This window comes from Macrobrachium rosenbergii, chromosome 33, assembly GCF_040412425.1.
Source record: "Macrobrachium rosenbergii isolate ZJJX-2024 chromosome 33, ASM4041242v1, whole genome shotgun sequence".
Taxonomy (NCBI): Eukaryota; Metazoa; Arthropoda; class Malacostraca; order Decapoda; family Palaemonidae; genus Macrobrachium; species Macrobrachium rosenbergii.
In genome coordinates, this window is record NC_089773.1 from 2,417,501 (window position 1) to 2,635,000 (window position 217,500).

The 217,500-nt window shown below is 41.4% G+C and overlaps 4 protein-coding genes and 2 long non-coding RNA genes across 11 annotated transcripts; 4 read left to right on the forward strand and 2 right to left on the reverse strand.

Annotated features, from left to right (window-relative positions):
- The first annotated feature begins 23,521 nt into the window (after nucleotides 1-23,521).
- On the forward strand, nucleotides 23,522-61,965 carry LOC136855796 (uncharacterized). Its single transcript, XR_010858130.1, has 2 exons — nucleotides 23,522-23,658; nucleotides 60,161-61,965. It is a non-coding gene; the product is annotated as an uncharacterized lncRNA (long non-coding RNA).
- LOC136855795 (uncharacterized) lies at nucleotides 53,126-126,093 on the reverse strand. Its single transcript, XR_010858129.1, has 5 exons — nucleotides 126,037-126,093; nucleotides 90,816-93,327; nucleotides 80,473-80,568; nucleotides 70,764-70,954; nucleotides 53,126-54,032 (listed from the first exon to the last, which is right to left on the reverse strand). It is a non-coding gene; the product is annotated as an uncharacterized lncRNA (long non-coding RNA).
- A 5,492-nt stretch (nucleotides 126,094-131,585) lies between these two features.
- Nucleotides 131,586-151,857, forward strand: LOC136855797 (uncharacterized). 2 transcript variants are annotated; one of them, XM_067133150.1, is made up of 2 exons: nucleotides 131,586-131,725; nucleotides 140,453-151,857. In XM_067133150.1, the coding sequence occupies exon 2, from the start codon at nucleotides 141,087-141,089 to the stop codon at nucleotides 147,933-147,935; it is 6,849 nt and encodes a 2,282-aa protein (XP_066989251.1). In that variant the 5' UTR covers nucleotides 131,586-131,725; nucleotides 140,453-141,086; the 3' UTR covers nucleotides 147,936-151,857. The 2 variants fall into 2 exon arrangements, with proteins under 2 accessions (XP_066989251.1, XP_066989250.1); XM_067133149.1 differs by lacking the exon at nucleotides 131,586-131,725 and adding an exon at nucleotides 131,863-131,984.
- Nucleotides 151,858-153,338: 1,481 nt separating this feature from the next.
- Nucleotides 153,339-186,628, reverse strand: LOC136855798 (uncharacterized). The gene is made up of 10 exons (XM_067133151.1): nucleotides 185,862-186,628; nucleotides 177,151-177,183; nucleotides 175,658-175,723; nucleotides 167,138-167,448; nucleotides 166,259-166,419; nucleotides 165,759-165,871; nucleotides 164,387-164,633; nucleotides 163,544-163,705; nucleotides 158,814-158,917; nucleotides 153,339-154,346 (listed from the first exon to the last, which is right to left on the reverse strand). Exons 1-10 carry the CDS (start codon nucleotides 185,913-185,915, stop codon nucleotides 153,579-153,581), a joined length of 2,019 nt encoding a protein of 672 aa, XP_066989252.1. The 5' UTR covers nucleotides 185,916-186,628; the 3' UTR covers nucleotides 153,339-153,578.
- Nucleotides 186,629-192,233: 5,605 nt separating this feature from the next.
- Nucleotides 192,234-201,596, forward strand: Nup50 (nuclear pore complex protein Nup50). Of its 5 annotated transcripts, none has more exons than XM_067133152.1 (3): nucleotides 192,234-192,425; nucleotides 194,219-194,364; nucleotides 199,792-201,596. In XM_067133152.1, the coding sequence occupies exons 2-3, from the start codon at nucleotides 194,362-194,364 to the stop codon at nucleotides 201,214-201,216; spliced, it is 1,428 nt and encodes a 475-aa protein (XP_066989253.1). In that variant the 5' UTR covers nucleotides 192,234-192,425; nucleotides 194,219-194,361; the 3' UTR covers nucleotides 201,217-201,596. The 5 variants fall into 5 exon arrangements, with proteins under 5 accessions (XP_066989253.1, XP_066989254.1, XP_066989256.1 ...); XM_067133155.1 differs by having other exon boundaries at nucleotides 192,321-192,581; XM_067133156.1 differs by lacking the exon at nucleotides 192,234-192,425 and adding an exon at nucleotides 192,554-192,864.
- A 10,855-nt stretch (nucleotides 201,597-212,451) lies between these two features.
- Nucleotides 212,452-213,213, forward strand: LOC136855768 (uncharacterized). Its single transcript, XM_067133124.1, has 2 exons — nucleotides 212,452-212,665; nucleotides 212,852-213,213. Exons 1-2 carry the CDS (start codon nucleotides 212,452-212,454, stop codon nucleotides 213,211-213,213), a joined length of 576 nt encoding a protein of 191 aa, XP_066989225.1.
- The last annotated feature ends 4,287 nt before the right edge of the window (nucleotides 213,214-217,500 follow it).

Sequence of the window (217,500 nt, forward strand, 5' to 3'; positions counted from 1 at the left end):
TTGTGTCAATGCAGCCTTGAAAATGCAATGGATTATTGCGAAACGCCGACGGCCACAATAAAAGCTGTTGATTGTCCGTGTGCCTCTCCATCTGCCTCTCTCTCTCTCTCTCTCTCTCTCTCTCTCTCTCTCTCTCTCTCTCTCTCTCTATAAATAATATATATATATATATATATATATATATATATATATATATATATATATATATATATATATATATATATATATATATATGTATGTATATATTATAGAATTATCTCCTATTATTATTATTATTACATATATACTGTATATATATATATATATATATATATATATATATATATATATATATATATATATATAATATACTGTGTCATATATACAGTATATATATAATGTATATATAGTGATATTTTTGTAATAATAATAATAATAATACGAGATAGTACCACTGCAATAATTCTATATTTATACTTATTGCTACAAGTACAACTACTCATACTGCCTGTTAACACCACAACTGTACTTACCATTCTCTCTGCTTGGTTTATTCCTGTACTACAGTTATTACTGCTACTTGAGGAAGATAAATAACACCAGAAATGTCTTCATAGCTCCGTTCTCTGGGAAGCAATACCGTCTATATGTGAATCACCTTGTAAGTATAGCTTAGTTTAACCAGACCACTGAGCTGATTAACAGCTCTCCTAGGGCTGGCCCGAAGGATTAGGTTTATTTTACGTGGCTAAGAACCAGTTGGTTACCTAGCAACGGGATCTACAGCTTGTTGTGGAATCCGAACCACGTTATAACGAGAAATTAATTTCTATCAACAGAAATAAATTTTTCTAATTCTTCATTGGCCGGTCGGAGAATCGAACGCGGGCCCAGCAGAGTGCTAGCCGAGAACGATACCAACCTGTTAAATGAGGAACTAAATCACCTTGTAACAGAGCTCAGTGTGAACCCGTATGTTTTCAGAAAACTATTGTGCCGGCTTTGTCTGTCCGTCGGCACTTTTTTCTGTCCGACTCGGAACTTAAAAACTCCTGAGGCTAGAGGGGTGAAAACTGGTATGTCGATCATCCACCCTCCAATTATCAAACATACCAAATTGCAGCCTTAAAGCCTTGGTAGTTTTTATTTTACTTAAGGTTAAAGTTAGCCATTATTGTGCATCTGGCAACGATAAAGGCCAGGGCATCACCGGGTAGTTGTTAAAGTTTCATCGGCCGCTGCTCATTCAGCTTTATACCGAGACCACCAAAAGATAGATATATCATCGTTGGCCTTGATTATACGCTATACAGAAAACTCGATTGCGCCGAAGAAACTTCGACGCATTTTTTTACTTGTTTATGTATGTAACTGTGTGTGTAACAGCAGCAATCTGCTGCCAGTATAGCAGCATACTCCTCGCCATCTTTTATGTTACAACATGGGTAAAAAAATTTATTGACATTGGTGGTGAAAATTGAGGGGGCAGTTTGTTTACGGCTAAACTTTTAGTTTTCTGTAAAAGAAAACTGCTGTGCCGGCTTTGTCTGTCCGTCCACACTTTATTCTGTCTGTACTTTTTCTGTCCGCACTGAGATCATAAAACTACTGAGGCTAGAGGGCTTCAAATTGGTATGTTGATCATCCACTCTCCAGTCATCAAACATACTAAATTGCAGCCCTCTAGCCTCAGTAATTATCATTTTATTTAAGGTTAAAGTTAGCCATAATCGTGCTTCTTGCAACGATATAGAATATGCCACCACCAGGCCGTGGTTAAAGTTTCAAGGGCCGCGGCTCATACAGCATTATACCGAGACCACCGAAAGGTAGATCATTTTCGGTAATCTTGATTATACGCTGTACAGAAAACTCGATTGCGCATTTTCCACTTGTTTCATGTTTTCTCTGGGCCTGGGCTAGAAAAAGAATTATAGATTTCTTGTTTGGTTGTCTTCGTCCTTAAAAGCGAATTAAACTCATCATTTACAATAAGACTCATAATTAATTAAAATCGAAGTAATTGATGTATAACTATTAAAAATGTGCTGTCAGACACAATATTTCCAGTATGACCTACAGACTTCTATATTTTATGTATAACATTTGTTTATTAAATCAATTTTGCTTTGTTTTCACTGGAAACAGAAAATTTGTGTGATAGGCATTCGCATATAGTGAATCTTATGGAAACACTGGTCCTTCCTAGATAGTGGTCATTATCTTTATGATATTTACAGGGATCTTTCCTAGATAGTGACCCCCAATGGTTTTCGTGGGTCGTTATCTAGGACTAATATTTCTTGGGGTCATTATCTTTGTATTTACAGTCTTTTGTCCATGGTTATACGGAAATCCCCAACGGGCTTGTACTAAACACGCCCAAAGGTGGATATACATACCCAGTTAAAGCCCTTGGGGCCCACTATCTAGGAAAAATCCGAAAAATTATGCCTATTATACAGAAGTTTCCCATGAAAAACCATTTCTTTGATAACGTTTTCTTTATTGATAACGTTTTCTTTTACAGTTGTTTATGCGTAAACTCTTTTAAAAGACCGCCATGAATCATCTCGGTTTTATTTTCAATCACTAGACTACCAGAAATCAGTTTCCTACTGAACATTGTGTTGAATTAGGTATGACAAAATACTGATTATTTGAGACACGTAATATTGAGTAGCCTTTTAAGTAAATAAAAGGACGAAATTGTCATTTGGATGCGTATTAAAATGATAAACTGTCATATCCCATTCATAGTCAACATCTTTGCCAGATAGTTCAACAACTCCAAAAGTACACACACACACACACGTTAAGAGTGGTTATGAGAGAAATTATATAAAAGGTTTTTTCATGGTTCTTCATCCCCCATCCCCCACCCGCCACCCCACCTTTCCCAGGAACACGTTTCCATAAAATATTCACTTGGTTTGGGAGAAAAAATCCATATTATTATCTCATATTAATTTTATTCGTGTAGGGTTCAGAGACGGCATGGTTTAGATTCTAGGTTCTTTAGCTTATATATATATATATATATATATATATATATATATATATATATATATATATATATATATATATATATATATATATAATTCCTCCAACTTCCTGACTCAGCAGTGACCCAATTGACAGAATTTCATTCGAATTATCCTTTCTGGGTGAATATGATAGAAATAATCAGCACACAATCACGTGTGGAACAGAAATAAAATTCAGACTCACATCAGGATCGAACCCAGGTCTTTCAGTTGAAAGACAAGACCGCTGCCAACCAAGCCACACAAGTCGTAAAAGAAGATGGAACCTGAATACCACTGTACCTAAGGGCAGGCTAACAGCCTGGCATACCAGCGTGTTTTCCCCAGTTGAAAGACCCTGGATCGATCCTGATGTGAGTCAGAAATATATATATATAGGATACCCGTGATAGCTTGGGACTTCTGCATATTAAAGTCTTTCACCTATATCCTATATCCTTAGGAAATGGACCTTGTCAATGATATAGATAATTAAATATTTAACAGTAGCTTCTGACTGATACGAAACATTTTGATCCTATCACGTGTGCTGCTGTATTTTTGTTTATAAAAAAAATGGCATAAATATACAATATACTCTTAAGAGTAAAGGGACTTTCGTACCCCGGGCCCGAAGAAAGCAAGAAAAGCGAAAATGAAAGTGTATACTTTCTGTCTTGACACCATTTCAAAAACAGCGTTGCTGTGAGTTTATAACTCTTGCTTACTTTGTTCACGTTGTTTGGTTTTCTGTACAGCCCTCCACAGGGATGATTCCCTCCCTGGCGGGCCCTTGTATACGCCTTCAAAATAAGGTGCTTCTTATTACAATTTATAATTGTCTTTTAGTGTTTTAGTCTTTTAGTGTTTTCTCGTCAGTATCGTAGCTCCTGCAGGATAGGAGAGTCGCTAGTTCTTTTTTAAATTTGCTTTCTTCTTGTACGCTCTTCACTTCAGGCGGTATTTTATTGTATAGTCTTGGTGCTCAGTGTACAAATGCTCTCTCGCCTGACTTTTGTTCTAGGTTCAAATAGCCTATATGCTTCACTTGCATGTCTGATTACAATATTCATTTCAGGTCTAAAGAAGCTCAAGCAGTTTCTCAGATATGTTGGTCCAACATATTTTAGTGTTTTAAAGACTGTAAGAAGTATTTTATATTCTATTCTAGCCTTTACTGGGAGCCAGCGTAGTTCAATTAGTGCTGGGGTTGCTGTCACGGGAACGTAGTCCTTTTATTAACCTGGCGGCTCTATTTTGTACTCCTTGCAATTTTCGTAGTAGGTAGTTAGGGAGATCGTAGTATGTAACGTTGCAGTAGTCAAGCCTCGAAAGTATTTGGATGCAAATTGCTGTTTTCAGAGTATCTTCGTTTAGGTATTTTCTAATAAATGCAATGTTTCTAATACGATAGTTACAGGTTTTTGTAATATGCAGTGTATGATTCTTCATCGACAATTTATCAATAAATACTGCTAAGTTCCTCATTGCTGCTACAATATTTATTGTTGACGAACCAACAGTTATGCTTTTCAGGTGTTCATATTTTCGTAGTGCACCACCAGGTCCAAATAGCATGCAATCAGTTTTGTCTTCATTAAATTCCAATTTATTCGCCGACATCCGTTTTTTTATATCTTTCATTATTGCATCAATTTAACTAATGGCGTCTTCTACCTTTTCGACGGGAGAATAGAACTGAGTATCATCAACATATAGTTTATACTTAACCATGTGCTTATTTAGAATTCTATATAGTTCAATGGTGTAAATGCCAAATAGCAGTGGACCCAAAATGCTGCCTTGGGGCACTCCTTTGGTAAGGCCTTTCTTTTCTGATTTCACATTTGATATAACTACTGTAACCTTCCTGTTTTCTAAGTAGCTTTTGTACCATTTGTGTACATCATCTTCGATGCCTACAGCTCTTAGGTCTTCAAGCAGTAGATTGTGGCTGTGTCAAATGCTGCACTTAGGTCAAGCATAACCAGGATGCCACATTTTCCATTTGCTATAATTTTTACCATATCATTTATAATTGTGCACAATGCAGTCTCTGTTGAGTGGTTTGTTCTGTACGCTGACTGATCATCAGGTATAATACTGAGTTGTTTCAAGCGTTTCTATGTTTTGATAAGTACGATAGGTTCGATATTGGTCTATAGAAGCTTAGATTTTCTTCATCACCTTATCCTTTATAGGCCGGCTTTATACATGCAAGCTTTTCACTATTTGGGAAAGATGCCTGTGCTAGACTCATATTGACAATATCAAAGTATAGCTCCTGCAACTGACCAAAGTTTTTTTGCCTCTTTTATATCTCTTATGGAAAACGGGTCATTTTCACAATAGGTGTTTTTTTACTTTTCTCGTCGTTTTTTCAAAGTCATTCGTGTTCAGTTCTTTAAACTTACTGAATTTGATATTTCTCATTACGATCACCGGGAGATCAGGAGGCATCTCCTTAGCTAAACTATGACAGATTCTTTCAATTTTTTCTTCAAAGTTCACAAAGTTATCGGCCAGGTTTTTGGAGTTACTAGTTACATCAGGTAGAACTTTTTCTTTCTCGAGTCCCAATATTCCGGCTAGATTGTCATGGATTTTGGGGGGATTTTTCTCTACACTAAACATTTTATTGTTATATATTTTCTTGGTTTTCATAATCAAGTCGTTGTAATGATTTCTAGCTGTTTTTTACAGTGACCAGTTTTCATTACTAGATCTTCCATTTTTCTTTGTTTTTCTTAGCTTCACGTAATTAACAGTTCAACCATTTGGCATTTTCTTTAACTATTGTTTGCCTCGTTACTTATGGACATTTATCGTTGTAGCTTGACTCCAATATTCTTTTGCTATAGAATGTAAAACAACTTACACGTACTTGGTCGCCTGTCAAGGTATTCCTCAAATTACTGTAAACCTTCACTCCTGGCTTGTTTCTCTTAATTTCTTTATGCTCTCAACAATAAATTCATCAGCTTTAAAGTTTATTTCGTTTCTGTAAGTGATAGTTTTTTTTCAGTGTATAGCCTTTCCAGATCATTTTGCTAAATAAGTGTAATTAGTTTATGTACTGGAGATATCACGCACTCAGGCTCAACTTGTGTCACTCACAATCTCGTTGTTTTTGTTTCGCATCTCTAGGTCAATGGTATGGTTCAATAACGATGTCGGTTTTTTCACAACAGTTACGAGGTCGTGGCTTTCAAGTTACTCTATAAATTCTTTGGCATTTGTCATCGTTATCATCCAGACGTAGGATGAAGTCGCCACAAATCAGTATATTTTTTTTATCAGTTTACAAGTCGAGGAAGTCACTGAATTCGTCTAGGAACGATCTCTTACTTGTGCTTGGTGGTTTATAGACTTATGATTTGTATGTTTGTGTGTGTAATTTTGCTGTTGGTGTATTCAAATGCACTGAACACATTATGGTTCATTATAAATGCTTTGTACACTTTTTTGACAAAGATTCCCACTCCACCACCGCTCATGTTTTCTCGATAAATGGTAAAAGTTGTGCAATGCGCATCTCATTTTCTTCAGTTATAATTTTGACATTTCAAGTGGCAAAATTCCTTTCAAATGTCCTTTTTTGCAATCCTGAGGCAACTATCTTATCGGTATGCAAAACTAAAATCAATAACAAAGGGCTCCAAAATAAAATAAAAAAAGGATTAAAAACAGGGAGAGCTGTTTTTCATCTCATTTTTGTATTTTGGAAAAGTATAGTCTCTCCTTTACATTATTGTGGATTTTTACTTATATAACAGTTCATCAAAATGCAAGACTTTTTTTTTATTGTCCTCTCTTTGTTGCCAGTTACAGTTTTCCTCCGAAAATATTCCTCAGTTTAAGGGTTGACACAAGAAAAAATAAATTCATATTTTTAAACAATATGCAAGGATAATTTGCCATTTCCGTTTAAAGCTAGAGTGTGGACGACCTTTCAGTAATATACATGAAGCCGAATTGAGAGCAGGTATACCCAAATTAGTCTTCAAACCGGGTGTAAAGTATTTTTGGAACTTTGGCGAAGGTGAAAGGCTTTTAGTCACGTGACAGTTCGGTTGTCTGTCCGTTTGCCGGCTCCCGGTAATGGCCGTTCATAAGATGTGAGCAGTCCGTGAAAGGTGCTTGTGGTTTTTATTTTTTATTTCGGAAAAATGTTAAGGTAAGGCTTCCTTTGCATGCAAAATCAGTTAATTTATTATTATCATGATATCTTGGGGGGGAAAAAAGTGTAATTTACGGCACGCACAAAGCTGTAACCTACCTGTATCTGAGGCGGTGAAATGCTGCCAGAAACTTGAAAGTGCAATAAAGGTTCAATAGGCCTAGTAAGGCCTCGCATTGCTTAGGCATATTGTGAAAAAAAAGTTAAGGGAAAGTCGAGACATTAGCATGTAGTTTCTTTTCGGTGCAGGCCTACTTATTGTATGTGTTATCCTAAGAGTAACAGAGGCGTCGTGAGGGGGCTTATGTCCCCGGGCGCAGCATTGTGGGGGCGCCAAACTGAAGTTGAAAAGACTTCTATTTTGGGGGAAATGGGGTGATGAAACCAGTAACTTAGAATCTTTAAGTTTTTATGAGTTTTCAGTGCATATTTTATATTTAACGAAGATTGACTTTCTTTAATGTTCATTATATATAAATGTAATCGTTATGTGTTAATTACTATACTATCAAATTTTATTACGTACTTATCAAATAAGTGGTTCAGTGACTGCGAGTCAGTGCAAAGATATTGGATAGTTACCCCCATCAATCTAGTATTTCGTTTTCTTTCGTGAGCATTTTTTGAGCATAACAAACTGTAGACAACAATTATTTCTGCAATTTCATAAAGCTAAGGCTGATGTTATTATCAATACATAAAGTATTTTATTTATTTATCTTTTGCAACGAAAAATATAGTAAGAAATTTTAATTTATGCAACCTTTTTTCATTCTCGAATGAGAAAGACGTCAGTCACAACAACACTGTCAAGCTGTCAACACAATTTCACAATTGTATACACGCCGTGAGAACCAAGGTATGAAAAATTTGGCAAAGACGGTAGCCACAGAGCCCAGGCCCCAGAGGTAGACTAAATCAATTTTACTAATACTAGACTAGGAAGCGATTGCTAGTTTGTCTTAAGCGGCTATTACAAGGGTAAGTTTTGAGTGAGGACAGCACCTGGTATTCCGTCAACCATCCTCTCAGCATGCTCAGGCTAGCATAATCACGATATACTGCTTAAACAAAGTGTCCAGTCCAAAGTCCCCTTCATATTATTTGTCTGCTGAAGTTCAAAATGAATTCATCCAGATTATTGTATCTACTGTTAGAAGCAATTTACTGAATGACATCCGAAGAGCTAAGTGTTACGGTACAATGCTTGATTCCACTCCAGATGCTGCACACAGGGAACAAACGTGAGAGATAATAAGATATGTAGAGATAAACTATAAAGAAAAAACAGTTTGCGTGAAAGAGAGTTTCCTTGGATTTATTCAAGTACACCAAAATGATGCAGCAAGTGCGGTAAATGAAGTAATGCAGCAGCTGGAGAAAGATCATTTGCCTTTTGAAGACTGTCGTTCTCCTCAGTGTTATGATGATGCTGCTGCTGTCATGTCTGGACACAAATCAGGAGTACAACAAAGACTTGCTACAGTGAACCCTAAAACAATATATGTGAACTGTAACAACCACTCACTAAATTTGGCTGGGGTTCATTCCGCTAGTCATGAGGTGGTGATGGTCACATTTTTCGGAACTGTGCAGGCAGTGTATGTTTTCTTTTCAAGGTCGATCTATAGATGGGAGAGATTAAAGAAGAATTTGCCTATATCTGTGAAAGCTGAATCTGAAACACGCTGGAGTGCTAGAGCTGATGCAGTTCGACCCATACATGAAAATGTGGGGGATTTGGTCCAACTTTTAGAGACCATCGGAAGTCATTTGAATGAAACAGATACCAGAAGTGAAGCAACACAGCTATTGAGCAGAATTTTGACATTTGATTTCTTTGCTGCACTAAGAAGTTTTTGGAACATTTTACTTACCAAAATTGACAGTCCAGAAGCGGCTGCAGGATCCAAAATTGAATTTCCATGAGGCAGCACAAGATATCCAGGCGTTGCAAGTTTATTTCCTTGCTAATCGGGAGGATATCTGCCAGACATCTATCAAAAAAGCAAAGGAGCTCTGTCATGCTTGGGATGTGAACATTGCCAGACGATGTAAAGTGAGGAAAAAAATGCCTGGTGAAACTGGAGATGATGCTGCTGCTGCAGGCCTCTCAGCAGAAAATGAGATGCAACGTCTGCTAAAAGGTACTATTGACAAAATGCATAATGAAATGGGCGAACGGTTCATCAGACTACATAACTTGGATTCAAAGTTTGACTTTCTTTTGGATATTAAGGAGTTGCTATCTACAATCAATGAAGCATACATCAAAGAAAGGTGCATTAATGTGGCAAGTTTCTATGACACTGACTTAGATGGCTTGGAACTGTTCAGCGAAATTGTAGATTGCAGAATGCTGCTTAAAACACGAGATGATGTTCTGATCACCAAAATCACTTCGTTTCATTGTACAATATGGGGATGAAAGTGTTTTCCCAAACCTTCGAGTTGCCCTTCAGATACTTCTGACTATTGCAGTATCAATTGCTAGTTGTGAGCGATCATTTAGTAAGTTGAAACTTATCTTGTCGCATCTGCGAACATCTATGGGGCAAGAGAGATTGTCAGCTTTAACTCTACTAAGTGTAGAGCAAGAGATCGCAAACAAAATAAACTTTGATGACGTGAGAAACAGATCTGCGGCTGTGAAAGCTAGAAAGATAAAATTGTAAACACATTGTAACGTGCATCAATACTTAATGTCCTACAATTCATTGTCAATCCTTTTCTTTGTTTAGGTTTTCTGTTATCAATATCTGTCTAATTATCTTTACAGTCTAGTACCTTTATACCGTCTTATTTCCTTGCATATGGTTGATCCTAAGCATCCATCACTTCAATCTTTTTGTTTTCATTATTTTGACGCACGTTAAACATTCTTTTAAAGAAACGTAAGGTTTATAGTTAGTTCTTATCAGTTTTCTTTTCAGGCATTATAACTATTCAGTCTTTTACCACAAATTCTATTTTTTTTTTCTCTAGTATTAACTTCTAAGCTGGCAACAAATTGTAGATTTTCATGATTTTCTTAGCCCCCTGTATTCCCTAATGTTTAACTTCTTTTTTTTTACTCAAATTTATTTAATTTGCCATTTGTCTTTGGTTATTAAGAGTTACTGGTTACTATATGCTTTACTATAATCTACATTTTAGCTATTTTATCAACATTTTGGGATTTATTTATGAGGGCTAATGATTAATTAATTGCAGTAAAATAAACTATTTCAGTTTGCAAATTCGGTTTGTGTTCTATCGTCCCAGAATATTATTATGCAAATTAGAATGTTTTGTTTTCAACACAATATATCTAAAATAATGAAGGCAAATATTTCCTGCCAAGATTAGCACACTCAAATGAAAATAGTTCTCCCCCCGGGCAGGCCCCCTTTTGGGGGCACCATAAAAGACTTTGCCCCCGGGCACCAGCAACCCTCACGACGCCACTGCCTTGGGTGTAAGTTATTCCCAAGGTATAGTGAATTCGAATCTAAACAATATTTGTGGCTTAATATTTGTGAATTTCAAAAAGTCACGCGTGAATATTTGATAATTATATATATATATATATATATATATATATATATATATATATATATATATATATATATATATATATATATATATATATATATATATATATATATATATATATATATATATGAACGAACGTGATGTCGCGCGGACCTTATTACAGCCTCATAAGAGCTCAGTTACAACCAGAAGGTTGCATGTGCAGCAGCTCAGAGCGAGCCAATGAGAGCGCGCGTCACTAAACGGGTATTCAGTTCTAGGCCAATCAGCATTTTCCCGCATAAGGGGCTCGTAAGTGTCGGCCAATCACCGCGCAGTTTACATCTCCGCGATTGTTTACATTCCCAGTCTAGTGGTTTTCGCGGCAAAATTGAATGTCCGTAGTGTTGTGTTTTGTTTTTTTTAACATTATCCCTTATTTAGCGCCATTATGTCTTCCTTTGGTAATGAAAGTGATCACTTTGATGTCGTGCAACGGCCAAGAGGAAGAAAAAGGACAAGGAATGAAACGTCATGGAAAAAAAAGAAAGTGTCAAGTTACTGCACGATGCAGGCCAAGAATATGTTTCTCGGTGTACAAACTCGTGCCTGCACGTAATGTAGTCCAGCCGTTTTAATGGTTAAACATTATGATGATGGAATGTTATCATCATCAACATCATTATTACTAATATTACTGTATTATTATTATTATTATTATTATTATTATTATTATTATTTTCCATCACTATATTGATTACTCATCAATATTATTATTATTATTATTATTATTATTATTATTATTATTATTATTATACATCCATTGTTGTTATACCAAGATTATAATAACACTTTATTATCATTTTACACATTTAATTATGGTTTAAGTGCTGGTTATGACCAGAATATACACAAATGTGAGCGGTTAGGCGGACATTTTGAATGCTAGCGCGCAAGCGCACCCTACAATTTTTTTCAAGTTTTCACAAAAAAGTTCTAAAGAGTAGGGCTTTCATATGAAACTTAGTTTAAATCAATATCTTTCTTAGAAGCAGAGTAATGAATGCTAGACTTTGAGGGCAATTTACTCATTTTTTAAAAAGTGGCGTTTACAACCTTCTGGTTCTGAGGCCCTCATTTATGAAGAAGGACGTGACACATGGCGAACGCTGCGGTTTCTAGCCGTGCTTATTAGATTGTTTTTTCTATATAAAGAATTTTATTTTTAAATTTGGCTACAGTTGAAAAATAATCGCTAACCTTTAATACTTTACTCAAGAAGTCTTATTTCTCTATTTAATTTTAATAAAGAAAGAAATCGCTTGAAAAAATGAATTTTAAAAAGCCAGAAAAAGTCTGTGACCAAAGCAGAGGTTTCGCCCTTCCATGAGGGAGGAATCCCAGGTGTCCCCCGTACCAGGTAAGAAAGCTCTGATTTCTTTCTGTCTCCTTCTTCTTCTTCTTCTTCTTCTTCAACCAAAGGAGGATAATCTTCTTTATCCTTCAGAGGGGACAGAGCCACAATTTGTGTCTGAGGAAATGAAGGATGAAGAGAATTATCCTCCTTAGGCTGAAGAAGAAGAAGAAACCAGAAAGAACTCGGAGCTTACTTACCTGGCACAGGGGACATAGATAGATAGATAGATAGATAGATATTTTTATTGACCACAATACAAAATAATATGAATTTTACAAAAAGAGTATTTGGTCCAAATTACAAAATTAAATACAGTAGATTTTGTACAATCTCTTATACAAACTAAATGAATTTCAATTACACATATATTGTACTAAAACTAAAAACAAAACCAATTTAACTATACGCCATCAACAAGTTCCTGTAATTACATTTTACACATTATAATAATGTGTTACATTCAATACAAAGAAAGAAGCTCATGTACAATTTTACATACTACATCATAATCGGTTCTGGTTCCTAGCAAGTCCAAAGCTGTGGTAACGTTATACGTATGCCCGATCTGTAACGAAAGTGGACAATTTTCAATGACATGAGTCTCTGTCTGGACTCCACCGCATGAACACAACCTCTCATCCACTGGCAGACGGCCCCTACCTCTTCTGTTCCACCGACCTGTCTCAACCGCCAATGAATGAGCACTTAACCGCATTCTTGTCCATGAAGCACGTTCTATTTCATTAAGTCTTAATTGGTTTGTATAAATTTCGTGAACGACTAAATCTGGGTTAACAGTTTTATAGAACACAATCCTATTGGAACTGGAGTTTCTGACCTTCAATTGCAGTTCACATTTTCCTTCCTCAATATCACCAGTATTATCAGAGATAAGGTTTCGTATATACCTCGAAACAGAGTCATTATAGTTCATCACTATTCGCATGGCATGAATTAAAGGGTCATCATCCATATTATTCCTTTCAAGCCACATCTTTTTAAAGAATTTCCTTTGCCTCGATTTTATTAATGCCCTCATCGGCGGAAGTCCCAGTTCTACCATACATACGTCATTATTAGTAGTTTTTCTGACCCCCAAAAGTTGTTTAATACAACATTTATGTTGCTTTTCGATGGGTTTAATATCACCATTTAGCCATGACTCACATGAATATAATATAGTTGACATAATAGCAGCATCAAAAATTTTCTTCTTAACTAAAAATGGCACATCATTGTTTCTACTTATCAATGAAATAAATTTCAGGGTATGACACATTTTACTTATTGCATGCTGCTTGATAGCTGTTGTGGGAGAACCATCATCCGTAAAAGGACTGCCCAGATAAATGTACTGATTACAGTAACTAATCACATCAGAATTACATACTATGGGTTCTTTGTCTTCCCTAGTACCATTTATCACCATCAATTTAGTTTTACTGTCATTAATAATCATCCCATAGGAATTACAAAATTCATACAAAATCCTTATTTTACTCGTATGTTCCATACCATCCTTTGTAGTGGATAGGAGGATAGTGTCATCCATCATGACCATAATATGCAACCAAGCAAGAAAACCATCTAAAGGGCAATTACGTTTTACCATTTGTATCATATCATTTACATATAAAACAAATAAAATACATGAAGTAGGTGAGCCTTGGCGCACACCAACAGTAGCAGCAAGGAGAGAGGTACCAATCACACTATTTGTGCAACGATATACAGCCACCAATGCTAAAAGCATAGTCATCCCACATCCCATTCGTTTTAGCACAGAAAATAACTTATGTCTAGGCACACAATCATAAGCTCTTCTAAAATCAACAAAGGCTACAAAAAGCTTCAATTTCTTCCTCTTAGCTACGTCCATTAATAGCCTCAAAGTTACTTTATGCTCTACACATCGCCCCCCACCCCCCGCCGCTTGACTTCCTGCTTGCTCCCTACACGGCTTAAACCACTGACTAAGACGAGCACATAAGACCATACCGTAAATCTTAGCTATACTATTAATTACATTAATGCCTCTGTAATTACCCGGAGAAGCCTTACTTCCTCGTTTGAATATTGTATGCATCTTTGCTGCTATCCAACTTAATGGGTAAGAACTAGACAAAAATAAATTATTAAATAATGTAGCAATTAGCATGATCCACTCAAACGGTAACATTTTGAACAAACCTGGGGGTTAGACCGTCAGGCCCACTGGCTTTATTGGGCTTTAACCTTTTTACCTGAGTCTGTACCTCAGCTGGAGTAATAGGATCGTCTAATACAGGTATAGTTACATCTGAATGAAAATCGTCTATATTAAGACTGTCTACATTAGGAGGGTTAAACATTTGCTCAAAATATTCTTTGAAATGCTCATCACTCGACTTAGAGTCTGAATTACTTGGGTCCTCTATAATTTGACCTTTCCAATCAATTGCACCCCAGACTCGAGCCTGATCATTCTCCTCCAACAATCTATCCCATCTACTCTGGCCATTATTTATTAAAATTCCTTCAGGATTCTCATGAGATACACTAGTGGAGGCACAATCATATAAAGTATTGCTAAGGCGTAAGGCTGACAAATCTATATCCTCTTCCCTATCTAGCTCTACTCTGTGGCCACTAAACTTAGTCAGAAACACATCACCGTCTATCTTTTGAAACTGAATTGACCGTTTGGTTAGTCGATTGCACGTCGTTGATATGTCACTACCCTCCGCTCCATGCATGCCCAACTCTGATGCTCGTAACTTAATCGACTCAATAGAGACGGAAGGAGGTTGCAACACAACTGAAATAGGAGCATGATCTGATGGTAATAAATCATTATCAATTACATGAAAATCGGTGATAAACTTAAACAGCTTCTTTGACACGATACATGTGTCAATTTCAGAAATCCATTCTCCCTCTTCGAAAGGTCTTTCTGCTATGGTAATAAGAATAAGGTGTTTTTAAATTATTAACAACAAGTAACTGTTCTTCTACACACAAACCAAATATAGCTACAGCATTGTCATTGGGTGTGGGTATCGGATCTGGTATAAAGGGGTACGAATAATCAACTAGGCCTAATCGTTCTGTGAGCTCTCTAATGGAAGTCCCTAACCTGGAATTCATATCGCCCATTACAATACATCCATTACTACATTCACTAGTTTTTATCTTTTCTTGGATTTTACTTAATTGGCTATAACTGAAATACTCGGAATCGGCAGGAAGGATATAACATGCTCCAAGTAAAACACCTTGGTATACATTTTAATCGGAACCATATCTGATCTGCTGGGATTCCTCCCTGATGGAAGGACGAAACCTTTGCTTTTGTCTCTTTACTCTTTTCTCGCTTTTTACATTTCATTTGCCAAGCGATTTCTCTTTCTTTATTAAAATTAAATAGAGAAATAAGACTTCTTGAGTAAAATATTAAAAATTAACTATTATTTTCTAACTGTAGCTAAATTTGTAAGGTGTCAAAGAAACGAGCAGGTAAAAGTTACTGCTACTTTATTACAGTTGTTGTATTGTATTAAGCCAACTCTTGTGTTGGCACGGGCCTTTCCCTTGTTTGGCCCGTAGGTGATCTGAAAATTTCAGAAGGTCATTTGTTATAGGAAATGTGAAAGAGATTTAGTAGTAGAGACAGTTGTGGATGGAGGAAGGATGATGGTTGTAGTGGGAGGGGGCCATCATGTCACGGATAGTAGTAGTTTGAAGATGTAAGGCCTTTGAAAGAAAAAAGAGAAACATTGCAGGTGGGGTTGTCCAACCCTTTAAACCCTAGAGTCCCTGCAGAGTATTCTTAGTGGTAGAGTAGTTTAGTTGGAATAAGACAGAGATGATGTGTATAGGGCCTTACGGTGAGGGGATGGGATGAGTTGAGGAGGATGATGGTGGTAGTTAAAGAGGGCCATCTTGGTTAGTTTGTAGTGGTAGTATGAAAGTACATGTTATGAGTTGGTGGCCAGTGCCACTCTGAACACACTTAACATTACATTACTTAATTCAGCTGGAAAGTAGAAAGTGAGAAGTTTAAGTATTCTCATTGCATTGTTCTATCTTGGTGGCGGTAAGTTTACTAGCAGCTGGGCATGTGTGTCGATGTCCTCGACTATTGCCTTTGCAAGTGTTGCTGCTATTTTAGCTGCGTCTGGTGAGTTTACATCAGCTTGTACTTCGCCTCTGAGCAGTGCTGTCTCTCTGCATTCTAGCAGGTAGTGTAGGAGAGGCTGCTGTGTTTCTTCCTCACAGTGCTCACATGGTCTGACACTGGGGTTAACAATTTCCCAGCAGGCTCTGTATCCTAGCCTTAGTCTGTGAATACATACAGCTAGTTTTCTCGGTGTGTGCCTGTCTATGGGGGGAGGCACTAGGTCGGTTGCCCATTTGTACCATCTGGCAGTTGGGGAGTGATCTGTCCATGCCCGTAGGTCTTCCAGCATGTTTGCTTTCATGAGCGGTTTTATGGCATTTTTGATCTGTTGTAGTGCAGGTTGTATGTGGATCTGCACTCTGTCAATGTACCTTGTGCTCTTGGCTAGTTCATCCGCTTTATCATTGCCTGAATTCCTATGTGACTCGGTATCCAGTTCATAGTGACTGGTCTTCCTCTTTCGCTGTGCTGGTAGAGCAGTGACTTGATCCCAGCCAGCAAGGCCTTGTTCTCTTTAATTCTAATTTGTTGCAAGGCCTGCATGGAGGATTTGGAGTCAGTGTGGATGATGACGGGTCCTTCCTCATTCTCCAGAGAGTACAGTAGTGCCTGTCTTATCGCTACTAATTCTGTCTGCATTGTTGAGGCACAGTTTGATGTTCTCCAGCATGCTTGGAAATTGTTTGAATATACTGCTGCTCCAGTAGTTTTATTCTCTGGATCCACAGTGCCGGTGGTGTAGTATGTTTGGGCCCCAGGATTTCAGTGTTCCAGATAGACTGTAGGCTGCTGCTCTTAGTTCCTCTCTTGAGCAGTCTTCTTTTGCTCTGGGAAGGTGTGTGTAATGGAATTTTGCATAATCCCTTTTCCAGGGCGGGATATGTTGCACATCCTGCGCTGTGTCTGGTCTCATGTTCAGCATTGCCTCTGCCATATCTAACCTCTTGATGTTGTCACTTTGGTCTTTTCCGTAGGAGTTCGGGCTCGAATCTCTGGATGTTTATTTAGTTCTCCCTTTGTTCTGGTCTTGAGATTGAGTCTCTCTGAGAGGAAGATTTTTGCCATTGTACTGGCATTTCTCTGTGCAATCCTATCTTCTACTTTTGGCATGTTAGTTTCAAGCCTGAGGTTGCACAGTCTTGTCCACATTGGTGCCCCAAGCATGAGTCTCATTGCCTTGTTCTGTATTACTTCTAGAGTTTCCTTTTGTGCCTCTGTTAGCTTTACCAGGGCGGGGGCAGCATAGTCTATCAATGATCTGGTGCAGGCTATATAGAACGTTTTCTGTACATGTTCATTTGCACCATCCTTCAAAGATGACATATATCTCATTGCTGCTGTTCTTGCTTCTGCTCTTTCCTTCAGGTATTTGATTTCGTTCTTGAAGGTTAGTTGCTGGTCTAGGATGATTCCCAGATACATGTACTTTGTCCACCCACTCTAGCGGTTCAGCTCCTATTGTGAGTGGTTGGAGTGGTCTGTGTGCTTTTACTGCCATGGCCTTTGTCTTATTTATATTGATTTTGAGGCCTAGTTCCTCCGACTTTTTGCTGATTTCATTGAGGGCTCTTTGCATTCTAGGCACTCTGACAGGTCCTCTTGCGACTATGCACACATCGTCAGCGGGATATGAAAATTTCTACGCCTTCGGGAAGCTGCAGTGAGGCTAGGTTCTCCATGAGAATATTGAATAGGAGAGGACTTAGTATTCCTCCTGTGGTGTGCCATTTTCCAAGTCATGGAAGGTGGATATCACCCCTTGGAATTTGACCCTCGCCTGTCTTCTTAGCACATAGTTTTTGTCCAGGCTAGAAGGTGTCCTTTGACTCCTTTCTTCATCAGTGAGTGGAGTACTGCTGCTGGACTGGCTAGCTCGAAGGCTTTTTCAAAGTCTATGAAGACTACTACAGCCTTTCCTTGATTTATGTAGCTGAGGACATCTGTCAGACACTCTGTAGTTCCTACTACTCCTTGTTGGTATGCATATAGCTGTTTGTGTAGAGGACCAATTTTGTATGTTATCCTGTTGAGCACCATTTTCTCTCCAGTTTTTTCCATGCAGGAGACTAGTGCTATGGGTCTCGGGTTGTCTGGATCTTTAGGTTTTGGAATTGGCTTTGTGTCTTGTTGCCTCCAAGTCTGGGTCTTGTGTGCTCTGCATGTGTTTTGTTCATGATCCTCAGGAAGGCGTTTTCTCCTGCAGGACCCATGTTACTTATCATTGTGTATGTTATCCTGTCTGCTCCTGGTGCTGTATCTTTGCCAGTTTTGTATACTGCCCTTAGTTCTTCTACTGTGTGGGGGTGTCCGTGTCATCTGGTGTGAAGCAAGCCTCGTTAACTTCTTCCCATCTGATCGGTGCAAGCTGATCCTGTCGTCTTCTGGTTTCAGGAGAGATTGTCAGATTTTGTCCTGTTAGCAAAGGACGTTGCTAGTCTCTCAGCTTCTTCTAGAGGTTGAGGGTGAGTTGCTATCGCTGACTTCTTTTTCCGGCTACTCTGTTCAGCCATTTCCATAGTTCTGAAAGGGATGTGTGCTCTGATAGTTTAGCACACCATTCCAGCCATTTTTCAATTCTTATTTCCTGGAGCCTCTGATGGACGTCATTTTTGACTGTTTGTAGCAACTCTCTGTTTTCAGCTGTTGTCTTCTTCTGTAGATCTTTGTCACTCTGTTTAATAGGGTTTTCAGCTGTCTTACCTCTTGGCAGTAGTACCAGGAGTCTTTGTAGCTGTAGTTCCTCTGAGCTGTCTTTATTGGCATTGCTTTATTTGCTGCATTATGTATGGCATCAACTAGGTCTTTTTCTAGTTGGTCTATATCCTCTGGGGGCGTGTACTGTGCTGCCCATTCTTCAAGTGCTAGTCTGAAAATAACCCAGTTTGCCAAGTCTTGATTCCATCTTGGTGGAGGTGGCGGTATTGGAGGTAGTTGTTGCATTTCCAATTCTGTCATTGTTGCAAAGTGGTCGCTGACTAATGTGGGATGCACTTGCCATCTTGTAAGGTGCCTGATTGTCGTTGTGGCAAATGTTAGATCTAATCTGCCTCCTCTTATATGTGTGGATTGCCCTGTGTTGAGCAGTGCGACTCCCTCAAATTCCTCCAGAGAGTAAGCTACGTGCTCCCCTGCCTGGTTAGTGATTGTCGGGGAAGATAGTAGGGGATGATGTGCGTTGAAGTCCCCACATATTATTGTAGGTGTGTCAGTTGCATGGGCGAAGAGCTGCGTCAGTTGTAGTTCTCCTGGGCTTTCTCTATTTATTTTCCTGTAGAGATTGTATATGTCTAGTCTCTGGTTTTGCAGAGTTATTCTAATTGCCATGCTCTCCACATTCTCTCCGCAGGGGATCGGATTGTGTACTCTTACTGCTGGGATTGTATTCTTGATGAGGATAGCCAGTCCCCTGTCAGTGCCTATGTCTGGGGTTGTGTCTGGAGTTGTATAGGCATTATACCCAGCTATTCTAAACTTAGTTCCTGTTTTTAGACGGGTTTCCTGGAGTAGGATGATGTCTACATTTTCTGTTTTGCAGACTGCAATAAGTGTAGCTGTTTTAGGCCTCACTCCATCAGCATTCCAGTTAATTATCTTCAGCATTGTTGTACGTTAGGGAGAAGCGCCTGGGGTCTCTTGGTGCAAAAGTGATGGAGTTATCATCTACCGTATTTGATGAAGATGATGAATGTGAGGGGAGAGGGGTGAGGTTTTGGGGTTTGGTGGATGAGGAAGGTGTAGGATCATGGGGGGAGGTGGTATGTTGGGATGAGGGTGTTGGGGAGGGATTTGTTGCAGCCGCGGGGGCTGTCTCCTGCATAGCGGTAGAGGGGGAGGGGGACTTGGAATTACCCTTGAGAAGGCTTTTTAATAGTTCTTCTATCCCTGTTTTGATGGCTTCTATGTCCATGCCATTCTGGATGATGCTGGTGGAGAAGTTTGTAAGCTTCTCCTTTAGCTCGGCCGTTTTGAGCCACATTGTTCTCGGCAGAGGTTTTGGTGCTTGCCGTGTGTTTGTAGCTGGTCTGGACGGTGTTCTTTTCCTGTTTCGGCTGAAATCTCTTCTGGACTGTTCCAGTTCTGCCCTCGTGTAGAACCTTTTACGGGGCTGGGGTTTGGGGATGTTTCTTCCCCTAGATCTACTTCTTTGCCCTTCTGGTTCCTTTGAAGAGCAGCCTTTACTATAGCCAGTCTTGCTGGGCAACCCCAGGCCATAGCGGTATGTTTGAGGTGGCAATTTGAGCACCTGGGTGTGGTTGGTTCTCCAGCTTTATGTTTGTTTATGCACTCTTCAGTCGGGTGCCTCTTGCTGCATACTGCACATATCTCTACCTGAGATATGCATTGAGCCTTGTGATGCCCAAATTTCTGACATTTGTAGCATCTGAGAGGTTCAGGTAGTAGGTTTTGTGGTATATTTTCCAAAAATTCCCAGGTCTATTTTCTCTGGGATTTTTCCTACGAAAGTTACCAGGATTGTTTTCGTCAGGCTGCCTTGCTTATTTTTCATTCTTTCCGCAGCAGTTACATATTCCAGTTCTGTTATTCGGCTTTCATGTAGTTCAAATGGGTAGCCGACAACAACTGCTTTTTTGATTCTGTCTTCTTCTTTTAGTTCTTTAAGGTTGATGGCCGAGGTGTTCCTTAGGATGGATAAGGCCTTTTGATCTCTTGTTGAGATTGTCCAGTGTCCCTGCTTATTGGGTCTTGCCAGCATTTTTAGGTTTTTATTCCTTCTTTCGAAGTCCGCTACAGCTCTGTAAGCCTCAGTGGGGTTACTTGCAAGGACCCTGAAGTAAGTTGGTTTTGGCTGGTTCTCATTCCTTGCTTGGTTGGCTCTAGTTGATGTTGTTGGGTTGGTTTCCTCGTGTTCGCTGATCGTGATTCTTTTACCGTGCCTTTTTGTTCTTTTAGACTGTGCTATTTGCCAGTCTTGGTTTCCATCTTCATCCTGTTCATTGGTTCTTTTCCTACGTCCTTCTTCAGTTCCGGTTCCGGTTTCCATGGTGGTGGGGTTCGTTTGGGTATCCATTTCCAGAGTCATTCCAAGTCGTAAGAAGGGGGGAGGGAGAGACAGACAGTGTGACTGGTCGGGTTGTCCAACCCTTTAAGCCCTAAGGCCCCAGACAAGTTATACTTGGAGTAGAAATATGAGTTAAAAAAGAACCTGAAATTCAAATGTTATAATTATGAGGATGGGGAGGCCCTATCTATCCTATCAGTAGCTATATACTGACTGCAGCAGTTGCAGCTGGGGATTCCCCTTACTGCTCTTGGAGCACTAAGACGACCCAGCAGTCAAGTCCTACAGTCAGGGGCTTTGAGGGTAATCAAACTCTTACACCAGTTTATTTTTAAAACTTACTCTTTTCTCCGTCGTATTCCTATCCTATCTCTACACTTGGCTTATAGGCGCCAAGCCTAACGGTCCTGTGCCACTTGCCACAGACGGCGAGAGTGGAAGATTTCGACTCTTTATTCCTGCTTCAACTGGAGTTTTAAGACCACAACGGCTACCAGATGTTCCACAGGAGAGTCTAGTTAGTAGAAAAGTTAGTGTGTCAGTAATTTTATTCTTTCTTATAGAAGGAGCTGTAAACCAGCCAAATATATAGGTTGAGCCTTCTGCAGAAGGCTCTGAAGACGCCCTTCAGTGGCGTGCACGGCAGGAGCAGCAGCAGGGCAGCCCTTACAAGCAGTCAGCAGGGCAGAAGCAGTGCAGCAACAGCAGGCAGGTCCTGGGTGTCAGCAGCAGCAGCAGCAGCAGCAGCAGGCAGCAGCAGCAGCAGCAGGTCAGCAGCAGTGGCAGCAGCAGCAGCAGAAGCAGGCAAGCAGGCAGGTCCTCAGGAAGCAGCAGAGCAGGAAGGTCTGGGAGGTGTTCTCTCAGTGGGAGCTTATATTGCGGCCGACTGACGCCGGGCCGTGAGAGACAATGGAATTGACTGTGACCTGAGGTCGAAACAATAAACAATAATATGCAGTGAACGAGTACAAATTACAATACAAAACATACAGAGCTACAATATGGATACAGTCTTGATGCCTGTGAATGAAGAAACATGTGATACACAATGTGTGACATTTGTATAAATACCATAAAGTAAAAATGATTAAAATGCGTGACCTGGCACGTTTAAGGCGTGACTAATTGAGCTTGAAGAAAATGGGAAGTCACCAAAGAAAACAAGCTCAGCGGAGACTTAATTAATGGCGCCGCCGAAACACTATCCTGGCGCCGATGTGGTGACTACAAATTTAACATAAAAATTCTTTATACAGAAAAAACAATGAAATAAGCATGGCTAGTGATTGTAGAGTTCGACATTAGCCGTTGAGGATAAGCTTGATTATCTTTGAAATGCTCAACTCTGAAAAAGTGCGAGACACAGAATAATGTCGTATCTCGAACGTCTCCATTTGACCTTATCTAGTGCAAGTGGTCATCAGACATCTCGAAAGTTGCCCTATGACCACAAACTGTTCCGATCATAGATTTCCTTTCATTCAAACTGTAGCCTATTCCAAGTAGATTTCATTTCATGAACATGAAATAGCTTTATTGTGATACCAAAGTCAAATCTTCGTCCGTAAATTGGAAAAAATAATCTTTAATGACGCTAACTACGAGAATGGATGCACTGACATAGCTTAACGTTAGGCCTATGCAAGATATTTGATTTTACTGTAGAGTAACCGTAAAATTTAATAAGTTGCCAATAAGATTCAGGCAGCCAATTTTGCATGAAAAACCATTTTGGGTTTTTCATGCAAAAGTGGCTAGAAATGACACAGGGTACTAAAACAGCCCAATAACACCAACCTAACGTAACCTAGGGTGGGTGTTTACTGGTTACAGTTTTGTAATTATTATCTATGGAGGGGCGGCCCGTATTGTCTTACCCTATCATTCGTAATTTGATTAATTTTTACTTATCATTTGCGAATAGTGTTTATGGGATTCAAAATAACCAGAATGAAGAACGCTCTTCAAAAAGGGAGGTTGCAGTTATAATATAGAGGGATGAAGAAATTTGTTTTTATTTAGCATTTCCCAACGTTTTGTGAGAGAGAGAGAGAGAGTGTGTAATTGTCGTTGTGAGTGGTTCGGTTGTTGGAGTTGGTTTTACGGCTGTCTCTCTGTCTGTCGGTCTGTCGGGAGTTTTTCGTTTTTGGGAGGTCTTGGGCAGTTGAGGTCCAACCTTGAAAGTGAACGGGAGTTTGTCTGGCTTTTGTTTTGGATACCGGTACCTGATATTGATGGTGCATGTGTCTCTTTGTTTTCGTTCGTTGTTGGTGGAGGGTTTGTTTGAAATTTTGTTTTTGTGGTTTCTGTGTGCTGTGATTGTGATCGTGGACCTCTACCCATCTCCAGCAACCGAAGATCAGGGTGAGTGTTGTTTGTTTGTGGGTTAAAATTCCGCCACATAATATTTGGCGCCTAACGTGGGGCTGTTGTAAATAGCCGTTAGGATTGTTTGTGGTGGGTCGAGTGAGAGTAAGAGGTCAGGATGAGTGAGATAGAGAAACTGAGAGAGGAACTCCAGTGGCTAGGGAACTCCAGGGCAGGCTGGAGGAGGAGAATGGGAGGCTGAGGAGTGAGAATGAGGAGTTGAGAGTCAGTTGGAGGAGATGGGAGGAATGCTAAGAAGTGCAAAAGAAGAAATGAAAGGGGAGATGAAAGAGTTAGAAGAGAGAATGGAAGAGAGGGTGGATAAAAAGTTGGAGGGAATGATGAAAGGTGTGGAAGAAATGGTGAAAGGTATGTTCAAGGGTGTTTTTGGAGAAGGGGCTGTTGGAGGCAGGTTCTCTGGAACGTGTGAAGGGCAAGAGAGAAAGAAAAGGAGGAAGAAGTGAATGGAAGCGTGAGTGATGAAAGTGATATGGGAATAGGAAGTAAGAAACGAGGGAATGAGAGGCAGGGTAAGAAAAGGGGAATGAAAAGCAAGGGGAAGGAACAGAGGGAAAGTAAGGATAAGTCAGGGGAAGAAAAGGAAAGGGAAAGGAAACTGGTAAGAAGGGTAAGGAAGTGGGAAAGGCAGGAAAGGAGGGGAGAGGGTGAAGGCAGTAGTGATAGTGAGGTGGATGGAGGTGAGTGGATAAAAGAGGGGGAAGAAGAGTGTAATGAGTAAGATGAATGTAAGTCAACCGGAAGTGGACTCTTTGTATTCGGAAGAGGGTATGAAAGGACAGAGTGAAAGTAGTGAAAGTGAGAAAGAAGTGAGAAAGGCTATGTATGTGGGGGAGGTACCCGGTGTGAAAGGTATAGTGAGTATGGAAGTAGGGATGTGCATGATTTCTTTAGGGAGTATGAAAGGTTTTGTCAGGATAAGTATGGGAAAGTTTTAGTGTGGGCATGAGAATTTGGGAAGTATTTGACTGGGTTTTACTTGATATGTATAGGGTTATTATGAGTGTGGGGATGTTGAGTATGACAAGGTGAAAGCTAGACTAGTTGAGCAAGCGAGGCGTATGAAAGCGAGTGTTAAGTATAAGAGGAAGAATGAATTTGATGAGGCAAGAATGAAAGCTGGGGAAACCTTGTCACTATATGCTTGTAGGCTGGAGACGTTGGCAAGGAAGAAGTTTGGGGATGATGGGATAGATGAATGTAAGGAGTTAGTACGGAAGTTGTTAGGGACAGTGCCAGATGGAGTTAGAGAATTTGTGAACTTGAGCGGAAGGAGAAGAAAAGATGGACGAATGAAAGGTTGACTTGGGGGAGAAATTTTGGAAATTGTAGAAGATTATGAGCTTGACAGGGTTATAAAAGAGAGCAGAAGTGTAAGTGTAAGGGCTGGGGTAGATGAGAGAGTACCATAGTTCGGAAGCTTTAGGGATGCAGTGTTGAGGGGCCCAATGAGAATGGCCGATAGTGTAATAGATAGGAGTGTAAGAGCAAGTAATGTGGAGGTGCCAGGGAGGATGAATGGTGGGTTTGTAAGGGAACAACGGGTTGGATGGGTTAGGGATAGTAGTGTACAAAGGGAAGGTCGATGAGTGGAAGTCGAGCGAAGTGTTTTAGATGTGGAAAGGAAGGACATACAAAGAATGAGTGTAGGTGGGCTTTAGGAGCGTGTTTCTGGTGTGGGCAATCGGGACATTTGGTAAGGGAGTGTACGAAAGATAGGGGTTAAATGCTACAGGTGCGGACAGGTGGGTCATATTGCTAATGGTTGTAGGGGTACCCAGTGAATGTAATATGTGGTAACTGTGGTAAGAATGGGCATTATGCGAGAATGTGTTCAGAACCGAGAGCGAAGTGTGACGAATGTGGAATGGAAGGGCATGTATCAAGTGTATGTAGACGAAAGAGGGTGACTGTGACAGCGAATTCGGGAAACTGAGTGTGAAGGGGGTTCAAATGGGTGGGTCCTCCAGGATGCAAGCGGTGCGTGTGATGCATGTACGTGAGGGGTTGTTGCATGAGGATCAGCAGTTTGTTTTGATAGAGTATGGTAGGAAACGTAAGAAAGGGGAAGAACGATTAAGTAAACTGAATGGTCGTAAGTTGTGTGATAGGGTGTGAGTGCCAAAGTGGAAATGAGTGATAAAGCGTGTAATACGGATGAATGGGATGGTATGGATAGAACGTATAGCATATGCGGGTTTGATATAACTGAGTTGACTGAACGTGTAGGGGTTGGTGAGCGGTTGGAGGTGAGCGAAAGTGTAAGAGTAAGAGAGCGTAGCAGTGATAGACGAGTGATTGAAAGCATGAATGAATCGTTGCAAGAATTGGAAAGGTCAATGAGCGAATGGGATGGGTTAGTTGAAGAATTGGGGGAGGTATTTGGGAACGAGTTAGAGGGTATAGATGAGATTGTGGATGAAATTGAGAGTGGTAATAGTGAAGAAGATAGCGTGAATCTGAGAGAGAATGGAGGAGAAGATGTGAGTTTGAATGTTGCTAGAAGAGAGAATGATTCTGAGAGAATGATTGCGTCCTCCCCGCAAACGCGATCTAGAGGACCTGCTAGTGAGCATCCGTGGGTGTTGCGTAAGGCGATTTGAAAGAGGTGTGAAAGGTGTTGGTTGGGAAATGCTAAAAGGGGGGGAGAAATATAGAGGGATGAAGAAATTTGGGTATTATTTTACTTATGGACATTAATTGCTTCCTATTTGTTATCTTAAGAATAACCTAATTGTTGTAGGATGAACAAGACTCATATATTTTTATATATTTTCGCGACTGCTTCGTCTGTCTTGTGTATAGGTAGTCCTATGCGTTCTTGATCTTAGTCGTTGTTGCAAACCATTACAGAATTCGTTTTCATGTTAACCTTAACGTTTATGGGCCTGGACTAAGTCGTCGATTTGACCTTGAGTTCTTGATGTATCAGATTTCACGTCTGTTATATATACAGAGGTGCAAAGACATACCTAATCATAATTCAGTAAATAAGGTTTTTACTTTTCTGTAAAAGAGAACGGTAATTCTAAGCTGGCTGTCCGCAGTGAGGTAGCCTATGGCAGTTGACGTTTTCCTATGTTATTCTACTTGCTTTACAAGAATTTAAAGTAATATTTTGTTGGTCGGCTGTAACTAAACTGTAATTGACCTTTGAAGGCTACAAGACGGTACCAACGGGTCCCCTGCACCGACCTACACAGTTCAAAAATATTACCTTACACTCTTGTAAAGCAAGTAAAATAAGATAGAAAAATGTCAACTGCCATAGTCTAGCTCGACCGGCAAAATATTACCTTAAACTCTTGTAAAGCAAGTAAAATAAGATAGAAAAATGGCAACTGCCATAGTCTAACTCGACTGGACACTATTCGAAGCTTTCGGTCTGGGCAAAGAAGTGTAAATGGGTGGCGGAATGGCGCTTTGCGCCTTATCCGTATTTTGAAATATTCTTGGCAAGCTCATATGTTCTGGCAGGCGGTAATGTTGCGCTGCGCACAATAGCAACAAGGGTTACAGAAAATGTAAAAAGAATATTACTTTAAAGCAAGTAAAATAACATAGGGAAGCGACAATTCCCACAGTCTAACTCACTGCGGAACACCAACTAGAATACTACTCTCTTAGTTGAAGAACTTAGAGGCATCGAGCTCCCCTGTAAGACCGCGCATTCGTGATAGGGCATGGAATCAGCAGTAGTACAGTAGCAATACATGAAAAGTGCCTTTGAAACGGCTCCCATCGTCCATTTATTCGCCCTTTTTTTTTACGCTTGTTTTTCATGTTCCAAATGACATATATAACAGGAAATACTACAGTAAGGTACCCAAACCTTTTCCCCAAGTTATTTACCCTACCCAAAACCCGAATTCCCAACAGGTCCCCCTTACTTTAGCTATTCTCGAAAGTGTTTTACCCCACCCAAAACCCCGATTCCCAATGGGTCCCCTTTACCATCGGCTACAGTTCTAAGATAATTTACAGCATAATTACAGCCGAGCGACAGAGTATTACTTCAAATTCTTGTTCAGCAGGTAATGTTCTATAGAAAAACGTCAGCTGCCATAGTCTAGCTCACCGTGGACAGCAGGCTTAGATCTACCAAAACTTTTAAGTGAAAGTCAAGACATTCACATAAATGAGGCAGTCCCCGGTTTACGACGGGGGTTCCATTTTTATGCCGCGTCGTAAACCAAAAATTCGTTGGAAATCGTCAAAAATCTTGAGAAAATCTTACTTTTAATGCTTTGGGTGACTTTTAATGCTTTGGGTGTACTGAAAACAATGTAAACTACATTTGTTCCGACACAATATACAAATCCTCGGTCCTTTACATTAGGGATTACTTTCAGGCGTAGGCTGGAAACGGCCGTTGAACTTCAAACAAGGTGGTTAGGCAGTTAACTACTGTCTGGGAGGCGGGAGTACCGCCTGCCCGGATGTAAACATTCCAATTTGCTTTCGACCGTCGTTGCGTTCGGACGTTGATCTTCGCCGCTCTCTGCCTGACAGCAATTTTCTTCTCTTTGGTGGGAAATTCTTTGTTTTTTCTTTAATAATGGAGAAACCAACTAAGCCCTCCTATCCCAAGCGTGTGTGTCCCGGGGTAGGGGGGAAGAAATGTAATTCTTTTAGATCTCGAGTCGACGTGGACCCACACGCCCTCTGTACATCTTGCAGGGGACGTGTGTGTTCACGCGACGATCCCTGTAGTGAGTGTTGTTCGTGGTCCTTCGAGCAATGGGGCAAGTTCGAAGGGAGGCGACGTTACCGTCGTAAGCCTACCAAGGAGTCGCGTCTGAGGAAATACGCCCCGACGACTCCGTTGGTAAAAATGTGGGCCGTTTCTCCCTCCCAGCGAACTTCCCCTGCTTGCTCCCTCTCCCTCGGGTGAGGACTCCCCCTCCCCTTCCTCTTACGTTTCATCATTTGTGGAGGGGCGCGGGGGAGAGTTGGACCGCGACATCCTCTCGGAAGTCTCTTCCCGTTCCGGAGGGGAGTTTTTTCCTCCGGAGCGAGTGGAGGCTTCGGTTTCTGACCCGACTTTTGCTTCAGGTCCCGGACTGGATAGCCAGACACCGAATCCCAGCACATCCTGGCTACACCTGGGCCTACCTGGCTTGGCACTGGAGGGATTGGCTCCCCTGTCCCCCACTCCAGTCACGACCCACTCGGCAACAACCGTCACCTTCTCGAGGTTCGTCCAGATGCCGGTATCAGTTGCTTCGCACCTGGACACCCAAGTGTCGGCGTCACCCGCGGGCCAGCACGCTGTTCCACTGCTGCCTGGCTTCCTGGCTCCGTTCACGCGTGCTGGCCCCTCCTACATGGTGACGTCATCTTATCCTTATGTGACTATCGCTGCCCCTGTTGCTGACCATGGCCTGTCCTCGAATACGGTTCCTCGTCTGACTTTCCAGCCCGGCCCTTCGTCTGCTTCCATCCCCATTCCATCAACCCTGGCGCGGCCCAACTTAAATCTTCACGCGGGAGGGGTGGCGCCTGCATTCCCGGCCTGCCCACTTTTGTTCCTGATAGACGCGCGGCTCTCTCTGCCCAGGCAAATGCTGGCCCAAGCTCCACTGTCGCTGCCCGGGATGTGCCTTCTGCTGCAGCCCCTCCTGCTGTTCCTGCTGTGCCTGAGTCGGCGGCCTTGCTTTCCTGGCTTGGGGATTTGACTGCTTTCCTGAAGCAGATGGTGAAGAAGAAGTAGTCTAGGAACGTGTCGTCGTCTTCATCTTCATCATCGTCGTCTTCGTCTGCTGCTTCTTCCGCTTCTCCTTCCGAGGCTTCACAGCCAAAGAAGAAGAAGTCTGCCTCTCCCCCCCCTAAGAAACCTCGTACAGAGACTTCTAAGGGTCTGCCTCCTTCCACAGGGAAGGCAGTGGGATCTCTCGTCGGCTCTTCCCGATCCTCGGATCAGGGAACCGCTGCCCTGGCCTCCGGGCCAGGGGCACCGGGAGCCAAGGGCGTGCAGACCAAGGTCGGCACTCCCCCCGCTGCGCCTAAAAAACTTCCTGCATCTAAGGCCAGTAAGTCCGCGTCGGACACTCGTTCGCGAGTTGCTCTGAGTACCCGGGTCTCCAAGGAGACTCTGGTACCCCAGTCTGATACGGTTGACACTTCTCGCCGTACAGACCAGGGCGTGGGGCGAGAGAAAGAGCCGGGGCATGCAGGTGCTCCGTCTCTTCCTGCTGGCACTCCTTCAAGTGCCAAGTCAGGTTCCTGGGGCAGTGCTTCAGCCCCGCGGGGCCGAACGCAAGGAGAGGTAGGGAAGAAGTCCCCTACTCAGTCTTCCTGAGAGGCTCCAGCCTCGAAGAAGTCTGGGGCGCGTCCAGAGGACAGCGCAAGCTCACGCCAGCCAGCCGCGCGTTCGACTCCGCCCAGTCCCCGGCCACGTCTGCGCGGCCAGCCTGGCTCGGGGGAGGCGAGTGCGCGGCTCGGCTCTCGCGAGCCGCTCCGCTCTCCTCGGGAGATCTCTTCACCTGGGCTGAAGCAGTCTCCTCGACCTGGGGCTCGTCATCACCGCGGGTTGGTGACCGCTCTCGGCCCGCTGCTTTTGCTGGTTCTGCCAGTAAAGGCAGTGGGAGCGCCCGATCTTCCTCGCCTGTCCCCTCCGCCCCTTCAGTTTCTTCCAGGGGGCGTGAGTTGGAGAGGAGGAACTCTGGGGAATGTTCTCCTCAGAGTTCTACTGCGTGGGGGTATGCACCTGGCTCGGTCCCTGGCTCGACCAGGTCTTATGCCCGCGTAGTTCAGGAAGGTCCTCGGGTCTGCCGAGGTTCTCCCTCCTGCGGGGTGGGTAGTTTGGGAGGACCGCACTCTGGAAGGACTCGAGGGTCCTCTGCCCCAGGATGCGGACACCCCCGAAATACAGAGGACTTTTGCAGAGGTTATCGCGCTGATTCGTCAGCACAATGACCTCGGGGAAGGGACCACAGCCTCATCTGTGGATCGTCTGTCGCGCCTCGAATCCTTCTGGGGACCCAAGAAGAAACCCAAGGCTTTGGTGGGGCTGCCGTGGTCCACGCTTGCCGAGGGGGTACTCGATCAGGTGAACAGTCTTGTGTCTGGGCAAGACAGTTCGCTTCGATCAAGCCGCTCAGACAAGCTTCTTCCCCCTCCTCTGCCTCATCAGAAGCGTTTCTACGCACCAGCGGAAGGGGCGTTGCTGACCAAACAGGTTGACCCGGACCTGACTCGTTTGGATCCGGATCTGTCGTTGCAGCAATTGACTGCAGGGAACATATCCCTCTCTCAGCAAGAAGCTGCAACCCTGGAAGCCACCACCATGGCGGCCTTCCAAGCAGTCTCCTGGCTCGATCTGTGGTCATTCACAGTATCGAAGGTAGCTGCTTCCTCAGGCGCTATCGTACCTGGGGAGGACTCCGCCTTTGGGAGACTATGCCAGTCTGGGGGGTAGGGCCATTTCCTACCTCGCCCACCAGACTGCAAACCTGTGGGCAAACCTTGTGCTAAAGCGGAGAGACGCCGTTCTATCTCGCTTTGCCAGGTCCGTAGGTCCTGAGTCAGCTATCGCCCTTCGGAATGGACCATTGCTGGGTTCCTCCTCTCTCTTCCCTAGGGAGTTGGTGGACGCCGCGGTGGACAAGCGCCGTGCCGATGACAGCGACTGGCTTGTTCACCAGGCAGTGGCCAAGACCTCCGGGTCTTCTCATCCCACTGCAGCCAGGTCTTCGGGCCAGGCTGGCACTTCCTAGGCCCCTAAGAAGTCCCAGTCTTCGAAGGGGTCCCGAGGAAACACCCAGCCTTCTTCTTCCTCGAGAAGTGGGGTCACTCCCGCCCTTTTCAGCCCTCTTTCCAAGCCGGTAAAGGGGGCAAGGGTAAGAAGAAGAAGGGGAAACGCTAGGGGCAGCGTTCCCCCCCAAAAGCTGCCGAAGGTGGCGGGGTGCCTGTCGAGCCATTGGGCAACGTGGCAGCGACACAGAGCCGAGACCTGGATAGTGGATGTCCTTCGAGTGGGATATCTACTACCCTTCGAGTCTCGGCCTCCCCTCACCTACACTCCAGTCCATCTCCAAACATATCTTCCAGGTTCGTCAAAGGACATCACACTACAGCAAGAAGTGCAAGCCATGCTGAGCAAGAGTGCTGTATAAGTCATGTCGGACCAGTCTCCAGGCTTTTACAGCCGCGTCTTTCTCATAGAGAAGGCCTCAGGGGGATGGAGACCGGTCATAGACCTCTCTCCCTTGAACCGTTTCGTTCGTCAGACTCGGTTCACGATGGAAACAGCACAAACTGTGCTGGCCTCCATCAGGGAGAACGACTTCATGCTTACGGTGGACTTGAGGGATGCGTATTTCCAGATACCCATCCATCCGTCCTCGTGCAAGTACCTCCGCTTTGTCCTCGGGGAGTCGGTCTTCCAATTCAGGACACTTTGCTTCGGGCTCTCGATCGCTCCCCAGATGTTCACGAGAGTTTTCTCTCTCGTGTCAGCTTGGGCCCACTCGCACGGGATACGTCTACTGAGGTATCTCAACGACTGGCTAGTCCTGACGAGCTCTCGCTCACAGTTGCTACAGGACAGGGATCGTCTCCTCGAGTTTTGCTGGGATCTAGGGATCATGGTAAATCTAGAGAAGTCAGATCTCACCCCCAAGCAGAGGACAAAGTACCTGGGCATGCTGATAGATACGGTGGCAGCAAAAGTCTTTCCCTCAGACTCTCGTATCAGCAAGTTCAGGCAGGCAGCACAGTTGTTCCTGTCATGGCAGGAGCAACCAGCTCGGCAATGGCAAGTCGTCATCGGTCACCTGTCGTCGTTGGAGAAACTAGTACCTCACGGGCGTCTTCACCTGCAGTCTCTCCAGTGGAGACTAAAGGAGTATTGGTCCCAGTCCCAAGACCCCCAGTCCCTCCTCATTCCTCTTTCCAAGGAGGTGAGAAAGGACCTTCACTGGTGGTTAGACGACAGAAACCTCTTAATAGGAATATCCCTGCATACTCCCCCTCCAGACATGCTTCTGTTCTCGGACGCATTGACCGAGGGATGGGGCGCACACCTGGAGAAGTTGCTGACTTCGGGAGTGTGGCACCGAGACGACAAGCACCTTCACATCAACATCCTGGAGCTCAAGGCGGCCTTCCTGGCCCTCCAGGAGTTCCAGGATCGAGTGATGGGATACTCCGTGGTACTGATGAGCGACAATACCACGGTAGTGGCATGCGTCAACAAGCAGGGGAGACTGGTGTCCCACCAGCTTCATCAGTTGACGATGCAGGTGCACGAGTGGGCCGTGGCTCACTCGGTAGAGCTGCCAGCCAGGTACATTTCAGGCAAGAGGAATGTCGTGGCAGACAAGCTCAGCCGCCAGAGCCAGGTGGTAGGGACCGAATGGTCCCTCCATCAGGAAGTAGCGGAAAGGCTGTTTGACCTGTGGGGGCGTCCAGCCATCGATCTGTCTGCCACCCGGCACAACAGAAAACTCCAGGTCTTCTGTTATGTCGTGCCGGACTCATGGGCCGCTGCGGAGGACGCGTTCCAACACCCGTGGGACAATCTCGACGCTTACACCTTTCTCCCATTCTGCCTGATTCGCCGAGTGATGATCACCCCGAATCTCAGAATGACTCTGGTGGCACCCAAATGGCCCCAGGTCGTTTGGTACCCGGACCTGCTAGCTCTCCTCTCTGAGGCACCGAGAGAGATCCCCCCTGGCCCAACCTTCTGCTTCAACCTCACGCAGAGCGGTTCCACCTGGCAGTGCATTCCCTGTGTCTTCACGGCTGGAGGTTATCCACCATCTCTTGCGAGCGAGAGGCTTTTCGCGCCACGCAGCAACAGAGATGGCAGGATACCTCAGAAGATCCTCTGCAGCGGTATACCAGGGAAAGTGGTCCGTCTTCTGTGGTTGGTGTCGTCGAAGGGGTATCTCTCTGGTCGGAGCTACTGTTCAGCAGGTCGCGGACTTCCTCGTCTTCCTTCGCCGAGAGAAGCTTCTCTCCGTTTCAGCTGTAAAAGGCTACCGCGCCGCACTCGGCCTAGTCTTGCGGCTGAAAGGAGTAGACATCTCCTCCTCTTTCGAGATTTCTCTACTCATGAGAAGCTTCGAACGGTCTTGCCCACCCAGGGATCTCAGGCCCCCTGCGTGGGATGTGACTCTCGTCTTAAGGAGCCTGACTCATGCACCGTACGAGCCTTTAAGAGAGTCGTCAGACAGGGATCTGACCCTCAAGACCGTCTCCTTGCTTGCCCTGGCATCAGCAAAGAGAGTTGGCGAGCTTCACGGACTTTCCTTTGATGTTAAACACTCGAGGGGATGGGGATCAGTTACGCTCGATTTCATCCCAGATTTCGTAGCGAAGACTCAGAACCCTTCGGTCCCTGATGCACGGTTCGAGTCCTTCACGATCCCCTCCCTAGAGGACTTTGTAGGTAATGATCCAGACGAGATGCTACTGTGTCCTGTTACGGTGCTGCGGCGCTATCTGAAGAGGACTCGGCACCTCCGGCCTGAGTGTTGACGACTCTTCGTTAGCACTGGCTCGATCAAGAAAGAAGTGTCCAAGAATACCATCTCTTTCTGGCTTCATGAGACGATAAGGTGAGCGTACTCTGCTGCAGGAGAAGACGACACCGGTACGCTTCGTCCGAGAGCTCACGAGGTCCGCAGCATTGGTCCGTCCCTCGCATTCCGGAAGAATATGTCGGTACCACAGGTGCTGAAGGCGGGTGTGTGGTCCCAACAGACTACCTTCACCTCCTTCTACCTCTGGGATGTTGCACACAAGTCCTTGGACACTTTTTCCTTGGGTCCTGTGGTGGCTGCTCAACAAGTTGTGTAGCTTATCCAGCTCCTCTAACAGGACAGGTTGCATCTCGCCTATGTTGTACAGTTGTGATTGGGAGAATGAATGTTGAGTGACTGGCCTCTCTTCTTTCTCCCCATCCTGGCTCTCTTCCCACGGGCAGGAGCGGACGTGCCGTTACAAGCTGGACCGGCGATCGAGGCAGGTAAGCACATAACGGGAGCTCCTGTTCTATTTCCGTTCAGGTTAATAGAAGCAACCACACTCCTTCCTCTTGCAAGGGGAGGAAGGAGACCATTACTATGAGACAAACCCAATGCTTGTATTTGCCTTATTGTCATCTGACGTCAAATTCTTCCTAGCCTGCTTTGCATGAACTGACATTTCCTCTTTCATGCAAAGGGACCCAGAAGTCTGACAACTGATCCTGCGTTTCTTACAACCCGATCTTTTGTCAGAGGCAGTTTTTCCCTTCCTCGCTCTTACAACCAGGAAGGGAAGACAAGGTGGTGAACTCCAGTCAGTTCAGAGAGACTTTATCAGATTCTTCCCTCCAATCAGTGAGTCTCCTAATGTAAAGGACCGAGGGTTTGTATATTGTGTCGGAACAAATAACAATTTTTAAAAGTAAATTGTATTTTTCGTAACTATACAAACCCGAAGTCCATTAACTTTATGCCCACCTCATGCCACCCCTCAATCTGTACCTGGGCCGAAAGGCAAATTGGAATGTTTACATCCGGGCAGGCAGTACTCCCGCCTCCCGGACAGTAGTTAACTGCCTAACCACCGTGTTTGAAGTTCAACGGCCATTTCCAGCCTACGCCTGAAAGTAATCCCTAATGTAAAGGACCTCGGGTTTGTATAGTTAGGAAAAATACAATTTACTTTTAAAAATTTTTATTTTTATTGAGTTTTTCATAAAAAAAAATATTCCAAATTTTGATTATTCTGCCGTTTTCGAGCCATATTTCTTCCGTTGGATCGGTGTATGACGTATTGTAACCCCAGAACATGCGTCGTAAACCGGGAAATAATTTGTGATGAATATATTTGAAAAGTGTCGTAAACTCGGAACGTCGTAAGCCAGACCTGTCGTAAAGCGGGGACTGTCTGTATAGGCTTCTTTTTTATTTTTATGGTGCTGGCCTATGTGTTATCTTAAGAATAACCTAATTGTTGTAGGATGAACAAGACTCATATATTTTCATATATTTTCGCAACTGCTTCGTCTGTCTTGTGTATGGGATAGGCCTATGCGTTCTTGATCTTTGTCGTTGTTGCAAACCATTATTAGTTTTCATGTTAACTTTAACGTTTATGGGCCTGGACTAAGTCGTCGATTTGACCTTGAGTTCTTTATGTATCAGATTTCACGTCTGTCATACATACAAAGGTGCAAAGTCATATCTAGAATCATCAGTCATACTTCATATCCGCACTATCAAATTCAGTAAATAAGGTTTTTAGTTTTCTGTAAAAGAAAACTATTGTGCAGGCCTTGTCTGTCCGTCTGCACTGTTCCTGTCTGCCCTCAGATCTTAAAAACTACTGAGGCTAGAGGGCTGCAAATTGGTTTGTTGATCATCCACCCTCCAATCATCAAACATACCAAATTGCAGCCCTCTAGTCTCAGTAGTTTTTATTTTATTCAAGGTTAAAGTTGCCCATGATCATGCCTCTGGCAACGATATAGGATAGGCCAACACCGGGACGTGGTTAGAGTTTCATGGGTCGCAGCTCATACAGCTTTATACCAAGACCACCGAAAGATTGATCTATTTTCGGTGGCCTTGATTATATGCCGTAGCAGCTGTACAGAAAACTCGATTGTGCCAAAGAAACTTAGGCACATTTTTTTACTTTTTTTTTATTTTAATTTATTTTTTTTATTCTTTAATTAATTTTGATTTTACAACTAGGGACAGCTTGGTTATATTAACAACAGCTGATGATAAAAGTACTTGAATAATAGATTCTGACAAGTCTTTAACATAGAACATGTTGCTGTGTCATATTTATTGCCATGGTTAAACCTGTTAAAGACTTAGTAATGCTATCAGACAGTTTTTATTAACAATTTATGCAAGTTAGTGAAAAATGTGCATTTTTATTAACAGTTTATGCAAGTTAGTGAAAAATGTGCATTTTTATTAACAGTTTATGCAAGTTAGTGAAAAATGTGCTGAAGGGGGCACGGCCATGTGGCTTTGTAGGAAAGGCGTGTAGGCGATCTTGGTAAAATATTAAATGAGATGCTCGGGATTACGGAATAAATATACAATACAGTATTTTCGATGCTCAAAATATGTTAGGAGAACAAGTAAGAAGTGGAAAATGCAGCTAAATAGAAATATACTCATTTTTAGAAAAAATAAAGGCCTATGATAAGTACTGAAGGCAGCAAGAACCGAATAGGTAAATGGAAGAATCTTTTTTAAAAGGGAGTGCAGAATGCTATGATTCATGGTCAAAGTCCTCTGGGAAGATCGTATCGCAAATGAGGGAATGCTGCAAAGAGCCTTAAGACATTACTTAAGGCTCTTTGCAGCGTTCCTTCAGGTCCTAGCTGCAACCTCTTTCATTCTTTTTACTCCTTTTACTGTACTTTCCTGCATATTCTCTTTCTTCCATCTTCCTTTTCACCCTGTAAAGTCCCCGCTCAACGCGTTCTCTGTAACGAACATCCCGTTTTCTGCTGTGCCTTCACATTCGACCTAGGGTCGGCCGAACACAATTTTTTATCATTATTGTGAATTGTATATTTTATTGTCTGTTCAAGTGACCATGCATTATGTATATGTAACAGAGTACTTTTGTATTAGACCAGACATTGTTAATCATCATGTTTTCTGTGTGTACCTGTCCTGTTTTTGTAGAGAAATAGTTTGACCTCAGTGTATGGATCGGGTGGATACAAAGTCACCAAGTGCCACATGAATACTTTATTGAGTAACATTCAGCCTGTAAACAAGTTTCCAAATTAAAACAAACCCCCAAATTGTTAAACAGACACTCAAAATGTAATCCTAATAAAATATGCAAAACATCACAGCAATATTCGTAAAATCAAATATAAAATGTAAGCAGTCTATTGTACACAACACAGCAATAACACTAACTCCATTACAAATACAAACCTACAGGATATCCCGCTATAACATTTCCAAATCCTTCATAAATATAGGTACATATGATTAATCAATACAGCAACTTGCACCTTGGCGCTCCATATCAAACTCCCACACATGCTTAACCGGTGCAATGCTGGCCATACACCTCTGCCAGTACACTCTGGACGTATTAACTCTCCAAATAAATAAAAACAGGAATCTGCCTACATTTGCACACCCGGCTAGGAGGCCAACCGACACCTGTCAACACACACACACAGAAAAGACGGCCGGCAGCCGCCTCGCCCACCTCCTGATTCCCCAACAAAACACCATCACCTTGCGCAATAACTTGTTTCTAATATTATTCATAATTTGTTTAACATTAATTTTCTGTATTATATAATGTTACAAACAAAATACACAATTATAAATAAGTATGATTACATTATACACTCTCCCCACCATAACTCAACATTCACCACGCTCTTCAACAGGAAGTAAAACTATCAGTCTATGAGCGGACCGTTTAATTAACATATCAGTTTGACCTTTGTACTGTGGACCTGGTTTATGCACTTTATACCTTAAGGTTACATCTCGTACCTGACCATCACTTCCAAGTACAGCTACGGCAACTTCGGCCATTTTCCATGCACCCTTTACAATATTGTTTTCCTGTAAAAGTACAATATCACCTGGTCTTAAATTCCTACGCTGAGTATGCCATTTTTGCCTAACTAAAAGTGAAGAAAAATAATCTCGATGCCACCTCTTCCAAAAAGAATTTACAATCTTCAGCATAAACTGAAAACTTTGCCTTGGATTATTACTTTCATCCCATAATCCACTTGGGACTCTGACACCTGTATGACCTAAGAGCACGTCATTAGGGCAAAGATAAATGCCCAAACTGGGATCAAACCCTGGTTTGAGACCAATTGGACGGCTATTCATTAAATTAGCAATCTCAAACATACAAGTCTGAAGCTCACTCCATGAAAGAATATTAGTACCAACAGACATCATAATACATCTCTTTACAGACTTTATCAGAGATTCGCTGCACCCATTCTCCCATGGAGCATCTGCAGACTTGTTGAATGTCCAACTCATTCCGGAAACACTACCAAACTCTGAAATTTGTGTCATATTCCAGTTCCTGGCCATAGTTCGCAATTCTTTGTTAGCTGCTACTAAATGTGTGCCTCCATCTGAATGCATACGCTTTGGAAATCCTCTTGTGGAGACAAACATTAAAAAATTCTCTGTATCATAACCCTCTGCTAAATCTAAGTACACAGCTCTACTCACCATACAATTAAAGATTATCCCATAAACCTTTTTTCTAGTGCGCCTCTTGACTGTGTCTTTCACAATAAATGGTCCAAACAAATCAATAGCTGTATTAAAAAAAGGTGGGGCAGGTTGAAGTCTCTCAGATGGACACTGACCCATGCATTGCTCTTCAGTCTTCTTAGCCAATTTACGACAAATGACACACCCAGACTTCACTGACTTTATAAGTTTCCTGGCTCCAGGCACCCAAAACTTGGATTGCAATTTGGCTAAGGTTACCTCTACACCAGCATGATCTATCTCATGGATGTGTTTAACATACAATCTTGTGAATGAATGCCTCACAGGTAACAATACAAATGTACTCCTGTTCCAATTATCCTTCAGCCATACTGAAATCCTTTGACCAACACATATTAAACCTTCCTCATTCATCACAGCTCCAAGTCTCTCATATCTCTTTTCCCAGTCATCAGCTATAGTCTTCTGGACCCACCCTACCCATATATCCTCTGCTACTTTCAAATCATTTGAGTGAGGAACTAAAAAGACACCTTTAAATGACCTCAACCTAACTGCCTTCTAAACTCTAGGAGTCACTCTTAAAAGCTTACTGTAACTACCATATCTATTTACATCAATTATAACAGTATTATCCCTACATAGACTATTTACAATTTTGACTGGAGCAATATCTGGTAGTTTGAGATCATTTGACTGACTGATGGGCCATTCACTAACAGGTAAACACATAAATGGGGGTCCATTCTGCCATGAAGAATCAGAATCTAAAAGCATAGGGTGTGTAGGTCTTGTAGTTAAGTCTGCTGGATTATTTCCTGAGGATTTCCAAAACCATTCAACAGATTTTGATTTGGTTTGAATTTCTGCTACTCTAGTAGCGACAAAAATATTAAAACTGCTTGACTTATTACAAATTTGTGCTCTGACAATAGATGAATCAATAATATATATGACTGACTCAAGTTCAATGTCTATTTCCTTCTCAATCACAGTCCTCAACCGGCAGGCCAACACAGCCCCACACAACTCTAACTGTGGAATGGTGAGCTGTTGAATAGGGGCAATCCTATTCTTTGCCATCAAGAGTTTACTTACAAAGGGTCCCTCCCTCACTTTCCACCTCAAGTATGCACAGGCTCCATAGGCTAACTTACTTGCATCTGCAAAAATTACTAGATCAGGCTTACCAACGGCATCTTTAGGCTTCACACATCTATGGAACATCAAGGTTTCTAACTCATACATTTCTTTAAATAACTTTCTCCATCTTTCATACATATACTGTGGCATTGCTTCATCCCAATCTAATCTTCGCTCATTTTCACTGATGGTGGTTAGTAAATTGCGCATAAGCAACTTTGCTTTCAAGGTGAATGGCACAATGAACCCAAGGTGATCATACACCGAAGCAGTTTGACTGAGTACCATCCTTCGATTTAACGTATTCGGGAGTTTCTCATCGATTTCTGATTTCTTTATGGGTGGCTCCATTCGAATATTTTTTACTTTCTTAGAGAAATTTATCTTTATCACATAGAAAAACAGGTCCTCCTTAGGATTCCAGTTCAACCCCAGTACCTTTTCCTTATCAGTTTTCAAGATGTTAAGAAAATTATCTTCTGGACTCTCACCTGACATAACCCACTGCTTGATCTGAAATCCTCCCCGAGATAATATTGCATTAGCTTCTACAATACTTCTCTTAGCCCTTTCAACCGTCAATACACTTGACAGTATATCGTCAACATACGAGTTGCGATTGATCATCTCTGCAGTTAGGGGAAAGGATTCATCCATCTCGGTGGTTTTACGTAAGGCCATCATTGCTATTATGCCACTAGGTCTATCACCAAAGGTCACAGTAGTAAGCACTTAGTGATCTGGCTCTCTGTCAGTCTCTAAGTCCCGCCACAAAAACCTATGAGTATGTTGATCAAGTTCTGAAATTTGTACAGAGTTGTACATTTTCTTAATATCTGCTACGATGGCCACAGCATGCTGCCTAAAACGTATCAGTATAGCAATCATGTTGTTTAGCACATCAGGGCCCTTTGCAAAGTAATCATTAAGTACGTGACCAAGGTAAGAGGAAGAAGAGTTGAACACAATTCTCAAAGGGGTAGAAACAGAGTCTGGCTTGTGGATTTCATGGTGGGGCAAGTAGTGAACGGGACCATTATAATTACTTATCTATGTTCAATTTTCTAGCAACTCCCCTATGAACCATATCTAAAATCTGATCATTATATTTTTTAGAGTAATTGCTTCCGAGCTTTTTTAACTCCGTTCAGTAGATTTTAGTCTTCCATATGCAAGGGAAACACTATTAGGGAGCTTGTTAGGATCCTTAATCCATGGATAGCTTGCAATCCAATACCCATTTATTGAATCATAATCAAGTCCTTCTTCTATCTGTTTTAATTCCATTTCCTCCTTCAAGCTATGTTCCCCACTCGATGAACACTTCCCACATTTACAACCACTACATTTAGGTATACATGAAGTTTCAAAATTTTCAACTGAAAAAAAATCTAACTTTTTTGAGAGGTTCTCACTGTATCGTGGTATGATGTCATTGACCTCAGTAGCTACAGTCATGTGGCTAATCCTTACCGTTAAGACCAGGGGTGGGCAAACTACGGCCCGCGGGCCGCATGCGGCCCTCCAATGGAATTCATGCGGCCCTCCAAATATTGAATATTGAATGTCCAAAAGGATTTTATAACCAGTATTTTAAAATCGGAATGTGAGTAATCGGAAAATTGTTCTCGCTCACTCTATTTCTTTCCCTGCCCTCTTCTTACGGACAAAATGGCTATTCTCTTGCCTGACCTCTTCTTTATCTCTTTCTCTCTGTCTCTCTATCTTGCATTTTTTCTCTATTTTATTTGCATCCTTTCTCACTCATTATTTTTTTTTAACCAGACGGAAATAGATTTTTTCATGATTTTAATTTTCTTATTCTATTTATTTATTTATTCATTTTTTAATCTATAATTTGGCCATCGTTGAATAAAGATGCAGCTCGGCATCTGGGATGGGCGTATGCGTGAGTGGAGCATGTATCGGACACGTTTGCTACCAGTGGCCAGTGGGATTAAATCTCGATCGTGTACAAAACGTTTTGGTCACGTTGTAACTTTGTTACCGCGCCAACGATTTTATTGCCTTGTATTCAATCATTTCAGTGTCCTGGCAGATTCCAGAGAGAGAAGACGCTGGACATTTTATTTCAGCACAGCTTTTATTATCTTTCAAACTTTACCCAAAATGAGTGATTCGAAGCCATCTAAAAAGCGAAAAATTGAAGACGAATGCAGAGTATTTAACAAAGAGTGGACTGAAAGGTATTTCTTTACTGACGTCGGAGTTAAAGCTGTATGTTTGATTTGTCATGATACAGTTGCTGTTTTCAAGGAATACAATTTGAAACGGCACTTTCAAACCAAGCACACCAACTTTGGAAGCAATTTATCAAAGCAAGAACTGCAAAAGAAGGCAACTGATCTGATGAAAAGTTTGAAGCAACAACAAAATGTGTTTGAAAAAAACTTCATCTTTACAAAGGAATGCGACAAAGGCAAGTTTTATATTGGCAAATAAAATTGCAAAGCAAAATAAGTCATTTGCAGAAGCAGAATTTATTAAAGATTGCATGGTTGATGCTGTCAGTGTTGTGTGTCCTAAAGTCATATCAAAAGTGGAAGCCATATCTCTGTCACAAAGAACTATTGTTTAACACATACAACTTACCTGTTAGTTACATATAGCTTTAGTCTTTGACGTCACGGCAAAATTTCAAAACGCGCGGCAGCGCCAGTCCGAATATCGGGTGATCGCCCTTACCTGCCCTCTGTCGGGGTACTAGGAACTATTCCAACATGCTTCAGAATAATTTTGCCGTCACGCCGGCGACATTGTTGTCGGTACTCGAGCGAAATTTCATTGTATCTGCCTACATCGAGCTGTTTTCACTTGGTGAAGTACTCTCTTGTTGGTTTGCGGCTTTGCCAGTTATTTGTCACCTATTTAGTCAGGTTTTCTGATAACTATGTCAGATTCTGGGTCTTATACCTTTAGGGTATGCAGCAAAGGCTGTAAGACGAGGTTGGTCAAGGCTAGTCTTGATCCTCATTCAATTTGTGTGGCTTGTAGAGGTCAGGAATGTTCATATGAGAGGAAGTGTGATGAATGTGTCAGTATGACTGAAAAAGATTGGAAGGCTCTATCTAAGTATGTAAAGAAGCTTGAGAAAGATAGAGCCAGGAAAGCTTTAGCTAGAAGTTCTTCTTCTCTCTCTCAGAAACCGGAATCTCCCTTAGCTATGCAGGAAACTTCTATTAATATCCCCGTGGCTACTAATATTCCTATTCCTGACTCTGATATCCCTGAACCCGTTACCGTGTCTGAGTATCAAGTCCAGATGGACGCCAGATTTAACCTTATTGTGGGCGCCATGGAGGATATTGGCGTTAACGTGAAATCCCTTCATGAGCGTATGGATTCTTTCCAAAATATTGTGAATAATTTAAGTGCAGTGCAAAGTGTTAGTGTGGTGGAGGAGGTGGTTGCTCGGCCTACTCGTTCTCCTAGACCCAAGCCTCTGTCAAGCTCCCCTGCTCCTGGGAGAAGACATGCTGAAAGTCCAAGGGAGGCGAGTGGGGTCTGCTCACGAGCAGCCGCCCCCTCGAACAGTCCTGTTGTTTCCCAGGCTGTTTCAGAGCGCCGTTGGAAAGGCGACTCAAGGAAGTGTCTTTCTTCAAGCTCCAGTGATTCGCCTCGCAGAGGCTGGAGATTTCGACGAGTCTAGACCATTGAAGAGGTCCAGGAATCTTTCGCCTTCAGCGGTTCAGAAGAAGAAGCCATTTCGCTTATCACAGCCTTCCTGTAGTTTTTGGGAGAGTCCGGAGAGATTTTCGTCGTCTGAAGAATCTTCTCCCAGGCGCAAGGCTCATGTGCGCAAGAGGTATAAGACTTCCCATTCGGTATTGCCCAGCGTTCCCGGTGTTTCTCCTTTGGTTTCACGTAAGCCTATTGTGGCTTCTGCGCCTCTTCCTCATCACGATCCTGGCTCTACTGATCATCGTTCCCCAGTTGGATCCTCGTCTACTCATGACTTTCTTCGAGCGATGCACAAGAAAATTGGAAGCATTCTTGGCGGGCTCGGAAGGCCTGGTTCTTCTCCAGCAAAGCCTTCTGAAGTGTATTTGATGCCTCCTCCTTCGTCTCGAGCTCTCGGAGCGCCCAGTACGAAAGCTCCTCCTCGATCTGTGTCTCTTGATCCTCCTTTGGTTCAGGCTCAGGATCAGGCTCTTACGCCTAGTCAGGCTCAGGCGCTCCCTCAAGATTTAGCGCTCTCTCAGGCTCAAGCGCCTCAGGTAGCGCCTGGTGAGGCGCCATCCCAGGCTCCTTTTGTGGCGCCAGTTCAGGCTCCTCTTGTGGCGCCAGTTCAGGCTCCTCTTGTGGCGCCAGTTCAGGCTCCTCTTGTGGCGCCTACTCAGGCTCAGGCTCCTCGTCAAGCTCTTATTCAGGCTCCTACTCTTCCTTCACAAGATGTGTGTGTGCAAGCGGAAGGTTTTTCTCCTATTTCGTCTGAGGAAGAAGTTGTGGAAGAGTTTCCTGCAGACGAACCAGACTCCTCTCGCTCGGATTACAAGAAGCTTCTTCGCTTCTTTATTGATAATTTTCCTGAGGATTTTGCACCTGCGGCTCCGGCTTCCCCTCTCTCTCAGTACGCAAGAGACTCGAAACCTCCTACCTCTTCCTTTATGAAGTTAGTGCTTTCTATTTCAGCTAAGAAGGCATTAAAGAAAATGAACTCCTGGTTGGAAGACAAGCGTGATCAGGGGAAAACCACTTTCTGCTTCCCTCCTTCCAAGCTTTCTACTAAGACGAAGGCTTGCTACGACACTGGGGAAGTTTTCTCTCTGGGAGCTTCTGCCTCCTCTCAGGGAGACTTCTCCAGTCTCGTTGATTCTACCCGTCGTTCTGCGATGAACTCGGCTCGGATTTTCTTCTCTCCTTCAGAGTTGGACCACCTTTTGAAGAACGTTTTCCGAGTTTTGGAAGTCATCAGTTTTATGGACTGGACTATTGGCGCTTTGGGTAGGAAGGTAAAGTCTTTTGGTCTTTCGAGCGCATTTCGATGATTTCTCTTCTGTTATGTCCTGCTTAGATAAAGGGATTCGTGACGGTGCGTCTGAGTTAGCCTCCATCTTCACGTTAGGAGTTCTTAGAAGCGACAACTTTGGTGCTCTTTTGTCGCTCGTGGAGTTTCTAGGACTCAAAGATCGGCTCTTCTTTTCGCACCTCTGGATAAGAAGTACCTTTTCCCTCAAGAACTTGTGGCCGAAGTGTCGAAATCCCTTACTCAGAAGTCCACACAGGACCTTTTGGCGCAATCCTCTCGTAAACCAAAAGCTCCTCAACCTTCTCTGCCAGCGCAAACTCGTCCTCTAGTTAATCAAAATAGGCCCTTTCGTGGCAGGCCCCTCACCCGTACAGGATCTAGTTTCCGGGGCAAAGCAAGATTTGTCTCCAGGGCTATCAAACCCTCAATTAAAAAGTGATCTGCATGTCCTCCATGCACTAGTAGGAGCCAGACTTCAGCAGTTCTGGCAAACTTGGGAGGAGATCGGAGCGGACCAGTGGACCACGTCCGTGCTAAAGGAAGGATATTCTATCCCCTTCCTCAAGAGGCCCCCTCTTGCAACAGAACCTTTAGCTTTGACAGCATATTCCAGCAACTTAGAGAAATGCTCGGTTCTGAGTGCGGAAGTAGACTCCATGCTTTTAAAAGGAGCGATAGAGATCGTGGAAGAAGTCAACTCTCCAGGCTTTTACAACCGTCTTTTTCTTGTTCCAAAGGCCTCAGGCGGCTGGAGACCAGTCCTGGACGTAAGTTCTCTCAACCTTTTCGTGGAGAAAACCAGTTTCTCGATGGAGACGACGCAATCCGTCCTCAATTCTCTTCGTCCGGGGGATTGGATGGTCTCAATAGATCTGCAGGACGCTTACTTTCACATTCCGATCCATCCCGCGTCCAGGAAGTTTCTTCGCTTCGTTTTCCAGGAGAAGACTTATCAGTTCAGGACTCTGTGCTTTGGTCTGTCCACAGCCCCTCAAGTATTCACAAGAGTTATGTCCACTGTTGCCAAAGCTCTTCATCTCAGAGGAATAAAGATCTCTCTCTATCTAGACGATTGGCTCCTTCGTTCCCAGTCTCAGTCTCAGTGCTTGGAGGATTTGAAAGTAACTCTCGACTTGACTCAGAAGCTAGGACTTCTAATCAATTGGAAGAAGTCTCACCTATCTCCCTCACAATCCAGGATCTATTTAGGAGTGAGACTGGAAACAGTTCCTTTTCTGGCTTTTCCGTCAGATCAAAGAATCTCGGACTGTCTCGCAAAAGTCCAGAACTTTCTAGATATGGATACCTGTTCAAAGGCTTGGATGAGCCTCCTGGGAACTCTGGCGTCAATAGAAAAGTTTGTCTCCTGGGGAGACTTCACATGAGGCCCCTTCAATTCTACCTCAGGAGCAATGGAACAGGAAAACGCTTCCAGACTCCTTCTCCTTTCCAATCTCGGACCGTATCAAGGAGGATCTAAGGTGGTGGTTAGATCGAAGAAAATTAGAGAAAGGTCTCTCTCTTTTTCCGTCGAACCCGAACCACGAACTGTTTGCAGACTCGTCAGAAGTAGGATGGGGAGCGACGTTGGGGGTAAAAGAAATTTCAGGTTTGTGGAATGCGACAGAAAAAGAATGGCACATCAACAAGAAGGAGTTGAAAGCAATCCACCTGAGTCTCGTACACTTCCTACCTTTCGTACAGGGACAAACAGTTCTGGTTCATTCAGACAGCACCACAGCGTTGTCTTATATAAAGAAACAGGGGCACTCATTCTTACTCCCTCAGCGAGGTAGCAAGAGACCTCCTTTTGTGGGCAGAAAAGCACAAGATTCTGCTCCTAACGAGATTCATTCAGGAGCCCTCAACGTGAGAGCGGACTCCTTGAGCAGGAAGCACCAGGTTCTGTCCACAGAGTGGATTTTGCACGAAGAAGTGTGCAAGTCGCTGTGGAGACTTTGGGGTCAACCTCTGGTAGACCTGTTCGCGACGAACAAGTCGAACAGGCTCCCAATCTTCTGCTCTCCTGTCCCGGACCAAGCAGCCTTCCAGACGGACGCAATGCTACTGAATTGGTCGGGTCTGGACCTTTACGCCTTCCCGCCCGTTCAAGATGTTAGGTGCGGTGTTGAGGAAATTTCAGCACCACTCCAACACCAGGATGACGTTGATAGCCCCCTTCTGGCCTTCCAGGGATTGGTTCCCAGTTCTCATGGATCTCTTGATCGACTTCCGAGGAGCCTTCCAAACAGAGTAGATTTACTCAGACAGCCCCACTTCAGGAGATTTCACGAAAACCTGTCAAGTCTGCGGCTAACTGCGTTCAGACTATCGAACGTCTTCTCAGAAGCAAAGGATTTTTCGAAGAAAGCGGCTCAATCCATCGCTAGAGCCAGAAGACCATCTTCGATCAAGGTCTATGAGTCCAAGTGGAATATGTTTCGTTCATGGTGCAAAGATCATGACATTTCCTCTTCCAGAACCTCGGTGACGCAGATTGCGGATTTTCTTTTGTTCCTCGGGAATAAGAACCTTTCTGTATCCACACTTAAAGGTTATCGTAGCATGCTGGCTACTGTTTTTCGTCACAGAGGTTTGGATATCTCTAATAACCAAGATATAACGGACCTTATTAAATCCTTCGGTACCTCTAAGAGGTCAGATGCTAAAGTTGTTTCGTGGAATCTTGATGTAGTCCTGAAGTGGCTTATGTCTGAGAAATTTGAACCTATGGATTCTGCTTCTTTAAGAGATCTTACGAGGAAAACCCTCTTTTTAGTTTTGTTAGCTACAGCTAAGAGAATCAGTGAGATCCACGCCTTGGATAAGAGAGTAGGATTCTCTGCTTCAAAAGCAATTTGTTCTTTCAAACTGTTTTTATGGCCAAGAACGAGACCCTTCGCACCCGTGGCCTCGCTCTTTTGAGATTCCGAGTCTGTCGGAATTGGTAGGTAAGGAGCAGGAGAGGTTCCTCTGCCCAGTCAGAGCCTTGAAATATTATTTGCGAAGGACTAAAGATATTAGGGGTCCTTCAGATTCCTTATGGTGTTCGGTCAGGAACCCTCTTAGACCAATGTCCAAGAATGCCATGTCCTTTTTATTAGAGATCTGATTTCTGAAGCTCACTCCAATATTTCAGAGAATGATTTGAAAATGTGTAAAGTGAAGGCTCACGAAGTGAGGGCTATCTCTACTTCTCTCGCTTATAAAAGGAACCTCTCCCTTCAAGATATTGTGCAAGCAACCTACTGGAGGTGTAAGTCTGTATTTGCTTTGCATTATCTCTCGCAAGTGCAGACAGTGTTTGACGAGTGCAGCACGTTAGGGCCCTTTGTTGTATCTGGCACGGTAATGGGTAAAGGGGTAAAGGAGGATTAACCTACCTTTACTTACTTGTTTTTGGAGTGTGAAGGTTTTTATGGTTGTCTGTGAGGGTAAGTGTTAGTTAGTTTTACCCCACAGTTGGTTTTGGTTTTTATGGTTATACTTTTTCTTTGGTGTTGGGTGACCCCCTTTTGTAATTCATGATGTTTGTGCTGCGCCTGAGCAGGGCATACTTGTGGTATTGTCACGGCCATGTCCTAGGTGACTGATACCCAGCTTAAGCAATCTGCCACCAGGTCATTATACCCCGCGGTTGCTCTGAGGATAGCAGGTTACTGAGGCAGTAACTGTGGAATCAGCTACCTTAGCAGGTGAGGAACTAAGAAATTTTCTACATTAATAACCTTAATGTTTCCAACAACTCTTTTTAGCTGTCATTGCCCCACCTCCTAAAGGTGTCAATCAGCTATATGTAACTAACAGGTAAGTTGTATGTGTTAAAATGACATTTTTATTCTAAAATAATGTTTAACACATACTTACCTGTTAGTTACATATACGAAAGCCCACCCTCCTCCCCACGGGGACAGGTAGGCAAATTATTCTGAAGCATGTTGGAATAGTTCCTAGTACCCCGACAGAGGGCAGGTAAGGGCGATCACCCGATATTCGGACTGGCGCTGCCCATGCGTTTTGAAATTTTGCCGTGACGTCAAAGACTAAAGCTATATGTAACTAACAGGTAAGTATGTGTTAAACATTATTTTAGAATAAAAATGTCATTTCGTCGCATAGATGCAATTGCAATGAATATTCAAGAACAGGTGTTAACAGCCAGTGTTAGTTTTCAGTGGTTTTCTATTGCTTTAGATGAGAGTAATGACATTCAGGATGCTGCCCAGGTACTCATTTATATCAGAGGAATTGACGAAAACTTCGAAATTACAAAGGAATTGTTATCTATGGAGTCTCTCAAAGACACTGTTACTGGAAAAGATTTATACAATAGTGTCATTAACAGTCTAATCAGGTCTAGATTAAGCCTGGATACATTGGCAAGTATTACAACTGATAGTGCTCCTTCACTCATAGGCAAACACTGTGGCCTTGTGACCTTGATGAATGATAAAATCAAAGAAGATTTTCCATCGCACAGTGTGTTGTCTTTTCACTGCATCATACATCAAGAAAGCCTCTGTAGATCATCTTTTAAACTCAAACACGTTATGGATCCAGTGGTGCGTGCAGTGAACTTAATAAGAGCACGGGGACTGAATCACAGGCAATTCCGAAGCTTCTTGGAAGACATCGAGGCTGATTTTACTGATGTGCTGTACCACACAAATATCCGATGGTTAAGTATGGGGAAAGTACTGAAGAGGATGTGGGACGTTAAAGAAGAGGTTGTCATGTTTTTTAATATGAAAGACATTTCTTGTGACTTTTCAAGGGAAATGGAGTGTGACGAATGGGTTTGTGATTTTGCATTTGCTGTAGACATTATGCAAAAGCTGAATGAGTTAAACACAAAACTACAAGGCAAAGGTTTATTTGCACATGAATTGTATGTGGAAGTGAAAGCGTTTCAATCGAAACTTCAACTTTTTGCCAAGCAGCTTAAAGAGCAAAACTTTGTTCATTTTCCTCTGTTGAAAACTCAAACTGTTACACAAGCACTATCAGACAAATACAGTTCCCAGTTGATGGCTCTAAGAGATGAATTTATCAGAAGATTTGCTGATTTCAAGGCAATTGAAGGGCAGTTTGATTTGCTCAGCTCACCTTTTGCCTGTGACGTTGAAACAGCTGCTGAAGAACTGCAGGTAGAACTGATTGATTTGCAAGCCGACAACTCTTTAAAGAGGCTCTTTGAAAATAAACCACTGGTCGAGTTTTATGCATCTCTGCACTCAGAAAAGTTTAAAAATCTGAAAAATTTTGTAAGAAAGATGTTTGTGATATTTGCATCAACTTACATATGTGAGCAGACTTTTTCTATATTGAAAGTTAACAAGTCAAAGAACAGGTCACTTCTCACAGACTCAAATCTTCAGTCAGTGTTAAGAATCAGTACAAGCAACTTGACACCTAATTTCAACAAACTGGTAAATGATTGCAGTCAGTTGCATCATTCTTACTGAGTCATTTTGATCCTTCTGTTGCTCAGTTGCTGAGCTACTTTGTTTGTCTATCTGCTATTAGACAACAAATCCTTTACTTTATCAAGCAGGCTAATCCTAACTCAGTCCCAAGAGTTCATGATATTAGAGCTGTGGCCACCTCCATTAACTACTTCCATTACATGAATTTCACGGATCTTACCAAATACACTGGTTGGAAGTCACCCTTGGTTTTCAAACGTCACTATTTGAAATCCTTAGAAGCTCTTAAATTCTCAGCAGTCGCGGCAGGGAACGTTGTCCCTCCCTCTGGTTCCCTTTCTGATTCCTAGTCAATTCTTGCTCCACTTCCTCAGTTATCTCCTTACAGTCATTTCAGTCAGGCATGCCTTGTCTTTCTAACCTGACCGTGTTATCTGTATTTTTGTCTAATTGACACATTTATGTTATAATGTTTTCAGTTTTGTATAGTTATTTTGTTTAAGTATATTTTTTTATGTTGTCATGTTAATTTTAAGCTCCCATCAGTTTCATTTGTACATTATTGTTATTATTGCTAGCAATTAAAAATTTTTTTTTGGCAGACCTTTGGTCTTCTGTTCCCCTTACATTTTGTTATCTCTTACAGTTTAAGAATGATATTTATTTCTCTGTTAATTTTTCACCGGCTGACACGGGACCCGATCCAGAAAAGGGATTTAGACAAAGGAAAAATCTATTTCTGGAGAGGGGACCGTGTCACCCAGTGACCCACCTCTGTCATGTGTCGTGTCCCCCCCATAGTAAACATCATTCTGGTGGGGTGATGCTTTCATGGAATGAGGCTAGCGGTGGTTTGTGTACTGTCCGCGAGTGGTGCATGGGTTTGTAACGGCACCTCTCTGTGGGACTTTTGACTTTGGGATCTCTATAGGATAAGGTTCCGTGTTTTTATAGTTCACCCTTTTCCATACACGACTCCATCTAATGGAGCTCGCTCTGGGGGTGGTAACTCCAGCATTTCATTTAGCTTTCTCTGGTATCTAGCAACGGAATTACCTAGAAATAAGTGCAGAATGGACTTTTTCACCGGGTGACACGGTCCCCTCTCCAGAAATAGATTTTTCCTTTGTCAAAATCCCTTTATGTTTCATGTGAAGTTACTGCTTTAAAATATCAATAAAAATATTTCTTGTCTTTAAATTGAGTTACTTTGTTTTCAAACAAATATGCTTCATGTGAAGTTTCTCCCTAAATATATAAAATATATTTTTTTTTAGTTAATTTATATGTTTATCTTGAAGTTCTACTCTAAATTATTGATTAATAAAAATATATTATTTTTCTATTTCTTAAACAGAGTTACTTTGCTTTTATTTCAAATAAATTTTTTTTTCTAAATAAATGCGTTTCATGGGAATCCTCTAGTCTACAGTACTTTAAAATGCTAATAAATGAAAATTTATTGCATTTTCGCTTTGAAAACCATATATTTTGGCTATTTTAGATATCAATTATACTGGAAAATATACTATGCGGCCCAGTAAAATTTTATTTTTTTTAATGTGGCCCTTACACTGAAAAGTTTGCCCACCCCTGGTTAAGACACTATTGGTACCCATATTCTTATTCATAACTGGATATGAACATCTTACACACATTCTAAAATTGTTTTGCATTAACTGTAAGGTATCAATGGTTCTAACCACTTGAGGTATCATGCTACTGTGATCCACGCCAATTAACAAATCTACCTTGCCTGTTGGCCGACAAATTTTCCACTCCTCTACACCAAACAATTTAGCTATCAATGTGGTGTCAAATTCTGCAATGTCAGATGTAATTTCATTGATACCACAAGCTTCAATAGTCCATTCAGTACCTGTCAAATCAGTAATTGGCACATTAAAAACTTTACTGTCAAACAGCTCAGTGCTATTCCCAACTTTAGTTACAGTGAGACTTACATCTTTACCTCTCAAACCCAACTTGTTTACCATCCGATGCGTAATCATGGTTAAATTTGAACCTGGATCCCACAATGTTGCCACCTTTTGCCCTTTACTCTGCATATGTCCAATCTCAACAATACTCCCTCCCTCGACAATAAGTTATTTGATCCCTGTACTCGACTGGTGAAATAATTTTGTACAAACAAAGAATGGAGAATAGGGTGGCGAGGTCTGCCGCATACTTCATTATTTTGATCTTTAACATAACATAACTCTCTGTTCAAACAGTCACTACTGACATGTCCCTTTCGTAAGCAGATGAAGCGTACTCTATTGCTTTTTAACAGCTCATATTTAGATTTATTATCCAAGTACTGAAACCCTGAACAATCCAAAATGCTATGGGAAGCTGTACCATGAAACCAACAGTTCTTATTAATGTTAGGTGACATGTTAGGTCTACTCCTAGCTTGACTTGATAAGTTTGAAACAATTTGGTTCATGTTTACAATACATTCATTTAATTGTTGTTGTTGTTGTGACTCTTGGTTTTCTCTTAACTGCTTAATTGCTTCATTCAAGTTATCTGAATAACAGTGATCCTCATGAGTCGCACTGTGCACTGCTGCCCTATCAGTGGTTGTACTTGACCTCACTCCTTCCTGCACATACTCTATTACCTTCCTTTCCTTTTCTAAAAATTCTAATCATTTTCCAAATTCCTTCTCACTCTGGGACTCACTAGCTTTTAAAACCCATTCCCTTTTCAATGTTGGGGTAAGAGCTTTTCTACTAAGCTAATTACAGTAGTCTTATTCATTTCTGATTTAAGATCTAGCTTACACATATCAAGCCATCCCCTCTCCACAGTATTCACCAATTCCACAAGTTTTTTGTTGTTGCCTTCTGGCACAGGCTTAAGGGCTGCTCTTATCTCACACAAAACAGAGTCCACCACCTTTGTTACATTTCCAAATTTTTCATCAAGTCTGGCCATCATCTTATGGAAATCATCATCAACCCCAAGTACCACTTTCAAGGCTTCGCCTAACAAACACTGCTTAAGGACATATGGATCCTCCCCATAGTTCTTAATCATTAATCTGTCAAAGTCCTTTCTAAAGGATGGGTACAGTCTTATTTGTCCATCAAATCTAGGAGGTTCAAGCTTCTTAACTATAAACTTCGTGTTGTCTGTTTTTTGCTTACCCTTTTCACTGTCTATTTTCGCAAGTACTTGAGAATGTGCCTTACATTTCAACCTATACACTTCAATTATATAATCCTCAGCCGATTTTAATAGGCTAACATAATTCTCATGAGACTCATCAATGCACGAAATAAAATCATCATTAGCATTTTCTAACCTCTTATAGGCGTCACACCTCATCAAATGCAGGCTTCAAAATCTCTGTCGAGTCGTCTTGCTTCACACTCTCGTCAAACAGTTTCAGGGCTCGGTTGAATTTCCTCCTCGCTGATGTACGCACTGTCTTGGCTCGATCCATCTTGACTAGCAGGGATGTGTAGAATGTCCAATCAAAGTTCCTTCAACCAAGGGTAGCAGGTGCTGAATTGTATGGATCGGGTAGATACAAAGTCACCAAGTGCCACATGAATACTTTGAGTAACATTCAGCCTGTAAACAAGATTCCAAATTAAAACAAACCCCCAAATTGTTAAACAGACACTCAAAATGTAATCCTAATAAAATATGCAAAACATCACAGCAATATTCGTAAAATCAAATATAAAATGTAAGCAGTCTATTGTACACAACACAGCAATAACACTAACTCCATTACAAATACAAACCTACAGGATATCCCGCTATAACATTTCCAAATCCTTCATAAATATAGGTACATATGATTAATCAATACAGCAACTTGCACCTTGGCGCTCCATATCAAACTCCCACACATGCTTAACCGGTGCAATGCTGGCCATACACCTCTGCCAGTACACTCTGGACGTATTAACTCTCCAAATAAATAAAAACAGGAATCTGCCTACATTTGCACACCCGGCTAGGAGGCCAACCGACACCTGTCAACACACACACACAGAAAAGACGGCCAGCAGCCGCCTCGCCCACCTCCTGATTCCCCAACAAAACACCATCACCTTGCGCAATAACTTGTTTCTAATATTATTCATAATTTGTTTAACATTAATTTTCTGTATTATATAATGTTACAAACAAAATACACAATTATAAATAATTATGATTACATCATACACTCGGGTCACCTGTAAATCTTTGTACCCGTGGTCTCTGTATTATACGCAGACGTCCGCACGCCGCTTTATAAGCAGATCGTTTCGTCAATAAACCAGCAGTACTTGTCTTCCTGCTCATTATTTCGCACCTCTCTCACAGTGATGATCCCCGGAGTGGTTCCCAGAAGCCATTAACGGGCCCAAACGGCGAAGTCTTGGCCCGATGAACGAACCCAGGCCCCTAACAGACTAACTACGGTGCTCTAACAAAGCTTTCGGGCGTTACCGACCGTTGTCAGCAGGTCACCAGTGTCATTAGCAGACCCACACGGCACACTCCCAAGCGTGTATTGATGCGAGTGTTCCCTCACACTCCAAGTGAGAGTGCGGAATGAGCAAGGATGCAGACATTCCCAACCACATACAAATTACTGCAAACTTCTCGGAGGCAGACGCCTCCCGCACACTCCTCCATGCCGGTACCTGCACCCTGCGCAATGACCCCCTGGCAGACCAACCAAAGGCGGCCCTCAGCATAAGGCTGCCGCCATTCACCCATCAAAACGCAATGCTCTGGTTTTACAGGGTCGAGGGGCAATTCAGGGTAGCAGGCCTAACTGACGAGGTGTTGAAGGCGGACATCGCCATCAGCGCCCTCCTGGAGGAGATATACATGAAGATCGCCCCATGGTTAATGACGACGTTGAGCCCCGCCACCTTCCAGGACTTAAAAGCCACGCTCGTCGAGACCTGCTCCCTGTGAGAGTGCTGCCCGCGCCCTTGACCTCGCCCTCAACCCCCGGCAGGAGGGAAACCTCTTGGAAACGTGGCATGCCCTCCAGGACCACCTCCTCCTCCCCAAGACTGACAGCAGCAGCAGGCGCAAAGAAATCAGCCTGTCGAGGGAGATCTTCCTGCGGCAGCTACTGCCAGAGGTCCATGGGCAGATTACAGAGGCATACACCCTGCCGGTCGAGGACCTGATCAGGGTGGCGCAGCAGCTGATGGATTCCACGAAGGCAGCAAGGCAGGTGTCCACGCCGGCACACCCCATCAACTGCCTCCAGCCGAAGGACCCCACCACAGAGGGCATCAACGTCATTGGCCAGAGGAAGGCATCCCACCAGCAGAAGGAGAGGCTGGGGCTTTGCTATTACCACCAGAGGTTCGGGAAAGCTGCCCAGAAATGCGAAGCCCCCTGCCTTTTCTTCCCTCCAAAAAATGGGGGAGGCGGCGGCCACCCACACAGGCTGCCATGGCTGCAGCAACTGAAACACCCAGGGGCCCCGCACCAGCTTTTACATCCGCGACACCATCTCTGGCAGGATGATTTTGATCGACACCGGAGCCATGCAGTCAGTGTTCCCGCCTTCCAGAGAGGACCGCACACGTCCGCCGGACCTGACTGTCTCCCTGATGGCCGCCAACAGGCCCCCCATCCTCTCCTGTGGCACCAAGCTCCTGTCAATCTCCATCCTTGGCCGGAGGTACAGGTGGAAGTTCATCGTCACGGACATTAGGACCCCGCTCCTGGATGCGGACTTCCTCGCCCACTTTGGACTGGCAGTCGACATTGGCCGCAAACACCTGCTGGACACCGAGTCCTGCCAGTCCCTGCCCTTGTCGCCGGGCCCCAGGGAGCCCGCCATCTGTTCCATCGCGCCCCACCAGTATGGTTCCCTCCTGAAGGAATTCCCAGAAGTCTTCAAACCCGAGCTTCGCCAGGTGCCTGGGGCCCCTGCCAAACATGGGATATATCATCACATCAAAACAAAGGGGCCCCCGACACGTGAAGTTCCGATGGCTTCCCCCACAGGGCCTTCAGGAGGCCAAGAAGGCCTTTGCTGAGATGGAAAGGATGGGCATATGCAGTAAGGCTCCCAGCCTGTGGGCCTCCCCCTTTCACATGGTGCAGAAAGCGGACGGCACCTGGAGGCCCTACAGCAACTACAGGCCGTTCAACCTCGCTACAGAACCCGACCACTACCCTCTACCAAACATGCAGGACCTAACGGCCTCCTTCCACAGGGCCAAAATATTCTCAGAGTTAGAGCTCTTAAAATCATATTTTCAGGTACCAGTAGCGCCAGAAGACATCCCCAAAACCGCCATCGTCACGCCTTTCAGGTCCTACGTCTTCGCCCTCTCCACCTTCGGCCTGAGGAACGCGGGCGCGACCTTCCGGAGGCTGATGGACAGCATCCTGCGGGACCTGGACTTCTGTGTCTGCTACGTCGATGATATCCTGATTTTTTCCAGATCCCAGAAGGAACGCCTGCGGCACATCCGGAAGGTCCTGCAGCGCCTGCAGGAGAGTGGCCTCATCGTCAGGTTCGACAAGTGCACCTTCGGCGTTAAGGAGGTGGAATTCCTGGGCTACGAGATATCCCCAGGGGGTGTCCACCCAATGTCGTCGAAGGTCGAGAATGTCGAGAAGTTCCCCACCCCTACCTCCATCAGGGCTGTACAAGAATTCCTCGGAATGGTCAACTACTACAGGAGATTCATCCTGGGGATCGCGCACACCATGGCCCCCCTGACGGAGGTCCTCAAGGGTCGTCCAAAGACCTTAGTGTGGGGCCCCGACCGGCAGAAGGCCTTCTTTCTGACGAAGGCCGCCCTCGCCAAGGCAACATCTTTGGCCGACCAGGACCCCAGCGCTCCCCTCTGGCTGATGACGGACGCCAGCAACGTCGCCTGCAGAGCCGTCCTGGAACAAGTCATCAGCGGGACCCCTCAGCCCATCGCCTCCTTCAGCAGGAAGCTCAGCCCCACCAAGTCCCGCTACAGCACCTTCGACTGGGAACTTTTCACAGTATACCAGGCAGTAAGTCACTTCAAGTTCCTCCTGGAGGGTACGCCCTTCACGATTTGGACTGACCACCAGCTGCTGGTCCACACCTTCACGAAGCTGGGGGACGCATGGTCCTCTAGGTAGCAGCGGCACCTCGCAGCCGTCGCGGAGTTCACCTGCACCATCAAATACCTCCCCAGCAGGAAGAACCCAGTAACCGATGCCCTCTCGAGGATCGAGAGTGACGCAGTGCAGCTCAGGATGGACTACGAGGACCTCGCTCACGAATAGGCCACCAACCCAGAGACCCCAGCCTACCGCACAACAGCCATCATGTCGCTGAAGTGGGAGGACGTGCCCCTCGGCCCTGGAGGGTCAACACTGCTGAGTGACTTGAGCACTGGCTGCCCCCTCCCCCTGGTGCCCGCCTCCCGACGTCGGCTGGTCTTCGATGTCGTCCACGGCCTATCCCACCCTCCGGAAGGACGACAGCCAGGCTACTGATGAAGAAGTTCATCTCGCACGGCATACGGAAGGACGCAACGGCCTGGGCAAGGCAATGCATGCTGTGTCAGGCCAGCAAAGTAGGGCGGCACACCGAGTTGGGGGTGGGCGAGTTTCCCCAGCCGAAGAGACGTTTCGGGCACATCCACATCGATGTGGTGGGTCCTCTTCCCCCATCAGGAGGAGCAAGATACCTTCTAACAGTCGTCAACCACTCCACCAGGTGGCCCAAAGCTACGCCCACGGAAGAAGTCACCTCCAGTGCGTCCGCAAAAGCCCTCCTCTCCAGCTGGATCAGCCGGTTCGGTGTTCTGGACCACATAACGACAGACAGAGGTCCTGCTTTCCTATCCGAGCTGTGGATTGCCCTGGCACGCATGCTGGGGACCACTCATCACAGCACCACTGCCTACAACCCCGCAGCCAACAGAATGGTGGAAAGGTTCCACAGGTCCCTGAAGGCGTCCCTCATGGCTCATTGCACCACCTCTGAGAATTGGAAATGCCAGCTGCCCTGGGTCCTCCTTGGATTGAGAACCGCCCCCAGAGCCAACGGCGACCCCTCCTCAGCAGAAAAAGTCTACGGGGAGATCCTGGTAGTCCCGGGAGAACTCGTCGCAGAAGACAGGGACGACATAGCAACGCAGAGGCTCCGTGACAGGGTTAGGAAGTTCGTCCCTTGCCAGAGGACATACACCGACAGGACGTCCCCCTTCATGCCTCCCGGTCTGCCCTCCGCCACCCACATCTTTGTCAGGGACCACGCTGTGCGGCCACACTTAACCAGGCCCTACAGAGGACCTTTCCTTGTGCTCAAAAGGGACAAAAAGGCATTCTGGGTAGCCGTCCACGGAAGGGAAGACTGGATATCGATAGACCGCCATAAGCCCGCATTCCTGGAGGAGGATGTCGGGGGCGGTTCCCAAAGTTTCCCACAGGATATAGCAACCCCCCGGCCAGCCCCATGTGCACGAAAATGTCGTGGGCGTCCCTGGAAAACCCCGAAACCAGACAGGGAGGCACCCCAACACACCGCTCCAGAGGGCGGCGGGGAGGGCGACCACCCCCTCCAGTTGACATCGAGAAAGTGGGGCCCCCTCCATCGCCCCAGCAGATACCTGCTTTGATCAGACGTTACCTACGTCTTGGGGGGGGGGGGAGTATTGTCAAGTCCCCACTCAATGTTTTCTCTGTAATGAACGTCCCGTTTTCTGCGGTGCCTTTACATTCGACCTAGGGTCGGCCGAACAAAAATTATTATCATTATTGTGAATTGTATATTTTATTCTGTTCAAGTGACCATGCATTATATATATGTAACAGTATTTTTGTAACAGACCAGACATTGTTAATCATCATGTTTTCTGTATGTACCTGTCCTGTTTTTGTAGAGAAATAGTTTGACCTCAGGTCACCTGTAAATCTTTGTACCCGCGGTCTGCGTTATATGCAGACGTCTGCACGCCACTTTATAAGCGGATCGCTTCATCAGTAAACTAGCAGTATTTGTCTTCCTGCTCATTGTTTCGCACCACTATCACAACCCTCTCCTAACAATTGAGTCACAGTGCAACTGCAAGTTTTCTTCCTGTTACACCTTTCAAACTTACTGTCAGTTTCCCTTTCAGTGCTGAATGACCTCATAGGTCCCAGTGCTTGGCCTTTGACCTAAATTCTATATTGAGGCAGTGGTGAGATGATGTGTCCAGAGGCTAGAAGATAAACTCATAGCAGCGTGATAAGTGGATAGGGAACAGATATTCAGAGAAGCATTGGATACTGAAGTAGCCTGCACAGACAAGTAGCAATGATTGAAGACCAAGTCTTCAGATCATGTAGAAATTGCACAGGGCAGAGTTGCAGTTGTAGGTGGTGATGCCCTGGGTTGGAAGGGAGTCTATATTTAATTGACATATACAACTGCCTTAATTTTTCTTATTTCTCATTTTTTTTTTTTTTGCATGATTATGTATCTCATATTTCATGTTATTGTCATTTTTACAGTTCTTGTCAAGCATGAATATTATGTTAAGTGGATGCTTGCTTGTTAAATTTATGGCCACTCTAGTGATGATCTATCTGAACAGTCAGTATTAAAAAGTAGAATTCTTCAATGTTAAATGTTAATGCCGAGATTTGAAGAACAAAAGATGCATCTACAAAAAAGACAATAAAATATCAAAGTCTTGGGTGTTTTTTCTTAAGTTAGATGAGCAAAGTTTTGACATATTTCTCCCTCATTGCAGGTCATTCGAGGGAAAGCTCTGTTCGTGCAGGACGAGTCGGAAAGTCTCATCAAGGTCATTCTTGTCAAGAACAACCAGGAGAACTCCAGCAAATTTCAAGAATATAACAACATTCACATTACAATGCATCGGTTTTGCCAGAGACAAGAGAATCTGGCTAGTACCTCTTAAACTCAGGGACCAGAGTTTGCTCCCTGTCAAGGGGCGCATAGTGAGACACTCTACTAGATGGTTACTGCCATGAGTGACGTCATGGGGGTGGTTACCCGGCTGACATCAGACTGAGAGGCTATAGCCTCTGGGAGGACTGATACCACCAAACTATAACTTGACAACTTCATTTTGCTTTTTGTTGTCCACTGATGAGTTGTCACTATCTGTCAAGCAAAGTTAAAGCAGAATCAGGTTTTGAAACGACATAAAATGGTTTTGGTCTGCTATTGTTTCCTGGAATAACATTGCCATTGCTCCAGTAGTAGGCTATTGTTTTGATGTAATGTAAATCATGTTATAGCTCATCCCAAGGCCTTGTAATCATCTCTCTTGATTCTGAACACCAGCGTAGAAAATGTATTATATTTTGAATTAAAATTTAGGTATAAATGACTGGCCATGGGCAAATCATCCATGACACTTTGACAGATTCAAAAGCACTTTCAAGTTATTTGATTATTGTCTTTTTAAAAACTGACTTGGCAAATTAAACTTTCCCCATATTTAAGAAAGAAGCCATATAGGGGCAGCCCTGGGAGCATATTTTGAACATGGTGGTTTAACTAAACTACAAATACTGATGATGATAAAGTGTCACACTGATTAATGGTAAAATAAGCGATATTGATCATAATGAAGTTAGGAATATTCAGACTTGAAAACTTGAACATACGAAGATTTCTGTTCCCTGTAAGTCTGGTAAATTGTTAACTCAAACTTGAAATCTTGATCTGGGAGCCTGGTAAAATTATGGCCAGTTTTATATAATCTCCCTTCCTATCAGGGCTGAACTTGGATTCAAGGGCATTGGGAATGTCACTGTTCATCTCGGCGAACTTGAAAACTCGGTGTTCTTTCCCAGATAGTAAGTCATATGTATACCAAGTTTTGTTGAAATTGTTCAATGCATTGCAGTGTTATGCTGGAACATCCTTGCATCCATTTATATATATATAGATAGATTACAGTTCTAATATAAAAGAAATGTTTGAAGCATCAACCGGAACTTCTCCCTAACCCATAATGACTTGGAAACAGTAAAAATGTGAAGTCAAAGGCTGATTATGAAAGTTTTGCTGTAGCTAAATGCTTATGTAGCTTTTTTGTACTGGTCATATATACTGTTTTCTTGCACCAATTTTACTATGCATTTGGACTTCAAGTATTAAATTTTTGTAAAACAACACAGTAGTCCCTCAACTTGGTGGTCTAGTCTCGTGGTGAGTGACAAAATTTGACAAGTGGCAAGGACAATATACAGTAGCTTTTTAAACTAGATATTTATATGCAAAATACATCACGTCTAAATTTGTAGCCTAGCAAACACCCATCATAATAAGGAAGCTGATAAGCGAAGATGTCTAAATTGAGTTAATGCATTCAAATGTTTTTACTAGATTACAGAAATTCATTTCCAAATCTTTGTTTATTCCATACATAAGTTTTGTGGTGTTTGTATTTACAGTTTTTATTCCATTCGTAAGTTTTGTGGTGTTTGTATTTACAGTCATGGTTGGACTTTAAGTGAGACAGAAGTATCCCTTGCCCAATGCTTGTTTTATTTTTTATAAACATAAAGACACATGCGAGCTGAATATTGTTGTTTAGTACACATTAATATTGTTGGTGGCCCCGTAGGGGGCTAGTGCCGTTGGCATACCTCATGCGGTGTACTGTAGGCCTTACTAAAGGTTCTTTGCAGCGACCCTTCGTCCCCTAGCTGCAACCTCTTTCATTACTCCTACTGTACCTCCATTCATATTATCTTTCTTCCATCTCACTATCCACCACCTCTTAACAAACATTTCATAGTACAACTGCAACATTTTCCTCCTGTTACACCTTTCAGACCTACCTACCTACCTACTCTCAATTTCCTTTCCAGCACTGAATGACCTCATATCCCAATGCTTGGCCTTTGACCTAATTTCTATATTCAATTTAATTCTCTGTTGGTGGATTCAGTGGTGAAGAGTTAGTGATTTTGACTTGCTAGAGCAAGTGAGAGTATAAACATTTATTGGTTGTTAGTGCTGACCCACTCTCTCTGAACACAGATTGACAAAGAATGGAAAGTATCAACAGTGGAAGGGGATGAGACGATGGACTGTGGTGAAATTATGATTGTATGGTAGACTTGGATAAAAGTAGTACAGTGTTGAGTTATAAATTCGTAAGGAATGGACAGAACCAACAAGCACTTATGTGAAAGTGCAGGAATTACAAGGCCATAACATGTTTTGTATACCTGCAGAAGTGCTAGGAGTGTTTGCTGAGAAACTGGGACCCATGAGTGATGAAGGGGTAAAGCATATGAAGTGTTGAAGATGATGGTATTGAAAAGGTGCTGGTTATAGATTACGTATGAAACACGAATGCAGGGATAATCAGTCTGGAACATACGCTTTTGGAGAAGGTGTGGCTGACTTTATGAATGAATGTTACTCTGCAAGATCATGGAAAGAGGTACTTACATAAGAGAATTGAGTGTTTTGGTATAAGTGTAGTCATGTACAGGTGCTCCATCATCATTGTTCAGCACATACACTGATGTTGAGAAATGGGAAAGAACAGGTGATATAAGTGGAATTTTATGGGAAAAAGAGAAGAGTATGATAAACTGTTTGTGGTGGTGGTGGTGGGGTTACACAGTATAGATGATATTGTCAATTGGGTTTGGTGAAGAGTTCGGAGGCTGATGGAAGAATTTCCTTGAACATGTTATTACTTTTCACTTAACAAATCTAAGAGAAAGTGTTACAAGAGACGACAATCGTGATTCCCCTAAGTGACTTATGAAGACAAAGGCTCTTAAGAATTAATGAAGGCAAAAAAGATACATGAGAGAAGAGAAGAGCTATTAATAAAAATGTGCAGTCTCTCTCTCTCTCTTACTCTCTCAAAAAGGTATTCCAGATAGGTTGAAATCCTTACCAAAAGATGTTTTTTCCAGTTATTTGGTAACAATTATTTTTGTACTAATTGTCTGTGCTATGAAAGTTGTACTTGCACTTTTTTCATGTGTTTGTAGAAGATTTCATTTATTTTTTAAATTTATTTTTGGAATAAAGTACCTTTGTGGTTTCTTCACCCTCGCTCTGCAAGTAACAGGGCACGGTGTGTTTTGGCTAAATATTTAAACGGAAAATTTATCTTAATGTAGGCAGTTTGAAGTTGGATTTTCTTTAAAATTAGGTACTAGAACACTTTTCCTGATGCAAAAGGTAAGTCTTTAAATATTCACATATGTCCATATTTTGCAACTCTTTGCTTGAAGCACTTGAGCTAATTGAGGATTCTTGGCCATACCTACCACTGAGGAAATTGTCTTGCACTGCTGTGTTACAGCAAACACATTCTCTTTTATTTCTAAGTTTTGGTTCCTTTTTCACCACCTCTTCCTCCCTTCCCTCTCCCATTCAAGATGGGGTCACACAAGCACATGTTCTGGTGTCTTGTACTACTCTTCCTGCTAAGCTTGCAGCTCCGTAATTCAGTATTTTCTGTAAAATTTGCCACATAGGTACAAGTTTGTGCACAAGTCTTCAATGTGCATGGCTTAAATGTCTTGACAAGTCTGTTTATTTTACTTGACCTCTTTTGCTAAGAGTGGAGCAGTGTAAACCAAGAAGTAAGTAGATCCTGTAGTGAAAGACAAGTCTTATTTCACTTGACCTCTATTGCTAAGAGTGGAGCAGCGTAAACCAAGAAGTAAGTAGATACTGTAGCAAAAGAATTCAATCTAGTCATCATCTCAGGTTATTGACCTTCACTAGATGGCATCCTAATTCGCTTTCTTGCATGTGACTTACCATAACTGCCTTGTCTCAAAAGATGACAACTTACAGGTGCTTGTTCCAACCTGTGAGAGCCCTATTTTTCAATGAGGTACTCTTTGGCTAAAGTCTGTAATGTCAGCCTTGTTGTTGGTTTTTTTCCCTGGGGGTTATTTTGAGGGACATTAAAGACCAGATTGGGTGGTAATCATCTGCCTGGTTTATTTTGTGGCAGTTCCCTTTTATCTGTCTTTGTGGCAGTCATTTTGTCTATCAGGCAGTTCCCTTTTATTTGTTATTTGAAAAGTACTGTCTCTTCATTACTTAACTTGTAGGTCAAAGAAGACAGAACAACTGGGCACTGATTGATTTATTACCTGGGCATAGGGTATACATAGCAGCGTGCGGACGGAAACAAGGTACCCAACCCCAGGTTCCCGAGACCCACGTGCTGAGTGAGAGCAATTTGTGTAACAGTCAATTAAATATCAATAACAAGAGACATAATGTACATACAGTGATAAAATATATATTGGTGAAAGTGCCAGGAAATTCTACATACAAATATATACATGAGATCACCTCCCTCTTGCAACCCTCTCCCGCGCGCACTTCCACACCAGTACCCCACACGATGGCTCCTGACCAAACAAAGACAGCCCTTAACATAAGGCTGCCGCCATTCACCAGGGAGAACGCAGCGTCATGGTTCTACAGGATCAAGGGGCAGTTCAGGGTAGCAGGCCTGACTGACGAGGTGTTGAAGGCAGACATTGCCATTAACGCCATCCCGGAGGAAATTTATAGGAAGGTCGCCCCATGGCTGTTGACGACGACAGCCCCCACCACCTTCCAAGAACTGAAGTCTACTCTCGATGAGACCTGCTCCATGCTGGTCTCCAAGAGAGCTGCCCGTGCCCTCAACCCCTGGCAGGAGGGAAATCTCCTGAAAGCATTGCATGCCCTCCAGGACCACCTCCTCCTCCCCGAGACTGATAGCAGCAGCAGGCGCAAGAAAATCAGTCTGTCGAGGGAGATCTTCCTGCGGTAGCTACTGCCGGAGGTCCATGGGCAAATCAATGACGCCTACACCATGCCGGTGGAGGATCTAGTCAGCAGCTGACGGACTCCACGAGGGCGGCCAGGCAGGCGACCACGCCCGCACACTCCTCTAACTGCCTCCTGCCGGAGGGCCCCACCACAGAGCCCGTCAATGCCGTGGAGCAGAGAAGGTCGTCCTACCAGCAGAAGAAGGAAGGGCCAGGGCTATGCTACTTCCACTGGAGGTTCGGGACAGCCGCCCGGAGGTGCGAAGCCCCCTGCCCTTTCTTCCCTTCAAAAAAACAGAGGCGGCGGCGGCCAACCCCAAAGGCTGCCACGGCAGCAGCAACAAAAATACCCAGGGGTCCCTTACTAGTAGGGTTCTACGTCTGCGACACTATCTCGGCAGGACGATGTTGGTCGACACTGGAGCCAAGCGTTCGGTGTTCCCTCCTTCAGGAAAGGACCTCAGACATCTGCCGGACCTGGCTACCTGCCTGACGGCCGCAAACGGGTCCCCCATCCTCTCCTACGGAACCAAGCTCCTGTTGATCTCCATCCTTGGCCGGAGGTACAGCTGGGAATTCATCATCGCAGACGTCAGGAACCCATTCCTGGAGGCGGACTTCTCGCCCACTTCAGTCTAGCAGATGACATCAGCCGCAAATCCCAGTCCTGCCAGTCCCTCCCCTTGTCGCCAGGAGCCTGCCATCTGTTCCGTCGCCCACCACCAGTATGGTTCCCTCCTGAAGGAGTTCCCGGAGGTCTTCAAACCCGATCTTCGCCAGATGCCCGGGACTCCTGCCAAACACGGGATACACCACCACATCAAGACGACGGGTCCGACACACGCAAAGTTCCAACAGCTTCCCCCGCAGCGCCTTCAGGAGGCCAGAAAGGCCTTCGCAGAAATGGAAAGGATGGGCATATGCAGAAAGGCCCCCAGCCCATGGGCTTCCCCCCTTCACATGGTGCACCTGGAGGCCCTGCTGTCACTACAGGCGGCTGAACCAGGCAACGGAACCAAACCACTACCCCCTGCCAAACATGCAGGACCTGATGGCCTCCTTCCACAGGGCTAGGATATGCTCAAAAATGGATCGCTTAAAACCTTATTTTCAGGTCCCAGTAGCTCCAGAGGACATCCCAAAGACTCCCAACGTCACGCCCTTCGGGTCCTACGTCTTCGCCTCCTCCACCTTTGGCCTGAGGAACGTGGGCACGACATTCCAGAGGTTGATGGACAGCATCCTGGGGGACCTGGACTTCTGCGTCTGCTACGTCAGTGATATCCTAATCTTTTCCAGGTCCCAGGAGGAACACCTGCAACACATCCGGAAGGTCCTGCAGCGCCTGCAGGAGAATGGCCTCGTCATCAGGTTTGACAAATGCGCCTTCGGTGTCGAGAAGTTGGAGTTCTTGGGCCACAAGATATCCCAGGAAGGCATCCGCCTGATGTCATCGAAGGTCGAAGACGTCGAGAAGTTCCCCACCCCTACCTCCATCAGGGCCATACAAGAATTCCTTGGGATGGTCAGCTATTACAGAAGGTTCATCCCGGGGATCGCTCACACCATGGCCCCTGACGGAGGTCCTCAAGGGACATCCAAAGACCTTAGTGTGGGGACCTGACCAGCAGAAGGCTTTCCTCCTGACGAAGGCCTCCCTCGCCAGAGCAACGTCTTTGGCCCACCAGGATCCCAGCTCTCCCCTCCAACTGACGACAGATGCCAGCGACATCACGTGCAGGGCAGTGCTGGAACGGGTAATCAGGGGAACCCTTCAGCCCATCGCCTTCTTCAGTAGGAGGCTAATCCCTGCTGAGTCCCGCTACAGCACCTTTGACCGAGAACTCCTCACAGCATACCAGGCGGTACGGCACTTCAAGTTCTTCCTGGATGGGACGCCCTTCACAATCTGGACCGACCACCAGCCACTGGTCCGCGCCTTCACGAAGCTGGGCGACGCATGGTCCTCCAGGCAGCAGCGGCACCACGCACCCACCGCTGAGTTCACCTGCACCATCAGGTACCTACCTGGCAGGAAGAACCCGGTAGCTGACACCCTCTCGAGGACAAGATCGATTTCGTACAGCTCGGGATCAATTACGAGGATCCGCGAACAAGCCAGTGACCCTGAGACCCCTGCCTTACCGTACACCCATCAATCACGTCACTGAAGTGGAAGGACATGCCCTTTGGCTCAGGAGGATCAACAATGCTGAGCGATGTCAGTACCGGTCGCCCCTGCCCCCTGGTACCCGCCTCCAGACATCTGTTGGTTTTCGACATCATCTACGGCCTGTCCCACCCCTCCGGAAGAACAACAGCCAGGCTGCTGATGGAGAAGTTCATCTGGCATGGCATACAGAAAGATGCGACGGCCTGGGCAAGACAATGTGTGCAGAGTCAAACAAGCAATGTGGGGCGGCACACCAAATTGGGAGTGGGCGAATTCCCCCAGCCAAAGAGACGTTTCAGGCACATCCACATCTACGTAGTAGGACCTCTTCCTCCATCAGTAGGAGCCAGATACCTGCTGACAGTCATTGACCGCTCCACCAGGTGGCCCAAAGTTACACTCATGGAAGAAGCCACTGCCAGTGCATGTGCAGAAGTCCTCCTCTCCAGCTGTATCAACTGCTTCGGTATCTCGGACGAGCTAACAACGGACAGGGGACCCGCTTTCCTGTCTGAGCTGTGGACCGGCCTGGCACGTCTGTTGGGGACCACCCACCACAGCACCACCGCCTACAACCCCGCAGCCAACGGAATGGTGGAAAGGTTCACAGGTCTCTGAAGGCGTCCCTCACGGCTCTCTCTTGTTCTGAAAACTGGAAGTACTAACTGCCCTGGGTCGTCCTCGGGTTGAGGACCGCCCCTAGAGCCAACGGCGATCCCTCCTCAGCAGAAAAAGTCTACGGGAAGACTCTGGCAGTCCCAGGGAAACTCGTCGCAAAAGACAGGGACAACATGGGGGTGAAAAGGCTCCGAGACAGGGTTGGAAAGTTCACCCCCTGCCAGAAGACATTCGCCGACAGAACGTCCCCCTTCCTCCCCCCCCAAGTTGTCCTCCTCCACCCACATCTTCGTCAGGGACGAAGCCATACGCCCACCCTTGACTAAACCCTAGAGGACTTTTCCCAGTCCTGGAAAGGAACAAGAAAGCATTCTGGATTTCATCTGTGGCGTGAAGACTGGGTGTCATCCATAGATCGTCTCAAACCCGCATTCCTAGAGGAGGGTGCCAGCGGAGGACCCCGAGAAAACCCGCGGGTTACAGCAGCCCCTCAAACAACCCCAGCCTCAGGAAGGAAGTGGGGGCACCCCCGGAAAACCCAGGTACTTGACGGCAAGGCACCACAACAGTCCACTACAGAGGGCATTGGGGAAGGCGACCACCCTCTCCAGTTGACCTCAAGAAAGAGAGGCCCCCTCTCTCGCCCCAGAAGGTACCTGGTTTAATCAGACGTTACCTCTATCGGGGGGGGGGGTATTGTAAAGTCCCCGCTCAACGCATTCTCTATGAAGAACATCCCGTTTTCTGCAGTGCCTTTTCTTCGACCTGAGGTTGGGCGGAATACATATATTTACCATCACAATTATAATTTCTGTACATGTTATCTTTCCAGGCAATCAATTATTATGCACAAGTAACAAGTTATTTATTCTATGTGTTAGCCATTGTTTATCACTATGTTCTCTGTATGAATTGTCCTGTTTTTTAAGGAACTTGTTTGGCCTCGGGTCACCTGTAAATCTTTGTACCAGCGGTCTCTGCATACTACTCAGACGTCCGCGTCCCACTTTATAAGCAGCTGTTTTTTACCAATAAACTAGCAGTACTTGTCTCTCTGCTCATTATTTCGCACCTTTACATTGAATTCAAATAAACGAGGACCTTAAAACAGAACACCAAAGACATGGAAATATGGATGATGAACAGACAAATTTCTCCATTCCAAATGACTTTTAAAACTCAACAGCACATCAAGATCTAAACAAACATTTCAATGAGACATCCCATAAACATTATAAAGATGATAATCCAGCTTTTGAAAAGTACCTCCAAACACATCATTCACATTCAAAATCACTGTTCAACTACAGATATAACTCAATACGCAACAATGACCATGGCATATTCAGCTTTCATGGTAAATTTAGCAATTTTCAGTGACAAACCAGCTTGAATGCCACTTTCTGAAACAAACCTATTCTACTCAAAACAGTGAATAGTAACTAGGTCATAAGAAACAAATCTACTAAAGGAATTATCATGGCCATTTGCTTCACCTTTTGATAATGATTTAGAGGGAATAATACATGTATTGATAATTTGAAAAAATGATAGGTTGCTGCATCAATTCCAGATGAAATGCAACCATCTGCATGTTAACCTTTTCTTCACTCAATTGCCCATTATTAAGAAACATAACATGCGGTAGACTTGTACAGAGTGATACTGGGTCCCTTTCTAGACAGTTTTTAAAAGCCTAATATAATAAACACCCAAAACTCTTTTGTGCCAATTGAGGGACATGTTACAAGCATAAAATAAAAAGTGAGCATTGATAACTTAAATTCACATTGTTTTTCCTGATGTTATAGTTTAAATATATTCCAAGTCATTTAAGACACTCTCTTAAAGAGCAATACAGCATTTCTCAAATGAATAATTCTGGAGCACCAACACTACAATGTTCATTTCCACATCAAATTAAAAAATTATACATCTCTAGGAAAAAATATCAAAACACTTCTAGGTAACCAAACCACTTGCTTATGAATATGGAAATATTTGCAAGAAAATGCAGACCATATTAAAAGTACACTCCTATTTTGTGAAAATTACACTCTTGTTATGGAGAAAGCCTGCTGTTGGTGTAAGTGTTTTTACTTTCAAAGCCAAATGGAAAACCTGGTGCTAATAATTTTATTTCCTAAAAATTCTGCTTTCATAAAATCTGAACTTGACACCTAATTACTATTCCACTATGGGAGTTAGGATATAGAGCAAAACTGAATTACCTAAGTCTTTCACCTTTATGGTAAGTTTACCTAAGGATTGTACTCATGTTAAAAACTACTTGTTATGTATTCATGATGTCAATCACAAAGTGATAAGGAATCAATCAGAATGACAAAAGTGCTTTGTAAGGATTTTGCAACTAAAGTGCCAAACATGGTCTTAGAATCTATGAGCTGAAAAATTTAAATCCACCTGTTTCCTACTCAGTCATAATTTTAGAGGGCAACTTCACTCCATGTAAGCTGAGCAGAACTTGAAAATTTTACCATGTTTTACAACTAATATCTAAGGATTTTTTTTAAGTCCTCCTGAGTCCAAATTATCATCGGTTTTGTGACATCTGAAACACCCTAGAGAAATATATTTCAGCTCAGTAAACACTATCAGTAAGCAAAAAGGTCAACCGCACAGTATGAAACTATAATTATTCCTCGACTAAATTATCAAGCTGACTAGAGATACATATATTTCAATAAACATTAACCAACTAGCAGATGTCCAAGTGAAAAAATGCTCCCAGTAAACAAACAGTTGTCACATACCATATTCATATCCCCATTAAGAGATGAAAGACTACACCACACTTCTCATGGGAGTTAATGTGGGAAGCAATTCCTATATGGCCTTGTCTCTGGTAGCAAGACAGCAGGGAAGACTCAAGTAGCACCAGCGAAGTTCCATAAGGCCAGCCCCCTAGGGTGTGGGCACAAGGCCTTTATTCTTTCAAGTTCATCTAAAAGAGAACTTCACATTTAGATTCAATATGAAAACACTGTTCAAATAAGACTAGGACCATGTTTAACTTTTTATCAAGTTCATAGAAAAATAACAAAATTATCTCGAACTACACCACCTTTACCCCTTGATGTAGACCATGAGATGATAAACACCTTCATATAACTTAGATTTTGGTGGTTAAAACATCAATCTACAGAATTATTGCTTTTTAGTATTCCCCTACAACAGTCTAGAGTTCAAAAATTGAGATAATTTGTTACCTGCTCCGTAGTAATCCTTCTGCAACTAAACGCTATTGCTATATGGTTGCATTACAGTCACTTACTTTAGGTTCCTTTCACAAACAATTTCCCTCTACTAAGCTGCCCAACTTCTTTAGCTTAACCTTCCCTTTTCCCCTTTTAAGAATAACTCCAGACAAGCCCTGTAAGTCCAGAATTAATAAACTTTAACTCAGAATCTGATGTCTAATTATTCATTACAGTTTGCTGACCTCTAATTACCAAAATCAGAACATAAATATAATAGTGTAAAGCTATATCAATAAGTAAAAAATTTTACCAGATGTCCCACTCAGAGTACTAATGCATACTTGTATGGTAAAACCCTTTCTTACTTACAATAAAAATGCAATATACCATACTCAAAGCTAGAAATGGAAGACACAAACACATCCAAACTTATGTCAACAGAAATTTCAGTTGATTAAGTATGACAAACTTAACATATTCACACTTCTCTTTAACAATAAACATTACATTTGACACAATAACTGAGAAATTTTCATATGTACAATATATAAATGATCTAAAAGATGTACCACACTGCAGTAGCGACCAAACTGATTTACAGAATAAGGTTTCCAACTTAGTATTATTCCAAAAACTGAGCCCCTTATGAATCTAAGTAGTATAGTACAATACTATCTAATCTGACATAAAATGCTGCTATCTGCTAAATACGTCTCTAAACTTGAAATTTACAGAGACACAGATATGAAGCAACACTGCAAAGGAAATTCTTGCCCCAAAATTGTGACATTAGTCTTTACAAACTTTTGATTTGCATTTAAAGTTATGGGCAACTTCATGCTAAATTTTCCTGCGGGACACAAAGTTGAAAACGGAACAGATGGAAGGCCATAACATTAAGTTTCAGCGCCAAATCATAATGAGGATTCTGAATCACTTCCTAACAAAGTATGCAAAATAAAATACATTTAAATTCTCCATTCCAATACAGTACAAGCAAGCAAACATCAAAATAAAGGTACAGCACTGCACTATATTTGTATAAAATTTTTTCCATACAAACCCATCAAATGTATATAACTGCCTAACATCCATGTCCTGAAGATTCCAGTCTTTTGTCTCTTATACAGAAGATGGTAGTTATACTACACATGTACCATTTGGATCCTCAGGTATGTCTGACTAATTTTTCATGTAAATTGTGGGGAGGCAGCACAATTAGTAAGGCTAGATAAAGGGCACTCACTATATGAGTGATGTCTTCTTCTCAAAAAACACTTTTGTGAAAAAATGGTTTGCTTCATTACAATCTTAACAATCACATGTGAGCCTGAATTGCTATTTAGGTAGGAAACCAAGATCCCATGATAAAAATCAATGGTATATAAAGCAAGGGCACATATCAGGTAAACCTTGCATCTTGGAAGAGAAGTTCATTTACCATCCACACGAGATGCAGTGGCTACTAACACCAAAAATTTACTTTTCTTGACAGCATCTTGAATGAAAAGTGAAGAAGAGTTATAATGATGCAAAGGATGATGGGTTCCGCTTCTTCTTCCTAAGGTAAAACATAACTGGTTCAAAAGAACACAAGTCTAGTCCTTTACGAGAAATGTCTCACAAATAAAAAGTAGAGAAAGAAGCTCCAGATTATACTAAAACTGAAGCACAGAGGACTTTCATTAACTTGCACTTTTACATGTTCTACTTCTTCCACGTCACTTTACTGTAGGCTATCTGGATAACTTGCCTTAGGCAATAGGAGACTGTCCTTAGTGACCTGCTTCCCCCTTTGCCCTGTGGAGGGGAACAGTCTTTAGTTCTTGCCCCTAGGGTTCCAGTTCTCTGTACACAATCTGACAACCCTTGTTGGACAAAGCTAAATGTCCTCTTTGTTGTTGTTACAAAAGCAGGGATAGACTAGGAAAGCCCTAGGATATGTGGATATGTGGCTTTCAGCCTTTTTGAAAGGTATTAACCTCAGTAGAAAGACCATCTTCACTGTGAGGTCTGATGAAGTCTTCCTGATATGGCTTGTAAGGAGACTTTGCAAGATTTAAGGACCAGTGTGAGATCCAAATTAAGAGGTTTGAGCAACCAATGGAACCTCCTTTTTACAGTGCTGGATGAAGTTCTTCAACTCCACTGAAGAAATAACAGTGACCACAAAATTCCAATACCTGCTAAAAGAAAAAGGCATACCTGCCTCTTAATGGTGGAAGTGGACAACTTCCTGCATCGAAGAGAAGAGAGGAAGTCAGCGATAACTGAAGGTATAGTGGAACTGACTTGGATCAAAGATCCTTTCCCTGCACCTACTAATGAATCAACTCCATTTGCTTTGGCAAAGGTTTGCTGTTGAAGTCCTAAAAATTCTTGTAATAAGTGTGGTTGTCTCCTCTGAAAAAGCACAACCTTTGCAGCCTTGCTGGATAACCTCTGGGCATGAAGATAAAAAATGTCTTGTTTACTGTGCAATAAGTAGAAGTCTGGGTGATTAAGAAGCTTCTCTCAGTGCAGGAAACTCTTCAGATTGTCCCACACCATGGACAGCAGATTAGTAAACCATTCTGGCTGCAGCAAAAAGGGAAATATCTTAATTATCTCCCACCCCCTGGAAGTTCTGAAATTCTCCACTAACTGATGAGGCTGAATATGGGAACGACCAGGTTGCCCCATTGATGTAACATCACATCTGTGTTCCAGACTGCTGGGCCTGGGTGTACTGAACAATACAAGAGAAGTTTATGGTTCAAGCTGGTCATGACAGATCTGCCAATGGGAAGCCTCACAGGCACCAAAGTCTTACAGAGCTCAAAATTCTGTAACCACTCTAATAGTAGAGCTTACTTTCTAATGCTAAGAAACATGCCTGTCATGTGCCTTTCAAGCCTTGAAACTAGGCCGACCTCATTTGCCTCTGAGCATGCCAAGACTTCTATTGCCAGCCAGCACAATGCTCTGGATCTCATGCTACCCTGAATCCTTAAGTATACCACCATTGTCGAGTTGTCAGTCATAAAACATAATACTCTTCCTGCAGAGTGGGTAGAACATTGGAAACCTAAGTAAATGGCTTCTGACTCTGGAAAAAGTTCTTCTGACCCTGGAAAAAAGTTAAGTATACCTTAGTTTGCCAGAACACTGAGCTGATTAACAGCTTTATGAACTCTGAAACCTCTCCACTGATAACTGTCATAATGAACAAACCAACAAAATATGTTAATAAATACAAAAACACTTTGATTATTAGTCTAACTCCCAAAATAAGTTTCCTAAGAAATTACAGTCTACTTTATAGGTCACAATCAGATTGACAAGATGTAGGGAATAGTTGGTAATTTTCAAAAATATAGTAGACAAGCTTGATTTGATAACTGCTATATCCAATGTCAAGCAATTTTTATTTATTGGCTGTCTACCTATTTACTGAAAAAAAAAAAAAAAGCCGGTACCGTATTTTGGCTTAAACCCTTCACCAATAATTATCGTCAGAATGATGACTTCATGAGGCTCCACCCACTTTGGCCTCGTTATAATTCAGGATAACACTGAAGGCTATCATGGGCACTGTTGGATTAGAAAATTTAACTTATGGCTACAAAAACTCATTTCTCAAGTAGTTGTAAGAAGTGCTATGATCCTCAAGGATCCCAGCAGTTGGCCTAAACGTTTAATTCATGTATATTACTGCTATTACTACTGTTGCGGCACTACTGCTACAGTAATATTACTACGCTAGCACAGATACCCCACCCACATCTATGTATCGTTCCGCCATTCATAAAGTCTTTGTCATGTTTTTTCACTGTGCAATAAGTCATGGCCTCCTCAGAAATTAAGTTTAACATTAGATGATAGGTTATTTCATTAAGCTAACAAATTATGGCAACTGGGTATGTTATTGCCGATGTTGAAGCTAAAGATAAAGAAAAAAAATTATATCAGATGATTCGTTGGTCTACTGGAGATTTTAGCACATATAAGCTTGTATTTACTTTGGATAAAAATCTTATTTTAACAAAAATAGTTATATAAAGACTGTTTACATACAATCTCTCTCTTTCTCTCTCTCTTGGTGGCATAGCGAATAGTTAATTGAAATTTTCAAAATCCTGAATGACATTACAAGTATTATAATCACGTTACGCTAAATACAAATCAGACCATAAACATTGGATTTAAACTAGAAACTGAATAATTACCTATTCAGGCTATAGTGGGTATGGCTACGGGCTTTCTCTTGACTGTATAAAGTTGCAAGTCGTAAGACAAATGCAGTTTTGCAACCACGGGGACAATTCCAAATCCTGTTAGCCATTCTTGACTGCTATGGGTTTCAGAGCCGATGGAACAAAGTGAATGAGTTTCTGTCTGGTGGATGGGCGGGGCAACATTTCGTCAAACGGTGTTTACCTTGCTTACGTAATGAATGTTTTTCGACTCTTGGCTCGTAATCATTGGCCGTGGCGTCGGCTAGATAATTTTTACTCTATAAAAATTAAAACTATCGGGTTTAGGTTATTGATAATGCTGAAAAAATTTGTGTGTGGTTGTAAAATATACATATGTCAACTTTCAGCTACATCCGATGCTTTGATAAGAAGCAAAGTCCAAAAAACCGTGTTACAGAGGCCCTGAATCTCATAGTAGGAATAAAGCAAAGTGACAAGAGAATTGGAAATCAATAACAAGCCCACCAGTTAGCAAGCAATGCAGAATGGGATGTGTGTGTGTGTAAACAAGAGTTAATGAGCAACTGGATACAGTACTGCTGTGAAACTAGCCTGAAATGGGCACAATATAAGAGCTCAGGTCATGTTAGGAGTTTTTTGGGCAGAAATGACATGGATATACGAAATCAGCAAACCAGTCTTCATTTTAACAATACACTAATCACTCTACATTTGCATCACTATACTATCAACACTCATAGGAGACACAACAGATTGAAAAAGACGACTCCCTTCGGATGGCCGTGCAACTTGAAACACCACTGCTCCCGGGGAAGAAATGGTGTGCATCTTTTGACAGAGCACACGTGGCACTGCTTCTTTCAGTTCTTTGATAATATTTACTAATTAATACTAACTGTTTAATCTTCAAACATTTAATTCTCAACCCTTATGCTTTTATTTTCTTATGATCTTTATTTACTCCTGGTTTTTCCTCATTATCATGAATATTACAGACAATTTCCTTCAGGTGATGTAAGTGTTAATGGTATCATGAGTTTAAGTACAGCTTTCCCTTTGAACTGTAGGGGTCTGTTATTTACAACACAGGCAGTTCCCGTTTACTGCCGGGGGTTCCGTTCCGACAGTGTGATGATAAGCGAAAATCACCGCTAACCAAAAATCAGCAGTTTTCGGCGCTGATAACTATAGATCGGCACCTCTGTTAGGCATGTATTGGTGCCAATACTCAATTATCGGTGCCGATAAGCGGAAATCAGTGATTTTCAGCACCACAAATCACCAATTTTCATCTCTAGACAAGCACCATAAAACCGGATTGCTGATAACCGGGGACTGCCTGCAGCAAGTTTACTGTTAGCTTTACGTTTTAACCCAACTCAGCTGGGTAGTGCCAATTTAGCTGTTGAATATATTATATTCCAATAAAAAAGTAACAAGAACTTTCATCTACCACTCTCAAGATTCAGTGTTAACACTACCTAGTAGATATATTCAAGACTGTATTGCATTACTGTATAATTTTTTGTGACCATAGGTAAAAGATATGCTTCATGAAATGGTCACAGGCATTTGGAACTAAGTCCACAAGGGTTTTTTTGGCATTCCTTGAAATGTACTGCAGTTCTGCAAATTGATATGAGGACATGAATGATTAAAAATTTATGCGCAAATATAAGTGGAAATGAGTACCCACAAACCCCAAGACAATATTCTGCAAACAATAAATGGTACATTTTAAATATAATAAAAGTCAATAAGAAACACTGTAAACCATGAATATATTTCCTTAAAGCAAAGGCTTTTTGAACCTTAAAAAATAGTAAATTTTAAAGGTAATTTGCATTTTTCCAAGCATGCAAACCTCAAGTTCTTTACATAGGGCAAGATCCTTCTGCAAGCTGGGATAAGCCTGGAATCAGACTGGTTCAAGAGTGAGGGGTGGTGGAAACTTGAAGGGTAGTAGATACCCTTCCTTAAGGACATCCACTAACTAGGTCTCTACATCACCACCGGCAGCAAGTGGGGAGGAACACCACCCCTAGCGCCCCTCCCTTCTTCTTGTCTTTGCCCCCAATCCATGAGCAAGGGGGGGGGGGGGGGGCTGAAAGGGATGCGGCTGCACACCTTTCGCTACCTGGGCACAAGAAGACAAAGTTTCCCTACGAAGGGCAGAGGAAGTCTGGGACTTTCTCTGACCAAAAGGGGATGGGCCAGCCAGACCAGAAGGTCAGGGTGCAGTGCCACACGAAGACCATGAGGTCTTAGACACTGCCTGGAGGACAAGCTTGTCACTGTTCTGACTTGAGGCCTCTCCACCACAGCACCCACCTCACTCTGTGAAAAGAGAGAGGAGGATCCCAGTACCGGTCCATTTCTGAGTGCCAATGCTGACTCCAGGCCAACAAACCTTGAGAGTTGAGACAACACTGCACCTTACCTCTTATGCACCAGTTTTGCCCACAATTTTGCTATCTGACAGCATTAGTCTTTTTGGCCCTACCTCCAGACAGCATCAGTCTCTTGAAAGCAGCAGCCTCCTCAGACCTTTGCCCTCCCGAAGAGGGCTGACATGGCAGTTGGCTCCAGGGCCGCTGCCTCCACCTGCAAGAGGGAAACTCACTCTGCACAGAGATGGTCAAGCAACAACCCAGGACATATACAAGTCAATTTTGGGCCTACCTGTTTGGTCAGCAAAGAACTCTCCGAAGGAGTGTAATATTACTTCTTGCCCAGAAACAAGAGAATTCATCTATTCTAAAACCCCGCTGGCAAGTCTTGACCATGGAAGGATGATAGAAGCCCTGTGTTCCTTCTGCAGTCCCTATAAAGACATGATGGCCAAAGAATGGTCTGTAGGATAGGCCATAGTCTCTTCCTCATGACCATTAAAATGGCATATTTTAATAATCAACACAAAGTGCCTCCACAATTCGAAAGTGCCCAAGTCCTGGGCATAGGACCTTTGGGTCCCTCCAGTTTCCGGTCCTCCCAAGGAGAGGGACATTCGCTAAAGCCCCATGGTGATCTCTTGACCACTCGGGCATATGATCTGCCCGGTCTGAGGAACAACCCGAGTACATAAATCTCTGTGGTGGGGCTGGGATGGGATCAAGACTGGTCCCAGTCCTAAACCCTGGTCCTGTCAAGCTCTTGGCTTCCGACAAACCCCGAGGAGGTCAAAGAGACTGGTGGGAGATGCCGAGCACTCTTGCCCAGCCTGTCAAAGACTGAAGTTTTGCCAGGTGAGCAAGGCTGTGGGCAGTATCGCCATCCCACAGTGATAACATTCGCACAGGTCAGGGAAAGCAGTCCCACTCATACAAACATGGGTGGGGGCTATCCTTCGGTGTGCTCCAGTCTTTTGAGAAGATGGAGCTTCTATAGGAAGGGAAGACTAAATGGGGTACCTCCTCTTGCTAAGTCTGGGGAACAAGCCCAGGTGGGCCAAGTTACTTTCCCAGGACCCCTGAGCTGCTCTCTTTGAAGGGTGGGATGGGGGTAGAGGAGGAGCACCTGCCTGCTCTCACTTCAACTTCTCTCGCTGGACCGTGCTGGTAGCTGGGCCCAGTATCAGTACACAGGGGGTCTGAAGAACCCTAGGTACTGGTTGCACCCTTGCACTCAGCAACAGGTGTAGTGGTACTCGCAGTACCATTGGCAAGAGACCTGTGAGCCCTCTACGCAGCAGACGACGACTGCTGGAAGCTCGATGAGACTTCTTGCGGGGAGGTGTGGCAACCTTCTTCTTCCTTCTCTTACTAGCCTTGGAAGAAGAAGGGGAGGAGGTGAAAACACTCAACGACGGTGACAAAGACAAAGACGAAGACAATAACTGCCTTCTCCTCTTCTTCGAATTCCTCTTCTTCCCAAGCGCAGCCAGGGTCAGCGTTGAACACAGCGAGTGGAAGACCTCCTCCAGGGACAAGGTCAAAGGCAGCACATGAGGACATACCACCAATGATACTTGAGGAGTAACCAGTAAGGTGGGAGTGGTCCTAGAGCTAGTGGAGACCATAACTGTTAAAGATGTCTCTGTCATGGTGGAAGCAGTCACAGGGCATCCCTTCATCGCCTTCAGGTGGTCGATAAGGGAAGAAACATTCAGCTCACTTGAGAAGCCCAGGGAGGGCCACAGTTCCCTGAGCCCCTGAGCCTCCACAGCACCTGAAACAAAGGTCAGGTTAGGAGAGAGTTCCTCCCTATGCTCCAAAAAAGAGCTGGCTCCAAATTACAATTCCCCCTCAGAGTGAAGAGAGGTTCCTGGTGAGGAACCAGGCTGGTTGTTTTCCCCCCATCAGTGGCTCTCTACCAAACAAACAAGAGTCAGTGAAGGGAAAACTACTCCCTTGGGAGTAGTAGCAGCTGGCTGAAGTTTGGCAGGTCAAAGGAAAGTACCGAAGAGGACTTTCAGTGTCACCGGGAAGTATACTGCAATCCAATGACACAGTGTAGACCTTCTCTCCCTTCTTCTTCCTGGCAAACTTCACCCACTGTTCACATGGCCAGACAGAGCACTCAGAACATGGCTATTCTGATTACAGTTATGCTTCCTGCAAGAGGTGCAGAGGGTATGAGGATCTACCTCAATGGAGGAGAGGAACCTATTACAAGGCCTGTCCTTCCCTGGACAGCACCTGCAAACATGAGGTTTCCTTGCTGAGGTTGAAGACTTAGTGATTGAGGGGTTTGCAGCTTAATGAAACAAACAACTCAACAATCATACACAAGCAAAAGCATGCAAAAGAAAGCAAAGGGCACATCGGACAGAGAGTTCGCAGAGACGTCTGTACACGATGGCAACAAAGCAAAGTGGGGTGCATACCATCAGGTGGGTGGGGTTTCCCCCACCTGTCAACAGCTAACAACCATGTCTGAAAGCTGAACAGCCGTTCCAGCTCGCATTCGCAAGTTAAATCCCTATGTAAAGAATGAAGGTTTGTATTTGTGTAGTAACAATGAACAGTGCTAGAAACAATTAAAAAACCATATATTGTACTGTATGCTACACATATACCGTTGAAATACAGGGAATAGTCAAGCTACATATAGCTACACCTTACCTTCAGACATTCGTCTTCTTGAATTGTAAATCACACACGTACCTTCAACTAGATCTACAAAGGTATATTTAGCTACCCTCAAACTATACTCCCGATCTGTAAATTACAATAAATGTCTGAATGACTGAAAATATATGTTCAGGTAAAGATGAATATGAATATTTAAAAAACCAAAATAAACAAAACAGGGTAAAGGTACAGTAATACCTTGAACTTAAATGTGGTTAGATTCCAGAACCCTTCACGCAAGACGAGGATTCGTGCAAGTTTGGTACGGTCACTAAAATGCTAATAAATGCTTCTTTCTTTCTAGAGTTTAAACACTAAATATGACCCTAATCATGCTCCCAAAGTATTAAGGTAACTTTTAAATGAAATTAGTTACTGTAATTTCATATAAAAGTTAGCTTAATACATTGCTCTTAAAAAAGACATAAATGCTTGATATAAAAATAAGAGTACACTGATGAGTAAAAAACCACAATAATGTAAATGAGAGACTGTATTTTTCCAAAATACAAAAAGGGATAAAACATGGGAGCTTTCGAGCATTTGCACAACAGTCCTCTTCAGCCAACTGAATAAAAATACTTGTTTTTCTTAAAAAGACAAATTGAAAAGAATTTTTGTGACAGTCCAGGAAAGCATCGAACAATCTTTTGCCGTGAATATAGCAATTGTGTAATGGCTTTTTCACCATATCTGTGGGCCAACCGTTGTGATCTTAACGGCTGTCGCTCGATTGTATGGTACTCATTACTAGTGACCAGGTGATTTGTGGGTGGTGAACGACTTTCAGCATCGGTGCCTCTTGTTGTTTCTGCAACAAATGCCACGGGGAGAGATGAGGAAGACACAGCATCAGGGACCTCGAGAAACTGCTTGAAATTTAAATTTACGGAATGACAGACATACAGACAGACTAGTCTGTAATTCCATAAATTTAAATTTCAAGCAGTTTCTCAAGGCCCCTGATACTGTACTGTGTCTCCCTCATCTCTCCCCACACAGGTTCTCGAAGTGGCAGTTGTTGCAGAAACAACAGGCACCGACGCTGAAAGTCGTTCAGCGACAGCCATTAAGGAGATCACAAAGGTTGGCTCACAGATACGGGGAAACAGCCATTACATAACTGCTACATTCACGGCGAAAGATTGTTCGATGTTTTCCTGGACTGTCACAAAAAATTCTTTTCAATCTGTCTTTTTAAGATAAACAAGTATTCTTATTTAGTTGGCTGAAGAGGACCTTTGTGCAAACGGTTTTATCCTTTTTGTATTTTGGAAAAATACAGTCTCTCATTTACTGTGCATTATTGTGGTTTTTTAATCATTATTTCTGATCACAATATAGTGATGCACCACAGATAGAGTACATTATTGTAATGGGTACTGCATTTGCCACACTAGTGCATTTACAGTACATATACTAATGTTACCCCTAATTCATGGGATGCCATTTTCTTTTTCACTCACAGAGTAAAAGACGTTTTCTTTGTGTCACTAGGTAAACTTCATGAACCACAGTCATAATGAAGGTACACAATTCAATAAAATAAAGAAAACCTGTACAGTACATAATGTTCGCAAAGGGTAAAGGCAAAATTCAATCAATTCAAAATTATGTACTGTACAGGTAAAGATACAAAGAGAAATAATAAGTTGTAAAAATATGTGTGAATACTAAGTATGAACGAGAGAGAGAAATACATATGCACATTAAAAATATTAGACTGTAACACAAATTTTCCATACTAATTTTACACTTAAAAGCATGTAAACTTGTAAAATACTTTAAAAATTAAACTAACACTTTCTGCAGGGGTACCACATCTTTGAAAAGTGCAGTAACTTTTACAAATGGGTATCACATCTTGTAAATGTACACTAACTGTATATGCTGTAATATGTAATACGGATTGCACCAGCACTTTTCTCTGATGTTAAAGTAATTTACACAAAACGACACTAATGCAACTCTTAGTTATGTCTTTGATACGTTTTAGTATGCTAACAAATTTATTTTATCAAACCAGCATGACTAAACAACCTCATCTCAACATCATGTGAGGTTCAAGTGACAAAGACTTTGAGAATGGGCATAATACAGTAACTGTACAGTCAAACCCCAAACTTATGCAAAGGTTAGGTTCCAGAACCCCTCGCACAAGGCGAATTTCCACGTAAGTTTGGCACCGGTCTCTAAAAATGCTAATAAATGCTTGTTTCTAGAGTTTAAACGCTAAATATGACCCTAATCATGCTCCAAAAGTATTAAAATGTATTTTTATAATAAAATGAGGTTTTGTACATACTTACCTGGTAATTATATATATAGCTGTAGTCTCTGACGTCACGGCAGAAAATTGAAAATCGCGGCAGCGCTAATGAATGGTCACGTGATACCCCTTCCCACCGCCCTCTACAGGTGAGTGAGAGGAACCATAACCCAAACTCTTCATATGTTTATGCCATACCTGCCCATGAGAGGGGAGGAGGGTGGGCTTTGATTATATAATTACCAGGTAAGTATGTACAAAACCTCATTTTATTATAAAAATACATTTTTGTACATACAACTTACCTGGTAATTATATATATAGCTGATTGGCACCTTGATGGAGGTGGGCCATGGCAGCTAATATGAAAAGTCTAGACAATTGTGAAAATAAAAAACACAATGATGGTTCCTTACCTGTTGAGGTAGCTGATTTGATGGATACTGCCTCTTAATCTGCTATCCTCAACTTGCACCAACTAGGTATATAGACCTGAGGGTTAAGTGCTAGAGGGCTACATGCCAGTCGAGGGCTCACCGTGGACTATGCATGATAACCAACCAAATAAATGCCCCTGCCCAGGCGCAGTACACTAAAAAAACACATAGAACAAGGGGTGTCACCAATAACCTGTACCTTAAAAATATTACCCAAAATCTAAGACTGTTGGGTACTCCTAGTCACAATGTACCCCAGACATCCCAGAAAACAACAACGCTAACCTTAAGCAAGAGAAAGCATCACAAGGAAGGATCGACTTCCTTTATTCCCTTACCCAACACCGTGCCAGTCACCACAAACGGTCCCAACGTACTGCATCCATCATATATTGTCTCAATCTCTCTCAAATAATGAGACGCGAACACTGACCTACATTTCCAAAATGTAGCTTGAATAATTGAATCTAAGGAAAGATTCCTCCTATATGCCAACGAGGTTGAAACCGCTCTCACCTCATGTGCTTTAACTTTAGAAATTTGAAGCTGCACGTCTTCTACCTGGTTGTGAGCTTCTACAATCAGGTCTCTCAAAAAGAAGGTAAGAGCATTCTTCGAAAGAGGCCTACTCGGATTCCTCACAGAACACCAAAGATTAGGAGAAGGACCTCTCACTGCTTGAGTCCTTTCGAAATATACTTTTAATGCTCTTACTGGGCATAAAAGTCTTTCTTCTTCATCTGGTCCCACCAAATCCGAGAGACCAGGGATCGAAAAGGATCTCGGCCAAGGCTTAGACGGAGTCTCATTCTTTGCCAAAAACTCAACAATGAAGAACAGACTGCCTTACCCTAGAAAACCCAATTCTCTTATCTAGGGCGTGCAACTCACTGACTCTCCTTGCTGTAGCCAGAGTTACCAAGAAGATTGTCTTCCTCGTAAGGTCTCTGAAAGAGCAAGACGATAATGGCTCAAACTTACTGCCCACAAGCCATTTCAAGACCACATCCAAATTCCAGGAAACCAATCTCTCTCTGGAATTCTTGGATGTTTCAAACGATCTGATAAGATCTGACAAGTCCTTGTCATTTGAAATAGCCAGGCCCTTATGCCTAAAGACTGTCGAAAGCATTGCTCTGTAGCCCTTGATCGACGACGAAGACAGCTTCCTCTCCACACTCAGATACAGGAGGAAGTCTGCGATCTCTTCTAAAGTGGTCTTAGAAGATGATGTGCCAGTCTTCCTACACCACTCTCTGAAGACTGACCACTTAGCTTGATAAACTGCTGTGGAGGACTGTCTACGAGCTCTAGCGATGGCTCTAGAGACCTTCCTTGAAAAACCTCTAGCTCTGAGGCAACGTTTGACAGTCTGAACGCAGTTAGCTGAAGAGCGGATAGACCTTCGAGAAATCTTCGGAAGTGAGGCTGTCTGAGTAGATCTACTCTCGGTGGTAAAAGCCTCGGGAAGTCTACGAGAAGACTTATCAAGTCCGGGAACCATTCCCTTGCTGGCCAAAACGGAGCAACCAGCGTCATGCGCATGTCCTTGTGGGACAACATTTTTGTTAGAACTGCTCTCAACATCTTGAACGGAGGAAAGGCGTAAAGGTCCAGACCTGACCAGTCCATCAGCATTGCATCCACGAAGACTGGCCCCTCGTCCGGCACTGGAGAGCAATAAAGAGGCAGTTGAGTTGTCTTCTTGGTGGCAAACAGATCTATGAGAGGACGACCCCATAGATTCCACAGTTGGAGGCAAACTTCTTGATTTAAGATCCACTCTGTTGAGAGTACTTGAAAGCTCCTGCTTAGCTCGTCTGCCCTCACATTGAGCTTTCCTGGAATGAACCTTGTCATCAACGTCGTTTGGTTCGTTTTCGCCCATAACAGAAGATCTCTCGCTACCAGGTATAGCGAGAACGAGTGGGTCCCTCCTTGCTTTTTTATGTATGCGAGAGCTGTTGTATTGTCTGATTGGACAATCACTGCCTGGTTCCTTACCACCTTCGAAAATTCTAAAAGGGCTAAATGAATGGCCTTTAATTCCTTCAGATTGATGTGCCACCGAAGTTGTTCTCCCTTCCATCGGCCTGCTGTTTCCAACTTGCCTAACGTGGCTCCCCATCCTAGATCTGAAGCGTCTGCACACAAGATGAGGTTGGGGTTCTTTGGGAACAGTGAAATTCCTTCCTGAAGTTTCTCTGGAGAGTTCCACCAACTGAGGTCTGCCTTTATCTCCTCTGAGATTTGAAAAACAAACGAGTCCGGGCTCTTCTTCCTGTCCCAGACTTCTCTTAAAAAGAACTGAAGGGGCCTTAGATGTAGTCTCCCCAAACTCACAAACGGTTCTATGGAAGACAACTTCCCCAGAAGGCTCATCCACTCGTTGGCCAAGCACTGGGTCTTCTTCAGAAAATCTCGCACTTTCAACAGGCACGACTCTACCCTCTCCACCGACAGAGAAGCCTGAAAAACTACTGAGTTCATCTGAACTCCCAAATAGACTAATTCTTGAGATGGCACCAGATGTGACTTCTGCCAATTTACCAGAAGTCCCAATTCTTGGTTAGATGAAGAGTCTTTTCCAAATCCTTCACACACCTTTCCTTCTTCGTCGCACGCAGGAGCCAATCGTCTAAATAAAAACTGTTCTGATCCCCAACAGATGTAGCCACTTCGCCACTGATGACAAAACTCTGGTGAAAACCTGGGGGCTGTCGAGAGGCCGAAGCACATTGCTCTGAACTGAAACACTTCGCCTTGAACACAAAGCGAAGGAACTTCCTCGAAGCAGGATGGATTGGGATGTGGAAATACACATCCTGGAGGTCGATGGATACCATCCAATCTCCTGGAAGAAGGGATGACAGCATTGATTGAGTGGTTTCCATCACAAACTTTGTCTTCTTTACAAACAGGTTCAAAGCACTCACATCTAGAACTGGCCTCCAGCCTCCTGATGCCTTTGGTACTACAAAGAGACGATTGTAAAATCCTGGGGAGAAAGGGGGGAGAACTTTCTCTATTGCTTCTTTCTCTAGCAAAGCTGACACTTCTTTCTCTAGAGCACAACATTTCTCTGAGTCTAGAGAATAAGCCATTAAGACCACTGGTTCCCTGGACAAAGGAGGGTCCTTCAAGAATGGAATTGAATAGCCTTCCTTTAATACCGAGACTGTCCAAGGTTCTGCTCCCCTTTCTTCCCAGACTGTCCAGAAAGCTGACAGTCTGGCTCCTACTGGTGAGTGAAGGGAGGCACTCTCACTTCTTGTCGGAGGGTTTGATCGCTTTAGGAACAAAACAACCTCTCCCTCTCGATCTGGGAAACGATTTAGCAGGGGCTCTTCCACGAAAGGGCCAACCTTGAGATTTCTCCGTCGACGTTGTCGGGCGAGCAACTGTTGAAGGCAACGGTTTAGGCTTCTTGGTGGACTGTGCCAGCAAGTCTTGAGTTGCCCTCTGTTGAAGAGTCGAAGCGATCTCAGATACTATTTCCCTCGGGAAAAGATGTTTCCTATCTAAAGGAGCGAACAACAAAGCTGACTTCTGGGACCGAGACACACCTTTAGTGGTGAAAGAACACCATAGTTCACGTTTCTTGAGAATACCTAACGTAACCACGGAAGAGAGTTCCATAGCCGCATCTCTAATGCTCCTGTCGATGCAAGCTAACACGTCGGACAGGGAAGCGAACTGATCGTCCTGAAGGGCGCAAGCTTTTAGTTTCCTTCCAAGAGCTCCAACCGACCAATCGAGGAAACTTATAACTTCCAAATTCTTAAAAGCATTCTTGCAGAGGTGATCAAATTCCGATGTAGAAAAGAATACTTTGGCTGAATTAAGAGCCGACCTCCTGGCCGAATCTACCAAACTAGAGAAATCTCCTTGGGAGGAGGCAGCTACTCCCAACGAGAAAGATTCTCCAGTCTCGTACCAACCACCACGATGAGACGACAATTTCGAAGGGGGAAAACAAAACACAGTCTTCCCTTGTTCCCTCTTCTCTGCAAGCCACTCCTCCATTTTCTTCAATCCTTTCTTGGCCGAAATAGAAAGAACTAATTTGGTAGCCAGCGAAGTGTCTGTCCTATTATCACGAGCGTATTGAGATTCCGGAGAAGCTGGGGATACTGGTGAAAAGGAATCCGGAAAATTCTCCAGAAAATACTGAAGCAGTTGCTTATAGCTCGATAACGGCTTCTCTTTCTCTGGTTGTACCTCCGCCTCCGATTCCGAAGCAACATCACCACCAGAAATCGGAGAAAGAGCCAAGGAACTAGATGGAGGAAGATTCGTCTTCCTAGGAGAATGCAGCACAGGATCGCTCGTAGGAAGCCGCACATTCGATGAAGGAGCATCCTTAGAAATCGAAGCAACTTGCAGTTCGTTCACGGAAGGATCACTTTTTTCCACAAAGCCGAGAATGCTATCAAGCTTCCTATTCATTTCCGCCAAAAACAAATCTTGAGGCAAGGCGGAAGAAGGAGAATGCGGAACAGAACGAGGCACGAAGACCGCAGGTGTTGGAGCTTGACGAGAGTCACCAGGAGAAACAATTTTTGGCGCATGGCGCATGGCGCCAGGAGGATCGTAGGGTGGCGTATGGCGTGATGAGCCAGGCGAAACGAAGGATGGCGCATGGCGCGTGGCGCTAGATGCAGCAATCACGCCAGAAGCAGCAACAACAGGCGAAGACGACACCACTCTCTTCTTACGTAAGCGTCTCCGCGCTTCCAACACCTGCCTCTCGTCTCCCGAATCAACGGAATGCGAAAAACATTCGGGCTCCTCCCAAAAACTACACGAAGGAGGTTGATCTTGAAGCGCCACTCTTTTCTTGGGAACTGCCAAAGGAGATGCCAACCTAGACCTCTTGAATGGTCTCGAGACATCTTTACGGCGCCAACCTCTCTTCTTAGGCGAATCCTCACTCGACATACTCGAAGACATACACCTCCTTGATGTGCCTTTTCTATGGCTAACATCTGCATCCTGGGAAGCGGCAACAGGACTGTTTGAGGGGCCAACTGCTCGGGGGCAGGTCCCACTCACCTCCCTTGGGCTTTCGACTTGCCTCCTCCCTGGTGCTGGGAGTTTGACAGAGGTCCAGGCCTAGGAGAATGAGTAGGCCGAACAGCCAGCTCCTCCACTGCACTATCACAAGACACTGCACTTCTTACCACCAAAGACTTACTCATCCGCTCCATGGCAGCAAGCATAACACTAAAACGCGCATCCATCTGCGTCTTAAGACTGGCCACGGTATCGGGTTCGGGAATAACGGGGTCTGGGATAGGAGATTTGTTAGAAGGAATATCAGGGTTAATAACCGAAAAGATACATCCTGACTATCACGGGAGGATAAAGAGGAAGTCCTAGCTGAAGCTTTTCTAGCTCTCTCTTTTGAAGCCTTTCTCAGATAAGCATTTAAAATCTTCCATTCTTCCCCTGACAAATTCTTACATTCTTCACAGGTTAACGATACCGAACAAACCTGTCCTCTACACCCCGAACACACAGAATGAGGGTCAATGGTAATTTTCCCTAATCTAGTTTTGCAGCCCTTGCTACAAAACCTATACACGAGGGACCAGTGTCCGACATAATGCTAAATAAGGAAGACGGGGATGAAAAAGTTAAGTACAAACAATGACTGCCAAAGATTCAAATCAAACAATTGTACATCACCAACAATGTCCAACGAAAGAATCAGCGATAATTCTCTGCTAAGTTGAACCGGCTTACCGGTACCACACGGCAGAAACATATGAAGAGTTTGGGTTATGGTTCCTCTCACTCACCTGTAGAGGGCGGTGGGAAGGGGTATCACGTGACCATTCATTAGCGCTGCCGCGATTTTCAATTTTCTGCCGTGACGTCAGAGACTACAGCTATATATATAATTACCAGGTAAGTTATATGTACAAAACTAACTTTTAAATGAAATTAAAGTTACTGTAATTTTATTTAAAAGTTAGCTTAATACATTACCCTTAAAAAAAGAAATAAATGGTTGACATAAAAATATAAGAATGTGTGAAGATTACGTATGCTATTTCCCTCTCTCCCCATTCCACCAATCTATTTTCAGACGTCTTCTCAACATCATTTTTAAAATTCTTTACTGTATTCTGTCTCTTTCTCTGTTCTGAAATGCTCTATGTCTCTGTTTTAGAACGGCACATTTACAGTTCGTAGATGGTACAGGTAAAATTAGATCAATTTAAAATATCTACTGTACAGGTAAAGACATACAGAGAAACAGTAATATGTAGGTTGCATTAACTACGAAAGAGAGAGAGAGAGAGAGAGATAAGAGTTGCCCTTACTTAAGAGTGAAATTTCTTATGAATTATTACGGACAGAGAGAGAGAGAGAGAGAGAGAGAGAGAGAGAGAGAGAGAGAGAGAAGAGAGAGAGAGAGAGAGAGAGAGAATCCTTTAACCAGCTAATCAGCAACGCTCCCCATTCTTGTCATGTTAAATTGACATATCTGACAGCTTTGCCTTCGAGCTTCTCCAAATTACAAAAGATGAGGGAAAGATATTTGTTTGTTTAAAATAAGTATCACATACGAATTTTCCAATTAGTTATATTATTATTATTATTATTATTATTATTATTATTATTAGTATTATTATTATTAATATTTGAAAATTAGTATTTATTATTAGGTAAAAAATTTATTTATCATACAAAAGTAATAAACATACAAGTACCATAAAAATTTGCTCATCTCAGTAAAAGAGAGAGAGAGAGAGAGAGAGAGAGAGAATTATTATTTTTACTATTCAATGTTATTTAATTTACACACAAAAGCTTGAAAACTTATAAATCACATAAAAAAATAAACAAACACTTTTGCAGGGTTTCTCAGTATTTGCAAATGTTCACTTGCCTGTGAAAAACCCATGTATGACAATAGTTAGGTTCCAATGAAAAGTTCGTGTGTCTGTGAATTTGCGCAACTCGAATCGTGCAAGTTCCGGGTGTTACTGTAATACCTTTGTATCGTATTTATATACAAAAATATAAATAATACAAATTTTCCATACTGATTTTACACTTGAAACATAAAAACTTATAAATGTACTCCAAAAATTAAACAAACATTTTCTGCAGGGGTATCATCTTTGAAAAGTGCAGTAACTTTGCGAACGGGTACCACGTCTTGTAAAAGTACACTGACTGTATGTGCTGTAATTACCTTTGTATCATATTTATGCACATACAAAAATGAAAAAAACAGTAATACTTTTTCATGGAGATTTTACACAAAAAAGCATGAAAACTTATAAATTACTTAAAATAATTAAACATGAACAATTCTGGAGGGTTTCTTGAGGATTTCGCAAATATCGCGTGTCTGCGAAAAAATCGCATATGACAATTAGTTAGGTTCCAATGAAAAGTTCACGTGTCTTTGAATTCGCACAACTCGAATCGAGTAAGATCGAGGTATTACTGTGATAGTCACTGTATAGCTTAAGCAAAAAGAATATGAGAAAGAAAAAAGCAAGGAAATGTCTTATAAGCATTACACCATCAAAAGTTAGTGGACAAATAAAACAAAAATGCCCATCATATAACCATAAAAAAAAGAAAAGAACACTAGCACTACTTACATTTGCAGCAAGAAACAGCGAGATGCACTATATTCATATTCATCTTTTCTTCTTTTACTGTACTGCAAATTTCTTCACAGACATCTGGAACTACACCTGGAGTACATCTGATTAGCCTTGAAATGTACTGTACATCTGCTCAAGTCACAAGACCCAAAAAACAACATAGGCCTTAATCTTACTCCTGCTGAAATAACCTCTTGGATGTTCATCTTCTTTATTAATAATTGGAGATTACTTGTACTTAGTATTTCCTGCAACATTTCTTGAGACATGCAAATTCATTCTTTTATACTGTATTCTCAATTTATTCAATGTGCAAAATCTCAAAAATCAGATTGTAGTTAAGAATGACTTCGTTCATCTGGCACTTTTATAGTGACTGACAAATATGGATGTTTTTGGAAGTGATGTCCTTACAGTTATTCAAATATTCCATGCAAAATGAAAAAGCCACAAGCCTTAGCTGAGATCTAGAACAGATCAGGAAATACTGCATCCAGTGGTGTCCAACATGATCTGTAGCAAAGTCAATTGTCATTATCATCATAATTGTATTTACAACAGCTTTTCTCTTCATGGATTCCAAGTACAATATGAGTTCTCACCAATCTAGTGTCCTGTGCTCTTTCTGTATGAACTCCAATCAGGTCTATGTCTTTGTTTGTTCTCCTTTCTCCCCTTCTCCATGGTTTCCTGGTTCTTCCTACAGATCTTTGTCTTGCTGCTGCCATACCTATTGCTTTTCTGAAAGACTGTTCCTTCTGCCCTCTCATTGCAAACAGCAAAGTCAAATATCTAAATTAGCCAATCTCATACCAAGTCCCACTCAGTGGTGCAACAGGTATAAATAGTTTCCACAGTACTTGATAACTGCGATTATTTGACAATGCCTGGTGTTAACTCAGACACCAAGCTTACTTTCTCAAAGGACTTGGAAAATATTTCATCTAATGCTGTCAGATAGAAGGGTATTTTTTGCAAAGTTTGTCTTGTCTACAATGGTGGCATTAACTTCATGTGCTTCATATATCTTTCAATTTTTTCAGTCCTACTCTGTTTTAACATTTGAAGCATCGCAGAATAATCCTCAACGCAAATTGCTTGAAGCAGTGGTCCCATTTTTCTAAACAATGGTACGTAGTTATGATCTAGACAACTGCCATCTTCTATGAGATTTATTGAAAGAAAGCAGTTTTGCAATTGTCTTCCAAGCCTGCTCTTCTGGTGCCTTTGCAAACTCAGTGTCTAAACTTTGTGAAAAAGACACATATAAATGGGCCATAAGCCAAAGTCCTTAATCTCTCTTACTTGATAAACTTTGAACAGTGTTCCTTATAATGCTGTGGATGTTGGTTCACAAGAGGCACAGATGTTACTTGATGTTATTTCATTTGCCCTATGTTTGTGCACTTTATACAGTACAGTATACCTTTTTTCTTACTTATCTTTACCCATTTTTTTTTTCCTCTAAATTTAGCTCGTCTTCTTTGGCTTTGTTTTCTTCTGTTCATGAGGCTATTCTTTTATCTGGCAGCTTGATTGGAAAGTTCAAGAGGCAGCAGTATATTTCTCCCACTGATCAGATCACAGACATATCAACAATGATAATGGATTGAGAACACTCAGAACCTGCATGTACCTAGGCTAGAAAGTTAACTAACTTATAAATAAAAGAATTACAAAACTGACTGTGGAATTGATACTGTGAAAAGAACCACAGGATTCTTCATTAAGAGCCATAAGTCCATCTTTACATGCTTCAGGAACCTTACACCAACAAGAGCAACACATTTTCTTCCTATTAGGATCAACTGATTATCCTTTATCATGCTTTAGGTTAGACAGTCTAAATACTGTAACAACTTGTTTTGCTTCTATATGCTTCACTTGAATTGTTTTCTGTAATTAGCTTTGCTGGGAGGAATTTGCCTGTTTTCTGATTGCAACACAGCTAAATCTGTTCCGTTTTTTGTCAACGTCCAAGATAAAGTCTGCAAGATGAGCAAATGTGTAGCAACATCAATGAAAATAAACAGGAGTCTTCTATCGACAACTCAACATGAGTCATCTTTTCACACGTGCTTCTTAATCCGCTGGAAAATTCAGTGCTACCCATTCTCAGGTAACCTCTTCATATAAAATCTCAGGTTTACATGGAGTATAATTTCTGGGCATCCGATCTTCATGAAACATTTTTTGAAAAGAACTATAAAGAGTACATAAGAGGAGGTCAGACATCCCTTAGAATGATGGAATCTATGTGGACAACCAAGTCCTTGGGGCAACAATTCACTGTTATCATTAAATATCAAGTCAGTTGTTTCTTCCAATCACTGCTTGCAAGATTTTGCAAACGTGTTAGTTAGGTATAATGTTATACTGTAACGAAGGACTGTGATACCTTGGCTGCATAGTAGGCTCAAGCTATGACCTTCAACATTATACTGTTTCAAATAATTATCTCCGGCAGAATCCACGGCATTTCCTTCTTGGTTATTCTTGTGAAGACCTGGAACAGAAGAGAAAAGTTAAAATGCTGAAGAGATATATGCAAAGTACCTATGAATGTTTTGTGACAACTATACCTTTACGCTGGGGATGATTTGTAACTAAATTCAGCTTGTTCATCTACTAAAGATACTTCAGAAAGCAAAATAAAGTAGGTCTACATTCTGAGCTCCTCAATATAATACACATAAAACTATGCCTTTATAAAAACAAAGCTAAAAAATTCATCATCAGGAAGTAGACTTTGCCCTACGCAGCAGTCGCAAACCCTTGTCTTGTATCCAGTTCTGTTATTACTAATTATGTTAATTATGTACTCAAAGCTAAAAAATTCATCATCAGGAAGTACACTTTGCCCTACGCAGCAGTCGCAAACCCTTGTCTTGTATCCAGTTCTGTTATTACTAATTATGTTAATTATGTACTCTGAAAAAACTACTACAATTTCAGAAAGATTGCTTGTACCTAAAGCAAACTAAAATATAAATACTTAATTCAGTATTTATTTTTCAAATACTTACCTCTCCATTATACTGTATAGCTTTACTTCAGCGACAGCAGGAGTTCAACAGATTGCAAAATAAAAATGAGAATACTCACTTTTCTATTAATATATGCTTTTTATTCATCTACCTCCCCCACCCCCGACCTGGGGACTAATAGATGCAAACACTCACACCTGGTCAGTCTACTACTGTCCACTTTGAATGTGGGAAAGTAGGGAGGGCAAATTATACAATGGAGAAGTTACTATTCAAAAAATAAATAAATTAAATATTTAAATTTTTTAAATGAACCTTACCTCTCCATTAAATATAGCTGGTTCTTACATTTGAAAAAGGAGGTGGGAAGAGTGGAAATCAGCCAATCCTTTAAAGGCTGCTTGGTAACAAAAAATTATGTACAAAACAAGTGTTTGTTTACCCAGTGAATTCAACCCACTGTTACTGCCACCTTGGGAGGATTGTCACTCAGGTACAAGAACCTCATCATGAAGATACCCAAGGTCTCTTTGGAGGGTGGCCCCCTTCAGCAGAAGGAGGGGTAGGGTTACTGTGCCAAAACCCTGCAGACTCAACGATGGATAACTAACAGGTACCTACATAAAAGAAGGTACACTTCCTATACTCAACACTGAATACCTCCAAACTTCCCAAAAACCACAACCATGTCTAAAATGCAGCTGGCAGAAAAGGTTACAGACTGATTCAGGATACAATATCCCCTGCACAAACCAGAGGAGCTAATGCTCTGCAATAATGGTATTGAATCTTTACAATTATGAAGATAAATCACAGCAAATACAGAATTACCATGCCACTGAGTGACTTCAGTAATTTATCAAAATTTAAGTTCTTTCCAAATTTAAAAGCTGTAGCCACTGCTCCCATGTCAAGCAGCTTTACCTTCCAATAAGGATACAAATTACTATGAAAGTCCCTAACAAAAGACCTAATGCAAAGGACGTTACATTCCTAATCCTCAAGTGCTCTGGCTTCCGAACACAACAACATATTCTTTACATCAGCTTTAATATTTTTAGTATAATTCAAACAAAATCTTATAGAGTCCTTACTGGGCCCACAAAGGGGTCAAGCTCCTCAGGCTCTAGTGATTCTAAGCTGGGTAAAAGACTGTTATAGGTAGGGGCCTAGCCCTAAACATTCTCACCCCGCAAATGGAGAAGAATTGCTCTGTCTTAGCAAATCCTACTTTAACTAACAAAGCTTTTCACTCCCTCATTCTCTTAACTGTAGTTAAGGCCAATACTGTGAAGAGTTTCCATAGAAACCCCTTTTAAACGAGCTTGCTCCAAAAGGTTCTGAGGGCGGCGACATGAACTTAAAAACCATATACATATCCAAAGGAAAAGTGAGTACATGAGACCTGGGAAACTCCACCTTAACACCCCGAAAGACATCCTTGTCCTAAGACAAGCCCAAGAGCCAAAGCCAACATGGCCCTCTAGCCTTAAAGGCTGCTACCAAGGACTTCTTCTCATGCTTGAGAAAAAACAGAAACTTTATCACGTTGTTTATATAGGTACTGGTGCTGGAAAAGCCCCTTAATGCAGTACCAGGACCTATATTCTGACAACTGGTGTTGGCAGAATCAGTACATATATTTAAATATAAGTCTACCTTCTATTGAAACCGGTGACAGAAGTAGACTGATCAGCTATGAGTGTTCGTATTTATCGGTCCCCTGGTGGGAGGTGGAGGAAGTATATGGATAGAAAGCAGATATTCACAGAAAACAGTGTCTTCTTTTTTATTTTCCAATCTGTCAATCTCCTGCTGGCACGGAAGCAAAAGCTACAGAGAGATAACATTCGTTTCAAAAACTGATGTTTTGAATTACATAATCTCCAAACGGTAAACTTTTATCTCCTTAAACTAAAAAAAAAAGTACAAAATAAACCTAGTGATTTAATTGCAAATTCAGTACAGGATATAAAAAACCTCTTTTTTTTTTTCCTGGTGTTATAGTCTCAAACCTTTTACCTCTTTTTTTCCTGGTGTTAAAGTTCCCAACCTATTACTGTACTTGTACTACTGTCATTACATCCAGTCCAAGGTGGCAGAATGAAATGTAACATGAAAATCAAAATGCAAATGTAAAATAATTTTAAATCTTCCCTAATACAATGCAGGCAGTCCCAGTGGGGGTTCCATTCCCAATGGCGTGACGATAACCAAAAATCTTTGAAAACCGAAAATCAGCGATAACAGAGCTTACCAGCACCAATAACTGGGGATCAGCAATGCTGTTAATTGGGGATCGGCACCAAAAACTGGAGATAGGCGCAGATAAGCAGAGATCGGCACCGAAAATCTAGTTATCGTTGTCACTACACAAACGCCATAAAACCGGATTGCCAATAACCAAGGCTGCCGATAACCGGGGACTGCCCGTATACAGACATGAAGTCTTTTATATGGATATGCCTTCAGAGACACCTGGTACTATCACTGAAACCTGGTAATAAGGTAGTTAGAGGTAGCACATGAGCGGAGTACTGCCTACTCACTTGTTGGTAACCAAATCTTTTATTTCAGCTACATGCGCATCAGCAGGGATGATCAGATGTGGGACTGATCCTCTGGGAGAAATCAAAGAATCCTGTATTTTCTTGTAAAAGGACAAGAAATCCAGGTTGGGACTTACTGGCTCAGCATTCTGGAATAAACAATAATGCTCTACATTCATCCTTCCCTTGTTAAAGAGAGAGAATGGAGAGCCTACATAATCATTTCTGAATACTGGAACAAGTGTCTAGTAGTGTAGTTTGCTAACATCCCAACTGACTAGTGCAAATACAGACAGGATTGTGCAGTTAGGAAGAACACAAAGGAATAGAAGAGATACAATATACAGTACCAGATATTACCATGAACCTAAGGCTGGATGTAAATTCACCCTATTGGAGCTGGGAAAGCTAAAACTGTTAAGTACTACTAAGGTCCAATGGATGAGAGCCAGGGGTCATAAGTGTCTTTGCAGATGATATTGAAGGAAGCCAATAGGACTGGCTCTTTCTTCAAACCTAACTGGATTACATACCCTAAACTCAGGCAAAAAACATGTCCTTCCCTCATACAAGGAACCAGTAAGCACTGGAACGTGACGGCCATGGCAGGGGAGAAGTAAGATGAGTTCTGGTTGCCCTGAGCACAGGTCAGCTAAGAGAAGAAAAGGGTAGAACTAAAGGAACCCCCAAAACTCCCTCTGCCTTCGAGCAGTCAGGCCTAAATGCATGGATAACATTAGAGGACAGCTTATACTGTATTATAGGATTAAATGAGTATTAAAATGAGGTGTCTCTCCTTCTTCCTTAGCAAGTCCTGAAGAAAATTAAGTGAAAGGCAATAGAGGAGCTGTGTACACTGGTATCAGTTTCTCTAAAAGAAGCTCAATGAAAAAGACAGAGCTGCTCAAGAGAATCTCAATCACACAGGGTACCTCAGACTGCTCCCAGTCTTCTATAAGTAAAGGAGGCCTGTTGCCTGTGGAGAAAGCCATATCCCTTAAAGTCCACAGCAGGACAGTGGACAACAAAGACTGAGTATTGATCAAACGGGCAAAGCACAGGTGAGCAGAGCTATACCTCTGCTTTTGCTTCTCAATTATCAAACAGAGCATGTTATTTACCTTCCACACACCTTACTGTATTCCAAACACAAGTTGAGTCAACCTGTCCTGGATTGATCATAAATTGATGGGGGGGGGAGGCCACAAGAAGTTCCATTAGTTGAGGTTCCTCCTCTAAAGGAAGAACAGAAAACTTGACAAAAAAAAAAAAGTCCTGGCAGAACAATTTTTGGCTGAATATTTCTTACCATGTTCCCTACAAACCTTTTCTTTCTTCATTCATGTCTGAGAATCATACTGCACAGTAAGGGATCAGTCAAGACTCCACAATTCTTCTCTGTAAAATGCAAATCATAACTCCTGAAGAAGGCAACAAATCACACTCACTTTACCTGAAATGCACCCTTACTCCAAGGGACGTAAGGGGAAGATCAGCAATAACCTGATCCTGGAGGGTGACAGCTATATAAAATCATGGTTTGGAAGAGGTATTAACCAAAGCAGTGAAAAAGAGAGGGCAAAATGCCAATCCTGTGCCTGCTCATAAAACAAAATTTAAAAATGTCTGGCATGACAAAAGTATCAAGTTCTGATGAGAGAACCAAAAACAACGTCCTTCAAACCCACCCTGCACTAGAGCAGAAGCAGAACCAGCCAAGTCCATTCTATTATATGATTTACAAAAGCAGGAGCACACAATACTTGTACCATGTGGTTTGTGGACACAAACCATTGGACCTGACATAACTGATAGCCAAACCACAAGGCTAATTAACTCATGAATGGAGGATGATCTAAACCTTGATCAACCCTCCTGTACAACTACCTGTGATCTTCCAAAGCCTGGATAGTTAATGCCAAAGGTGAGTGCTCCCAAACACGATTGCACATGCACATTCCAAGACTTAAGGACTGTGGCGGGATTTTAAAACACAAAAAAACAGTACACAACACTCACCCTGGTCCTCGGTTGCTGGAAGATGGAGTAAGGCGTCCACGGTCGCCAACACAGCACACAAAACCACACAAACCAAACCAAAACAGAAAAACACACTACTCATGAACATACAGCAACAAGAACAGCACACTAACAAGGGAAAACAACAACTTTGCATCAGCACAAAAACTGTCCAAACCAAAAAAACAGACCAGCACTAGCTCTGACTCAAGACTCAAAAAGACTGCCTTCAAAACCTAAAAAAAATCCTCACACACACATTCCACAGACAGACAGCGCCGTAAACAAACTCCAACGACCTCATCCTCTTCCAACAACGAAGCACTCACTTCGACAATTACTCACTCTCTCTCTCTCTCTCTCTCTCTCTCTCTCTCTCACAAAACGTTGGGAAATGCTAAATAAAAACAAATTTATTCATCCCTCTATATTTCTCCCCCCTTTTTAGCATTTCCCAACCAACACCTTTCACACCTCTTTCAAATCGCCTTATACAACACCCACGGATGCTCACTAGCAGGTCCTCTAGATCGCGTTCGCGGGCACGCAATCATTCTCCCAGAATCACTCTCTCTCCTAGCAACACTCAAACTCACATCATCTCCTCCATTCTCTCTCAGATTCACGCTATCTTCTTCACTATTACCACTCTCAATTTCATCCACAATCTCATCTATACCCTCTAACTCGTTCCCAAATACCTCCCCAATTCTTCAACTAACCCATCCCATTCGCTCATTGACCTTTCCAATTCTTGCAACGATTCATTCATGCTTTCAATCACTCGTCTATCACTGCTACGCTCTCTTACTCTTACACTTTCGCTCACCTCCAACCGCTCACCAACCCCTACACGTTCAGTCAACTCAGTTATATCAAACCCGCATATGCTATACGTTCTATCCATACCATCCCATTCATCCGTATTACACGCTTTATCACTCATTTCCACTTTGGCACTCACACCCCTATCACACAACTTACGACCATTCAGTTTACTTACGTTCTTCCCTTTCTTACGTTTTTACCATACTCTACCAAAACAAATTGCTGATCCTCCATACACAAGCTCTCATGCATACTTGGTTCACCCACATTCGATTTCAACCATTTATACACCCCATTCTCTCTCACATATTCCGGTACATCCTTCCATCTACGCAACTGGTTGTGATGCGCCGCATTTCTCTCACACTACCATCTACACATACTTCCCCTACAACATAACTAAGCCCACTGGGACCAACTTCCAACACCTCATACGGACCCTCAAATTTTTCACGCACTTTATTTACATTCAACCGCCCTTTCTCGATTACTTCTTTCAACACTTTCTCGCCCACCTTGTAACTTTCAAACCTTTCATGCGCCTTCTTCCATACCTCCCTATCATTCTCAGATAGACCCAATCTCGGTCTCACTATCTTTTCAAAATTTAACACATATTTACACGGAGACATACCAATACCCTTATGCACAGTGGCGTTGTATACCCACAACGCTCGCCCAACGTTTACATCCCAATCATTATCACATTCACTCATCATACATAATATCTCTGTCAACGTTCTCACCGTTCGTTCCGCCAATCCATTCGCACTGGGCATATAAGGCGTAGAGTACACATGTTCTATGCCCCAATCACGCAACATTTGCTCAAACTCCCATCCAACAAATTCAGGCCCATTGTCACTCAACATTCGCGTCGGCTTGCACACGCACATTGGCAACATCACTTGACCCACCATTCTCGCCACAGTCTCACTCTTTTTGTTCCGAATCGCTACCGCATATGCAAACTTACTCAAATGATCTACCATTACAACCATTCCCACATGTCCTCTAGCAGTCACAGGCAACGACACACAATCAATCACAACCATCTCAAATAACTCTTTCATCTGCAATCGCAACACAGGTGGATTCGCATGCACACTTTGATACTTACCCTTCTGACAGTCCGCACACGTAATCGCTACATCCGCACAAATTTTACTCAATCCAGGCACATACAATCTCTCTCTCATACATTCCCATAATTTATTTTTCCCCAGATGCCCAAACCTATTATGCACCAATAAACACATACCCACGGCTGCGTCTTCCCGAAAATACTGGCACATACACTTCCCCATCCCATATTCCTTCCTGATGCAAAAATAAACTATACCTTTACATACAACAAATCTCTTAGCACTTCGCTTATACACTTCTAACTCAGACAGCCAACTTCCTACTCTTACACCCTCTAACACACACACTCTTAACATACTTATTCTCATGCACTGATTTTGCATCTGCTTAATTTCCTCTTCATTCAACAAATCATTTTCACTCCTTGCAATATCTACCATACCTACAAAACTAGTTTTAGACACATCCCCTCCTTTAACCTTCGTTATTTCCTTGCCGCCCTTTCCTAAAATTCCCCTCCCGACATCCACACTTATAACATGCATTCTCATAAAATCAATTCCTAATAAAAAAACATGTTGGTATATCATTCTCATCCATGACTACAAAATTATGTATTATTTCAAATCCCCCTAACTGAATTTTTAATTGTACCTCCTCCCATACTAACACACTCCCTTGTCCCAAACCATGTATCCTTACACTCGTTGATTTTCTTTTATATCCCAATCGCACCTTTCCAATTCACTAACTACTGTACTACTCACTAACGACACTTGTGCTCCCGTGTCTACCAAACTACAATATTTATTCTGATCCACCACTACATTTGTTACTAATTTACCTTTCGCTTCATGCATACACGCTCTCACGGCTACATTCACCTGCTTAGCTTCCTCACAACCATCCTCATCGCATTCATCTTCAACGATATCCTCAACCCTACCCCTTATTCCCTCATTTTCCCCACAATCACCTTTCTTAACCAGCCAGCTACAAGTATCCTTTCCACAGTGAACATTTAAAATCACATTCATACCATTTTCATCCACCCTTCCTTTATACTCCACCGCCTATTCCATCCAAAGAACAATCGTACTGTAATTTTAAACATTTCAGCCACTACCAACAAGACTTTCACTAACTTTTCCTCCTCATCTAATTCCTTCCTTCCTCGCGCACTCCTCCTTCCGGCATCTCATTCATCACCTTTTCACGTAACTCGTTCATGCTCGCAGGTACTCCGTCAATCAATCCATTTGTTTCCAAATTACTCAACCCCCCAAACAGACATTCCCACACTCGATTCACCCCTACATACTGTTGCTTTACCACAAATCCTACAGGTACTTGGTCCGGGTCCCAGTCGCTCCTAACCCTATCATCTCGTTCAGTCCACATACGCGACATAGCATCCGCAACAATATTCTGTCTACCTTGTACATACTCTACCTTAAAACTAAACTCATTCAAATCCTCTATCGTTTCGCAATTCTAGCATTCACACTCTCCTTTTTAACCATATATACTAGCGGTCGATGGTCCGTCCGTATCACAAAATCTACCCCATATAAAAATACTTTCAACGCTTTCACACAAAACCTTATTGCAGCCAATTCCTTTTCAATCACCGAATATTTCAACTCTGCCTTTCCAAACGCCTTGCTCACATAAGCAATTACTCTCAATTGTTCTCCCCCATTCGCCTTCTGCATTTGTACCAAGCATCCTCCCATACTATATTTACTTGCATCCGTATACAGTTCTAGTTTATTCGCATTCTCACTATAGTCCGGGAAAGCCAACGTCACGTCTCTTGCAGCCTCCTCTTTCAATCTCTCGAACGCTTCGATCATTTGCTCATCCCATTTCAATCTTACACAATTTCTCTTCCCCGTCCATTCAGTAAGTGGTTTCCCGATCCCTGAACAATCCTTTATAAACTTCCTTCCAAACTCAATTAAACCCAAAAATCCTTTCAACTCACGCAGACGGTCCGGGGACGTGGAAATTCCCTTACCTTATTCACGAACTTATCACTCTTCCTTACACCTCTTCCACTCACCATATGCCCTAGGAATTCCACCTCCCCAGCCAACCAAGCACACTTTTCAAGTTTTACTTTTATTCCTACTTCTTCCAACCTTTCTAACACTCGTTCAAGCAGTTCCATATTCTCTTCTACAGTCTCACTCGCAATCAAAATATCATCTATAAAAACAGTTACCTTCTTGCGATCAAACCCAGCCAGAACCACATTCATTGCCCTTTGGAAGGCAGCAGGTGCATTAGCCAGTCCGAAACTTAATCTCCGGAACTGGTAGTGGCAGGAACTACTAGAAAAGGCCGTAATATGCCTGCTCCCTTCCTCCAGAGGCATCTGGTAATAGCCCCTTACCAAATCTAATTTTGTAAACACTTTCATTCCATTCATCTTGTACACACAATCAGACACCACATTCATCGGGAATCGCTCTTTCACAGTTACTTCATTCACCTTCCGATAATCCACACACATTCCGCAAACTTCCATCTGGCTTACGTACCGGTACTATGGGGCTATTCCAGGCGCTCGTACTCCTTTCAATCACTCCCACCCTCTCAAGCTCCTCACACTGCTCCTCTATCTCACGATTGATAGACGGAGAAAAATGTCGGGGACGCTGATATATGGGGTGTCGTCTTCCAGAACTATTTTAAATTCCGGAAGCTTGATCCCCAAAATCCTCGTCACCACGACTCAATGCCCCCTGCCTTTCCCACAACATTCTCCTCAATCGTTCTCTTACGTTATCACTTACATTTTCATCTACCTTTACTCTTTCTTTCAACTCCTCATACGTCCAATCATTAGCTCCTTTCAAATCGCCTGTCATCACCTGCTGTACCTTCACGTACCTCTCATCATCCACATTCACCAACGCACGTAATATTCCCACGCAATCTCCCTCACATATTCCTCGGACTCGCTTCTTCCTGACACTCGGCAATGACGTTATATATACCCTCGGATCTCCCATGTTCAAAACCCCATCATATACACACACATTTGCCCTGACTAATTTATTTATGTCATTGTTGGCTATCCCGAGGCTATCCAGCCATGCCACTTTCACACTCACAACTTCTCCAATCTCATGTAGCACTTTTACCCTCTCTGTCGCAATTACAGGCACTCTCTTCCACAATTTTTCTCAACCCTACCATCCTTCCCCAAATACAATTCCCCAAGCACATCCCCTTTCATACGTAATTCAATTACATTCATACTAGGACGGACCACCATCCCGCATTTTTTCAAAAACTCACATCCCAATAAAATATCATATTTATCATTCGTACTTTCAATCACACAAAAATCACTTTCATCCATCACTACACCCCAATTTCTAACCGTTCACACACTCTTCCAACCACTGCTACCCTAAATTTCCAATCCCTCTTACTTCCCCTGACAGTTCCTAATCTCACACGTATTCCTCAATTTCTCACATCCATTCTTAAATATGACATTCATACTACACCCGGTATCTACTAAGGCAATCAATCTTACTCCCTTACAACACACTTGCACACTCATGCACTCGTCAGTCTTTCCAGCAAAACCTCCCTCATGCAACAACCCCTCACGTACATGCATCACACGCACCGCTTGCATCCTGGAGGATCCACCCATTTGAACCCCCTTCACACTCAGTTTCCTGAATTTGCTGTCACAGTCACCCTCTTTCGTCTACATACACTTGATACATGCCCTTCCATTCCACATTCGTCACACTTCGCTCTCGGTTCGAACACATTCTCGCATAATGCCCATTCTTACCACAGTTACCACATATCACATTCACTCGGGTACCCCTACAACCATTAGCAACATGACCCACCTGTCCGCACCGGTAGCATTTAACCCCTATCTTTCGTACACTCCTTACCAAATGTCCCGGTTGCCCACACCAAACACGCTCCCAAAGCCCACCTACACTCATTCTTTGTATGTCCTTCCTTTCCACATCTAAAACACTTCGCTCGACTTCCACTCACCGACCTTCCCCTTTGTACACTACTATCCCTAACCCGTCCAACCCGTTGTTCCCTTACAAACCCATCATTCATCCTCACTGGCACCTCTACATTACTTGCTCTTACACTCCTATCTATTACACTATTGGCCATTCTCATTGGGCCCCTCAACACTGCATCCCTAAAGCTTCCGAACTCTGGTACTCTCTCATCTACCCCAGCCCTTACACTTACACTTCTGCTCTCTTTTATAACCCTGTCAAGCTCATAATCTTCTACAATTTCCAAAATTTCTCCCCAAGTCAACCTTTCATTCGTCCATCTTTTCTTCTCCTTCCGCTTCAAGTTCACAAATTCTCTAACTCCATCTGGCACTGTCCCTAACAACTTCCGTACTAACTCCTTACATTCATCTATCCCATCATCCCCAAACTTCTTCCTTGCCAACGTCTCCAGCCTACAAGCATACAATGACAAGGTTTCCCCAGCTTTCATTCTTGCCTCATCAAATTCATTCTTCCTCTTATACTTAACACTCGCTTTCATACGCCTCGCTTGCTCAACTAATCTAGCTTTCACCTTGTCATACTCAACATCCCCACACTCATAATAACCCTATACATATCAAGTAAAAACCCAGTCAAATACTCTCCTAATTCTCGTGCCCACACTCTCTTACTTTCCCCATACTTATCCTGACAAAACCTTTCATACTCCCTAAAGAAATCATGCACATCCCTACTTCCATACTCATTATACTTTTCACACAGGGTACCTCCCTCACATACATAGCCTTTCTCACTTCTTTCTCACTTTCACTCTCACTTTCGCTACTTTCGCTCTGTCCTTTCATACCCTCTTCCGAATACAAAGAGTCCACTTCTGCACTTACATTCATCTTACTCATTACACTCTTCTTCCCCTCTTTTTATCCACTTTTATCCACTCACCTCCATCCACCTCACTATCACTACTGCCTTCACCCTCTCCCTTCTTTCCTGCCTTTCCCACTTCCTTACCCTTCTTACCAGTTTCCTTTCCTTTCCCTTCTTCCCTTTTTCTTCCCCTGACTTATCCTTACTTTCCCTCTGTTCCTTCCCTTGCTTTTCATTCCCCTTTTCCTTACCCTGCCTCTCATTCCCTCGTTTCTTACTTCCTATTCCCATATCACTTTCATCACTCACGCTTCCATTCACTTCTTCCTCCTTTTCTTTCTCTCTTGCCCCTTCACACGTTCCAGAGAACCTGCCTCCAACAGCCCCTTCTCCAAAAACACCCTTGAACATACCTTTCATCATTTCTTCCACACTTCTCATCATTCCCTCCAACTTTTTATCCATCCTCTCTTCCATTCTCTCTTCTGACTCTTTCATCTCTCCTTTCATTTCTTCTTTTGCACTTCTTAGCATTCCTCCCATCTCCTCCAACTGACTCCTCAACTCCTCATTCTCACTCCTCAGCCTCCCATTCTCCTCCTCCAGCCTGCCCTGGAGTTCCCTAGCCACTCGGAGTTCCTCTCTCAGTTTCTCTATCTCACTCATCCTGACCTCTTACTCTCACTCGACCCACCACAAACAATCCTAACGGCTATTTTACAACAGCCCCACGTTGGGCGCCAAATTTTATGTGGCGGGATTTTAAAACACAAAAAAACAGTACACAACACTCACCCTGGTCCTCGGTTGCTGGAAGATGGAGTAAAGCGCCCACGGTCGCCAACACAGCACACAAAACCACACAAACCAAAACCAAAACAGAAAAACACACTACTCATGAACATACAGCAACAAGAACAGCACACTAACAAGGGAAAACAACAACTTTGCATCAGCACAAAAAAACTGTCCAAACCAAAAAAACAGACCAGCACTAGCTCTGACTCAAGACTCAAAAAGACTGCCTTCAAAACCGAAAAATCCTCACACACACATTCCACAGACAGACAGCGTCGTAAACAAACTAACGACCTCATCCCTCTTCCAACAACCGAAGCACTCACTTACGACAATTACACACTCTCTCTCTCTCTCTCTCTCTCTCTCTCTCACAAAACGTTGGGAAATGCTAAATAAAAACAAATTTATTCATCCCTCTATAGGACAAGCCAGGAACATCCTGCAAATGGGTTGCCATGACACCAAGCAGTATCGTGAATCAGCGACTTGTCTCACATGAAACCAGTCTGCAAACACAGGTACCAATGACTCCTATGCATGTACTTCTATTAAATTATGAACAGAGAAAGAGTCCATAGCAGTCCTCGAGTCTTGGAAGGAACAGGTAAACAACAAGTTCTGAGCTTGCTTGGAAAACCATGGCAAGTCAACCTTACACTCAACAAACAACCCACCTGCAGGTGAGTGAATGTCGCCACCAACCCTCTAAAAAAGGAAGGCGTTCACTAGCAGTTTGATGGGAATTCTTGTGAGAGGATGCCCAAGACCTCCTCTTTTTCATGTCCTTCCTATAGCACGAAGAAGGGGCAGAATATGATGAGGAGGAAGAGTGCGACAACAACTTGGAGGAGGAAAAAAAATATACACCAGCATTTCTTCACCTTACTCCATCCAAGGGTCTTACTCTCCTCAGTCACAGCAAAACAGGTTCAATCATGTACAGAGGATGTCAGTGGCATACAGCTGGCATACAGCCTGTGTTCAATATCACAAAGTTATTTGCCACAGGAAGGATGAACACTGCATGTAACTCATCCTAGTTGAGTGCCTTAGCATGAAGAGCACCAGCAGCAGCAGGAGCAAGGACCCCTTAGCTGAGGTTAAGTGGCCCATAAAGGCAGCGGAAGATGGGTCTCTCAGAATACCAAGGGAAGACCATAAAAGGGATTTTGACAAAGGAAAAATCTATTTCTGGGGGAAGACCTGTGTCACCCGGTGAAATATCCATTAAGCACATATTTCTAGGTATAAGTATTGCTAAAAATACCAGAGAAAAAAGCTATCAGGAATGCTGGGGTTACTACCCCCAGTTCGCTTATCTATTAATCAAAATAGATGTCGGTATACACGAAGGGTGAGTGTGTTGCCACTGCCACAGGCCTCTGCCCTGTAGAGATTCCCAATCTCAAAAAACCCCGGAAAGTGCGGGGCCATTGCATATCCAACACCCATCGCCCAGCCAACCAACACCTCGGCCGCCATCTTAGTTTCATTCCAGGTTAGCACCCACCCCCCAAGCTTGGTATGTCCACCAGGGGGGGAAACGGAGAATAGGGGTGGGTCACCGGGTGACACAGGTCTTCCCCCAGAAATAGATTTTTCCTTTGTCAAAATCCCTTTTCTGGGTTCGACCTATGTCACCCGGTAAAATAGTAACAGAGAATCATACAAAGCTTGGTGAAACCCCTTAACAACTACTGAGATGGAGATAAATAAAACTATCAGTACAAACTGAGTTTAATTATCCAAGTAGCAAAAATAGGACATGATTAACAATACATGATAAGACATGGTCAATAACAAGGGGCAAATATATACAGAATACTGGAAAATACCAAGATACTTAAATGCTAACAAAGATAATAACCGTAAAATATAACATGGTCAGGAGTCAGGCTGTGAAGCATGCCTGACCTAAGAATAGATGGCAAGGTAAGTAAACAAGGCAGGTAGGCGAGAGAGGAAAAGGACAGGATAATTAAGATTGCATAGGTTAATCTAGGGCGGAAGGGACAATGCTTCCTGCAGCCACTGTGGAAAATTTTAGGGCCTCTAGAGATTTAAGATAGTGGCGTTTGAATACTGCTGGTGATTTCCAACCCGTATATTTTTTAAGCTCCTCAAAGTTCATATTATGAAAATAATTAGTGGAGGTGGCCACTGCTCGGATATCATGAACCTTAGGTACTGAATCCGGGTCAGCTTGTTTAATAAAATATAGTATTTGTTGTCTGATGGCCTTTAAGGAAAGGGTTCCTCCTTTTTCCCTGACAAAAAGAGGACCAGACATTACATTAGAAGTTCTATGTAAATAAGCCTTTAAAGTAGTGACTGGGCATAAGGACGGATCCTGTGGAAGGGGGATAACCTTCCAAGGGGACCACCTATCTTGTGGATATTCATTCTTAGCTAAAAATTTTAGATCTGGGGATAGTATAACTTCTCCTGACGGGAGGAAATCAACATGGTTCGGTTCTCTAGAGAGAGCGGACAGTTCAAAAATTCTGGCACCTGAAGCTAGGCTAATTAAGAATAACGTTTTCCTTAACAGACTCAAATATGGACACTGTTCATTATCAGTGTCCGATGCTAATTTCAGTACATCATTTAAGAACCAGGAAACCGTGTGTGGACTGGTTGCTGGTCTCAAACGAGCGCATGCTCTTGGGATTGATGAAAAGTATGAGTCCGTTAAGTCAATATTGAAACCATGTAAAAATATCTTTTTTAAAGCAGACTTTGCTGTAGTAATAGTACTAGAAGCCAGTCCTTTTTCAAATAATGACCTGAAGAATGAGATTGCCAGATTCATGGTCATCACTTTAGCTTCAGATTCTTTCAGGAATAATGCTAATTTTTTAACTACTGAATCGTACTGTCTGAGAGTAGATTCCCTTTTATCTGATTCTAAGAACAATGTATTAACAGGATCAATATTAGCACCTCTCTGAGCAGCGAATTTCATGAAGTCCATAAAGCCAGGGCATTTAGAATTCTTGAGGAAGCTGACACAGTCCGAGTTTGTACTATTTGAGTCAACTTTGGCCTGGGTATTTGAATACACCGGAGTTTCAACTCTAGAAGAAGAGGAAACCAACTGCTCTTCGGCCAGTTGGGTGCTACCAGGGCCACTTGACCTTTGAATGACCTGAGCTTGTGCAAAACTTTCATCAACAGGTTTATTGGTGGAAACAGATAGATTTTCTGCCACATGTTCCAATCTATTGACATCGCATCTGTGGAGTGAGCAAGAGGGTCCAGATTGGGAGCAACGTAACATGGAAGTTTGTGGTTGCTCTCTGTGGCAAACAGATCTACCTGGAGACCTGGTACCTGACGTCGAATCCACTCGAATGATGTTTTGTCCAGAGACCATTCCGACTCCAGCGGAGTTGTCCTGGATAGAGAATCCGCAATGACATTCCGGTGCTTTCTTGCCAGGGAGAAAATTGCTATCATCACTTGATTGATCCGGCTCAACTTGGAGCCCCCCCTGTTTATACAATGCACTACTACTGCACTGTCCAGAACCAGCCTGATATGGATCTGTCTGGATGGACGTAGTTTTTTCAGAGTTAGAAATACTGCCATTGCTTCGAGAATGTTGATATGGAACTGGCGGAACATTGTGGACCACGTTCCTTGAACTTTTCTGTGTTGGGAATATCCTCCCCTCCCGCTTAGAGAAGCGTCTGTGTGAATCACCAGTGATGGAGGAGGAAACTGGAGGGGTACTGACCTTGATAGACTCTTGACTGTCGACCATGGCCAAAGTCTTTTCCTCAACACTAGCGGAATTAAGGACACCGTGTCTCTGAGTTTGATGTTGGCTTGTCTCCGCCACACTCTGTTTATATCTTTCAGTTTGGCTTTCATAAGCAGGTCTGTAACAGATGCGAACTGAAGAGAACCCAGGACTCTTTCCTAGGTACGGCGAGTGGCTTTCCTGTTTTTGAGGAACTGCCTGGTGGCTTTGGCTATTTCCCTCCTTTTGGCTGGCAGAAGAGACAATTTGTGAGAGTCCAGATCCCACTGGATTCCTAGCCACTGAAATCGAGCCTCCGGAACTAGGCGGGATTTCTCCCTGTTTATTTGAAAGCCTAGGGATTCCAGGAAGTTGATCACTATGGCTGTTGCTCTCCGACATTCCTCGGCGTTGGATGCCCAAATTATCCAATCGTCTAGGTATGCGGCTAACATGATCCCCTGGGACCGTAACTGCTGAACTACTGTTTTTGCCAGTTTGGTGAAGATTCTGGGCGCTATGTTGAGCCCGAATGGCATGACTGAATGAGTAGGCCTGTTTTCCTAGTCTGAACCCTAGGTAAGGAGAGAAGTTTCTCGCAACCGGGACGTGATAATATGCGTCTGAAAGATCTATAGAGGTGGTGACGGCTCCACGAGGAAGTAGGGTCCGCACCTGCGAGATTGTAAGCATGCGAAATTTGTCGCATTGAATGTAAAGATTGAGATGAGACAAGTCTAAGATTACTCTTTGCTGACTGGAGCCTTTCTTCGGAACGCTGAACAGTCTGCCTTGAAATTTCAGGTGTCTCACTTTCTTTATAGCCCTCTTGTGAAGCAGGTCCTTTACAAAGTCCAGGAGAGCTTTGGATGGGGACTGATGGAATCTGACTAGTGGAGGAGGACCTTTGCTCCAGCTCCATCCCAGACCTTTGGAGACTATGCTGTGGGCCCACGGACTAAAGGTCCATCGGTCCCGAAAAAGATACAACCTCCTGCCTACCTGAGAAAACTCACTGGACGGGAGAGGGCTTACCTCCTCTACTGCCCCGGCCTCCTCTCCCTCGAGAGAGGGAACGTGACGCAGCCCTACCTCTGAAGGAGGCTCTGGCTCTGCTTCCCCTTGCGTTCCTGTTAAAGCCCCGAAACGCCCCCTGGCTTTCAAACGAGGCGTTGAAAGCCGGAGACGTCACGAAGGTTGGGGAAGCAAGGGTATGCTGAGCAGGCTGCATCAGCACAAACTGTTGTTGAGGCTGGGCCTTTAAAGTTGAAGGCTGACCGACCTGGGAGACCGGTACAGCCTGCATCACGGTCTGGGTGTGAGGTCTTCTGTATCTCCTAAACCTTTTCCCCGATTTAGTTTGAGGTCCGGCGGACTCGGTGGCCTTCCTTTTGAAAGGGAGACCCCAGCGGGAGCGGAGGCTTTGATTTGCCCTGGTTGCCTCCGCCAGGACATTATTCACTTCACTCTCAGGGAAGATGTTGGCGCCCCAAATAGAGCTCTTCATGAGCCTATTGGGCTCATGCCTTATGGTGGCGTCCGCGAAAATGTGTTTGCGGCAATTCACCCTCGCCACGATAAAGTCATACAGGTCCGCCTGGAATCCCGCCAACAGGGATTTGGTTAGGACCTGGAAGAAAGGTTCTTCATTGTAAGTGACCGCTGTTGCTTCTGTCAGGCACAAGGAATTCATGGAGCGACTCAATCTGCACCTGGCCTCAAATTCAGCTTTTAGAAGAGCCTCTGGAATCTTGGGAAGCTGTTTGCTGAATAGAGATGAAACGCACTCGGGGTCGAGTTTGCCCACCGTGAACGTGGCTGGAGCTCCCAACCAAAATTCGAATCTCCGGGAAGACAAGAGAAGTAGAATCTGTCTCCGGAGTTGAGGCAAAGGTTTTACCCTCGATGCCTGCCTGACAAGTCAGCAAGGCTACCTTAGACATGCAGGGAGTAGGGACAGCATCACGCAATTAGAACATAGTGAGGGTCCCTTTGAAGGGGGTCAGTTTGGTGTTCTCCGCCTCCCACTCCGTGAGAGTGCGCAGCAAGGCGGATTGGGCTTGGTCCCTAGGAAAAATAACTGTCTCCTTCGGGACTGTCTGATCTGATCCAAGCCTCTTCAGTAAGTCTGGCGTAGCCTGGGTAGGGAGGCACCAGGTCGGGTGGGAAGAACTCCAATTCTTCCAACCTGCGTGTACCCAAGCCTTCGATTGTAAGGGTATCTTCATGCCGAGGGGCATGAAGAGCCAGACACCAAGGGTTTCCCTTATCAAAGGGAGGAAGGCTGGAGGCATCCGGAACGGGCGACGTTTGAGCCGCCACCGAGCGCACGAACCCGAGAGCACATTCTCCTGGTTCTGCATCCTCTCAGCTAAAGACTTCCAATGATCATCGGAAGACTTCAAGCCCAGGGAAGCAGCTGAGAGGAAAGGTCACTTATCCTGGCTTCAACCTTCTTGTCAAGCTTTTGCAAAAGGAAATCTGCAAAAGCCTCAGGGTCAAAGTTAGGTTGAGGGGGACTCACCTTAACCGCCCTGGATCTCGACCCCTTGGCAGGGGGATCAGCCTTGCTAGTTGAAGCCACCGGACTAAGAGCCCGTGACTTCGAGGGAGCCACAGGATTAGACTTGTGAGGTCTAGAGGACTTGGACAAGCCCTTAGTTTTCAAGGTTTTCACCTTGGGGACAGTAGACCTCGACCTGTCCTCAAGGTAAGCAGATTTCTGGAAACCCTGAAATGAAGAGGAAGAGGAAGAAGGAGAATTGAAAAGGGAGCTCGCTCCCCCTGCCTCACTTACCTCCCTACCTTCTACCTGGTCCGGCTCGACGTTCATGGGTTCAGGTGTCTAGATTGATGGCCGCCACCTCTTCGCACAGGTTATCACCATCATGGGAGGGCTGCGTCTCTACCCGGATCTGCTCTATCAAGGGGGCGGCTACTTCCGCCGGAACTGCGGCTGAGATCCGGGCGCCGGGTAGAGGAGATTGCAGATCCCCTCTGAAAGGATGTAGGGTTTCCCCGACGGGACGTTCCTCCCGAACCCGCCGACCCACGCCTTCAGGGTCGACAGCGAAGAGTCGCGGGAAGTACGGTCAGACTGAAAGAGAAGAAAGGCTTACTAAAACGAACACCGAACGCCATACTCATCAATATAAGCCATGAAGTCAAGTGAGACTAAAGGTTAGCAGACTTGAAGCTTACCGACTCATCCATCACCTGCTCATACAGAGCGTAGCACACCTCACAGCTGTCTGGGTGCCAGACGATCAAGTCCCCGACGCAAACCGCACAGCCGGAGTGGGATCGGCACACTACATGGCCGTAGGGCTGATGAAGGACCGCCGTGCACCCAGGCTCTGACAGCGTACCATCTATAAGTGGATAGATGATACATGAGTATGCTAGTTAAGGCACGCCGGAGTAGAGCCGGCGGAGATAAGGTACCTTAACCTAATATGGGTGATGGAGCATGCTTACAGACAATCCAAAAACCTGCCGGAGATATTCCGACTTAATAAAGATAATATACAATACATGAATAATGATAAGTTAAGGACCGCTGGAGTTGGTCCGGCGGTAACAGTACACCTTAACCTAGGATCATGCATCATAACAACTAACAATAATAACATAATTATAGTATAATAAATAAACACTGCCGGAATCCGGCAGTGGTTCGGTAAAGATAAGCTACAGAATGGTCAACTAATATGTAAACAGCAGTACTTGGCTGGTTATGATATTCCGCCCTGGTTGTCTCAGAAACCCCGTTACTTCATACCTATGGTAGCGGCGGAAGAGGCGGAGAGGAGACCCCAAAACTGGATCAACTCTCAACGCCTGTGGCGGAGAACAGGTAGTGAAAAGCGCCAACCAACCGAAAACCATACCCACCGGAGTGGTAACATGTACAAAAACAACGGGAGATCTGAGAAACCCAGCGGAGAATGAACCTAGCGGAAGCCAAGATAGTATCCCTGGACTGTGTTCGGTGCTCTAGCTAACACTGAGGAAAGCGAACAAACGAAACACTAGCAAAATGGCGGAAACCAAAAGGTGGAGGCCAGATAGGTGGGTAACACTTATTTGGACGCCAGCCGAAACTCCCCACGGGGTGCCGGTCATAAGAGACCGACGTCCCTCGTGCGGGGAGAAGTCAAGATCACACGCCAAATGCTAAGGAACAGGGAGGAAATAACAAAATGGAGGGGTCGAGAAGTGGTGGCCAGGTGGGTGGGAAAAACCCCCTGGACACTTATAGAAACTCCCCATGGGGTGTCGGTCATGGAGACCGACGTCCCTCAAGCAGGGAGAAACTAGGGACACCCGTCAAATGTTAAAGAGTGGGTAAGGAAAGGCTAGGCTAACAACATGAAAAAGACCATGCAACCTACGACCCCGGACACCCCCCCAACGTCAAAACTTTTTGACTTGGGAGAAGGTAACAGAGGTATGGAAGGGGGGGGGAGAGAAATTCCACGCAAGGTCTGGCCACCCTCCAACGCCCACAGCCTGGACAGGTGGTAGGCTAAGTAATGAGGAGACCCTCACTATTCTAACCTACCTCTCGAAAACCAACTGGTCTGGTCAGGTAGGACAAAACAGGGGAAGGGGCAGGTCTCCAAAGCCTAATGACACCCTCCAAAACATGACGGTATGGTCAGGTGGGCCAAGAGAATGAGGAACTCCCTCAACCAACCAACACCTCCCTCCAAGCCTCAAAACGACATGGTCGGGGGAGCTAGGAAGCAGGAGGATCATGAAAGGCGCCTAACCTAAGAAGCCTAACCCTCAGATTGTGGACGAGAGGGCTAGGCCAGAATACCCAACAAATAAACTACTTGACTTGAAGTACTACGAAAAGTTAACCAAATGATATGAAATATAAATGTATATAAAATAAATGCACAAAAATACATAAAATTTATAAGGACTCGCGCTAAAGAGAGGGCCTAACAACTCGCGACATGTTGAACGCGGGTGATACAAAAATGGCCGACCCTAACGCTGAATCAAAAACATTTTTAATCCAAAAATATACATGTCATCCATCACCGTAAGTATCAGGAAAATCAATAGCAAAACAGTACCATCTTGGAGAATGTATCCCTTCGCCGCGAGAGGAAGGTGCCCATGGAATAGGAATATTTACGATCATAAAGGCGAGAGGGGGAAGCCTCCACAACAGCCTAGTTCCGTTAAGATATGGGCACAACATCCCCCGCCGACGAAAGGACAATTCATCCAAAAAGAACTTCCTGAAGGGGCAGAAAAAACTAATAACATAACTAAAATATATAACTGTGTAAAACACAAGCAGAAACTCACTGCTAAGGCCATATGAATACAAAGGCCAAACATGGCCGAGGCGAGGCGAACGCGGATGACCGCCGGAGTTATTTAACCCCGTAATTATTGAATTAAAGGTCAAATAAGAAGCCTCAATAACAAAAAAAAACCCAAAAGAAGATGGTACTTAACTTGGAAGAAGAGAATTCCTGAACGGATGACATGCTGGATACGAAAAAATGCTCAAAAAAGCAGCACAAGAGAAAGATACAACGATCTAAAGCAGCGTGCTAAAATGGAATGAGATTAAGATGGCGGCCGAGGTGTTGGTTGGCTGGGCGATGGGTGTTGGATATGCAATGGCCCCTCACTTTCCGGGGTTTTTTGAGATTGGGAATCTCTACAGGGCAGAGGCCTGTGGCAGTGGCAACACACTCACCCTTCGTGTATACCGACATCTATTTTGATTAATAGATGAACGAACTGGGGGTAGTAACCCCAGCATTCCTGATAGCTTTTTTCTCTGGTATTTTAAGCAATACTTATACCTAGAAATATGTGCTTAATGGATATTTCACCGGGTGACACAGGTCGAACCCAGAAATACTCCAACAATGCAAACATACCTGGGGCAGTTGATGAGACAGGTGTAGATGGTAACACTCCACATAAAGTAGTCTCAACTGGGGAGAGCTTGGCATGCACATTTTGGCTGTCACTGTTGAAGGCCACATGCTGATCACCTACCTTCACTTGTATACCCCTCTTGGACTGAGCCAGAGGAAAATGAGAAGGGGCAAGGATAGGGAAAGAGCCAAAAGGATTTGGTGGCATGAATACTTTTTGGACTTCCTCTGTTTCATCCCAAACATCTTCCACCGGGTAGGACATCAGCCAGCGCACTCCTCGCAGAGTGAACTAAGACTGCATGACCTACCCCTTCAGAACAAACAAAAATTGTGGGGACCCAACAACACAAGATATGAAAGGCCACACACCCACTCACATCCTTCATAGCTATTTGGTCACATTGTTTGTGCAGATCAGTGTCAAAAACCCAAGTAAAAATGAGCCAAAGTTTCTTCTGCACAATCAAGTTTTCTGTACAGCACATAATGCTGCATGAAACTTTCAGCTATGGCCCACGAAACTCTTGGCCACGGCCCATGAAACTTTCAGCCACGGCCCAGTGGTGGCCTGTGTTGTTGGCACCTATAGCAGTGCCAGATGCACGATCATAGCTAACTTTAACCTTGAATAACATAAAAACTACTGAGACAAGAGAGCTGCAATTTGGTATGTTTTATGATTAGAGGGTGGATGATCAACAAACCAATTTGCAGCCCTCTAGCCTCGGTAGTTTTTAAGATCTAAAGGAGGACAGAAAAAGTGCAGATGGATGGACAAAGCCATCTCAATACAGTAGTTTTCTTTTGCAGAAAACTAAAAGCATCCACCATAAATGCAGGAAGGAAGAAAAACTTCAACTTGGCAGTCTGCAAGAGACAACATCAACTCTTCACTCGACAACGGCCAAAGGAAAAGTTCTGGTTCATGACAGGTGACTGGGGGACCACCCCCTGAACTCACCTGCCTACTTCCAACTGCCCATCTTGTTACAAAGTTTCAACAACTGTGTCCAGATCATGCTGAGAATTATTCCTACATAAAAGGCAATACAGTAAACCCCCGTATTCGCATTCTCATGATTCGCGGACTCACCTATTCGCGGACTCACCTATTCGCGGATTTCTCTGTGGAACGTATCTACCCATTATTCGTGGAAAAATGATATTTTTATGATAAAATAAAGTTTTGTACATACTTACCCGGCAGATATATACTTAGCTATAGTCTCCGACGTTCCCGACAGAATTTCAAAACTCGCGGCACACGCACAGGTAGGTCAGGTGATCTACCATACCCGCCGCTGGGTGGCGGGAATAGGAACCATTCCCGTTTTCTAATCAGATTTTCTCTTCCACCTGTCTCCTGAGGGGAGGCTGGGGTTATTAATCGTATATATCTGCCGGGTAAGTATGTACAAAACTTTATTTTATCATAAAAATATCATTTTTGTACATGCAACTTACCCGTCAGATATATACTTAGCTGATTGGCACCCTTGGAGGAGGGCAAGAGACAGCAAATAACTAAAAACGGGAAACAACATATGTTGTAGGATAAACAAAAACCATGGTTCTTACCTGATTGGGCAGAAGACTTCATGGATACTGTCTATGAGTCTGCTTGCCTCAGGAGCTTCAGCGAGGATGTGACCTATGACTGACAGCCCTTCTGGATCGTGCCAATGGGGGATGACCCACTAACATGGCAGAGCCTATAGCGGATCGTGTCAAAGGGGGCTGACCCACTTACATGACCGAGCCTACACCTGAATCGTATCAATGGGGGCTATCCCTCTTATATGACAGAGCTAGGTGTCCATAAAAGATACAAGGAACATGACAACCAATCCTGACCACCTGACCAAGCCTAACCTTGTTAGTGATAAGAATTGAAAGGGGGGGGGCTTAACTCCACCACCCTCTTCCAACCAACCATAAAAACACACATCACTAAGCAATAAAAAACAACTGAATTAACTAAACTAAATAGGATTGGATTCAGCTCCCTGTCCCAGCACCGAATCCGAAGATACATATGCTCCTAGAGAGAAGCACTTATCATACGTTACTCTAATATCTCGTAAGTAATGAGATGCGAACGTTGAGTTACACCTCCAATAAGTTGCCTCTATAATAGACTGGAGAGACAACGTCTTGTGAAAAGCCAAGGATGTTGCAATGGCTCTCACTTCGTGTGCTTTCACTCTAAGGAGCTTGAAGTGCTCATCCTCACACGAGATATGCACTTCCCTGATGACGTCCTTAATAAAAAAGGAAAGCGCATTCTTTGAGATCGCTCGTGAAGGATCCCTGACAGAGCACCAAAGACTTTCGACCGATCCTCCCAGTAATTTTTTCCTTTCTAAGTAGAATTTAAGGCTCCTGACAGGGCATAGAGTCCTCTCCAACTCATGTCCCGTCACTGAAGAAAGACCTTTTAATTCAAAGGTTCTTGGCCACGGTTTAGAAGGATTTTCATTCTTCGCCAGGAAGAATGGTTTGAAGGAGCATATAGCCGAATCTTCCTTAAAACCAACTCTACCGTCTAAGGCTTGTATTTCACTTATTCTCTTAGCTGAGGCGAGGGCAAAGAGAAAAAGTGACTTCCTGGTGAGATCCCTGAAGGAAGCTTGATGAGGAGGTTTCGAAGTCATGAATTTCGACGTTTCAAAAGACCTTATAAGATCATGAAGGTCTTTATTTTCAGAGATATTCAGATCTCTGTGTCTGAAAACTGATGATAACATACTCCTGTAACCTTTAATTGTAGATACAGCGAGGTTGCATTGTTCCCTCAGGAAGATAAGGAAATCAGCAATGTTTGTCACAGAGGTACTGGAAGAGGATATCTTATAGGTCCTGCACCATCTTCTAAAGACCTCCCACTTCGACTGGTAGACGCGTAAGGTTGAGGATCTCCTGGCTCTTGCAATAGCCTTCGCAGCTTTGTGCGAAAAACCTTTCGCTCTGACCAGACCTTCGATAGTCTGAAGGCAGTTAGACTGAGAGTGGGGAGATTCTTGTGGAATCTGTTGAAGTGGGGCTGTTTGAGAAGATCGTTCCTGTGTGGAAGCGATCTGGGAAAATCTACTATCCATTCCAGTACCTCTGTGAACCAATCTTGAGCTGGCCAAAACGGAGCTACCAGGGTCAGTTTCGCGCCTTCCGACGACGCAAACTTCCTTACCACTTCTCCCAAGATCTTGAATGGGGGAAAAGCACACCCGTCTAATCCTGTCCATTCTAGGAGAAGACCGTCTATTGCAACTGCTCTCGGGTCTGATATCGGAGAGCAGTAGTTTTCCAGTCTTGCATTCCAGTGGGTTGCAAATAGGTCGATATTCGGCCTTCCCCACAGGTTCCACAGCTTTCCGCAGACTTCTGAATGGAGAGTCCACTCTGTGGGAAGGACCTGATCCTTCCTGCTGAGAAGGTCGGCCCTCACATTCCTTTCTCCCTGTACAAATCTGGTGAGGAGTCTGATCTTCCTCTCCTTCGCCCATAACAGCAACGTTTTTGCTGTTTCGTAAAGGGAGAAGGAATGTGTTCCTCCCTGTTTCCTTATATAAGCCAGGGCAGTAGTGTTGTCCGAGTTCACTTGGACTACTTGACCTGAGACTAGGAACTCGAACTTGATGAGAGCCAAATGTACCGCTGTCAGCTCTTTCTTGTTGATGTGCCAGTTCACCTGGTCTCCTTCCCAGGTGCCTGACACTTCTCTCGACCCTAGTGTTGCCCCCATCCCGACTCCGAGGCGTCCTGAGAACAACACTAAGGTAGGGCTCGGTAACTGAAGAGACTGTCCTTTGCTTAATTTTCGAGGGTCTAACCACCAGCTGAGATCCTCTTTTACCTTGTCCGAAATTAGGAACGGTTGCTAAGTCCTGAGACTTCTGGTCCCATCTCTCCTTTAGGTAGAACTGAAGCGGTCTTAGATGAAGTCTTCCCAAGGAGACGAACTGTTCCAGCGAGGAAATGGTCCCCAGCAGACTCATCCATTCCCTCGAACAATGTTCTCTCCTTAGGAAGACTGTCAGCTTTTCTATGCAGCGATCTATTCTCTCCTGGGATGGAAAGGCTAGAAAATCCTGAGAATCCATCAGAATCCCCAGGTAAACAATGCTCTGCTGCGGAACAACCTGGGATTTCTGTAGATTTACTAATAGTCCAAGGGACTGGGTCAGTTTTAGGGTGATTGACAAGTAATCCAGACAACTTTCCTTCGATTGCGCCGGATCAGCCAATCGTCGAGATACATTGATATCCTCACTCCCTCTAAGTGTAGCCAGCGTGCCACATTCCTTAAAATGCCCGTGAACACTTGGGGGCCGTCGAAAGTCCAAAGCACAGGGACCTGAACTGAAAACTTTTCCTGAATCACGAACCTCAGGAATTTTCTTGACGAGGGATGAATGGGAATGTGGAAGTAAGCGTCCTGAAGGTCCAGGGAGACCATCCAATCCCCTGGACGAAGAGCTGAAAGAACTGAAGAGGTAGTTTCCATCTTGAACTTCGTCTTGATCACGAAGAAATTCAGGGCGCTTACATCCAGAACCGGTCTCCAACCCCCCGAGGATTTCGGAACCAGAAAAAGCCGATTGTAAAACCCTGGGGAATGGAGCTCTTGAACCGGTTCTATGGCTTCCTTTTCTAGCATTTGCTCCACTGCTAGAAGAAGAGCCTGGTTCTTGACGGGATCCCCTGTAGCTGGCGGATAACTCCCTGGGAGTTGATGTTAAGGGAGGACTTTCCCTGAAGGGGATAAGGTAGCCTCTTCTTAGAATGGAGAGGGACCAGTCGTCCGCCCCTCTCTGTGCCCAGACTTCGGCGAATTGTAACAGTCTGGCACCCACTGTCGTCTGGAGTACAGTTCCTCACTTACTCCTTTTGATCGGACGAGAGAGGAAGACCTTCCTCTTCTCTCGGGTCTTTTGCTGCTGAAGGAGGATCTAGAGGAAGGACCACCTCGAAAGGGCTCCTGAAAGGGAGCCTTCTCCTTCTTGGCGAAAGGAACAGCAGGTCCGATCCTCTTCGATGACTGGGCCAAAAGATCCTGTGTCGCCTTTTCTGATAAAGAGCGAGAAATCTCCTTCACCAAATTTTGAGGAAAAAGGTGGGGAGAAAGAGGAGCAAACAGAAGAGAGGATCTCTGAAGAGGAGACACGGACTTGGTGAGGAAAGAGCTGAAAACTGACCTCTTCTTGAGTATACCAGCTCCGAATAAGGCAGCAACTTCCGCGGAACCGTCCCTCACGGCTTTGTCCAAACAAGACAAAACACTCACAAAGTCATCCATACACAGGAATTCGGGGTCCCGAGTCCTGTTGGCCAAAGCTCCAAGAGACCAATCCATAAAGTTGAAAACTTCCACAACTCTAAAAAGACCCTTGAGGAGATGGTCCATTTCGCTCATTCCCCAAGTCGCCTTCGCTGATGAAAGAGAAAGTCTCCTGGAGGAGTCTACCAGATTAGAAAAATCTGCGTCTGCTGATGTGGGGAGCCCCAACCCCATAGGCTCCTTGGTCTCATACCACATTCCTGACTTTCCCAAAAGTTTCAAAGGGGGAAAAGAGAAAACCGTCTTGCTTGCATCCTTCTTAGATTGCATCCATTCTCCGACTCCTTTAAAGGCTTTCCTCATCGAGATCGTAGGGGCGCATCTTGACCAAACGAAGAGGGTCTTGCTGACTTGGTGCTGTCCCACAAAGATCCCGGAGAAGGAGGGGCAGCATGACAAAGAGAATCTCCAAACTCCTGAATCAGAACCGAAGCCAACCGTTTGTAATCTGAAACTCCAGCATCCTTAGGAGATTCCTCCTCTGATACTTCCTCCAATGCAGCAGGCGGAGAGGAAGGCTTAAAAGAAGAGGAGCGCCTATCAGGAGAAGCGAGCCTGGATGGAGAAGCACTCCTGTCCAACAAAGAGCGCCTGCCAGGAGAATGGCGCCTGACACCGACGGGCGCCTGACAGGAGGGGGTCCTGTCCACTGATGAGAGCCCTCCAGGAGAGGAGGCCCTAAAGCGAGGACGCTTGGCAGGAGAGCGGTGTCTGCTGGAAGGAGGGAGCTTGGAAGATGACGAGCGCCTGTCCAAAGGAGAAGTACTGCGAGGCGAAGTGCGCCTGGAAGGAGAGGCGCTTCCCTCCGATGATGAGCGCCTGGAAGAAGTGCGCCTGCTGGGAGACGGGCGCCTGCTCGGCGAAGAGCGTCTTCGAGAAGAAGGAAACTTGCTACTAGAAGGAAGCTTGGCAGGAGAAGAGCGACGAGTCGAAGAAGAGAGCTTCCTGGAACTCTTAATAGGAAGAAAGTCATCCTTTCTACGAGACGAGGTATCCTTTGCAAGAGATCCAACAAGTGCCGATAACTGCTCCTGGAGGCCGATCAAAATCTTCTTCGTCGAATCCTTAACTCCTGCTGGAGAGGAGGAGGGGGATCTACGAGCTCTCTTCCTGACTATAGGAGAATCCTCCGGGAAGCGCTCAGGGCTCGAGTCCAAAAGCTCTACTCTAGGAGCCTTCCAGGATCTCTTCAGAGGGCGCGACTCCTCAGCCGAACTCCAACCGCGCCTCGGAGAAGACGCGTCTGACATCGAGAAACACTTCTTCAGGATGCCTTTTCTATGGCGATCCAAGGCAGCCTGGGACGCAACTACAGGATCTGCCGAAGGGACGCCTGATCGTTGGGGATGCTCTACATCCTCCCTGCGGCTTTCGACATTCCTCCTCCACTGGTCCTGGGAGTTTGGAAGAGGTCTAGGCCTAGGAGCAATGCGGAGCCGATCAGACGCCCCCTCCACTGCACTGGGGACACTGCACATATCACTATCACTCTTACCTTCCTTCATCCATGACGCAGTTGCGATTTCATCCAAGAAGTTCCGCCTTCATCGCAGCCATTTCAGAGGACGAATCCACAGGTTCGATGAAGGGAGAAGGGGCTGAAACCAAAGGATTAGGAGAGTCTACTGTGTTAATCTCTACTTCGTGCTCAGCAGAACGAGACCTACTCGAGCTTCTGGAGGAAGCCTTCCTAACTCTATCCTTTTCGAGCTTCTTCAAATAAGAAGTCAAAACCTTCCATTCTTGATCAGACAACTTCTCACATTCCTTGCACCTATTGTCCGAAGAACAATCATTCCCCCTACACCTCATACATACAGTGTGAGGGTCTACCGAAGCTTTCGGCAACCTCACCTTACACTCTTGCCTAGCACACACACGGAACACAGGCAAAACATTAACATCAGACATCTTAATGAACAATCCAAAAGCAAACCAAAAACAGTCCACAATAGCGTATGCCAAACCAAAGATCCAATACGTCACCAAAATCAGGCCAAAACAGATCCTCAGCAAGCGAGAAACGAAAATCAAAGCAGGAGGAACCAACAACAGATGTTGCCGGAACCAGCGACAGAGAAAATCTGATTAGAAAACGGGAATGGTTCCTATTCCCGCCACCCAGCAGCGGGTATGGTAGATCACCTGACCTACCTGTGCATGTGCCGCGAGTTTTGAAATTCTGTCAGGAACGTCGGAGACTATAGCTAAGTATATATCTGACGGGTAAGTTGCATGTACAAAATTTGCCGATTCGCGGTATTTTTCACTGAGAAATATTCACTGATTACTGTATTTTCATATTTTCATGACTAAATGGACTTTTTGTGGCAAAACTATTAAAATACTCAGGTATAAGCATTTTTAGAGGGTTTTTCTTGTGTTTAAACTATCAAAATAGGCAGTTCTAAGTGTTTTTAGAGGGGTTTTAAGTATTCGCGGATTTTAGCTATTCGCAGGAAGATGTAGTATGCATCACCCGTGAAAACGGGGGGTTTACTGTAATCTGTATTCTCAAAGGAACATATGTTTATTGTACTTTATTCTCAAGAGTGGGGAAGAAGATGAAAATGGGAAAAAGCATAGTTAGCAACCACAATCTGATGGAAGCCAAACATTAAGTATACAATATTATCAAAGAAAAGTAGTGGCTCCCATTCAGTGCATTAAAATTAAATAGCTGTACAGTACAGTACTGGTTGAATGATAGTAATTTGGCACTCTTTCCTTACTCCTAAGATTTTTTTCATCTTTCCAACATTCTGTAAGCCATTTAAAACAACTCAAATAAATCACAATTAATTCCTGGATAATTTAAAACTCTGCTCACATTTCCTTCCAGGCTGTGATACTAAAAGCATTGGTAGTAGGAAAGAACAAGTAAAAAATGCGCCGAAGTTTCTTCAACACAATCGAGTTTTCTGTACAACTGCTACAGTGCATAATGAAGACCACCAAAAACAGATTTATCTTTAGGTGGTCTCGGTATAATGCTGCATGAGCCGTGGCCCATGAAACTTTAACCATGGCTGGTGGTGGCCTATCCTATATCACTGTCTCAGAGGCACGATTATGGCTAACTTTAACCTTAAATAAAATACAAACTACTGAGGCTAGAGGGCTGCAATTTGGTATGTTTGATGACTGGAGGGTGGATGATTAACATAACAATTTGCAACCCTCTAGCCTTAGTAGTTTTTAAGGTCTGAGGGCAGACATAAAAAGTGCGGACAGACAAAGTCAGCACAATAGTTTTCTTTAACAGAAAACTAAAAGCGGCACAAATTTCAAAAAGATGAATTATGAAATATTATTTAGCTTAAATTTCCCTAATTCTGCATAGTTCTAATTCTAATACTCGGCCATTTCTATTCATACTATTCAATAGTTTTCGTTTCCCAATCAAAAAACGAATCCAGGTAAAAGAGTCGACTGAAAAAAAGTGGCAGGAAAAAAACCATAAGAAAAAGGTCACAATAATTTACTGTGTCGGGTAATAAAGTCATAGGAAAATAGTAACGTAACCTACCCTGACCTAGCCTAGCCTAACCTAACCTAATGATTACAGGCCACCATAAATTAGCGACTTTTTTCTTTGTGACTTTTTTTCCTAGTCAAAATTGTGACTTTTTCCTGTGACTTTTCCTAGTCAAAATTGTGACTTTTTCCTGTGACTTTTTCTAGCCAAAACTGTGACTTTTTCCTGTGACTTTTCCTAGCCAAAATTGTGACTTTTTCCTGTGACTTTTCCTAGCCAAAATTGTGACTTTTCCTAGCCAAAATTGACTTTTTCCTGTGACTTTTCCTAGCCAAAATTGTGACTTCTGTCTGTGACTTTTTCCTAGCCAAAGTTGTTACTTTTTTCTTTGACTTTTCCTAGCCAAAACGGACTTTTTTCTGTGACCTTTTCGTAGCCAAAATTGTGACTTTTTTCCTCTTACTTTTTTCCTAGCCAAAGTTGTGACTTTTGGTATTTCTAAGCAAGAGCTCCTCACAGACTATTACCTTGGAAATTGATTTTTCCTATACTGTACTTTTAGTGTTGCTGATAAAGGAGGTGGTGTTGTTTATTGTTGGTCAATTATTATTAACCTCATATATACCCAACAATGTTGGGGACCCTGTGGGAACTCGGGGTTTTGGGTGGGGGAAATACATTGGGCGAAAACTGGACTGTCATGTTGGTTGTGTGGAACGGTTCCGTGCACTCGCAAGTCATTAGGGAGCCATATATCCACGAAAGGAAAGGCTAAGGAAATATATATTATAAAAGGAACCATGCTAACCTAATGTACCTTAACCTAAACTAACCCAGTAGGCCGTGTTACTTAGCTGGAGGCTCCGCCCCCTGGACCCCCAGTGAAGGAAACCCCACTTTTCACCAAACCTTCCCCTATAACACTGCGCATGCGCGAGAGCATTCCAGGATGGCCACCGTACAAAAACATATCAGTTCTGATGTTAATTACAGTTTAATTACAGTCGACCGACACAAAATAAAGGTAAATTCTTGATAAGCAACCAAAATAATTTAGAAAAAGGTAACCTAATACCCGATGCAGAACTAATACTTAGCTCTACCGCGACCTTTTTCTGTGACTTTTTTTTTCCTAGCCAAAATTGTGGCTTTTTTCTGACTTTTTCTCCTGTGACTTTATTGCCGGCCACCCCCAAAACACAGGTTTCCCACTGTGGTTCCCCCATAAGATAATTGTCCTGGCAATATATTAATTTAAGGTAGGCCTGTCATAGTATTACTCGTAGAAATTCCTAGGAAAAATACTAATTTAAGCTAAACTAAATGTCCGAAAGATACTAATCTAATCTACTAAACATTCGGCTACCAATTACTAAACTAATTCCATCCACATGGGCAATGAAGAGGTTCGGCCTCCTGGGTTACGAATATCACATGATCTTTAAATATTTTGGAAGTCGAGATGTACAGTTAATATAAATTAATCTTTAAGGCCACATTAAATCACTTTATCATTGGCAGTTCTTTGAACAGATGCCTAAAATTATTAAAATTCGAATAATCCTTCGTACCTGAATTCGGAATGTCTTGACAGGTGGGAGAACTTCGTAGTAGTAGTAAAACAATTCTTAACCCTCTGTAACGGCTCCCCATCTAGCTACTCGACAACTTCATTCACGGTGATTTGAGCTTTGTTTACTTGGTATCAGTTTTGTAAAATATGTAGACAAATGTTTTGGTTTCCTTTCCTTATTGCGCATTCAGAATTCTGTATGTAGCCCCCTGTATATGTTACTCACTGCTTTTCTGTGCTTAGTCTTCTACAAATCTCTACTCGTCTCGAGTCTCCTTTCTCATCGCTGTCATCAGATAGGTCTGAGCCTTTCAACCTTTCTGGTACCCACAGAAGCACAAGGGCAGTATGAATGACCTGTCCAAATCATAAGCATATTATGTATAATTCTAATACGATTTGTATTGTTATAGTGACATGAACCTTGGTATGAAACTAAAACTATAACTTTAAGATTTAGTCGATTTCAGAACAAAACTTTATATGAAGAATATTATGGGAGTCGGGTGACAGGAAGAATGAGAAATGATATCGCGATGGAAATTTCAAAAGTTACTTATATTGATGAGATAATGATGAAAACGAGATGGAAATGAATAATATAGCTGATGAAAAAGGGAAAACCCGAAGATCTTGGCGGCAAATCTTTTTGCAAATGGGGAAGAGAAGGTCAGTGAATATGCAAAAAACAAAGTGGTTGAAAGACATGGCAAAGAATCAAAATTACCTTTTGAAGACAGTAGCAACGGTGAAATCTACATCAATAGGAAATATTCACCAACAATAAGAATGAACATATCAGTACATATTGAGGAGTTCCGTGCACAAACATTGTATTGTATAATCATGTTGATCATTTTTCAGTTACATTGGGCTTCAGCTAAAAAGACGTGATTTTCACGTGGCCCAGTAGTGTCAACAATTCACTATACGTTCTAATAATGACTCAAATTCTACGACAAGAAAAGTAGAAGGCTGGTTGAGAGAGAAATAGAGGTATGAGGACACGAGAAGAGGAGGTATGTTAACCTGTAAAGTCGAACAGAGGATCCAGGTTAAGTCTCCTTGGTCTAAAGAATAAGACACCAGTACTGTCTGCTTGTTGGTGGTTATCAGTAGATTTCTTGTCATTATTCTGAATCATGATTAATCCTCCTTCCTTAGGGCCTTAGCTGCTGTTGTCTCAGTTTTCTGAGCCTCTTTTGAATGTGATTTTATGTTATTTCCAGTCCTTTCCCTCCTCATGTTCCAGCTCATGGGCACCACACCATCAATCACTCTGTAGCAGCCACTCAGGAAAAGCATCCACCTCCTGGAGAAATTCCCCTGATTCGGCTTTATTTCTTAGCCATTAACGAAGGACTGATACACAGTGGAAGAAATTCACAATATATATGCCCTAAGGCGACAATGCAGACAAACATACGTACAGACCGTTGGAAACTGGAGCCGCTGGCTCATTTGTGCTTAAGGCCAGGTACTGTGTTTACAAATCTCTTTGGTTTGTTTATGTCCAGATATGCTACCTTCCTTAAGGAACCAAGTCTTACAAAAGCTTTATTTTATAAAACGTGACTCGATTATGTTTTTTGAAACACTTGATTCATTATTTTCAAAAGAAAAATGTAAAATACTTAAATCTCATGGAAGATAGTAGATCTAGAAGGAAAAGTAATTAACAGATATGTCAACATGGTATACCTGACCTTAAGTACAAATGAGTGTACGTCTCCACACCCGAGCACCTGTCAGGTGAGGAATTTTTGGTTTCCAGTGGTCCGTATGTTTGTTGGTTTGTACGAGTACACTCCCTCTAGCATATTCGTTGTGAATTTCTACCAATATGTATCAGCCCTTCATCAATGGCTTGAAAATAAAGTCGAAACTGGTCAGGATTTAACATGATGTTTAATAATTTTCCTAGTATATATATATATATATATATATATATATATATATATATATATATATATATATATATATATATATATATATATATATATATATATATATATATATATATATATAAAGGAATGGTCCATAGGACATTGTTTGACCAGAGTTCCTGTATTTTTCCCCTTATAAATATGACTTCCTCCTTTCAATATTTCATCACTAATTTTCTTCTCTTATATTCTAACAGTTTCTGAACCTGTTGCTACACTCTAAACAGAGCTATTTTGCTATCATCTATTTTTTTAATGTTTAGGCAGTCCTGTAATAATTTCATAATATTTTACAGAAGCACAATTATTATTATTATTATTATTATTATTATTATTATTATTATTATTATTATTATTATTATTATTATTATTATTATTATTATTATTATTATTATTATTATTACCATAGGTGTAGTAGTAGTATTAAAGTAGTTTAACCAGGCCACTGAGCTGACTTTCAGCTCTTATAGGGCTGACGCCCGAAGGATTAGGATAAATTACCGGATAGGCTCGCGATCTCATACTGTTTACGGGACCCTTCTCGTCTGAGGGCCTGAACTCTCTCTGCCTGAAATATATTTTGCCTGTAAATCCAAGCAATAATATATATATATATATATATATATATATATATATATATATATATATATATATATATACACACATATATATATATTTCAATGGACAGGACCTCTTTTCCTCATAACCTCACCCGTTTTTACATCCGTAACATAATTGAGAAATAAATAAAATTTAATTCCAATTATTAATTATTAGAACTGTGGGTTTCCACTTGCCCCTTCATAAACTCTCTCCTTCATTCCCCAAAATGGTTAAGCCTAGCCCCTCTCTCTGTTCAAAGTGACTTGCTTTTAGGCCTAATTCCAGCTGACTGTCAGACCTTCTCAGCGTCAAGCAAGGCAAGGGAGGAGCCAAAAAGAGAAAGTTGGCCCCTCCCCTCATTCTGAACCCTCCATGTGGGTTAACTCATGCCATGCAGTCATTATAGAAAACATGACGAAGATTGACCTTTGTACCGCCTATGTGGGACGCCAGCATATTCCCAAAAGTTATTTATAGACACTGCAACAGAAATCAAGAGAGAGAACGCTCAGAACACGACCCAAGGACCCCAGGGCTCAAACCAGTATACCTTTGTAGTGGCATTTTAATTCCCTCCGAAGGCAATGTGCTGGGATAAGGTTCTTTTAGTCAGTCATGATCCCTTTTATTTCTCTGCTTGATTTTTCTTTTATTTTCCATTGTGCGATCACCTTCAGTAATTTGTGTTGGAGCATTCAGTGTTAACATGATTATGCATTAGTACTGAACCGAGTTATTTGGCACCATCTGTGCATTCCTCAGTTTCCCTTTGAGCGTCTTATTATTATTGCAAGTAACTGTCTTGCATATATTTGCAGATAGCCCTCGACTGTGGAATTTCTCGACTGTGGAATCTCTGCTGATCCATGTGCAGTTCCCCCTTCCCACTGTGATGTTCCCTGTTACGAAGACATCGTTAGAAGGCCCCTTGTTATTACCTGCCCAGTAATTCATCATTCTTCTGATCTGTGTTTGTTATGCAAATATAATTAGTTAAGAGAACCCTTGAGTTTACGTAATTTTCCCTCACATGAAGTAAGTATCCCCTGGACATTTGTAGAAATATATATATATATATATATATATAATATATATATATATATATATATATATATATATATATATAAGCAGAGCCTTGATGGCCAAGTCAGTTAGAGCAGCAGCTATGGACTTCATAGAGGTCTGTGGCGCGGGTTCAAATCCGCAGCCGACCGGTCAGAGAGGCAGACACTTTGCTATCCATGTAGACGCCCCAGGATTATGTACGTAATCAACGGATAGGTTTGCTTAAAAGTAAATGGGTGTTACAGACTAATACATGCACAAACAAAGCCACTCCAACATCTCCTAAAAACATAACAGACACCTCACGCGTCTCGACTGTCGACCTAACCACACAACAACTTCTCGCTGCTGGGAGAAAGGGTGCTGGTGACCGGTAAAATACATGTACATACACTACCGGGGTCTAAGCGATGACATGCAGGGCAGCCGATTGAGACTACGGTCTACCCCAAAGCCAAATCAAAACCTTTCAAAAGAAGGCATCGTGCTTACTCCATACAAATGGGAAAAAAGCACGTTAAAAGAAGATATATATATATATATATATATATATATATATATATATATATATATATATATATATATATATATATATATATATATATATATATATATATATATATATATATATATATATATATAAAAGCCTACAGTATAAAACTAAGGCTACAAAAAGAAGTTTTGGCATTTCGTTCTTTAAGGGAAAAGTAAAATTTCTTACATGAAAAGAAAAAGCACTCATTACACTCACGATCTGCCAGTTGAATAGCCCTGCTGCATTGGCTACTCTGCCCGAAAAATTTGTCTGCCCAAATCTTGCATCACTAGCAAGATGAGCTCTACGCTGCGCAGGGCAGGAGCTCAGTATTTGAAGCATTCCAGTAATAATAATAATAATAATAATAATAATAATAATAATAATAATAATAATAATAATAATAATAATAATATTATTATTATTATTATTATTATTATTATTATTATTATTATTATTATGTCCAAGTGGATCTTGTCCGTCCCCGTGGTGACAGTAGGGAATCTGGGAATTCCGAAGGTTTCTGGGAATTCCGGAGGCTTCCGAAGGCTTCAGGACGATCTCCAGGCTCTGAAGCCTTTGGAATTTTTTTTTTATGAAGAAACCCCGGAAACATCCAGATTATTATTATTATTATTATTATTATTATTATTATTATTATTATTATTATTACTGGAATGCTATGAACTTATCATGTGAGAAAAAAAAGAGAGCTGTATTAATTAATATATATATATATATATATATATATATATATATATATATATATATATATATATATATATATATATATATATATGTGTGTGTGTGTGTGTGTGTGTGTGTGTGTGTGTGTGTGTGTGTGTGTGTGTGTGTGTATTTCTTGACAAATATCAGTAAATGATACCGAAGACATATTGGAACTATGTACTTCAAAATAAATGACAATGATAAAAATGAGAATCAGCGTTGGAGCTGTTAATGTGTGCATTAACGTAAACAACGTAGACTGTTCTTCAAAGCCTCCTTTATAAGGGAAGAGAGGCCTACCAGCTGCTTCGCTCTAGTGCATGGAGAAAGAAGCCATCGGTTCAATGTTTTTCCTCAGTCGACTTTTCTTCACTTCTCTCTCTCATTCTTCCCATCCCCCAACCAGTATCAGTCCCCCACAACCCATCCCTGCAGTCCCCATTCCCATTCCCAGCCCGCCCTCAGACCCTCCGACGACTTTCCGGGACATTCCCTTGTTTCCCGAACACGGAAAGTAATACTGCAGAAAGTGTGACAAGAAAATGTAACCCAAGTTTCATACTTTACTTAAATAAGTTTGCTATAACATGTCAATAAGGTTCAGCAAACAGCTAAGAGAACGGCAGCTGATTTTCTGAGGACCCGGATCCTTTCTATCATCCTCAGCGTATCGATTTCTTATTCCCTTGAGGCTTCCTTGGCCGAGTGGTTCCGAGAAGCGCAGACTGCTGGCTAGCTGCCTCAGGGAGCCTCGGGCGAGGGAGATGTCCTTAGAACCTCGTAAACATTTATTTCTCAAAGAGACAAAGGTAAATACCATTAATATAGTGTTATTTACATTTTTCCCTACTTATTTTGATTGCCTGGTCTTTCGTTTAATGCGTGCGCACTTGTAGTTTTTTATCAAATCGCGTATAAATCCCAGATTATGTAAATCCGAGTTAAGCTCCAGCTAGGAAGAAGAAGAAGAACAATGGATGTCAACATCACCTGATTCTTGTTGTTTGTTTATATGTCGAGGAAGTTGGGACGCCGTACCCGAGCTGTCAAAAATGAAAGCCCACGTAGGTCTGTATTGCCAATTGTCTTAATAGTAAAAAAAATTGTTATTATGGCCTATTTCAATATGGTTTATGACGAAAAAATGAAAATTGAGAGATCTAAAACCCTTAATCTTACACTAAGCTGACTGCCAGACTCTAGCTTTAAGTGAGCTTAGCTCAGCCCTATTGACCCGGTAAGGTTAGGTTTTGCAGGTACTTCAGCTTTATCGCACCTCATACTGTGGCGGGATTTTAAAACACAAAAAACAATACACAACACAGATACACTGAACATATAACCACATACAATACTCACTATGATCCTCGGTTGCTGGGAGATGGTTGAGGATGTCCACGGTCGCCAACACAGTAGACAAAATTACACAAACAAACCCGGAAAACAGACTTCCAACCAAAAAAAAACCAGCAAAAAGAAAGAGACACATGCACAGACAACAATAACATCCAACAGAAAACACTCGACTCACGGAACATACAACAATCTACCACCAATATCCGCCTTGCACAGAACTCAGCTCAAGACTAATTTATTTATGTCTATTCCCTCAACCACATACTCACACCTATCATTGTTGGCTATCCCGAGGCTATCCGGCCATGCCACTTTCACACTCAACTTCTCCAATATCATGTGGCACTTTTACCCTCTCTGTCGCAATTACAGGCACTCTCTTCCACAATTTTTGCTCAACCCTACCATCCTTCCCCAAATACAAATCCCCAAGCACATCCCCTTTCATACGTAATTCAATTACATTCATACTAGGACGGACCACCATCCCGCATTTTTTCAAAAACTCACATCCCAATAAAATATCATATTTATCATTCGTACTCTCAATCACACAAAAATCACTTTCATCCATCACTACACCCCCAATTTCTAACCGTTCACACACTCTTCCAACTACTGCTACCCCTAAATTTCCAATCCCTCTTACTTCCCCCTGACAGTTCCTAATCTCACACGTATTCCTCAATTTCTCACATCCATTCTTAAATATGACATTCATACTACACCCGGTATCTACTAAGGCAATCAATCTTACTCCCTTACAACACACTTGCACACTCATGCACTCGTCAGTCTTTCCAGCAAAACCTCCCTCATGCAACAACCCCTCACGTACATGCATCACACGCACCGCTTGCATCCTGGAGGATCCACCCATTTGAACCCCTTCACACTCAGTTTCCCTGAATTCGCTGTCACAGTTACCCTCTTTCGTCTACATACACTTGATACATGCCCTTCCATTCCACATTCGTCACACTTCGCTCTCGGTTCTGAACACATTCTCGCATAATGCCCATTCTTACCACAGTTACCACATATTACATTCACTCGGGTACCCTACAACCATTAGCAACATGACCCACCTGTCCGCACCGGTAGCATTTAACCCCTATCTTTCATACACTCCCTTACCAAATGTCCCGGTTGCCCACACCAAACACGCTCCTAAAGCCCACCTACACTCATTCTTTGTATGTCCTTCCTTTCCACATCTAAAACACTTCGCTCGACTTCCACTCATCGACCTTCCCCTTTGTACACTACCATCCCTAACCCGTCCAACCCGTTGTTCCCTTACAAACCCATCATTCATCCTCACTGGCACCTCTACATTACTTGCTCTTACACTCCTATCTATTACACTATCGGCCATTCTCATTGGGCCCTCAACACTGCATCCCTAAAGCTTCCAAACTCTGGTACTCTCTCATCTACCCCAGCCCTTACACTTACACTTCTGCTCTCTTTATAACCCTGTCAAGCTCATAATCTTCTACAATTTCCAAAATTTCTCCCCAAGTCAACCTTTCATTCGTCCATCTTTTCTTCTCCTTCCGCTTCAAGTTCACAAATTCTCTAACTCCATCTGGCACTGTCCCTAACAACTTCCGTACTAACTCCTTACATTCATCTATCCCATCATCCCCAAACTTCTTCCTTGCCAACGTCTCCAACCGACAAGCATACAGTGACAAAGTTTCCCCAGCTTTCATTCTTGCCTCATCAAATTCATTCTTCCTCTTATACTTAACACTCGCTTTCATACGCCTCGCTTGCTCAACTAATCTAGCTTTCACCTTGTCATACTCAACATCTCCCACACTCATAATAACCCCTATACATGTCAAGTAAAAACCCAGTCAAATACTCTCCTAATTCTCGTGCCCATACTCTCTTACTTTCCCCATACTTATCCTGACAAAACCTTTCATACTCCCTAAAGAAATCATGCACATCCCTACTTCCATACTCATTATACTTTTCACACCGGGTACCTCCCTCACATACATAGCCTTTCTCACTTCTTTCTCACTTTCACTCTCACTTTCGCTACTTTCGCTCTGTCCTTTCATACCCTCTTCCGAATACAAAGAGTCCACTTCTGCACTTACATTCATCTTACTCATTACACTCTTCTTCCCCTCTTTTATCCACTTTTATCCACTCACCTCCGTCCACCTCACTATCACTACTGCCTTCACCCTCTCCCTTCTTTCCTGCCTTTCCCACTTCCTTACCCTTCTTACCAGTTTCATTTCCCTTTCCCTTCTTCCCTTTTTCTTCCCCTGACTTATCCTTACTTTCCCTCTGTTCCTTCCCTTGCTTTTCATTCCCCTTTTCCTTACCCTGCCTCTCATTCCCTCGTTTCTTACTTCCTATTCCCATATCACTTTCATCACTCACGCTTCCATTCACTTCTTCCTCCTTTTCTTTCTCTCTTGCCCCTTCACACGTTCCAGAGAACCTGCCTCCAACAGCCCCTTCTCCAAAAACACCCTTGAACATACCTTTCATCATTTCTTCCACACTTTTCATCATTCCCTCCAACTTTTATCCACCCTCTCTTCCATTCTCTCTTCTGACTCTTTCATCTCCCCTTTCATTTCTTCTTTTGCACTTCTTAGCATTCCCCCCATCTCCTCCAACTGACTCCTCAATCTCTCATTCTCACCCCTCAACCACGTATTCTCCTCTCGCAACCTCACTAGTTCCTCTTCCATCCTTCTCTTCAGTCACACTACCAGCCACCAACCTCAATTGCAGCTGAAATACCAGCTGCCCCACGTTGGGCGCCAAATATTATGTGGCGGGATTTTAAAACACAAAAAACAATACACAACACAGATACACTGAACATATAACCACATACAATACTCACTATGATCCTCGGTTGCTGGGAGATGGTTGAGGATGTCCACGGTCGCCAACACAGTAGACAAAATTACACAAACAAACCCGGAAAACAGACTTCCAACCAAAAAAAAACCAGCAAAAAGAAAGAGACACATGCACAGACAACAATAACATCCAACAGAAAACACTCGACTCACGGAACATACAACAATACGGTGCACTGTAGACATTACTTAAGGATCTTTGCAGCGTCCCTTCGGCCCCTAAATGCAACCGCTTTCGTTCCTTTTACTGTACCTCCTTTCATACAGTATTCTCTTTCTTCCATGTGACTTTCAACCCTCTCCTAACAATTGATTCACAGTGCAACTGCGAGGTTTTCCTTCTGTTACTCCTTTCAGACCTTATACAGTCAATTTCCTTATAGGCCCCAGTGCCTGACCTTTGGCCTAAATTCTATATTCAGTTCAATTATACCTACCTAACCTCACCCAAAGGTAGGTTCCCCACTTCGTTAGACATGGGGAGTTGCAACAAGTTTACTAAACATTCATGAGAGGAGCGAACATCAGATTTATCAGAATTGTGAAAAATAGTCCTCTCCTAAAAACCAGATCCCACAGAATGCTGTTTTTAATGTAAGCTGTTAAAGAATTTGTTTCACGGAAGTGGGGTAAAGTTTACTTTAAACCATTATTGCATTTTGGATTTAAAAATAAAAAAATCATCTAAGTTTTAATGTGGGCTTTCAATGTTTCTGACATTTATTTCACTGGTATTTGATCTTACCAACCACACCTAACCTAACATAACCTAGGGTGCCAGGTCCTTACCCTAGTGCATGAAATATGTTTGAAAACATTCCATAAACTTATATTAATCAGAATGAGAACTATCAGAGGGATTAATGTCTTGACATTTCACTTGTTTTATGTTTTCCCTCTCCTAAAAATCCTCCTTTCCCACTGTAGTTCCTTTTTGTAGGATATAAGAGTTTGGTCCGCTACCTCTAAAAGTGCTGATTTGCTAGCGAAACTAATGTCAGAAATGATTAGGAAAATGACATTTCAAGGTCAAAATGCAATAATGGCTTAAAGTAAAATACTACAAGTATGGATAGGCTATGTAATTTCTTAGCCTTGTAAACAAGAAAGTAGTAACAGCTGTTTACAACTTTGACGTAACAGTAACTGTGTATGAAAACGAAAAAGAAAGATCATGGAAGTCTTGACACTGAATACCTAAATCTGTGTTGAAGAGTATGGATGTTAGCTTAGACTAGGCTTTCTTGGGACTGTGTTTAACAACAATTGGGTAACCACACTGAGTAATCATTATCTTAGGCCTCAGAGTCAGGTTAGGTTGGGAGGACCAGGGCCTTACCATTTCCTGAGGGGATACTGACAGAGGCGATAAATAAATGAAGGTATGCAAGTGATTATTTTTTTTATTTAAGACTATCCAGTATCTCCTGCAAGCGAGGGGCTTTTCAAGCAGAACAGCGACAGAGATGTATGGCTATCTCAGATCTTCCTCAGCCATGTACCAGGGAAAATGGTCATCAACTGTGGTTGGTGTTGTCAAAGGGGTCTCTCTTCAGTCGGAGCATCTGTTCAGCAAATAGCAGATTTCCTAGATTTTCTCCAGAGGGAGAAAAGTCTTTCTGTGTCTGCCATCAAAGGCTATAGGGCTGCTTTGGGTTTGGTTCTGCGCTTAAAAGATGTAGACCTGTCTTCTTCATGGGAAATCTCAATGCTACTCAAAAGCTTTGAGCAGTCTTGTTCTAGAGAACTCAAATCTCCTAGTTGGTATCTGACTCAGGTGCTAAGTACTGTAGTCTCACTCGAGTCCCATATGAACCATTATAATGGTCATCTGACACAGACTTGACCCTTAAAATGGTCTTCTTACTGGCTTTAGCTTCATCAGAGAGAGTGGGCGAACGCCATCGTCTCTCTTCTAATGTTAAGACACATGAGGGGTTGGGGTCAGTAGCCTTTGAATTTGTCCCGGACTTCGTAGCTAAGACTCAGAATCCTCCAGTTCATGATGACACATTGGAATCCTTTTCCATTCCTTCCTTGGGAGATTTTGTTGATAACGACCCAGACGAATTGTTCTTACGTCCTGTCAGGGCACTGCATGGTTACCTACAATGTACTCGTCACCTCAGGCCGGATCAAGAAAGAAGTGTTCAAGAATACCATCTCCTTCTGGCTCCGTGAAGTTATTAGACGTGCTTATAGCTCTTCTACAACTTCGGATTCTAACTCATTGCTTGCAAGAGCACATGATGTTAGGTGTTTAGGCCCATCTTTAGCTTTTAAGAAGAACTTATCTTTCACAGGAGTTTGGGTCCGGTGGTGGCTGCTCACCAAGTTGTGTAGATCATCCAGTGCCCCTAGCGGGACAGTTTGTATCTTACCTAAGATGATGGTATGAAAGTGAGAGTGAATGAGATGTCTGGTCTTTTCCTTTCCCTTTTCCACTTCTTCTCTACCCACAGGCAGTAGGAAGATTGATCCATCATGAGCTGGACCTTGTTAGATACAAGTCAGTGAGTGGCTTTTCTGTTTGAGGAAATTTTATTCATACACGAATACTTCTTTGCAGAAGCTAGTCCTTCCTCTCGCTGACAAGGGGAGAGAGGAGTGATAACAAACAAATTGGTGGCTAATGTAGGTTTATTGTCTGAGCAGATATAGCTCTTTACCTTCCACTTATGCAATGTTCCTCTACATTGTGCATTAGCCCAGTAGTCTGACTGCTTGATAAACGTTTTATCTGACGAATCAGAGGCAATGTCTCCTTCCTCTTCTTTAACTTAACCAGGAAATGAGACCAGGTGTGCTGAACCTCCAGTCAGTTTAAGACTTTCCTTTCCTCCCACCAAAGGTGAGTCTATCCTCCTCTGCAAATGAACAAATGACAAATTTTTTTAATTAATTTGTATTTTTCATAGCTAACAAACCCATGGTCTTAACATACATTGTCCACCTCTTGCCACCCCTCAAAGTGATTCCCTGGGCCGGAAAAAATTAAATGCATCACAAGGCTCTCGGGTTAAGGGAGGTCAGCTGATGTCTCCTCTCTCATCCGATTGGCCGAACCCTGTTGCCACCAGTGCCTTGTTCTACAATTTTATATGTTTTTTACTGGTTTCTGGCTGGCGCTAGAAGATTTTATCTTCACATTAAGACCATAGGTTTGTTAGCTATGAAAAATGAAAGTTAATTTTAAAATTTGTCGTTTTTTGGGATGGGAGGACTATGAAAACTAGGGAAATAGAGGGATTTATCGTAGCTTTATTAAGGGACCATGTCCTGACTGATGTAAGATACCATAATTTAGATAGTGAAACACAGGGATGCAAGCCATCCCTGTATTGCACAACCTTATACATAAGACAGGTTGCAATGGGTTAACCAAACATTTCTGATGAAAGTCAAAATTGCCAAAAGAACATCAAGAGCTGCCAGAAAGACAATACTGATATATCACATTTAAATCACTTACTAAGTAGCCTAAGCTAATCTTCACTTATTTCATGCCTTTTAAAACTTGGACACATTTTCATTAAAATATGAATATATTAACACACACACACACACACACACACACACACACACACACACACACACACACACACACACACACACACACACACACTCTCTCTCTCTCTCTCTCTCTCTCTCTCTCTCTCTCTCTCTCTCTCTCTCTCTCTCTCTCTCTCTCTCTCTCTCTCATTTTATCCATTCTTAAGTTATGTGATCACTTAATTAATATAGATAGTTTATTTTATGATCATCATCAACAGTTTAAAGAGAGAAATTGATATGTTTAGAGATGAACAACCCGGTTGTAGAAAAGGTGGAATTTACACAGGTCAAATACAGTATTCCCATTAAGATATATTGTGCAGAAATGATTGGAATTTAAAAATCATATGATGGCTTTTGTTGATTAGGAAAAGGTATGCCTGTCAAGTATGTAAAACTAGTTGAAAATATCCATGAATGAAGCAGATGAAAAGTCAGCGTGAATTTAGTCTTTTGTGAATTTTAGTAAATAATGTGGTGCTACAGGGGACTGCTATTTCACCTTAACTCTATGCCCTTTTCCTGGACTTCATAATGAAAAAATGGTTGGAGATGGAAGAGATTTAGACTGGAGTAATGATGGAAACTTGGCAAATTGTAATTGCACAGATAATGCTATTTTAATCAGTAAAACAGCATTCAGTTAATCTGTGCTTGTTTAATTGAATGCATCATAGGTTTAGAGAAATGGAGCTTACAATAAATCTAAGAAAAACAAAAATAATGAAGACGGAGTATGCCCAAAGGGATGAAATAGCTGTAGCTTGAGAAAGGAATAACAAAGTCAAGTCTTTCAATTACAGTAATTTAGTGACAGTGATATCAAATGTTGGTTCTCTGGCATTGGAATTTAGTGGAAATCTAAAAGTCAAATAAAACATTGTTATTATTATTCCAGTAGATGAAACCTATTCATATGGAACAAGCCCACCGAAGGGGCTATTGACTTGAAATTCAAGCTTCCAAAGAATATGGTGTTCATTAGTAAGTCGCAAGAGGAGGTAAAGAGAAATTCGGAAAGAAGAGATCCCACTTATTAAAAAAAGAAAAAAAAGTTAATAAATTAACAAATAGATAAAAATGTATTCAATTGCAAGGAGAATAGTACACTATTAGGAAAGAAATAACAGAAACAGAAGGAAAAGAAAATATGCAAGTGAATCATTTTATGATGAAGCCATATCTTAAAGTTCTTGTCAGTTTGAGAATAAAGCTTAAGTCTTGGTCCTTACATCCAAATTGACTTCACTCCATTTCCATTTTAAATTAGCTACCCTTGACTTTGAATTCACTCCATTTCCGTTGTAAATTAGCTCCCCTTGACTTTGAATTCACTCCATTTCCATTGTAAATTAGCTACCCTTGACTTATTTTACAGATATTGTTTTGGGGTATTGCTCTCACGAGTGTGATCAGAGCCCCCTTACTTTCTTGGCTTTGTTGTACATATCAGGTCTCATAATTCAAGTCCAGAAATGGAATTCCCTCACATTAAATGTATTGCATCTCATGAATCATCAAGCCTACCTCAGTGTAAGCACCATTTAGAGAAATCTGACGGTATGGGATCTGTTGCTGCAAGATTTTCCTGTACTCGGTTACGATATTGTTTACTCAAAAGTTTCATTACACTAATTTCTGCAGGTTTTTTATATTATGATAATGATAATTGAATTATGATTGTTATTACCCTTTTAAGTCATTTTATTTCTGTTTCCACAGACATTCTGGGTAGCTAGAGGTGGAGGCTACAAAGTGTGTAATTGTGGACCGTGGATGTGATACATTTCTTCAGATGCGAGCACATTATAAAGGACTGCTGCTGTTGTGCAATGCTTAATATTACCAGCTGTCAAGGTTATATTCAGAGAAAGAGAAAGGTAGTATAGTATTTAAATATTATAATGAGGAAGCATTCGGAATGTATTTCTTGATCTGCTTCATACCAGGATTTGAAGCAAGGTACAAAAAATATGAAAATATCAGGTAACTGCTACTTTTTTTATACCTTCAGCTCCAATGACGCAAAGCATATCAACGACATTTTGGCAAATACTTTCATACATGAATTCAAGTTTAATCTAAGCTGTTTTATTGAACTGCCAGTGAATTAACAGAATAAGTTGTGCGAAGAGAAAAATATTTTCTTTCACAGTAAAAAGAGTGTGAGGGCTTCCTGCTGGGAAGGACTATTTGATGTATGCAGTATTACAGAGAATGATAAATTAAGCATGAGACTTGGGTTGTTGAGAGGAAGCCTGAGTCATGTGTAGAAAGAGAGTTTGAAGTTCTGTTATATTTTGATAAAAGCACAATTCATCCAGCATAAGACTTATAAGAACACAGAAAATCAAAGATGTGTGAGAACCTTTCAGATACTAAGAACCAAAGCCAAAAGATGTCACCTACCATAGCAGAGAAGCAGGTGAAGCCTCCCAGAAAATATTTTATGTGTAAAATTCCATTAGACCCAAACACTACGGAGAGACTCTTTGGCCATTTAATGAATAAATCAGTAAACATTAAAACAGACATGTGTGAGATTATACTGAATCCAGAGTGCCAAGACAATACCAGTTTGCTAGCAAGCCAGGTGAAAGCATCGAGAAATGAAGAACATGTGAACTGCTTAGATTGTGGGTCACGTTTTTTGAAGCAAAAGTATCTCAATCAACACATTAAACTAAACAGATGTAAGAAAATTAAGTTAACTGAAAAACTTGAAACTGAATATCGATTTAAAGGACCAGGTAGAAAGAGTGTATTTTGTCCTGACTGTGGAGCAGGTTTTCTTAAGAAAAAATACCTTGTCCAGCACCAGAAGAAGAATAGATGTAACGCAAGGAGAGATCATAAAATGAAAAAGCACCAGAAACAGAACAGGGGTAAAACAGTGGGGAAGTATGAGACTAAAACAAAATCTCCTCAACAGGAAAAGAAGAGGTATCATTGCACAGTTTGTGGAAAAGGCTTCACTTATCAGAAAATTTTTGAGAGACACCAAAGTGTGCCTGATAGCATGTGTTACAAACCTTCCACAGTTCTGGAAACCTCAGAAAAAGTCGGTAAAGTGTCTGAAAACAAGGTATCAGGTGTAGATTGTGAACGTGTGTCATGCCATGAAATTGAAGAAAGAGAAAATGTTGGGGAGTCAGTAGAGAACCAGATATTAAATGTGGATTGTAAAAGTGCTTCACTTTGTAGAAGTACAGAGCGGGAACATGATTCTGAAACCAAAAAGAAGAGCTATCGTTGCTCTGTATGTGAAAGAGACTTCTCTTATCTTAAAAATCTGGAGAGGCACCAGGGTTTGCAGGGTAGTGCATGTTACAAACCTTCCAAAGAACAAGAGCCCATAGGAAAAGAGAGTAAATTTGATAAGAACAAGAACTCAAACATAAATCGCAAGTGTACTTCTTTCCGTAAAATTTCAGAAAAGAAGACAGAGCTTCAAACAGTAGTCAATATGAAAGATTTGGAGCCTACAGTAGCGATGTCTGTCCAATTGGATGAAGATCTAACAACTGATGAACTGGGGAAGGCAGAGAAAATTGGTGGAAAAAAAACGTTACAGCGTGAACTTAATTCAACTGGTCTCAAGTCTCAGCTTAGCCTAATCAGACATGTAGATCTCCAGCTGTTCAAAAGTAGATTATGTCGTGAATCACCACTGGAAGGGAAACCTTACAGATGCCTAATATGTAAGACAGGGTATATATACAAAAAGAATCTTGTGAGACACATAAGGCGAAGTAAATGTTATGGCGTCTATTGGAATAACATTGCACGAGAGATCTCAGATGACAAGTTGAGAGATAAGTCACCTGAAAAGAGAAGGAGTTATCTTCTGCATCAGTGTTTGTTTGCCAGTAAGTCATGGAAAACTCCAGATCAGCTTGGGGGAAGGAAACTTTATAAATGTCACTTTTGCTATAGAGGGTTTTCTTCCATATCAAATCTTAATAAACACTGTAGGTTAAAAAGGTGTAAGTTCGAACTGAATTGGGAAGCTCTTGATCAGCCTCAGAAAGTGAAAGTTAGTTGCATGGACTGTGGGGCTCTGTTCCGTAAGCGAAAGTACCTTCTACGACACAAAAGGTTGAAAAGATGTAAAAAGACAAAACTTCTTGCGCGAAATACACTGCATGTTCAGGAGGTCAGTCACATATTCAATCAAGTGGTTCAAGAAGAGTCTGCTTTACTAAACAAGGTGAAAGAAGAAACTAATGTTGCAAATGAAGTTTGCATCTCTGAGCCAAATGTTGACTTAGAACATGAGACACCAAATCAGTTGGAAAATATAATAAAGAAAGAGGACTTAGAATATGAGACACCAAATCAGTTGGAAGACATAATAAAGAAAGAGACTGAAGAACTGCTGATGTCCACGTCACACAACCAAATGGAATTCATGGTAAAAGAAGAGGTTGATGAATTCCAAGAGCCCATTTTGGAGATTCAGGAGGAGGAAGGCTGTCAGATCCAAACTGTAGAGTCATATATCCCAGGAGATATGATTAAAGAAGAAACTGCTGAAGTGCTTGCATCTGTTTTGCCAGATCAAGCCTATGAAACAAATTCAGGATCTCCTGTTGGAACAGTGGAAAAAGAATATGATGATGCATGCAAATATGACCCATCAGATCAAACTCAGAATGTACAAGATGATGTCTTCAGGGTGCACAGGCATACAAGGAGAAAGGTTCATAAAATTTCTTGCTGTAATACATTCCTTCAAAATTGTAAAGGGCCTACAGAAAATGAGAGGAATTCTACAGCAGATAGAGTACAGGAATGTAATTCATCAGGTCAGAGACTGCAAGCTGATGATTCAGGGATGCCCCAGTTGGTAATGAGTGGTAGATTGAGAGGAATAAAGAACATAAAGCCTAGTTTGACTAAGCCAGGGAGAAAAGTGAAGAAACGAAAACCGCGATCCTGTCATCAATGTGGACAGAGCTTTGTGTCGACATCCAATCTAAATAAGCATTTCAGGCTGAATAGATGCAAACCTAAAATTGTTGGACCTGAACACCAGTTAGTGAGAGGTACAATGCAGGATGAACGGGTTGTTTGTGGTGATTGTGGGGCGCAGTACCTAAAATTAAAATATTTTGTTCAGCACAAGAAACTAAATAGATGTAATATATCACATCGACGGAACTGTTTCACTTCAGAAGGCGCAGGGTTTAAAGATTCCGTACGTGATTCTGTTGATTGTCTTCCCCCAGTAGTAGTTCCTGAGAGAGAAAGTAATGAATCTTCTTATAAAAGTAGCAGCAGCACTGAAGATCAACTTGAGTCCGACTCATTAAATACAGACCTTGAGGGTAAATGTGGTATGCTGAATAGACCATTAGATAATGAAAAGCAAGAAACCACTAAAGTCATTAACACTTTATCAGATGAGGCTTTGGATGAAAGTTGTGTCAAGTGTGATGATGTTACTAAAGATAAAGCAGTTGAAGTGAATGCCAGAAGTCCATCATTAGCGGACAGAGGAGCTGAAACCATCCACAAAGGAAACAATCCTTCTCATCCCTCCCAAGAAATGACCTGTTTATCAAAAACTTTGAAGTTTACAGAGAAAGGAGTTATGAGTCGAGCATATAAGCCAAACGGTTACATGAGCCAAGCATTAGAACTCGGAAGTGGCGTGAATCAGGATCATGAGCCAAAGGATGATAGAAGTCAAACACTCAAGACAGAAAGTGATCCATGTCGATCCTATGAGCCAGAAGGTGTTATCAAACAAGAGTGTGAGCCAAAAGATAGTACAAATCAATCGTGTGAAAGTAAAGGTAGCGAGGATCAAACTCATGAATGTGGTCAGAGTGATCAGGTTAAGGCTGAATGCACAGGAGCAGACACACCCAAAGAGTCCCAAGAAACTGAGAATGTTGGCAGATTCATTACATCTGATCTCAGTAAACAAAAAAATATCCCTTGTAAAAAATCTCCTGATGAAAATGTAGGCAGCAGAGCATCACGAAACTGTGAACTATGTGGGAAGGACTTCTTTTGTAAATCTGAACTCACCAGACACTACAGACTTAATAGGTGTAAGGTGTTGAAACACCATGTAAGTAAAGACGGTGAAGCTTCATTTGAGATTCAAGAAAATGGTGATGTGCATCAGAGTAGCTCATCAGATCAAACTCAGAATGTACAAGATGATGTCTCCAGGATGGATGGAAGTGAAAGGAGAAAGGTTGATAAACAGTCTGAAGATAGATTACAAGAATGCACTATATCAAATCTAAAAGGGCTGAATGACAATTCAGGGAAGCCCCAGTCAGCAGTGAGTGCAGTAAATAATACAGAGCTTAGGTTGAACAAGTTAGGGAAAAAAGTGAAAAAACAAATACCACAATCTTGTTGTCAGTGTGGAAAGAGCTTTGTGTCTACATCCAATTTAAATAAACATTACAGGCTGAATAGGTGTAAACCAAATATTAGTAGAGCTAAACAATTACTGGGTAGTATAATCCAGACAAAACCTATTGTTTGTGGTGACTGCGGTGGGCAGTACCTGAAAAGGAAATATTTCTTGCAGCACAAGAAACTGAAGAGATGTAATGTAACTCGTCAGCTAAAAAATTTAGCCATGGTAGTAGAAGCAGTAGAGTTGCAAAATGCCTTGGGTAGGGCATGTGATTCTGTTTCATTAGGAGTAAGTCATGAGACAAGAAGTAATGTACCATTTTGCAAAATTAGGAGCAGAACTGATGAACAACATGAGCCTGATTCGTTATACATACAACTACAGAGTAAAAATGGTTTACTGAAGAGACCATTTGATACTGAAGAGCAAGAAACCACTGAAGTCAATAACATTTTATTAGATGAGGTTGTGGATAAAGGTCTGGGGAAGTGTGATGAATTTACTAAAGATAAAGCAGTTGAAGTGAATGTCATTAATCCATTGGATGGAAGCAACAAGTTGGATCACTCACTAGTGGGCAAAGGTGCTGAACTCTTTCACACAGGAGATATCAATCCCTCTCATCCCCCCCCTGACGTGACCTACGGTTTATCTGAAACTTGTAAGATTACAAGGAAAGAAGTTGTGGGTCAAGCTTGTGGAGTGGAAGGCCAAATGAATAAAGAAAATAAGACAGAAGGCATTAGCAGTCAAACATATGAACCGGAGTGTGATGCAGGTCAAGCATACGAGTCAGACATTGAAATGAGCTTGGCAATAGGTGATAAGAATCATGCACGTAAACCAAAATGTGATGATAATCAGGTAAAAAAGCTGAAATGTTTTAGGAGCCAAACGCACATCCCAGAAAGTGATCCTCACCAACTGTGTGAAGCAAAAGGCAATAAGGATCAAGTCTGTGAGCTTAAAGATTCTTTGAGTTGTGTGCGCAAACCAAAAACTTGCAAGTATCCTACACATGAACCTGGTCAGTTTGATAAGGTTAAGGTAAACCATACCAGAGCAGAGACACTCAGAGATTCTGTAATGCAAGAAACTCAGAATGCTTGTGAGACCTCTGCAGTTGATGCAGGTAAATTAAAACAGCTTAGCTTGAAAAAAACTGTTGATGAAAATCAAGGGGGTGAAGCTTCACAACACTGTGAACTCTGTGGGAAACGCTTCTTTTGTAAATCAAATCTCAGCAAACACTACAAGCTTAATAGGTGTAAGATGACATTATTACGCCCTCAGTTACTGCGCCACGTACGTAAAAAACGTCGGGCCTCGTCTGAGAGTCCACAAAGAACACGTCCAGATGAAAGTGTGATTTGTGGAGACTGTGGAGTTCGCTTTCTTAGAAAGAAATATCTAGTTCAACACAAGAAACTAAATAGATGTAAAATGTTTTATAATCATGAATCTTTGAAGGAGAATTCATTTACAACCAACCATAATTCTACTAAGAAAAGCACTTTAGCAAAGAAAAACAATGAAGCTTCAGATAAGGAAAACAAAACTAGCAGTGACTGTAATACATGTTTACGTGAAGAAAGCTATCTTGTGGGATGCAGCAGACACAATGAATATTGTTCTTTACTGAAGAACCAAGACCACCAAGTTAATTCTGATGACAAATGTGCATTACAGGTGGGGGAAACACAGTTCTGTGAAGAAAGTAGTCTACGCAACCAACAGAATGGCTCTGACTCTTCACTCCTGTTTAAAAAAAGACACCTCAATGAAAATGTGACTTGTGCAGATTGTGGAACACGCTTCCTGAAAAAGAAGTATCTTATTCAACACAAGAAGTTAAATAGATGTAAATTTTTACTAAGCCATATAAATGAGCAGAATTCATTGTCAGTTGAGCCAGAGGGAGTGATGAAAAATGCTTCTAATGTGGGCTGCAGTGTTGATAAATCATTCCAAAGCTTTCTTGCAAAAGAAACAAATATCATAGAAGATACGTCTTTCTCCATTTGGACACATGAAAATAATTTAGGAATATTTGGTGAAAAACCTTATAAATGTCAGTTTTGTGGGAGAGGTTTCTTTTATAAGAAAAATCTATATCGACACTTAAGGCTTAGAAGGTGTAAATCAACTTGTAAATGTCCATTTTGCAGTGAGCATCTCTTCCACGAAAAGACGACTGATCACTTGAATTATGAGTTAACTCAAAATGTCCAAAACCCACAGTGTTCTCAAAATGACAGCAGAAGTGAGCCATTAGAAAACTCATGTCGTCATAAGCACAGACAGACTTCTTGTAATAAGGGAGAGAATTCCTTGCCCCTAAATCTAGTCCCTGATTGCAAAAAGGAAATGACCACTGTTGATAGCGAGACACAAAACAAAAACATATGTGTAGATGAACTGAGAATATCTGTCGAAAGTGAGAATTTTACACTTCATCCTGAATGTAGGAAGAATCTTTCATCCAAACCTGAGCAAAATCTTCAAGTGAAAGAGCATTCAACTAAGAGAATATTGAAGTGTTCAGTGTGTAATGTGGAGTTTTCCAGTACTTTTGTACATTACTGCCATATGAAGATCTGCCATACTGATAGAGACTGCCCTTGCAATACATGTAATAAGGATTTGAAAGGTTATGACGACTTCGATTTATTCTTGCCCGAGCATAAAATTGGTAATTCATATGAATGCCCTTTGTGCGACAAGAAATTCCTCCGATACCGCAATATGCTAAGACATGTAAAAGTACACTTGCAGAGATGCATCAAGAAAGATTTGCATGACAAGGGGTCAGAAATCTAATTCCGACCACTCTGAGGTAGAGATCCTTCACTGATCATGCTTGGTAGGTAGCAAGAGTCATATATGTCAAGAGAAAAGTGAGAATCATAGAGTTAGGTCACTTCCAGTTGTGAGCAATGGAAGCAAATTTTTAAGACATTTGTTCATGAGTTGTTCATGTTGAAGAGGATGGAAAGCAAAGCATAATAAGATTGTCTTCTGTATATGTGTTCAGTTGAACCCCAGTAAGGGGTTAAGCCATACAGCAGTAACTTGCAGAGAACCAAAATAGACTTAGGAATTCAACAGAATTGATTCAAGAAATGCCGTGCGAAATCATCGACCATCATGCGGTTAGTGCTCACATCACTCGAGGAAAAAGATAAAAAATACATCACCACAACTGGGTGATGCAAAAGGAGGATACTGTATAATACTTTTGCTAAGAAGTAATGTGGAAAAGATGGAAATGAAATTACATGCTAGGGTATTGACACTTGGCATAATACTGTAGGATAACTTTACGTTCCCTTGGTACTACAGTAGTAGTCTTTGATGACAGGGAGTATCACAAGGACACATTTTACAGGGTTACCATTTACAGCATCCCTATGGTCTCTTCCCACTTAGCTGTACAACTTCTTGTCATATACAAATCATTCTAGTCAGTCATATGAAAGCCTAGAATGTGATGGAGTTCTGTTAAAACCCCTTTGTAATAATCAGAACTAATGCATTCTTGCATTATCTTTGCTTAAGTGAATTTTCACTCAGTCATTCTTTTCCTTCACTGTGTTAATTTGTTATGTAGTTTTTCATTTTAAATTGTATTATTATAGCTTGATCACCTGTAATATTATATATTTGTTTTCTTTGTGTTAGTATTGTGTTTAGGCAACTGTTATTTGTGATGATTTAATTTTATTTATTGAACTATTTGCAATTATTTATACATAATTTTCACCAGTGAGTGATCTTCCACCATTGGTCCACTGAGTTAATGATGTAGTAAAAACTCAGTAGTATTTCGTCATCCTGTATATTTTTGCACCGCTTTTGACCGAGAGTGTGGGAAAAAGTTGTAATGAAAACTTTTCACAAGATTTTTTTTATGTCAAATTGATCTCATGGCATCATATGTATTTATATTTTGGCTTGTATATGGATTGAAATTATCATATGGCCTCATGAACAGTAGGAGTGGTGTGACATTTTTGAAGTGTATTCCAATGAGAGTAGAAAGTACTACAGAATCAGCTAAGGTTCAGGTTGCACTTATTGGTCCATCAACCAGTTCATCTTTGTTAATGGCATATCCTTGTTTTAACTCTTGACAGTGAGACCACTGTCACCACCAATCTAGCTAAACTATGCATTAGACTTATTGGTAATTCATGCCTCAGTAGCCTGTGAGGTGCAAGATGCTGCAGCTCAGATTTCATTAATTACCTATCATATGAAAACTAAAATGAGTTAGTCTAAGGCCTGGCAGGGGTGTATAACAACAAAATAGGTTAGCCTAGGGCTTTGTTGTGATGACCACCGATCAAGAGATGAGGGAAATTAATAGTGGTACCGACAGATATTCCCTTCATCAGCAGATGATAACTTGTCAGGAATGTTGTAATTGTGAAGGGATTTGATCCAGTGAATGACATGTATATAAATTTGTACTTGTACTTCAACCACAGACGAGGATATGATGTAGGTTAGCCAAAGACAAAGGATGGAGCTAATCAGCTTTAGAAGGGTCTACAGTAGTGGTAACTCATCTGGCATTAGAATACAGCACTGAACAACACTTAGAATAGGATGCCTAACTGCCAAGCACTGGAAGAATCTTCAAGCAGCACAGCTAATGTCAGACAATAGCAGACTGAAGATGCCCTAGGGGCCAGCTAAGGATAATGAATCTTCTCAATAGGCCACAGCACCATGCCTTCTCAGCTGCACATCCTGGGATTGTCATTAAGATGGAATGGCACTGGCATTCTATTCCTATGACAACAGACATTGGTCACAACAGGGGCAACATCAGTAGACCAGAGCAAGGCATTAGTCACTTAGCATCTTTTTGAGTTTACTGATATGTTTTTGACAATTTTTGTTCAGATTAAGGCACAACAGCTGACCAAGTTTAGTTCAGCCTGCCATGGTTCCTTTTACAATGGCAAGTGATCAAGAATAAAGACACAACATCATTACCAAGACAAAAGAAGCATCAGCATTAGTAATACCATCTGATTTTGTCATTTCCCCTGTAAAGGAAGTGATGTTATGATATCCAGGAGTACTGTGTTGAAAGTTAAACAAAATCAGCAATAAAGGAAACAGTTTTTTACAAAGCATTAAATAATTGTCTTTCCTCACATACTGGAGTTTACAATCATACATGTTAAACCAATATTTTGTCAATGTATTTACATAAAGCAGCTCATTTCACATTTTCCTGCTTCATTTCACGTCCCTCATTTAAAAACAAATCTTATGGGCTAACACATAGTTGCGGACACCGAAGTTTCTGTACGAAATTGCGTAGGCTATGCTACCATATTTTGGCATAAAATTTTAAAAAATGCTACAGCGGCACCAGTTAGTATTCCCCCTAAGTACTTCTCATGCTGTGAGACAAATCCAAGACAATTTCCTTCTAAAACAACCAAGACAGTTGTACTTGCACACTTACTACTTTTTTTTTCATATAATGGCTAAACATTGGCAATCTAAAGTTTGTAATGACTTGAAAAACAAGTGAATTTTTTGTCAGTACAAACAACTGCAGAGAAGGGATGGATTAACACTTACTGATGTTAGTCATGGGGGAGTTGTTATTCTTCTTCCATGTAGTTTTCAAGGCCAAATCCTTCTCAGTGCTTGTTGCTGCAGTTAGCTGGGCCTTAAGATGTTCAAGACCAATAAGGTTCAGTATTGTCACACAAACTTACTTTGGAACTTAACCCCCACCACCTTGTCAGGTTGACGTTCTTGGAATACACTGATACGTTTAGCCCCCACCAGGCCAACATGATATTTACAACCAGCAGCCAAGGAATCAGTAGTTTCATTTCTTGAGTGTCCTGTTTCTCAGTCAACAGATGGCATGCACAGTACTGATTTGTAGAGAAGTTTGGATTTGGGTTTCAAAAATATTGCTGCATACATTTTACAAAAATTTCCTCTTCCCCCGCAACTTTGAAGCAAGCTTTAATGTACCTCAAAACAGTGCCAAGGAATGTATTTTGATGAATAATACTTGTCATATATAGTAATTTAGTTTTGAATTATGATATTGTATGTACTTTTTGGGATACAAAAAATTGCATAGTTTGTATTTTTAAAAATTTGTAAATACAGTACTTAGCTTGAGACATGGACTTTATGCATTAGCTACATACCAATGACAAGGAAAATATTGTTATAAATGACAATTGAAATACTGTATATAGTGAAAAAGTGTCCAAAAGTCTGTCAATTTTTCTGGAACCACATTTACGTGTATAATCCCTCAAATGAGTTTTGCAAGGGTTAAAGGGACCCATTACAGTAGTATTGTTAGTACCAATAGGTCATTATCCCTCTGAATAGGCATGTCTGATAATTACTTGAATGAATGTAGTTGGACTCTTGAGTGAACTACAGTATACAGTATACTGAATAATCTTTGCACAATATTGTCTAGTTTTATATTCCGTAAATGTTGTAAATTTTATCCCCATAGAAAAAAGTACACGTGGTTGATGAATTGTGGAGATTTTTTTATACATTTGTAAGATGCATAAAAAAATGTGTCATTCTTGGAGTCATGTCGTTTTTATTTTCACCCATAAATGTCTTATTTCTCCTATGTGTTTTTGTTGTAAAGCAGAGCTGTGCAATGTTGTTTTTTTAACATTGATATGCAATGTTTTTTTTTACATTCCAAGTAAATTATTTTCAAAGTTCATTGTTGGTTTTCTGTCCTTTCATGCAACTCAGTCATTTATGTATGTTACTCTCAAGTCTCAGTGGTCAAATAAGACACAGGTGATTTTATTTATGTACACCAAGTAGTAACATTCAACACTTTTATTTTGGAAGAGTTTCTGAATTAATTCACTTTCCCAGCCATTTTGTGCAATTTTCGTTCCGACTAAGGAAAAGCAGCCTTGTTTTGAATGACCTTCCAAAAAGTTATACAGTATTAATGAAATCTGGTATTTGTACTAAAATCCAGTGAGAGAATGGGTCAAGTTTGAGTTTGTGGCAACATTTTTCAGCAAGAATTTCTGCCAAGATTCAGTAAGAGTTCATGCTGTGATATATGAAATTAGTTCTCTAAATATGTTATCACTACAGTACTGTATTACTATCACCATTCAGTAGTGTAAAACCATACTGCCAGGGAGTTTTGATATGCACTTGACAAACTGTTTAAAAGTAAAGGGTTCGGTAAATTGCAGGACCTATACATAAAGGGTTGAAAAATAAGTGACATTTTGTTATAATTACTACATGGGTTCTCTAAGCTTAGAAAGAAAGGTTAGCTTAACTTGGCTTTGTCAGTGGAAATGAAGATATGATAGCCCAACCTCTCCTATTTAAGTTGAACTATCTGAGCCAATACACTGTCGACACAAAATACTTATGAGGAATCCTGTAAGTCAACAAAACTTGAGAAAAGGGAATCTGTAGGTTGACTACCATTCGGTAGACTGGAATTCTCGAATATTTCAAGTGAAGAAAAATGTGGAACTAACTTACAAGCCTACAGGGAAAAAACGAGGCATTCTTAACACTGGATAATGAGTTTTAAACATAAAACGGTCTGGAGTAAAATAATGGTGATATAAGACAATCAAAAAAAAGAATAGGAGAAATGATACATATATAGAATTTCACATGGAATTCTGAAGAAGGTAAAAAAAATCTGCCAATGTTTCACAGACTCTTAGTGTTTGTCCCCTACTTGCCAAGAAGTTGACTCATATATTGGCAACACCTTACTTCTCCCTTCAATCTTTGATATGTCATTAATATGATCTTGAATTACCACCCTTCTTTAGAATTTTCATAAAAGGATGAGCAACTCTACATACCAAGCATGAGACTACTGAATCATTTCTGTTGAAAGTCCCTCCAAATGGAATAAGAATGTAAGGTATTTCTCATAATACTCTTCAAAGGGGAGACATCTGCTTTGCAAGGGGGGGGGAGGGGAAGTTTCAAAAACTTGCTACAGACATTGGAAGCTTGGTATGAACAATGAGTTAATTCAATCTTCATGAGCCAAGTCAATACTAAAACTATTTATCACAGCTGATTAGAATGATGCTGTCCATCTGTGAATTATCTTCCAAGATTTGAGTTCAGCAAACACTGACTCCCCTGTGATGAATTTCACATGCACCATCACAAGAGAGGTTATCTAGGATATAAAAGGGTCTGTAGATTTATGAGCCTTTACCAGAAAAGATAAAATCACATTACATTGCACATGAAACTACTTATAATGGCAGGCATATAAAAGGTTTATAACAACATATTCTATAAAATATCTTAACAGGATAATGGGAGTTTCTATATAAGAATTATTTATATTTCAATACAAAAACAATATAAAGTACCATTCTGTACACTCATAAATGAAAATGAAAGACAAAAATTCATGATAACACTGTGAAGTTATCAAATGGAAGCAGTCACTGATTTACTCTCCCCTCTTCTCATTCTTGGCAATCCATTCTGTCTCGAGTGAGCTGAAGTTGATAGATCTGTTGGCTCGGGATTCATGGGTCCCATCTGATGCGACAGAGAACTCTTGACTTTCGGATTTACTGACCCACACTTGCTCATTGTCAGCCGTCTCGGATGCTGCTGCACGTGTCCTCTGTCGCGACCTGCGGACTTTTCAGAGCAATGTAGAGGGGGAAACTGATGTGTCTGGTGTGGTTCAGGTGAGATGGATTTTGAAGACATGCTTTCTGGAGAGCCAGGTTGATCAGAGGTCGAGTCTGGTAGTTGGTCAGGTGACGCTGAGTGACGTGGAACTATTTTAGGCACACGAGTCTGAGATCTATGACTTGGGGAGGAATCTGGTGAACAGGATGTATGCGCAGAAACATGAGGTAATTCAGTTGAGTCAATGATTGGCGTACAACTATACAAAAGCTTTGAAGTTGCATTCTTCAATGGAGGTTGGTCTTCTGATGATACCGGCGAGTTCTGGTCGGAAGGTGAATATGGAGGTAAGGCAGTGTCTGAGGTATTACTATGTCTGAGTGAGGCGGCAGAGATATCTGCACTGCAAAGGTTTTCTGGTTCCTCTGTTGATGGTTTGGGCGTCTTGGGAGATTCTGGTCGCTGGAACGTGTAAATGAAATTGTGCAATTGCTGAATTGCTCTGCGAACATCATCCTCTTTTTGTTGTAGAGACTTTCTTTCCAACTGCTGTGCCTACAATGATACATTAAGAAGAGCGATTCATAACTAACTAAATACATACAGAAAAATTTTAACTGATCATTTTACTTCTTGTAAATTTGTAAAACTGCCTAGTCCTTTGAGTTATCCATACGGAGAGCTTTTATATAAAATACACAATTATCATATGTATATTTATGTTAATTATCATTATTATAGGTAAATCACACTACTAAATATTATTCTGAATTTTCATAAAGTTAGCCCAAAGAGCTGGCTCTGAAATCAGAGTGTAAAATTTGGAGAAACATAAAAAGATATATTGAAAGACAAAAAGCAATGGAGCTGAGCTGATGGGATACTGAAAGCACCTTAAGTACCAGTTGCAGTGGGCTACACAGGAAGCACCACAGGCAGAGAACCCTAAGAGGATGGCAAGCAAGAGATACTCAAATATGGTGCAAAGCAAAACAGACCAGAGCACATAGTGGGGAAGTGGAACGAAAACTAATGCGCTTTGGGAGTCAACTATGCCAATTACACTCTGAATTTGAATAAAATTTGCTGGTTCATTTACTCTAAGCTACTTAATGAGGACTGTCCAAGTCAAGAGCTCAGGAGAATAGAAGTTATGTGAATCCTCTTCTACCCTTTAGCTTTGTAGAAAATGTATAAAAAGTGATCCCAGTGTTTCATGATCTTATTCTAGTGAAAAGTTTGTAAAACCAAAATAGCAATTGCATTGAATTTCAATAATGCACTATTTGCTGTTTCAGATGAACAATATTTGCTAATGCAGTTAAGAATAAAGTCAAAAGTTTGCACATGTAAAACCCATACAGCTGAACACAATTGTTGCTTTGGTTAAATAATCATTGCTAATTTTATTCACATAGTTGAATCAAGAATCCATGTATGAAATCAATGGATCAATCACTGCTTCAGCCAATGACTGCACCAGCTGGTGATATATTCACAGGAAATGAGGATTTAAATCAGCATTAACATGTCAGAATTTAAAAGCATCTAGTCAAGCACAGTTTCCATGTTAATAGTGGGGTCAAAAATGAATATTTCCCGGCATCTTGCCTCCAAATGCTATACCAAATCGTCAAAATCTAGAACAAAAGTCATGCCAGAGATTTGTTAAGGTGGTGTCACTTGAAATAAACTTCTGTTCTACCCTATGTGTGGTTTGGTAAAAAAAAAAAAATATTAATAATACTTTGTGCAACACTGCCACAAGACTCACCATTTACTCACTATCAAAGTGTCAGAAAAAAATCAAAAACCTTTAAAAAAAAGATATGAATACTGTAGCTAGCATACAAGATATGAAGGCTTACAGAGAGTTATTTGTAGCCTTCAGAAGAAAGAATCACTGACTTAAGAAAAACACTGAAAAATATATCAAGTAAGTTAGGGTGCTGAAAGGTTCTCTCATTCCTTTACTCCTAAGCTACATCCCTCTTCTGTTTTCTACTGTATTCACCAGTTCCAACTGCTTAAACTTGGTCTTGCACCAGTTTTGACCGTATTTAATAACAAAACATGAAGTAGCAAAATCCATCAAACTACATTGTCAACGTGCACTGTACTAAGAAACCAACTAGAAGAGAATTCTTTGAAATTGGTTGGTCTATCTCATGGAGCCCTCTAGGGACCATGAGCGTAACTCCTTGGAGGATGAACAGCAGCTACCAAAAATAGGTTTTTCCTACGTCAAAATCTGTCTTATGGTAACATTATAAATACAGTAAGTATATTGAGACCTTACTCTAAATCATCAGTATGAATAGAGGAGAGCTAGCTGAAAGCTTAACATGAGGAGCAAAGTTTACATGTGATCAAGTAGGTTTCTTAATCACTATAGGAATGATGGTACAGTACAACTCAACCACCACTAGTCCGGCATCACTGGGACCTACAGGGTGCCAGATTAGTGATTTTGCCGGATTACACTCAGAATACACTTAACCCAACAGTTAACCACCTCATACTACCTTTAAAATACCCTGTAAATCAGTACAAGTTGGTTAATAAGGAAAAAAGAAATATTAAATGAAAATCAAGTGAAATTTTAAAAGGCATGGGCAAAATAAATGGTACAGTTAATTTTTTGAATTACACAAGAAAGTTCATCACCGTTGCTTCCAAAAAGAAGAGGTGGAATTTGCAACTAAGAACATTTACATGTTAGCTGAAGGGCTGTCTGGATTCTCATTTACTTCATCTTGGATTTTTTTTATATATATTTTATACTATTTTCATTTATAGTTTTACTGTAATTTTTCATTTTTATTTTTACAGCCCAAAAGATAATCACAATCGTGTGTGTAGGTACGTACGAATGCACAAACTCATTCGCTGGCATCGGAAAACTTGCTCCAGCTTGTTTTGGTTCCTGATGTTAGGCTTATAATTTTTTTTATTTATATTTCATGCTAAATTTCATTTACATTTTTACTGTATTTTCTATTTTTATTTTATTTTATTTTTACAACCCAATGCAATTGTGTGCGTAGAGTAAGCACTAATGCACAAATTCATTTGCTGCAATCGGAGAACTTCCTACAGCTTGTTTTGTTTCATGCTGTTACGCTTATGGTTTTCTTATTCATATCTTATGCTATTCTCATTTATATTTTTACTGCATTTTCTATTTTTTTTTTACAACCCAAAAGATAAATGCAATCGTTTGCATGGGGTACATACATATGCATATAAGTAGTGCCAACAAACAGTAGTGGCAGGTTGTTGCAATGACAGGGGAAATTTAGAATTGCACTAGCCGAAATTAGAGCCAGATCAGTGACGGAACCAGACTAATGGTTGCCGGATTAGTGATGGTCGACCTGTATTCAGTAACAATGGTTAACCTGGGTGACACTTGCAATAGAGAAAAGTGTTAGAATAATCATTTCAATGTCAATGTCTTTTTAGAATGAGTCCTTGCCATGAGCTGCGCTCGGCTTAGGGTCCAACACTCTAGTTTAAATTACGAAGAATGTTACCTGGTAAGAAAATGAATATTTATCTATGGCAAGTTGTTAGTTTAAATCCAGAATTACGAGGAATATCAGTGGGTTAATAGTGCTTAAGTTGTATACAAAGCACATAAATTCAGGCCATTTAATCACAACGTATCATCTGTAAACATACCACAAAAGCTAAAGGCACAACAAATCTGTACAGTACTCTCCTAAAGGGCACAATAATTTACATAATAGAATTCAGCATCAGCATAACCTGCTACAATGAAAGTACAGTAAAACCCACTTATTCGCGGGGGATGCGTACCACACCCCCTGCAAATGGCTAAAATCCGCGAATACTTAAAACCCCTCTATAAACACTTAGAACTGCCTATTTTGATAGTTTAAACACAAGAAAAACCCTCTAAAAATGCTTATACCTGAGTATTTTAATACTTTTATCACAAAAAGTGCGTTTAGTCACGTAAATGATATGAAAATACAATAATTAGTGAATATTTCCCAGACTGCGGCAAATTTTCCACGAATAATGGGTAGATACATTCCACAGAGAAATCCACGAATATGTGAGCAAGAATCGTGAGAACACGAATATGGGGGTTTACTGTACCTTCTAAACTGCCAGACTGCTTCATGGCCAAATCCTATGAGCACACATTTTTATCTAATAGATCTACTGGTTGTCAAGATCCACATGAAATCTTACAGGATGAAAGAAGACACCTTCTGTAAGATTTTGTTGTGGTGTTCAAAATGAATTTTGTTTCTAAATCTATGGTGTGAGCTCATATAATTCCAATATCTCAAGATTAGATAGAACAACTGAAATAAAAAGAATACTGGACTCATATTTGTTTAAAAAGCCAATCAATTCTTGTCACACATATCAACAATAAAAAATACCAGTAACTGAAGTCCATTAATACTTTTCCAAGATATTTTGTAGACAGAGCAACATACACACAGACTGACAAATACAGGCAGTCCCCGGTTAACAGTGAGGGTTCCATTCCTGGCTGAGCGCCGCTAACCAAAAATCGGCAATAATAGCACTAATAACCAGCTTAACGGAGCCGTTAGCTGGATATCGGCACTGTTAACCAGAAATCACTGCCACTAATGACCAGCTTAACGGCGCTGCTAACTGAGATCGGTGCCGCTAACCAGAGAATGGCGCTGAAAATCCGGTTAAGAGCGATGCTAGACAAGCGCTGTAAAACTGGATTGGCGTTAACCGATGCTGCTGGTAAGCAGCGACTGCCTGTGCAGACAGACACACAGGTGTATACTGTCTTCATTAGTTAAAGTAAAACTACCATACTAAAAACAAAAGTCAGAGACCTCATCAATGACAACAAGCACTGCCATCATGATAATAACCATAACCATTTTGACTCTTGTAGAATAAAAGTTCAACTTGTATTATCATTGTCCAGTGTTCCAAGTGCTGTACAAAATTAAATAAAAATCAGAGCAATACAAACAAACTATGTACGAAACTCACCTCAAAGGCTACGGCTAACTGTTGTTTTCTCTCCTCCAGCTGCAACTTAGCAACTGTTAGTTCCGCTCTCTGGCGTAGCAGCTGCTCCCGCAACTCCAACGCCTCTGTGAAGACATTTAGTCATGAAATGGATGCTCAGTTTCTCCCTTTTTTTCGTAAGCATGCTATTGCAATTGCGACAAAAGGTGGTGTCCTCTCTAAATGAAGCACTGAATTCAAGCACAAAAATAGTAACATGAAGCTTCTACGCCAACTAACAAAACAGCTACCTTACCTCATCCTAGCACCCATTTGAAAGCCGAACACTAATAACACTGAACTTGAATTACACAGACATTAAAACAATTAAATATGAACATGCCTTGAATAAAAATGTATGTAAAATAGTTTATTAAGTAAAAGACAAATATTATTAAACATAGTCTCTTGTGTGCCTTCTGAGCTGCACTGATTCCATGTTTGCTTTCTTCCTACTTAGCTGTCCAATTTCTTCGACTCGGCCTTGCTCCACTCACCTCTAACTTATGAACAAGTCCTCCAGACCTGGCATGTGGAAGTCTAACAATGGGACGCAGGTTTGGTTAAGTTACTTCATAATGATGATGAAGCAGCAGTAATAATGACCTAAAATTTCCTTACTTTTGATCATGATAAACGACTGTCATCTGAGTCTGGACTTTATCGCTTAACTCTCCACTGTGCGTTTTATAGCACGCACCTCTCCTTCCAAGAGCTATACAAATAAATAATCATAATAAATGTACATACTGCTCATATAGAGACTGTACCATAACTTACAACCACGCTAAAATGTCTGGCATTTGGTGCAAGATGCAACATTATTATTACGATAAAGTACCATCAGTTGAGATCACTGCACCGCTTTCAAGAATAACTGAACTTGCCTCAAAGGTTTGTTCCAACGAGATTGTATGAAAAGTAAAAATACAGTTGACAGTGTGCCAAACTATGCTCACTGTATGCAGTACAGTCGACCCCTGCTTATTCGCATTTCAGCATTCAAGGCTTCACCTATTCATGGATTTTTCTGTGGAACGTAACTCCAAATAGTTTGTGGAAAATTCACCTATTCACGGGCTTTTTTTTAGAGCAATATTCACTTAGTACTACACTATTTTCATATTTTCATGACTAAATATACATTCTTTATGTATTGGTGTTTGAACTATTAAAATAGGCAGTTAGTATATGCATTTTTATAGGGGGTCAAGTATTCGTGGATTTTAGCTATCTGCAGGTAGTTGTGGTCCCTACCGCCCGCAAATACCGGGGGTCGACTGTACACTGTACGAAGTAAAGATGTTTCATATCCTATGTATATTCCTAATTAATACCCTTTCAGCTGACAGAGGTCACACTCACTCATAAAGAAAAGCTCCCCAGAGAGTTTATTTTACTACTACAGGTAGTTAACTGTCCTGTATGGGTACAACCTACATGATATCTTGCCAGTATTCTTTCCAAGATCTCTTTTTCACTTTTTTCTATTTCCTCTGGTCTCCTCCAGCCTAAATGCTCCACCTCTTGCTCAAAATTTCCATTCTCATTTCAAAACAAATCCTTTCAGCCAGTCCTATATAAACCTAGAAAAGTTACTAACTGGTCTAGTTAACCAACTTCACTCCCAGCCTTTCATTCAGGATCATAAATGCATTCGTACAAAAGTCAAAGTTAGTCATTTAACCCTATTCCTCACTCCAAAATCTTAAATACTCTTGAAGAATGAACTGACCAAGAATTCTGACTTCCAAAAAGTCAGCCCCAAGCGAGATACATCCAACCAGGACCACTACTGAAAAGTCAGTTTACAAATATTTCAGCATAAAAAGTTGTACAAAAAGCACAAAACTGTGCTAACCTTTACTAATTCTTGATACATGAAAAATGATAGGTACCATAATCAATATACACAAAGTCTTACATCAATACCTCTCAGAAAAACAAAAGTTACTTGACAGAAACTTTACACTTTCCACTTACCTAAAAACACAAAAACAAGCACACTTATTCATGGCTAATTTTTATGACATCCAGAACCAAAATTAAAAAAAAATTACAGAAAAGAAGCAAGCTCTTTAAAACCCTAACACCATAAACATTGTACGATGGAAGACTCATGAGGTTGTGCTGTTGAAGCAAGACATTTCTCTTGAAAGAATTAAGATGAATTGCAAACTGTCATAATTACCTTACCAGTCTCCCTTAGTAGGACACCACCTATATATATTCTTCCATGCATTATACGCATAAAGATATTGCACAACTTAAAAGTAAAGACGGCTTCTTCAGAAAGGACCAACTATGGGAAAAATGCCTTAAAAATATACTTGTACAGTATAGCAACACTGGCTTTGTGGATGAAATTATGAAGTACAGTATGGCAATGCAATAAATATTCAAGTTCAGAAAAGCAACAGATTGCAATAAGCATACTGTGCATAGCTTTATCACTTTTGACATGACCAGCAAGAATAAAAAAAGTAAAACTTAAGATCTAAATAGTCTTTAAAAATTACTTTAGATACTGATATTTGAAAATTCTTATTATTTTAGGTATTACCTAAATACGTAACAGGCAAAAACTACTACGGTAAAGGCAAAATCTAAACTGTCTCCATATTCCATGACACGATGTCTGATTAGTTTCCATTCACCTTTATTTAGAAGTGCTGATCAAGTGCAAAAACTTTATATGAAATTCTAATTTCTGGTCTAATAATAAAGAACTCTTCAAAACTGACTTCTGTAGCATGGTCTTGTTCAATATTATATACCTGTAGTAAAATGCTGAGCATACAATACTTAGTCTTCAAGAACTGCAAATGCTTTTACAAAAGAACATCTGTACTGTAATGCCAAAACTTCTGTATAAATTTGACATCTGAACTAATTACATTTACTCTCACTTCTAAGATATTTTACAAAGTTTCAGTGTCTTATCTATAACAGATTTGTTCAACATTACAAATTAAATTACTTTACATTTAACAATCAAATAACATCATCATTGCAGGTAGTCCCTGGTTATCGGTGGGGGTTCCATTCCTGACGGCATGATGATAACTGAAAATTGCTGATAACAGTGCTTACTGGCACCGACAACTGGATATCGGCGCTGATAACTGGGGATCAGCACTGCTGTTAAGTGGGGATTGGTGCCAATAAGCGGAGATCGGCGCATATTGGTGCCAAAAATCCGGTTATCATTGTCACTAGACAAGCGCCATAAAACTGGATTGCCGATAACCGGGGACTGCCTCTATTACTAAAGTATTTACTTTAGGGTTTCCCTTTACGAGGATGAGATCCAACCTCTCTCGTTTCCTTGCATCCTCTGCCTGAATTCATAAACTCATTGTAAAAAGCAAAATCACTAAAACCAGCTACCTACTGCCCATTTCCAGCCCAGCCCCAGAGAAAGCGAGAAATCCACCATCATCATAAATGTTTTTATGTTGTTTTTCCCAAGCTGGGTTAGACGTAAAAAGACTTATCTCCACTTTCCTCTCCCTGTGCACTTTCTGCCTAAACTTCCAACAGGTCTAAGTCTTTACCTAATCTCCTTTTCAAGGATTTCTTGGACCTTCCTACAGGGAAAGGGTGAAAAAAAAAAGGAAGAAAGATGTCCCTTGACCACAGAGGAAGTGACAGACCTGCCTCTTAAAAGGAAGGAAGGTTATATACATTGGGATCAACAGAAGTAGGAAGAGAACGGAAAAGTGACATTGTCGATAAACAAGGAAATAAAAAGTTATTAAATCATGTAATCCAAAGACTCCTGATTTCCACAGGTTTCTAACTACAGTATGCCCTTTTTCCATGTCTTTCCGGCCTTCCCAATTCATTCTTTTAAATCAATCCTACCAATGGCTGAATGTTGTTTCAGGCCCACTACTTTGGTTTAATCCAAAGAAAATACTACAAATACAATATTAATACTTAAGAGATCTGATCATCTAGTACAGTATGGCTAACATACTTTCAAACAGTATCTGTTAGGGTCTGCCACTCATCTTCCCCAAGCTTCATATTCCACAAATCTCCACTCATCTCCTTCTTACCTTCTTTTAGTTCTCATCTAAGTAGGTCTGGGTCTTCCTACTCTTCCCATGCTCATGAAAGCCCAGCTGGCACTATCACAGACTATTCTTTATGAAGTGGTGAAAATGTCATGCCCTTTCATCACAATCTCATCTCCTTATAGAACCTCTGTAATGTAATTTCCCTTAAGGTAATAATTCTCATTTTATCCACCTATGTGAACTCTAGCATTCTTTTTAAATCTTTATTCCCAAAGAGGCAAAACTTTTGATATAGTTTTAGTCATATTTACGTCAGTATAGCAATACAGATCATACTAAAGTTAGTGAAATCTCATTTTTGTAAGCTATTTCAGTCTAACTGAAGCATAAAACTTATTCCACCTGCCTATTTTCATTAATTTCCATTTTATTGTTTCACTAGATTCCAACTCAAACCCTATATTCAGCATCAACGTTTTTAGGTTTCTGAAATATAAAAAATCTGAAATATTTAACATCATTAATCCTACCAATTTCAATATCAAGGTCAGCCTTTTCTGTCTGTACACTGCAATAACAACACCTATGAAACTTACTATCAGGGTCAGACCTTTCTGAAGAAGCCACATGCAAGTTCCAACCATTCCAAACACAGGACAAAGAGGACTCGTCATTACCTTGACTTACCTCTACGCCTGCTATCATGCTGAGGGTCGATACTTGTAGAGGCTCGAATTCCCAGCTGCTCACACGTGAGACACAGCCAAGAAGGAGGAGGGTCTGCATCTTCCAGGTCTACGCAGTGACTGTGATACATGACTCCACATCCATCGCACTGGATGTCTGCACCTACATTGAAAATGTGATAGCTGTATATTGCTTAGAATGTTTGAATTTATGGTACAATTTAGAGAATTTCAAAACAATTTTACCTAGGGCATCAAAGTAGCTCTAAATTATTCTCCATGATGGAAGACACAAATTATGCCAATTACAGTATTGTTACAATACAGTATATACAATGGGTACTAAACAAAAGACATTTCAAGCTCCAAACTGCACTGCCAAAAACTCATAGATCTTCATTTCCTTAACCACAACTGTGGACAGTCTTTCTGTCAGTGTTATGAATGTTGATGTTGAAAAATTTGATAAAGGCAGTAATGTTACTTTTCATCTACTGTGCACCTCTGACTTGATACTACTGATCTGCAGCATTTTTATACCAGTGCTTATGCTGGTAGATTTTTTATTTACTCCATCATTATTTTCATCTCCATTTAATTTTTGATCTCTCTAATTTTTTACATTTTACCTGCATTTACAAGCACTTTGTTCTCTGGGAGCTTGCTAGACACAATAATAAGCTAATGACTTACTCCTGAAGCATATTTGTACATTCTAAAAAATCATGCAACTGTGCAATACATTTCTTCCATGAGTACATATTGGACCTTGAATCTATATGTGAATAATATATATTGAAGCCCTTTAACTTATTAATCACACAAACCTTCACATTCAACTTACCTTTCACATTACACATGGGGCAGATTTCTTCAGAAGACTGTGAACTCAAGGGGAAATCTTCTTCAAGTGACTGAGGAGATGTAGGCTGCGAGGGAAGGTAAGTGGTAGGTGGTGAGCACGAAGACTGGGCAGGTGATACTGGACGGGACTCGGGGCGAGATGGTGGCTGGGACAGAGGTCGGACTTTGCGTCGTAAATTTGGAGGGGATCCAGCTCCACTTGTTAACCAAGCTCTGCGCTTTCGACGCTGAAATGGAAGGCTCGCTCTCAGTCTCTAACACAACACCATTACATGAAACATAACTGGTGTAGTGAGAGACTGGCACAGTTTGGCTTAAAAGTTCAATAACAAATATTCAACATAAAGTATAATACTGTCACTAAGCTGTTTTTGGCTAGAAGGGTTTACTCACATATATAAAATTACACTTAAAAACTAAAACATGTTGAAAACCAGTTATGAAATAAACTAGAAATGACATCTCCTTTAAGGTATTAGTTTCTGAGCCTTGATTAGCGTGTTGGTTAAAATTAAGGCATTGCCATCACAGTGCTAGTGATGGTGTTGAACTCAATGCAATGTAAGGAATTTACTTGCTATCACTGCAATACGACCTTAAAAAATGATAACTTCTGGGATATGGTTATCTAATCTAGCTATTTCATTTGCTTATAACTAAAAAATTATGGGTTTTTGGATGCTGCTACCAGGTATTGACAAAAAGTGTTAAAAACAAATACTGTATCAGCGCTGTTTCGTAAGTGGGAAAATTAATTGCTTTCCAATTGTATATGCATTTACTGGCAGGCATTACAAGTGATATTCCTAGGTTTGCTTGTCCAAAAGCATAGTAACCTAATCCAAACCTAATACAGTACCTATACATGCTGGATAATAAGTCAAATTGCAGCAATGTGGCCACTACCCAAATTGCGCAGTGAATTTACCCTCATTTCCCTGTATTCAGGAAGCAGAAAAAACACGTAACTGGTAATACACTAAGAAGCACTAATGGGTCTACTGGCGAGAGGCTAAAGATCCTCTCAAATGATCACGTCTATAGTATAAACAAAGGAACAGTATATTACAGGCAGTCCCCAGTTATTGCCAATCTGGTTTTATGGCGCTTGTCTAGCAACAAAAATTGGTGGTTTTTGGCGCCAATATGCACTGATTTCCGCTAATTGGCACTGAAACATACCTAACACAGGCAACAATCTCTGGTTATCGGCACCGATATCCGGTCGGTTATCAGTGCCGAAAATTGCCGATTTTCAGTTATCGGTGATTTTCACTTATCGTCAAGCTGCTAGAACTGATCCCCCACCGATAACCGGAGACCACCTGTATTATTGAGCTGGGTTTACCTACCGTTTCTGGTTTTTCCCATATTGTGCTTGAAAAGACGTGAGAATACGCACTATGTTTCCGTCTCTCGTACCTTTTCGCTAGAACTTCTTGGCACTCACTAACAGTAAGGAGCCCTATTTGGGGAAAAATAAAAACACATTATTACATACCATTTTATATACAGCACTCTTCTTTTATTGACTGCAAAATAACATCTTAATGCTTGCAAACAAAGAGGAAATACTGTAATACCTTTCTACACATAAATTTCTCTGTTTTAAAAATCAAGACCAATTCAAAGTATAGTAGGACTACTTGTATTAATGCTGCTCATCAATGAAGTTATGGACATTCAAAAAACTATCTCTGTAGTTACCCTTATAAAGTACGACTCTTTTATGGATATACTGCACTGGAATATAACCCGACCAAAGAACTTGTAACACACCTTTACAATTTTAGCGTAAGCAGCAACTGGTCATAATAAGAAGCCAGAACGACTACAGCCATGCTCCACTTACCTAGGGCATGCATGAACTCATCTTCACTGACAAGATCATGAACATCTTCAACAGAATAATCTGCTGTAGGTGGCTGGAAGTTATGCAAGCGCTTTTCTGGGGAACACCACCAGCTCTGTGGACTACCAGGGTCACCGGTGGCAAACCCTTCTCCTGTAACGCTAACAAAATATCCTGTGGTTAGATTTAAATTAGCACCCACTCCAGTTAAGAAATTCTAATAATATACTAGTAGAACTCATTTTCCCAACCAATTCATAAAATGTGTGTATCAAATGACCCAGTTTTTGCTTGAACCTCACTATCCAAGATATACCCACCCACAACACATCATTTGACTTGTTGTTGCTCAGATATGGACAGATGAGCAGATAAATGAATGAACAAAGTGTATAGAATCGATAATACGTACAGCAGTAGTGTACATTATTCATTTATTCAACTTCATGAAATGCAAGGCATCAGTTGGTACCTATACAACAAAAATGTGATACCGATGATGGTTCGTTATTTAAAGTATGTTCTCACCCAAGTTTCCTGATTTGTAAAATTTACTTTAATTTCTCCTGCCCTTAGAAAAATGATTAGTTGAGCTCTTGCCCCAGTTACCAAGGAGAAATTAGTAATCTATGGCAACTGTTTCTTCCTATCTACTATCTAGCTTTGGACTTCCAGTTGCCACTGTTACTGAATTTCTTAACTAAGGTTAAACATCATTCTTTTACGTTCTCTTCGAATTTTCTTGACTCTGCACCCGGCCAAGATAAGGGACTTTGGATGACCCCTCCTGTGGCCTTTGGATCTATAAAATAAACAAGTGAAAATAAAACTCACTTACATTGGAGCCTACCTTCCATCACAACAGGTCATTCACCTTACCTACAGTCTAGAGGCTGTTCTGGACTGGCACGAAGATTATTGTTTGGCCGTTCTGCTGGGTATTCGGGGTATGATATCGGCAAGGTCTTCACTCCTTGACCAGCGTTGCAGATATTCTGATGATCAACAATTTCTGGGCTTTTGGTGCCTGGAAGACTTGGAGATAACATGGATTTCCTGCCATCTTGATGCTGGATATCATTGCCATCTAGTTCATTGGAGGTGGAGTGTACCTCGTTTTGGTCCTTATCATCAAAGCACTGAGGACGCTTCCTACTGCGTTCTTCTCTTAGTTTGGCAACGACCAGTTTCTGAATAAAAATCATTCTTTTAACTAAGAGACTTTAAAAATTATATGAAGGCTGAGTTATCCAAATTATTCAAAGAGACTGTAATCAAAACCTGTAATTCTTTCTCTAAAATAAGAATCATTATATTATACCATTTACCTATATCCTCAACGTAAGTATCTGATAATTATGAAAGAATTGCTATTAATTAAGATATGGTAGTTCAATAGAAAATGGTATGCAATACAGAAGATATAATCAATTTGTGGAAATTAATCTTTAACACGAAATCAGGATACTGTACAGTACTGGACACAAATGAAATCTGTATACCCAGCAATCTATGTACCTGTGGATGCTTACAAGCAAACCCTTGGGATAAGTAAAAGCATTTGAGAATTTCATTACTATCTCAAGGTCATACTAAAGTCTATGGTTTCTTGTTTGTCACTTTTTCATAAGTTGTATTTCAACAGAGATCTTTCATGTTCACAACTGATCCCTGAAAAACCAGATTCACAGAAAAGCAGAGGCACCAATATGCAGTAAATGTGCCTCGCTGTCGAACTTCTCAGTTCCAGAGGTCCTTTCCTTTATTCCTCACACCGTTGGACTGTGGAACGGCCTCCCTTCAGAGGATGTTGTGTAGTTGGAACTTCAGAAGTTCAAGGGAAGGTGCAATGCATTATTACCCTAATACTATTCTTCTTGCATTTTAATATATTTTTATCTGTTTGTTAATTTATTAATATGATATTTTTATGATAAAATAAAGTTTTGTACATACTTACCCGGCAGATATATACTTAGCTATAGTCTCCGACGTTCCCGACAGAATTTCAAAACTCGCGGCACACGCACAGGTAGGTCAGGTGATCAACCATACCCGCCGCTGGGTGGCGGGAATAGGAACCATTCCCGTTTTCTAATCAGATTTTCTCTTCCACCTGTCTCCTGAGGGGGAGGCTGGGCGGGCCATCAATCGTATATATCTGCCGGGTAAGTATGTACAAAACTTTATTTTATCATAAAAATATCATTTTTGTACATGCAACTTACCCGTCAGATATATACTTAGCTGAATGGCACCCTTGGAGGAGGGCAAGAGACAGAAAATAACTAAAAAAAACGGGAAACAACATATGTTGTATGATAAACAAAAAAAACCATGGTTCTTACCTGATTGGGCAGAAGACTTCATGGATACTGTCTATGAGTCTGCTTGCCTCAGGAGCTTCAGCGAGGATGTGACCTGTGACTGACAGCCCTTCTGGATCGTGCCAATGGGGGATGACCCACTAACATGGCCGAGCCTATAGCGGATCGTGTCAAAGGGGCTGACCCACTTACATGACCGAGCCTACACCTGAATCGTATCAATGGGGCTATCCCTCTTACATGACAGAGCTAGGTGTCCATACAAATTACAAGGAACATGACAACCAATCCCGACCACCTGACCAATCCTAACCTTGTTAGTGATAAGAATTGAAAGGGGAAGCATAATTCCATCACCCTCTTTCAACCAACCATAAAAACACACACCACCAAGCTTAAAAACAACTAAATTAACTAAACTAAATAGGATTGGATTCAGCTCCCTGTCCCAGCACCGAATCCGCAGATAAATACGCTCCTAGAGAGAAGCACTTATCATACGTTACTCTAATATCTCGTAAGTAATGAGATGCAAACGTTGAATTACACCTCCAATAGGTTGCCTCTAAAATAGACTGGAGAGACAACGTCTTGTGAAAAGCCAAGGAAGTAGCAATGGCTCTCACCCGTGTGCTTTCACTCTAAGGAGCTTAAAGTGCTCATCCTCACATGAGATATGCGCTTCCTTGATGACGTCCTTAATAAAAAGGACAGCGCATTCTTTGAGATCGCTCGTGAAGGATTCCTGACAGAGCACCAAAGACTTTCAACCGATCCTCCCAGAGATTTCTTCTTTTCTAAGTAGAATTTAAGGCTCCTGACAGGGCATAGAGTCCTCTCCAACTCATGTCCCGTCACAGAAGAAAGACCTTTTAATTCAAAGGTTCTTGGCCACGGTTTAGAAGGATTCTCATTTTTCGCTAGAAATAATGGTTTAAAGGAGCATACAGCCGAACCTCCCTTAAAACCAACAGAACCGTCTAAGGCTTGTATTTCACTTATTCTCTTAGCTGAGGCAAGGGCAAAGAGGAAAAGTGACTTCCTGGTGAGGTCCCTGAAGGAAGCTTGATGAGGAGGTTCGAATTTTTAGACATTAAGAATTTCAAAACTATGTCTAGATTCCAACTGGGAGGTTTCAAGTCCTGAATTTTTGACGTTTCAAAAAGACCTTATAAGGTCATGAAGGTCTCTGTTTTCCGAGATATTCAGATCTCTGTGTCTGAAAACTGAAGATAACATACTCCTGTATCCCTTAATTGTGGATACAGCGAGGTTGCAATGTTCCCTCAGGAAGATAAAGAAATCAGCAATGTTTGTCACAGAGGTACTGGAAGAGGATATCTTATTGGTCCTGCACCATCTTCTAAAGACCTCCCACTTCGACTGGTAGAGGCGCGAAGGGTTGAGGATCTCCTGGCTCTTGCAATAGCCTTAGCAGCTTTGTGCGAAAAACCCTTCGCTCTGACCAGACCTTCGATAGTCTGAAGGCAGTTAGACTGAGAGCGGGAGATTCTTGTGGAATCTGTTGAAGTGGGGCTGTTTGAGAAGATCGTTCCTGTGTGGAAGCGATCTTGGAAAATCTACTATCCATTCCAGTACCTCTGTGAACCAGTCTTGAGCTGGCCAAAACGGAGCTACCAGTGTCAGTCTCGCGCCTTCCGATGATGCAAACTTTCTTACCACTTCTCCTAGGATCTTGAATGGGGGAAAGGCATATCCGTCTAATCCTGTCCAATCTAGGAGAAGACTGTCTATTGCAACTGCTCTCGGGTCCGATATCGGAGAGCAGTAGTTTTCTAGCCTTGCATTCCAGTGGGTTGCAAAAAGGTCGATATTCGGCCTTCCCCACAGGTTCCACAGTCTTTCGCAGACTTCTGAATGGAGAGTCCACTCTGTGGGAAGGACCTGATCCTTCCTGCTGAGAAGGTCGGCCCTCACATTCCTCTCTCCCTGTACAAATCTGGTGAGGAGTCTGATCCTCCTCTCCTGAGCCCATAACAGCAACGTTTTTGCCGTTTGTAAAGGGAGAAGGAGTGTGTTCCTCCCTGTTTCCTTATATAAGCCAGGGCAGTAGTGTTGTCTGAGTTCACTTGGACTACTTGTCCTGACAAGGAACTCGAACTTGATGAGAGCCAAATGAAGTGCTGATAGCTCTTTCTTGTTGATGTGCCAGTTCACCTGGTCTCCCTCCCAGGTGCCTGACACTTCTCCGACCCTAGTGTTGCCCCCATCCCGACTCCGAGGCGTCTGAGAACAACACTAGGGTAGGGCCGGTAACTGAAGAGACAGTCCTTGGCATAATTTTCGAGGGTCTAACCACCAGTTGAGATCCTCTTTTATCTTGTCCGAAATTTGGAACAAAGTTGCTAAGTCCTGAGACTTCTGGTCCCAACTCTCCTTTAGGAAAAACTGAAGAGGTCTCAGATGAAGTTTTCCTAAGGAGACGAACTGTTCCAGCGAGGAAATGGTCCCCAGCAAACTCATCCACTCCTCGCTGAACAATGTTTTCTCCTTAGAAAAACTGTCACCTTTTCTATGCAGCGATCTATTCTCTCTTGGGATGGAAAGGCTAGAAAATCCCGAGAATCCATCAGAATCCCCAGGTAAACAATGCTCTGCTGCGGAACAACCTGGGATTTCTGTAGGTTTACTAATAGTCCAAGGGACTGTGTCATATTTAGGGTGATCGACAAAGTACTCCAGACAACTGTCCTTTGATTGAGCTCGAATCAGCCAATCGTCGAGATACATTGATATCCTCACTCCCTCTAAGTGAAGCCAGCGTGCCACATTCCTTAAGATGCCCGTGAACACTTGTGGGGCCGTCGAAAGACCGAAGCACAGGGACCTGAATTGAAAAACTTTTCCCGAATCACGAACCTCAGGAACTTTCTTGAGGAGGGATGAATGGGAATGTGGAAGTAAGCGTCCTGCAGGTCCAGGGAGACCATCCAATCCCCTGGACGAAGAGCTGCAAGAACCGAGGAGGTAGTCTCCATTTTGAATTTCGTCTTGATTATGAAGAAATTCAGGCGCTTACATCCAGAACCGGTCTCCAACCCCCGAGGATTTCGGAACCAGAAAAAGACGGTTGTAAAACCCGGGAATGGAGGTCTTGAACAGTTCTATTGCTTCCCTTTTCTAACATTTGTTCCACTGCTAGAAAAAGAGCCTGGTTCTTGATGGGATCCCTGTAGCTGGCGGATAACTCCTGGGAGTTGATGTTAAAGGAGGACTTTCCCTGAAGGGGATAAGGTAGCCTCTTCTTAAAATGGAGAGGGACCAGTCGTCCGCCCCTCTCTGTGCCCAGACCTCGGCGAATTGTAGCAGTCTGGCACCCACTGTCGTCTGGAGTACTCGTTCTTCATTTGGTCCTTCTGATAGAACGAGAGGAAGACCTTCTCTCTCCTCTCTGGTCTTTTGCTCCTGAAGGAGGGTCTGGGAAGGACCACCTCGAAAGGGCTCCTGAAAGGGAGCCTTCTCCTTCTTAGCGAAAGGGACGGCAGGTCTGACCCTCTTCGAAGACTGGGCCAAAAGGTCTTGTGTCGCCTTTTCAGATAAAGAGTTTAGAAATCTCCTTCACCAAGTTTTGAGGGAAAAGGTGAGGAGAAAAGGAGCAAACAGAAGAGAGGATCTCTGAAGAGGAGACACAGACTTCGTGAGGAAAGAGCTGAATACTGACCTCTTCTTCAGAATAGCAGCTCCGAATAAGGCAGCGACTTCCAGCGGAACCGTCCCTCACTGCTTTGTCCAAGCAAGACAAAACACTGCTGAAGTCATCCAAACACAGGAATTCGGGATCCTTGAAGTCCTGTTGGCCAAAGCTCCAAGAGACCAATCCATAAAGTTGAAGACCTCCACAACTCTAAAAAGACCCTTGAGGAGATGATCCATTTCACTCATTCCCCAAGTCGCCTTCGCTGAAGAAAGGGAAAGTCTCCTGGAGGAGTCAACTAGATTAGAGAAAATCTGAGTCAGCAGATGTGGGGAGCCCCAACCCCATAGGCTCCTTGGTCTCATACCACATACCTGATTTTCCCAAAAGTTTCAAAGGAGGAAAGAGAAAACCGTCTTACTTGCATCCTTCTTAGACTGCATCCACTCCCCTACTCCTTTAAAGGCCTTCCTCATCGAAATCGTAGGGCGCATCTTGACAAACGAAGAGGGTCTAGTTGACTTGGTGCTGTCCCACAAAGATCCCGGAGAAGGAGGGCAGCATGACAAAGAGAATCTCCAAACTCCTGAATTAAAAGAGAAGCCAACCGTTTGTAATCGAAACTCCAGCGTCCTTAGGAGAATCCTCTTCTGAAACTTCCTCCAAAGCAGCAGGCGGAGAGGAAGGCTTAAGAGAAGAAGAGCGCCTATCAGGAGAAGCGAGCCTGGAAGGAGAAGCACTCCTGTCCAACGAAGAGCGCCTACCAGGAGAATGGCGCCTACCAGGAGAATGGCGCCTGACCCGGACGGGCGCCTGTCAGAGAGAGGGGTCCTGTCCACTGATGAGAGCCTTCCAGGAGAGGAGGCCTAAAACGAGGGCGCTTGGTAGGAGAGCGGCGCCTGCCGGAAGGAGGAGCTTGGAAGACGCCGGCGCCTGCCCAAAGGAGAAGTACAGTGAGGCGAAATGCGCCTGGGAGGGCGCTTCTCTCCGATGGAGCGCCTGGAAGAAGTGCGCCTGCTGGGAGACTGGCGCCTGTGCAAGGAAGAGCGTCTACGAGGCGAAGAAAACTTGCTGGACGAAGGAAGCTTGGCAGGAGAAGAGCGGCGAGTTGAAGGCGAGAGCTTCCTGGAACTCTTGACAGGAAGAAAGTCATCCTTCCTACGAGAAGAGGAGTCCTTAGCAAAGAGATCCAACAAGCGCCGATAACTGCTCCTGGAGGCCGATCAAAATCTTCTTCGTGGAATCCTTCACCCCTGATGGAGAGGAGGAGGGGATCTCTGAGCTCTCTTCCTGACAATAGGAGAATCCTCCGGGAAGCGCTCAGGGCTCGAGTCCAAGCGCTCTACTCTAGGAGCCTTCCAAGATCTCTTCAAAGGGCGCGACTCCTCAGCCGAACTCCAACCACGTCTCGGAGAAGGCGCGTCAGGACGCGAGAAACACTTTTTCAGGATGCCTTTTCTATGGCGATCCAAGGCAGCCTGGGACGCAACAACAGGATCTGCCGAAGGGCGCCTGATCGTTGGGGATGCTCTACATCCTCCCTGCGGCTTTCGACATTCCTCCTCCACTGGTCCTGGGAGTTTGGAAGAGGTCTAGGCCTAGGAGCAATGCGGAGCCGATCAGACGCCCCCTCCACTACACTGGGGACACTGCACATATCACTGTCACTCTTACCTTCCTTCATCGCGCGCAGTTGCGATTTCACTGAAGAAGTTCGCTTTCATCGCAGCCATTTCAGAGGACGAATCCACAGGTTCGATGAAGGGAGAAGGGGCTGAAACCAAAGGATTAGGAGAGTCTACTGGGTTAATTTCAAAATCATGCTCAGCAGAGCGAGACCTACTCGAGCTTCTGGAGAAGCCTACCTAACTCTATCCTTTTCAAGCTTCTTCAGATAAGAAGACAAAACCTTCCATTCCTGATCAGACAATTTCTCACACTCCTTGCACCTATTGTCCGAAGAACAATCATTCCCCTACACCTCATACATACAGTGTGAGGGTCTACAGCTTTCGGCAACCTCACCTTACATTCTTGCCTAGCACACACACGGAACACAGGCGAAACATTAATGTCAGACATCTTAATGAACAATTCAAAAGCAAATCAAAAAACAGTCCACAATAGCGTATGCCAAACCAAAGATCCAATACGTCACCAAAATCAGGCCAAAAGATCCTCAGCAAGCGAGAAAACGAAAATCAAAGCAGGAGGAACCAACAACAGATGTTGCGGAACCAGCGACAGAGAAAATCTGATTAGAAAACGGGAATGGTTCTATTCCGCCACCCAGCGGCGGGTATGGTTGATCACCTGACCTACCTGTGCGTGTGCGCGAGTTTTGAAATTCTGTCGGGACGCAGGTTCGGAGACTATAGCTAAGTATATATCTGACGGGTAAGTTGCATGTACAAAATTATTTTTTCTTTTTTAATAAGATGGATCTCTTCTCTCTGTATTTCCCTTAACTACTTCCTCTTATTTCTTCCTAATGAACACCATATTCTTTGGAAGCTTGAATTTCAAGTCAATGGCCCCTTTGGTGGGCTTGTTCCATGTGAATACGGTTCATCTACTAAATAATAATAATAATAATAATAATAATAATAATAATAATAATAATAATAATAATAATAATGAATATTTTTCATATCATAGGACAGTTTTTTAAATTTGTGTATGAAAGACAAAGTACAAAATCAGAGGACAATATTTCCATTTTTAACATTGGCATGCACTGGGAAAATCTAATTACAAATGAGGAAGTGATAGGTAGGTGCTTATACGTTGGAATAATACATTAGCCTGAAAGATTTGGCAGGTCTGAATATGTGAGAAATGGAAATAGAATACTGAATTTTGGCCAAAGGACCTATGAGGTCATTCAGCGCTGAAAGGGAAACGGAGAGTAAGTAGAAAGGTTTGAAAAGTGTAACAGGAGGAAAACCTTGAAGTTGCATTATGAAACAACTGTCTGGAGAGGGTGGAGAGAAAGATGGAAGAATGAATATGAATGAAGAATGTACAGTATTAGGAATCAAAGGGGTTGCAGCTAGGAGCCAAAGGGACGCTGCAAATAACCTCAAGTACTGTAATGCCTACAGTGCACCGTACAGGGTGCACTGACAGCACTACCCCTCTACGGGGGGAGTGTGAGAGAAGGGGAGAACAGTAGTCAGTGGAGAGGCAGAGATGGGGGTCTCCAATGTCATTTAATGGGCCATACGAAAATCTATAAATGAGAACTTGAACCAAATGAGAATTCAAGCAGATATTGCAAAAATAAAAGGAGTGGAAAGCACACAGTACAGTACACAGCATAAAAATGGGAAAAATTGAGTATGTCTATTCCTACAAAGGAAAAATCTGACACAAATGTTCAATAATGACAATAATTAAAAATGAAATAGATTTTACCTGATTCTCATTGATGGATACCAGCTGGCAGAGAACATCCAATATCTCTTTTTGCACAGATAAATTCTGGAACACAGAAAAATATTCTCAGCTCATAAGTCTGCTGAAACTTAAAATGTAAAGAAGTTGAGTGAAAAGGTACTTGCTAACAGTACTGTATACACAAGTGAATTTCCAAGCGGCTAATGATGAGTAATAAAGTATACATCTGTTTTCAAAATACTACAAAACTCCAAATATAAGTACCCTAACCATATCCTTTGCCTAACACACCCTTTTTAATTCAGTGTGGCAACTCTTACATTACCAAGATATTCCCTGGAGGAAAAACCAAAATGCAAAATAAGTGGAAAATAGTACTCTATGTATCTATAGATGATCTGACCACCGTAGCCATACTGAATATCAACAAGGTAATTACACGACCTAACGGGAATTCTAGTCTTTACCAAAGGTTTGAAATTTATTTATAACTTACAGTAGATTTTACAGTCAAACAACATTTGCTTCCTTAAATGACAATACAAAAATGCTTTAGGAATGGAATGGAATATAGAGTTTCGGCCAAAGGCCAAGCACTGGGACCTATGACGTCGTTCAGCGCTATAAAGGAGATGGAGATTAGGTAGGTTTGAAAGGTGTAACAAGAGCAGAACCTCGCAGTTGCACTATGAAATAACTGTTAGGAGAGGGTGGATAGCAAGATGGAAGAAAGATAATATGAATGGAGGTACAGTAAAAGGAATGAAAGGGGTTGCAGCTAGGGGCCGAAGGGATGCTGCGAAGAACCTTTAGTAATCCTACAGTGCACCCCGTGAGATGCACCGATGTCACTACCTCCCTACGGGGTTCACATGCTTTAGGGTACCAAATAACAACTGCACATTGGCCTATCAATTGTAACCTAAGCCATCCTGAGGCACCATGTCCTGCTCAATTCATCCTAACGTGCCATGTCTTAACTAACTCGTCTTAGGGCACCAAGTCTTGACGAACCCATACTAGGGCATGTTGTCCTACCTAATACATCACTGACCACAATGTCCTACCTAACCCAAGCAAGGATTAACATAACCAGGAACTTCTTCTCCGGGACCCCCAAGTATTTGGCGTCAATGACTTGAAATAGCTACAGAGATTACCTACACTAGACATATCAATAATGTCGTCCAAACAGTCATCTTGAATGGAAATTACTGTTGAGTATCATTTATAACATATACAAAACTTATACATGAATTTATCCTCGTTTGATTAAGCTGGCCTATGTCATTCCTGCTCCTTAAGTTGCCAACTGAAGTTATTGGATATATTTATTTTTAATCTTCTACAATAGTTGTAAATTACAATCTTTGAAACTTCTTTACGATGTTAACTTTTTCAATATATAAAAACAATGAACTTGAAGTAAAATGAGAGAGAGAGAGAGAGAGAGAGAGAGAGAGAGAGAGAGAGAGAGAGAGAGAGAGAGAGAGAGAGAGAGAGATACTTACATTAGGGTCTTCCTGACGTCGGCCAATCAAAATCTGTTAAAGGAACATTTTCAGAAGGTTAACTATACAGTATAACATTTACTTTGGTAAGGTCTAACATTGTCATTATAAATTATCATCAACAACAAAAATAATAGCAATCAACTACTTTATAATAAATGACAAAAACAATACATAAATATAAAGGAAATTACAATTCCAAACAAGTAAAAAATGCACCAAAGTGTCTTCACCACAATCGGGTTTTCTGTACAGCCGCTACAGCGTATAATCAAGGTCACCGAAAATAGATCTATCTTTTGGTGGTCTCGGTATAATGCTATATGAGCCATGGCCCATGAAACTAACCACTGCCTGTTGGTGGGTCTATCCTATATCATTGCCAGAAGCATGATCATGGCTAAATTTAACCTTACATAAAATAAAAACTACAAAGGATAAAGGGCTGCAATGTGGTCTGTTTGATGACTTGAGGTTGGATGATCAACATACCAATTTGCAGCCCTCTAGCTTCAGTAGTTTTTAAGACCTGAGGGCGGACAGACAAAGCCAGCTCAATAGTTTTCTTTTACAGAAAACTAAAAGTACCAAATCATACACACACAAAAACTGTAATTTCACAAACATTAACAAGAGCATTCAGGGACCTCAAATCTCTGACAAAGGTGAGGAGCAATCCACCCCAAAAAGGGTCTATTCTCCCAAAAGTGAGGTTCCTGTCTCTCACAAAACAACTTCTCTTTCCAAGAAGTTGCATTCCTATCTCAACCAAAATTTACTCACTTGTTGCCTGTCTTGAGAACTACCTTTGGTCAAATATTCATGAAAATCCACACATATCTTTCTGAGTAATCATTTTAAAAGGGAGACAGACGAATACAATAAACTGAAAGGGTAGAACGGTTGCTCCGCGGCGGCGACTGCCTTCTAACTTAACTCTTTCTACAGTTTTTTAGTTGCTAATTATGAATTTACCTTTCATTTTTGGAGCTCGAGTGTAATTAACCTGTAATTAACCCCTGAAGTCCATCCAACAAGGGGTTTCCATACGCGATCTTCACAAGACAGAGCACGGGTACGTCTGTTTCGAACAGTTCATATTTCGTCCGGCAAGTGCAATAACTTGTTAACGTATGGGTACCCAACCCCGCCCCCCCCCGGACCAGTACTAAACACGGCGAAGGGGCATTCCATTTGGCTGACAACAAATAGATTCACCGCCAGTATCAGAACCCCTAAAAGTGTAGAAAAAACCAGTTGAAAAGGTAAAAACAGGCACGGAGCTAATATATAGAATTACCACCGAAAGTGTAACCTCCTCAGTGTAAGCAAAAATAAATGAGCTGTGAAGTCCACCCTTAAGAGTACAATCCAGTACACTTCCCTTTTGTTATTGTGTATTTACACCTACTTCCAGTTTCTGGTCTGATTAGTGCTTGGACGGATGACCACCAATGTATGCAAGGTGGTAAACATGTTCACCATGGTGCTGATGTTATACACACTGACTCTGCTCAGTACTTGGAATGGTCACCATCTGTGAATACCACACACTATTAGCATCCCTTCTTTGTAAGAGACCCAAGTGTTACTGACACCTGCAACATACCATAAAAGCATGCATGCACAGTACACATCTACACCATACTGAGTGTGTATTGTTACCTGTTACTGACTTTAAACTGTGTATTGTTTTATACCAAGTTTATTTTCTTTTGGTGTGTTTCATAAGTAAAATTTTTATCTATATTTTGCTTTTTACGCTAAAAGAAGGTGCCTTACTCCTGGCTTCCAAAGAGTTACTTCTTCCTATTGAACACCATAATATTCTTTGGAAGCTTGAATTTCAAGTCAAGGGCTCCTGTGGTGGACTTGTTCCATAGGAATAAGGTTCATCTTTTGAATAATAATAATAATAATAATAATAATAATAATAATAATAATAATACTGTGTAGCCACAGGTACTTCTTATTAAATAACATCCCTTGATAATCACGCCATATTCTGGGCAAGATCAGGGATTAGATTCCTGTTCCATGAACCCTAAAAACTATACACATCCTGAAGGAAAACTGAGAGAGAGAGAGAGAGAGAGAGAGAGAGAGAGAGAGAGAGAGAGAGAGAGAGAGAGAGAGAGAGAGAGAGACCGCTCATCCTTGTAAGATATAGCCTACTGTAGTCTAATGGTGAAGTTTATAACTGTAGACTATATATATATATATATATATATATATATATATATATATATATATATATATATATATATATATATATATATATATATATATATATATATATATATATACATATGTATTACACAGAAAAATACATATATGAATACCAGTTTCGGTTCAGAGGATTATAGAGTGCTCGGGGATAAATGGCATATTTAAACGTCGATAATCCTTCACATGCGCTTAAAATGTCTTCCTGACGTCTAGAATCTTGGATTACGAATCCCTAGAATCCTCTAGACCGAAGAATCCGGAGCGTTAGAATCCGAAACCCTTTGAAGAATTCTTATAACAGCCATTTAAAATTCACAGTCATTTCAAAGCCTAATCAGAATTATAGTCTAACACACACACACTCTCTCTCTCTCTCTCCCTCTCTCTCTCATAACGCAAACAAATGTATGAATAAGCCTATGATGTATTGTCTCTCAGGACCACGATGAAGCCCGTCTACTGAAAAGCCTTAAAGACGAAACATTACCGCTTCCAAAGGTCACAAGTACACCCTCGTTCATAAGTTGTACGTACTTCCCTTTTTGACACAAGCACGCTCTCTCTCTCTCTCTCTCTCTCTCTCTCTCTCTCTCTCTCTCTCTCTCTCTCTCTGGACAATATGGTGGATTTGCGAGTTTTTCTTGCCATTTTTGCATCATTGTTTTGCATGTTTATTTTAGGGTACGTAAATTTAACTGTGTTCATACGGTTTCACTTTGTTAGGATTGTACTATAAATACTTTGTCAAGTTTTGTCGTCAGTTTTACAGCAAGTCTGTACCGTCTTTTTCGTAGGCTGGGTTTGTCACCTTTTGGTAAGATTGTCTATAATAGGCCTACACTAGTCTTTTACAGTAAAGTTCGTTTATAACGTACAGCCTTGTATCGAATTTAGGCTTATAACGAATCAAAGTGAATTCCGAGGTCCAAATTCAAATAAATGGACTTAAAATTATGGGTATGTAACGAATTCTTTATTACGAAATCAGGTTATAACGAACTATTTTGTACGTCCCGGTGATAGTTTTATTACTAAAAAAAAACCTGTTGTAACGAAGTGATAATTTTATTGTTAACCAAACATCAAACAACTGTTATCCCCGTGAAGCAGAAGAATTAATATGCTGTGCTACTTTCTTATTTAAAGCTTTTAAAGAAAAAACTACAAACGCAACTTTAATTTTGTTATAGATATTAAAATACATATCTACCTCTTAAACTGTACCAATGACTTTTGTTGAAATGTATTAGAAATCTTGATACACTTTGGAGGATCGATACTTTATCGTCTGGATTTCATTCTGTATCAAAACAAGGGGGGTCATCCAATCATTTCAAACGTCTCGTTTTATAACGAATGATGCCTATAACGAATTGAAGATAACAGTCCCCTGGAATTCGCTTTAAACAAACTTTACTTCGTGTATTTGTCCATTTGCATATTTTCTAGTCTTCTGTTTGTCTTCGGCTTTGCAAGGATTCTCTTCATAACTTCTGCTATTCTTTCGTAAGTCATTTTTTCAGCTCCTTGTCAACTAGATATTTTTCTCCATTTTGCAAGTTTTATTGCAAATTTAGCCACTTGTCAGTTTTTGCAATGTCGTGTCATTCCCCAAGTCGACTAACAACCACGTACATAAATCAATACTTATGTCAACAGAGATAATTATGTTGGATTTTCGTGTAATCTACCCCGTATTATTGCTTTCCTCAGCCGATTTGGCGATCGAGTCTGGGTGTACTCGGTGTGAGACTTGCGTTTATAAAGAGAGAGAGAGAGAGAGAGAGAGAGAGAGAGAGAGAGAGAGAGAGAGAAGAGAGAGAGAGAGAGAGAGAGAGAGAGAGAAGGCAAGGCGAATGCTATGCTTATCGGTCTAATAGAGGCGCGGGAGAATTTCCATGTCCCGACTCAGTTCCAGTTTATTTTTTTAAAGGCGAAGGAGCCATTTACTACCGAGGAGTTACAAGAAGAATATTAATCCATCCAGTGTTCCTGGGTTCTCTCTCTCTCTCTCTCTCTCTCTCTCTCTCTTCTGTCCTTCATATACATCATACAATCACACGTACACAGGTTACATATGACGTACAATCTCAACTGACGGTTACTTGGCAACATGTCATCTCTCTCTCTCTCTCTCTCTCTCTCTCTCTCTCTCTCTCTCTCTCTCTCTCTCTCTCTCTCTCATATACATATACACACTACAGGTGACACAAGACAATACGTTTACTTTCAATTGACGGTTACTTGGCAACATTCTCTCTCTCTCTCTCTCTCTCTCTCTCTCTCTCTCTCTCTCTCTCTCTCTCTCTCTCTGTTCAATGGACGCCGTTCTTATGCATTGATCTGCCAAGCTAATGCGTTTTTAAAGAGGCAAGAGAGAGAGAGAGAGAGAGAGAGAGAGAGAGAGAGAGCCTGGCAAGTATCACTAATGAATACAAACTCGACACAGCCTTAATCTTCACATTTACTACTGCTTTATGTGAATGGCGTTACTATTTCGATGGTTATCAATGGTTATCAAAGTAGGCCTAAGAACTGCAGTTCAGTGGCTACAGTATAAGCCTAGTACAGCTATCAAGCATAAGTCTAGAATAGCAGAAAAGACAAAAAAAAGACACAGTTTGCCATGACGACAACTAGAAAAAGACGAAGAAAGCCTACAAATATGACAAAAAATGAGAAACAAGTACAAAAAAAGACAAGGAGCTTGCAGAAACGACAAAACAAAAAACAATATGAAATCATAATGGCAACGTGTACAGACAAAGAAACCTTGCAAAAGCGATAAAGAAATAAGGAATTCAATCTAGAAAACTTGTAAAATCACATTAAAAAATGAAAATCTTGTTAATAAAAAAACAGTGAGAAACATTAAACTGGAAACAACTGTTATGACATTGTTTTACTTTCTCGAATGCGGGAATAAACCACAAATGGGGGGCTTCAACTTTCCTTTTATGTGCAAAGAAGTAAGAGAGCGAAACCCCGCCTTCTGTCAGACTGATGATTCAAGTCAGGGAATATGTAAGAATAAACAAATTCACACGGAAGGAAACCTAAGGACGTCTAGGGACTGCCCCTACAGCAATTATGGGGAATTCCCTCCCCCCCGACACAAACCCCTCCCCAGATCAAGTGTGGGGAAATTCCCCACCTCTAGTTGACGTGGGGGTGGGGCGGGAATGTGGCTTACGTGTGTCAGAAATTCCGTATAACATACAGACGGTGCCAATACATACAGCACAAAGCTGTACAAAACAACGTACCCGCCACATTCAACATTATTCTGAGAGAGAGAGAGAGAGAGAGAGAGAGAGAGAGAGAGAGAGAGAGAGAGAGAGAGAGAGAGAGAGAGAGAGAGAGAGAGAGAAGTGGCATTTAAACAGCTAGACCCGTGTAAAGCTAAAATCAAAAGGGTTGTTGATACATATAGGTTTAACAACCAAAAGTAAATACAATTTAGAATACAACTGAAAATAATTATCTAAATTACATTTACATACTTAAGTTTCAGTTAAGTGAAGACACGGCCAGATTATCAATAGTACCAAAAATATAGACTCAGAATTATAAAAACTTTTAAGTCGCCAATTCAGCCAACCAAACAAGAAAAAAAAAAACCGCTAAATGGTAAAAGTAAATCACACGCATTTACAAACGTTGTCAAGTTTCTAATATAGTTAAATGACAAACAGGCTGAAAAGAGTCTAATATTCTCTGTATACAAAAAATAAAGTGACCGCATAAAATTCGCATAATTACCAAAAGCCGTAGTTATAAAAATGGTTATACAAATTAAAATGTTACGTCGCAAACATCATCATCATAAGTATTATAATCGTCATCATCACTCACATAGTGTCAGAGCCTACGCAACACACAATGGTTTACTAACACTAGTACAAAAATAAACCTCAGGGTGTAGCCAATAGACCCATGGGGAATTTGGATAAAGGAATGCGTACTCTGAGTGTCACTTGGGACACTTTAAGTCACTGTCACCCTATTCTGTACCCAAAAGGCGTAGGTTCGAATTGTAGCTATGGTGTATGCACTATCAGAAGTAACTTTTTCTGGGTGTATACCGGATAATATTCCGACCGAATAGTGAGTTCGATTTCATGGGGTAACATATATATATAACAATAATCAGTGGGAATTCCATAATGGAATCTGACAGTAAGCTGATCATTTTGTTCATTTTTGTTTCATATAATAATAATAATAATAATAATAATAATAATACGAACTAAACTATCTTATATAGATGATAGTTTATGTCAACAGTTTCCCGCCAAGCTCTAAGGTGGTGGAAGAGGGGGAAATAATAATAATAATAATAATAATAATAATAATAATAATAATAATAATAATAATAATAATAATAATACGAAACTATCTTATAAAGATGATAGTTTACGTCACCAGTTTCCCGCCAAGCTCTAGGGTGGTGGGAGATGGGGGCGTTACGATGGGAGGGAGGGAGGGAGGCATCCGGAGGTGGGTGGGGGTGGGCTGGGAGATACCGGGAGAGCAGGCAGGCGGGAAACAGATGTTGAATGGCGACATTTCATTCGCTGCGAAAGCCATTCCTCAACGCCATTGCCACGACATATTTTTTTTCTTTATTTTATTCGTTATTCCTTAATATTTCCATCCACGCTTTGGTCTTTTCCGTCGTCCACTCGCGACGGTGCAAAAGAGCTATTTTGGGAGAACGAAGGCTCATTCTTTCGAGCCGAACAAGTCATTCTTTTCGAGGAAATAAATGGCAAACAGGCCACCGTGCGAAATGGCTCTCTCCTCCGACAATCAGCATGAATAGCAAAACGCTCAACGTGCCACGGCTTATTTTAACTTTTAAACCACAGCCACAATGCAATAACCTTAGAGGGATTGTCTTGACGCCAAGAGAGCAATGTCAGGGTGCGTAAATCGATCATTTAGCGAAGTTTACCAGCGCGCAAATGCGTAAATACTCCAATTAAAAGAAGGGCCTTGGCTTGCAAAGAGGAGGAATAAGTCTAGGCGCGTATGGTTATTAAAAATGTGACTGATAATCTAATAATGGAGGGGTTTTCAAAACACACGGTTATTAATAGTAAATCCAATAAAAATATTCGTTTTAACTCAAGTCCAAGACTACTGAACGACGAAAAATGTTTATGTAGGGACTAATAACCTGTTGAACATCACCGTCAACCTTAACTTGCATTAAACAAAAGTCGATACTACGCTAACTCGCGCATACTCCATTGAATATGATTGTCGATATATTACCTGCTTAACCCTTTTTTCCTGTCATGGACGCAATTAGACGGATTTATAAAAAGTGAGCCGTGATTATTTCTAAATTAAATGAGCTACAACTGAATTCTTACTTTTCAAATGAATGAAACTTCTAAATCATTATAAAATCTTCAATTTTAAACAAAGCTTGGGGAATTGTATAAATGAGCTTCAGTTATAATATATATGTATAAATACTGTACACACACACACATAATATATATGTGTGAGTGTGTGTGTTCGTATGTTTATGCAACGATACAATACCCAACTTTCAAAGCAACATAAGCATAACTGAACACAGTCATAAACATTTAAGATAAACAACAAGTCTTAGCCAAATCAATACGCCAGCTTGAGAGAGAGAGAGAGAGAGAGAGAGAGAGAGAGAGAGAGTGAGGAAAGGCGCACGCACAAATCCATCTCTCCCAGATGGCACATATGATTTCTTGGGGCATCTTCAGTCTTAAGAGTTAAATTGTGTTTTAATCCTTTTTAATAAAACTTGTCGTGATAATTCATTTAAATACGACGCAGGGACACGGATGTCACATTCGTACATTCACGAAAAGATTATAGGGCTAGACCTGGGCCAAGTTCGAAAAACTGCCTAATTGGAGCTGTAAAAAGGAGAGAGAGAGAGAGAGAGAGAGAGAGAGAGAGAGAGAGAGAGAGAGAGAGAGAGAGAGATTCAAATAATTCTAGATTATAACGGGGAGTAATCTGGAAAATTATGAATTATCAAGAGCTATAACAAAGAGAGAGAGAAAGAGAGCGGCTCGAATGAGAGGAGAGAGTGAGAGAAAGAGCGAAAGAGAGGGAGGGAGAGAGAGAGAGAGAGAGACAGCAGAGAGGGAAAGATAGAGATACATACAAACACACTCACACGGGCAAGGCCGTGTACCATCGCTCCCCCCCCCCCTCTCTCTCTCTCTCTCTCTCTCTCTTCAGCAAAACAATCATTCCCACGATAACTCAATCAATACGTTAATGCACAAGGAAGCGGTTCAAACCCAGCCGTAATAATCCTGGCCCTTCTTCCTTGGCCCCACAAGTTCTCAAACAACTTCAAACAAAGTCTGGGCGACGAAAAAGCGACACACTTCAAACAATCAATATCCCAGCGAGAGTAAGAAGCGAAGTTTCGGAAAGTATACTTTAATTTATGAATCGGGAAAAACGTTTGTCGTTACCTGGTACTTTTTGACGGCCAGCCACATCTGGTACTGGAGTGTCGGGAGGTCCATCGCATTATAGGTGTCTCGGTCCGGCTGTTATCCAAAAAGAGGTCCAAAACGACTTCAAACAATCACAAATAACAGGAGATAAACATGCACAGAGGTCCCGATACGGCGGTGTTGTTGGAACGACCGCACACCGTCTTGCCGCTCGCCGAGTAGAGTTAACTCTGCTAAAATCGCCGTAGCACTTTTCCCTCGCCTGTAATTTTTGATCGCTTTATTTCTCCGCCCGAGCAAAATATATCTCGGTCAGGGGATTTTTTTTGCCGTTTCAGAATGGCACGATTTTGGGGGTTCGAAGGGAGTTAGTTCGAGCGGACGAAAAGGAGAGAAAAGGAGACGGGAAGATTTGGGTTGATCAGATATTTCAAAGAAATTAACCTTGACTGTAATGGAATCAGGAGCTGGAGCGATTTTCCTCCGTCGCAAGACACCCGGACGTTCCTTATGTTGCTCAAACCGACGTAATGCGGCGGACTGTGACGTCTCGTCACACGACTTCACACGTAAAGTAACTGAAATACACAAATAAACGCCAAAGCAATGCTGGTTTCGATGGTGACTCAGTCACTTAGATAGCCAGCCAGGTCAGTCAGTCAGCCGAGGAAGCGACTTATTATTATGATGATAAGTTGTGTCTTCGTTTGTCTGTGCAAGCTTCGTTACACTGGAGACACCTGTCTGTTTCGTCTTTGAAGTTTGGTACGGCTCATAAACCTGCGCAGATGCTTAATAGTGTTGATAGGGGATGACGATTCAGAGAGCCGTCATTGATGTTGACCAGGATATGAGTGAAGAGCAAAGATTTATCTGCACAGATTTTCATTAATGTTACCGCTCAGTTATGGGAGATATTTTTACAGTAATATCTATCTATCTATCTATCTATATATATATATATATATATATATATATATATATATATATATATATATATATATATTCAACCTCTGAGAAAGGTAATACAACGGTCACTGCCAGATTCAAACTTTGAACTGCTGAATAATGGATTGCCTCCTGTGCAGAAAACTTCCACGACATCGCCCGTTGATGTTGTGGAATTTCAGAGAAAGACGCTCTCTCTCTCTCTCTCTCTCTCAATTCCAGCAAGGTGGTCCACCCATCTCTGTCTCCTCTTTTTCCCTGTTCCACTTCCTCTTACTTCTATCCCCACTTCGAAAGTGGCACCTGTTTCCGCTCTGTCTAATTCGAGTTCACATTTTCTATGCTTTGTGAATTTGATTATGAACGAATTGTTAATAATTATCTTTTATTTAATTAAGTAAACATTTAGAAACGAAAGTTATCAAATGCGAGAGGGAGAGAGAGAGACATATGTGAGAACCTTAAGTTTAAAAATACTTCAACCTCTGAGTATTAGATAAACCACTTGTGCACAAGACTTCTAAAGCATTGATGGCCTTTTCGAGTACCTACACAGAGGGCTCGTCATCAACACTACGTCATGCCTCCAACGCACATTGCACCATATATAGGCTACCTCCAACTTGTTTGCACTCTCACTTTTTATTATATATGTACTCTGTGTTATACACACACACACACACACACACACACACACACACATATATATATATATATATATATATATATATATATATATATATATATATATATATATATATATATATATATATATAATGCATAAGACATAATTGTGGATATCACTGTCATTGAAATAGGTACCCAAAACTGTCATGCATTGGAATTCCTTATCTGTGCCAATCCTTTTCCGGTATATGCATCGGAAAAACGCTTGATAATAATTTCAAACTGAGTATGACAATCCTCAATGGATACTGGTAATCGTGCCAGTTTCTGCCCAGTACAGTCAAGTGGTATCCCGTAATCGTTCCACTACCGTTCCAATACATGCATTGGAATGATTGTGGATCGTATGTGTTCGCCCAAAATTGTATCGATACAGCGCCATTAGTAGCCCAGTGTGCAAACGGGTATAAGTTGGACCAATCTTCTGGCCATTTTAGGGAGCATTGTGTCAATGTCCAAAAGTCAGGAAGTCCAGTACTGGGCCAATGTAAGACCAATACTTGTGTGTTTGGTGGGACGTGACTGTATAGTGTAGATCCCTGTACTTCATCTCATTTATTTTCTGGTCTCTTATCTTGCTGTCCAACCACTCCAACTCCCTCTTTTCGCTGTCTCAAGCACTGTATGGCTGAAAGTGCCCTAGTGCTTGACTTTACAACCGAGAATCAATCAATCAGTCTCTGTTTATTCACATTCCTACCCTTTCAGTAATCCTTCTGTAAAAGAAAACTATTATAGAGATGGCTATTTGTCTGTCCGTCCGCACTTTTTCTGTCCACACTCAGATCTTAAAAACTACTGCGGAGGCTAGAGGGCTGCAAATTGCTATGTTGATCATCCACCCTCCAATCATCAAACATACCAAATGGCAGCCCTCTAGCCTCAGTAGTTTTGATTTTATTTAAGGTTAAAGTTAGCCATAGTTGTGCGTCTGTCAACGCTATAGGACAGGCCACCACCGGCCCTTTTTTAAAAGTTTCGTGGGCTGCGGCTCATACAGCATTATACCGAAAGATAGATCTGTTTTCGGTGGCCTTGATTATAGTCTGTACAGAGAACTCGATTGCGCCATAGAAAGTTCGGCACATTTTTTACTTATTCTAATTAAGATTTAATATCCACACTTCCTTCCTGTGAAGGAGAGTTGGCTCAACCATTCCTACATAAATGCTAACACTTCGATTCTTTTCCCAGTTTTTTTGTATGCATCCTGTTCCCTGTGATTTGCCCCTTATTCTTCAACCATACTGATATTCATTGCTCCTTCTTACTGGTTCCCATTTGTTATAACCTTATTCTTGTTAGCATTTACTCATGCAAACAATTTAAAATTCTTTCATTTGTTAGTGCAACTTTGTTTCACTGTCGCCAATCAGTACAGTATTAGCTGCAAACATCAGCTATTACATACCCCACACATGACTTATTCCCTTCTCTCATCTACATCTACTGCTTTTTGTCTAACATCTCATATCACTCCGTCTATAAATTTATGAAACTGTCATGGAGACATGACATACAGTTGTCTCAGCCGAATTCTTGCACAGAACCAATCACTTTCCATTCTCGGCACACTCTACATTCCCTGTCTGCCACCTTGACCTTTAAACAATATAGGACAGATATTTGTTATGCCAATTCCTCTGGAATTTTTCCGTCTTCCGGATATACCTTGCAGATCCAGGTCAGCCACTCAGTCACGCTTTCGTTACTGTACCACAGCATCTCATTTGTAATCCCATCACCCACCTTACGTCTTCCACTCAGTCGTCATTTAATTCTGTCTGTTCTCCACCTTTCATTTCGGACAAATCTTTTCCTTACTTTCTTCTTGACATCCTCACCCATCTTCTTTGTACACCTTTACACAATTTCTTCTGTCATGCAGTTACACCTTATACATAATCTCCTTTATCCTTTTCCAAACATTTTCCTCATCCAACTGCTTTTTGTTTTCTGTAAAATAAAACGATTGCGATGTCTATTTGTCTGTCCATCTGCACTTTTTTCTGTCCGCCCTCAGATCTTAAAAACTACTGAGGCTAGAGGGCTGCAAATTGGTATGTTGATCATCCACCCTCCATTCATCAAACATACCAGACTGCAGTCCTTTAGTCTCAGTAGTTTTGATTTTATTCAAGGTTAAAGTTATCCATAATCATACTTCTAGCACTGCTATAGGTACCAACAACAGAGGCCACCACAGGACCATGGCTGAGTTTCCTGGGCCGCCGCTATACAGAAAGCTCGATTACTCAGAAACTTCGGCTCATTTTTCACTTGTTTGTCTTTATTCCTTCCTCCTACAATCTTATACTCACAAGCACTCCCTGCTGTTCATATGACCTTGTCATGGAATTTTACAAACTCCTCCTCTACCCCTTCCATCTATGCGGCTTTAGTAGTAGCTCATGTATCGGGTGTTTCAAAATTAGAGCCTCCCCCCTCCACAGAACAAATGGAAAGTTATGAAGTTTTCTGCTATAGCCTGTCTCCAAGTACATTATTTTAAGTTTCTATGAAGCTATTTTTCATTTTACATTTCTTGTATTTTCAGACTGAGTGACGGAGTTAGATAACAGCCATGGCTAACGACTCAGAGGAAATCGGATGGATTGACCGAATCCGGGCTATAACCTTCAGAGAGGCCAGGTATGCTGGCGCATCCTTCATTTCACGTTCCTGGATAGCTAAATACATTAAAAGAGATGAATCCTTTGTTAAAAGAAACTGGAACAAAAATCCATATGACTGTCATCGCAAAAAGAGTGAGAATCTGGGAAGCCCTGAAGTCCTTTCTCAGGAGTCAAGACATCATAGCTGAGGCAGTGGGTAGACCAAGAAAGTCTTTACGTAAATTGGCGCCTGAACTAGAAACAAAAAGAGGAAAGAAGAGAAGTGATAGTGCTGTATATCGTGAGCTGAAAAAAATTGGTATCAAGCCATTTCATGTTATCAGCAAGCCCAACATCACTCAGCAACAGAGAGAAGACCGTTCATGGTTTTGTGGTTCATTTCTTAAAGATTGGGATGAAGCTGACTTTCTCCATGTTGCTGTATCAGATGAATTCTTCATTTACACAGTCAGGAAGCCAAATCATAAAAATTTATTTGGGCTGCAAAGTTGGATGATATCAGCGATGACGTGCACTATCGCCAAGTTGTGAAATTTCCTGAATGTTTGGGAATTTTTCTCTGTTTCACAGCCAAATGGTTAATGTGGATCATCAAAGAAAAGGGACAGTCATGGAATGGCGAATATTTCAGAGAAACTGTGCTTACTGGTGGAGTATTTCCTTTCCTCAAAGATCCTGAAAATGTGTCATCTGTTGAAGAAGTCACATTTTTGCATGATAAGGCACCATGTTTCAAGGCTCTTCAGACACAGGAGCTGCTTCGAAACGGTGGTATCGATTTCTTCTCGTCAAGTAAATTTCCAGGTAGCTCCCCTGACCTTCATGTGTGTAAAAACATTGGTAGTATCTTAAAGGATCGTGTTGAAGCGTGCACAGTGAACTATGATGGTACACCAAGCCTCAACGACCTGCGAAGAGAGGTGACCGAAGTGCTCAGGGAAATGGAGTTTGAGTCTCAGCTTTTTTGCGATTTGCTGAAATCATACCCCTCCAGAATGCAGGCTGTGGTACAGGCAGATAGAGGCCACACAAATTATTAAATACTCAGAGAGAAACTTAAATCAATACCTATTCTGAATTACTTTTGTTTTTGTCCATATCAATTTTAGTTTATGCTGCAGAGGGGGGCCTCTAATTTCGAAACACCCTGTATCATTAACTTTCTCCTTTTGTAGTCTTCTCGCTTCCTTCTTAACAAATTTGTACTAATTACTCTGCAGTCACATGTTTAGCCCTCCTCTATAACTGAACTTATATATATATATATATATATATATATATATATATATATATATATATATATATATATATATATATATATATATATATATATATATATATAAACGAAGTTAAAAAGGTCCATAAGAAAAGCTGTTTACACAACAAAACCATATATTTCGAGTAACAAACTTCTGCAATCTCGCAGATGAATGTGGACAGTTGGTGGGTGACAAGTGTGTTTATATTGCATATACAGGTGTGGCATTACAGAGGTCCGTCAGTCCTATAAATGTTTTGGTCCTCGTTAGCTCCCACCTGTTTCGAGTCTGGTGGGATGCTATAATGTGAATAGTTTTTGCAACATCAAAGCATATTTATGTATATCATGTTTAAAAATAAAAAAAAAAATATTGTGAAAAACAGTCATTTTTAAAAGTCTGCTCATTTAATATCCGTGGGAAAATGGATGTTTCTAAATGATTGTCGAATATAAAACATTCCTTTATCCATCAGGAAAAGGTACCCTTCAGCATTTTAAGTCTAATAAAATAGTTTTAAAAGATAAATAAAAGATCTATAAGCACTTTTGTCAAAAGAGTTTGGTTAGAAATCTATGAAAATCTCCCCGAAAGTGACATTCTATGCTTTTATAATAAAGACTATAACTTTAGTCATATGGGAAATACATTATTTTGCATTTTAAAATTAAAAAAAAAATCTATATAAAAATAAATAAAAGACATAGATGTACTCTTCCAAAACACCAAGAAGGTTGGAAATCTATGAAAAATCTATCTCCCTGAAGTAAAGAATATGCCTTTATTCGTAAGGAAAAAGCATTCGAAACAGCATTCTATTGTATTTTACTATTTAAAAAAAATCTATAAAAATAAATAGAAGACTCAGAAGTAAACAGCGAGGTTGGAGATCTATGAAAATCCCCCCGAAAGTGACATTCTAAATCTCGAGCGCCATTCGTACCATAATAAATGTGTGACTCGCGACCAGTATTTTAGACCTAGACCGCTGCCGCCTTTTTTTATCGCCCCGATATCTTACAAGTCTCACTCGTCTATGGTGTAAACGGGTATGTAACGAGTCTTTTAGAAGTCATATGATGCTGATTTCATCTCCGTAGTTGTGTTATTTAGGTGAAAAGTCGTTGAATTTGGCTTCTGAAAATCGCCGACATCGTCGCGAGTGGCTCAAGGCCGCCAGACATATGACTACGATGTGAGCATGTGTACGTCTTGAGTGTCGATGGAATTGCCATTTTATGGGTTTATTATATCTCCTTTTGTAATCTATGGCCGATTTCATTTGGTAAATTGAGTTTGACCTCGTATTTGAGGCCGTGGATGCGTTATTTCACGTGGTGGCAGGCTGTATGAGTCTAGGCCTAAGCTAACCGAGACCAGTTTAAATTTGGTTGGTGGCAGTGGATTTATTTCGGTAGAATCTTAATATTTTTTAATTACTATGTAATTATTATGCAATTATTATGCATCCGGAGCTGTTTCGAAGAGGTACGTGAGGCCTGAGACAGGTTAGGCCTGTTTTTTTTTTTAGCGTGGGTCACAGGCGATGTCCCTGCGGCAGAATCCAGGCTTAATAAAGCTACATGAATATTTGAGTAATTTCCTTGAATAATCTGAATTAGAATTTAAATGATTAACTTTATTAGCCCAATGTTCAGTAGCCCTGTAGCCTACTTGAGGTGCAAGTTGAAACGGAACTTAATTTTGCTCTGACTGTAATGTAGGCCTAATCTGCCTTTAATGTCGGTATATCAACCTGTGGGATAGGTTTATAGTAATAATAATAATGATAATAATAATCCTTATTTTCAGCACGAGGCCATATACATGGAATATACATACATTGGTTGGCTTCATGTAGGCCATAGTCCATAATTTTTTTTTATGGGATGTGCCTAATGTCGGTTATGAATCAATTCCTTGTTATTTTTTTTACATTTAGGTTATTGGGTACAGTATCATTATTTTATATTCGTTGGGTACACTTATCATTATTTTTTGTGTATTCATTGGGTATAGTATTATTTTGTTATATTCAATGGGTACAGTACTACCTTTATTTTTTTATATTCATTAGGTACAGTATCATTATTTTATTTTTTCATATTCTTTAGGTACATTATCATCATTACTTTTTTTATATTCATTAGGTACAGTATCATTATTTTATTTTTTATATTAGAGTGTCATTATTTTTTATATTCATTGGGTACAGTATTATTATTTTGTTATATTCATTGGGTACAGTATCATTACTTACATATAAATTGGGCACAGTACCATTTTCACTCGTTGCTTTTCGGTCAGTCGAGAAGATCGGGTGACCGTTTTGGCTAGTGTCTCAAACCATTGTTGTCTAGAATATGAGACTTTTACCATTTTATGGCTGCCGAAAGATTTAAACCAAGCAGGAGATTTCTGACTGCTACTAATACTATTCTTGTATTTTAATACATTGTTATCTGTTTGTAAATTTATTCATTTTTTTCTTTTTTAATAAGTGCGATCTCTTCTTTCCGTATTTCACTTTACCTCCTCTTACTTCTTCCTAATGAACACCTTAATATTCTGTGGACGCTTTAATTTCAAGTCAGTGGCCCCTTTGGTGGGCTTGTTCCATACGAGTAGGTTCCATCTCCTGAATAATAATAATAATAATAATAATAATAATAAATAATAATAATATAATAACAATAATAATGATGATGGCCTTCGCCATGAACGCTTTGAGATTCAGAGAGTTTGGGAAACTGTCATAGTTTGTTTCCAGGGCTTTCACTCTCACAATTTTTTTTTTTTTTTTTGTGTCCAGCCTCCAATCTCATAATTCTCTTCCATCTAGGTCCGAATCTTCTGACTCGTCTGGTGCCTCCTGGACCCCAGCCGAACTCTCTACCCTCCCCGAGTGGTGCCGAGGACTTGTCCAAGCTATCTCCAACTCTTTAGTATTAGCTCATCTGTGTATGAAGCTCTCATAATTTCTCTATGGTATTATTGCTCTCTTTGTCTTTATATTTAACACTTATAATTCCTCTGATGGCTATTCTTGCTGTCACACCATAATTCATGGCTGCATGGCAGTGTTGATTGCAATAGACTAATACAGTATACAGTAAACTCCCCGTATTCGTGTTCTCATGATTTGCGGACTCACGCATTCGCGAGTTTCTCTGTGGAACATGTCTAGCCATCATTCGTGGAAAATTCACCCATTTGCGGTATTTTTCACAGAAATATTCATTAATTACTGTATTTCCATATAATTTTCATGAATAAATGCACTTTTTGTGATAAAACTGTTAAAATACTCAGGTATATGCATTTTTACAGGGTTTTTCTGTGTTTAAACTATCAAAATGGGCAGTTCTAAGTGTTTTTAGAGGGGTTTTAAGTATTCGCGGATTTGACCTATTCGCAGGGGGGTGTGGGACGCATCCCCCGCGAATACGGGGGTTCACTGTATCATCTTACATTTATTTCCATTCCAGTCTAACTGTATTTGGTTTCTTAAGCTCATTAAGCCTGCATGACTTTTATATGCTTTTTTTTAGCCTCAACAGATTACAGTCCAAGAGAACGTGTATAGTATGTCTTTATTCCCAAATACAGGCAGTCCCCAGTTATCGGAGGCGGCGCCGATCCCCCGTTATTGGTGTCGATAACCAGATATTGATGCCGATAACCGGGGATCGTTGCTTCTATCACCGATTTTCAGTTATCGTCACAGAACCCATGCCGATAACCCTGGACTGCCTGTATTGGGTATGAAAAATGCAACCTTTTTTAATCCTTTCCCTTGGTGAATGCCATGTCTTTATTACATTATTTCTCTTTGTCGTAGATTTATCATAGTACCCCATTTCTCCAGATCTAATGCATTCAATTAAGTGGTCTTTGCCTGTTATGTTGAGTGTTATATATTGAAACATCATCAGCAACAAGTCTTTTTAGTATAAAATTCACCAGAAAAGAAACGGCAAAGGTGACGACCCTTGTAGTACCCATCTATTGACTGCAAGTTCACTTATCAAGAATTCATAAATGTTAACAGTGTAATTACAAATATTAACAATGTACTGTAACAACTTCATTCATGAATACTAACATTACATTGGTCTATGGATGCTGTCATATGCCCTTTTGCAATCAACATGGCCACTAGAAAGGGATTTTGAAATTTCATACACTGCTGCATAATATACATACTATAGACAGATATACAGGCAGTCCCCGGTTATTGGCGATCCGGTTTTACGGCGCTTGTCTAGCGACGACAATAACTGGGTTTTCAGCAACGATAACTGGATTTTTTGCGCCAATATCCGCTTATCAGCACCGGCACCCACCTAACAGAGGGCCTAATATTCATCGATTTCCGTTTATTGGCGATTTTCGGTTATCGTCATGCTGTCGGGAATGGAACCCCCACTGATAACTGGGGACTGCCTATATGATTTGTGCCGCTCCTGACTTTTCTGAAACCATTATGTTCATCTCTAAGGATTTTATCGGTTTCTTTCTTCTGCTTGTTGCAAATGAGCATACTGAATGTTTTCATTACAACCAACATAAGTGCAGGGCCTTTATAGTTACCACATTCAGTTGAGTTACCTTTCTGTGTACCCTTACTCCAACTTCCAGTCCCCAGTCATCTGGCTTTGTTTCCGCATTGTATATTCTGCAAAAGTCTAGTTTGTATATAAGGTGTCGTTTAATTATCAGGTAAAATCTACCATGCTTCCATCATAGCCTGGTGCTTTTCAGCTCCTAAGTTTCTATATTACTAGTTCCTTTTAAAAAGTCTCAAGTTCTTTCATTAGTATATTCAAATCTTCCCTTGGATATCATTTCATGACCTCATGAACAGTGTTCTGTCTAGTGTTATTTTTCATCATCTGATGTTGTTATTAACCCATCTTTTCTTTTGACTGGTTTTGTCCCCCCCCCATTTTTTGTAGCCAAGAATGTTTCTGTGGGCAACCCCAACTAAACAAACAATCCTCGAACAGTTGGATTTGTCAACATCATTTGCTTGGTTTTGTGGTTATGCCCTTATCTCTTCATGCATTTCCTGTTGTTTTACCACCTAGACGAGTTCGTAGCACGTTCTAACCCTATGTTTGTCACCGACCTGAAATTTTCGTGCGAGTACCTTTTGCTTTTGTCTAGTTAATGTTGTATCCTGGGTCTCATAAAGATATTCATCTAGTTACCTCGTACCCTGGTAAAGTATTTTTCTAGCAGCTTGATAGACAATTTTAATGGTAGTTTAATCATTAATTGTCTAAGCCTCTTTAGATATGGTTTGTAGAGATGCAAATCTGATTTGACGGTCAGTTGTGAAAGCCTGTTGAGATTATTATTATTATTATTATTATTATTATTATTATTATTATTATTATTATTAAGTAGTTTAACTCTACTGCTGAGCCAGTTTATTTATCTCTCACATAGGTGGCCCAAAGGATTTGCGTGTATTAACAATAAGTTAAGGTTTTATTTATTAAGTTACAGCTTTTTGAAAATGTAGTTACTGGGTAAATTGAAAATGGAAGTTCTAACATAATTTCTTGAATTGATTTGTTTGCAAACTTGACAGTCTTTGTCAATTATAATGTAGACATTCACACTAACAATGTCAGTGTTACTCTACATTTTATACATATTCATTGTCAAGAAGCTGTATTGTATTAAACAACTTCTCTATAATCTTTTTAGTTGGGTGCTTTTAATTTCAACTGTAGTGTGGCAGTGATAAGTAAAAAAAAAAAAGTATATCTTAGTTTTACCAGACCACTGAGCTGATTAACAGCTCTCCTAGGGGTGGCCCGAAGGATTAGACTTATTTTACATGGCTAAGAACCAGTTGGTTACTTAGCAACGGGACCTACAGCTTATTGTGGAATCCGAACCACATTATAGCGAGAAATGAATTTCTATCACCAGAAATAAATTCCTCTAACTCTTCATCAGCCGGCCGCGGGAATTGAACTCCGGCCCATTGAGTGACAGTCTGAAGCTCTACCGACTCTCCCAGCGAAGGGCTGGCAGTGATAAGTAGGTGATGACTGGTGACATATGCTGATGACTGGTGACATATGCTTCTTTGCAGCTCTTAAAATTTCTCAGTTTGAAAGTGTCTCAGTGCTTGCCCTTGTAGCCTAAATTTCACGTTCAGTTCAGTTCAGTTCTCATAATTACTGGCTGTAATCTGTTTGGTTTCTGTGACTGCCATCTGATATTGTCCAGTTGTATATATTTATGGATGTCCTTGTGTTGGAAAGGGGTACCTCCAGGTAGGAGATTATTTGCAGGACAAATAATAATGATTGGAACCCCATTTTCATTTTCAGTCTCTCTCAGGCTTTCCTTGCCCATTATATCATCCATTCCTTCATTGTTGTAACCAATTTTTGCATTTATATTACCAGCAACAAATCTCGTCTTTCTAGTTTTACGCCTAACGTTCTATTGTTCGATATAAAATATGTCTCTTTCTTTGCAGAGTACATGTGTTGTTGCCTAGCACATTATAATCCAGTTCTGTACTCATATTGCACTGTCCTTTAAGCATTGCAATCAGTGATCAGCTGCTCTCCATTCAGCAGTGCTTTTATTCTTTTTTCTAAACCAATTCCATCTACCGCTCCTGAATAGGTACACATCATCCTCTCCTTTCCCGTTCCTTTATACTGTGACTCACAAACTGCCTAAATGTCCAGACCATACTCTTGAATTTATTTTCTCTTTGTTGCATCTTTCCAGTTTGATTGTGGTTTTACATTTCAATTTTGTATTTTCAAGTTGAAGACTCAGCACCCTCATATTCCCACGACCGGGGACCACTTTTAAATTTTACTTACACATTACTGGGACCGCTGTGGTGCGCTGTAGGCATTACTAAAGGGTTTTTGCAGTCTCCTCTCGGCCCTTAGCTATGTAATGTTTTGCCATGCATCCATTACTGCATGGCTTCCTTTCTTCCACCTTACAGCCCAGCACCTCTGTTGCTTTCTAGTGGATCTGTGGTCATCTTCCAGTTTCACCTTTATATCTGTGTACCTCATCTCTTTTTTTTTTTTGTTTTTTCTGCATTTTTCATCTGTCGTTTGTGGATCTCTGTATCTGTCCAACAACTCCAGCTCCCTCTTTTCACTGTTGTAAGCACTAAATGGCTGAAAGTGCCCCAGTGCTTTGCTTTATAGTGTAAATTTCATGACTCATGAATTCACGAGGTAGAGGATTGATGTGATAAACACTTAAAAGGATATCTACGTAGTACCTTGTAGTGCTCAATTCCTGCCTAGCTGAGGCCAGGGACTCCTGCCATTCCCGGTAGATTTTTTTGTATGTATCAGTAGCAAACTACTTGTTGATATTTTTACCTTCATGTTTACCAGTACAAATTTACTATACCTGTACTGTACTTCTTTATGCTCTGTTTTCTCTTTCACTTGTGTTCATTATGACCTTTGGAAGCACTGCTCAGAAGGTTTATGACATTTATGTTTGTTTTATGCTAATTTATGAACATGTAATTAATGGTTGTCTTTAATGCCATCAGCTGTTTATATGGTATCTTCAGTATTTTAATGATTAATTCACAAATTACTGTATTTTCATATTTTCATGAGTAAATGAACTTTTTGTGATAAAACTATTAAATTATTCAGGTATAAGCATATTTAGGTTTTTTTTTGGTGTTTTGAACTATCAAAATAGGCAGTTATAAGTGTTTTTAGAGGGTGTCAAGTATTCGCGGATTTTAGCTATTCGCGGGGTTTAGTGGCACGCATCCCCTGCCAATACCATTGGTTGACTGTTTATACAGTATTTGCATTCTTCAGTGGCTCTTTGATGACCAAAAATCTTTTGTTTTATGATTCACTCACCCAAGGGTACTGTGCATGAAATTTTTCCTTACCGACATATGTGCATAATTAAGAACAGATTTTGGGAGATATTTTTTTAAGATCTTAGTGGAAAGTACTGGCAAGTGTTCTGTTGACTTCTTGGCAATAGAAATCCCTAGTTCCTATGTCCATGTGTGATCATGTCCAAGTATGTTTATAAGGGATCATTGCATGTGTAAATAGATACACAATATTTCAACAATTTTCTGTGGGAAAATTAAGTTCATCAAGGCATAGGAAATCATAGAAAAATGGACTTGAGGCAGAAAGATTTAGGGACAGATCATAGTGGAAAGAACTCATTGCAGGTCTTAATCTATATCAAGGAAAGTTCCCATAAAGTTGTTGGTGTGGTTGATGGGGCTCTATATCAGTTTGAATTGATAGTGTTTAAATATCATTCTTTAAAAACAAATTCTAGATGATGCTCTAATCGTGCAGTGTTAGCATTGAATACTTGAGATTTATGGAGTCAAGATTAATATTAACCATTTCTTTTTAGGGAAAGATGGCAAAACGCACAGCAACTAGAGAGCTGACCCATGACAACTGGGAAGCAGAAGAAGAACGGGAGGAAATGGGGACATTTCGACAGGCTTCAGAAGAACAGCTGGCAACCAGGAAGATAAAGACTGCGCGGCGACGGGGCACGAATGGGGAAGCGGGAGCACCCTCAGTATTCAAGGGGCTGTCAGTCTTCTCTAGTTTTAATTCCTCTTCAACGACCTCTACTGCACCCACCTTCAATTTCTTGAACAGCATCTCAAAGGAGAGTTCGGACAATTCGTCAGGTAAACTGAACTCTAATTGTGATCCCACTCCAGAGAAGACATCGCAGCCTCTAAAAGTGACACAAGATTCGGCGCTGTCCAATGCCAAAGGATCTGAATCTAAATCAAAAGGACCTTTGGATAATAAAGAGGTTTCAGAAGAAGAAGGAAAGAGTACTATCTTCTTGACCCATCTCAAAGCACTGAATGAAGGAGTGGTGGTTTGGATAAAAAAACATCTAGATAAAAACCCGCATGTCAACCTTACGCCTGTGTTTGATGACTATAAAAAGCATTTTTCAGAGTTGCTAAAGAAATACCCACCTGAAGAAGGTTCCTCCAAGGAATGCGAGGGAGCTCCATCAACAAATTCTTCTAAAAAGGACCTAGCAGTTGGGAAAGAAAACACTCCAGTGGTGCCAGAAGTGTCGAAAGAAACGACGACAGTCAAGCCTTTCACTTTTGGCCTTCAGACTACAGCAGCAGAAAAGCCAGCTGAAAGTGTCAAGTCCATATTTACCTTTGGGTCAAATTCTAATGACAGCGAAAAGAAGGCCACTCCTATGTTTACTTTCACAGGGTTTAGTTCTGGCTCCCAAAAGTCAGAGGGATTAAATTTTGGAAATTCAAACAGCAACAGCAGTAGTTCTGGTATATTCGGTGGGTTTAACTCATCTACAAAAGATGGTAGTGCAGGGTTTAGCTTTGGAATAGGCAGCACATTGGCTGCGCCAGAGAATAAAGACGATGGGGACAAGACGGAAGAGGTTAGTGATGAGCCACCTAAAGTAGAGGTGAATGAGGTAAAGGAAGAAGGTGCGTTTTACGACAAAAAATGCAAGTTATTCTATATGAAAGATGGAGCATACGTTGACAGAGGTGTAGGCACATTATATCTTAAAAAGGTAGATGAAAAGACTCAATTATTGGTTAGAGCATACACAAATCTAGGAAATATATTACTCAACATTGTTCTCAATAACTCTGTACCGGCCGTTCGAGCTGGAAAGAACGGCGTTATTATAGTGTGCGTTCCTAATCCTCCCATAGAAACTGATGCCGAAAAAGCGAAGGAGCCAACCAAGATGTTAATTCGTGTGAAAACCACCGAGGACGCTGATGCGCTATTAGAGAAGATACAGGAGAATAAGAACTGAGTGGAATTAGGATATAATTGGCATTTTCTGATCTTTGAACCTTTTTGCTCTCCCATCAATTGTGCATTTTGTGAGAATACATTACATTGCAATACATCAGTGTATGTGGCTGTTTTATTGTGTAACTGACACTGGGAGTTGTTTAAGTACGTTTAATGACAACATATTGAAAGTGGAATTTCTTTTATCTGTTGTATTGCTATCACATTTTATCTTTCTTTGAAATGTCCTTCAAATTTGTAATTGCAGATTTTTGTATACTCTGAGTTCAGAAACGATATCAGATTATGACAGGAGATGGAAAGACTACTTCAAATTTTTAAATATGGTTTAAGTATTAGGCATGATGGTGTATACTAAATATATTCTTTTTGATGATACTCTCGTAGTATTGTTCCATACCAAACTTGTAACTGCTTTTTAAAGTCCAGCCTTTGGTTGATATCTTTCAACAGACATCCCTTATTTCACTTCTGGGATCTCCAGCTTTTCAACATACAGAAGATGTGAAGAGGTGATATTTATTACAGCACAGTACTGTATATTGTATATCTGAATAGCACATGAGATGTGTAGTAATGTTGTCAAATGCTTGACTGATTATTGAGGGAAATATTTGAGATGTGGAGAAAGGTGTGATTATCGTTTTGTTTCATAATATATGTAGAAAGATTTTTTGATTTTCTTTCTGTTCATTGAGTGCTTTGCCAAAGGCTAATGAGTTGGAATGAGCTGGCAAATGCAGCCAAGGGAAGGCATTTTTTCTAATTTACACAGGTTGGGATTATTGTAAGGTTGTAAATATAATTTTTTGTTGCATAATTGAAGTATCCTATTTTGGTTACAAAGTGCCGGGACGACGAGCACTTGCGAATGTTGTTTTCAGTTGAAGGCGAGACTTTTATTTATAGGATAAGCCAGAACAAATATGTGAAAAGATTTTGTTTAGATATATTCCAGGTTGCTAGTACTATAGGATGAATTGTTAAGAAAGGTAAATGCTTATGGCAAGTCAAATGGAGTATGGTAAAGTACATTGCATTTTTCATGGCAGTGCATAGAGAATGTGAGGGGTTGCACAATACAAGTCCATAACTAATTGTTAAGTAGTTGGCTATTTGGGATGTTTCATTGATGTCTGACATGGTATTAGAAACTGCAGTGAAGTCAGTCTGTGCACATGTTGTGATGCCTCTTGCACAGGTTAAGTGCAGAGGACTCCACACTAATTCAGCTGTGTGGAGATATATGTGGGAAAAGGAATAAATGCCTGCATATTTGAGCAAAATTTTGTAATGTCTACTTCATGAAAGCTCCAACAGGAGAGGCAACAAATAAGAGCAAATAATGGAAGCATAAACTATAGAGAACTTTATATTTCCTCTTAGGCAGTCCCTGGGTTATGTCAGGGGTTCTGTTCTTGAAGCGCGAAGCTGGAAAACGATGTAAGCTGGAACACCATATTAAAAAATTGCTAAAAAAGGGATTTTGACAAAGGAAAAATCTATTTCTGTGGGAAGACCTGTGTCACCCAGTGAAATTGGTTCCATTTAGCACATTTCTAGGTATAAGAATTGCTACATATACCAGAGAAAAAGGCTATCTAGATTGCTGGGGTTACTACCCCCAGTTCGCTCATCTAAAACAGATGTCGATATACACAAGGGGTGAGCTATTACCACTACCACAGGCCTTCGTCCAACAGACTTCTCAATTCTCAAAGTCCCAAATTGGATGTGCCGTTACAAACCTGTAACTGCAATTCTTATACCTAGAAATGTGCTAAATGGAACCAATTTCACTGGCTGACACAGGTCGAACCCAGAAATGAGAAATAAATTTATGGAAGCCTTGCCTTTAACCATTTGCTTGTCTTGAAAACTTTCCAATTGATTTACTTTTCGTCTGGTGAGGTGTGCATCCATGATCTTGTAGAATTTCCTCCAAAAATGCATAAATATTCTACTGTTGCTTACAGCGTGTTATAAGACTGAAAGGGCGTAACCTCAGAACATCCACTGTAACCCGGATCGGATTTTTTGATGAATATATTTGAAAAGCGCCGTAGGCTCAGAACGACGTGAGCTGAGACCGACGTAACCCCGGGGACTGCCTGTATACGAAATCTACTGTCTCAAAAAATGTTCGTCATTTTGTAAACGTGAAATTAAGCAGTCGTGAAATAAGTAAATAGGTGTGTCTTGATGTACGTAATGAGGTTGAAAAATAAAAATGGAAATGAAAGTCATTACAGGAGGTTCTGAATATGAAAAGTTCCTTTTTAGTTGTTTAAAAGCCTCACAAGAGAGAGACTGGCAAGGGGACAAGTAGAAATCCTTGCAAATTGTTTTGAAACTACACATTAATAGATATGCATACAGTATTCATCAAGGTAATTTATGCCTATTGGTACTAATTATGTGGTATCCAAATACCATTGTACAGGCAGATTTGGTTCTATGAAGTTTGTCTAAGATTGTATAATCTACATATGTTTTGAGTCCCCAAGAGTAAGAACTCCTTCATCTTAAACAATACAACAATGAGGTATTGTAAATTGATATGTACCAGAGCATTTATAGGAATTATTTGGTGATTTTGAATACTTTTAAGTTATACAGAAATGGCAATTGGATGGGCCAGGAAGGGTAGCTATCCAAAAGTACAATCATGGAAACTTGTCTTCTACTGAGCTTGGTGTAGAAAACAATTACTGTAAGCAAGCAAGGAAAAATTTATAAGGCAGAAAAGAAGTTAGTAGCGTAAAGATTTAAAAAAAACTATATGAAGTCTTTTGTAACTAGGAGTGACCGTCAGGGAATGTTATGTACTTAGTATTTCGTCTTTCTACGCCTCTCTTACAACTGGGAAAATTCCTGTAGGATGAAAGACCTGAGAAGCATACAAGTTTGGTGTTGGACATATTTGTCATATTATGAACCAGATGCCTAATTAAAACCTCTGAAACCCCCAGTCTTTTACTGTGTTATAAAATCTGTGCATCAAATTAGAACAACCATGCATTTAAGGCATTACAGGGGTATGCAGTATTTGTTAAGACTTCAGTGCCAGTGGGAAATGTTAGGGCCCTAAATGTGACCTTTCTTCATGTGTATTGGTTGTACTGATGCATTTTCTTTTTCTTGGAATGGATGACAGATTGGTTTTTAAAGTATTGAAAAGACGAAGATGCTCACAACTGATAGCTCAAAGTTCCTGAGACTAGGAAGCGTAATGTTAAATGTCTTTTTCCCTCCGTTTGTGGTGATTTGTTTCCGTGCCCTGAATTATTTTTTGGCTTATTTCCTTTTGATGTTGATGATCTTCGTTCATTACTTTTTTATCCTTGAAAATTTAGTAGGAATGCCAATTTTTGAAGAAGAATTATAGTGCAGCAACTTTTAAAGACAATTTGCCTTAGGTTTGTAATGTAGAGCAAGGCTGTATTCCCAATATCTGTGCTTAAATCCAGAATTGCCAGTTTAGACAGAACATCATTACATCATATCATTATATAATGTGGGTTTTGGAAACCATTCTCAAATATATCTCAGCTCTTGAGAGTTTTCAAATTTTATTTCATGTATTCTTGAAGGGAAAATTTCTGTTACATATTCAGATTCCATTAGATTGTATGTTTTCTGATGTTAGGAATTTTCTCTGTTACTGTTGTTTTTTGTGTTGAAATATGCTTTGCAAACGAGTTACGGTATTTTCGTTGTTGCTGAGAGTTTTTTTTGTGTTTTTGTTCATGGTAAGAACCAGCTTTTAGTTTTTTTTATGAGAGGGAATTCATGTGATAAGTTATTGTTCATATTGAATAAAATATGAAAAAAATTATTTGACAGTTTTTCTATGTATTACATTGAAAAATTTGTCTTGTTTCCAGACAGTTTGATACATGGGACACACTACTGTAATGGAGACCAGAGATAAAAAAATGAAAATTGCATTGAGAGAAGTGTATAGCGTTCTTTTATTACAGGTACAGTAATGCACATGTAATGTGGGACAGAGTAAGTTAAATAACTTAACTGCAGGTCATTAGTTGAAGGAATGTCCTATTACAGAATGTTTATAATCAAGTCATTGTTTTTAGTAAGACAACACTAGTGTTTTATTGAAAGTGTCACAGTTCAGTGATGTTTGGTCGATCTCAGATTGTAAATTTGTAGCAGGTGTCAAATATTTTGTTGAGCAAATGCCAACTGCACCTCTGTAATCTTAAGCGTGCTAAAAGTGGGAAGACCATTTCAAATTTGAAGGAACCGTGAAGGCTATGTTTTTGGTATGGTATAATTTGTCTGTTAATTTTGCTGAAGGTAGGCCTCCTACAAGCACCAAGTAATTCGATTTAGGGAGACATATGAATGCAGCATTTGAGGAGAAGGTGCCTTGTAGGGGTGGATTGTTCAGTCTTGCCGATGTTCGTGGACTCCAAACATCGCATCATTTTTGTAAATTTGTTAATTAGACTACTTTGGAACAGTTTTGTACTTCTGCAGGGCTGGTTGAAAAATTTGTGCTTACTTGAGGGTAGAAAACTGGAGATTAAGCTAAAGAGGCAGGACTCCATGTCAAAAGAGGCCAAAGGAACAAATAAAAGTAGAAAGGAACAGTGTGGTTCCTCAAAGGGATTCCTTCTGCAATGAGAATTGAGAATGGGAGGCACAGGAGATACTGTACTGCAGGTATACAAATGCGGTTTTTTTTTTGACATCTGTAAGTTATTGGTGAAAAGCCATTGGTTCTGGCAGCAACCCCAGTTACTGTACTTGTTTCATTATTGTTTTTTAATAACTACATTGTTTCGGCATTAGTACTGTACCAGGTTTTGGTTACAACCAGCAAACCAGCTTGAATTTATTTGTAAAAGGAATTACATTTCTTCCAGGTCAAGATGAAGTATTTTTTTCAGCGGGAAGGCATCAGAGGATTACCATTTATATATTCCTGGGTTCTAAGTATGTTAGTACTTGTGCTTAGTTATTTTGTTTGGGTTCACTTTGGTTAACAACAGGGTTGATGACTGTTGAAATTTTATTTGTACTTTGAAGCAAAAGACTGTATCCATGTTCTCGCCTTTCTGCTTGTGGTCTTTTCTGGGCTTAATTCCTCTAGCTCATTGAAAATGCTGAAGTTAGGTATGCAAAGCTAAATTACAGTCTAGAAATGAGTTGAAAGTTTTAGTATGCGTGTTGGATATCAGAGCACTTTTGCTAACATCTATTGCAGTGCGTGCTTTAATCACTATTAGTTCCCTATGTCTAGAGCAAACCTTAGGTTTGGTTGGTGATTAGATGAGTGACAGCCAATAGAAGGCGGATGTTTTTGACTCGCACGCTTCCCAGGCCAAATGTCGAGTCGTTGACATGGTGGTAGTTATCTCATTCCAAAGATCAGTACTTAAAAACATGCAACAGGTCTGGGATATCTGGCATTAGTGGAAATGGGTTCCAGTGGAGCCTGTGAAGCCAAGCATATGAACTTTGTCCAGAGGAACTAGTGTTTTAGAGGTGCCAAAGTCTGTAGTTCTGTTTTCATAGTCTGTGATACTATGGAAGAGTCGTCAAGATCTATAGTTATGGGGTGCGACCCTTTGTGTGTTGTAGGGTCTGTTTAGAAGTGTTCAGGGGCTTCAGTAAATCAGTGGTTGCTGACTTTGTACAGCCTTTACTGTAGTTGGTAACAAGCAGGTTACAGCATACTGAGATAGATATAAACAAGGAGGCTATTGGCTCCTCAACAGAAGCTTTGGGGCCTGGCTGTAAAGTAAGACTACAGTATACTGTACTGTACATCTGTTATCAGCCTGCATAGATCGTAATCTAAACTAACCTTCAATTTACACTTGACATTTAGTTTGAGTGATTTATTTAAAAATGTATCACATCTAAAATGGTAGCACAGCCAAAATGATGATAAAAATGCAGGCGATGAGTACTGAAGGCAGTGATTCACAGCCTTTCGATCCAAAAGAGAATAAAGAGACTACCCACTCTCATAATATGGATTGGTTTAGATCACAATGGTGAACTGCTGCTCTAAAATAGTCAGTGTCAAAAAAGTCTATGCGATGTGAAGTAACCCACATTGTAATACATTTTAGTCTGTTCTCTGGTCCATAATAATAGTAATAAAATAATGTTTCCAGTCTTTGTGATCTTCCAATTAAACAGGCAGACTGACTCCATAAGTGGCATATTGGTAAATTTTTGCTCCACCAATTTATTTTAGAGGGAAGGTGCTCACATGCAAGTTTGCTTGCTGTTACTGTTTGCTGATTGCGGAGCATATTAAGTAAGGTGTAGAGTACTGCCCCAGTTAATTTAACTAGTGGCAGAGTTACTTCCAAGGGGAATCCTGTGCTGGTAGTCAGGGAAGAAGAGGTCAGTATTAATGCCCTCATCTTTCTTAAGGTAACTGGAGTTTTTAACAATATTTAGTAATATCTGTTCAGGCTTCTTGTTCATACAGAAAAACAAACTATCATTTAACTTTCTTCTTTTTCATAGACTCGCTAGCCTCTCAGCCATTGGATTTAAGCTACTGTACACATTTTGTTCCATAAATCTTTTCTCATTATCGTTGCATTTCATTTTATGGATGAAGATCAGGTTGAAAACTTCCCAGTTGAATGGTGAGGTGTGTGTCCATGATCTTGTAGAATTTCCTCCAAAAATGTACAAATATTCTTCTGCCGATTACAGCGCGCCATAAGACTGAAACGACGTAACCTCGGAATATCTGCTGTAACCCGGAACAGATTTTTTGATGAATATATTTGAGAAGCACTGTAAGCTTGGAACAACATAAGCCAAGACCGACGTAACCTGGGGACTGCCTATAATGATGGCCCTACTATGTCCCAGGATGCTTTGCATAAATCAGGCCAGCTTTGGGTTGATCAGAAAGTCTTGAGGTGCTACTACGATAAGCCATACTGCTCATATCAATACCAGGACGACTCTGGTGACATTAACAGGAATCAGAGTGATTGAAATTATTGAGGACATTAATGCATGGTGGCAGGTTGGCACCAACAGCAAAAAAGTTAAGTATACCTTAGTTTTACCAGACCACTGAGCTGATTAATAGCTCTCCTAGGGCTGGCCCTAGGATTAGACTTATTTTACGTGGCTAAGAACCAATTGGTTACTTAGCAACGGGACCTACAGCTTACTGTGGAATCCGAACCACATTATAACGAGAAATGAATTTCTATCACCAGAAATAAATTCCTCTAATTCTTCATTAGACGGCCGGAGACTCGAACTCGGGCCTAGCGAGTGCTAGTCCACAACTCGATCGACTCGTCTAACGAGGAACTATGCACCAACAGCAGAAATATAAGTAATTTGACTTGTAGTATAAGGAAGTGTTATTAATGAAGATGTTGCGCTGAACGACCCTGTAGGTCCCAGTGCTTGACTTCAAGCTAAATCACATATTCCATTCCTGATGGAGATGTTAGCAGGAAAAGTGGAGCTTGCTTCACATAATTTGACTGTCATCTGTTCCTTGTGAGGGAGGTCAACATTATTACGAGAAGTATTTTGATGTCTTTATGTGATTTTTATGTGCATGGACGGCAGAGTGTTAGGAAGTGATGCAGACTGCCCGTAACTTACGACTGGCTAATGTTCCCGCTGACACTTTGCTAGTTGCAAAATGTAATTTTCAGGTTTTGCACACACTGTATATACTGTACTATGGATGCATCTATCTACTGTGTGGTCTTTATTCAAGATGTCACGAGATGTATATCTTGCTGTTATCCAACTTGTATATATTGTTTTACTATATTTCAGCAATGTGATTCCTTCACAGGGTAAATATTATTTCATTGTGTGGTTGCCAAGGTGTGTAGTCTTTGAGTGTGGAACAGTCTGCTCATTATCCCTTTGTATATCATACAGCTTCTGAATTATTGGGTTGATGTTCAGGTCAACCTTGTGAGTGTGTGCACTTGATCAAATCCATTAAGACGAAGATCAGTCGGCTGGTCCTGACAATTATGGAGGCAGGGTATGGGTGAAGAGTAGCTGACGGCCTTAAGTGTCACATTAGAAAATTGTAGATACTGAAATGACTGTTGGAATTGAAATGGTGAAAGTTCAGACCAAATTGATCCAAGTTCTCTGCTTAAATGGCCCTTTCATTTTCCTTTTTTTTGCAATGCATCCCAGTGCCTCATCTATCTAGATTATTTTTCTTTTTAATTTTTTTATGAAATGATTTAATAAGACTGCTGAGTTACGTATATAGATTGCCCGTGTTTCCTTAAGGAATTTTATTTTGTAATTACTAAGCAGAAATAGGGGGAAAAACATATTTAAGAGATACTGACAGCATTGTTGGAAGGTATCCCAAAGGGAGCAAATGAAAACTGAGGGGTAGGTTGTAGAGAACCTTTGGTGATGCTGTAGTGCGTCAGCCAAGATAGCAGGAGGAACCACCTTTTAGTGTTCCCTTGTTGTTCCTTTTGGGTGATAGAATGCAGGAACACAATACAGTACGTTAAACTCTTCTGCCTTCCTACTGTGATCTTGTTTATTCCTTGCTGTCGGTTACCAGTTATGATGACCTAATTATTTGTTGAAGGAAAATCTGAGCTTTAGATAAGAATATAATTGAAAGAAGAAGGAACTGGCATTAGCATAAACGTGTGTCTGAAGAAGTGGATGATTACATGGATGATTTAGAACTAAAGCAATGTAGTTTGTGTCAAGGTCAAATTGCTTGTGAACTTGGTGTTTTTGGTACATAAAGGTTGACAAATGAGGTTTTGGCAAATGAGGTCACTAGTTGACATACCAGTACTGTATTTATTTGTTCTTGCTGCTTACCAAGTCATCAACAGCAATATTGTACTTTACATGCTAAAGGTTGGACATGGGGAAAGCTTTTCATTTCCAATGGTCATCATAAAACATTTAAATTTGGGTTTCTGTTCATGGGGCTGACATATAATAAGATTCCTTAGCTCTTTTCGCCTTATGATCTCTGATAGAATTCCCATCTCATTCTCCATTAGGGCTTATTTCTATCCTTTCACATACATCTGGCCCTCTCCACTGGTTGGTGTTATGCTGCTTCCATACCTTCTACATTACTGTTTTGACTGGCAGTTTTTCTCAGTCTCATCACATGACCTGTCCATCTCAAATCTGTGATATCTCGGTTTTATTCCAGCCCTTTCCCTCAAAATACTCAAATGTTTAGGACTGGAAGTTGGCATTTATTGCTAGTTAAATGCTGATGGAATGGATGAATGTCCTTGATCTTTGGTCAGTGCTCTTGCATAGATAAGAGGTGCCAAGGTAGCAAACTCTGCTAACTAAATTAAAGACTGGTGTTGGAGAGTAATAATTTGAAATGTTAAGATTTACAGTGAATTACAATCACTACATATAAAACTAACTTTATCATTGGCTTCCAGGCCTCTTTGTGACTTCGGAGACAACTTTGAATGACAAACTGCTGTTGCATTTTCAGTTGACTGGTTGAGTGAAATCTTTTGATAATTGCTGTGATGTCTTTGGATAAATGATTGCATGTGTCTCCAAAGTTTAAAGGCAAATAATTTCAATGGGCTAATAGTTAGATACTGATATTCCAGTTATCAAGTGAGAATTGCTGACGATTTTGCTTATTTTTTTCCTTATTGTGTCAATTTTACATGAGGTTGTCAATTGATGGGGTCAGAGACACAAAGTTCTTTTTGCTTTCTTTTCCCTCGTGAACTTTCTTCCTGAATCCTTATTTGGTTGACGTCTTTTCACAAATTCTCAACTGGTTGAAGTCCTTATCTATGTCCTTCCTTCTACAACTTCTTCTTCTTCTTCTTTCAACTTGATCAGTCCCACTGTATAGCAGGGTCTGCTGCTCGAGTCAACTTTCTCCATCAAATTCTATTCCCTGAACCTTCTTCCCCCAGTCCCACCTCACCCATATCCCTCCTTGCCACATCCATCCATCTGATCCGCTGACACCCCACACTCCTCTTCCTCCCTATCACTGGCATGTTCTTAGCTCTCTTGATTGGTTCCACCTCCTCTCTTCTTATTACTTGGCCATAGTATCTTAGACGACCTTCCCTAGCCTTCTCCTCCTACAACTTCCATATTCACAATTTCTCCAACTGAGTGTTCCTCTTTCCTTCCCGTCACATGATGAAACCACCTTGGTCATCGAGATCTTGTGGTGTTCCTTGGTTTTATCACTGATTTGAATGGGGGTTTTAAAGGTATGGTGCTTCAGTGGCACTGTGTACAAGTGTGGTTTTTGAAATGCCCTTTTTCACTTTGCTGTTTAACATCTTTAACATCCGTAGGGGGGTAGTGTTGTAAGTGCACCGATGCACTGTAGGCATTACTTAAGGTTCTTTGCAGCGTCCCTTCAGCTCCTAGTTGCATCCCCTTTCATTCCCTTTACTGTACCTCCGTTCACCCTCTCCTAGCAATTGTTTCATAGTGCAACTGCGAGGTTTTACTCCTGTTACACCTTTCAAACCTTTTACTGTCAATTTCTGTTTCAGCGCTGAATGACCACCTAATGATAAGGAGAGCTGGTGGTGGAACCAAGATACTCAAGATAAGGTAAAAAGGAAACGAGAAGCAAGGATAATATATGAAAGGGATGAATCTGTGGAAAATGAAATGGCTTGGGAAATCGCAAATAAAGAAGCAAAAAGGGCTGTGGCAAGGCAAAAGCAGAAGGAATAAATGAGATGTATGAGAAAGTAGAAACATCAGAGCGTCAGAAGATGATATACAATATAGCAAAAAGAAGAGATAGAGCAACTAAAGATCTGACGCACATCAAGAGCAGATCAAGGATCGAAATGGAAGAGTTTTGTCAAGGGAAGAATGTAAAAGAGCAAGATGGAAGGAACATTTTGAGAAGCTATTAAACGAAGAGAACCCCAGAAGACTAAGAGAAGGACACCCACGAGTAAAAGCAGTTCCAGATATCACCAGAGAAGAAATGAAGAGAGCACTTGACAAAATGAAAAATGGAAAGGCTGTTGGACGTGATGGTATACCAGTTGAGGTGTGGAAATGCTTGGGAGGAGATGGGGTTGATATACTCTGGGACCTCTTTTCAAAAGTCCACCGCTAAGAAAAAATGGCGGACAGCTGGAGAAATAGTATTATGGTCCCAATATATAAGTGAAAGGGGGATATACAAGACTGCACAAATTACAGAGGGATAAAATAGATATCTCATACCATGAAGATATATGAACGAATTACAGAGAAAAGAACAAGGAATGAAACAGCAATAAATGAAGAACAGTTTATGCCGGGAAAGGGTACAGTAGCTGCAATTTTTGCACTAAGGCAAGCAATGGAAAAACATGCAGAAAGACACAGAGATCTACATCTAGTATTTACTGATCTGGGGAAGGCATATGATCGGGTACCTAGGCAAGAAGTGTGGAGTTGTATGAGAGAGAAGGGTGCTTCAGAAAAGTATGTTAAAGTAGTCCAGGATATGTATGCAGAGGTTATCACTCGGGTAAGGAGCACTGTGGGAACAACAGAAAAGTTTAGTGTAAGAGTTGGTTTACATCAAGGTTCAACTCTCAGTCCCTGCATCTTTGACCTTGTGATGGATGTTATTACACCAGATGTCAGAGAAGAAGTCCCGTGGAGTGTGATGTTTGCTGATGATGATGTTTTGGTGGACCTGACTAGAGAAGGGGTGGAGATAAAACTAGAGATGTGGAAACAAGCACTTGAAGATCGAGGTTTAAGGATAAGCAGAGCTAAGACAGAATATCTGTGGATGGGAGGGGAAGGAAAACAGGGTGCAGTTAAATTAGGTTTAGACGACATCAAGAGGGTTACCACTTTCAAGTACCTTGGGTCCTGTATGATGGATGATGGTGGCATGGACTCAGAAATAAACCACAGGATACAGTGTACTTGGATGAATTGGAAGAGACCGTCGGGAATATTGTGCGACAAGAGGATTAGTGCAAGAGTATAAGGAAGGTTTTATAAAAGTGTAGTTAGACCAGCGATGGTGTATGGGGCTGAGACGTGGGCAATCAAGAATGCTCAAGAAAGGAAGTTGGAAGTGGCAGAGATGAGGATGTTGAGACGGATGTGTGGGGTCACGAGAAAGGATAGGATCAGAAACGATTATATTAGAGGGATATTCAAAGTGGTAGAAGTGTCAAAGAAGATTCAGCAAAGAAGATTGCAGTGGTTTGGTCATGTCATGCGGAGAGAGGAGGATCATGTGTGTGTGTAGAAGGGTCATGGACATGGAGGTGGTTGGGAGGAGGAGGAGGAGGAGGGGAAGGCCAAGATTCAGATGGAAAGATAACGCAGCAAATGACATGCGGGAAAAAGGGTTAAGAAAACAGGATATGCAAGATAGAGGAAGATAGAGAAGGCTTACACGGAACAGCGACCCTATATACTGTAGAGATGGGTAAAGGCTGAAGACAAAGAAGGAGACTAGTGATGATAGGTCTAGCTAAACCGCTATATTGCCAGCCTTTTGCAAAAATCTTTCTTCTTCTTCTTCTTCTTCTTCTTCTTCTTCTTCTTCTTCTTCTTCTTCTTCTTCTTCTTCTTCTTCTTCTTCTTCTTCTTCTTCTTCTTCTTCTTCTTCTTCTTCTTCTTCTTCTTATTATTATTATTATTATTATTATTATTATTATTATTATTCAGAAGATGAACCCTATTCGTATGGAAGAAGCCCTCAGGCGCCACGGACTTGAAATTCAAGCTTCCAAAGTATACGGTGTTCAGTCGAAAGAAGTAACAGAAGGTAAAGGGAAACACAGAAAGAGGAGATCACTTATTAGAAAAACAGGTAAGTTAATAAATTAATAAATAAATAGATAAAAATATAAGGAAATTATTAACATACAAAACTTCTGAGGTTCCAACTGCACGTTCCACAATCCACCGGTGTGAGGAATGAAGGACCTCTGGAACTGAGAAGTTCGACAGCGAGGCACATTTACTGCATATTGGTGCTTAAGCTCTTCAGAGAATCTGGTTGCTCTCTCTCGGCAGGAAAAGGGGATCAGGGATCAACTGTGAACGTGAAAGATCTCTTAAAATACAACTTATGAAAAATTGACAAACAAAAGACCATCCGTCGATGGTCCAAGTCATAACTGATAATATTAGGAAACAGAAACCTACCACCACGAACCACGCTTTCTAAAAGAGATAATTCCCTGGCAGAAGCAGACATCCACACCATAGAACAGTATTCTAGTAAGGGAAGGACGAATTACCACTTATATAGTGGTCTAAAAATAAGATTTTCTACAACTTATGAGAGCACAGGGAGAATAGAAATTGGCCTGTAGTTCCTGCAGTCTGCAGATGTGCCACTCTTCGGAACAGGCACCGCATTACTAGACTTGCTTTCACCCACAAAGATACTACGTTGACATAAAAACCTATAGAATCTACTAATCTTGGGAGACAACGCACTGGAAACCCTTTTTTTTAAAAAAAGGTAAGAAACCATCAGGATCTTCACCACCGCAGCTATAAAGATTATCAAGAGTTTTCTTAACATCCCTGGAGCAAAATGCAAATTTTGTAAGAATAGGTTCAGGATGACAAGTATCAAGGAGAGGGACATCCTCAGCTGATTGCTTAGCTTCAAAAGCTCGAAGAAGTAGTTCAGCCTTTTCCCTAGGGCCGGTAACAAATCTACCATCGTCTATTAGTAGTGGTGGAATGGAAGATGACCCAGACCCAAAGATAGATGGATGCCAATTTGGTCCACCAAAGATGAGGCTGAGTAATTCCTTCAAGTGTCCCCTTCAAGGAATTATTGTCATTTTTCTCGGCGAGACTCAGACGTGATGTGAAGTTAGCTCGTGCTGGTGTGAGCATCCCAGGAAAAAGTGAATATATTCAGCTTCAATTTAAAACGACACCAAACACAGTATCTTACTAAGAAACGTAACTTGACAGAAAGCAATAAAAGTTAAGTTGGGAAGAGTGTGACAGAACCCAGGAGTCTGGCGTGATCTACATGGGGTCATGACAACACCAGAGTGACTTATAAGGGAATATTTATGAGATTTCATAAGACCTATGATAAATACGGCAGGCCCATAAACGTTAAGGTTAACATGAAAACTAATTCTGTAATGGTTTGCAACAACGACAAAGATCAAGAACGCATAGGACTGCCTATACACAACTTCAAACTTTTTTTTACAACATGCCTAAGCACTTGAAATTCGGTTATTATAAGTTGCCAATACACGATATGAAACTGCAACCTCCATTTTTGAAGAGGGTTCTTCATTCTGGTTATTTTGAATCTCATAAACACTATTCGCAAATGATAAGTAAAAAATTAATCAAATTACGAATGATAGGGTAAGACAATACGGGCCGCCCCCTCCATAGATAATACGGCAAAACTGTAACCAGTAAACACCCACCCCTAGGTTGCGTTAGGTTGGTGTTATTGGGCTGTTTTAGTACCCTGTCATTTCCTAGCCACTTTTGCATGAAAAACCCAAAATGGTTTTTCATGCAAAATTGGCTGCCTGGAGTCTTATTGGCAACTTATTAAATTTTACCGGTTACTCTACAGTAAAATCAAATATCTTGCATAGGCCTAACGTTCGCTTGTCAGTGCATCCATTCTCGTAGTTAGCGTCATTAAAGATTATTTTTCCAATTTACGGACGAAGATTTGACTTTGGTATCACAATAAAGCTATTTCATGTTCATGAAATGAAATCTACTTGGAATACAGTTTGAATGAAAGGAAATCTATGATCGGAACAGTTTGTGGTCATAGGGCAACTTTCGAGATGTCTGATGACCACTTGCACCAGATAAGGTCAAATGGAGACGTTCGAGATACGACATTATTCGTGCTCGCACTTTTTCAGAGCTGAGCATTTCAAAGATAATCAAGCTTATCCTCAACGGCTAATGTCGAACGCTACGATCACTAGCCATGCTTATTTCATTGTTTTTTTCTGTATAAAGAATTTTTATGTTAAATTTAGCTACAGTTGGAAAATAATCGTTAATTTTTAATATTTTACTCAAGAAGTCTTATTTCTCTATTTAATTTTAATAAAGAAAGAGAAATCGCTTGACAAATGAAATGTAAAAAGCGAGAAAAGAGTCAAGAGACAAAAGCAAAGGTTTCGTCCTTCCATCAGGGAGGAATCCCAGCACAGAAGTCAAAAGACTTGGCCACCCCTCCCCCCAAAAAAAATGAGTGGCGTTTGAGAAAACCAGAACTATTTAGTCACTGTCACATTCCTGTATTAGCGACAATATCAGATATAACTTTTCTGTGCAAAAACTTTCCTAGCATCGCGGCTCCTTCATAAAAATGTCAAGATGGCTCATTGGCGGCACATTAACCCATCTCACAAATAATGCACCATTGAGCTTACTAGATAGCACAAATGAGGTTGATGATTGGTTTAGATGAATACTACAATCTTATGCCAGCATGAGCTCTTGCTCAAAGACAGTCTGTAGGGACTGTAAGACTGAAGGGAAAAAGAGGTCTGGTCTGGTCCTGTGGACTCTTAAACATACTGAGACTTCAAATGAGGGTATTTTGTTATTATAAAACAAAGTCATGGCGTGAAAAACAATAAAAATGAAACATATTCTTCTCTGTGGCTTTAACAATTATGTTGGGAAGGACAGTAAAGATGTGACAGTGAAATAACCACAATCATAGCACGGTTATGGATGTGCAAAAGTAATAAACTTCAAAATATATCTATGAATGCTTTGTCTCGTCAATACCATGACCTAGATATTATCAGTAACCTATAAAAACAGTAAAATATTCGCCGAAGCTTCTTCGATGCAATCGAGTTTTCTGTACAGTGCATAATGCTGTGTGATTCTCTCAGTCTCAGCCACGGCCCATCAACCTCTCAGCCGCGGCCCATGAAGCTTTCAGCCACGGCCCGGTTCTGGCCTGTTTTGTTGGCACCTATATCGTTGCCAGACGCATGATCATGGTTAACTTTAACATTAAAAAAAATAAAAACTACTGGGGCTAGAGGGCTGCAATTTGGTATGTTTGATGATTGGAGGGCGGATGATCAACATACCAATTTCCAGCCGTCCAGCCTCAGTAGTTTTTAACATCCCAGGGCGGACAGAAAAAGTGCAGATGGACAGACAGACAGCCATCTCTATAATAGTTTTCTTTTACTGGAAACTAAAATCTATTCATTCATTAGCTTTGAATGAGGTAGAGCACAGGGTAAATAAATAAGGCCTTATTTGTCAGTTCATA

Coding starts and splice junctions, on each gene's coding strand:
- LOC136855797 (XM_067133150.1), top strand. CDS start 141,087: ATGTGTGAGAACCTTTCAGATACTAAGAACCAAAGCCAAAAGATGTCA.
- LOC136855798 (XM_067133151.1), bottom strand. CDS start 185,915: ATGGACCTCCCGACACTCCAGTACCAGATGTGGCTGGCCGTCAAAAAG. Junction 166,420..167,137: donor GAACAGCCTCTAGACTGTAG/GTAAGGTGAATG, acceptor ATATTTTGTTAG/CGTTACAGGAGAAGGGTTTG. Junction 165,872..166,258: donor TGAGTTCATGCATGCCCTAG/GTAAGTGGAGCA, acceptor TTCCCCAAATAG/GGCTCCTTACTGTTAGTGAG.
- LOC136855768 (XM_067133124.1), top strand. CDS start 212,452: ATGAAGATATATGAACGAATTACAGAGAAAAGAACAAGGAATGAAACA. Junction 212,666..212,851: donor TAGGCAAGAAGTGTGGAGTT/GTATGAGAGAGA, acceptor TTATTACACCAG/ATGTCAGAGAAGAAGTCCCG.